Source organism: Cryptomeria japonica, chromosome 7, assembly GCF_030272615.1.
Source record: "Cryptomeria japonica chromosome 7, Sugi_1.0, whole genome shotgun sequence".
Taxonomy (NCBI): Eukaryota; Viridiplantae; Streptophyta; class Pinopsida; order Cupressales; family Cupressaceae; genus Cryptomeria; species Cryptomeria japonica.
Window position 1 is genome coordinate 785100771 of NC_081411.1, and position 288358 is coordinate 785389128.

Sequence of the window (288358 nt, forward strand, 5' to 3'; positions counted from 1 at the left end):
AGTGGACTCGCTGGCTATGTCTCCTCATAAGTGGAAAGGTGTAAAACAACAAAGAGCTTATGGTAAAGATTGGAGAAGCTCTATGGAAATGAACCTTGAACTGTAGAACCAAAAAATGAAGCAAATATGAGAAATACCTCTCATATTTATCTGGATGATGAAGATAGATTTGCTAGCATCCACAACAGTGATAAAGAAGGAGCTCAATTCTTTGTGGCTGAAGAATCTAAAAGTGGCTAGGCAAATAGTTCCCCTCAATAAGATATGTTGAGCAGTGATTATGATGAAGAGGAAAACATGGTAGATAGATCTAGCCATCAAGATCCTTTTGATGATGAAGAAGTAGCAGAAGTTGACCTTGAAGGAGAGCTTGTAAATATACTTGAAGAACTCAATAGAGCTAAAAAGGAATAAAAACTATTCAAGAATGCTGCTATTGTGGAGCAGACCCAATTAGTCAAATGCCTTGAAGAATCTGAGAAATACATCTTAGAGTTGAAGACTCAGGCAGAAGATACCAAGAAATGTTGGTGTGAAGATCTAGCCTCCCAGCTAGAGATAAAAGACAAAAAACTTTAGTGGCTTCTTGAAGAGAACAAAAGCCAGACCTCCCCAGTTAGATATGCTCCTCGAAAGAAGGGTGACATAATCCCAACTGGTGTGGACTTGCAGACAAAAGTGAAGATCAACACCGCAAGAAGGAATCTTCATACATATCCCAGAGGTAAGGGGAAGATGGAAGAAGCAAACTCCATAGGAAGCGGGAAGATGAGGAAGCAACAAAGGAGACCCTCTACCAGCAGAGGACAAAAAAATTCTACCACCTATAGGGGGAAGCTAGTAAGGGAGAAGAAGAAGAGATCAGATGAAAGAGGTTCTCAAAATGGACAACCAAGGGTCCATTCTCAAAAAGGAAAAGATGGGGATGCAAAACCGACAAGATCTCCTCATGCATGGAAAAGTAAATATGTAACTTATATGCCATCATTTACTAGTTACTGATTTATATGTAATGATTATGGCCATATGGTAGGGGAATGTAGAAACAAATCTAGAAAGGATAATGTAGGATCTCATAGAAATCATGAATATGGAAATTTTTATCCAGAAGTAGATACATGTATGTCCCTTCTCCCAGTTATGCAAAGATTGTTTGTCATAACTACAATGGATCTGGCCATAGAGAGTCTGAATACAGGAAGAGGAACCTACAGTCACATGGGGGCCGACAAAATGGCCATGCTCTGCAGAAAAGTGAAAAAAAAGCATATGGAAGGCAGAGACCTGCATGGAACTGAAGGAGAAATGTTTGTGCAGTAGTAAGAAGTTCACCGATTCTAATTGCTAGTCAAAGCAACATAACTAGAAGAAGATGGTCAAACTAGTATGTCAAGAGATTTCCCAATCATGAAGTTGGGATGGAGGTTGTGTGCTACTATAGCACTACTTCTGACCATAATGAAGAATATGGAAATGGGAAGAAGGGTGAGACCAAGAAGGTATGGAGGAAGAAGACCATGAACTGGCACTGTGCACTCAGCGCATAAGTGATATCTCCTAAGGCCTAAAGGAGATGTAGGATCCTAGGGGGAGTAGCATATTGAACTTATATTCCACCCCCTTAGTGAAGGAGGTGACATGAAATTACCTGATGTTGTTGGTTTGAAGGATGAAAATGTAAAGATAAGTGTGTAAAGATGCTGCCTTGACTACACACCTACAGATCAGTGATGGATCACCACTACATGTTTCAAAGAGTGAAGGTTAACAACTGCTATCAGATGTTAACTGGTATGTGCAAGATGTTACCTGCATGTATGCTAACAGGTACTTGTGGGTTATGTAAGACAATGAGGTTGGAGAGAATTGCATTAGCCCTGGTAGCATGGAGTGAAATTATGTCTCAAGAGGTGTTGATGGAGACCTGAAAGACATATGTTGGCCCCAGTTGTTGGTCATGCAGGCTTAAATGTTTTTGGGCTAACTGATTTGTCTCTTGGCATGATGATGTTATTATATGGCATTGGGAAAAATTCAGTATCATGTCATAGGCTGTGGTGGTTACAATGGAGTTGAAGGATCATCAGATGATCACATATGCATAGCTAAACTAGCATATGGAGAAGATTGAAGTCCCAATACTGTACCTGATTGGAGATAAGCACCTAAGATATATGAATTAGGGGGAGTTCAAGTGCTTATGATGAAGAACTAGCTTGCTTGAAATTGCAAGGATACTATCTACCCAAGCTATAGGAGATGGAGATTGCAGAAGTGTTGCAGGTTGACCAACAGGTGTTTAGTATTCATTGACACATCAATAATCGGTATCAGTCTTTCTGCAAAATGAGTTCAAATTGCATCGGACGTGCATGCTCATTTGGTGTTAGTTTATGGTTAAGTTCCCCACCTCAAGTACTGTGACTTGAAAAGATGTAACAACTGGTGACAAGATGATAAGTGGTATCAAAGGAAGTGTTACGTCAACTAAAGACAAAGGGGGAGAAAAGTATTTTGTCAGGGACCGGTACATACAAGAGACATAATATCTTGACAATGCTCTTTACCATTGTTGTCAAAGGGGAAGAAGGATTTTGTAGTATACCACATACTACATGTGTGTGAATCCATGGATCATAGTAAGGGGGAGAAAGACTATGTAGTATGCCGGATACTACATATGTTGACATCAATGCCAAAGGGGGAGATTGTTGGCATTGTGATGTCATTGATGTCAACCAGTATGGGATGACCACTGATAGATGAGATGTATGTCCAAAACTGCTATGAAGGAGTACAAGATGTGATATCTTGGATATCACTATGTGTTGCAAAACACTGGTAATGTAAGGAAGATGACCTTAGGAGTCTCCTGCATGCAAGATAATGCCCAAATTATGTGATGAGATAGAGGTGTTTGAGTGGTTGTTTATGATGAAGAGGCAAAATGTTATCTAAATCACATCCACACTGGAAGAGAAGATTGAACAGGTCACCAATATGCTATGAGGTTGTTGAATAGCAAGACTCCCACTAGATGAAGATGCAGTTGTTATGAGAAGCAATGGCTGACAGTGTATGTGCTCACACTGGTTCACATATGAGTATTTGAAGATATGTTGCAGAAATAGGGAACTCACTTGAGTAGATGACAAGGTGTTCCTCCATCAAGTAAGTGGAGCTTATCCCCGATATGCATTAAGTGCATTATAGTTTGGTGGATAAGAGTAAATAGGTAAAGGCAAGAACTTGAAGGATCACTCTAGATCCATTGATAAATTAAGGGAATGCCTTAAGTGAATGAGATCAGGGTTATGCACTGCACTGATAGAGAAGGCATGCTGAGATGTTGATACAACATAAGAGTGATATGTTTGTCTAAGAGATAAACCAGTTGAGCAGATACAGTCAGATTTGAATGGTCTGAGCAATGAAGGATTCTAGTGAAGGATGATGACTGGTATCATCAAGAGTGATAACCGGTATGTAAAGCTCACCTATAATATGAGCAAGGTGAAAAATGTAGATATGATAAGGTTATCAGTATAGTGTGTGACACCGACGAGGTTAACGAATTGGTAGGAAAAAGGTACTGGTTGAGTGGCTGATCGGTGATACTATTTGAACCAACATGAAGTGCCAAGCTGACAGTTATTAAATATGGATGCCACATGGAGTCAACATGGCAAACATGCATTTGGATAAGGATGGAATGTACATCAACAGGGTTGTTGGAGGGTTGGTCAACTTTAATGAGATGTCACTCAAATCATGGGATAGGTTGCAGAGCTATTGCAGGGGTTTGAGGCTCAACGTCTGGAAGACAACTACAAGTCAGCTAAGGGAAATTGAGAAGATCGAGGCAATGGAGGAAACAGCACGAGAGATCTTTCATGATTGACCAAGGGATCAGCTATGAGGGTAAAAAGCAAGTCACCAGAGATGAAATGCGTGATCTAGGAGATGTGAAAATGGCGAAGCTATACAATTAGATGTCAAAAAGATCAGATTGTGCAAGATCTGATTGGATTTTGTTTTCCTTGAGGAAGGTGAGGAAACCTGAACCACTTGGATCTTGAATTGGTTTTTGGAGGGAAAACCTTGCTATAAGTGTGGGGGCTGAAGAGAATGGTTGTTGCTACTGAATAGAAGAATATGGTGTGATTGAGAAGTTGAAGACTTTTGCAAGTAAGAGAAAATCAACCAAGTTCTCAATGAGCATCTGTGAAGAGAGTGGGAGTGAGAGAGAACCTGGTGGAAGTATTCAACTGGTTCGAGAGGACAATCGATAGTATTCATACCAACAGAACAACGGTGAAGGAGACTATAGAGAAGATAGAAAGAGAACCGACAGAGAGAGTTGAATTAGGGAAGAGGAGAGTAGTGAGGAGGAGATACAGTGAGAGAAATTCAGAAGAGAGATAAACTGGTAGGGGTTACTAGCAGAGAAGCAGCAGGTGAAGAACAACAGAGAAGTGAGTCGATGAAGTGGAGAGGGTATCTCACCGACAAAGTAAGATATGTATAATGGTTGCAAGACTCACTTGTAACAAGATAACTAACTATATATTTGATGTTTACATTGTGAACACTGAGTTGTAGCTCGGTACAGGGGTTGTAGCTCCTTGGGTTGGTGCCCTAAAGTTAGGGGTTTGTGCTCCTTTGGGTTGTAGCCCATAAATCAGATAGGGGTTAGTGCCCTACACTTTGTAACTGTATTTTATTATGAGGTTGGATTGGAGCAGTAGACTCCAACAACATTGCTCACCGAGGTTTTTCCCATCTTTGGTTTTCCTTGTATATACTGGTGTTATTTGATTTCCCCTTGTGAGTGTGTTTGCATTTAAGTTAGTCTCCTCTATAACATGTAAGTTTGCATTGAGTTAAATCTATCAACCAGTATGTTCACATAGGATTGCAAAAGAGAAAGAGATTTGAGAACCAGTGATTCACCCCCTCCCCCTCTCAGTGGTGCATTGTGTCTAACATGTATTTCTCACAAAAATGTAGAACACCCTTTACAACAAAGAACATGAACTAGAAACACAAAACCATGAGCTCAACCATCAAATAATAGAAACACGATATAAACTCAATACAATTTCCCTAATGGATGACACAATTGACTACAATTATGCGTTACATCCCCAACAGAGTCACCATTTTGTTGGTTCCCCAAAGGGTTTACACTACAAGAGGAAGAAACCAAGTTGATTCTTCAGATTATCTATGGAGAAGTTGGCTCCAACTATCAATATCTTCTATAACTTGGACCAACTATGACAACGATTCTATAAATTCTTCTACACTTTGGGCTCTACAAGACCCAAGAGGGTGATCCCTTGGTGAATCTATAATATTTGCGCCATACTCACAAATTATACCACAACCAAGAAAATAATCTCATATAGAGGCTCAACAACAAGGGGAATTCTCAGGAATGGAAAATTCTTTAGTGATCCTCAACCTTATTTAAGCATGAGATGGATAAAACATGAAATAACATATATAAACTGAAATGTATTATGATAATCAACAATTTGTAACAAATACATATGAATGGAGCATAAAATAGACTTTAAATACTAGAGACAAGGTAGGATCAATTCCTTATTCCATTGGGTGCTTGAATTCAAAAGACATAAAATTAATTATAACAGAATTCTATCTAATAGCATTTAGATCTAAGATAATATTGCCTTACAATATTTCTTATCTGCAATCCCAACCCATACTACTTATCAAATCCTTGAACAAGCCCTACTACTCTACAATTTTGTTTTAGCTTTTAATTGATCCCTTAGATTAAAGCATAAACATAAATTACATACATCATAACAATGCATTGAATGAAAGAAATCCTTGATTATATTTCATTCAAAAGATGATATAATTATACAATGGAGAGAAAAAGATAAAAATTGTATTTCTATTAAATAAATTTTCTATTTCTTTCATAAATTGTTTTACATATAACTCCTTCAAGAACCTACAAAGAACTTGACACAAGACTCTTATCTATTGCTCTGCAGAATCTTTACAATTTGCTCATTTTCACCTAAAACCTGCTACAGGAACCTATGACTTTGATTTTAGAAAAACTAAGTATAAAGATCAAATTCCGAACCATGTCTCTTGGCCTTGAATTTTCTTTTATAGAAAATAAGGGAGAAAATAAGCTACTAGCTAGAGAAGACATGTGTCATTCAAAAATGACTGGTTACACATATTCTGTTACAAAATATTCCCTTTAACAAATGTCACAACCGACACCAAATATCTGCAATTGGTTCATCATGACACTTTATGCCTTTTTGTTGTTGTCAGTGAAGATCTGAAACAGGCCCACCTTGTTGTTGCTAACATCCAAAAAGGTAACTATTTCAAGTAAACAAAACTACCTACTAGACTGTCACATCAAATAGTTAGCTAATTAACTATTTGTAGTCCTTACTCATCCTTCAAGTAAGTACTACTCCATTCACCATATTCTCCATCTGAATGCCACTAAAAATTTATGATCTCATCAACCTTTTCTCTATATGTAGTATACTTAACTACTAACTATTTTTCCTCTCTTTAAAATTACTCAAAGAATATTCTTGTACATTTTATTTTGTCCATGTTGTCCTCCATCATGCTAGTATCTAGCTCCTCACAAATCAGTTCTACTTGGGTGTTGATGACTCTTTCTGCCTCTTCTTTCCGAAGTTGTAAAGGCTTAATTGCCCCATTTTCATCCACAATACTTAGCAGAAGTATTTCATTCAGCTCACTCAAGTTACTCATCAACTCCCTTATCTTCCTTTCTATACTTTCTAGCAGAACCTAGGCTTCTTGCATTGACTTCACCAACAAATGGGTTGGCTAAAACTTAGGTGGCTTCTCAACATGGTATTTGGAAGCCATTGATATTTTTCTAAGTTCATTTCCCCTTTGTAACCATTTGTCAACAAAGGTATTGCCACTTCCTTATCTTTGTCAAAACTTTGAATAGCATTAAATAATAAAGAATATAAAGAATGAATTCTATTTAACCGACTATCTACCTTCTCATTCAAATGAGTTAGCATTGAGCTAACTATTAGAATGGTTTTTTCCTTCCTCGGATAGCATTTAAGACCTTTGAAAATCCTAGGGTTAAGGGTTTCAGGACATGGATTTTTCCTTGTTTCAAAGTCTTTGTTTTCCCTTTGGGAACTATTTTAATTTTCAGTTGACCAGCTGCTAATAGTTCCCATTTTTTAAATTGTAATGTTAAGGTCTGTATGTCATTCTTTTACTATCCCTGAGTGTTAGAGAGTTTTGTCACTTCGGTTTCCCTTGAAAACCCTTTGTCTTGGTTATGGGCTTTTATTAATGCTTAGGTATTTATGGGGTCCTAAGGAGTGGCCCCATACCATGGTCACAAACCCTCAAGGTTTCCCCACGTACTTGTTTTGGGTCTCAAGTGAAGTAGCTTTGGTGGTCCATGCCTTGGGATAAAATTTCAAAGAGGCTAGTCATATAAAATTGCCCCGCAGCATCAATAGGGTCATTGAAGAATCACCCAGGATAACAAAAATAGTGGGAACGAATGAAGAAAGTTATCCTAGGGAGTAGAAGGCAACATCCAAAGACTGCCCAGGATAAATCCTAACAAATAATTGCAAGGGGATAAAGTTCTATCCTGGGGTAACTTCTGAAGAATAAAATAACTATAGAAAACTTTCACCAAGGAGGTTTCCAGTTAGCTTTGAAAGGCTCCAAGATAATTTTACAAAGAAATAGAGAGGGTTTTCTTTGCCCCAAATGACTTATCAAGACAGGAGGTTTGGTCTCGGGATAAGAATATAAGGCCATGGACAAAGAAAATATTATCCCATGGTGGTTAGAAAAGCATTTTTTGTGGTCTGGGATAAGGAAGAAGGATGGAACAAAGAAAAAGTTATCTCTAAGGAATAAAGGGCATATACAGAGTAATATTTTGGGTTTTAATGAGAATATGCACATAGATACTTGGGCTCTAGGATAAGAAAATTAGTGAATGAGCAATGAAATCTTTATCCCAGAGGGTTGCAAAGGTCAAAGAAAAGAGGCCCGAGATAAAAGGGCAGAGGGGAATACAATAGAAGGCTTATCTAGGGGGACTGGGAAGTGCATCCTTCAAAGTTTTGGGATAAAATAGCAAAGGAAGACAAAGTGAAAATCTTATCTCGGGGAAACACAATGCGTAGTGGTGGCTTGATTTTGGGTTTTAATGAGAATAGATAAAGAAGGATATAGCTTTTCTCTAGAATAAGAAAGGAATGAAATTCAAAGTAATTCTTATCTCGAAAAGATAAAAGAATCAGATAAATGGGCATTGCGATAAGAAACAAAGCCTTAGATGGCGAAATTTATCCCGGAGTAGTAAGTAAAGTTGCAAAAGGATGAGTGGTGGCCAAAGATGAAATACAAGGGAACCAACTCAATGATCAGAGGATGTCAAGGATTATTCATGGCTAATCAATTGATCATCTACAGTAGGAATTCAAATTTTTGAAGCCAAAGACAACTTTTCTTTGCACAGAGGAATTAATGGTGAAGCAATAAAAGAAAAAATATCTGCTACATTCATCTTTAGCAAGAATTCAAGCGATCAAAGAGAAGTTGCAGAGCAAAAAGAAAGTGAATTCAAGTAGTCTCAAGGTGTCCAAACACAAGCAGCTAACTAGTAAGTAAAATTCAGAGCACCCTCTATGTGAATTTGGTTCAATTGTTCGTGTGAGTTGTAGGTGTTTTCAAAGCCCTAGATTTTTACTTTATGCTCTTCATAAAGTAGCTATAGCCTCCCCAGTTGAGAAAACCACAAGCCCTGCTATTGAGAAAACCCAAGAGGTTGGAGCCAGCTCAAATGTCTCTAGTGTTACCCATGCCATCCATTTGAGCATAATTTCCCCATTGCAAGAATTACAAGATTCCCTCGCTATTGGGCCTAACTCTAAGCCAACTCCTACACAAGATGAGGAGCCTAAAGGCAATGGTCCCCGAAAGCAAGAAAAGAGGAAGAGGGAAGAAAAGGAGGCTTCAATTACGGTTTCAGAGGATGAGACAGAGGAGGAAGCCATGAACCCAAAAGCAAGGAAGCCCACTCCTAAGAAAAGAAAATCAAAGAAGGATGGAGAGGTTGGAGCTTCCATAGAAGATATATCTACTCAACAAACCCCTCCCATGATTGAAAAGGAGGGGGTTACAGAGAAAACAACTAAGGATCCCAAGGAGAAGGAAGAGGAGACACCAAAGAAGAGGTAAGCAAAGAAGAGAGCCCCTCCTAAAAGGAAGATTGAATTTGCCTTTGTTGTAGAGGGGACCCCACAACCTCAAGAAGAACCAGTAGCACCAACTAAGCCTCCCAAGATAGTTGTTGAAGTAGAGAGGGAAACACTAATCAAATTGGAAGAGTTAGTTAAGAGGCAAACTAGGGCAACCTGATTCCTGAGCCAAGATTTGCTAGACCTATTCCCTTGCTCAAGATTATTAGATTCAACCAAGATCTGGTGGGGAGACACAAAGGTTGGATGCAGTGATGTCATCATGGGATTTAGGGGGTGGGATGTCTTCCATAATTTTAATGAAAATAGGGACCAACCTAGCCCAATCTCCAACCCCTAAAAGTTGAACCTAGGAAAGCTAGTGGTTCCAAATGTATTTATTGAGTCAATGGTGACTAGAGAACTGGTTAAGAAATTTGACCCCCCAAACCTTGCTATCATAAACCTTCAAGGATAGGTTATTTTGGATATCTCTTAGAAGGCTATTACTAAATTATTTGGGCTAGATGGGTCTACCATTAATGGGATCAACAAGGAGGCCTTGTTGAGAATGTATGAGAAAAGAAAGGGGAGAATCAGGAGGGAGTATTTGCCTATGTTTTTGAGAAGGCTCTCCAAGTTTTCCCAAAGCTATATCCTGCCCACCAAGACTGAGTCTTTTGCACTAGATAAGTTTGAAACTTATTTTGTATGAACATATTATGCCCTGTACCAAGTCCTCGGAGAATATTGTGGGCTTACTTTGTTGTCGGTTGATTACATGATGTTGGTAGTGCCCACTCAACACCCATCCACTAATGAACTTTTTGACTTTTCTACAATCCTCCAAACCAAGTTATATGAGAGCCTAATGAAGGCAAATGATGAAACAACTGCACTTAACTTCAAGAACTATTCTTTGGCATGTCATCTCATTTTGTATCAAAAAAGGTCAACATGGTCACCAAAGCCAAACATAAGAATACTAGATCCATAGACAAGGTTACCATGGCCTGTTTAGAGATGGACACAAGTGTGGGACAAGGGCTCTCTCTTTGGGTATTATTGTTTATTCTTTGATTATTTTGTCAAAAGGGTTCTGGTATATCTTGAATATTGTGATAACAAGGTTTCTTGCACATATAATTAAGGTATTAGGAATAACAACCTGCAAATACTAAATGTACAATATGAATAGGGGGATTTTAGCCATAACTTTGGAGACTTCTTCTTTTATGATGACTGCATAATTATAAGGTGCTATGGTTTTGAGATAGCTCCTCATAGGCTACCAATTTTTGTATCTCCTAGGCTTGCATTTTTGGAATTCATGTGGAAAATGATGTGGGTGGATATAGACCAGATCCCAGAAAGAAAGGGGAAGCATCTCCCCAAAGCCACTAAATTTGAAGAATTCAACATTGGATGTCACAATTTGGAGAAGATCCAGGATTTTTTGATCAAGAAATATAGGCTTAAGGTGTCTATGCCCAAAAATTATGATCCCAAGGAGTACATAGGGGACTTAAGGTTAAATAAATTAAAAGAAAACAACTACAATTACCAATTTTATGAGATAGAAGAATTGCTAACAAATTCTCAACCAAGTGAAGCCATCCAAACGAAAAATAAGTGGGAGCTGCTGAAAAGGATAGAGAAGGAGAGAATGGCAAAGGATGAAAACTACAAGGGGATTTTTAGAGAGCAATTCCAATCTGACATTGCTAGAATGATCATTCTCCTCCTGCATGCTGATGAAATAATTCAAAAGGACATCTAGAGGAAGAAGCCAAGAATAAGGGAGAAAAATTTCAGGAGCAGCCTATTGTCGATATCCCCATGTTTTCCAAAAAGGGCGTGGTCATCACAAAAGGGGGCAACCGAGATCCTCTAAATCAATAGCCAAAGATAAGAGGCAAATGATGGGAGAGATAAGAAGAGTGGAGAAAAGAAAAACAAAGATCTTAGATTTTGTAGACATCCCTAAGATGGATGATCCCAATGTGCCTCCCCCTTCCCCTCCTAGAGATTTTTTCAATGAGGATGAAGCAGTAGAGCAGCTAGATGACATGGATAGATCTTTGGTTCCTAGTTTCATCCCTATACATGAGGTGGATGATGAAAGAGTGGTTGCTGTATGTGGGAAAAGTGGGCGAATAAAACTTAATATGTGAAAATATTGTAAAATAACTAGTCCACACACACACATAGGACTTCTTGATGCAAGCTATGGAGTAATAACATATTACTCAGCTTCCCAAGGAGGGTCCCATGGTTCTCTATCTCACAATGTCCCTCAAACCAACATTTTTGCTCTCAGATCACTGAGCAAAATGGTTTAGGGATGGCAAATATGAGAACGAGAGATGCTTTTGATTGATTTTAGTATGAGATGTGTTGTAAGCTATGTATCATGCCAAAATGCAATAAACTAAATGATAAGATGACAAGATTAGTATGAATACTATCCTAGCATAATATATTTACTCTATGATTGAGCTAAATGATAAAGAACTTATTCTAAACATGCATATTAGTCTAATTTCTGATCTAAAAGAGGCTAAATGATGAGCATATATGAAATGAAAGCTTGAAAGAATTTGAGCATAAGTGTGATGCTTCAAATTTGAAAGATGATTGTTGAGAATGGAGGAAAGAGAGCTCTATTTATAGCACAAACAAGGCAATGGATGGTCAGGATTGAAAGATTTAATCAAGGGCCAAGTTTGAAAGTTGGGGATCCATGTGCACAATTTGCACCAATGACATGGTGACAAATGTCAACATAAGATTGGGTTGAAAGAAGAGGTTGGAGGTATTAAAGGCCTGAGAAGACCTCATGGTTATCTAAAGGCTAAGGGTCAAGTCTAAATTAGGTTTACCCAATGAATTAAGATCTAATCCAAAGATAAACCTTTGTGCAAATGATTAAGAGATAATCATGGTCAAAGCATTAATGACCTAATGAGACCCTTGGGTTGGGTAGAGGTTAAGTCAAAACAAATGTTTTAACCATGTGGGAGGGTTTGAAATAACCATTAATGGTTATTGGAGACTTTGGGGATTAAGTGGTTGAAGGTTGGAAGCCTTCAATGGTTTTCAAAGACTTTAAGGGTTTTGGTGGTTGAAGGTTGAAAACCTTCAATGGTTATCCAAGACTTTGGGCCATTTGAGAAGTGACCTCCCTTTGCTTAGGGATGTGACAAAGTTTAGAGAAGGGTTAGGTTAATTAGAAGTGTTTAGAAGATTCTAGAAGGGATTAGGAAGGGGTTTGGGATTTTGCAAGTGGATGAGGGGATAATAGGATTTAATTGAATTAAATGATTTTCATTCAATTTGGTTGTAATTAAATAAATTTGATTTATTCAATTTAGGATAACTATTTAATTAAATTTGAATTTAATTAAAAGTGGCTAGAGGGATTTAATTGAATAAAATGATTTATTCATTAAATGGTATAGTGAATTTAATCAAGTGATTTACTTAATTAAATAGAAGAATGTGGATAATTTAATTAAGTTGGATTTAATTAAATAGAGAAATGAACATAAAATATTCATTTAGGAATATGGTCATTTTTATATGTCTACATTTTGCCCCTCTTTGAAGTGACGTGTGTGCACATGTTATTTCAAAGAAAAATGATGTGTTTTTGTGATTTATGATCAAATGCAATTTTTGTGTCGCTCTTTTAATTTGCCAGTGATGCCCCAGATTCGATATTTGATGTGATGCCCCCTCGCGAGATGAATCAATATTTTTTTTTTTTTTTTTTTTTTTGGAAAATTTTTTATTTTAAATTGATGAAGTTCATATGATGTGTAGGATTTCATGCTTGTAGAAAGTGTGTAAATTGATTCATCTCCCGATAAATTACAACTGTTTTGGTATAGGGGAGACCGCGACCATATTACAGGCCCAGTTGGCTAACCCTAATTTCATTTTCCTCCTATAAAAGGGGAAAAGGGCTTGATTTAAAGTCATTTGTGCTTTGTTGTCTTTTGAAGAAAGATAATTTGCTCTGGAGAGAAAATGCCTATTCCCTATCACAGACACCGTTTCGAGAACGTTCGGAGGTACCGGAGACTAGTAGCGTGTGGACCACCAGTAAGTCAACATCTTTGACCCCTTTTGGATTTTTCATTTTGTCATTTTCAGGTGTTTTTTGATTTTTAAACTTCGGGCAGTTCGTTTTAGCGCGTCTAAGGTTTAATTTAGCGCATACGAAGTGTAGAGTAGCACATCAAAGTTATTTTAGGGGTTGCATCCGAAAATGTTTTGCTAGCACATAGGATCTGTAGGTTAGCGCGTGTAGATAAAATAGTGCATGCAAAGGCTTTGGTAGCACGTAGGGGAAACAGGGTAGCGCATAGGCATGACCTAGCGCATAGGAGCTGTCGGGGTTCGCATAGAAAAAGGGGTTTAGCGCATAGGACTAACCTAGCGCATACAACTAAAAGGGTAGCGCTTGGGAGGGATAAATTAGCGCATAGATATGTTCTAGCGCATAGGGCAGATTAGGTAGCGCAACGAAAGAAAAGAGTAGTGCGTAGATAGGTTCTAGCGCGTAGGACACATAGATTAGTGTGATGGAAGAAAAAAGTAGCGCGTAGACATAAGCTAGCGCGTAGGGCAGATAGGTTAGCGCATAGGACAAGCAGCCTAGTGCGTGGGATTGTTTTAGCGCAGTGAAGGTCTGTTTTAGCGCATCCAAGAAAAATTTGCAGTTTTGGCCAAATTTGAAAAGTTGTGTTTTTGCGTGTCTGTCGTGTTTTTGATGCATTTATCCAAGATGAGTATTTGTATAACTTGTTTTGATGTGTAATTTTCCAAGTTATGTATAGATATCAAGCTGTTTGTGTTGATCAGAATATGATTATTTGCATTGTTTGTTTTAAGTTCAATGTGTGTGTGAAAGCCTGAGTTGTTTTACAAGCTGATATGGGTTGGAAACTTGAGTTGTTTTACAAGATGATATGGATGGGAAACTTGAGTTGTTTTACAAGTTTATGTGATTGTGGAACTTGAGTTCTTTTACAAGTTTTGATATGGTTTTTGAGAACTTGAGTTGTTTTACAAGTTGATATGAAATGATAGGATTTTGAACTTTGATTGTAGATGAGCAAATTGTTTCATGTTTTTGATGTAAGTTTTATTTTGATATCTTTGTATTGATGTGGAAACTGATATTGGATATGTTTTGTTTGTTGATAGGAGCGATTGGGTATTGTGCAGTTGAGGGAGAGATTCCCAAGACCATGGACGCTGATACCACGTCTGTCACAGGCAGACTTGGATATTATTGAGAGATGTGGATTGACCTCGCTTCTTGATATGCCGCGGTTCACTGTGAACCGGGGACTTTTGATAGCATTGGCAGAGAGGTGGCACAGTGATACAAACACCTTTCATTTTGCCACTGGAGAGATGACAGTGACACCAGAGGATTGCTATCGGATTTTGCGCATTCCTGTGGTAGGAGTCATATTACCGTATGAGCAGACAGAGGAGGGCGGCACAGAGGCACTGCGCCGTATATTTCATGATGAGAGTGTCTGTGGCTATGAGATCCCTTGGCAGGAGTTCTTGGATCTGGATTATGCACCGCTGCCATCGGTATTGGCAGGATTTATTGGGGGATTCCTTTGTCCTGATCGCAGGTCAAAGGGATTTTTAGTAGGATGGGGGCTGGTCTTGGAGCAGATGGTGACACAGGGTCAGAGATTTGTGTGGGGGTCAGCGATGTTGGCCCACCTTTACAGGAGCCTTCATGAGGTAGTATACCTCGGTTATGGGAGTTTATCAGCAGGTGTGACCCTATTACAGGTATGGTGCTGGGAGCACATCCCAGTAAGGAGGCCATTGGCAGACAGAGATAGGCCCGTAGGCATAGCATACGCCTATGGATATAGAGGCCTAGTTGTCCAGCGTAAGCTGGGCAAACTAGAGCACTGGAGGAGAGTGTTTGATGACATAGATACGGTCACCTGGAGACCGTATATAGGTTGCGAGGTGTGGGCGGAGGATGGTATAGAGATGCCTTTCATTTTCATGATGAGGTATCTGATTGGGAGGACTCTGTTCATCATTGAGCGGTTTTTGGTTACCCGAGTTTTGCGGTAGTTCGGGAGGCAGCAGGGGATTCCACAGGGAGCGTGCTTGTATGCACGGCGGCAGCAGGATGTGGCCGATTGGGGGCCGACTATTGATAGTGTCGTGGCCATAGAGGAGTTCACAGGGCTGGCAGGACAAATCTGGGACTATGCCCCAGAGATACAGGATGCTGGGATGACCGACGAGTTTTCTCGTTTGTTTGCTGCTCGAGTCGTGGCGAGGATCTCAGATCCAGAGGAGATGAGGCCAGCATTTGATTCAGATGGAGAGGAGGGGGGAGATGATGGATATGAGGGAGATGATGGAGATGATGGAGGAGGTAGAGGAGCCAGGGGGAGGAAGGGTGACAGAGGTGTACAGAGAGCGGTACGGCAGGGTAGGATTGAGAGGGGGAGAGGAGGATTGGCCATTGGAGCCGGGAGAGAGGGGAGAGTGACAGAGGTGCTAGCTGCAGTGGGGGGAGAGGAGGAGGTGGTGAGACCAGCACAGAGGAGGAGAGTGGATATACTCCCACCTCCTGTACCTAGGATAGGCCGAGTGGGAGGGGTGGCACCAGCACAGGTACCACTGCGGGTCTGAGTGCCGAGTCATGTAGAGGATGCTCAGATCCAGACCCTATAGATTACTGTGCAGCAGCTGCAGGCACAGATTTTGACCTATCAGCGGTAGATTTCTTAGTTGACTACTGAGAGAGATACAGAGATAGAGCGGTGGGGTCGAGCAGAGGAGGCCTTAGCGACCGTGCAGAGAGCAGCGGTGGGTGGTCCCTTGAGAGACACCCTTAGAGAGCTGACACAGAGTGTCTAGGAGGCAGAGTATTACAGGCGGCACTATGAGGCTACAGTACCTAGAGATCGGCATGTAGAGAGCTTTGCACAGTCGAGATCGAGTCGATCTCAAACTGCTGGGACACGATCTGAGAGCCAAGGAGTGACAGGGCCGGTGAGATAGGACCCTCCTGCAGATCCAGGGGCGAGTGTATCGGGAGCTAGATAGGATCCTCCTGGAGATCCAGGGGCAGGTGCATCTGGAGCTAGACCATCTCCATCAAGGGATAGTCACACTTGAGAGACATGATCTCTGTTGTATTTTTGAGCATTGCATTCTTTGTACTGGACATAGTGTTGAGACACATTTTGTAGATTTTGATCATTTTTTGAGAGATATATACAGAGCACCATTTTTGATTGATGTGATGTGTTTATGGATGCATTTTTATGTGTGCTACTTCCTTTTTATATGATGATGTAATGTTTACATATATGATGATGTAATGTATGATGCAGGATATATGTTTTTATATGCTGTGAGATGTATCTTGAATATGAGATATACGATCTAATATGCTGTTACATGTAATATGATATGATGTAAAATGATGAAATAATGATGCAAAATGATAAGTAACTAATTGTAAAATGAAATGCAACCAATTGTAAATGATATGCAACTAATTGTAAATGATATGCAACTAATTGTTTTTGGAGCATCTCTCATTCTATATTTGCCATCCGATATAACCATTTATTTGCTTTCTTTGTAAATATCATCATGGAGCATTTATTGATTTTGGGATATGTTGAAAATTTATACAAGCATAATGGTATAATTGAACCATAATGACCTGAGTAATATTTACATGATATTTGATTTTGCAAGATAGCACAAGCGTCAAGGTATAATTGAACCAGGATGACCTGAGTGCGTATTGCGTAAACATACAAGAGTAGATCATTTATATGCGTGAAATGGAATCAGGCCTTCAGTGATATGTAATGTATCACGTCTTGAGGCAAATATTCACATAGTACAAGTGATCACCTCCTAGATAGAAGACTAAGAAAATTTTGGAAGCTCCTCATGATCTCTGGTTTTGAAGCTTTTTATGAGATAAGGAGAAGATTATAATCAATTTAAAAAGTTCAAAATGCAAAATAATCAAGACTTTAATGCAATAATGCAACATTTAGTACTTCAAAAAATCATCCATCCTTGAGTTTCCTGTGTATTGTTTTTGTTTTGGTTGTTGCGATGAAGTGTAGTTGTGTTTGTTGGATGTCATGTGTCTGAGTTTTGCAATAGTTGGCATGTCTTGAATTTTTGCAAGTGTTTGAACAGTTTAATGCCCCTAGATGAGTGTTCTTCTGGATATGATTATGTACAGTGATTTCCAAGCCATGGTGAAATGTGATAAGAGAATAGATAGAGATGGATAACTCAGGATAGTGACTATGCTAAGTATGTCCTGAATGGATATATGCTAAGTGTTGGGCGATGGCCGATAGTGTTTTGATGGATAAAATGGCATGGAAGGAGCCGGTCTTTCACAAGGGCGCCTGTTTACCAGGTTTTCACCATTTGTTTTTATTGTACTTTGTATTTTTGCTTTTTTTGGATTTTTTGATTTTTTTTGTTTGTTTTTGGCTTTTTCCGTGCACTAGGCTACCTTAAGTATAGTACTTCTTCAGATGAATGTTGTTAGTTGGATCATCAAGCACATCTCCTTCATAATTTGTTAGCTGATAGGCACCTGATCCATAGACTGAAATGATGACATAGGGACCCAACCAGTTAGGTTCAAATTTCCCTTTCTTTTCTCTATCTTGCTGATTTCTTGGATTTTCTTTTAGGACGAGATCGCCAACCTTGAAGTTGCGAGGAATGACCTTATGATTGTAGCTCCTACACATGCATTGCTGATATGCTTTGAGATGAGTATAAGCATGTTGGCGTCTTTCATCTAATAGTTCCAGTTCTTGCAGTCGGTTAACTCGATACTCTTCATCTGGGATCAAACCTTTCAAAGAGACTCTAAGAGATGGAATTTCTACCTCCAAGGGTAAAATAGCCTTGGATCCATATACCAATGCATATGGTGTTGCCCCTGTAGGTGTGCGGATGCTGGTCTTGTAGGCCCAAAGTGCTGGATTGAGTTGTACGTGCCAATCTTTGCCTGCATCATTCACTATTTTCTTGAGGATTTTTAGGATTGTTTTGTTAGATGCTTCTGCTTGACCATTTCCCTGTGGATAGTATGGTGTAGAAAACCGATGTTGGATTTTGAATTTTTCACATAGTTCCTGCACATCTTGGTTTTTGAAAGGTCATCCATTATCTGTGATGATTGAACTTGGAATGCCATATCTGCAGATCAGATAATCCAGGATAAAAGAGGCAATTTGTTTCCCGGTCACCGTGGTCATGGGAACTACTTCGATCCATTTGGTAAAGTATTCTGTTGTAGTTATAATGAACTTGTGTCCATTTGAAGATGAAGGATATATTTTGCCAACCAGGTCCAATCCCCACTGACAAAAGGGCCAGGATGTTGTAAATGGCTGCAGTTCCTGTGCTGGTGCATGTATCAGATTGCCATGGATTTGGCATTTAGGACATTTCTTGGCGAAATGATATGAGTCTTTCTCCATTGTGGGCTAGTAGTATCCCATTCGTAGAAGCTTTTTAGCAAGAGTAGTGCCACTTGAATGTGTGCCACAAATACCTTCATGAAGCTCATGTAAAGCTGAATCGGAATCATTACAATCAAGACAACGAAGAAGAGTACCATCTAGACCTCGACGATATAAGGTATCAGCGGTAAGGGTGTAACGAGCAGCTTGGCGGATAAAGTTACATTTTTGGTTACGGGATTGGTCAATGGGTAAGATATTATGCTTGAGGTAGTCATATATTGGTCCATATAACAGAGAATCTGAACCGGTTAAGGCATATATAACTTGGGATTCAGAGTGGTCATAGGTGGGAGAGAACAGTTGCTCTACTAGGAACTCATAATGACTCTGTTGTTCTAGAATTTGTAGTAATGAAGCGATTGTAGCCATTGCATCGTCTGCTTTGTTATTCAACCTTGGTATTTGTTCAAAAGTGATGTGCATAAAATACTGCTTGAAGTCATCCACCATCCGTTTGTAGGGTAGTAACTTGTCATCCTTTGTCTGATAGTTGTTGTTGATTTGATTGATGATTAGTTGTGAGTCTCCGTAGACTTTTAATTCTGTGATTTTCCATTCGACAACCATTTTAATTCCTATGACCAATGCTTCATATTCAGCCACATTATTTGTACATGGAAACATAAGCCTGTATGATCTCGGCATAGTGTGTCCTTCAGGAGTGATGAATAGAATGCCAGCCCCTGAACAATGTTGTGTATAGGATCCATCAAAGTATAGGGTCCATTGTTTGGAGGAAAGAGTAAAAACATCCCTGTCTGGAAATTCAATGTCCATGGTTTGTTTTCCTGGTAGCGATGCTTCAGCCAGTTGATCTGCAATTGCTTGTCCTTTGATGGCTCGTCGTTCTGTGTAGTGGATGTCGAATTCACTAAGAATCATGACCCATTTAGCCAATCGGCCTGTGAGAGCTACCTTGCTGAGTAGATACTTGAGAGGATCAATTTTGGCTACTAGCTTGATAGTGTGTGCTAGCATATAGTGTCAAAACTTTTGAGATGCAAAAACAACTGTTAAGCAAGCTTTTTCAATGAATGTATAATTGAGTTCATAGCCATTCAATGTTCTACTGATGTAATATATGGCGCGTTCCTTGCCTTGTTGATCTTCTTGTGCCAATAGTGCCCCCAGTGAAACATCTGTTGTTGAGATATATAGTATAAGAGGCTTTCCTGCAACTGGTGGTACTAGAACTGGTGGATTCATCAGGTACTATTTAATTTGGTAAAAAGATTGTGCACACTTAGTCTCCCATCTGAATGGTACATTTTTGTGTAGCAAGTGGTTAAACGGTAGACTTTTATCTGCTAGTTGAGTGATGAATCGCCTGATTGATTGAAGTCATCCTTGGAGAGATCGAAGTTGACTGATATTCTTTGGTGGTGGCATATCCATGATGGCTTGTACCTTGGCTGGATCAACTTCAATACCTTTAGCTGAGACAATGTAACCTAGTAACTTGCCTGATGTAACCCCGAAGACACACTTCTTAGGGTTGAGTCAGACTTGGAATTTTTGCAATCGATCAAAGATCTTTGTTAGGATGCCGAGATGTTCAGCTCTGGTGAAAGATTTTGCTAGTAAATCATCCACATAGTCTTCCATAAATGTGTGCATCATATCATGGAATATGGTTGTCATTGCTCTTTGATAAGTGGCTCCGGCATTCTTTAAGCGAAAAGGCATAACATTCCAACACTATGTTCCCCAAGGACAGGTGAATGCTGTTTTGTCTTGATCTTCAGGAGCTATTTTGATTTGATTATAGCCTGAGAAACCATCCATTAAGGAGAGCATTGCATGGCCTGTTGTGAGATCTACAATTATATCAATACTTGGCAGAGGAAAGTCATCCTTTGGGCAAACTTTATTGACATCTCTGAAGTCGGTGCATATTCTGATACTACCATCTAGTTTTGATACTGGAACAATGTTAGAAATCCATTCTGCATAGTCAATAGGTCGGATGAATCCGACATCTAATAATTTCTTTAATTCTGTTTTGACCATGAGTGCTACCTGTGGATTCATCTTTCGTAGTTTTTGCTTGACTGGCTTGACTCCCGCAGAGATGGATAAGTGATGCATGATTAAGTGTGGATCTACTTTGGGCATATCAGCATATGACCAGACAAAGTTAATTTGTTGTCCTTGAAAGAAGATGATGAATGCCGATCTTTCCTCCTCTATCAGAGATTCTGCAAGGTGAATGTGTCTGGCTGCTTCTGTGGTACCAATGTTGATTGATTGAGTGGGCTCAATCAATATGGGTGATCGCTCATGAAAATGTTTAGGAAGAGTGTCAAGTCTCCCATTGTTAGGTGCCTTAAAAAGGTTTTCACCCTCAGATGCATCCTTTATTTTTACTTTTTTGGGATCTATAGCTGCCATTGACTGGTTTTCAGCATTAGATTCATTATTTGATTCATTTTTGCGACTGAGAGACTTGGCACTCCCTGAAGAACAGACATCGTTATTCGGTTCACTAGTAGAGCCTGTTTCGGGATTGACGATGCATAGGTAATGGATAATAGATTCATCATCCGGGAAAATTGGTATATCATGAGCCTCAGGTTCATTCCAGTTGATGAGATCAGGGAAGACAAGCGGTAAGGAATCATTGGGTGGGTCAAGTTCAGCTACTGTAAGTGTTAGGATAGAGTTATCATCGTGATGGGTCTTGGTGTTAAAGAAGTCTAGGGTTTTATTGAGGTCTTCGATGGTGTCATCTTCTACATAGACTTGTTTGTAATACTTTTGTTCGCTTTCCTGAATGTCATAGGTATGTTGTGGTCCAAACTCAAGAGGTCTATCCTCTGCATTATATTCTTCTTGAGAAATGGATATGAAATCAGTATCATCTGGGATATTTGTAGTAGTATCAGAGTAGGTACCCCATTCATATTCATTTGAATCTGTCTCATAGGTATCATCCCAAATTCTATCTGTGCTATAAACAGGGATGTTGTATGGTGAAAACAAATCTTTGATGATAGATACTATTTGGATATTCTGTGTTGATTCTGTATCCGACCCATCTTCTACAGTCTGGATTTGTTCATAGATTGTGCTTCTACGGGGAGAAATGACAGTTTCTTGTGATGGCATGATTTGTTTTTGAGCCATGGGTATGTTAATATGAGCCACTGCTGCAGAGATGGCCTTCTTATGATTTAAAAGCTTTCCCTGATGCAACTTCTGATCTTGATGTTCTCGTGCCTTACGGATTGTTTCAGCTGATTCAAAGAGTGCTTCCTGCCAAGATTCTTCCTTGTATTTCTTCTTTTCTTTCCATTGAGGTTTTGCATTTGTGCGTGGCAGCCTTTTCAATAGAAAAGTGAATTTAGAACCTAATCCTGCTTTATTTCTACTAGGTTGTGAAGGAAGATCTATAGGTTCAGTGACTCCTTCTTGGCATTTCCCAATAGATCCTTTATCGCCATATCCCATTTGTTTCATGATCAAGTAGCCTTTTCCATACAGGTGTGTCGGTAGAACAATGTCTAGAGCGGCTGCTCTATTAGCTTCTTCTTCATCTTTGTATAGCCAGTTAAGAACGTCTTTATCTTCTAATTCATGTGCTAGAGTCCCCGATTGGATGAAGGTACCATCAAATTTAGTTATGGGCTGAGTTGCCAGATGTGTTGATATAGTAGGTAAACCATGCGATCTAGGTGATGTTGGCAATCTAGTTAAACATAAAGGCTCCATAGAATATTCGCCCATGTCTTGGTCTTTGATTTGCATTTTTTGTTTGAGGTCTCCCCATAAGGAGTTGGATTCTGCTGTTGGTGGATCGGATGTTGAAGACTATTGCTTTTCTCTGTTATAAGGAACCAAACTATCTTGGGCTGCCCCCATTGCATTGCAATGTTGAAATGGATTGTGATCAGCTGATATGGAGATTTCATGTCCATCATAAGGAAACTTGACACACTGGTGATATGTAGAGGGTACTGCTTGCATTTCATGTATCTAGGGTCGGCCTAATAAGCTATTGTAGGTGAGATCAATATCTAAGACTTGACATATAGTATCTTTTTGCACTGGTCCTACTTGAATAGGCAATGTCACTGTTCCTTTAGAAGACCTTTCCTCATCATCATATGCTTTTATAGTAATCTTTTTACAAGGATCAATAGATTCTTCTGAGAAACCTAGTGCACGGATAAGCTTTAAAGTACATATATTAAGTCCGGGTCCTCCATCTATTAAGACTCTTTTGACACGGTACTTGCAAACAATGACTTCAATATGCAGAGGAGTATTATGCAGGTGACTCAATGAAGTATTATCATGCTCTGAGAAGGTGAGGTTATGAGATTCTGTCATATGGGCAACCATGGCTTGGAACCTGTCTGTATCCAGATTTTGAGGTACATTTGTTTCTAATAGTGCTTGCTCCAATATGTCTTTGTGTTTTGGAGATAGTTTCAACAATTCCAGGATAGATATTTGAGCCGGAGTCTTGTGTAGTTGGTTAACTAAGTCGTATTGGATCTTTGGTGTGGTAGTTGGAGGTGCAGTGTGTCCCTTCAAGACATATTTCTGAGTCCGGGTTGTTACATTGACAGATTCATGATCACGTTTATCTCGAATGGTTATAACATTGACTTGATGGTCTTCGGCTGATATGTGGTTGATTGTGTTGTTGTAGATGTGATTAATACGAGCTCCGCATGTATCATTTGAAGTTGATGCTCCATCTTTGTTATAATTTGGAAGAGGATCTTTGAAGGCTTCGTGATCATTGTTTGTTTTGAGACCATCCACCGTTAAGTCACCTCGATCAATCATGTCTTGGATTATGTGTTTCAATCTCATGCACTCGTTTGTTCTATGACCTTTGTTGCGATGAAAATCACAATAGTGTGAATCATTCCACCAAGGTGGTTTGATTGGGGGTTCATAATTGTTGATTGGAGGCAAAGAAAGAATCTTGTTTGCCAACAGTTCTCTAAATGCGGACTCTAATGATTGGTCCAATGGTGTGAAGATATGCTTATGGAAATTGTTGGTGTTGTTGCATGAATTGTTGTTAGGCTCTAGATTCAGGTTTTGGTTTTGATTATCGTTGGCATTGTTGGTATTGAGTTGTCCTTGAGCATTGTTTGGTGCATATGTGTTAGCACTGGGAGTAGAATTTTTAAGATTTTTCGTATTTTGAATATTTCCTGATAAGGCAAGCACTGGCTGTTTAGATTTTGGATCATAGGATTCATTGTTGCCTTCGTTTTTGTTTCGTGTCCAAAATCAAGTTTTATCCATATTAGTATTGTTTTGGTTATTGTAATGTGATGAGTTCATTCCTTCTTTGTAGAACTTGAGTGTTCCCTTTTTGACACAAGCTTCCTCTACTTGAATGCCATTTTCAATCAATTTGTCAAAAAATGGTATGCATTGAAGTTTGAGTCTATAACTCATTTCACCATTCAAGTTATCAATGAAGGTTTCCATTTTCTCTTTTTCAGGAATATCTCGAGGATATCTTGATACCATGCGTCGCCAATGTTGAAGGAATAACATGAATGTTTTGTTGTTCTTTTGTTTGGTGTTGCAAATATCTAGCATGGTTATGGCATGTTGGATGTTGTAAGAATAATGGGTGATGAATTTGTTAACCAATTCGTCAAATGATCTAACAGGTGGTGTAATCTTGGATAACCATTCCATTGTTTGTCCTCCCAGGCTTCTTGGGAACAACCTCATCAGATAAGTGTCATCATGAGCAAATTCAAGACTCATGGTACAAAATTCTCGAACATGGTCCCGAGGATCACTTTTCCCATCATATTTATCGAATTTGGGAACGTCTGAGTTTGGAGGGAAAGGTAGCATGTTTAAGCTTTTGTCAAATGGATAAGGACAGATTTTGTTTATAGAGTACTGCACTGTTGTCCCTTGTTGTATATCGTGCATTTATTGAGTAAGAGCAACCAAGGGTGCATTATCTTGTCGAGGGAAGAGTTCTTCCCTCGTATTTGTTCTTAGCTGAAACGGTGTATTAAATGGTATGTGTTGTTCTGGGGTTTCGAATGCAGGTACTCGCATTTCTGGTATATGTTGCTCTGGAATATGTTGTTTAGGTAAGCGAGTTTCTTCTTCCCTTTGTCATTCTTGATATGTATATTGTTGAGACCCAGTTTGAAAGATGTTTGTGTCGAAATCTTCAGGAAGTTTGACGCCTTTACTTGTAAGCATGAGTAGATATTTTTCTTTGTCATTTTCCATGAGTTTTTCGATGAGTTTTTGGAATGAAGGATTTTCTTGACATTCCTGAAGAATTGCGTCAGTAATTTTGGGCTCGTCTAAGGGTGGAACTTCAAAAGGATTTGATAATCTACGATTCATACTAGATTCTGCTGGGGTCTCGCTTTGTTTGTTTCATTGAGAACGAGTGATAGGCATTTCAATAGAAACTTTCAGTGATGAAAGGAACAAAGTCCTCGTTGATGTTTTTCTCTGGCATTGGTGGTTCTGGTCGAGATGTGTTATATGTGATGCACTCGTCGGGCAGGAATGCTGGATTGATCTTTCCTCCGCAGTTTATCTTTTGATTAAAAGCAGACTTTTGATAGTATGCTCTTGTTTTCAGGGGTTCTTTGTCAAATTCGCTGGATTTGTTTTGGATATAACATTTGACATGATGAAGAAATACCCGATGGGATTTGAAGAGTTGACGATTGATGTATAAAAATTTATTTCTCTCGATGAATTTGGAAAAGCTAGGTTGTTGTTTCTTCAACGTGATGTTACGATAGAGGTTCTTCTTAGAATAAGGGGATTAGTCATGCATGAGTGATCAATGATTTCTTTTGATTTGTTTAGATTTAGTTGATTCTTGTTTTGAAAATTTCAAATCTTTACTTTATCAGAATGAAGGTTTAGATATCCCTTCACGATAAAGCGTGTCAAATGATATGGATAAAAAGTTTCCCGATCTGGAAACTGGATTTGACAATTTGAAAATTTTTTAGACAAGTGTTTGGAGATAAAATCCGTAAGATGTTTAAAGGATTTGATTGATACTAATGATGAAAATGTTTCGGATTATGATAGGAAAGACGTCCTCTATTGCTCGATTCATTTTCGGATTCTGACAACTTTGTTTGACACAAATTTGACTTGAGAAATAGTTGTAATGATTTGTTTTTGTCACTTTGGTTTGATAAAAGATGTTTTTTAATGAAAAACTATTTTTAAAATATTTTTGAAATTTTCAAAATTTTCAGTTTTTCAACTCTCTGCTTTTCTACCTGGGCTCACGTGCTAAAACAGAGGTTTAATACGCTACTAAATTTTCCTGATGCGCTAAAATATTTCTCACACGCGCTAATCTGCCCCCAGTTACGCGCTAAAATTTTGATTCTGGAAAAATTTTGCTCCAACAGGTGAGAGATCCATGCGCTAGACTGGCCTTGATACGCGCTAACATTTTCGACTAATGCGCTAAAATAGGGTTTCCACGCGCTAAGCTATTTGTTTCACACGCTAAGATAGGCTATTGAATTTTGCTGTTAAGTTTGTTTTGGAAAACAACGCGCTACACTCTGCCTCCTACGCGCTATCTGTCTTTGTCAATGCACTAACTTTGGATACCTAAGCGCTAATATTGTGCTGAGACGCGCTAGAATGTGTTTTGCATGTGCTAAAGGATTGTTCACTGTTTTGCTTTAGAATTGAAACGCTACTATTTTTGTTGTACGCGCTATTTTGTATTTTGAATGTGCTAAAAGAACTGTTACACGCACTAAGATGTTGCTCTTACACGCTAGACTGCCCTGATTTTTCTTTTTTGGTGTTTTTGTGAGGATTTTGAATTTTGTTGAGAGAATTTTTAAGTGTGATGGATGATTTTCTAAAATACAAAATGCAAGCACGGCACACAAAGTACAATCATTTCGTCTAATCTAACAGAAAGTGTATGTTCTGTCGAGGATGTGTTCAAATCCCCAATGTTTTAACAGGTTGGATACAAAATAAAACACTTCAGAAAGACTCTTTATTTAAGGGTCATAAGTAACATCATAGCCCACTAGTCTCGATACTCTGTCAGCTCAAACAGCCATGTCACCCCCTAGAGGGTGCCCATTTTTTTGCCTTTTGCCAGAAGTTAACCCAAAGTGAATTGCTTCACAATTGAGTAGTTATCTTGGGAGATATATGGTGAGTAATCTTAGGGGCGGATTCTTCCCCACCCTTGGACTATGATGTTACAAATGTTTGGATACTGACTCAGCTCAAAGCTTCTAATTCTATGGTTCTTAATCAGGCTTCCTGTTCAGCCGTCAGTGATAAACTCCCTCAGGAGGCTTCCCAACCTTTAGAACAAAAGCTTTACGTATCTTGAGGATACTGGGGGAAGGCTAATCACTGCGCGCAACCGTTAAAAAGGACTTTCGTCACTTTCCACATTTGATTATAGTGGGTTGGAATTCTTGGCGTCAAAGTCGTTCCCCACTTAGGTCATTCCCTTCACACCGGCCATAAACGGCTTTAAGAGTTGATTGTAACTCCTTGGGAAGGCAGGCCTGCTAAAGGATTTGTTTTTTGCATGAAGTACTGAAAGCGTAAGAGTGGTTTGGCTTTTTGATCACCCAGTTAAGGGGAGAGCATATACCTTCCACTTTCGAGACAAAGCAAACAATGAGGTTTATTTTAGCCTTTCAAATCAGTGATTTTCTAAAATCTATGTAGAGATGTTGCTCCACAAAAACATGATGTTCTTTTTATTTGTTCAAAACAAGGATTGTCTAATCTATGAAAAAGAAATAGTCAACAAAGCAAATTCGATGTTTTTGAAGGTCAACAGAAAAAAATCGTTTTGCTGTAAAAGCAAATTTCCTCGCTTTACCTGCAAGAAACCGTTAAAACCCTGCAAATAAACAAAATGATAAGATTGTTAGTTTGATTCGGGGGACTTCTACAAGTCTAGAATTTTAATTTGGTTACAAGAAAAAAAAAAATTTGTTTGTTTTATCTGTGATGCGCTACAGAACAAACTGTACGCGCTACAATATGCCGCTGATGCGCTATAGTTTCTTTTCTCTGTGCTATCCTGTTACCCGGATGCACTACTCTGTGTGTCGTATGTGCTAATCTATGTTTTTCTTTTTCCCGCGGTCTGTTATGCAGGAAAAATTTGAATCTGATGCGCTAATTTTTGGTTTCAATGCGCTGGAATATGTATCCCAAGCACTAAAAGGTTTAGCGGATGCGCTAATTTGTTAGGTATATGCGCTAATATGTGTTTCGCCGACGTCGACACCTACAGGAATATTTGTTAAATAGTATCATGCACTAAGGAACAGTGTTCACGCACTAAGACAGAAAGCACACGTGCTAAACAGTAGGCTAGAAGCGCTAAACTGTTAGGCGGATGCGCTAAAATATCTTTTCGACGTGCTGATTCTCGTTTCCCGTGGACCTGCAAAAGTTATCAATTTCAAAAAATGATGTGTTATTGGGGGTCGTGCCCCACGGTGGGCGCCAGAAATGTATGTGGGAAAAGTGGGTGAATAAAACTTAATATGTGAAAATATTGTAAAATAACTAGTCCACACACACACACAGGACTTCTTGATGCAAGCTATGGAGTAATAATGTATTACTCAGCTTCCCAAGGAGGGTCCCATGGTTCTCTATCTCACAATGTCCCTCAAACCAACGTTTTTGCTCTCAGATCACTGAGCAAAATGGTTTAGGGATGGCAAATATGAGAATGAGAGATGCTTTTGATTGATTTTAGTATGAGATGTGTTGTAAGCTATGTATGATGCCAAAATGCAATAAACTAAATGATAAGATGACAAGATTAGTATGAATACTATCCTAGCATAATATATTTACTCTATGATTGAGCTAAATGATAAAGAACTTATTCTAAACATGCATATTAGTCTAATTTCTGATCTAAAAGAGGCTAAATGATGAGCATATATGAAATGAAAGCTTGAAAGAATTTGAGCATAAGTGTGATGCTTCAAATTTGAAAGATGATTGTTGAGAATGGAGGAAAGAGAGTTCTATTTATAGCACAAACAGGGCAATGGATGGTCAGGATTGAAAGGTTTAATCAAGGGCCAAGTTTGAAAGTTGGGGATCCATGTGCACAATTTGCACCAATGACATGGTGACAAATGTCAACATAAGATTGGGTTGAAAGAAGAGGTTGGAGGTATTAAAGGCCTGAGAAGACCTCATGGTTATCGAAAGGCTAAGGGTCAAGTCTAAATTAGGTTTACCCAATGAATTAAGATCTAATCCAAAGATAAATCTTTGTGCAAATGATTAAGAGATAATCATGGTCAAAGCATTAATGACCTGATGAGACCCTTGGGTTGGGTAGAGGTTAAGTCAAAACAAATGTTTTAACCATGTGGGAGGGTTTGAAATAACCATTAATGGTTATTAGAGACTTTGGGGATTAAGTGGTTGAAGGTTGGAAGCCTTCAATGGTTTTCAAAGACTTTAAGGGTTTTGGTGGTTGAAGGTTGAAAACCTTCAATGGTTATCCAAGACTTTGGGCCATTTGAGAAGTGACCTCCCTTTGCTTAGGGATGTGACAAAGTTTAGAGAAGGGTTAGGTTAATTAGAAGTGTTTAGAAGATTCTAGAAGGGATTAGGAAGGGGTTTGGGATTTTGCAAGTGGATGAGGGGATAATAGGATTTAATTGAATTAAATGATTTTCATTCAATTTGGTTGTAATTAAATAAATTTGATTTATTCAATTTAGGATAACTATTTAATTAAATTTGAATTTAATTAAAAGTGGCTAGAGGGATTTAATTGAATAAAATGATTTATTCATTAAATGGTATAGTGAATTTAATCAAGTGATTTACTTAATTAAATAGAAGAATGTGGATAATTTAATTAAGTTGGATTTAATTAAATAGAGAAATGAACATAAAATATTCATTTAGGAATATGGTCATTTTTATACGTCTACAGTTGCCTCAAGGGAGTTCATGTCAAATGACAAATTTGTAAACTCCCCTAAATTTAAATCTTTTTGTCTCAAAGAGAAATTGAGAAATGAAGCTGAGGGGGAAGAAATAAATGTAGACTCTGACAATATCCAATGTAGCCCTAAGGAGGCAAGGGAAATGGTCACCAAAAGTGGCATGCTCCTAGTCCCAAAATGGGACCATATAAAAATATTTTATTTATACCAAGTAATCAAGCAGAATGACCCAAGGTATGTTAAAGAATATGAGAACTATGGGTCTGAGATCAATGTAGATATCAAAGCCTTTGGAGTTTGAGCTAGAGGATCAAATTTCAATTGGCCAATTGTTTCTTTTGGATTAGAAAAAAATTGGGGGGAAGCAATTTTGATGACATTCAATGACACCATTGCAGGAGAGGTTGTTTCTCTGACTTCCCATGCAGCCCAATTTGCTCAGATAGTGGTGCAGAATTTAGAGGTAAAGCACATTGTTGTCAGGGACAGTTTGGCCCAACTTATTCATAGTTATCATTTATTATTTATTGAAAATTGCAAATTCAAATAATAATTGATTAAAGCTGAAACATGGACCTCAAGAGGAATAAGGCCTGAGGAGTTAGAGAAGGCCACAAGGGAGCTACAAGAATCCAAAGAGGAAGCCTCAAAGAATTACTATGAGATTAGAAAGGCTTCAATTTTGAAGGTAGCCAGAAGAGTCATGGAAAGATTAAAGGAGGTCCATGCTAATTACTCTTCTCTAACCAAGATTGACAGTGAATTAGATTCCATTCTTTTATTCTTTTAGCCTATTAAGGCTACTTGGTTTCCAAAGGGGCAAAAAATTGAAGGAGATTTTTTGGCATCATCTCATATTAAAGGGAGTGAGGAAAAGTATATTGAAGTAACATGGAAAAACTATAATCAAATGAATAAGGAGCTCCCAATCATGGAGAAGGAAAAGAAATAAATGAGTGATATGTCTGAATCACTTAAGGGGTTACAATGGTGGGACATCCCATCAATTTTTACACCAATGTAACATGTTAAGGATATGAACTCCAGGTGTGTAGATTTTGAAAAGGCTATAGTAGAATCCTTGAGGCATTGGAATCTGATCCAAATTAGGAGGCCTCCTATAGTACAATTTCAGGCAAGATCATGAATGTAGATGGGCTATATCATAAGTTTGTTGGGGATGCAGTAGGGGTCCCACCTCAAGACACTAAGACTGCAATGGATAGGCTACAGGGTCTAATGACTTTTGATTGGCAAATCAGCAAGATAGATGAATGGTACAACAATTTTTATGTTGTCCTCCAATAAAGCCTAGAGGAGGAGGAAGACTAGTCACTATTTTTTACCTTTTTGTTCCCCTACAATTTTGAAATGACAGTGCCAATTTTGGAAGGCTGCTAACAACTTTCACCCACCATCATCCTAGTTTTCAAGACAGTGGTGATTGGAACCTTCAACCCATTTTTTGGACTTGACGGGATATAGTATGCAAGGACCACCAGGAGTAGTCATCTACAGGCCTACAACCTTGAACAAGGACTTCTCAGCAACAAGGAATGAATGACTTAAAGATAGAAGGGCATGCCTACAAGGACACTTTTTTATTGTACTTCTTTCTAGTTAGGGTTTCATCTTGTGTACTCATTGGCCTGAAGCTTGTTTTCCTCCCCTGTGTTATAAAAGGGAATTCATGTCCTTGAGTTTTGGCTCTAAAAACTTTGTAATCACATGTACTAGGAGAAGAGCTTAATAGAAGGATAGAGTTATTGAAAAAAATTGCACTAAAATTTTGTGAATGTACTAATTTTACTCTGAAGATCAATAAAGAATACATTCTTTGTTCTGGTCTCATTTTGTTGATTCATATGTTATATGAGTTTTAAATACTAAGAGTGTTTTAAGCTTGTCTTTTCAAAATGAGAATGTGTATTTTTTGTTAGGTTTAATTTGTAGCAAATGAATTAAATTCTATCAGGAGTATAGTAACATAGTGTGAGTAAGTGTGAGATGAGTTGAGAATGTGTTTTATAGGTTGAATATTTATGTAAGGCATTTGTATTCAAAGATCTTAGTCTTAAAAGCTAAAAATTATATTATTGTGAGTATAATGATCTTGTTCTAACTTTGTATGCCCAAAGAGATAAGCACTGGTCATGTTTTCTAAGTTTCAGAATTAATCATTAAAATCTATTTGCTTTTAGTATTAGGATTAGTTTAGGAGTAACGTAGACTGGAACTAGTTTCAATGTATCAAATGATGACATAAGCTAAGGTCTGAGCAAAGAGTATGATTTTTTTCATTCTTTCCTTGGTATATTTTCATTGAAACATTTTCTTAAAGTACAATTTCTTGTCAAAAGAGAGAACATCAAAGTAACACTGTCATAGGGATACCCACCTAGGTTTTGTAGAGCCTAAAGAGTACAAAGTTGTAGTCAGGATGCTACACTTTATTCATTAGCTAAATCCAATCTTATTTCTTAACCATGAGTCAGTGGCTATTTCTCTAGAGTGTAGGAACCTATTGACTTGAACACCACCAAATTGGTGACTATGTTGGGGACTAAGAAGAGTAAAGACTGTTAGAAGACCATATACCCCAGTAGTCCTTGTCAAAAGGAGGCTCAGAGTCAAAAGAACATAATTAAATATTCTCATTCTTGGGTGGTGACTCTAAAAAGAAGATATTTCATTTGAGACCAAAAAGGCTCTCATGAGTAGTGAAAAGACTATCATTACCGCCACAAGAAGGAGTTAACACATTGCAGGAAAAAGGACCTCAGATACTGAGTTGAGCTCAGATAAGGGAACTAATGATAGAAGAACCAAAGAAGGTAAGTTTGTAGAAAACAAGCAGTGGACAGTCAAGGAAAAAGGTATTCCTAAAATTGCCTCTCCTACTGAAATAGTTGATATTAGTTCAGGTCTTTCTGTTGTTATATTTGAGCAGCAAGATACTATAAAAGGGAAGAGTATCTTAGAAGGTTATCATAGTGAGCCCTATAAGTCTATCCACGAGGTTGAGAGCACCAGTAGTGATGATTCTTCCTCAAGGGAGAATCTCATTGTTAAACACACCTTCCCCAGGATGGACAGGAATAGGAATGATCTGTACTATGATGATCCTACCTATATGTTGGTTAACAGATTTTTCCTTCTTAAATACCTTTCAAAAATGATTCCTAAATGCCCAAATTGAAAGACAAAAATAAGAACCAACAGCTGAGTCACTTGCAACTGTGAGTGCAAGTGCCCTCTAAATTTTGATATGAAGGTACAACTCCCTTCCTTGGATAAAATGTATATTTTTTGAATATGCTTTTAACTAGAAATCAATAAAGGAAACTAACATCTACTCATAGCCATGACATAGATGTGAATAGAAGATTTATAATGAAGTGAATGAAGATAAGTAAAACACAGTTTAATTATCCACACCCAAGAAAATACCCTTCCCAATAAATCAATATGCTCTAGACTCTGATCGAGTCTCTCTCATGCCTCAAAGGACAAGGGGGATTAGAATACCCAGGCAAAGAGCTAACATCACATTTCTTTCCAAAATACAAATTGTTTCTAAAATCAAAGTTTCAAAATTAAATGTATATACATAGTTTGATGTAATAGAAAAGACAATGAAAGGTAATCACAATAGAAACAAAGTTCATTGTAATCAAAAGAAAATATTTACAAATCCAGAGATCAACAAAATATTCTTCATTCCATCAATGCCAAAATGTGAGCTCAAAGACTCAATTTTTCTGAAAAATGAAACTATGTAGTCCAAAAAACAATGTTGCCCCTTCTTTTTTACAACAGAAAGAGAAAGAAAAGAAAAGAAGAACCCCTACTCTTTTCTTTCATTACATATATATAGCTCAGGTGAGGATTTAGAAAACTAGGTTTTCTAAAACATTTCACAAATTTAGTGCGATCCAATGGTTCAATTATACGTTATGCCCCCTACAACAAGACTAATTTTTCTGTCTCAAAAAATTCGTGGTTACAGGTTTCATTGAAAACTATAAATAATATACATGCCAATGTTATTAGATTTTTGAACATTCTAAATTTTGAACTCACACACTTTGAACCTACGTCGGATGAATCTCTTAACTCTAAATTTGAACCTTGAACCTTGAACTTGTGTGCTTGAACCTTGAACTTGTGTGCTTGAACCTACGTGCTTGAACCTTTGAACCTTGAAGCTACAAGGTTCAATCAGAAGGTTCAAAAAGACAAACTACACCCACAGTATGCTTCATTGATTGCTTTGTCTTTCCATTTTCCTCTATGTTGAACCTTTGAACCTTGAACCTTGAACCAAAGAAGGTTCAAAGTTCAAGTTCAATGACCAAAAATTACAATGAACCTGATATTTGAACTTTGAACCTTGAACTTTTGAAAAGGTTCAATAGTTCAAGTTCAATGATAGTTGTTCTTTTGGACTGCCATAGGAAAACTTGCATAATGTTTTACTGAGGGATCTATTTATTATGAAATTTTAACTGTAGAATAAATGAGCCATGTAGAGCATAACCCAGAAATCATTTTTGCATATGGGTAACCAAAAAAAGAAAATTAAAATCTCCTAGCTAACATGGAGTTTGGCCATAAAAACTGGTCATTTTGGCAAAAAGGATGTTAAAATTATCTTTACAAAAATATATTGTGTCATCTTTCACAGAATTTGAAAAGTAATAATTTCTTTGTGACTAACAGATAGGAGATGTCCAAGAGGGTCCTTGAAAGTTTGAACAAAGGTGGCCAACACTTTCAACATTAAAACATTAGCAATAGTTGGTTTTTAGCTAATTACGAGGCTTTAGGCATGAACAAAAATATAGGGGTAACATTGGCTCTGATTGGGGACCAAGATTGTAAAGGACAAGGAGAATCCAGGATTTGTCTCTGGGAAAGATCAGTGCCTATCATCCATTGGGCAATAGAATTAAGAAGAAAGAGAGCATGGGGAGCTTTTGTAGAGAGGGGAACATGACAAGAACTAAAAACTAACAGGCCACAACCACTAGAGCCTATGACAAACCATAAAAAAATTATTTGCAAGTATGTACAGGGGTGGGAAATCCCTTTACCTCATGGAAACTCCAGGCTACTCATGCAAAACCATTAATTGGTTGGGAGAAATATGAGCCAGTGCGGAAAAGTGGTCAGTAAGAAAGAAGCTTCATTCCCAACTGCCAGTCTGCAACCACCATGAAAAGAGACCCAACAACAATGTATTGTAGAATATTTTCAAATAAAATATTGGGTCCAAAAAGCCACTTTGCATTATAAGTTTTTGAATCCAACTGAGATGTCTTGACATTATGTTGCACATGCTGATTTAAATTTGCATCAAAATGTTGTGTTAGATTGTCTAAATAATTAAACAAGATCTGAATTGGGTAGCCTCTATAAAGATTTTGAAAGCAACACTCATCCTCATGTGTTGGTTCTTGACACAAAGTTGTTACATCCTGAAGACAACTGAGAGGGGGGGCTGAATCAGTTGTCCAATAAATTCAACCAAAATTAACCTAACCAAAACTTAATGCTGAATACCAGTAAACCAAACTTTATGCCGGTAGACAGTTTTATCAGTTAATTGTAGTACCAGTAAAGATTAATGCATGGAACAGAAAGACAACAAAATCCACAACACATAACACAAATATTTGTATGTGGAAACCCTGCAAGGGGAAAAACCAAGGTGGGAAGCATTACCCACAATCAAATGATACTACTGTAGATAGTATGTGTGTACAATATGGATTTTGCACATGCAAAAAGGCCAGCTACCTAGAGCTCACTGATCAATCAAAAAATGGGAGTCACACTGACTACAAATGGATGGTTCAATCCAATGATAATGTACTGCATAAAATGGCATCTTCATATGTCGGATTCAGTATCAGTTTAGTTTTGATTGCCTTCACAAAAACCTTCCTTCAACCTTCAAATGATGTCTGTGTGTATAGCTCTACTTATTTTCACATATACCTTATTACAATTCTTTTTCCAATTGCATATTAATCTCACAAATGAGATATTACATTTATACCATAGCCTAAGACCAATTGAATAGGTCGACTCACTAAAAGATATTACAATAAAATCAATTACAAATAAATCAATATCCGTTGCATGATGTCAGCTCAATGTATTTACAATAATAATAAATCATCTCCATATTGTGTCATGCTAATCTGGAATAGATATGTCTGTCGGTGCATAACCTGGATCTATTTGCCGGTAACAACAAATATGCAAACCCGAATAAACCAATAACCAGATCGCCAAAACCAAGTGATAAAATAATGTCTTCGACATAACCAAGTAGTCTCTAAGTCATTCCAAGTGTCGGTGAACAGTATAATCTATCGGTGAACCAAATACCAATGACTATGCATAAGTTTTTGACTTGCCGGTGAACATAACCAAAGATCTCCAAGTACTGATAAGTGTTGATAAGTGATGATAGGTGTTGACATCAATGAAAAAACCATATCAACATATCTAAAATACCAAATACCTTCCCCTTTGGCATGGATGGCAACACAAGATGGAAAAACCATCAAAGTGCCAAAACAGAAATGCCAAAAATCAAAAACTAACAATCTCCCAAAAGAGATTATTAATCAAAATACATAATATCTCTCCCCTAGGAATAATTTCTTCCAAAATATATCTCTCCCCAAATTTTTTTTCAATTTTTTTTCCATAATATCTCTCCCCCTTTGACATCAAATGCCAAAGCATTACAAAAACCAGTTTCAAAAACAAAATACCAACTACTCCCCCTGAGAAGTAGCCCTCCTCATCAAAGCCGGAATAAAAGATTTATGTGTTAATTCTGTCGATTGATGACAAACATCAACTATCTAAATCTCTACCAATGGGGGTAGGACTCCAAGTTTCTCTCTGAGATATTCAAAAGTCTCCTTAGGCAAAGGCTTTGTAAAAATATCTGCAATCTTCTCTTTAGTATTCACATAAACCAATTTTACTTCTTTTTCTTCAACATTCTCTTTTAGAAAATTGAATTTGATAGAAACATGTTTAGTCTTAGAGTGAAATATCAGGTTCTTTGATATATCAACTGCTGCCATATTATCACAGTAAATAGTTATAGGTTCCTTGCATTTTACCTTTATGTCCTTCAACATTTGTTTGATCCATAATACCTATGTACAGTTTGTTGCTACTGCAACATATTCTGATTCTACTATTGATAGACTTGTACAACTCTGTTTCTTGCTCACCCATGAAATTAGTCTGCTACCAAGAAAAAATGCTTTGTCAGTGGTGCTTTTTCTATCATCCACATCTCCTGCCCAATTAGCATCTGTGTATGCACATAAGTCAAAATTTTCATCTCTAGGATACCATAAACCAAGATTTGTAGTGCCTCGTAGGTACCGGAAAATCCTTTTCACTGCTTATTCATGATTTTCTTTAGGATTACTTTGAAATCTTGAAACAATACATATTGCATTCATAATATCAGGTCTTGTTTGTGTCAAATACAGTAAACCTCCTATCATAGATTTCTATCTAGTCGGATTAATAGGTGTTGATTTATCCTTCAAAGATAATTTATCAGTTGTAGTCATAGGTGTGCTTACCAGTTTACAGTTTTCCATGCCAAATTTCTTTAGTAATTCCTTCAAGTATTTAGATTGACATAGGAATATACTTTCTAAGCCTGTGAAATCTGCAATCCTAAAAAGAATTTTATCTCTCCAATCATAGACATTTCAAATTCTTGTTGCATATTGTTAGAAAAGTCTTTACACAATCCATCTTCTCCTCCAAAGATTATATCAACAACAAAAACTTCAATATCCAAGATGTCATCATTAGTCACTTTGTAGTATAGATTGTTATCAGCATTACCTTTAGTGTATCCAAGCTTCAAAAGATATTTGTCCAATCTAGCATACCAAGCTCTAGGAGCTTGTTTTAGACCATATAAAGATTTCCTTAATCTGCAAACCATGTCTTTGTTATCTATCAAAGAAAATGCATCAAGTTGTTCAATATAAACTTCTTCTTCAAGATCTCCATTTAGAAATGCACATTTAACATCCATTTGATATACTTTATAGTTCTTGTGTGCTGCAAAAGCCAATAAAAGCCCGACTGCCTCAATTCTAGCTACTGGTGCAAAGGTTTCATTGTAATCAATTCCTTCTTTATGTGAATATCCCTTACACACTAATCTTGATTTTTTTTTTATTACCTTACCATCTTCATTAAGTTTATTTCTGAAAACCCATTTAGTTTCAATTACATTTTTGTCTTTAGGTCGGGGAACTAATAAAAAAGTGTTATTCCTTTCAATTTGTTCCAATTCATCTTCCATAGCTTTAATCCAATATTTATCTTCACATGCCTCATTAATTGATGTAGGTTCAATTTAAGAAATAAGACATACCTCTTTATTTGCCAATCTTCCTCTAGTCATAACTCCTTCAAATTTGTTTCCAATTATTTGACTTTCAGAGTGGTTCAATCTTACATACTTGGGTGTTTTTACTTGCTGATGTTCTTTAGTGACTATTGAATCTCTAGATGATGCCGGTGTAACTGGATCACCATTCTGTACCAGTGTATTCACAGTAGATTCAATTGTGATTATCTCTATTGCCGGTTCAGAGTTTGTGTACCTTGAATTTCATCTAAACTGTTCATCAATCTTCACATTTTCACTCTGAACAATTTTCTGCAATCTCTTGTTAAAATGTCCATATGCCTTGCTCTAAGATGAATAACCAAGAAATATTCCTTCATCACTTCTATGATCAAATTTTCCAATATACTCATCTCTTCTAATACAACATTTACTTCCAAATATTCTAAAATATTTAAGAGTAGGAGTATTACCAACCCATAGTTCATGAGGGGTCTTACCGGTTTCACCTCTGACGTGAACTTTGTTGAATGTATAAACTATTGTATTGACCACTTCTCTCCAGTATATATGAGGTATATTTTCTTTTGATATCATATTTTTGGTTGCATCCAAGATAGTTCTATTTTTCCTTTCCACCGCTCCATTCTATTGGGGTGTCTAGGGTGCTAATAACTGTCTTCTGATCCTATTCACTTCATAGAATGTATTAAATTCCTTAGATGTGAATTCACCTCCTTGATCTGATCTCAAACATTTGATTTTCTTTTCGGTTTCATTTTCTACCATCACCTTGAATAGTTTGAAATTCCTAAATGCTTCAAATTTTTCTCTGAGAAAAGTAACCCAACACATTCTAGAATAGTCATCAATGATTAGCATAAAATACCTATCTCCTTGTATACTTCTAGTTCTTGCTGGACCACATAAATTAGTATGAATTAAATCAAGAACATTATTAGACTTCTCTAGAATACTCTTGAAAGTTGCTCTAACTTGCTTTCCAAATTGACATTCCTTACATACTGGATTGTGAGGTTTAACAATCATAGGTAAATCTTTTACTGCCTTAGTAGTACTGATATTCACAATGCAATCAAAATTTACATGACAAAGTCTTGTATTGCATAACTAACTTTCATCAATATGTGTAATCAAACATGCTTTCTCATTGTTGTTCAAATGAAAGATATTGCCTCTAGTCTGATTACTGGTTGCAATTTCCAAACCAGCTTTGTTTAAGATTTTGCATTTACCATTGTTGAATTGTAACTGAAATCCTTTCTCAACTAATTGACCAACACTCAAAAGATTGTGTTTAATACCTTCAGCATAGTAAACACTATCAGTATTGTGCTTACCATCAAAAGACATAGTGCCTTTTCCTTTGATCAAGCAAGCTTTATCATCTCCAAATCTTACTAAACCTCCATTTTATTCCTGAAAGGTTAAGAATTTACTCTTATCACCAGTCATGTGATGTGAACATCCTGGATCAATAATCCATTCATCCTTATCTTCAACTTTAGCTACCAGGGCCTGCTCTACCAGTTGAACATTAGGTGTTGATTGATCTTCTATTATAGCAACAAAAGCCCATCCATTTTCTGCGAGATCCTCATCAAAATCATCAGTAACTCCTTTGTCAGCATAATAACAAGATTTGTCTCTATTCTTCTTAAACTTTTATTTCTGATAATCAGGGTTAGGCTTATATGTTCTTTTAGCTTCTTTTGTTAATTTTGCATGTCTATCAAGACATCTAGAAGCCATATGACTAATCTTATTGCAGATAAAACATTTAAAGGGTGCTTTACCTTCATACTTACTTCCAATTGGACCTTTAGGAATTTTCCTTCCAAATAGTGCTTCAAGTTATTCAAGTTCTTCATTTTCTCTCCTGATATCTTCAAGTTCTTTTGCATAGAAGGATTTCCAATCATATTTCTCAGATGATGATGATGCTGCTGCAGATGATGATGATGCCTTGAGAGTTAGATCTATCTTAATAGTAGCAACAGGACTGAATTCCTCAAGCTCGAAAGCTGAAAGTTTTCCAACCAAGGTGTCTCTAGATACTGATGCATTAGGCATTGTTCTCAATTCATTTATAGTAGTAACTTTCATTTTATATGCTGGTGGAAAGGATCTTAAAACTTTAGAAACAATCTCATCTTCACTTAAGGTTCCTCCACAACATTGTATACCCAAAACAATTTCATTTGCTCTTTCCATAAAAGCAGAAATTCTTTCTTCTTCTTCTTCCATTTTTAGACTTTCATATCTGACCCAGAAGCATTCAAGTTTTTCAGTTTTGACTGTGGAATCTCCTTCATTCAATGTTTCCAGTTTGTCCCAAATAGCTTTAGTAGTAGATCTATCTGATAATCCCATGACTTGTTGATCTAATAATGCACTCAAAAGTGCTTCTCTTTCTTTGTAATGATTTTCCTCATCTTTTGCCAAGTTAGGTGGATTAGGTTGACCTTGAGTAGGAGCAATATAGCCATTCTTTGTAACATCCCATATGTCCTGTCTAATGCAATTCAAATGTGTCTACATGCTGATCTTCAATATGCCATAGTTAGTTCCATCAAGTTTCAGACTGTCCTTCCTGAAATAGTTAGAAGAAATTGGATCTCCTCAAGCTATTAAACTTTTGCAAAAAGAGGACTAGGCTTTGATACCAATTGTTAGATCCCAGAGAAAACTGAGAGGGGGGGGTGAATTGGTTGTCCAATAAATTCAACCAAAATTAACTTAACCAAAAATTAATGCTTAATGCTGGTAAACCAAACTTTATGCTGGTAGACAGTTTTATCAGTTAATTGCAGTACCGATAAAGATTAATCCATGAAATAGAAAGACAACAATATCCACAACACATAACACAAATATTTGTACGTGGAAACCCTGTAAGGGGAAAAACCACGGTGGGAAGCATTGTCCACAATCAAATGATACTACTACAGATAGTATGTGTGTACAATATGGATTCTGCACATGCAGAAAGGCCATCTGCCTAGAGCTCACTGCTCAATCACAAAATGAGAGTCACACTGACTACAATTGGATGGTTAAATCCAATGATAATGTATTCCATAAAATAACATCTTCATATGTTGGATTCAGTACCAGTTTAGTTCTGATTGCCTTCACAAAAACCTTCCTTCAACCTTCAAATGATGTCTGCATGTATAGCTCTGCTTATTTTTGCATATACCTTATTACAATTCCTTTTCCAATCGCATATTAATCTCACAAATGAGATCTTACATTTATACCATAACCTAAGACCAATTGAATAGGTCTGCTCACTAAAAGTTATTACAATAAAATCAATTACAAATAAATCGATATCTAATGCATGATGTCAGCTCAATGCATTTACAATAATAATAAATCATCTCCATAACATGTCATCTTGATTTGGAATAGATATGACTACCGGTGCATAACCTGGACCTATTTGCTAGTAACAGCAAATATGCAAACTCGAATAAACCAATAACCAGATCGCCAAAACCAAGTGATCAAATAATGTCTTCTACATAACCAAGTATTCTCCAAGTCATTCCAAGTGCCAGTGAACAATATAATCTGCCAGTGAACCAAATACCGGTGACTGTGCACAATTTATTTTCAAAACTGTTTCAAAGTTTGGCTACATATTAGATATTATAGAAACAATAGATAATTCATTGCCTTCCACTTGTTTTCTAACACCCTCATAATTTTTCAAACACTCACTCTAGAAGTGTCCTTCACCATAGCTACAAGTGAATTGAAAAGAATCATAATCCATTGGCATAACAATCTCTAGCTGTCCAAAACTATCTATTTATTTCTCATGCTGGCCCTTTATGCTTGTTTGATCATTTGTTGAAACGACATCAAAAATTCTAAATGTGAAAGATTCAAAATCAGAAGAAGAATTTTTTTTTAGAAAACTCTTGCTTAATTTCTCATTATTCATATCATCAAAATTTTGCTTAATAGCGGATGTGGCTGGACAAGCTGCCAATTCCAAAAAAATCAAATCCATTAGCATGAAAATAATAAACTCTTGCAATGTTAGAAGTGTCATTCTTGGTCTCAGAAGATGCTCGAAAATACTTTCCATTAAAAATTGTCAAGTCTTGACAACAAGAAATAGATGATGCTAGCTTTGTTTCTTTAATGTCAAGATTCTTTTGCAAAGGTTGTTTTCTTGGGTAAAAATTCTGATTATGAAAGTAAATTTCAGATTCTGAAACTTTCACAACACATTTACTCATGCATTTCATTCCACTCAAAATCATATCATCCTCTATCTGAACAACCTCCTTTTGTGCATCTTCTAGATTTTGAACCTTCTTACATTTCAACAAAAACTTAATCTCAGGATGTAATGCAGCAATAAATACACATAATTGATTATTTTTTAGTTGGTTGAGACCCATGATGAATCTTTCCAACACACTAATTAAATATTTCAATGAAACTTCTAATGGGCCCATCTTCTTTCTTTTGTATTTGAAAGAAATTAAGCAACAAATCATATGTATCAATCATAGTTTTGAATCTTTCAATAATTTTCACCTTTAAATCATTCTAGCTAGTAATGCATCCATATTCTAAATTCTGAAACCCTTCTGTAGCATTTCCGGTGATGCTTTCAACAAACAATCTCAAAAATACATCTTCTTCTTGCACTCCAAGAATTCTACAAGCAACAATAATTTCTTTAATATGATCATCTAGATCTTTAATTTTCTCTCCAACAAACTTTGGAAAGCATTTGATTGATCTTTTAGGCAAGGTTGAATATTGTGGTAGAGCAAATGGACCAAAATGAGTCCCTCATGGTTGTGTTACAACCAAAGCCATGATTTCAGACTTGAATTCTTCAACCAGACATAAATAGATTCGCCAATCTCCTTTCACACAGAGATGTCTTTAAAAATTGGGAAAAAATGGATTGATCTTTTGATTTCATATCCCCAACAGAGTCACCAAAAATATGTTGGTTAACAGATTTTTCCTTCTTAAATACCTTTCAAAAATGACTCCCAAATGCCCAAATTGAAAGACAAAAATAAGAACCAACAGTTGAGTCACTTGCAATGGTGAGTGCAAGTGCTCTTTGAATTTTGATATGAAGGTACAACTCCCTTCGTTGAATAAAATGTATATTTTCTGAATATGCTTTTAACTGGAAAGCAATAAAGGCAACTAACATCTAATCATAGCCATGACACAGATGTGAATAGCAGATTTATAATGAAGTGAATGAAGATAAGTAAAACACAGTTTAATTATCCACACCCAAGAGAATACCCTTTCCAATAAATCAAAATTCTCTGGACTTTGATTGAGTCTCTCTCATGCCTCAAAGGACAAGGGAGGTTAGAATACCTAGACAAAGAGCTAACCTCACATTTCTTTCCAACATATAAATTGTTTCTGAAATCAAAGTTTCAGAATTAAATGTATATACATAGTTTGATGTAACAGAAAAGACAATGAAAGGTAATCATAATAGAAACAAAGTTCATTATAATCAAGATAAAATATTGAAAAATCCATAGAACAACAAAATCTTCTTCATTCCATCAATGTCAAAATGTGAGCTCACAGATGCAATTTAAAAAAAAAATGAAACTACGTAGTCTAGAAAATAATGTTGCCCCTTCTTTTTTCGGAAGAAAGAGAAAGAAAAGAAAAGAAGAACCCCTACTATTTTCTTTCATTACATATATATAGCCTCTAAAAATTTCAGTTATCAATAATTGATTCTTGAAAAGATTATTAATTAATCTTTTCTTTTATCTTTTATCTTCTTCCCAACAACTCTTCTTTTGTTTTTTCTTCAAATATTTTATCTCAGAATTTTTGTATAGACCCATACTCAGATATTAATAACTTTTTAACGCAATAATATTTCTCCAATCGCTCAAGTAAGGATTTATAAAACTAGGTTTTTTAAAACATATCAAAGCTTCAGCATGATCCAATAGTTCAATTAATAGTTATGCCCCCCACACTGAGACTGATTTTTCTATCTCAGAAAATTCATGGTTATAGGTTGCATTGAAAACTATAAATAATATACATGCCAATGCTATTAGATTTTGGAACTTTCTGAATTTTTTACTCAGACACTTTGAACCTACGTCTGATGAATCTTTGAACTCAAAATTTGAACCTCAGAAATCGAACCATGAACCTTGAATCTGCGTGCTTGAACCTTGAACCTTGAACCTGTGCGCTTGAACCTTTGAACCTTGAACCTACAAGGTTCAGTAAGAAGGTTCAAAAACACAGACTACACCCACAATACACTTGATTGATTGGTTTGTCTTTCCATTTTCCTGCACGTTGAACCTTTGATCCTTGAACCTTGAACTAAAGAAGGTTCAAACTTGAAGTTCAATGACCAAAAATTACAATGAACCCAAAATTTGAACTTTGAACCTTGAACTTTTTGAAAAGGTTCAATAGTTCAAGTTCAATGACAATTGTTCTTTTGGACGGCCATAGAAAAACTTGCATAATTTTATACTGAGGGCTCTGTTTCTTATGAAATTTTAACTGTAGAATAAATGAGCCATGTAGAGCATAACCCACAAATAATTTTTGCATATGACACATAAGACTTGGTATTTAATTGTTTGGGCATATGGGTAACCCAAAAATAAAAGAATTAGAATCTCCCAGCTGACATGGACTTTGGCCATAAAAACTGGTCATTTTGGAAAAAAATTTGCTTACCTTTATCCTTTGATGCCAGTTGTTTCTTTGATGCTCTAGCATTTGTACTAGAGGTCTCACCTTCCTCATGACCAGAATAACCAAGTCCAATAGTATTCTTGACAGGTTTGGCAGATTCAAGCTTTTGCTCTAGCCTAACAATACTCTTGTTGAACTTAGCAAGTATTTCCTTTGACTCAAAGAGTTCTTTGGAAATAGCAACATTTGTTTCCATCAAGTTTTCATTCTCAGAGATGGCAATATTCAGTTCTCCTTGCATGTCTTCCTTTTCCACTTTACTCGCATCGAGTTGAGTAGTTAGGGCACTGATCTCTTGCTTCAACTTGGAGATTTCATGATCTTTATATTTTACCGGATCTTCAGCTTTCCTCCGGTTCTCAAGCTCTTGGCACATTCGGATAGTCAGTCCTTCCAACTCCTTTCTCAGATTGGAATTAGATTCATTCAGCTTTTCTACTTCTTGGATTAGGGCTTCCATGTACGCTTCATTAGAGGAACTATTTTCAAATAGCTCGATCAGCTTTTCAGCATGTTCTCTCCTTTTTGCTTGAGAGGACTTATATTTGACAATAAGATCATCATAGGCTTGCTTAGACTGAGTGAGCTGATGAGTAAGTTCCCTCAATGTATATTCCCCCATATCTCTTTCCAATTGGTTCAACTTAAAGAAAGGTAGGCTCTGATACCAATTGATGAATACTAAGAGGGGGGGTGAATTTGTATGCCAAAAATCAATGTACTTAAACACTTTGCTAGACTAACAGCAAATCGGTAAAAGAGTTTAGCAGACAAACTGGTTATCACACATGCAAACCAAATAGCAAATAATGCATTCACCCATAGAAGCACAAACACCATAACACAAGAGATTTTGACGTGGAAACCCAAATGGGAAAAACCACGGTGAGATGGAACTCACAAGTAACTATCTGTAGAATAGGAACTAGACCGGTTAAGGTCATACAATGTTCTTTACTAGAATAGATCCTGTTAGGAATCTCAATCTCTGTTAGGAGATAAGTCTGATTAAAGACTACCTTGCTAGAGGATTTTAAATCCACAGATGTGAACCACCTTGTTAGAGGATTTTCAAAAGGCTTTTGGGCTACCCGACTAAGGGCTTTAGACTTGTTGAAGATGTGAGTAATCAACAAGTGAGTGATCTGGTAAATAGCACAGATTGCTTGGTTAGATCCTTGATAGCTCATTCCTAATGCACTCTAGCATTACTTTAGTCTTCAACACATTCACACTCTCTCTAACTCATCAACCACCTTAAACCCTAGCAACAACCTAAAAACCTAGACATGATGTCCTTATAAAGGAATCTGATTTCATGTCAGTCCAATAGGATTACAATACAATTTCCTAGGTTCAATGCATCTAGACATATTTGGTAACACAACACAGAAAGAACCGTTGAAGTGTCGACACCGTCAAACAATCAGTGGATGGTAACTCATCACAAAGTATTACCGGTTCATACAAAATACCGGTTTAAGAAAAATACCGGTTGCCAGTTTGACAATATGAATACTGGGAAATATGTGTTCTACCACTTTGATCCTTTGTACCGCTTGAGATCCTTGAACCGCTTGGGGTCAACATACCGCTTCATATTGGTAAACACTTTCTGCAAAACACCAATAGTCTAAGGACTATAATGCATCATACTGGTTGGAACAAGTACCAGTTGAGCTTTAACTTATACATACAAAAGTGATCTCAATGCAAGTGTGTGTCCATCAATGACAATCACACATAATCATAAAAAATGCCAACAATCTCCCCCTTTGGTATTGATGGCAACACTTAGGAAATTTTTATATCTAAGTGTTTTACAACAAAAATATGCCAAAATCAAAATTACTCCCCCTAAGCATATACACTATCTCTTTTGCAAAAAATACAATGTATACTACTTCTTAACAGAAATAACATGAAAGTATACATCAAAACATTCAAAATTTATACTTCTTCCCCTTTGCCAACAATGACAACAAAATATTACATACTAACCCCTGTTTCATTAGTATTAAAAGAATAAGAGTTTATGACAATAAGGAAAAAAACTTGTCAAAAACTGATTTGAAGTCCTGCAAAAATTGTTTCATAGATAAGGACCAGGACTCAAGTAGGGATGAAGCCACTTCTATCTCTATCTGCATGTGGGAGACCTGTTCTTCTATGGAATCAATTGTGCTCATCTCTTGAGTCACCATTAAGGCATCCAGATTGAGATAACATTTCTGAAGTATTTGCAGGCATGGGAGTAGAACCAGTTGGAGTTCCTACAAATCTCGAGTCCAGTTGCTGATTTCCAACTCTATTTTGGTAGACTAGATATGAAACTGGTGAACAGTTTGCTCATAAGCTATAAAAGAGTCATACGACAACTTGAAGCTGCTCATATATAACTGTAAGTTAGTTTGTAGCTTTTGCTTCTGTACAAGCACATCATCACAAAAGAGATGGGGTTGGCAAATCTTACTCAGTAGTAGATTCCCCTCATCTAGAGCATTCCTTATCTCTTTTTGTCCTTTTTATAGTTTAGACTGGAGCTCATTAAGCTTCTTCACCAAGGCAATGTTGAGATCCATTTGATGCTCTTTCTTGGCATTTGCCTCTGCTACCTCTTCTAGGCTTTGCACTTGATCATCCACTACAGTGTATAGGAGCTTCAATTTTCCCAATGATAAGTTAGTACTGGGGAGGTTTGTGCTGAGTAACAAACTGGTAAGAGTGTCCACCACAGCTTGGATCACATCTTCCTCCTTCTTCCTCAACACTTCAAGGAATTCTTGAGCAACCTTAATGCTTTGTAGCAGCTCCAATTCATTTGCAGACTAGAGGTCAATAGTATTGGTGAAGTCAGCTGGTTTGGCTTGACTACTGGTTACCTTTGGAGTCTCCATCTAAGTGCTTTTTGCCGCTTCTTCTTTCTCTGTAGCTCTTAAATTTTCCTCTTCAGTCATTTTCCTTTCCTCTTCTTCTATTTTCCTTTTCTCTTCTTTCCTCTGCTTCTCTTCTTCTTCGACCTTTTTCTTTTGCTCCTCTTCCTACTACTTCTTCTCCTCTTCCTTTTTCTTTTCTTCATCTTTCCATTTCTTTTCTTCTTCATTCTTCTTCTTCTCCTCTTCCTTCTTTCTTTTATCCTCTTAATCCTTCTTCTTTTCCTCTTCCTTCTTTCTTTTTCCCTCTTCATCCATCTTCTTTTTCTCCTCTTCTTTTTTCTTCTTCTCCTTTTCATCCTTCTTCTTCTTCTCCTCTTCCTTTCTCTTCTCCTCTTCTTTATCCTCCTCTACTTTCTTCTTCTCCGCTTCCTTCTTTGCTTCCTCCTTTTTGTCCTCTACTTCCTTTTGCTTTTCTACCTATTCAGCCTGCTTCTCTGGTCTTGTTGCTTTTGATGGTGTATCCTAAGCAACATCCTCTACATCCAGAGCATTGACATCAATGGTGTCTGTCGGTTCAGTAACCGGGTTTCCTTCATTATCAAACACTTCATCTAGTTTAGTTATTGCCAGTTCTTGCTCAACCTTCTTGTTGGCTTCAAGCACTTGATGCATCTTAAGAGCTTCTTGAGAAAGAGTGTGTGTATTCTTGATCACTTCTTGACTCTTTCCTTCTAGTAACATGAGTCTTCTTCTTCTCATGAAGAAGATGCCTTTGTATTTATTCATAACTTTGAAAAGTTCAGAATTTGATTCATCAGGAAAATGTTGAGCAAAAATTTTCTCTCTCATTTCCTATTCCTTTTCTATGGCAATGCGTCATTTATTGTCTAAGGAATTATACAAAGAATCCAGTGTCTCAGATCTAATTTCTGAAGGCGACTGGTCATTAACACATAAATACTTAATGATTTCTTTTTCAACTACTTCCTTTTCATCATCATTGAAATCATCAAAACAATCAATCAAATCGTTCAACGCTTTTCTCCTAATATTTTTTATGGTTCTTTGACAATGTGTCGAAGGTTTGTAGCAAGAAATGTCAATATTTACCGGTGCCGATGATGCCAGTTCATTCTTTGTCTTTTTCTTTGCTTGTCTTGTCTTCTTGGGTTTTTCCTCACACATAGTTTCTTCTGAGTCCAATGAGTTATTCCTTGTCTTCCTCTTCCTCTCAAAGACTTTAGCAGGTTCCACTTCCAGTTTCTTCTTTGTAGGTGACCACTTGGTCACTTTGGGACTGGCTACAGTAACCAGTGCCAATGTCAAAGGCACTAACTTTCATTTCTTTTCAGGAGGTTCTACAATTGGTGCAACCCTTTCCACATAGGTGTCGGTTCTCTTTGCCTTATGATCAAGAGGTGAGGCGATTAGGGTAGAAGAATAACCATGCAACATATCATACATCACCTCATAGCCCATAGGATCTACTTCTTCCTGTCTGGGCTCAACGGCCTCCATTATTCATTCATCCACATTGATGATAAAGCAAATATTATCTTCATATTTCTTGACAATGTCAGTAGATATCCTTATCCTTTAGCTCATCTTGCACTTGAACTCATCAAAGTACTTGTTCAGAACTTTAGGGTAACAGGTTCCAACTACTTGCAGGCTCTCTTTGATCTGCTTGGTAACCGGTTGGTCGGCAGACCACTGAATATCTCCAACTCCTGAGAAATATCCTTCGAAGTAGAAGAATAACCCTACCAATAGTAGTCCAAACTTTAATCTTAGTGCATTATCCTATTTGATTGACTTAAGATTCAACATAAGTTGTCTTTGCATATAGGTGCACAAATCAAATGATGCATCTTCTTTGATCATCCGGTAAGCTCCATTTACCACTACAATAGATACAAAGTTAATTCTACTAGCAGATAATGTCCACTAGCCTATCACCATGTAGGCATACTTGACCAAATCATCCTTGATTGATTGAGTTGATGGTCATGCCACGTGAGTCGCTCACTGAACTAGTGAGCTTGGACATTTTCATCTTGTTGACCTTCCTTAGGGTTGGCACTTCCCCTGTATTGTAGAAATTGGTGACGACATGAATAGCTTGCGGTGTGATATCATGCGTCTGCTCTAGGCACATCTTGTCACCATGAACTCTGATTAGAATGATTCTAATGTAGTCATCTATGAAATCCTCTAGGAAGTAAACCGTATTGTGAAGTTTCTTCTTCTCCAAAATGCTATACTCTGGTTTGATCTTTTTATCCTTCCCACAGAATAGACCTAGCTATGAATGGATCACAAGAGACCCTAGGTCTTTGATTTTGCAGTCTATATAATCAAAAATGCCTTCTTCCACTATCACACCAGTCGGTATTTGAGACAAGGCATTATATTTTGACTTTCTTTGTATGAAATCCATACAATCGACAGTTGCACTAGAACTATCATGAGATGTAGAAGCCATGACAAAACAAAAAACTCAAAAAATACCTTTCAAAAATTGAGAATTTAAGGCTTGCAAATTCCACTTCGCCTTCCACTTCATCGGTTGTTGAATCATTGCTTTGAGTTCTTCTCTTGACCGTTTGATATTTGCTTCTAAATATTCTTCAGGGTTTCAAGATTTCTCTGAACCGCAACACAAATCACTTTTTCTTTGCTCTGCACTTGAAAAACTTCTTCGCTTGAAAAATGATAGTGAGAAATGATTTGAAAATTCCTTTTATACACATTCCTCACCTACCATAATAAATTCTCCACCATTAGGGTGTAAACCCTAATTTGCCTGTTACCATTTTCGGTCTTCTGCCAAATGATAGGTATCACATACCGGTTAAGGTCTTTTACCAGTGTAAACTGAGGGTTCGTAGTGTTTCACCATTTGCTCCCCCTAAGCTTTTCTGATGCTTAGTTTGTCGGTTCTGTTATTTCCACACTAGGTGCAGAAACCGGTTCTTCTTGCAACATCACTAGTTTCTTCTTCCAAGTTTTGTTCATATCCACTTGAACAGTGTCAATATCAATCTTTCCTTCCAGAGTGACTGGTATAACATCTGATGTACTCCTTCTACTTCTGTAGAATCTTGTAATGTGACCCGGTTTGTTGCAATGATAGCAAACCATTCTAGGTGCTCTCCAAGGTCCATTATTCATGTTACCATTCTTCCTCCTACATGTTGCAACAATGTGACCATGACCATGATAGATCAAACCATTTTCTCTCCATCCGGTTGCCACTTGATAGCCACTACCTTCGGACTGATGATTAAAGGTATTAAACCGGTTGTGATTCCGGTTCACAAAAGGTTATAGACCAACTCCTTGAGTCCTATGAGGATATCTTCCAACGTTCATAATAGAACTGCATTCAGATTCTCTATACCCAAACTTGTTGCATGCATAATAGTTACCATTGAATCTATAGGATCTAGGCTTATCATTTAGAAAATAAGGAAAATTATTGTAAGCTTACATTTATCCTTTGATGTCAATTGTTTCTTTGATGCTCCAACATTTGTACCAAACGTCTCACCTTCCTCATGACCAGAATAACCAAGTCCATCAGTATTCTTGATAGGTTTGGTAGATTCAAGCTTTTGCTCTAGCTTAACAGTACTCTTGTTCAACTTAGCAAGTATTTCCTTTGACTCAAAGAGTTCTTTGGAAATAGCAACATTTGTTTCCATCAGGTTTTTATTCTCAGAGATGGCAATATTCAGTTCTCCTTGCATGTCTTCCTTTTCCACTTTTCTCGCATGGAGTTGAGCAGTTAGGGCACTGATCTCTTGCTTCAACTTGGAGATTTCATGATCTTTATCTTTTACCACATCTTCATCTTTCCTCTAGTTCTCAAGCTCTTGGCACATTTGGATAGTCAGTCCTTCCAACTCCTTTCTCAGATTGGAATTGGATTCATTCAGCTTTTCTACTTCTTGGATTAGGGCTTCCATGTTTGCTTCATCAGAGGAACTATTTTCAGATAGCTCCATCACCTTTTCAGCATGTTCTTTCCTTTTTGCTTGAGAGGCCTTATATTTGACCATAAGATCATTATAGGCTTGCTCAGACTGAGTGAGCCAATGAGTAAGTTCCCTCAATGTGTATTCCCCCATATCTCTTTCCAATTGGTTCACCTTATAGAAAGGTAGGCTCTGATACCAATTGATGAATACTAAGAGGGGGAGGGTGAATTAGTATGCCAAAAATCAATGTACTTAAACACTTTGCTAGACTAACAACAAACTGATAAAAGAGTTTAGCAGATAAACTAGTTGGCACACATGCAAACCAAATAGCAAATAATGCATTCACCTACAAAAGCACAAACACCATAACATAAGAGATTTTGACATGGAAACCCAAATGGGAAAAACCACGGTGAGATGGAACTCACAAGTAACTATCTATAGAATAGGAACCAAACCGGTTAAGGTCATACAATGTTCTTTACCAGAACAGATCCTATTAGGAATCTCAATCTCTGTTAGGAGATAATTCTAATTAAAGACTACCTTAATAGATAATTTTAGATGCACAGATGTGAACCACCTTGTTAGATGATTTTCAAAAGGCTTTTGGGCCTACCCGGTTAAGGGCTTCAGACTTGTCAAAGATGTGAGTAATCAACAAGTGAGCGATCTAGCAAATAGCACAAATTGCTTGGTTAGATCCTTGATAGCTCATTCCTAATGCATTCCATCATTACTTCAGTCTTCAACACATTCACACTCTCTCTAACTCATCAACCACCTTAAACCCTAGCAACAACCTAAAACCCTAGACATGATGTCCTTATAAAGGAATCTGATTTCATGTCAATCCAATGGGATTACAATACAGTTTCCTAGGTTCAATGCATCTAGACATATTCTGTAACATGACACAAAAAGCACTGTTGAAGTTTCGGCACCACCAAACAATTAGTGGATGGTAACTCATTACAAAATGCCGGTTGGTAACTCATCACAGAGTATTACCGATTCATACAAAATATCGGTTTAAGCAAAATACCAGTTGCCAGTTTGACAAAATGAAGAGTGGGAAATATGTTTTCTACCACTTTGATTCTTCATACCGCTTGAGATCCTCAAACCGCTTGGGGTCAACATACCGCTTCAGATTGGTAAACACTTTCTGCAAAACACCCATAGTCTAAGGACTATAATGCATCATACTGGTTGGAACAAGTACCAGTTGAGTTTTAACTTATACATACAAAAGTGATTTCAATGCAAGTGTGTGTCCATCAATGACAATCACAACATAATCATAAAAAATGCCAACACCAACAATTGGTTTAGACTCAAGAAAATATGGATCCAAGCTTCACCATGGCTATCCCTATATCAACCTGTTTTCCTGTAGCTCAAAACCTTTTCCTAACTCAGTTCACTGATTCCAATATCTACTCTACTTCAAGGAGTGCCCCACCAACACCTATAGAGGAAATGCAAAGTTAGTTAGAGCAGTTGATAAGAGAAAAGGAAGTTATGGCTCATCATATACTAATTTAGTCTGACCAACAAACTAGTGTGCTTAGCTCTACTAGTTACCCTGTGACAACCTCCATCCCTGCAACCTTTGTTGTGAATGTTTCAACTATTTCCTTTATTGCTTCACAAACTGCTAGAGTTCCTATGGTCAATGCTTCTACCACACAACTGACAAGGAGTACTCATGCAAATGTCTAAGTCAATGGTCATAGCGCCTCTGCTAATATTATCACAACAAAACACACTTAGACAAATGTAACGCCAACTATTTCTACCATTTCTATTGGTTTGAGTGCTTCTATTGCAAATATTAGAAGCACCAATGTTGGTCATGCAACTTTTGGCCAAATACCTAATGTCCAGTAGCAAGGACAAAGCTCACAAAGTCTATAATACCATTGAACATATGTTTGTCCCACCCTAGCCTCAGAATGTATTTCTCCCCCCATACATTCCACCACCATTGCATCCACAAGTTCAACGTGTGGGAGGACATAACCCCCATCAATAATATTTACAATCCCTGCATGTTCAACAAGTGGTTGGGCAATATTATCAATAGTACCAAATACCCCCTATACCCCATCAACAATAGCAATATCATCCATTTTATGGACAAGCCCAAAATAAAGGAAATGTCCACCACCAGCAACAAATGAACAACCAGTTTGTTAGAAGACCTATGCAGCTGGATTGGTATAGACAAATTGATTTCACTGGGATAATAGGGTTCCCAAACCAAATCAATAATGAGCTGAGGTATTTTATACCTATGTTCTTAGGAAACAAATCTATATCTAGAGAATATTGTTTGAGGGCATTCCAAAATACAATGGACAACTTTGATATAGAAGGAGAAGATGTCCTTATGAAGATGTTCTTGTAGTCCTTAACCAATGATTCTAGGTAATGGTATAAGGACTGGCTTGACTTGTCCATCAAGTCTTTGTAAGATTTAAAAAAATTATTCAGAGATCAATATGGTGACCATTCAAACCCCAAGTTTGTACTGCACAAGTTGACCAGTATTAGGAAGAACCAAAATGAGGAGGTGGCCTATTTTAACAATAGGTTCATCAAGTTGTTGAATAAAATCCCCCTTGGTTTGACACCCAATGATAATCAAAACTTAGTGTTCTACTTTGATGCTTATGACCCAATATAGGCCATGAGCTGAGATCCAATAACCTCTGACTTTGGCAGTATCTTTGAGAGTTGATCAGACCATAGAAAATAATAGGACGACATCAGGGAAAGTGTCCCAGAGAGATGACACAAAAATCTTGCAGAACTCCAAGGGACATCACAACAAGAAGCATAGAGAGGAGGACAAGTTGGACAAACTTATGGGTGCCATGAAATATTTAACCTATAGGATGGAAAGGAATGAAAAGGGCTTGTCACATAAGAGACCTAGTTTTCAAAGACATGATAGACCCAAGTTACATGATATGCCATACAACACAAACTAGAAGGATGGCAAACTAGTGATTGGAAATTAGAAGATTCCAATTAAAAGACATCAAATCCTTTGAAAAGACAAGGGGCCCATCATGTAGAAGATAGCCCATGGTGCATGGCTTGTAATTTGGCCCATACTCAGAGCCAGTATGGAATTGCAGGAGCTATGGAAGAGATTGGAAATGTTTATTCTAGCTATATAGAATATGAGTTTGAGCCAAGTCACATGGTGAATATGGTGAATTTTAAAGGCAACAATGAATTATGATATTCATCTTTTGAGGAAGGGGGAACAAAACTAGATGTAGATGCTTAAAGACAATGGAGGAGTGCCCAACATCAGGAAGTGCTCTCTGATGAGGAAGACATGGAAGGATACCAAATCAATGTTTCTAGTAGTCAACTAGAGGATGTAACTTTGAGAGGGTTGTTTGAAGAAGAAATCAAAAGAATCACTATTGCTACTGTTACCCAAATTAAATGTGGGTATAATCTCAGACCTAGAGGTGTTGTGATAAACTAGAACAGACTAGGAAGAATTTTTGTAAAGGATAAGATACTTGAGGCTAAGGTACAACCCACTCCACCCATCATAGAAAAAAAGAAAAGGGTTACTAATGAAACCCCAAACCAAAAATATGTGCCTAAGAGAAGTACAAAATTTAGGAAAAATGATAAGAGGTGATAATTGAGGTCCCTCATTAAGAAGAGGTGGTGGAGAAAGAGAAGAAACCAAAGCTTGCAGCAAAAAAGGATGCTAGTCCAGGTATTGTTAATGTCCCTTCTTTTGATCTAATGGAAACTGTGTCTCAAATTAAAATTTGGTTCCTTTATGTGAAATGATGAGGATCCTAGAACATAGGGACAATGCTTTAGCTTTCATAAATATGATTCCTTGTATTCTGCTTGTCATTTCAAATTACAATGTCAATGTAGAAGAGGTTGATGAACACATACAAGGGGATATACCTATTACTATGAAAGGCTCGAGGTTTACTTAGAAACTAGAATCACTTAAATTCCTTCCCAAGTAGATCCTTTTTATATGACTTTGTTGATCAATGGAAAGTATGTAAAGAATTGTATGATTGACTCGGGGGATGCTATAAACATCATGCCTATGGGAGTCATGAGGTAATTAGGTTTGAAGGTAGATTGAAATTATGGGAAGTTCTATTCTATGGACAATGGGTCTATACTTTTCATAGGAATCCTAAAGAACCTAGAAGTCAAGATAGCTAACTTCCTTGAGGCTGCATACAAAGTTGATGTGATTGTTGTAGATGTTCCCCCCAATTATGGAATCATTTTGTCAAGATAATGGTCAGAAGTGGTTGGTGGAAGCATTAAGTTTGATTTATCTTACACCACCATCCTTGTGAATGGACAATAAATTAGACTGGACAGGGAACCCAAATCTGATACTATCATTGAGCAACGAGAGTCGAATTGCATGATAAACTTATGTGATATGGATATGGGAAACTTTAGAGTTGAATATATTCCACCTTCCCTCCATCTTGTAGACGCGATTATCACACAAATTCAAGAGAACCAGGAAGGAATTTTGCAGATGTATTTTGATGGGGCTTGTAGCAGGGAGGGGTCAAGTGCTAGTGTGGTTTTCATTGTTCCCAGTGGTAAGACATTCAAGTATTCTTTCCATTTACTATTTGAGTGCACCAATAATGCGGCTGAGTATGAGGCACTGTTGTTAGGATTAAACTTCACCATTAAACATGGAATTAAGAGGTTTGCAGTAATTGGAGATTCAAAACTAGTAATCTTATAGATTAGGTCTATGTATTCTTTCAAAAATTGTAGGTTGAAGCAATATAGGTCTGCTGTTTGGGATTAGTTATCTGATGCTTTCAATATCAAATGCATTGAGAAGTCAAAGAACATCATGGAATATTTTTTGGCAAATGTTTCTTTGAAAGGTAATGACATCACCCTTGTTGGTATCTCTAAGGTGGAAGTAAAGACCAGGCCATCTATCCCTGACAATATTTGTAATTGGCAGGTCTTCAACGATGATGATTACTTGCTAAAGTTCCTCCAATGAATAGATGAGTATGAATGTCAAGAGATAGACTTAAATGCCTTTGTTGAGACCAAGGATGGGGTTGACACTATTTTTGGAAATGAGGTAGTGCAATTGAAAACAAATAAGATCCCAAAGGGATTGGTGGCACTAGAGCAAGTGTTTGACAACCAGGATAGTTAGGGATTTAAATAATCTCATGTGAATAAAGAAGACCTTGAGGAAATCAACCTGAGAACCGAGTCTTCTCCTAAGAAGGTGTACATTGGTAAGAGGGTTAGCCCTAAGATTAGGTCTATACTAATTGCCTTACTCAGAAAGTACAAGCATGTATTTGCATGGTCATATGATGACTTAAAAGCTTATAGAGAAGACCTTTTCCAACATACAATCCCTTTGGATCCAGCTACCAAGCCCTTTAGACAAAAATAAAGGCCTATTAACCCAGTGCTCAGACCTAAGATGCAAGAGGAGTTGATGAAGCTTAGAGATGGAGGCATTATCAATCCAATCAATCACTCATCCTGGGTTTCCAACCTTATTCCAGTAAGAAATAAAAATGGTGACATAAGACTTTGTGTAGATTTTAGGAATTTAAATATGTCATCATTAAAGGATAATTATCCTCTTCCCAACATGGAGGCAATGTTGTAGAAGGTGACGGGGTGTCAGATACTATCCATGATGGACAAGTTTTTAGGGTATAACCAGGTGAAATTATAGGAGTTAGAGCAGTATAAAACAACCTTTACCACTCCATGGGGCACATATGTTTATGTTAGGATTCCCTATGGGCTAAAAGATTCTAGAGAAACTTTTCAAAGAGCCATGGATGTGGCATCCTCTGATTTGATAGACATCATCATGGTGGTTTACCAAGATGACCTGACAATATTTTCTAAGAATGCTGAAGATCACTGCTTGCATTTGGAGAAAGTATTCACCAAGGCCTTGGAATATTGCATATCTCTCAATCCAAATAAATCTCATTTTACTATGACTGAAGGAAAATTATTGGGACACATAGTAACAAAGGAGGGGGTAATAATAGACCCTGAAAGAGTGGAGGCCATTGATAAGATCACCATCCCTAGGATAGTGAAGTCTATTCATTACTTCTTTGGTCAAATCAACTTTATTTGGAGGTTCATTTCAAACTTTGTAGAGATAGTTAAACCCATCTCTAAAATGCTCAAGAAGGGATCCATGATTGAATGGACAAATGAAGCATTAGAGGCATTTGTAGCGATAAAGATAGCCATTAAGTAGGCTCCTGTTCTAAAGATACCTAATTTCACTAGGTCATTTTAGGTTTTCCCTTTTGCCTCATTTCACACTGTGTTTGCTTTCATGCTACAAAAGAATGATGAGGGGCATGATAAATGCATTGCCTTCTACAAAAAATCGTTGTAGGAAGCTGAGTTGAAATATGACATTATGGAGAAACAAACCTATGCTTTGGTCAAAGCTGTGAAAAACTTTAGGCCTTACCTTGTAGGTGCTCAGGTTATTGCATATGTCCCTGATGCAGCAGTTAAAGATATCTTTGTCTAGTCTGAGACCACATGTAGAAGGTGTAGATGGATTAACAAAATCCAAGAGTTTAACATTGATATTCAAATCACCAAGTTGGTCAGAGGAATGGGGCTAGCTAAGCTCATGGGAGAAGAGAACTTGGAATTCTAGGGTCAATGCTTTATCCACTTCAAGAAAGTATGTTTGTAGCTTGCAAAGAACTCCTTGGTATGGAAATATTATTGGTTTCCTAACACAGTATCAATACCTGGATGGATTTACAGCAAATCAGAAGAGGACCTTGAAATTGCAATCATATAGGTATCTATTCTCCACTAGAGATCTATACTACATAGATCATGAAGGTTTCCTACTTTTTGGTTTATATAAAAGCCAGACACAACTCATGTTAAAAGAGATGCACAATGGACCTTGTGGAGGACACTTTTTAGAAACAAACACTACTCACAAAGTTCTTAGAGTTGGTTTCTTTAGGCCATCCTTGTTCAAAGACTCTCATGCTTATGTGAGAAAATGTGAACCCTGCCAAATATTTTCAGGAAAACTCAAGTATGTGGGTGCCTTGCCCCTAAGGCTTATGCAGGTAGAGCTCCCTTTCATCAATGCGGGATTGATTTCATTGGTGAATTTACTGAGAGATATAGTGGGGTTCATAGATGGATCCTTGTTGCCATAGACTATTTCACTAAGTGGGTAGAAGCTATTCCTACTAGGAAGACAACTAGTAAGGTGGTCATTGTATTTTTTATTAGAAATTTTCTAACCATTTGGGGAGTTATAGTTAGATTGATAATGGACAATGCCATGTGATTTAGATCAAAAGAGTTCATTGATTTTTGTAAGTCTTATAGAATTCCTATTTCATATGCATCACTCTACCATCCATAGGGAAATGGGCAATCTGAGTCTAGCAACAAAAGTATTATGAAGATTATCAGGAGAACCTTGGAGTAGAATAAGAGAGCTTGGGATTCCAATGTGAAGATGACACTTTTGGTAGACAGGAGCACAATCAAAAGGGCCATAGGAAAATCAGCTTTTGAACTGGTATATGGAGCTAAGGCCAAGCTCCCTGTGAACAATTTGTTGCCAGTATACAAGTTCATTCCTAAGAATGACCTAGAAATGACAAGCCCCTTGCTAGAAGGGTTTGAAGAGCATGTTGAACTGGATGAAGTCTAGGAGGATTCTCACAAAAGGAACATGAAGATGCAACAAAGGAAAAAGTATTGGTTTGAAAGGAGGGCATCTGAGAGAAAATTTGAGGTCGATCACTTGGTGTTTCTTTGGAATGTTAGGGCTCAAGATAAAGGTAAGCATGGAAAATTTGAAGCTTTGTGTTCAGGACCTTTTGTTATAACAGAGAAACACAGTGAATATTATTACCTCTTGGCTAATATGAGTGGAGATTTATAGGAGGTACCAGTGCATGGATAGTTCCTGAGGCATTCCTTTGCTTAATTTTTTCCATGCATAGTAGTTAGGGCTTTGTACATAGTAGGGTTTTGTGTTAGATTAGGATTTTGAGTGTCATGTTGAAATTTTGGTTGGTCTACATTCCCAGAGACCTGAACCTCATGTTGATCTAGGTTATCAAGCATCCCCAACTAGAGACACTATTGGAATGGTTTTTTCCTTCCTCAGATACCCTATAAGACCTTTGAAAATCCTAGGGTTTAAGGTTTTAAGACATGAATTTTTCCTTGTTTCAAATTCTTTGTTTTCTCTTTGGGAACTGTTTTAATTTTGAGTTGATCAGCTACTGGCAATTCTCAATTTTTAAGTTGCAATGTTAAGGGGTCGATGTCATTCTTTTACCTGCCCGAAGTGTTAGAGCCTTTTGTTGGGCCAGATTCCCTTGAAAACCCACCTTCTCTTGTTTATGGCCTTTTATTAATGTCTAAGTCTTCATGGGGTCCTAAGGAGTGGCCCCGCACCATAGTCATAAACACTCAAGGTTTCCCCACGTGCTTGTTTTGAGTCTTAAGTGAGGTAGCTTTGGTGGCCCATGCCCTGGGATGAAATTTCAAAGAGGCTAGTCACAAAAAATTGCCTCATGGCATCATGAGGGTCATTAAAGAATTGTCTGGGATAACAAAAATAGTGGGAACAAAGGAAGAAAGTTATCCTAGGGAGCAGATAGTAGCATCTACAGATTGCCCAAGATAACTCCTAACAAAGAGTTGCAAGGGGATAAAGTTATATCCTGGGGTAACTTCTGTAGAATAAAATCAATATAGAAAAGTTGTCCTCAGGAGGTTTCCAATTAGATTTGAAAGGCTTTGGGATAATTTTACAAGAAACAGAGAGGGTTTTCTTTGCCCTAGATTACTTATCTATAAATGAGGTTGGGTCTCAAGATAAGAATATAAGGACGTGGACAAAGAAAATATTATCCCGCGGTGGTTAGCAAATCATTTTTTGTGGTCTCGGGATAAGGAAGTAGGACGAAACAAAGAAAAAGTTATCCTAGAGGAATAGAGGTCATATACGAAGTAATCTTTTGGGTTTCAATTAGAATATGCACATAGATAGTTGGGCTCTGGGATAACAAAATTAGTGAATGAGCAATGAAATCTTTATCCTGGAGGGTCAAAAAGGTCAAAGAAAAGAGGCCCGAGATAAAAGGGCAAACAAAAATACAATAGAAGGCTTATCTCGGGGGATTGGGAAGTGCATCCTTTGAAGTTCTACAATAAAATAGCAAGGGAAGACAAAGTGAAAATATTATCCCAAGAAAACATAAGGCGTAGTGGTGGCTTGATTTTGGGTTTCAGTGAGAATAAATAAAGAAGGATAAAGTTTTTCTCTGAGATAAGAAAGGAAGGAACTTCAAAGTAATTCTTGTCCTAGAAAGATAAAAGATTTAGAGAAATGGGCCCCTGGATAAGAAAAAATGCCTGAGATGGTGAAAATTTATCCCAGAGCTATAAGTAAAGTTGCAAAAGGATGCTCGAGGAAAGAGAATACGAAAAATTCATGGTATTGATTGCCCCGCATGGTGATTGACATAACATTAAAGGAAAAGGTGGCCAGAGAGGAAATACAAGGGCACCAACTCAGTGGTTAGAGGAATTCAAGGATTGATCGTGGTCGTTCAGTTGATCATCTACGGTGGAAATTCAAATTTTTGAAGCCAATGACAACTTTTCTTTGCATAGAGGAATTAATGGCAGAGAAATAAAAGAAAAAAAGTCTACTACATTCATCTTCACCAAGAATTCAAGCATTCGAAGAGCAGTTGTAGAGTGAAAAGAAAGAAAATTCAAGCTATGTAAAGGCATCCAGACACAAGAAGCTAAGCGGTAAGTAAAACTAAAATCGCCCTCTATGTGAATTTGGTTGAATTGTTTGTGTGAGTTGTAGGTGTTTTCAGAGCCCTAGATTTTTATTTCCTACTCTCCATAAGTTAGCTATGGCCTCCCCCATTGAGAAAACCACAATCCCTGCTACTGATAAAATCCAAGAGGCTGGAGCCAGCTCAAATGTCCCTAGTGTTACCCATACCATCCCTTTGAGCATAATTTCCCCATTGCAAGAATTACAGGATGCCCCCACTGTTGCGCCTAACCCTGAGCCATCTCCTACACAAATTGAGGAGGTTGAAGCCAATGTTCCCCCCAAGAAAGAAAAGAGGAAGAGGGAAGAAAAGGAGGCTTCAATTATAGTTTCAAAGGAGGAGATAGAGGAGGAAGCCGCATCCCCAAAAGAAAGGAATCCCACTCCTAAGAAAAGGAAATCAAAGAAAGATGGAGAGGTCAGAGCTTTCATAGAAGAAATAGCTTCTCAACAAACCCCTCTAGTGATTGAAAAGGAGGGAGTTTCATAGAAAACAACTGAGGAACCCAAGGAGAAGGTGAAGGATTCACCAAAGAAGAAAGAAAGGGGAAGCATCTCCCCAAAAAACAAAGAATTCAACATTCAATATGACAATTTGGAGAAGAGCCAGAATTTTTTGATCAAGCACTATAGGATTAAGGTGGCTATGGTTAGAAATTATGATCCTAGCAGGTACATAGAGGATTTTAGGCTAAATAAACTCAAGAAAAAGGCTACCATGACCAATTTTATTAGATAGAAAACTTGGTGAGAAATGCTCTGCCAAGTGAAGCCATCCAAAGGAAGAAGAAGTGGGAGCTGCTGAAAAGGATAGAGAAGGAGAGAATGGCAGAGGATGAAAACTACAAGGGAATTTTCATAGAGGAATTCCAATCTAGAATTACCAGAATGATTATTCTCCTCAGGCATACTGATGAAATAATTTGAAAGGACATCCAGAGGAAGCAAGCTAGGAATAAGGGAAAAAAATTTCAGGAGCAACCCATTGTTGATATCCCCGCATATTCCAAAAAGGGGGTCATTAACACAAAAGAGGGGAAACATGGGTCCTCTAAATCAGCATCCAAAGATAAGAGGCTAGTCATGGGAGAGATAAGAAGAGTGGAAAATGGAAAAAAAAGATCTCAAATTTTGTAGACATCCCTGAGATTGATGATCCTAATATGCCTCCCCCTTCCTGTCCTAGAGATTTTTTCAATGAGGATGAAGTAGTAGAGCAACTAGATGACATGGATAGATATTTGGTTCCTAGTGTCATCCCTATATATGAGGTGGATGATGAAAGAGTGGCTGCCTCAAGGGAGTTCATGTTAGATGACAATTTTGTAAACTCCCCAGAATTTAAATCATTTTGGCTCAAAGAGAAATTGATAAATGCAGCTGAGGGGAAAGAAATAAATGTAGACCTCAACAATATTCAATGTAGCCCTGAGGAGTGAAGGGAAATGGTTGCCAAAAGTGGCATGCTCCTAGTCCTAGGATGGGACCATAGAAAAATATTTTGTTAGACCAAGTAATCAAGCAAAATGACCCAAGGTATGTTAAAGAATATGAGAACTATGGCTATGTGATAAATGTAGATACCAAAGCCTTCGGAGTTTGGGCTAGAGGATCAAATATCAATTGGTCAATTATTCCTTTTGCATTAGAAAAATAGAGGGGGGAAGCAATTTTGATGACAACCAATGACACCACTATAGGAGAGGTTGTTTCTCTAACTTCCCATGCAATCCAATTTTCTCATATAGTGGTGAAGGATAGTTTGGCCCATCTTAATCATAGTTATAATTTATTATTTATTGAAAATTGCAAATTGAAAGAAAAATTGATTAAAGTTGAGACAGGGACCTCAGGAGGAATAAAGCCACAAGGGAGATACAAGAAGCCAAAGAAGAATCCTCAAAGAATTACTATGAGATTAAAAAAGGCTTCAATTTTGAAGGTAGCCGACAGAGTCATAGACAGATTAGAGGAGGTCCATGCTAATTATTCTTCTCTAATCAGGATTGACAGTGAATCAGATTCCATTCTTTTATTCTTTCAGCCTATTAGGGTTTGTTAGTTTCCAAAGGGGCAACAATTGAAGGAGATTCTTTGGCATCATCTCAGAACAAAGGGAGTGAGGCAAAGGAAATTGAAGTAACATCAAAAAACTATAATCAATTGATTAAGGAGATTCCAATCATGGAGAAGGAAAAGAAAGCAATGAGAGATAGGTTTGAATCACTCAAGGGGTTACAATAGTGGGACATCCCATCAATTTTGACACCAATGCAGCACGTTAATGATCTAAACTCCTGGCAAGAAGATTTTGAAAAGGCTATAGCAGGATTCCTTGATGCATTAGAATCTGATCTAGATTAGGAGGCCTCCTATGGTACAATTTTTGATAGGATCATGGATGTATATGCACTATATCATAAGTTTGTTGTGGAAGCAGTAGGGGTCCCACCTTAGGTGACTAAGACTATAATGAATAGGTTGTAGGGTTGAAAGACTTTTGATTGGCCAATCAACAAGATGGATGAATGGTACATCAAGTTTTGTGCTATCATCCAACAAAGATTAGAAGAGAAGGAAGACTAATCGCTATTTTTTATATTTTTGTCCCCTCACAATCTTGGAATGACAGTGTCATTTTAAGAAGGCTGCTAACAACTTCCACCTACCATCATCCTAGTTTTTTAAGACAATGACAACTGGTATCCTCAGCACATATTTTCTACCTAATAGGCTACAGTATGCAAGGACCACTAGGAGTTGTCATCCATAGGCTAGCAACATCAGACAAGGACTTCTCAGCAACAAGGAATTAATGACTTAAAGAGAGAAGGGCATGCTTGCAAGGACACTTTTTTATTCTACTTCCTAGTTAGGGTTTCATCTTGTGTACTCATTGGCCTAAAGATTTTTTTCTCCCTTGTGTTATAAAAGGGAATTCAGGGCCTTAAGTATTGGTTCTAAAAATTTGGAGATCACATATACTAGGAGAAGAGCTTAATAGAAGGACAAAGTTATTGCAGAAATTTGCACTATAATTTTGTGAATGTACTTATCTTACTCTGAAGATCAACAAATAATACATTCTCTTTCCTGGTCTCATTTTGTTGATTCATGTGTTATATGAGTTTTAAATACTAAGAGTTCTTTAATCTTGTCTTTTCAAAATGAGAATGTGTATGTTTTGGTAGGTTTCATTTGTAGCAAATAAATTATATTTTATCAGGAGTACTGTAGCATAGTGTGAATTGGTGTGAGATGAGTTGAGAATATGTTTTATAGGTTGAATATTTATGTAAGGCATTTGTATTCAAAGATCTAAGTCTTAAAAGCTAAAAGCCACATTATTGTGAGTATAGTGATCTTGCTCTGACTTTGTATTCCCTAAGAGATAAGCACTGGTCATGTTTTCTAAGTTTCAGAATCGATAATTAAAATCTATTTTCTTTCAATATTAGGATTATTTTAGGAGTAACTTAGACTAGAACCAATTTCAATGTACCAAAAGATAACATAAGCTAAGGTCTGAGCCAAGAGTATGAGTTTTTATATTCTTTCCTTGGTATATTTTCATTGAAACATCTGCTTAAAGTATAATGTCTTGTCAAAAGAGAGAAAACATCAAAGTAATAGTGTCATAGGGATACCCACCTAGGTTTTGCAGAGCCTAAAGAGTAGAAAGTTGTAGTCAGGGGACTACACTTTGTTCATTGGCCAAATCTAGTCCTATTTCTTAGCCATGAATCAATGACTATTTCTGTAGAGTGTAGGAACCTGTTGATTTAAACACCAACACTAACTATCCCTTTTTGCTTGGACACAGACTGATCCTTTGACTCCATTATCTTACTCTCCAACTCAATGACCTTCTCCAAAAGTTGGGCTCTTGTTGGGTCAGTTGATCTAGTACGTTCTTCATCATCAACATATGGCACTAATGATGTGCTTGGGAGATCAGTCTCACTATCGAATTGAATTGTTGTATGTACATGCGTAATAGGTGGAGACCTAGATTTTGATGGTGTTGATTCAATTGTAGGAGCAGAAGAGGATGCTCCTATCTATCCTTGCTTAAGAAGTTGAACTCTAGTTTGTAGTTCCACACATCTTTTTTTAACTGCATTATAATCATTGGATATCTTTTCAAACTTCTTCATAATTTCTTATTTTTCCATGGCCTCCCTCTTAGAAGTTTCATTGGCCAATTTGGCTACATCAATAGCTAACTTTGAGGCCTCAACATTTGATGTATCAGAGGCTCTTTTTATGATGAGGCTTCCACTCAAGTTTGGATTTATATCATTGTTATCAGGCCTTCTAGGCCCCTACTCTAATGCCCATATTGCCAAGGTTGCATAATCATCTACAAATTTTGATCCTTTCAATGGCAACCTTGCTTCTTCCTCTAAATTAAATTACTTCTCTTTTGATTTCCTAGTGGCATCAAAAGCCATTGCATCTGCTATATCCCACTTAGGTATAATTAAGACCCCCACTTGGTTTATGATGATCCTTCCTTCATCTGTAGTGATTCTTTTGAATTCTTCCATCATCTCATTCTTGACTTCTTATTGATTTTCTTGGTCAGAGCTTTTTGTCCTTTGGGCCTTTCTCTCAACACTTCTCCTTTGGTATTCATCTATTTTCATTTTCTATATAAACTACAAGAAGGTCGAGCTTCTCACAAAAGCCTCATCCTCAAGAAATTCATCACATGCTTCCTTTCTTGCATCTTTGAAGGCTCTACCTTGAATATATAAAGGAGTGAGGTCCAATTCTAATGCTGGTGGCATAGGAGGAATACCAATCTGCATATTTGCTTCAGTTTCTACAATGGTGTCCTCCTTTTGTTGTTCTTCCATGTGTTGTTTCACTCTTTGTCCTTCAACCTTCCTTGGAGGTGAAAGAGGAACATTTGGTGGTGAGGGACTCTTGTTTTATTCTTAAAGATCAATGATCTTGACCCCTTTAAAAGGTTTTACTTGTACTTTTGGGGGTGGATCTATCTTCATTATTATCTTTCCTTTTCTCCTCACCAACTCTTCATTGCAGCTACTACTATCCTCTTCACTACTTATTTATTTTCTTATCCTCTTTGGAGAAGGCTCATAACTAGGTCTGCCTCTTCTCACACATTTGTTCTTGGAGTTGGAGGAGGTCACGGGCCTGGTGGTTTCATTCTGATTTATTGAATCAAGGCTACCTCTTCTAGTGTTATGGGTGTAGGTTGTTGTACATTTCTTCTCTCAACCTGCTGACCATGGACTCCTCAAGTCCAGTTCTCTTTTACTTTAATGAAAGAATTAATTCATCAAAATTATTCATCACACAATCAACTTTGACATAAAATGGAGTGAACTCTTTCAATGGATCATAGCTTGGATCCATTTTTTGCACTATAGCCCATAGCTTCCTAAAATCTATCCATTTCTCCTTCCTCCGATTTTGAGTCATGAAATCAAACTCATTCAATATTATATCTTCAAGGAAGTTATGCTCATGGGGCATTGGAACTCCTCTAATTCTTTCCTTGAATATATTATAAAAACCTTTAGGTCACTATGTATGGCTAAGTTGACCCCTAAATGATACGGTGGAAAAAGATTGTGAAAATACACATATCCCCCTTTAATAATTACAAAATATGGAATAACACTATAAACAAGGAAAATAGTCCCTTTGCCTCTCCCTTTCAACTCCTTATCATGTATGCATCCTATTTTCCACTTCACCTTAGTAAAACCCAATCGTAAAGGAACATTAAAAGGTAATACATTTGTCTCACTAGGGAAGCCATAAACTTTGATTACTATATTGAAATGATAAGGGATAAAGTCCCCCCAATTGTTCTCAATCATCAAAAGTGGCATCCTGTCTTTAGGTCTTATAAAGTCACAAAGCTGTGTGGGAATCCTTGGTGGATTCACTATTAATCTCTACCTTAGCCTAGAATCAAAATTATTGTCAAACCTTACAAAATTGGCCTTTATCCTATCCCAAGACATATCCATGCTCCAAAGATGCACTGGCACCTCATTGTTGTCAGTTGTTCTTCTGATATTCATGGTGCCCTCAAAGTGATCTGCATTTATATATAAGAATGTGTGCATTAGCAATGAATACCAATAGAAATGAGTGCTAAATACACCATTCTTAATATCTTGCAACTCCTTATGAATCTTCTCTTCAAAGTATGGGGAAAAGTCAAAAACCACTATAAAATATGGATTCTGAATTTGTATAGCCATATACATAAACTCAGGTGGTATGACTCTAATAGAGTTCAATCCTAGAATATGTCACAGAGAAAAAAGGCCTAAAAATATTTGGCAAAATAACCAATACAAAAAGGATCTTTTGAACTAGGGCCAATATGGTAAGTTGTATCTCCTTATTTTGCCAAATGAGTTGGAAGGAGGATAGCTCTAATGAAACCCTTCATCCTATAATATTTTTCGTTTAACTCATTCAAATCTATGTGTAGCAAAAGGTTCATATAAATAAAAAATCTCTTGGAATTCCTCCCTCCTGATTGTCAATGAAATCTCTCCCTCATTTCCCCTTATAACCCTCAAAATAGAGGCATACCTGTCTGCAACTACTTTTAGAAGGTCGACATCCATGAATACATTTGGCACTACCAACTTGCCCAAGTCATATTTCCAAGCACTTGAAAGTAAGGATTAGAAATTTCTCTGTGCATACCACAATCTGAACATTTCTACACTAGTCATTGTTACCCTATCATCTACGATGTGGTATGCTTTATCAGTTTTCCCTTGATATCTATCATTAGTTGAGGGCTTTAATTGCTCGAGAAAATCATCAAAAAGGTTTCTCTTTAGATATTATTTTTGTCCTTAGTGGTTTCGCAGGGGAGCCATCTTACTATACTAGGGGTTTTTATCAATTACTTATAGAGGGAAGAAGAAAACCAGAGCTTACACGAGAATATCAATTACAACACATAAATGTGTGAATTCTTACTTCTTTATGCCAAATTCTAAACCTTAGAGAAATTTACAATCTCTTCGCTACAATCTTCACACAATTTGCACTTCAATTGCTCTAGAAACACAGAAGAAAGATTTAGCAACTTACAACTTTGTATGCACCATACAAACCTTGATTTCACACTAAAAGAACTCATTCCAATCTTCTCCAGCTCAAGAATCACCTTTCGATCACCTTCTAAATACTTTGTGAGTTGAAAATGGCTTTGAAAATTTTTTTATTATCATTCTGGAATGAAGAGTCACTATATCATTTGCCATTACTGCTTGCGTGAGTGAAGAAACAACTCAAATTTGTATTTGAATTAAGTTTAAAATGGGACCATTGATCTTTACCACATTAGCGCATCGCATGATCTGCATTGGTTAATCTAACATTGAGTATCATATGTGGCAAGTGGACCCATCCAAGGTATGACGTAGCATCTCCAGCTAACCATCCACTTCATCTCGGTCAATGACCCCACCATCAGCTAACCTTGGCCCACCTTGGACATGTGGCATCATCTCATGATGATGCAGTCCTTATCCTTCATGCATCTTTGACTATGGGGTTGTGAGGGTCATTGGATCTGCTCAAGCTTTATCTCCCTACCATGGTGACTTCTAGTCTTAACAAGTTAAACACCAAGCACCTTTTTCTATTGTGATTAAAAGATCTTCATCCATTACTCGCACAAGTAGATAAGAAAGCCTTTAGTAATTTGGATTTTACCACAAAGACACCAGTAGTAATAATAAATATTAGACTTAGGAAAATTCAATGCGCCCACTGAAATTTTAAAAAAGGATCCACCCATGAGAAAAAATAAAACATAGACTTAGGAAAAATTAATAGGGGCCCAACATAGAAACAACTTAATGCCTAGGAAAAGAGATTGCCCTACCAATGGTATAAGACCCTCAAACTTGAGTGGAAAAAGGTAATGCCAAATTAGAATAGGTTTAGGGGTTTTCATAAAGATTTAATTAAAAATGCATAAAACCCTAAACCCCAAGCATGAAACACATGACATAACAAAATTAATCCAAAATGACCAATATTTTGACTAAGCCATGAAAACTTTTTGCACAGTCATTTTCAGGACTATCACACATTTCAATGAACAATCATATTTCTACTATGATTATAAAGGAAAAAACTCCCTAAGGTTCTACCCAAAGGAGTAAAGTTGTTTTGAAAGGCAATGGACCATTATCTTCACCATCCCCCAGAGACAATGTTACAACTCGATGAGGAAAAGTCACCTAGAAAGGTGTTCCATCCAAGACCACAACCTAATCATCTACCAAAAATGAGTATCACCTACTAGATCAGTTAGGGAAGAGACCCGCCCTCATTTACATTACATATATCCCCTTTACATAATGCTATTCTTGACAAAGCATTAAGAGAAACATATGTACCCACTGATCTTAACATGGACTAGTTTCAAGCCATGGTGGGATACCTTTCCACTCTAGATTGCCTTACATTCAAAAAATTTGATGATGCTTCCATATGCCAACCACATAATGCACCCCTTCATATTGAAGCCTTTCTCCATAAAGGCCATATCAAATGAATCTTGATAGATGGAGGAGTAGGTCTAAACATTTGTACATTGAAAACAATATTACAACTAGGATACTCTGAACAAACTGTGGATTGAAGAAATAAGATCGCCATCAAAGCATATGCTAACAAGAACTCTCATCCAAAGGAAAAGTCACCCTACCTCTAAGAGTTGGGCTAGTTATGAAGGATGTGGTTTGCCAAGTCCTTGATCTAGATCTTACATATAACATACTCTTGTGACATCCATGGATACATGAAATAAGAGCAGTACCCTCAACATATTATCAATGTATTAAATTTCCACACAATGGAGTTGAAGTGACAGTCAAAGGTGATTCAAATCCATTTATATATTGTATTAACTTACAACCAAAATCAAAGATAGTAATCCCAATTAACAGAGAAACAACTCCATCTTCAGTGTATGTTGATCTAGAATCATTGAAGGTTTCTACATTGAAACAAGGTGAACTCAAAGAAAAATACAAGGACAAAGGCATGGGAGGAGACACTTTAAATCAAAACATGTATTTAAGACAAATAATGGATTCTCCTAAATATTATAGCAGACCACATCCTTCAAAGAAAGTATCTACAATTACAATAAAATGGGATCCCACTACATTTAAAAAATGGGGTGAAATGGAAGAAGAATACCTTCACAAGATGCTCTACAAAGAACCTGAGGAAGCTACACTATATCACATAACAATACCATGTGAAAACTATGAAAAAGGATTTAAGTTCTTACAAAAGATGGGATATGATGGAAAGAACCCTCTGGGATTTCAAAAGAAAGGAATAGTTGGAATGTTGCAACCAAATATAGTACCCAAGAATCAATGTACCAAAGGACTTGGTTTTGCACCATTAAAATTGTGTGCTTTTAATTCTCAAACAACATTTCAAATTGAAGGTTCTACCTCCACTGATGATCAACAATAGGAGAAATAATATTCCACTGACTCTAATATATGAGAAAGGGGTTAAAACAAGTCATCCAATGATTATGAGCTCACTGAAACATTCGAAGAACCAGATGAACCCACTGAAGAGGAAAAAAATAGAAATCAATTTATTGTTGGTCAAACAATACCATTAGACTCTACACCTCAAGAAAAAAAAGACAATGGAGAAATGAAAGCCTCTGACACAAATTGGGATCCTAAAGACTTTATGTTTCAAAGCTCTAGGTGAAGACTACAAAAAGTGATGACTCTCGTTGTCAAGTGTCCCTCTAGTGACATTGATTTAAATTTGTTTATAATTGAGACTTATGTGGAGTGTACTAGTTATGACTCTGACAATTGCATTGAAATCCCCGAAGACTCTTTTGTCTTTACCCTCACCCCTGCTAACTTTGAGTATAACAATGGCCTTTCCATAATTCATCTGCAACTCATTGAATGAGACCAACAAGGACCTTTACAACTTCATACATTAGAAAATGATGATGCATTAATTGACTACCTTGGCATACTAGATGATCTTCCACTTGGGGACCATAAAGAAATCCATACATCATAGAACTAGATAGCATGGCATATTTTGGAGAGGGTTCCAAATCTTCCAGTTGCAAAAGTATAAAAATGAAAACAAATAATGGGTCTTATTTTGAAAACCACCTTGTGGCACCATCTAACCCCAAAAAATTAAAAAGAAAAGATGCATCCAATGCTGAAAACCTCTCTAAGGCACCTGAGGATGGAAGGTTTGACACTCTCCCCATGACATCATATGAAGAAAAATCATCAATATTGGTTAAAGAAACAATCAAGACAAATATTGGCACAGAGGATGTACCACACAACATTTGTTTGGCATAGTCCTTGATAGAAAAAGAGAGAAAGTTCATAAGTTTCTTCACAAAATGAAAAATCAACTTTCCATGATCATATGTTGATATGCCTAGATTGGATCCTAATTTAGTAATGCATCACTTGATAGTCACTCCAAGAGATAATCTAGTAAAACCAAAAAATTGCAAGATGCATTCTTAGGTGGCACTACTTGTCAAACTTGAGAAATTAGTGGATGTTGGCTTCATTAGACCGATTGACTACCCTGGGTGGATTTGTATTCTTGTACCTGTCAGTAAACCATATCACAACATTAGAGAATGTACAAAATTTAGAGTCATTAATAAGGCTTGTATCAAAGATGATTTCCCATTGCCAAACATTGATCTAATAGTTGATCTCACAGCTAGTCACACAAGTTATCTTTAATGGATGGATTTTTTTAGGTATAATCTAATCAAAATAGGACCTAAAGAGCAACATAGAAGAAAATTTACTTGTCCTTGGGGTAATTTTTGTTGTAATTTCATGCCCTTCGGATTAAAGAATGTAGGTACTTCATATCAAAGAGAAATGACAACTATCTTTCATGATCTCATGCATGTCATTATGGAATTATGTTGATGATCTCTTGGAGAAGTCGATTACAAGGAAACACATATCGATATCCTATCAGTGGTTTTTGATTATTCGGAAAATTAAAAAGTGAGATTGAATCCCAAGAAGTGTGTCTTTGGGGTGACCTCTGGGAAACTTCTTGGATATTGTAGCGTCATAAATTGTATACCCTTAATCGGGTGGTACAATTCCATGCTTAGGTTAGCACCCACCTTAGTCTGTTTGCATCTTCCATTTAAATATCCCTTGAAACATTTAATTAATAAATTTAATTAAATCTAAAGTCTTCTCTCATCTCTCTATACATTATAAAATTAGGCCCTTAACTTTAAGTGTGTCCCTTTTTATTTTATTCTTCCAATTAATTAATTCATCAAAAACCCTAATTATATCCTATTTTGACCTTGAAGGCCTGATTTCACATATCTAGACACCTCAAATTCCCACATACTCTTGGAATTAGCTCTAGAATCATAATATCTTGCTTCCCCAAAAATTTGCAAAAAATTGGTTCGACCAAGAGGCTTCCTCAAGCCTCTTGGTCTTGACATTTTCTCCCTGAATTTTGGGAGCATGTTTTGGTGCTATTTTAATGTTCAAATTCAAGTAATTGATAAAAAATATTATTTCTAAGTCATCTTATGACCCCAAAAAATGTTAGGGTTTCATACATATTTCCTTTTCTTTCCTCATTTGGAGGATCCATCTAGCAAATTTGAAGGGGCCTCTTGTGAAGTGAAAGTGCAGGTTATGTGAAGTCTTCAATCAGGAATTCAAGCATCAATTAAGTATACATAAAGAATATTTGACATGAATTAGGAGCTTTGAAGACATTTAAGAATAATAGTAGATCACTAATTGATGTTTGGCTTGTACCTCTCCCTTAGGGTTTGGTATGATTTCATGTTATTTTCATGTCTTTGTATGAGCTTCATAATATCATTTTCAGATTTAAAAACATGATTTAGATCTATTGTGGCATTTGTGATTTGAAGCATTTACATTTACATTTGCATTCATTTAGGGTTTACTCTCAAAGCATAGGGTAGAACTCTAGATCTACTTTCTTATTCATTTAGGATCTTGCATACACACAAGATTCTTGAACACACATTTTTAGTACATTATCAACTATTTATGGAGGTGGAAATCACCAAAACAAAGGGTTTGACTAAGGTTAAGTTCCCTATATAGCCACATAGACACCATTTTTCCAAGTTGTAGGTGTTAGCACAAGAATCCAGTGCGCACATGAATTATGGGATTGATGAAACACACAAGTGCAAATTCAACCCCAAAATTAGACCTCACTTTTTTTTGACTAGGGCATAGCCTGTTGGTTTGGACTAGGGTGTGGCATGCTGGTCCTTTGAGGTTTTTGTCTTTTTGTGCCAGTTCTACATTTCAGAGTTATAGGATCTAAATTCTAAAAAATCAGTGACCTCTATAGAAAACAGGGACCAGGGCATGGCCTCTTGGTCCTACACAGTTAGCATCAAATTTTAGTGATAGGTTCCCCTCTAATTTCCTTCCCCTTCTCTATACTCAGTCTCTTAGTTTCAAATCTACAAGTTTATGTGTTTTCAATTTATTCTTACATCTTCATTCATCTCTTAGTATAGTTGATCATTGCATTGCATTTTTGCACATCTCCTCTTCATAGAAGAAAAGGAATAGAAGCCCTAAAGACACTCCTTGACCTTCTCTCTCTCTCTCAGAAGAGAGTGGTCAAAGTGAATCATCTCTTAAGTCCTTTCATATTCCAATGTGTGCATGAGAGTGGGATTAGGTCTTAGTTACTTGGTTCCATTTTCATACATCACATTTTGGTGAACTTGATGTGAATCCAATGTTCTTAGTTTTACATTTCTTAGTTAGATCTAGGTATTTTCTTTTCTTTTCATTTAAAAGCATAAAAATTCAAAAGAAGAAAAGAGAAAATAGATTGTATGCATTGTGTGTTTTAAGTTTTGTATATACTCTTCATTTCAACAATGTCAAATCTTTATTTGAAAGATTTTCATTCATATGATGATACATTTTCTTATGATGATTACGAGTTTAGTAAGGAAGAACTTGATTAAGCTCTCGATTAGTTTTTGTACCCTAAGCCTTCTAAACCAACATTTTGCCAAAAACTATTCAACCTTGTTACTATGCCATTTAGTAGCAATGATAAAGATAAGTTGAATGGTTCCTCTCATGAATACATTCCTATCACATCATCCTATAGATCTAGTAACATGGTGGATAATAGAAAACCTCTTTTTGATGATTTGTCTCCTTTTGAGTCCAAACACAAAATATTTATTAGACATGATCATGCTATGTTGGATGACACCCCTAATGATTTTATATCTATTCCAACCTCTTTAAACAAAGATCACATATCTAAAAGATCAATTAACATGATAAATGTGAATGGGCATATCTATCAAACACATCTTAACAAACCTCTCTTTGTGGTCCAAGGTGGTTATAGTGAGTATGCTAAAAAAATAACTAGAGAGAGTTATAATGCGGTTGCTCATACCTACAACACAAGAAACAATAGGCAACTCAATCCTCCTCCAATTGTTCCAACTTATCTTCCTAATCCTCAACCTATTCTTCCTCAAGCACCTCATATTTCACAAGCCCATGGTAAGGAGTATGATCTTATTGAACAACTTAAAGCTACTCCTGCCAAGATCTCCCTTTGGGATCTCATTAAAAATTATTTGACATATAATGGGATGTTACAAGATGATTTAAGGACACTGAATGTCCCACCCGCAGTGACATCTAATAATATGGATTCTTTGATTAATTCCATGACAACGCCTAAAGCTCAAATTGTGTTCACTCAAGATGAATTACCTTCTCCTGAAGTTAAACACCAATATAATTATCTTATGATTTTTGTTCACATCAATGGTAATGCTATAAGATGAACCCTTGTGGATAATCTCTCCAGCCTTAATATTTGTAGTGTTACTCTAGTGCATAAGATTAAAGTGGACACTTCTCTTATCAAACCTGATTCTCTTACTGTTCATGGATTTGATAACATGGCTAGGTCTTCGTTAGGTAATATAACCCTACCTATTAAGGTAGGACCTATTATTTTTCCCATGCTTATTCATGTCATTCCTGATAATTTGACCTATAATTTGATGTTAGGAAGACCATGTATTCATAATATGTATAGGATGTCCCTTCCACTTTGCATAGGCAAGTTAAGTTCATTTATAACAACAAGATGTATACTTTATTTGCTGATACCAATCTTAAAGCTTGTTTTCAAACATATTCTTCCAAGTCTTCCTCAAATAATTACTCTTTGACCATTTTTGGTGCTTCCTCTAATGCATCTTCTTCCTCAAATATCCCTGTTCCTTCTAGTGAGTCCAAGACTCCTGAAGGGGATTCTACCCAATCTGAATCTTCTCCCAAAGATATATTTTCTTCCAAAGGGGTACTCTTATATCACGATTGGGCATCTTTTGACTTTAATCCTACTTTTGTGGGAGAATATAAGGTCTCTTTGAAAGAATCTAAGATTGAGAATGAAAAGGATAATGATGAATGTGAAAGACAACCCATTTTGTCTAAACCATTGAGTAACAACTTTTTGGCTACTTCAACTTCTACATCTCCGCCTACGCCTGATTCAATTGGTTTTTATATTCAAATGCGTGAGAATTTTCCTCCCCTTATATAAGTGGCTAACCCTTATGATCCTAGTTTCCATATCTTAGTTAAGAGTGGATATAATGGCAGTGATTGTGGTGCTCAAGAACAAGGGATAAAAGTTCCTAGAGAGAATGATGTTCATGAAACAACTTTTGGACTTGGATATAATCCCTCCAAACCCACCAAAGCCTCCAAGAGAACATCTATTAGTGTTAGTTTCATTTTTTCTTCCAAGTCTCTTTCTTTAAAGTATATTGAATATATGGACTTTATTTCTAGTGTTTTGGTTTTGGATGTATTATCTATCGTTGAATCCTTGGTTGAGTTTTTAGGAGCTTATGATAGCCTTCCTTGATACCACCATAATTGTGGATTTCTTTATTGTTTGAATGTGGAAGCCTACTTTGGGAAAGATGCTAAATTGGTCAAGAGATGATGAGAAAATTAAGGAGTTCCCTCAACTAATGGATATCCCTCAACAAAGTAATCTTCTTATAAGTGATACTGGCAATGTTAAGATGGATCCTAGTAATGAAGAAAAAATCATAAAGATTGGAAAGCATTTGAGCGGTGAAGAAAAAAATGAATATTTGGAGTTACTGCATCAATTCCCTGAGATATTTGCTTGGATGTCCTCTGATATGCTTGGTATTGATACTAAAATTGTTACTCGCAACATTGTCTTAATCCCTGATGCCAAACCTATGAAGAAGAAAATTAGAAAGATGAATCCTAAGATAGCTTTACTCCTCAAAGTCAAAATTGAAAAACTATTAGAAGCGGAATTTATCTACCCTATTAATTATTCCCCTTGGATTTTGGATAATATTATTGTTTCTAAAGGTGGCAACAAAATTAGGATGTGCACTAATTTTTGAGATCTCAATAAGGCTTCTTTGAAAGATGATTTTCCACTTCCAAACATTGGTATGATAGTAATATCTACTATTGGTCATGTTTTTTTATCTTCTATGGATGGTTTCTTGAGTTATAATCAAATTTTCATCAATCCTCAAGATCAATTCAAAACTATTTTCACCACCCCTTGGGGTATGTTTTGTTGGGTTATGATGCCTTTTGGATGAAAAATGCAAGTGTTACCTATCAACATGGTATGACTCTCATCTTTCATGATTACATGCACAAAAATTTAGAAGATTGCATTGATGATATCTTAGCTAAATCTATACTTCATCAAGACCATGCTAAGATATTTCATCAAATCTTTGAAAGAATTTGTAAATAAAACCAGCACTTGAACTCCCAAAAATATGTTTTTGGTGTGTATAATGGAAAACTATTAAGGTTCATAGTCTCACATTGTGGTATTGAGGTGGATACAAAGAAAATAGATGCCATAGTTAATATGCTACCTCTTAGAAATATTTCCCAATTGAGAAGTTCACAAGGAAAGATACAAGCTATACGTAGGTTTGTTTCATGAATTGTAGATTAAACTCTCCCTTCACTCAAATACTTAAAAAAAATATTACCTTTCAATGGAATAAGGATAGTCACCAAGCCTTTGAGGACTTGAAAGCTTATCTGGCTAATCCTCCTATTCTACAACTTATTGTTCCTACTAAACCTTTCCTCCTATACACAACTTCCTCTACTCATGCTCTCACAGCTTTATTGGTGCAACATAATAATGATGGTAAAGAATGCTCCATTTATTAGATAAGTCACGCTTTACTTGATTATAAGGTCTAATATACTATGATATAAAGGAAACGCCTTGCTCTTGTCTTCACAACTTAGAATTTAAGACATTACCTTTTGAATGCTAAGGTTCATGTTATCATATAATTTGATCCTTTAAAATATTTTTTTTCAAAGACCAACCTTTCAAGCCATTTAGCAAAATGGGTTATGATGTTGACAAAATTGGACCTTAAGTTTGTCTCTCAAAAGGCAATCAAATGACAAGCCTTGACTAACAATTTAGTTGATGCTCCTTCATCTCTCACATTACTTAATCAAGAATCTTCCTCGATTAATTTTTTATTCCTATTGATGTTTATGAAACTTGGTAATTGTATTTTGATGGTTCTAGATGTCGTACATGCTCAGGGGTAGGTTTTATTTTGGTATCCCCTATCGAAAAACCTATTCCCTTATCGTATCGTCTCAATTTTCTATTCACCAACAATATTGATGAATACAAAACCCTTATAGTTGGACTTAAAGTGACTTTAGCTTTGAATGTTAAGCATATACATATTTATGGGGATTCTCAATTAATTATTAGGCAAGTTATAGGTGTTTATCATGCTAAGTAAGATAAATTATCACAATATAAGGATTTGGCCATATCCTTGTTAGAAAATTTTACCTCCTACACCATGGAGCGTGTTCCTCAAATGGATAATTGAGATGATGATGCAATGGCATGTTTCGCATCTCTTGTATCCTTAGAGGACCCTATGGTGGACCTTAACTTTGTCATTCAAAACTTTTCTTCTCTGACTATTACTGATAGTTCTAGCGATGTGGCTTATTGGTATGCTATAGAATCTAATGAGTGGTACTCGCATATCTCAATATATTTGATTGATGGTACTTTTCTAGATTCTATAAGTAAAAATTCTAGAGTTAGAATTCATAAATTGGTTGCTAGATACATTATCCTTTCTAATGTCTTTGATAGAAGGGGTTATAAGGGTCTACTTCTCCATTGTCTTAGCAAAACCAACATCTTGATTTCCCTTGAGGAGGCACATTCAAGTGCTTACAAAGGAAATTTTTGGGGAAAATCCTTAGTCTAAAGGTTGTTCTGAATGGGATACTATTGGCAAACCATGGAAAAAGATTCCTTTGCATTTGTTAAAAATGTCATTAGTATTAACAGCATAATAATTTGATCCATATTGGTCCTGCACAAGAACATAGGTCACAAGTAGCCTCTTGGCCTTACTCCTTATGGGGATTGGATCTTATTGGAAAAATTTCCCCTCCTTCATCCCAAGGACATAATTTTATTACAACCGCTACATATTATTTTACAAAGTGGGTAGAAGAAGTTTCCCTTCATTCCACTACTGCTGAAATGATTAGTCAGTTTCTTTTAGAAAACATCATTTCTCAATTTGGTATATGATGTAGGAGCATCCCTAGTTCTTGGAAATCTTGCATTAACAAAAAACATTTTCTTTTCATTTTGTTCTTGTTTTGTAGTTTCGACATTTCTTTCTATGGTTCTTTGTTTTTACTCACCAGATCTTGTGAAGATGGATTTTGTTCTAGGACATGCTCATCTAACTTATCCTAAGTCCACGAAATATTTGGATTCTTTTCCGGCAAATTATCGCTTCGGAAATCTGAAACAATTTTCTAGCTTAGAACACCCAAACCAATTGGACTTATTTTCTATTGTTGAATCTTGCAGATCATTTATGTATCTTTTGGATCCTCAATTTGTTGTTTCCAATATTCCCTGGTGCGTTGCCAACCTTCCCTTAGGTCTGCACTTCATTCTATGGATTTTCTAGAAGGATCTCTTTGGCGAAGGCCGACCTGGTTGTTTTACACATTTCATCTTGTTCATAGACTATTGTTTCATCTTGGGCTGACGCGGATCAATCTTGATCATATAAATCAAAGTAATTGAACATAAGAAATAATTCTTTAGAACATAGAAGATAAATATTGAGGATAGGAGGTTCAGAGTTGGCACACATTCTTGCTTGAGCTCGGATACTATGTTTGAGCATGTATGTAATCAGGCTTGTGTGTCGAATCTTGTAAGCCCACATGTTGTTGGTAGTTTGTAATTGATTTTCATGATATAATAAAGTTTTTTCTGCATTTTCCTCCATCCCATTATGTCATTTTTGTTTTGTACCTCTTTTTGCATGATCGAGACTATTCTCTTTTGAGGACCCTCCTGCCGTGACTGCACCAAGTGGTATTAGAGAGAGATTTCATTCTAGAGATTGCATTGTCCTAAAAGATTTTGGTGTAAGGTGGCAAATTGTGGATCTATCCTACAACTGTAGAGGACTGGTGTAAACATAGCATGAAGAGGAAATGTTAGAGGTGCTGGAGCATGTGGAAATGTAGACCCTACTATGATAGAAATGTTGAGGGGAACTACAACCTGATTAGAGGTTGTTGAAATGACCCAGAGAAGAGGTTAACATGTTGAAGATGTGATGGATGATGATGAAGAAGAAGTGACTAGAGAAGAAAGAGTAAATCCACTGGTGAATGATCCAGATGAAGAAAGGTTTATAATAGTATTGTCAAGAGCAAATACAAGACTGCATTTTAGTAAACCGGATTATTATGCCAAGCTGGATTCAGATGAATTATTGGATTGGATCACGAAGATGAAAAAAGTAGTTTGATTTTGTAGGTACCATGGAAGATAGGAAGGTAAGGTGTTCTTTTACTAAGTTGAAAGGTTACATATCGCTTTGGTGGGAACATTTGCAAGTAGATAGACAAAGAAGAGGTAAAGAGAAGATCAAATCATGGGAGTAGATGGTTAACAAGTTGAGATCAAAGTTTGTGGTCATTGGTTATCAAGTAAATCTATTCCAAAAGTTGCAAAACTTGAAGGAGAAGGAATCTAGTGTGAAGGAGTATACTGAAGCATTCTACAAGTTGAAAATTAGATCCGAACATACTAATGATGAGATCTAATAAGTTGCTAGGTATTTGAGTGGGTTGTGGATGTCCATACAGGATGAAACTCAGTCTAATCAAGTTGTAGAGTGTTAAAGAAGCTCATCAATATGTCCTAAAAGCAGAGGAGAAGTTGAATAGAAGACATGAGAAGAAGCAAAGAGGTAGAGGTAGAAGATTTTCTAGAGGAAGATTTCAAGGAGGAAGAAGTTATTCCAGAGGAAGAGGACCTTGTGCAGATCAAAATAGACATAAGGAATCTAGAAAAGATGGTAGTTCATACTAGAAGGATGATATAAATTTTTACCATAGAAGCGAACCTAATGGATACTAGAATGAGGGTTATGGAAAAGAATACAAAAGAAAAGATAAGAGAGTGTTTCGAGGAACCTTCTTTTTTGTGTGGAGGAGACAAACATTGTGCTTTTAAATGTAGGAAGATAGAGAGCAATGGAATAACAACATTGGTCAAAGAAGAACCTACAAGATTAGTGAATAATCTAGAAGATGGAGAACTATTAGTGATGGGGAGAGCATTGTGGCATACCAAAGATGATAAAAACCTCTTCCAGAGGAGGAATTTGTTCAACACCAGATGTAAGGTATCTGATAAGTGTTGTAAGGTCATTATTGATAGTGTTAGTTTAGATAATCTTGTTTCAAAGGAGATGGTGAATTAGATGAATTTGGAGAGATTGAAGCACCCTAAGCCTTATTAGATATCATGGATTTAGGATGATCATAAGATACTTGTGAGCGAACAATGTTTGGTAAAATTGAAAATTGGAAATTATCATGATGAAGTTTTATGTGATATTATGAGGTATGGATATTTATCATATCTTGTTGGGTAGACCTTGACAGTTTGATAGATAGGTAATACATGATAGAAGGAAGAACATATACACTATTGTTACAAATAGGATGAAATAGACCTTGTTTCCCTTGGAGGAGCCTCTGAATAGTGAAGTTTGTAAAAGTGCTAGAATTTGTTTGTTGGATGGAAGGAAATTCCTAGATGGGATGAGATATGAGAATGTGTGTTTTTACTTAGTCCCTAAAAAGACTAACAATTCAGAGCATCAAGGAGAACAACTAGAAGAAATAAAGGAGTTGCTGACAAAGTATGAAGACATCATTTTAGAAAATGTACCTAATGCCTATGAGAAGTACCAATCATTGCATGGACCTAATTCCTAGAGATAGTTTGCTTAATAAAGTAGTACATCGAATGGCACCAATAGAGAATGAGGAGATGAATAGACAAGTGCAAGAATTGTTGAGGAATTGTTTGATCAAAGAAAGTTTGAGTCCTTGTATAATGCCAACAGTATTAGCACCTAAGAAGGACAAAGAATGTACGATGTGTATTGAATCTAGAGCAATAAACAAGATCATAGTAAAGTATAAATTTCTCGTGCCGAGGATGGATGACATAATGGATTGTTTGAGTGGAACCAAATACTACACCAAGATAGACTTGAAGAGTGGATACCATCAGATCAGAATCAAAGAAGGAGATGAGTGGAAGACAACATTCAAGATAAATGAAGGATTGTATGAATGGTTGGCGATGCCTTTTGGATTGACTAATGCACCAAGTACTTTCATGAGGTTGATGAATGAGGTATTGAAGGAATTATTGGGTACTTTTGTTATTATAAATTTGGATGACATTTTGATATCTAGTAAGAGCAAGGAAGAGAATTTGTTGCATTTGAGACAAGTTTTGGAGAGGTTGAGAGAAGAGAAGTTGTTGATAAACATTAAGAAGTGCACTTTCATGAAGGAAGAGTTAGTCTATTTGGGATTTGTGATATTGACAAATGGATTGAAGATGGATCCAAAGAAGGTAAGATCAATTGTTGAGTGGTCTACACCAAAGCACATTGGGGAGGTAAGATAATTTCATGGATTTGCTAGTTTCTACCAGAAGTTTATGAGAAATTTCAGTTCAGTTTTTAGTACTATGACAAAAGAAATGAGAGGAGATACAAAGAATTTCAAGTGGACCATTTGAGCAATTAAGATCTTTGAATTGTTGAAGTAGAAGGTGATTGAGCAACCTATGTTGGCTTTACTAGATTTTAGCAAAGAATTTCAAGTGGAATTATGTGATGCTAGTGGAAATGCAATTAGAGAAGTGTTGACTCAAGAAGGAAGACCAATAGCTTATCTTAGTGAGAAATTGAATGATACAAGGAGGATATATTCAGTGTATGATCAAGATTTTTATTCCATAATTCAAGTCTTGAAGAAGTGGAGACATTATTTGTTTCCTTAAGAGTTTGTGTTGTATACCGATCATCAAGTTTTGAAGTATTTGAACAGACAGAGTAAGTTGAATCAGATACATATGAGATGCGTAGAGTTCTTGCAGAGTTATACCTTTGTTTTTAAGCATAGAAGTGGAAAGTCAAATAAAGTTGTTGATGCATTGAGTAGAAGGAGAAATATGCTGACAGAGATGAGAGTGAAGGTATTAGGTTTTGAAGAATTGAAGAACCTATATGAGGAAGACCCGGATTTTGCAGAACCTTGGAAAGCTTGTAAGGAATCAGTTATGGTGGACATAAGTAAATGGTTAGATTTTTTTATTCAAGATGAGATGTTATTCAGAGGAATTTAGTTATGTATACCTAAGAGTTATATGAGGGAGAGTTTGATAAGGGAGAAACATAATGGAGGATTGTTCGGACACTTTGGTGTTGATAAAATAGTAGTATTGATTAGTGAGAATTACATTTGGCCTCTAAGTCATAAGGATGTCAGGAAGTTTGTGCAGAACTTTAGAATTTGTCAGCTTGCAAAAGGTAGCAGCCAAAATATTGGATTATATAAGCCTTTGATAGTTCCAGAGAGACCATTGGAGGACATAAGCATGGATTTCATACTTGGATTGCCTAAGACACATAGAGGAAATGATTCTATATTTTTGGTGGTGGATATAATCTCAAAGATGACACATTTCATACCCTGTAAGAAGACATCAGATGCAATGCATATAGCTGATTTATTCTTCAAGGGGGTGATGAGATTACATGAATTACCTAAGAGCATAGTTTCAGATAGAGAGACTAAGTTTGTTGGATATGTTTTTGGAGGACACTTTGGAAGAAGATGAAGATAGATTTGAAGTTAAGTTCTACTTTTAACCCATAGATTGATGGATAGACCTAAGTAGTGAATAAGATTTTGGGAAATTTATTGAGATTCTTAGTTGGACAGAAAACCATAAGTTGGGACTTAATTTTTGCACAAGCAGAATTTGCCTACAATAATTCAGTGAATAGGAGTACCAGAAGAACACCTTTTGAGATTGTTACTAGAATACACCCTAGAGGTATATTAGACTTGAGAGACATTAGTAATGAAGAAGAAGAATTTGTAGAGCATACGAAGATAGTACATACTCAGGTTAAGAAACATTTAGAAGACATGAACAGTAAGTATAAAGAGAAAGTAGATGAGAAGAGGAGACATAAGGAATTTGAAGTTAGAGATTAAGTGATGGTGTATTTGAGAAAAGAAAGATTTCTAGTTGGTACCTATAACAAGTTGCAAATGAGAAATTTTGGTCCTTGTAAAATCTTGAAGAAATTCAGTTCTAAAATTGCGTATGAAGTAGAGTTACTAGATAGTTTGGGTATTTCACCTATATTCAACATTGTAGATCTACATCACTATAATGAGGTAGAATTTAGTAAAGATGGTGTTTTAGACTTGGCAAACCATATACCATAGAGGGAACTTGATCAAATTGAAGACATTTTGGATAGTAGGATTGGGCGTAGCACCCAAAGCAATTGGTACAAAGAATATCTTGTGAAGTGGAAAGACAGACCATTTAAGATTCATCATGGATTTCTTAGGCAGAGGTAGACCGTCATCATTTTCCTCTTACCCCAGCAAAGTGAGGGAGTAAATTTTTCAACAACCCTATATGTCTGATGTAGGAGCATCCCTGGTTCTTGGAAATCTTGCATCAACCAAAGACATTTTCTTTTTAGTTTGTTCATGTTTTACAATTTCAATATTTCTTTATGCAGTTCTTTGTTTTTTCTCACCAAATCTTGTGGAGCTAGATTTTGTTTAAAGACATGTTCATCTACCTTATCCTAAGTCCATGAGATGTTTGGATTCTTTTCTAGGAAGTTATTGCTTCCAAAATTTGAGACAATTTTCTGACTTAGAACACTAGAACTGCCTAGACCTATTTGCTATTAGCAAATCTTGTGGATCATTTATGTAGCTTGCATATCCTCAATTCATTATTTCCAACATTCCCTAGTGTGTGGCCGACCTTCCCTTAGGTCCACACTTCATTCTATGATTTTTTAAAAAGAATCACTTTGGTGGAGGTTGACCTAGTTGTTTTACATATTTCATCTTGTTCATCGACTATTGTTTCATCTTGGGCCAACGTGCATAAATATTGATCATATAAATCAGTGTAATTGAGCATTAGAAATCACGCATTAGAATATAAAAGATAAATCTTGAGGATAGGAGTTCAAGATTTGGCTCATATTCTTTCTTGATCCTAAATATTGTGTTTGAGCATGTGTATAATCAGGCCTGTGTGCTGAATCTTGTAAGCCCACATGTTGTCGGAAATTTGTAATTGATTTTCATGATATAATAAAGTTTGTTCTACATTTTCCTCCATCCCATTGTGTCATTTCTACTGTGTAACTTTTGTTGCATGGTCTAGATTGTTCTCTTTTGAGGACACTCCTACCATGACTGCATTAGTATACCTTCAACTTTGATCTCTAAAAATGGAACTTCGTTTAAGAACAAATATGTGAAGAAATTCCTTAAAAAATATCATATTCAACATTGCTTTTCTAAACCTTATTACCCTCAATATAATTGTCAATCTCAATCCTATAATAAAATTATTGAGCAAATTCTTCATAAGATTGTAAAAAAGTATGGTAAGGACTGGCATACTCAGTGTACCTATGCTTTTTGGGTGTATTGAACAAGTGTGCACATAGCTATGGGTACTACTCCTTATAATCATGTTTATGGTGTTGACGCTATCATGCCTTTAGAGTTAGAGATTACCTCACTAAGAATTTATCTTAAGGTTATAATTGATGATGACTCTTATTGAGAACAACACCTTCAACAACTTGAAATTATTGATGAATAATGTATAAACACTCTTCAGCATATTCAAGCATATCTGAAATAATGATAAGATTATTCAACATTCCTTCTCTATGGGTGATTTAGTGCTCTATGAGAACCAACGTAATGTGAATACCTTACTAGAAGAAACAGGAAAGTTTAGCCTAAATTGGCTTGCACCATACATCATTATCGAGGTCTATGGGTCAATTGCTTACAAAATAATGGATGTGGAAGGTGTTGACTCTAAATTTTTCTTTCGAAACAAATAGCCTTATGGGAAATTCAGTGTTGGGGACCGATTTGCATAGGTTACACTGAATGACCTTTGGGATTGAGAAGCCAACTCTTCCTTGGGTTTTGAGAAAAGGGAAAGAAAACAAACACCCTTAAAGTAGTAACACTAAACTACTAAGGTGATATGCTAGATCATTAAAAGATAATGAACATACAGAAATCAAGAAACATATAACTTCTATAAGCTCATTCAACAATCTACAAGTCCGGATCAAGAACATAATCAAAAGTTACAATCAAATTTATCTGCAACATAAAGAAATATTCATCATGCATTTACCATATAAAAAGTATGAGACATAATTGAATCAGCAAAATCTTAGACGGATATATTCGTAAATTTATTGGAGTTTTAATGCAACAACACAAAAAATACCATCAAAAGCATACTGAAAGAGGCATCATAAAGGCCGCAGGCACAATTTGAATAGCCATCCTCAAGTAGAACCATAATAGTTTTAAAACGCTAGAAATAAAGACTCCTACTTAGCAAACTTAATTGTCTTTCTTTTCAAAGTTCTCCTTCCCTTTCTAGAAGGGAAAAAACAACATTTAAAGAGCTCCTGCTCCTGAAAACAACTCCCCCAAAATGCCAAAATGGTATAACCCCCTTGAATAGAAAAAACATGTCGTATCTCTATGGAGGTCACACCCAACAAAATGGCCCCTGAAATTCCATTTTTTGCTTGCAACAGTCTGCATACTACCATGAACTGAAAAGATTTGGCTAACCATGGACAAGCTATTGAAAAAGACACAAATGCAAGAAACCGCTCACATACTACGCTAATGGGTGGGCCTGCCAAAAATAGTCAGCACACATTGCCATTTGTCACCATTGTGTTGCTTTAAAAACTAGATGCCAAAAATGAACCAAGGGAGCAACGTCGTGATGCCAAGTGTCCTACACATCTCACACTCCTAGATAAAAGAGAAAAAAATTGGGCCCGCTGAAAACTTAGACCGGGAAAAAATAAAGTGAACATTTCCTGGAGGCTAATAGGGGGAATTCTGCTTGCAGAATAGGAGAACCCAAAATTACTAGTTTCATAGACCAAAACTCAGCCCACAATGGGATGAAACAGATCGAAAGCTTGTTGCAAAGGCAACCATTCGTCCTCAAAGAGCATAGCTCGCACCTCTAAATCTTGAAAATATTGATCGAGGCAAATTACTTCATCAAAGGGTAGAGGTACAGGCTCATCTTGGACCTGTTTCAGGAGAGTAGAGAGTTGGGCTAGAGGATTCAAATGACACTCCACCTCATTCACTGAAATCGGATTCCCCAGCTATTGCAGGAAAGCTCTATCCTATTGCAAATTTTCAACCTATAGCAATACTTGTTCAATCCCTAGCACAGAATTGTCTACAGGGAAAGGAGAAGGTGAGCCCAAAGAAATGAACTTCTCTAAACATCATCTGATGTCTAGAACTAAAAATTGCAAATGCGCTAGGGTAGATAAAACTTGCATGATTGTCCTGTGCCGGTTTATGAAAACATTAGTCTTTTTGATCTATTGTCAGTGGTCCGCAATCCCTTTCTCCCTAAGTTCCTCATCCTGAATAGAATATAGCAACTGAATAAGATTTTTGGCTACTGGGAACTTAAGCCTGATGACAAGCATAGAATTGTTGATAAGGGTGTTGGCTTCAGTACAGAGGGATTGTGCATCACTAAGAAATCTTAACAATGGCTACAGGGCTGGGCAATACTATTTTACCTTTTTCCAATGAGAAACATACAGTTCTGTCAGCATGATAGAGAAATCTAGAGCAATCTGCTATAGAGGTGGAAGGCTCAACAATCAAGATATTTCATTATCTTTCACCATCATCTCCTGCTAGAGTTGATTGTGTCTTCTTTATTCAATGGCCACTTGATTCTCCAAGGCCAGGATCTTTTCCTCCCTAGTCCTAATGGCCTGCTGCAACTGCAATGTATGATCTTGCTCCTATCATAGAAGAGTCTCCAAATCTGAGATGCACTCACCGGATTATCTAAGGCTAGTCTCTCTCTCTTTCAGCTCTGCCTCAAAATTCATGTTTACCTCCGACCATGATACCTAGGCTTCACTTAGTTGATAGGCATAATCCTCTTTGAGAAGGATTTCTTTGCGCAACTGCATCTATACCTAGGTGACCTCCCTAGAGGCAGCCTTTAACCATTGTATTTATGTGTCCTCTTGTAATTCTTTTAGATCCACATTTCTTGTCGCTTCTTGACCTTTTAGCTGAGAACCTACATTGTTAAGAGCTGATTGTAACTTCCCTTTCTCTGAATTAGCTTGAGTTAGCAGACCTTGCAAATGATTAATCTCTAAGCCCCAAGCCTTATCTTCCTTCCTTTGTTGGGTAAGGGAGTCACGGAGACTAACATTCTCTACTTGGAGCTTTTCTAAATGATGACATTTTTTAATAAAGTCTATGGATACCGCTTTGGAAGTATCCTCCATCATTCTGACCTTGTCAGATGCTGTGGCACTTTGGAGACTAACATCGATGGCCTGTAGTGCCTAGTCATTAGGTCTCATCTGAGATTCTGACTTGTCAACCTTGGGAACTAGATTTGCAAAGTAGAGGCAATCCCTTTGCTCACTAAAATGTGTTTCTAAATGAGGTTGGGCGCGACGAGCACCTTCCTTCTCCTTTTGTTTGCTGGTCTTACTCAAGTTGGTGGTTCTATCATAACAACCTACTGCTAGAACTCATCTAGATGATCGATGGCTTGACCTACAAAAGCTGCACTAGGAGGGACTGCAAAAGGGAAATGTAAAAAAGGGGTAGTGAAAGCAGGTTGGATGGGATGGGTTATAACTAGTGGGGAGAATAACAGGCCAAAAGGGGAACCTACTAATGGGAAAGGGATGGAAGATGCTACACCCATAGCCTGGGGAGATGACTCTTCAAAACCTATCCTATGTGATACAGGGATTGCTTTTGATGCAAGTGATTGAAAAGCTATGAATATGGAAGCCACGTCTAGGAACAGGACAAAAGATTGTATGAGCACATCTTGGGGATTAACCAGCATACCCGTTGGGGCTAAAGTGAGAGTGGTAGGGACTGAGGTTTACATCATAGTCATGGGGGCAGTCGAAAGAACATCTGGAGCCTAAGAAAAAGGGAAAAGAGGGCGTACCTGAGCAGCAGAAGGATGTGACGGCTGAAGATGTTGCCATCAATGTATTAGGTGGGATCCCTCCTGGCATGTTGGGATATGGCTTCTTCTTTGGAGGACCCTCAAAGGACTACTTCTCGGACCGCCTCTTACTAGCCTACGAACGAGGCTTGCAAGTTGCACTATCTAAAGGAGGAAGAATTTGTGGCTCTGGCTCCTGCCCTTCGATATTTATAATCCCAAACTCCTGCTAGGCGGCTACCTCAGGAGACAAGTCTCTGCATGAAGAACTGTCACCTATTTCATTGTTAGATTTATTTACCTTACCCCATTTTTGTTCAAAATTCTCATCCAGGGATACATTCCCAAGGCTGGCTCTAAGATGATTTACCTCTTGATGATAAACCCAAAAATCTTCCCTTTTCTTTCTAAACTAGGATAAAGTCTTCATGTTTTCTAACAATGCTCAAGGAATAGGCTTCATGGGGTTGAACCTTTGTACTAGAGAATAAAACATTAACCATGAAGGGTGTTCCAGAATAGGAAAATCGTCAGGGTTTCCTCAGCTACTTTTCCTCTTACCTAGAGTAATTGGGCCAATGGCCTTGTTATCTTCAGTGATGGAGGTATCATGCTTTCTAGTGCCAATTTCCTTGCCATTTATAGAGCTAGGGTTTAGTTAGTTACGTAAGTGGGTAGCCAGAAAGGTTCCTTAGAGAAGCCATGCACGTGGATGAAAGAAAAATTAGGGCCCATGAACTAGTCACAAGGAGGGTGTTTATTTTGCATCTAGTTCAACTGAATTTGGGAGAAATGAGCTAAAGGTTCATCAAGAATCACTCCAAAGTCTTTGAGCATGGGAGCCATGAACAAATCTAAAAATAGGTAGGTATCATAAGAGGCCAGCAACAAAGGTGTCCAGCAAGACATGGGCATTACATTTACCGACTCATCATAAGTAGCCAAGCGCATGAACTATGTGAAGAAAGCTTCATTTTGATGCAAAAGTAGGTGTACCAATACTGAAGAAAATCTGAAGTGCCACAACTATTGGAACTTAGATAACTACTTAACGATGGCCTTATCAATAGTCATAGAGAAGTCAAAGTGGAAAGGCTCTCTTTACTTCCTACATTTGAAAAGAAAACCCATCATGGAAGCTGTGATATCCCGATCATTGTCATGACCACACAACCATGCCAAGGTAGATGAGATATCCTTGAGGTCATCTTGCTTTAGGTCATTATAGGACGAAGGGAACTTGGAAGTCCAGCCAAGAGGCTCTGATTGAGGGCACTTTGATAGAAAGACAAAGTGTCTCTCCTGGTACTCCAGAGCTCCTCCATGGATTTTTTTGAGAAGACCTCTATATTTTCAAAGATTGGGAATCATAGCATTTCCCTAATAGCTTCTAGAGATACGGTCAATTTCAGGTGAGAGCCACTAATGGAGCACAAAGTGGGATCAAAAGCCTCTGCACAAGCGACCACGAGCTCAAGGCAGTATGGAACTGTAGGAACCAAAGATTGAGGAGCACCACTTTTCAAAAAACACACTGAATAAGGATCATTTCTATGATGCAACATCCTCGAGCAAGCAACCTCTTTAAGGTTTTTTGGCTGCCTTCAGACCTCGGGCTTGTAGATATTTTCTAAAGAATCCATAATAATAGATGTGTTCTGGGTCATCGTTTTAGCCTTGGCCTTTGTCTTTGGATACTCCTTCCTTAGAGGGATAGCATTTGAGGAATAAGATAACTCTTCAAAAACATTAACCCAGAAACCTCTGGGAATAGCACTTGCGGATGCAGCCTCAAAATCCATATATGCAGACAATCCTCCTTTTCCTTTCACTGGAAAACTAAAGATGGGAGATGGAACCCTACTCATCTTCCTCTTGCTTCATTCTTCAAAGATAGAAAAAACAGGCTGATGATAGAGAGAACTTTTGAGCTTTAAAGGCATCACATACCTTGATTTTCGCAAAAACCAAGTGCTTAAAAGCAAGGATTTGTTTACACGTGCACCAACTCAAATTGCTTCTTTGATCAATCCCCACGAATGAAGGGTGCCATCATTCTCACTTTCCTAGAAAACACTTTGGTTACCTTGACATTTCTCGGGAAACATTTCTCAGGCAACTTTCTTTGATCAAGGGGGTTAGTGAGAAATAATGGCCACGCAGGTCAAAATAGGCTCGCAGAGCTTAGCATTTAAAGCCCAACATACCTAAATGTATGCATGGCTCCTTGCTTCCATCCATTTCTCTCCTCAAGGTAACTGATAGGACACTGGTATTTTGAAAGTAATCCTATTCACATGACGTGAATTAATAGAAACATGACAGAGATATTGGAATTAGGAATGCATAAGCTCTGGTTGTCAATCATCTATCTACTAGGATTTTTGCTATTAATATGTCTTTCCAGACATTCTTTTACCACAATGTGAGCTCTAATGGTGAAGCTTTTGAAGAAATGGATACTCCTATTCAGCTCGGCAGCAAAAGGGCAGAGGTTGCTTTCTTGGGAAACATATTAGACCGGAGGCTGCAAGGGATGACACACAAGAAGAACCCCTTAATAATAGCCACAATCAAATGGATGCTCGAAGAGGATTTCACTAGAAAACCAGACTGATATAGGGTAAATACAGACATTTTCTCATGCTTCGTAGCCTCTTTGTTTGATTTCGGTCAGTCCAGGTTGCTAACGATGTAGCTAACTTGGAGCGGTTCATCATGCAGAATGAATAAGTGGCAAGGCATCCACTTATCAGTGGTTTGAAGACCATGACTCTATCTTCCCATCGGTACCACGTCAAGCTCGCTGCAAAATTCCTTCTATGTTTTCATATGATAGTCCCAATTCTAGAAGGCATGAACTAGTACACTAGGTTCAGAGATTACATTTTTCCAAAAATCTTAACGCCGGATCAGTAGCTAGAACTAGTGGTCATCTTCATGCCCAAGGAGCCTTAGAGCTCTTCTAATTCAGAATGTATGGGGGAAGAATAAGACTCTGATACTAACGAGGGAGACACCAAAGAGAGCCACTGAAAGGAGTGGTGAAAAAAATGGCTTGCGCTTGAACTGCAAGATGTAAATGAAAAGAGAGGCCAAGGGCCCACATATTTTGTAACAAGAATATGAGAAACTCTTAATATAGATGATTTTACTTTTCTCTTCCATCTAACCTCTCTCTTTTGTTCACTTCTCCTTTTCATGCTTGCTTGGCTGGAAATAAATAAAATAAATAAGCACTATATACATCATGAACACAATATACATTATTTACTTGAAAAGGGAAGGGGAGCCTTAATGAAAAGGTTTGAGGTGGAACCCATTAATCGGGATGGAGAGGGGATCTCCATTCATATCTTCTAACTCGAAAGCATTGAAACCTTTGTGACCTATGATGTGGAAAGGACCCTCCCATAGGCAGTCGAACTTGGCATGTTGACCAGGTTTCACCATTCTCTCGTTGTACTTCAAAACAAGGTCTCTGAGGGCGAAAATCACATTAGAACTCTTTTAATAGTCAAACCACCTTTTTATGACTTCTTGTCTATCTTGGAGAGCTGTGAAAGCTACTTCTCATTTCCTCTAGCTCCATAAACTCCACCAACCTTACGACCATTAGACCATTTTCAGCGATATCCATGGATCTTAGCAATTGCAATGCTGGGATTTTCAGTGACAAGGGAAAAAGTGCATCTTTCCTGTATAGCAGCTTGTATGGGGAGTTTTTTAGAATCTATTTGGGCATTATGCAGTCTGCCCATAGTGTGCTTCTTAGGTGGTGGTGCCACTCCCTCTTATATTCAAAACCTATCCTTTTGATAAGTCAAATCAGATTCTTATTAGTAGATTCGGCAAGACCATTCCCTCAAGGGTAGTAATTGGAAGAAATCTTGAGATAAATACCTCTACTGAGAGAAAACTATGTGTTTCGCGAGCTTGTGAATGCACACGCATTATTTGATATAACAGTTTTTTAGGGACCATACCGATAAGTCAGATCTTCTAGGAAGGCCAACACTTTGTTTTTAGATGAATTCAGCAGAGGGACGACTTCAAACCATCTGGTGAAATAATCAGTGGCAGTCAGGATCCATTTGTGTCCAGCTAAACTTGGAGGGTTGATCATCCCGACAAAATCAAGGCCCCATTGAGTGAAAGGCTCTTCCACTGATAGAGGCCTAAGTGGCATGGCCACTTTCTTACCTCTTCTCGTATAATATTGATACTCTTTGCATCCTCTTACCAGAATGTGTGCATCTTTGAACATGGATGGCCAAAAATATCTAACTTGGGTAATTTTGATAGCAGTCATAGGTGCAGAGAAGTGGCCTCCTAAGGAGTCGTAGTGAAACTCATGTAGGATTTCTCCAGCCTAGCTCTGGTCCACACAGTAAAGCAGAACTTCGTCAAAATTCCTTTTGAAAAGAGTTCCATCTATTAAGTGGAAACCGCTATTTTGGAGTCGGTAGAACCTCCTCTTAGCCGGGGGAAGATTTTCGTGAAAAATCACAGTCTTCATGAAATGTTTCCTCTTGTCAATCCAACTGTCGCTAGGGACCTCAAGCATAAACATAACCGCTTCCTTTGCGGCGGCTCTATCACCCTGGGGTTCACTGTCCTGCACTATATACTCACATAGGCCTCTTCCGCAAACCAGCTTTGTAGGCTTGATATCGGCATCATATTCTAGAATCTTAGTGATCCAATTTGCTCTTTTTTCAGTGCTGTCACGCTCCATGATGTACTCCCTTGCTACGGGATGAGCTACATACACCGTGATCTTATTACAGGCAATGAAATGCCTGAATTTCTTTAGTCCTTTTACGACGGCTAAGGCTTGTTTCTCCACAAAGTTGTAGTGGAGCTCATAATCTTTAAGAGTTTTTGAATGAAAAACTATGGGGTGCTCTCCTCCCTTTTGTGTGTCCTTTTGAGTTAATACCATAGCAATACTATGCTGAATGGAATAGACATACATTATGAAATCCTTGGACATGTCTGGATTAGCTAATACTGGGGCTGAACAGATGGCATGTTTTATTTGGTCAAAAACCTTTTTAGCTTTAGCAATCCATCTGAAATGTATATCTTTTTTTAGCATGAGAGTGATGGGTCTTATTATTCCAGCAAAGTTAGAGATGAAGCGACTAATAGAATTGACCTTTCCTAGAAAGGATTGGACTCCCTTTTTGTTAACTGGAAGGGGGAGATCCTTAATGGCCTTGACCTGGTCTAGATCAATGGAGACACCTTCCTTTGAAACTATATGCCCAAGCAGTTTCCCCTAAGGAACCCCAAAGATACATTTCTTTGGGTTTAAGGAGATCCCGAATTCAAGACATTTTTGCAGGACTAACTCGAGGTGATCAAAATGATCCTCCCGGTGTTTGGAAAACATAATTAGGTCATCTAAATATATTAGGATAATCTTGTTAATTATCTCTTTGAAAGCTAAATCCATGTCCCTTTGGAAAGTGGCCCCTGCGTTTGACAAACTGAAAGGCATCTTTTGGTATACAAATGTTCCCCACTTGGTAGTGAAAGTCATCTTGTGTTGGTCATCCACTTTCACACTTACCTGGTTATATCCTGAGAAACCGTCAAGCATTGAGAATATTTCTGATCTAGCTGTAAAGCGGAAAATTGGTCGAACCCTAGTTACTCTCCCCTCTTCCAACTCCAAGGAGAGAGAAGGGAGGTTGCTAGGGTTGATGGTTTTCGCTTGGGAAACTTTACATTCAAAAGAGGGGTTGAAACCCACAAGATCCAATCCCACGCAATGCAAGATTGGATGCTAAATGAGTTTCAAGGGTTAAGACAGCAAGGCTACCCTCTTTTGTAAAGAACGTGCATAGGAGAATTAAGCTAGGAATGCATAGAAAGTGAGAAAGATTCCCTTATAAACTGAGTTAGGGATATAGGATGAAGCTGCGGACCTGCAATTAGCAGTAAAATGTCGATACAGTGCTGTCCTGCAAATTTGAGCGAAAGTTGCCGAGACGATGGCGCCCGAGCGCCACGGTCCTCCAAAAAATCCGCAAAACGAAGGGGGATCTGTTCGTCTCTGCACAAGGATTCCAGATCTTCAATTTCAGCCACGTACCTGCAACCTACACACAGAAAAGCGAAGACGATTGGGGGGTTAGGGATTAGGGGTTTTCCTTTAGGTCAAACCCCGGTTTTAGAATTAACCAAGAAATGAGCAATGCTATAAATGTAAATGTCTGTAATGTAAAACAAGTACTAATACCTTGTTGTAAGGATGTTTGTATCCTTATGTGCGAAGGTATAGATGTTGTATGTTGTATGTTGTATGTAGTAAGTGATCTCCTCTTCAATGGTTGAATCCTTGTCTTGAATGCAACACTTAGCCTTGAATGGAGACTTAGAAGGAATGCTTGAATGTTTGAATGCTTGAGTATAGTTTCCATGCTTGTACACATATGTCCTTCTTCCTCCCAAATGGGAGAGGAAAATGCCATTTATATACTTGTCAATTAGGGTTAATAGACTGATTTTTTCGACCTTAGGCCGACCAGGAAAGATAATTTCCAATTTGCAAACTAAAAAGACCCGAAGTCCCATAGGAGACCAGGCCCAAAATAGGGCCAGGGACCAGGGCGCTGGGCGCTCTGGTCCCACCTCCTGGGATAGCAGGGTACAAAGGAGGTTCAGGCCAGGGTGCTTGAAAATGCAGTTTTTGGTGTCATAAACAGGTTTTGGGGTCTCCATTCAGGTTCCGTGTTGCGTCGCCATCGTGAAGACCGAAATACAGTCAAAATTGCAAGTGTCACAATTTTAGGACGCTACATTTAGCCCCCACTTTAGCGGGAGTATGTATGCTCATACTTCCAGTAAAGTACAAGGAAACAACATTGAAAGACTTTCACCACGTCAAGGAGGCAAGACACACCAAGCCCCCAGTGGGCTAAGGATCTTACGACTTCGATTGACAGAGTAAAAGGGAAGATCATGAGGGAGAACCATGACTGTCAGTAGTAAGGTTCCCTCACTATGAGTCATGCAAAGGAAATACCAAAAATTTTCAAGGCAAAGCTAAGTTCTCCAAGAAATTTTCAAGTATCTTGAAGGGATAGACAGGGTGTATGCCGCCCTATGTTAAAGCGATCGCACACGCCTCAATGGGGGTGATTGTTTTAACGTAGTGATACACATAAGAAATGAGAAAGGAAAGGAGCACGTTATCGCAAGGATTTAGCCCCCAAGTGTGAGATAAACCCAAGGATAATAGACACAAAACACAAAGCACGAGGTGACTTCGCTTTCCTCGGGGTCAGTATGCTGTATGATAAGTCATGTATATATATCATATGTATGTATGCATAATTGTTCTTCATTCCCCAATCAAGGAAGGTCACCTAGAAGAAGGGAACACATGTGTCTTTTGAGTCAACATGAGAGAGACCAAAAGATATCTCAATGCTTTGCATCGTCCTCAAGTAGACAACACTAAGGACAACAAATAGAAGAATGAGAATAACATATAGAAGAAGTAACACAAGAGAGGAGGAGAGAATCTGCTATGCTAATGTAACTAGTCTAGCATGTCATCTACCCCCCGATCTTGCTGATCAATGTTTCGGGAAGGCAGGGAACACGCTAGAGGAGGAACTTCCAACATAGCAAATGGAGCTATCACAAGATCCAAACAAGGGCTATTTTCATGTTCCAAGCCACATCGTTCTTGTCTAGGAGCTAGGATAAGTGCTTTAGAAAATTCATTAGATAAATGGTTATCAATATCAACAAGTTCATATTCACTATCAGAAGCAAGAGGAGTAACATTTTCATCATGAATAACATTGTCATCTATATCATCATCAAGATTTATGAAAATAGGGTCTTTAATTCGCACAGGATCAAGACCATCATGCATCTTATGTTTAGGAGATTTGGGAGAAAATGGAATAATGCTTGTTGAAGGTGTTTTTGGAGATTTTAAAGTTTGAGAAGCAGCTGCTTGAGCTCTAAGATGATGCTTTCGTTGACGTTCGTGTGCAGAATGATTTCATCTAGTCTTAGTAGGAAGCAGAGAAGATTGAGGAGGAGGAATGTTCTCATCCTTATCACTTGGGTGTTTAGGTTGTGGTCTCTTAGGCTGGATAATAGGAGAAGAAGAAGGTCTCTTCTCTCTATAAAAAGAAGGAGGAGGAACTGCTCCATATAAAGGAGGAATATTTGGTTTAGGAAGGAGACCAAGTCCATCATGAGGAGGAGGTATAGGTCTACTCTTAGAAGGTTTATTAGGTATAGACATAGTCACATCCATAGGGATGGGTTGGGAATCTTCTTGAGGAAAGACATTAGTTTTATCTTTCAAAGGAAGAACTTCCTTCTCAAGAACGATAAGAATATCAAGTTTAGGTGTTCTAGGTTCACTTAAAGATAGGATCATATCTGTTTTCCATTTTTGATAAGATTTGAAAAGATGATCACTTCGTGGAGGAAGAGATTGGAATTGTTTAGGCCAAAAGTAATCAATAGGAACACTAGAGGTTCTTTCAGCTGGTTTAAAGAGACTATGATTGATAGTAACAACTTCACCATTATGGGGAAATTTCAAACATTTGTGAATAGGAGAAGCAATAGCTTTCATGGAAGATAGCCAAGGATAGCCAAGCTTCACATGAAATTGTTCGGATGAAGGGATAATAGCAAAGTTCACATCAAGGGATTTGTTATGAACTTCAATAGGTAATGTAATAGAACCAATTGCAGGAGAAGAAAATGCATCAAATAATTTCACAACCACATCTATTTTGTCATAAATCACTTGATTCAATTGCAAAGTAAAAAGAAATTCTTCAGTAATAACATTAACCATGCATGAAGGATCAATAAGCACTCCACGGCAAGGTGTATTCTTGACTTTTGCAACTATGTATAAAGGACCATCAGGTGCCCTAATGGTTTCACTAGAATCAAATGTGATGGAAGGTTCTTTAGGGTTTTCTTGCTGCTCTACAAAGTTAATCACATTCGGAGTCATAGACATAAGACCATCAGATGAGAGAGAGGAATCATTAGTCTCAATCGCATTAGAGGTATGAGAAGGTAATGGATCAGTAAAAATTTGAAGATTTTGGTTAGGAGGAGCTACAGATGTGTTGCCTTTATCATTCACTCCAAAAACAGAGATAGTATTATTGTCAATCAAATCTTGAATTTTACCCTTTAAAGAAAAACATTTTTCAGTATCATGCCCAGGTTGACGATGAAATTGACAAAAAGATTTGTTATCAAAATAAGGTGAAGTAATCTTTGTAGGATCAATTTGCCTTATAGGAGGAAGAGTAAGCACATTTTGTTCCAATAACTTATTCATAATGCTATGCAATGATTCATTCAAAGGAGTATACTTTCTTTCTTTCTTGAAAAACTTAGAGATAGGAGGCACACCTGATGCTTCATTCACATTGTTGTTGATGATGTTTTCATTGAATTTGATGGAATCTCTGTTCGGTTTAAACTTCCCAAATGGTTGTTGACTGCTATCACCCTTATCACTCGGAGCCATAGGATGAGATTGCTCCATTTGACTCACAGTCAGTTGATAATTGTGAAGAGTTGCACACAACTGTTGGAAAGAAGTAAACTCAGAAAACAGAAGTTTGTCTCGAATATCTTTTTGTAAATTAGAAATAAAGATTCTTTGAATATCATTATCAGGTACTAGAAAAGAAATTTGAGCATACAAATGCTTATATCTACCAATGAAATTAGTCACTTTTTCTTTAACACCTTGTTTACAATGCATTAAATCAATCAAAGTAACTTTAGGACTTATATTGTTTTGAAATTGTTGAATGAAAGCATTTGCAAGTTGTTCGAAAGAAGTAATAGAATAAGAAGGCAACGAGCAATACCATTGTAGGGCTTTGTCTCTTAATGTTCTAGTAAACAGTTTTGCAAGCAACCTTTGGTCATAAGCAAAATCGGTACATATTGTTTGAAAAGTCTTAACATGTGTTAGAGGATCTCCTTTACCATTATAAAGCTCCAAATGCGGATTTCAACATGTTTAGGAGGGATAGCTCGGACAATGTCAAGAGAAAGTGGGCTCGCAACATCAAATGTGGGCACACTAAACTTAGATTGATTCATAGAGGCAATTTGTTGCTGTAAAGAAGAGACAGTTTGTGCAAGATTGTTAATGGTCGCTTCAATCAAAGAATTCATATTAGATGTGTTAGATTGAGATGGAGGTGTTATGTTATTGAAAGAAGGTAAAGACTAAGGTGGTGGGACCCTATGATAATTAGTCATAGGAGATGATTGGATAGGAGGAACACTACAAGGAGGAATGGAATGGTTAAATGAATTGCCCCCTTGCGTCATGTTCATTTGTGGAGATATAATAGGGACACTCATTGAAGGAATGAATGAAGAAATCGGATTGAATGAAGGAAGAGGGTTAATTGAAGAAGAAGGATTGCCCCCATGACTGATGATCACAGGAGGAATGTCTTGTATAGAAGTAGTCATTATGTTTGATGTAAAGGTAGGTATGCTAGCAATAGGAGTTGTCAAAGGAATAGAATGATTGACTTGAGTAGGAGGTTGTGTATAACCTAAAGTTTCGGCACAACTCTTCATAGGCATCACATTCGAATCCACAATGTGTGCAATACCACGCAAAATATCAATTCCATTCTTATCACTTTGAAGCATATGTTTTAGACCCTCAATTAAAGGAAGAGCTTGACTATCGGGATATTCTTGAGACATCCATTGTCGAAAATCGTCAAATTGGTTATCCAATTTCGAAAGTTGTTCTTCAGAAACCTCATGGAGAGCTTCTTCATCATTAGGAGGATTAGAGGAATTACCCACGTCCTCGTTAAAAAGGCTATTCAAATTAGGTTCCATCTCCTCAGTAATTAAACCTCGGAAAGACTTAATTCTACGGCTTCGTCTAACGGGAATAGTGTAAGTAGGGCTTATTGTTGTAAAACTCATGCACTAGAGAGAGAGAGAAAATTTTGATTTTTTAGAGGTAGCAAATTTCAGTAAAATCAACCAATCTTCTAGATTTAAGCTGTTAAATATAATTAGGACAATCTCCCAAAATTTCAGAAAAAATGTCAGGGACCGTAGCGCTTCGGAGTGCACACGGTCCCGACAACTTTTTTTGAAATTTGCAGGGATGAAAGTTATGATGATTTTAGAGCTAATCTGAAAAAATTGAGTGATTATACGATCTGTAGATAGGCCAAATTAAAGTTGCAATCTCGAAATTGAACCCTACCAAGATTGTCGAAAAATGCAAAATTTGAATTTTGAAAAAGAGAGGGAAACTGAAATTTTGAATTTTATGATTTTAGAGGGAATACCAAAAGCAATGCAAGTTTTGAAATTTGAAAATTGACTCAATTTCACGCAAAATTCAATTTTGAAAGTGGAAATTAAAGTTGTTGTAATTAAGCACTTAATTTCAAAAGTCACAAATTGCAAGAATTTGAATAAAGCACTGAAATTTTGAATGAATGCAAACACACTTTTCAGATTTAGGACAGTAAGAACACAATTTTGACACAAAATTTCAATTTCAATGATTTTTGAATGATTAGAAGCGTTAATCCAAGCAATCCCTAGACCAACTTTGACTTTAATTTTGGAAGTGTTATAATTGATAAAATCAGCCAAAATTCTAGATTTTAGCAGGAAAATACAGTAAGATCTAGCTCCCGAAATTTTGGAAAAAATGTCGGGGACGATGGCGCTCGGAGTGCACACGGTCCTCGCAACTTTTTTCCAAATTTTCAGGGATGAAAGATATTGTGATTTTATTGCGGAATCCAAAGTTACAGCTGATTTGGAAATGTTTTGATCGGTGAAATTGTCGGACAAAGGTTGAATCAAGAGGGTTTCAAAAATTAGGGTTTTGACACTTAACCACTTAATTTTCAAAATTAAAGCACAAATATGAATTGATAATTTGTAATAGAAGGGTAGATCTGAAACAAGCATTAACATTTAGACATTTCACAAGCTTAATTACTAAAAAGAAAATTTAGGGTTTTCATGCAATTAACCTCTAAAATTTTGCAAAAGATCAACATGGAAATGTAATCAAGGAATCCAATTTTCAGATCTAACCATGAATAATCAGAAAGGATGTTCATGTCGGGTTCACCAAAATGTAAAGTGGAAAATCGGTCGAACCCTAGTTGCTCTCCCCTCTTCCAACTCCAAGGAGAGAGAAGGGAGGTTGCTAGGGTTGATGGTTTTCGCTTGGGAAACTTTACATTCAAAAGAGGGGTTGAAACCCACAAGATCCAATCCCACGCAATGCAAGATTGGATGCTAAATGAGTTTCAAGGGTTAAGACAGCAAGGCTACCCTCTTTTGTAAAGAATGTGCATAGGAGAATTAAGCTAGGAATGCATAGAAAGTGAGAAAGATTCGCTTATAAACTGAGTTAGGGATATAGGATGAAGCTGCGGAATTGCAATTAGCAGTAAAATGTTGATACGACGCTGTCCTACAAATTTGAGCAAAAGTTGCCAAGATGATGGCGCCCGAGCGCCACGATCCTCCAAAAAATCCGTGAAACGAAGGGGGATCTGTTCGTCTTTGTACAAGGATTCCAGATCTTCAATTTCAGCCGCGTACCTACAACCTACACACAGAAAAGCAAAGACAATTGGGGGGTTAGGGATTAGGGGTTTGCCTTTAGGTCAAACCCTGGTTTTGGAATTAACCAAGAAATGAGCAATGCTGTAAATGTAAATGTCTGTAATGTAAAACAAGTACTAATACCTTGTTGTAAGGATGTTTGTAGCCTTATGTACGAAGGTATAGATATTGTATGTTGTATGTTGTATGTAGTAAGTGATCTCCTCTTCAATGGTTGAATCCTTGTCTTGAATGCAACACTTAGCCTTGAATGGAGACTTAGAAGGAATGCTTGAATGCTTGAATGCTTGAATGTTTGAATGCTTGAGTATAGTTTCCATGCTTGTACACATGTGTCCTTCTTCCTCCCAAATGGGAGAGGAAAATGCCATTTATATACTTGTCAATTAGGGTTAATAGATTGATTTTTCCGACCTTAGGCTGACCAGGAAAGATAATTTCCAATTTGCAAACTAAAAAGACCCGAAGTCCCATAGGAGACCGGGCCCAAAATAGGGCCAGGGACCAGGGCGTTGGGCACCATGGTCCTGGGGGACCAGGGTGCTGGGCGCCCTGGTCCTGAAGGACCAAGGCAATGGGCGCTCTGGTCCCACCTCCCGGGATAGCAGGGTGCAAAGGAGGTTCAGGCCAGGGTGCTTGAAAATGCAGTTTTTGGTGTCATAAACAGGTTTCGGGGTCTCCATTCAGGTTTCATGTTGCGTCGCCATCGTGAAGACCGAAATGCAGTCGAAATTGCAAGTGTCGCAATTTTAGGACGCTACACTAGCTATAGTGCTTAATAATTGTTCCATCGACGGCAAGGGATAATGATCCTTGAGCGATGCTCGATTCAGGTCTCAGAAATCCACACAGAGTTGGATATCTCGATTCTTCTTCCTAATAAGGACCAGATTGGACACCCATGTACTATGCTTTATGAGGTAAATAATCTTTGATTCGATCAACTTCTTCAACTCCTGAGCCATGGGGGATTTGATCTTGGGGTTGACTGGTCTTTGCTTCTGCTAGACCGACTTAGCTCCATTTGTGAGTTCAATGGTGTGCTAGATGATGTTAGGATCATACCCCTTTAAATCATCATAAGACCAAGCCATGACACCTTCATATTCATCATAGTATCGAGCCAACTTCTTTTTGTCCTTGGAGGAAACACTTTTTCCCACCTTGAGGATTCTTCCGCTTTCGATTGACATCTTAGCATAATCTCCTTTATTTGCTGTGAGCTTTTGCTTATCCTTTTTAGCATCCTCATGGTCAAACAGATTTTCTAAGGTAATCAAACCATTAGGGAGCTTGTTGGATTTTAAGTGAATAACCTGGTTCCCATAAGCTTCTTTGATCTTAGGTTACAGCTAGTCAGCAAACTCTACCAAGCTTTGGATAAATAAAGTGATCTGCTCATCACTTCAAACACCTGCCAATATGTATCATTATCGGGGATAGTTGGGTGAACCACTACACTGACGGCTGGGGAGCCGGTTAGGAAGTCTACAATAGGATCAAAATGAGCTCCTATGGTAGCCATGTGGTCCATTGAGGTATTTAGTTTCTAAGGAATGCTTATGATATTGAAAGCATCAAAACTTTCTATGAGATCCCAGACTCTAGAATGGTAAGACCTCATGTGAACATGCTTGGCACTAGATATCCCTCAAACTTGGTGCACTACTAGCTCAGAATCACCAAGGACCTTCAATTTTTTAATGCCCATCTTTTATACCATGTTCAAACCTTGAATTAGCCCTTCATACTCTACTTCATTATTCAAACATGCAAACTGCAACCGAAAAGACTTTCGGATCTGATTGCCCACAGGGGGGGTGAGACAAACTCCAGCTCCAGAACCCATTTTGCATTTGGCACCATCAAAGTGTAATGTCCATAGAGCTGAAGACAACTGATCTTCAGAGAATGAATCCCTAGTGAGTTTTGGGATCTTCTGATCTTCTTCAAAAATGCAATAGGTACCTAGACCGATGGCATGGTAATTAGAGAAGGGGTCCAAATCTATGAACTCATTTAGGAAAGCTTCTTGTTTGGGCAAGCTTTCCCCTATTACTTCTTCATCTTCTAAAAGCTCTACCACCTTTCATTCATCATTGGATATAGAGGTGCGGGTAGGCTTGAAATTAATCAAGGCCTAGTTAGCTATGTGCTCAGCATGAAGGGGTTCTGAAAGGATCATCATCTTAGCACCATGTCAGGTATAGAGGATAAGATGGGACCAATCTAGGGACATATAGCCTCCTATTTTAGCAGTAAAGTCTCGAGAAAGACAGATCCCAAAGACGAGAGGAATATCGATGACCACTACTTCCTGAGATACTGTTATACTTGGACATGCCAATAACATCAAGGGCAGAATTTTGATGAGACCTACTGTCTGAACCCTATTACCATCAAGATGCATTACTCCTTTACTTAAAGGGTCATACTTAATGTTTAATACTTCAGCAATTTGCTTAGGCATGACTATGGTACTAGCCCCGAAATCCATCATGGAGTTATGCAAAATTTTATCTCCAACTATAAGGGTAACGTAAAAAGGATTTGGTTTAGGCTTACCTTCTCCTTGAGCAGTGGAGGGTGAGCTCTCATTTGTCAATATGGTAGGGGAGCGTGTTTTACTAACTGCTAGGTGGCAACCCGTTCCATCAGTCTGAACGGGCAGCGAAGTGACCACACTTGCATCCTTTTGATCATGAGACAATGCCTCTCTTAGCCTATTCTTCTACTTTGGGATACCGACGAGGTCCCATAGAGAGACATGAGCTAGAGCTTTCTTCAACTGTTCCACTACATCTAACGCCAGAGGCATGAGGACCTTTGGCTCTTTTGGTTTATAAGGGATGAACTCTTTCTTAGGATAGGCAGAACTAATGACTGGTGGCTTTGAGGGTCGGTTTATGAGCATGGATCTCATATTGCCGGCATCCTCCCTAGTCAAACGCCTTTTAGAGAGAAGATTGTAATCCAAATGCACAATAGGGGTTCCATCTTTTGGAGTGCCTACTGTTTATGGTGAAAATGGATAACAATGATGATGATATTGAAAGGCTAAATGAATTCAACCACAAAACCCTAGCCTAACAACAACAAAGATCCACCATAACAAATGAAGATTACCTAAGACAATGCAATTCAAATGAAATCACAAAGATTATACCATCACATGTCCAATAGGGTTTGGATCTCCATTGATCTTGCTTGATATATTTGCTCTCAGATTTTATGTGCACAAGAGCTCAACAAAGAACAGAATGTGGTTGCAAGTAGGATTGCCTATGTTCAAAAGTGTAGTGTAGTCAAGTAGTCAACGGGGGTTTGATAATGAAGGAAGCATCTCCTTATATAGAAGACACTATATGAAATGGAGGGATAATATTGAGAGGTGTAAAAGGAGGTCGGCTATGATTAGAGGGTAGGTAAAAGAAATAATAAAATAATGAAAGGGGTAGGTAGTGTATGAATTAAGAGATGAATTACATGTGTCATGGGTAGAAAAGGTTAATGAATTAATTAAATAAATAAAGATTTATTTAATTAATAGAAGATTTAGGCTTAAGATAATTAAATAAATAAAGATATTTATTTAATTAGACATGACAATTTTAGGTGTCTACATTTTGCCCCTCTTTGAGACAATGCGACTTGTCACATTGTTTCAAAGAAGATAATATGAACTGATACAAAGTTGCCCCAAGATGGGAATGATATGCCCCCTTGAGAGATTGGATGAAAATGTCTAGAAAAGATCACAGACAATCTCTTGATAAGAAAGAAAGGCTAGAACGGACTGACCAGATATGATAGAGTGACAGAGTCACGGGATAAAGAAGACTTGCTTGGGAAACGAGGGCTAGGGCTAGGGAAGTCTATAAAATAGACCACAAGGGGAAAACATCCTCATTATCACCCACACATCTAAGATATCAGAGTGCAGAGAGAGAATAGAGTAGCAGTAGTCAGCAGTGATGGCAATGGCTCACAGATTCGATTGCGTTCGCCGATTTCATAGGCCAGTAGAGGCAGGAGAGCTAGTAAGTGCCACAAAACCTCCTTGTACTTTGATGCATTTATTGTTGTCATTAATGCATACTAGGTAGAGTAATAAATGCGCTTTAGAATAGGGTCCAAAAAATGTCAAAAATGTGTAGGCGTGTCTAGGTTGGTGCCAGGCGCGTTTATGCGGTCTAAAAGAGAGTTTATGTCATGAAAGCACGTTTGTGTCCAAAAATGTGAATTTGTGTCTTCTAGGTCAAATCGGCAGTTCTGTGATGAACATACGCTGTGGATTGGATAAGCTGTTGAGAGGATACACTCAAGTAGGTCCTCTAGGGAAGACTAGGATAACAAATAGGGCTTGGATTGATAATTCTGCCAACTAGGAAACTACTGAAGAGGTTTCACTCAAGCATAGGCCCTAGGATAAGATAGATCAAGGCACTTTGTGATGAACAGTGAGTACCAATTTATAGTACTTTGTGATGAACAGGGAGTACTAAAATATGAGCAGCATTTTGTGATGAACAGTGAGTGCAAATGTGAGCAGCACTTTGTGATGAACAGAGAGTGCTAAACACGTAGTACTTTGTGATGAACAGGGAGTACCACTAGGATAGAAGCAACACTTTGTGATGAATAGTGAGTGTCACTAGGACTGAGATGATTGATTTGTGTGATTGGAGGAGTATTTGCCTATGCTGGAGTCATGAGAGAGATTCTCGTTGACACAGAGGTTACGACCAAAGCTGACATTTGAGGATCGAGCTACCATTGAGGTTATGGGTTTGCGATTTATTATGTATGTGCCTGAGTTTCGGGTGAACATGGGATTGCTAACTACACTGGTTGAGAGATCGCACTCTGAGACTTGTATATTTCATTTGTCGATGGGGGAGATGACAGTCACCCTAGAGGATGTATACAAGATTCGACAGATACCAATCGATGGGGAGCTGATTCCGTACGATGGAGATGGAGACAGGGATGCCCTTAGACAAGTGTTCTAGGATCTAGGACTGGAGATGAGGGTGGGACATGTGGCATGGGATACCATGACATGGACAGGATTAGCACTACCAATAGTGTTGGTAGGAGTTATCAGTGGGTTCCTCTGTATCAGTTTTGTACCATTTTGTATGATGATGTAGACACCTTCAGGTGATTGTAGCCATATGATTTTGACATCATTGTATCATGACACTTTTATTATATATATATGAGATGCATTCTCGTGGTAGCTATATGCATGTGTACCTATGTGATGAGATGTTCTTATGATGTATGTTTCTATGTGATGCTTATGAAAGGGATGCAAATATGTACATAATGAAATGCAATATTTTTTTTGTTCTTTTATGTTTTTAATATGTGTATGCGTGATGCAAATGTGAATGTATGTAATGCAGATGAATATGATAATGCAACTATAAATTGTGCTAACAGGTGTTGTGTGCAAGATGTGATGCAGTTGTGATATCTATATGTACATATGAAATGCTTATATGTGGTAATGCAGGTGCAACTACATGAAATGAAAATGTTTTTGGTGTGTCATTATACTCAGTCATGTGATAGCAAGCTACGTGGACTCAAGAAGGACGATGGAAGTCAATCAAGAAAGGGGGATGGAAGACATAAGATATGAAAGTGAAAGAGATTCTTGTGTGTTATCATCATTGAGCTTTATTATGGCAAAATAGGTTATGACAATCGAGGCATATGTTCGACCCAGAAAGTCATTGTACCATTTTGCATGGAGATAAGACAGTCACAAACAAGGAATGCCCCAGTTCACACTAGACTCTCAGTGTCCTCACATCCTTGGACAAGTCATAGCATTACTAAGAGATAATCCACAAACAGCAAATACATATAGGTGATGATACCCCATCCTTGCCTTTCTAGTCAAAGACATCCTAGAGATAGAATCTCTAGTCAGAGACATCTTGAAAAAGCTAAAAGACATGTCACCAAAAAGATAAAATCAAAAGAAAACCAAGACTCGACACCAACATCCAATGTAGTCCTCAAGTTTAGTGTCTCTTGTCACTTGTATAAGTCTTATTTGATTATGGTCACAATGTTTACTTTCACAAAAAGGATAGATAGCACAAAACCATATGTTGTCTGAGTCTGTTGAAAGATTTGATTTGTTGAAGCCCATTGTTGCTACTGTGTCTCATCTGAAACTGACTGAATCCATGAAACTAATACTTTATTGTGGAGAAGATGAAACTTTATTGCAGATCTATGATGCAAATGTTGCTTTATTATGAATTGTGTGCGGATAGACTAAAGGAAGCTGGAAGAAACTATACTCCTCGAAAAATGTGATGTTCTTAGTTCCACACCCATCACTAGACGTAGGATTTGCCTTAGCCATAGATAGGAGCTGATTTATTATGGATGGAAAGGAGTGAAAAGGGAGGTTTATTATGAATTTCGAACCAATCTTGGGTAGATCAATAACAAGCCATGATGGGAATGTGTAAGTTTATTATGGATGAATTGGTCGTGAGTGTGTGCAAAGTGAAGGATGAAGGTGAATCCTAAAGGAGGGAGGAGCAATGTCTCTACGCATGGTGCTGGTGACCTAGTTTTCACCATGGTACTTTCCCAGGGTGCCACTGAAGTGGTTTTCACCATTGGATGAAATTATTTCTCTTTACTTTTTTTTATTTTTCAATGTTTTTTGTGTCACAAGGTGCCGATTTGCTAGGTTTTCACCAAGTAACGATTTTTTTTTGTATTTTTGTATTTTTTGATTTTTTTTTTGTATTTTTTGAATTAGGATATTCCAAAGAGATATGTGTAGAACCTGTAAAGGTGCATGCTGTTGATAGGATCCTCCAAAGGTTCACCTTCTGTAGTTGAGAGCTGATATGCACCAAATCCATATGCTATTATAATGATGTAAGGACTAAGCCAATTTGGTTTGAACTTGCCCTTCTTCTCTCTGTCTTGCTAATTTTTAGGATTTTCTCTGAGAACCAAATCACCTACCTCAAATGTACAAGGCTTTACCTTGTGATTGTAACTATGACGTTCCTTGACTGAATGATATGAAACTTGAGTGACTATCTTCCTTGATAAGGGAACTGAGATAGAATTACTAATGTGTGGACTACACAGGCCCATATGCGTGTCACCTGAAGAAGTTTGGGCATCCCTGATAACAAAGTCCTTCAAGGAAGTTCCATTAAAGGTCCATGATGTATCACCAAAAGGGAATGGATGTGTAGAACAAGTGGATGGGTGATGAAGGCTTATGATTGTGAAAAGAAGTGAAAGTACAATAGCATGATGGAGACTTAAGATCAACAAGTATGCTTTTTGACTTAAAATTTTAGAACTTTTGCCCCTAGTTATTTTGATATTAGGGGAGATCAACTCTTGTTCTTTTTCTTTCATAGGATTTTTATCCTTGAATTTGATTTTTGCAGAGTCCAACAGCTTTTGATTTTGATTTGGACTAAAGCACTTTTCTTTATTTTTGACTTTTAGATATTTCTTTTCAAAGCTTGATTTTTGATCCCCAATGAGTAAGGGATTTTGTAATTCTTGTTGATCCAAGTCTGGGAGTGGAGTGGAAATGGAATGAGCAGATGATATGGTAAAGCTATGTGATCTCTCAAGAGGGTTGGCGATACACTCAATAGATTCTTTGTTTGAACCACTCTTAGGACTATTGATATCAGGAGTTTCTTGCACCGCTAGAGGAGATTTGCATTCAGACTTAGTAGCCTCAACACTAGGTGGTTCACACCCAATTCCTTGATATTGCAAATTGTTTATAGATTGTTCCAGTCGACTGAATGTCTTAGGAGATAGTGGGAGTTGATCAACATGAAAGATATACTCACCGCATCCCAGGTCTTTAATATTGAACTTTTCTTTGATCTCTGCTTGTTTTGATGTAGAAGCTTTCAATGATTCTAGATCCACATATGCTGATGAAGGAATAGCTTCTCGATTGACTAGGATTGTTATTTCTAATCGAGGTTGCAGATTGTTGCAATATATGAATGGATTCGGATTAGCTTTGATAGTCACTTCAACTCCATTGTGTGGAAACTTGATACATTGATGATATGTAGATGGGACTGTGCTCATCTCATGAATCCAAGGATGTCCTAGCAATATGTTGTATGTGATATCTAGGTCTAGGACTTAAAAAATCACATTCTTTGTAACTAGCCCTACTCTGAGAGGTAAGGTGATTGTGCCTTTGGATAAACGCTCTTCATCATCATATGCCTTAATGGTAATTTTGTTTGCAACATTCATAGCTTTGTCTAAATATCCCAATTGTTTAATAGTGCTCAATGTAGAAATGTTTAGACCTGATCCTCCATCTATTAGGACTCGCTTGATTCTATGTTTGTGTATGAAGGCTTCAATGTGTAAAGGTGCGTTATGTGGCTAACTTATGTAGGCGTCATCGACTTCTGTGAATGTAAGAGAGTGTGGAATGGAAAGGTATCCCACCATGGCTTGAAACTAGTCCACGTTCAAATCAATAGGAACGACAGTGTCTCTCAAGATTTTGTCAAGAATAGCTTTATGTGTGAGGGATATGCATAAAAGCTCAAGGATGGAAATAAGCGTGGGTGTTTTTCCTAACTATTCTACAATGTCATACTTAGGCTTGGTTGATGAAGAAGCAACATTTTTAGCTAGAGCACCTTGCAAAGTGAATTTACCTCGATGGGTTGTAACATGACATTCAGAGGTAGGTTCAGAAGAAGACCCAATGCCTTTTAAGACAATATTGGGTCTCTGGGTAGAATTCCTAGGGTTTTTGTCCTTGATGATAATGGTAGAGACGTAATTGTCCAACAAGATGTGATTGATAGTTGAATCATAGTTGTAGGATGCTCTGTTATAGTTGGTTTGATCATCTGTGACTTTAGCTTTTCCTTTGTCATGTTTTGGGAAAGGTTCTTTAAACATCTCATGTTCCTGATTGGATGAGTGTCCCTCAATCTCAATGTCACCTTTATCAATAAGATCTTGTACGATGTTCTTCAGTCAATGACAATTTCCTATTTTATGACCTTTGCTCTTATGGAATTCATAATACACATCATCATTCCACCAATTCAGTTTAACCTTTGGCTCATATGGAGGCAAATCTGGAATTGTTATTATTTTGTTTGCCACTAGCTTCTTGAAAATTGACTCAAGTGGTTCTCCCAATGGGGTATACTTCCTTCGTGATTTAGAAGTTCTTTGAGTATTCACTTGATTGTTTGTAGAGCTTGATCCCAAAAAAATGATTTTTGGTCATATTGTATTGGCATCAACAACACCATCATTGACTGTGTTCTTGTTTTTATTCCAAAATCTTGGCTTATCTTTTCCTTTAAAGTCATCTTTGTTTTCCTTGAATATCTTAATGACTCCTTGTTCAATTAGGACCTTTTATGTCGCTAAGCCTTTTTCAATGATGTCCTTGAAGGTGGACAAACAAGCTTTCCTTAAGTTGTAACCAATCTCTTTGCTAACATTTTGGGTGAACATTTCTACCATTTGTTTTTGTGGAATTTCACAAGAGCATCTGCTAGCTAGATTTCTCCATCTCTGTAAAAATGATGAAAAAGACTCTCCATCTTTTTGCTTGGTGTTGCACAAAGTAGTGACTGATATGTCTGTCTCTATGTTCTATGAGAAATGTTGAATAAATGCCTCTGTTAAATCACCCCATGACTTAATTCCAAGTGGAAGTTGGGAGAACCATTCCATAGCTTGATCACCTAAGCTTTGTGGGAATAATCTCATCAAATATGTCTCTTCTGCTGCTACCTCAATGCATGTTGTGAAAAACTATCTTATGTGTGCCTTCGGATCTCCTTTGCCTCTATACTTATCAAACTTAGGCGTCACAAAGTGTGTAGGAAATGGAGGCATTGGAATACTCTTGTCAAATGGATAAGGACACATGTCTCTCATTGTGTATGTTGGCTTCAGTGTATTTATGTCCTCCATTTTCTTTTGTAAGTCCTTGATTTGTTGCTCCAAATTATTCTTAGGTGGAGACCGACTTCTTGGACCATACCCCATTCTTGAGGCACCAATTGGAGGAGGAGCATGTTGCATATATGGATGATATTGATCATACACATGTTTATATGGAGGAGGTCTATAATGATATTGTGTATATGGACCACTTGGTATAGAGTCATGTTGAGGAATGAAATGTCTGCTTTGTCCATGTATACCATATTCTACAGGCATGTCATGAGTTTGTTCTAGTGTGTTTCCCCCAAATTTGACATGGGGTTTCCTTGTGTCCAAATTTTGAGCATGCCTTTGAATATCCAATTTCTTTGGTGGTTGATCCTTAGCATTGATATGTGATTGAGCATATTTCTCTACATAAGACTTCCATAATGGTCTACGAAGGTGAGTATCATATGCTTGACCATGTGTATGTGGGACCTCTAGTTTTTGAAACAAAGATGATGGTGATTCAAGCACAAGATGTGGTTGTCTATTGCCTCCACTATTAGGCCTCCTTTGATCCATGTTGGAGTGAGGTTGTTGCAAAGGTCAATTTTAATTTATTTGAGACATGTCAAAATCATGAGGTATCTTGGCTCCACTTTGTGCCATCATTTGTAAGAAGTATTGTCTATCCCTCCTCATTATTTCCTCAACCAATCGATTGAAATGGGGATCCATAATGGATTCTTCCACATCTGCTGAATGTACTGAAAAGTTGTTCATATCATCATTGTGTGTATCATTGTTGTTTGTAGTGTCCATGTTCTCAACATTTGGAATGTTTCTATAGGCATCCATGTTAGGTAATGTAGTATGATCAGAATTGAAAAAGATATCATTGTCATACTCATAAGAACTCATGTTTACAGACTTTTGAGCCTCTTTAGCTTCTCTCCAAGATTTTTGAAGACGGGTTTCAACCATGAACTAGGTATTGACTGAGATTTGTGAGACTAGATGAAAATGGAAAAAGTATGGAAGACCAAGGGTTGGATGGAATGTAAATGAATCTAAAGTGTACTTGCAATGTCCAAAGTGTAAGACCAAGTATGTATGTAGTAGAGTAGGTGTGACTTCCAAAGAGAGGATAGTTTCTCTTGATGAGGTAAGTTGACCTTGACTCTAAGTAAGACCAAATGAGACCCAAAGGTGATAGACCTTGATGAGGGACCACTTAGCAAAATGTTGTTGTATGTAGTGTGTTGACAAAGTATGATGAGGACAAGCAAGTGACCTTTTGACTCAAATTTAGACAAATGTAAATTTAATGCAAGATGTAAAGCAATGATGGACTTTGTGAGACCCAAAGACAAGTTGAATGCTAGATGAAAACTTGGAGAAACAACCTAGGAAGCTCAAGAATTCCGAAACTGATTGCTCTTGTTTGCTGGACTGTAAAATTTTTCCAATTTGTGAAACTGTTGGTTGTGACCAAATCTGAATGTTTGATTGTTTTTCATGACAAGAGAACACAATGTTGATGAGGACTCAATGTTTGCAAGTGTTTAGACTCAAAATGACTCCAAGAAAAGTGTGTTGTTTGATGTAAAAATGTTTTGCATACACTTGAAGACACAAAAGACACAATGTTTTGCTGTTTGGTCTTGAATGTTTTGATTGTTTAAAATAAGTCAAGCACAATTCTTATGGCTAGCCAAGACAATAGTTGTTGATCCCACATGAGGTTTTACCCCCGAGGCTATGCTATTCAGAGGAGATACTTAGATGCTTGACCTCACTGGCTCCACCCTCGGCACTCACTTCTCAGGTCAGCCAAGCATTAGTCCCCACAAAAACTCCCCGTGGTGAACTTTGTATCTCTACTAAGAACCATATGTGTGTGGGCCGCTACCAGAGGTCCGACCTCTTGCCCCCAACAACTAGAAGGATTTTGGTTTCCAAAACAAAAAGGTGCTGGTAAGGGCATCCGCTTGTGTGGCCATACATGTGGCACTTTCAGCTCTATAAATACAGAAGGCTCCCAGTTGATGGGGTTACACCCTACAACTGATCAAATAAATTTGATCAAGTAGGTTTATGGGAAGACATAGTGTCGGTATGAACTAATCAGCACACATTATCCATAGTTTTCACCATGAATACAATTGTTTATAGTGGTTTGGAAGAGGTGGGTTTTCCTCTCTACCACTTGGGTCATTCTCTTCTCACTAGTAGTCCTAATGACCACACGAGAAGAGAGACCCTCTAAAGATGAAACAAAAAGAGCCTATTGCTCAAGACACAAAAGACAATAGTTCAATTTTAGTGCACCAATTGAAGTGTTTGCTAATCTATGAAAACAAGGCACACAATAAAAATCCAAAAACCCTTGCCAAGGACCTACAACAAAGATTTATTAGTAGTTTGGATTGTTTGAAATAATCACCCCTTCCTGCAAGCACACAAGTTAGGTAAATTTTAGATCCAAAAGACTTTGTGAAATAGGGGCCTTCAACAATGCATTTTGTTGACCAATTCAAAGATCTGATTCATCTTTAAAAAAGACCACCTATAAAATTTCAATAGATTTCTAGAAATGTAAGAAAATCCAAAAAAATTGCTAATTTGCTCCAAAAATTAATTTTTTATGAAAAATCATAAAAAATTCATATAAAATTTAAAATCGATCCAAAAAATCTAAAATTTTTACTGGAGAGTTCTGATGGTCTTCCAAACCTACATAAAAACATTTCTGCAACAAATCCAAGCAGTTTGTGAGATATGAGTAAAATAATGCAAAACCCTAATTTTCAAAGATCTGATTTTTGAGGAATAATTTTGCATCAAATTTAAAATCACAAAGAACAGATCCTATATATAATTCTGAGAGATTTACAAAAATGTAAGAAAATTTGAAAAATTCGCTAATTTGCTCTCAAAATTAATTGTTTATGAAACATCATAAACAATTCATATAAATTGAACAAGTGATCCAAAAAATATGAAATTTTTACTAAATACTTTTGATACTTTTCCTGACCTAGCAAAAAAAATTGATGCCAAAATTCGAAGTCGTTTGTGAGATCTGATCAAAATAAGGAAAAACCCTAATTTTTAAAGATCTGATTTTTAGGGAAATATTTTGCATCAAAATTAAAATAAAAAAGAATAGATCCTATGTATAATTATTAGTGATTTCCAAAAATGGAAGAAAATCCAAAAAATTCACTCATTTTCTCTCAAAATTAAGTTTTTATTAAAAATCATAAAAAATTCCTAGAAAATGAAAATGTGCTCCAAAAATTCTAAATTTTGGATTGCGAGCTCCTGATACTTTTCTCAACCTGTAAAAACAATTTGGTGCAAAATTTCCAAGCCATTTGTGAGATATGATCAAATCTCTCCAAGATCTTGATTTTGTGTCCAAAACCCTAGCTGCAAAAGATTATTCTCCAAATTGTTTTACAAAACAACAATATAGGGTTAGAAAAATTTGCAAAAAACACATATCTAACAAAAATACATGTCCCATGGGGCATGCCAATATGTTTATGGTGAAAATGGATAACAATGATGATGATATTGAAAGGCTAAATGAATTCAACCACAAAACCCTAGCCTAACAACAACAAAGATCCACCATAACATATGAAGATTACCTAAGACAATGCAAAACAAATGAAATCACAAAGATTATACCATCACATGTCCAATAGGGTTGGATCTCCCATTCTTCCTATCTCCATTGATCTTGCTTGATATATTTGCTCTCAAATTTTATGTGCACAAGAGCTCAACAAAGAACGAAATGTGGTTGCAAGTAGGATCGCCTATGTTCAAAAGCGTAGTGTAGTCAAGTAGTCAACGAGGGGTTTGATAATGAAGGAAGCATCTCCTTATATAGAAGACACTATATGAAATGGAGGGATAAGATTGAGAGGTTTAAAAGGAGGTCAGCTATGATTAGAGGGTAGGTAAAAGAAATAATAAAATAATGAAAGGGGTAGGTAGTGTATGAATTAAGAGATGAATGACATGTGTCATGGGTAGAAAAGGTTAATGAATTAATTAAATAAATAAAGATTTATTTAATTAACAGAAGGAGTGAGATCAATTAAATAAATAAGATATTTATTTAATTTAAGAAAAAGGATAATTTAAATAAATAAAAGTATTTATTTAAATGAGAAATAAGGGTAGAAGAGGATAAATGAATTAATTAAATAAATAAAGATTTATTTAATTAATAGAAGAATTAGGCTTAAGATAATTAAATAAATAAAGATATTTATTTAATTAGACATGACAATTTTAGGTGTATACACCTGCATCATTGGTCAGCACTGTGTCCTTGTCATCCATCCATGAAAAAAGCACATGATCAGGGGCGATCTCCACTTCTTGTTGTAATGACATTCCTTGCATTTGAGTGACAAAAGCTGCATTATCCATACCCGAAGATGTGTATGCGGATTCATTCGGCATCATGCTTGAGTTTCTTTGTTCCATGACCTTCTGTTGCAAATTTCCCCTTGGGAAATTCCTTAGAGTATGATCATTGCTACATGGGAAACACCAAGTGTTGGTGTCATCCGCCAAATTATTTTGACCTATGTTCAATTCTCTACCAATGGTCGGGTGGATGGCTTGCAATGGATTGGGAACTAGGACTATTTGGCCATTCGACAAAAGAGATTTCTCAACCTGATGATTGGGATGTTGGTATGGAGGTTAGTTTCCTTGGAAACTTTGCTGAAAAGGAGCCTTGGTGGGCAAAACCTGGGCCCTTTTTAGGTTGACAATTTCATTGGAGAAGGATCTCAAGAGATTTTTCATATCATTGACTTCAGCAGCCAAAGAAGTGGTTTGGGGAGTAGGGAAAGAATACATAGACTGTGGAGCGGAGGTGCTCAGAGCGGCTTCCTCCATGACTTGGGTAGATATTTCAGGGAAAACTGGCATTATAGGGCGAGGGGCTAGCTTTCCAGCATCGATAAGGTTATTTTTAGCTTGAACCGCTATATCAAATGCCCGCGGAAGATTGTTACCTCCTAAGGATTGAATCATCACTGATATGTCAGAATTAAAAGATTTTAGATAGAATACAAAAGCCATATCTACAGGAGGGTGGGCAGACAACGGTATCCTTTGCCAAGTTCATTGTAATCTCTGATTAAAATCAGTTAATACCTCTCTAGGAGCCCTCTTGATTGTAATGAGATGGTGCATTAGGGATGATCTGTCAGCTTTGTCTGAGAATCTCTGAAAGAAATGATCCCCCAACTGATCCCAATCCCCTATAGTACTGGGGCCTAAAGATCTAAACCAGTCCAAAGCTTTTCCTTTGAAAGATGCTATGAGCAACCTCAAAGCTACATTTCACTCAGTGATTCCATGGACAGTGCAAATAGTAGCCACATCTTGCAGATGCTCCCTAGGGGTTTTATGACATTCTCTTGTGAACTTGGGAACAACCTTAAGTGCAGCTATCAGAATGGCTCCCTAGACTACGGGTGGAACTGGGCTAATGTGGGGGCTACCATTGTCCCAAGTCACAAAGTTTCAAGGAGTAACTTGTTCCATCATAGCGTGTATGATTATGGGGAGGCCTTGAGAAGTTGAAACTGCAATTGAATGGATGGTCACCAATGGAGGAAAAAGAAGGTAAGGGTGTAAGGTCATTTGACTCCTGGTGACAGGCCTATGACTCATAAACTGGCTGAGATGTATTTAAAATAATTTGGTCCCACCAGGCATGCCAAAAAAAGAACTGTTGACTCTAAATTTTGCTTTGGAAACAAACAGCCTTATGGGAAATTCAGTGTTGGGGACCGATTTGCGTAGCTTACACTAAATGACCTCCGAGATTGAGAAGTCGGCTCTTCCTTGGGTTTTGAGAAAAGGGAAAGAAAACAAACACCCTTAAAGTAGTAACATTAAACTACTGAGGTGATATGCCGGATCATTAAAAGACAATGAACATACATAAATCAAGAAACATATAACTTCTATAAGCTCATTCAACAATCTACAAGTCTGGATCAAGAACATAATCAGAAGTTACAATCAAATTTATCTGCAACATAAGGAAATATTCATCATGCATTTACCATATAAAAAGTACGAGACATAATTCAATCGGAAAAATCTTAGATGGATATATTCCTAAAGTTATTGGAGTTTTAATGCAACAACACAAAAAATACCATCAAAAGCATACTGAAAGAGGCATCATAAAGGCCGCAGGCACAATTTGAATAACCTTCCTCAAGTAGAACCACAATAGTTTTAAAAGGCTAGAAATAAAGACTCCTACTTAGCAAACTTAATTGTCTTTCTTTTCAAAGTTCTCCTTCCCTTCGTAGAAGGGAAAAAACAACATTTAAAGAGCTCCCACTCCTAAAAACAACTCCCCCAAAATGCCAAAATGGTATAACCCCCTTGAACAAAAAAAACATGTCGTGTCGCTATGGAGGTCACACCCAACAAAACGGCCCCTGAAATTCCATTTTTCACTTCAACAGTCTGCATACTACCATGAACTGAAAATATTCAGCTAACCATGAATGGGCTACTGAAAAAGACACGAATGCAAGAAACTGTTCGCATACTGCACTAACTGGTGGGCCCGCCGAAAATAGTTAGCACACATTGCCATTTATCACCATTGCACTACTTTAAAAATTGGATGCCAGAAATGAACCAAGGGAGCAATGCCATGATGCCAAGTGTCCTACACGCCCCGTGCTGCTGGATAAAAGCGAAAACAACCGGGCCCACCGAAAACTTTGACCAAGAAAAAATAAAGTGAATAGAAGGTATGCCTCTCAAGGAACCCATAAATGCTATGCATCTTTGTAGATACTATGCTTAATTTATTTTCTTTCTTTCTTTTAATCTTAAAATTGTATTAAAGTTAAGCATGTCTACATTAAAAGAATGTAGTATTAAGTTATTCACATTTGTGTTGGCAATTTGGAGGAATTGATTATGCGTTGCATTGATGTTTTTCATTGATGTCAACACTAGCTTGTTTGGTTGTCTACCGGATTCTAGTAAGAGTGGTTGGATTGTGATGTTGATTTGGAGACTATCTACAGTATTCTCTAGTACGTTTAGATTGGTGGAATTGGTTTAGTTTGGTTTTTTCATTCATGTGCATGTCACATTCAGTTGGTTTAGGATTTGGTGATCTAGAATCTATCATATGATCTAGTAAGCCTTTTGGTTACCAGTAGAGGTTTTACCAGTAGAGCTTTGTTGAAGATCTTTTGATGGATTCGATAAGTGGTGTTGGTGTGGCTTCTAGAAGATTCTCAGGATGCTGGTGGTTATCATGTTCATGTTCGAGTTGATCGGTGGTGTTGCATTTGGCTTATGGCAACCTATTTTAGGTCTGATGCTATTTTGTGTTATTCTCCTAGGTTATGGACCAGTTTATGTAAAATGTTGGTGGATGCTCCCAATGTGTTACTAGTTTGATTTATTGTTTGGTTAATGTTGTTTTGGTGTTAGACCGACTTGGGTTATCATTGGTTTGCAGGTTTATGTAATGGACTTATTGTATTATCTTTTAGGTGGCCGACCTAATTGTTTAGATCTTGGGTTTGTATAAATATGATGTAAGATCTCTTTGTAGATCATGGGTTATGGATTATGGGATTATCTATGTGTGAATAAAGTTGTAATCAAATGCAGAGGTTTTGGTTGATCATAGGTGATTGAATTGGGTTTGAGTAAGAGGTTTAAGACCTCCAGTATTGAGATTAACATAAATTGTACTTAGGCATAGGAGATGTTATCCTTGCAGTTCACTCTTCTTTCTAGATTGTAGTCTAAATATTTTTGTAGTTGACCAGTGAGGCTCTTTTATGATGAATAGTACGTTCTAGGTAGTGTGTATTCTTGCATGTTCATGCCCCTTTATTGTAATCACATACTTACTGTAGAAGTATCATTTGACTATGTAGGGTTTCCCACAATGGTTTTTCCCTTTACCAGGTTTTCCACATACAAATCTTAGTGTTATGTGTTGTGGATGCATGGTATTTGTTTTATGATTTATGTTTGTGCGTAACTGATATATCTGCTATTCTGGTAAAAGGTTTTGTGTGCTTAAAGTTTCATAATCTTTTGACAACTGATTCACCCCCCCCACTCTCAGTTGTCACAAGTTATCCTAATAATTTGATCTATATGCTTCATTGTTTGCAAACATCTTTTAAAGTTTAGATTGTCTTTATTTCATTATGTAAATTTTTAGGAATTTGCATGTTTTTATGCTAGACTATCATACAATTTTCTTTGTCTTTGGGTTAAAGTACATCATGTTGTGCTTGATTATATATTTAATTAGATCACATTAGTTATTTAGTACTTGACTACATCACATTTATTTATATTATCAAATGTTGTATTTAATTAAATACTTAGTTATTTAATTAGATCACACATGTATTAATTTTACCATAGAGTATTGAGAAACCAATCACATGAGAGTTAAATTAGACATACATGTACATTTCCAAATTTGTTACTGTTAATCAAAGAAATATACATTGCTTATGAGGATGAAAAGAACACATTTGAGACCAAATATATATATATATATATATATATATATAATCAAGAGTTTGAAGTACATCATATATACAAAATAGACCACTATACCCAAAATGTGGCCTCTATTATGTCAACAATATCTACCGATGGTGGCTACCCAAGCACTCTGGTCCCTGTTGTGGTGGTCCCATGGGAATTTAATGAGAAGAAGATTGTGAATGACTACTAGAGGAGATCCTCTGATCTTGATCCACGACTATACCTCGATAGATGGCTGACTCTTCCCGGGCCTCTGATAGCTCGCGTTGTAGTTGCTCCCTCTCCTCTTGTCTGATCTCTAGCTCTATTTGAATCGAATCAAATAGGTCCTCACAATGTCTGGAACTCCTCTGAGGTCTATGCATGATTTGTGAAGACCAAGAAATGTGTGAAATAGTGACGATATCGGAAAGGGTCTGCTACATAATAGATCACCACTCTTGTACTTTGGCTATAGAAGAGATAATATTGCTTAATCACATAGACATAATTTTTTCAATCAAAGAACTCATTTAAATAATAAAGTGTCTTTACCTAGATCTCCCTCCTACTAGTGTGGGTCATTTACTATAGCCACCTCTGATCTAGAGCCGCTTCCCTCTCCTCGCTCGTATTGTCTCCGTACTCTAAAAGGTGGTACTATTAGATATGATCAGTACAAACTCGAGATGGGCCCCACTAGGTTTATCACCTCCCCTCTAGTCATTGCTTCTAATGGATCTAGGGATATGATTATATATCCTAAGTGATGGGGGATATCGTCATCTTCCTCCTCTTGTCACCCTCTCTCATCGCTCTCCTCCTCCTCCTTCTCTCCCCAATCATCCTCCCTAGCATCTTTCTCATTGTCCTCCCCCTGTCCTACCTCCCCACCTCTATCATCATCGCCATCACCACGAACCCCTATATCATATTTCTCTCCCTCCTCTTCTCCCTAATCTTGGTAATCCTCTCCATCTATCACTCGGATCCTTAGATGCCTTGTGCTCCTCACTAGTGGAATCCACCGCTTGCATCCATGGACCAGGGTTACCCCTCAGATAGTCTAAAGGAAATATGGCTCTAAGGTAAGTCCTCTCCCACCATGTGACAAACTTGTGATGGGCTCCTGCATCATCATCAAAGGGACCTCGACAAATGATCTCTCATCATCATCTGAATTTGTAAGCTCTACATAATGAATAGTAGGCCTAAAACCTACTGTAGGTCTCGTGATAACTTGAGAGTGTCGAATGTAAATCGAGACATATAAAGGAATGCCCTCCACTAGCCCAAATTGTTGCCTAACTCAATCAAAGTATAATGGGACTATGATGTAATTGTGGTGCCCCTCTAAGAGGTGGTTCCTCTACATAAGCCAAAATTGTCTACACTGACCTGACCAAGTGGCGATATGTCGATATGGCCTCTATGTGATGTCATCCGATCTAAATCTATCTATGACAACCCTTCCATATAATAAATCATCATTTTGCCATAGTCTAGTAAGTGGGTAACCATATGATCTAGGCACATGGATATCCACATCAACTGCTACTTGTGTTGGCCTAGTGCATGTGATGTTCTCAAACATCCAAATCTACAGAAGGGTGCATGTCATCAATCTCCTCCCCTCGCCATGAACATATTATCCTAGATCATAGTAGAGATGAGCTAACATGCTTTGTCCCAAGGAGAACATTGTTCACTTCTTGTCCATCACTCAGATAACATAGGTGAGGCCCCGATGTAGCCATAACCGATAAAAACCCTCAAATGAGTCAACTAAATTATGTAGCAAGAGAGGAACAATGAAAGCAGTAATAAAACATAACAAATTCACATAAACAAATCATATTACAGCCTTAGAACTTCTGACAATCATCTTATAATCTTCATATTATCATCAAAGAACATCTAGTAGTTAACTAGTTACATGCAGGCTTCAAGCCAGATACAATCCAACCAGAACTCTAAGAATCAAGCTGATCACAACATGTGAATCTCAATCCTTATTCTCAGTTCTACTTCCCTTGCCCCTACAAATGATTGCATAACATCATATTTATACCCATCGGAACATATTTGGGTCGGTCTCAAAAGATTACATTCACCAATGTAGGAAAATGAAATGTGTAATTAGGTCGGCCCTAAGATTTAAGAAATATTTACGAAAAACAACAACCAAGTGATGTGGTTCAGTAGCAAGGTTAGCCACACACCAAATAATATTGGACAAGACCCAAGATGGATCCACATGCCAAGAATCATGTCGGTAATGAAGGAAAACTAACCAGTAAGCACAAGAACTATCTCGGGAACCCAGAAATAGCCAACCAAAAGTGATAATTGACCAGAGAAAAACCCAAATAAACTAGAAATCTAGAATCAACCATATGAAACTACTAGGAAACTGCAAACAAAATCTACCACGAAGAACAAGAAACTATCGGTACATACTAGTAAGAATACTAAAACTACACAAATAACTAAACAAGAACAATGATGAAAGGAAATGTTTCTAGTTGATGCAAGATTTCTCATCGACCGGGGATGCTCCTACATCAGATAAACTAGGTAGAAAAATTTGTTCCATGAGAGACAACTCATGAACATCTAAAAGGATTCGTAATGAATTTCCCAAGCTCATTTCTGATCCAAACATCTTCTTTATCTACCAATATATGCTCTATTTCTCCTGTTGCTTCAACCAGCTTATGTAACCTATGACTCTCTTTGTTTCTCTTTGCTTTAGATCTTCACATTGCCTTTGTTTCTCCAATTCTGATTTGGTTCTACCACAAGACCTTATCTAGTTTGTCACCATGAGCTCTTCGTTGACCGATCCCATCAGTCCATCAGACTCATCTGTTAGATCCTTCTGCAAACTCATGTCATCCTTTGGTATAACCTCTGCAATTGGTTCTATCAAATCTTTCTTCAAAACCTTTGGTATAAACTCTACAACTGGTTCTATCAAACCTTCTGATATAACCTCTAACATTTTTTCTTTCAAACCTTCTGGTATAACTTTTGCCACTGGTTTCTTACAACTTTTCGTAGGACTTAGATTCTTCACCTCCTTCTCTTTCTCCTTCAAAGAAATAAATGTGAACTTCTACCAATCCTTTTCAATAGTAACTAGGTTTCTTCTACATTCATAAATAGCTCTTCTATCATATGGCCAAGGTTTTCCCAACAAGACATGACAAACATTCATTGACACAATATCACATAAAACTTCATCTCTGAAAGGCCCAATATTGAAACTCACCCAACGCTGCTCCTTTATCTCTATCTTTTGATCATCTTGTAACCAACTTACTTCATAAGGACAAGGATTCTCAAGCCTCTTCAACCTAAGCTTCTCAACCATCTCCTCAATAAATTATAAATACTTCCACTATCTACAATGACCTTGCAACACTTACCACCTGATTGGCATATAGTTTAGAAAAGACTCCTCCTCTGAGTAAATATGGTATTCTTTCTTCTGAACATAATGGATTCTCCTTGCTCTGGTGCATAGTCAGATCTGGTACCATTCGGTCATTCACTTGCCACACAACTTATTGACATTCCTTGCTTACATTCATAAAATCTATGTCTGGTTTCTCCACACTTGAAGCATTTTCCAAGAAATTCTCTATCGGTACTGCTGCTACCTTTCCTCGGTGTCTTCTACTTTGGTTCTTTAGTCTAGTTAGGTTTTGCCTCCTCTTCTTCAAACAATTTCTTCATACTATCATTCATCTTTAATTTCTCCTTTCCCTTATTCGATTGTCTTTTTATCATCCTCTCCTCAGCCTTCAAAGCATATTGGTAAGATTCTTCAACTGTTTAAATCTTCAACATATTCATCTCACCTTGAATGTCAAAAGCAAGCCCATTGATGTACCTCACCACCTTAATCTGTCCATCTCTCTATGTCCAGATCTAATTACCACCTTGTAGAATTCCTCAGTATATTACTTCATAGTCATGTTTCTTTGTTTTAGGTTTTGTAACTTCTTGAACAACTCTAGTTCATAGTCTCCTGGTATGAACTTTTCCTTCAACCTTGTAACCATCTATCTCCACCGAGTGATCTTCAATTCACCATTATCCACTCTACCTTCTAGCAACTCTTTCCACCACAAGGCAACATGTCCTTTCAACTTGGTCTATGCCAACTAGACTCTCTATGGGTCCTCGAAATCCTCAAATGCAAAGTAGTCCTCCGAATTTCTGATCCAATTGATTAGATCCTCTGGGTTCAGCATTCTGGAGAAGTTAGAAACATCAAATTTATACATTTTACTTGCTTGTGCCACTTCTCTTAGGAATCTTTCCTATCTCTCATCTTTTGGTCCTTCAACTTCCTCAAGCTCTTCACTGGCTTCCTCATATTCATCCTCAGAATTGGGGTTTCTTTTCAAACAAGCCAAAGCATTCTGGATTTCATTCCTCACTTCATTCTTGAAGTCTTCCATCATCTGTTCTACCCTCTAGGGGTTTGTTCTCCTAGGTGGCATCTCTTCTTCCACTCCAGCGAACTGCCTCAACTCGGCGATCTGACTCTTGGTTTCAATTTCCTCCCCTCGGTGATCTATTGAACACACATGCAGCCTACCTCCAATCAGAGATCTATCCACCTCAAGGAATTCCTCAATGTTCACAAACAATTCTTCCACCAATCGGTCCATAACCAGCTCTAATACCAATTGATGTAGCCATAATTGGTAAAAACCCTCAAAAGAGTCAACCAACTTATGCATCAAGAGAGACACAATGAAAGAAGTAAGAAAACATAACAAATTCACATAAATAGATCAGATTATACCCTTAGAACTTTTGTCAATCATCCGACAATCTCCATATTATCATCAAAGAACATCCGTTAGTTAACTGGTTACATGCAAGCTTCAAGCTAGATAAAATCCAATCGAGACTCTAAGAATCAACCAGATCACAACATGCTAATCTCAATCCTTATTCTTAGTTATACTTCCCCTCCCCCTACAAATGATTACATAACATCATATTTATACCCACTGGAACATATCTGGGTCGGCCTCAAAATATTATATTCACAAAGGCAGGAAAATGAAACGTGTAATTAGGTCGGCCCTAAGATTTAAGAAATATTTTTGGAAAATAACAACCAATTGATGCGGCTGGGTAGGAAGGTCAAGCACATGCTAAAGAATACCAGACAAGACCCAAGATGGATCCACATACCAAGAATCACATCGGTAATGAAGGAAAACCAACTGGTAAGCACAAGAACCATCGCTTTCACCTAGAAACAACCAACCAAAAGAAATAAATGACCAAACAAGAACCCAAATGAACTAGAAATATGGAATCAACCACATGAAACTGCAAACAAGATCTACCATGAAGAACTAGCAACTACCGATACATACTGGTAAGAATATTGAAACTGCACAAAGAATGAAACAAGAACAAATTTGAAAGGAAATATTTTTGGTTGATGCAATATTTCTCACCAACCGGGGATGCTCCTCCATCAGGCCCCTATGCATGTGGGTACCCCATCTATCAAGGCATATGGCTAGGCCCACTATGGCTATCATCAATCTCCTCACAAAGTGGAATGGCACCAGTGGGATGTAGTAACTAGTGTATCATAATCTGACCCCTCATCTCACTAGGCATCTCACTTCAAACATAGTATATATGCTCTCTCATGTATGATGATGGTGAATGATCTATTTGATGCCTCATTATCTATCCTCTAATGGGAAGTCTAAGTATGCAGTCCACATCCTCCAGAGTGACCGTCACTCACCCACAGGTAGGATAAATGTGGAGGTGTCTGTATTCCATTTCTCCATAAGTTCCATAAGCATCACTAGGTGATACTTGATCAATAACATATTGCATATGTACTGTAACCCTATTGCATGAACTAGCCCTCTATCGTCCTAAGAAAATTAGTGATTCTGGTCATGCAAATTGTGATATGTACGTCTGATAGTGTGCTCTCGCATATATGGTAATCTCTGCAAAATCAAGAAATCAACAATCAATACTATGTCTACAAATTCGATCAATCAATTCAACACTGAAAGACTGATCCTTTGACTACCCTTGGTCAACCTATCCAGGGACCAAGGTGTTGGCAAAAATGTAGCAAGCTGAGAGTGGGGTGAATCAGTTTGCATAAAAACTTTTGCAACTTTAACCATAACTCTGATCTAATAATCAAGAGTTGAAGCATGAAACAACACCAAACCAATAACACATATAACACCAAGATTTTTGAGGTGGAAACCCCAGTTAAGGGAAAAAGCATGGTGGGAACCTATCAATAATGAGATAATACCTTGTTAGGAGTCAGTGAAATAATACAATGGGGAATGCACATGCATTCAAGCACACTTCCTAGAGCTCACTTCACAAATTACAAAACCCAAAAAGGCTACAAACTTTAGGAAAGGCTCACTACCTAATAGGAAGTCTCACCCACTTACAAAAACATCCTGATTATATCCAAAGAATCATGAACTGATGAAATAGCATCTACACATGCCTGAGTATAGTTGTGGTTAAGCTCACTATCTGATATGCTCTGCAACACACATCTTCACAACTTTTCACAACTCTTGAATGATTAGATCATTATTTGCACACATAGATACCCTACACAATGATTACAATGATTATTTATACAAGTTATCAACCTATGAAAGATAGGTCAGCTCACCATATGCTACTTATTACAAAAATATAACTACACATTCTACAATAATGTATGCGGACCAAAACAATATCGGCTAAGACATAGTGTGGACCTAAAGAACCACCACAAATATGAAACACCTCCAATAATTATGCCTCAATCATCCGCAACATGCTACAACATCGTGAACATTGCACAACAAGAAGAACATCATTGGATTAGAGAAATATCACACAACAATCAATGCTAACCACCAACACACATAGAACATGATCTATAAACATCTATACATATCTTGAATCACATTGCAACAACTCGCATTACTTAAAATATCAACATCTCTCTACCAGAGCTCAAGAACACCAACATAGTTGACTATCAGACTAAAATATTTGCTTATCCATCTCCAAATCATGAACCACTCAAAATGATAACACACATCAACATCTAAAATACATCCCACACATCTCCAACAAAAGATATTACAATTCCGAAGCACAACAAATGGATTTACCCAAATGGCCAATACTAAACAACTGAATAACCAACTGTAGTCACACAAATCTGTCCATTTTAATTAAATGAATATTTCGTATTTATTTGATTAAAAATCCACTAGCCATCAATTAATTAAATTAATATTTAATTAATTTATCCCCAAACATTCTTCTATTAATTAAATAAATTATTCAATTTATTTTAATTAATTCATTAAAATCAAATTCCCATTAATTAAATAAATAAATCAATTTATTTAATTAAATCCCTTTTTCCTCTTTTAAATAAATTAAATAAAACATTTATTTAAATCATTATCCCCCCCCACTTGCATTTTCCTACAAATGCAACTTGCACACATTTTGAAATAAATGAATTTTTATTTTAAATAAAATCCTATTTTCCTCACCCACCAAATCCACTTGCAAAATCTAATCCCCTTCTAGATTCTTCTAACCCCTTCCTAATTAGCCTAATCCATCCCCTAAATATTGTCACATTCATAAGCAAAATGGAGTCACTTCTCAAATGGCCCAAAGTCTTGGATAACCATTGAAGGTTTTCAACCTTCAACCACCAAAAACCCCAAAGTCTTTGAAAACCATTAAAGGCTTCCAACTTTCAACCACTTAATCCCCAAAGTCTCCAATAACCATTAATGGTTAATTCAACTCTCCCACATGGTTAAAACATTTGTTTTGACTCAACCTCTACCCAACCCAAGGGTCTCATCAGGTCATTAATGCTTTGACCATGATTATCTCTTAATCATTTGCACAAAGGTTTATCCTTGGATTAACTCCTAATCCAGTGGGTAATCCTAATTTAGGCTTGACACTTAGCCTTTAGATAACCATGAAGTCTTCTCAGGCATTCAATGCCTCCAACCCCTTTCTTTCAACCCAATCCTGTGTTGACACTTGTCACTATTTTATTGGTGCCAATTGTGCACATGGATCCCCAACTTTCAAGCTTGACCCTTGATTAAACCTTTCAATCCTGGCCATCCATTGCTCCATTTTCCCTATAAATAGAGCCCATTCCTTCATAATCCAGATCTTGAAAACTTGTAAGCATTTAGACTATAGCCATTTTAGAGAGCATTTTAGCATAGCATAACTAAATCTTGTCTTTTTAGTTAAAATACATCATTTTAGCATTACTATTAGCTTTTCATTTCATATTTGGAGCTATTATACAAATCTCAATCCTCCATAAGCATCCATAGTGCAAAAAGCTGCTGAGAGCTACACTATTTTGGAACTTGGAGAGGAGAGGAACAAGGGAGAAGAAGCTAAGGCCATGCTAAGAGGCAGTTGGAGATGTCTCATGATCATTTGTTCTATTTATTAGATATATTTAGCATGTTTCTTTTAGTGTCTCTTTTGGAATGCCTTCATGTTTTAGTTTTTGATTGACTAACGTTAACATCTTGTGTGTTTTGTTTTGATTGATCAAGAACTAACAATTGTGCCATTTAGGAGGGCATCATTTGGTGTGCCATTTAGGAGGGCATCATTTGGGCCATTTAGGAGGGCATGTTTTGTTTTGTTTTGATTGGATCAAGCACTCCAAGAGGCGTCAGTCCCTGCAAATCTAAATACGGACCAATTTCAAGCCATGGTTGGAAGTCTAAAGTCATCACCTTGTCTCACTTTTTCTGAAAGTGACAACTCTTCCTTCCAGCAACCTCATAACGCCTCACTCCACATTGAAGGCTTCGTCAACCAACACAGGATCAAGCGAGTCTTGATCGATAATGGAGCAGGCCTAAACATTTGCACACTACAGTTGGTCACAGCATTGGGCTATGCAGTAGAATCAGTGGATCCTCGCAAGAAGATCACCATCAAGGCCTATGATGATGCAGAGCGTTCATCCAAAGGAGCTGTGGTACTACCAATCCGGGTTGGCCCTGTGGTAAAACACATCATTTGTCAGGTTCTGGACCTTCCTCTGCCATATAATCTATTATTAGGGAGACCTTGGATACATGCCATGCAAGCCGTTCCATCTACCTACCATCAATGTATCAAGTTCCCACATAATGGTGCAGAGATCACAATCCTGGGTGATGCAAATCCCTTTGCATTTTGCCATAATATCAGCCATCAACCAGAGATTACTGTTCCTAATAATAGGGAAGCCATTTCCTCCACATCATATGTAAATCCCGCCTCTCTTGCCAGTTCAAACACTCCTATACCCAAGCAAGAAAAGCTTAAAATGAAAGACACAGAGGAAGGTCCCGGGGAATATAACTTGAGTCAGCTCTTTTGTGTGGGACAAATGCCCACTTCTCCTAGAACGCATGGTAAACCCCAGCAGTTGCTCCAACAATCCATAATCACGCCCGCATGTGCTTTAACGCCTTTCGTCCTTGGAAAGAGTCAAGAGGAAGAAACACAAGATGAGGACCTAGCAGACTGGATCTATAAAGATCCCATCACCCCTGACAAACCACGAGTTACGCTTCCTACAGAACAGTATGGCAAAGGCCTCCTCATTATGCAAAGAATGGGGTATGATGGTCAAAGCGCTTTGGGATCCTGCAAACAAGGACGACAAGAACCGTTGTTGCCAGAGTTCAAGCCCAAAGGTAATACAGGCCTAGGTTTTGAAAAAGAGATCCTTCCTAAACTCAGATTCAAAGGAAAACCCAATACACCATTGTGCCCACCTACTGCAAAGAGGACACCTTTCATAATCAAAGCACCATCAAGCACTATCCCCACTGCCCCCTCAAGGCTCACAACTCCACCATCACCAATGTCACTCATCCCATCAAACGAACCAGTAATCCTATCAGCAACACCATTTGTAGCAACAACTATATTGGAACCCGCAGCAGCATCTATGGCACCAGTAGTTCCAGCAGAAGCCATTGAGTCACCATTACCGATACTTCCAGTGACAAATCCATTAAACCCCATCACAATTCCTGCAGCACCGATCACTACAAGGATACATAAACCAATCACACCTGCCGTGTTTAACTCCAAAGACATCCCAGTATGGTATAGCAATCGGATGCTGGAGAGTGATTCAGAGACCGACTCACATGAGTGGGAATTCGATTCAGTGCAACTTAACACTTCAGATGAGGAAGACACATCACCACCTCCACCCCGCAAAGACATCCCTGTTTACGGAGAAGCACAGATAAAGACCACTTGGGTACCTGAGCTGGAAACATCTTCCACAGACCCTACATCTCATCCTACGCCGGATTCTGACAGGGAAAGTACCATCAACGACCTTCACCACACTGTCTTAACCCTCATTGATACATCTCCCGCACTTAACTTAATCGATGAAGTAATGCCCATTATCCACCCTGAACTCATCGAATGGAACCAACCAAATCCCCCATGTCTTGACCTCTTCCAAAACGATGAGGCTATCATTGACTTTTTGGAATTAAGGGATAATCTACCAAGCGGGGATCACAAAGCTGGATTTGCCATTCAACTTAATAGCGCAGCATACTTCGGAGCGGATGCCAAACCCTTCAGCTGCAAAAATATAACATTAAAACATGGATCTTCCAGTGAAAACCACACTGTGGCACTGTTTGATCCAACAAAAGTAAAAAGAAAGAGCGTATCCAACGGTGAAAACCTCTCTGAGGCGCCTGAGGATGAAGGGTTTGACATTCTCCCTACTAGTACACAACAGGAATGATCGACTATTCTCATTGAGGAGACTAAAGAATACAATGTGGGGACTCCTGAAAACCCTCATATCATACATCTGGCATCTCTTCTCACTCCAGAGGAACAGCCTCAATTCATAGAGTTCTTCCAGAAGCGTCAGATCAACTTTGCATGGTCATATGCAGACATGCCTGGGCTTGATCCTGATTTAGTCATGCATCATCTCACAGTAGCAAAAGGAGCCAAACCTGTCAAGCAGAAGCTTCGTAAGATGCATCCTCAGATTGCCATGCTAGTCAAAACAGAACTCAAGAAACTCCTGGATGTTGGTTTCATTAGACCAATTGATTATGCAGAATGGATCTCCAACATTGTACCAGTTGGCAAACCAAAAGGGGGCATCCGCATTTGTACAGACTTCAGAGATCTGAATAAGGCATGTCCTAAGGATGACTTCCCTCTACCAAATATCGACATCATAGTGGATTTGACAGCAGGACATGCCATGCTTTCACTCATGGATGGCTTTTCAGGATACAATCAAATAAAGATCGCACCAGAGGACCAACATAAGACAGCCTTCACATGTCCATGGGGCACATACTGCTGGAATGTAATGCCTTTTGGTCTAAAGAATGCAGGAGCGACCTATCAAAGAGCAATGACCACCATCTTCCATGACATGATGCATACTATGATGGAAGACTATGTGGATGATTTACTAGCAAAATCACTCACAAGAGATGGACATCTTCACATCTTAGATAAAATCTTTGATAGACTGGAACAGTATCATGTTCGACTCAACCCAAAGAAATGTGTCTTCGGAGTGACCTCCGGGAAGCTTCTAGGATACATTGTCTCAAGCAAAGGCATTGAGGTCGATCCAGCAAAGGTTAAAGCAATCATGGACATGCCACCTCCAAAGAATATCAGTCAGCTAAGGACATTACAAGGACGGCTTCAATCCATCCGAAGATTCATTGCACAATTGGCTGATAAGTGTCACCCCTTCACACACCTGCTACACAAGAACATACGCTTTCAATGGGATGACAGATGCCAGCAAGCATTTCAGGCACTTAAAGACTATCTCATGAATCCACCATTGTTGATGCCACCAGATCCAAGTAGACCGTTGTTACTCTATATTTCAGCAACAAGTACAGCATTGGGTGTACTACTGGCACAACATAATGCAGAAGGAAAAGAGTGTGCTATTTACTACATCTCTCGCACACTGGTTGGCTATGAACTCAATTACACACCTATTGAGCGAGCTTGCTTAGCAGTAATCTTGGCAGCCACTAAATTGCGGCACTATCTATTAACACACAAGGTACAACTCATCGCAAAGATTGATCCACTCAAGTACTTACTCAGCAAAGCAGCATTGACAGGTCGTTTGGCCAAATGGGTAATGATTCTAAGTGAATTTGACATTGAGTATGTGGACCGTAAAGCTATCAAAGGGCAGGTCATTGCAGATCAGTTGGCTGATGCACCTCTCATAGGTGATCATCCCCTCATTTCCAATTTTCCAGACGAAGAGATATTCATGATCACAGAAGTACAACCATGGAAATTATATTTTGATGGTTCATACACTAGGCACGGCTCGGGGGCAGGCATTTTGTTTATCACACCTCAAGGTGATAGCATCCCGAAGTCTTACAGGCTCACATTTCCATGCACAAACAACATAGCAGAATATGAGGCTTTGATCACAGGACTCAGGATAGCCATACAATGGAAATTAAAAGAACTTCAAGTATATGGCGACTCACAACTGGTCATTCGACAAGCAACTGATGAATATCAGACCAAAGATGATAAACTCATGCCATACAAGCAAATGGTGGACACTCTAAAGACATCATTTACTACTATCACTTTTGAGCAGATACCAAGAGATCAGAATCGAGCTGCTGACGCTATGGCTACCATCGCATCTCTACTAGATCTTCCACAGAATTCAACACGCTACGAGTTCTTGGTAGAACAGCTTTGGATTCCCACTTATGATATCCCCGAATCCGACATGATATGTCACCTTGTCGGTTCTGAATCCCCATGGTACGGTGAGTTCTACACCTATCTCCGCGATCACACCCTTCCTCCCAACCAATCAAATAACCAACGTAAAACCTTCATTCGCCAAACTGCTCGATATACCATTATTGCCGAAACCCTATACCGACGCGGTCTTGATGGTACTCTCCTTCGATGTCTAGAACAAGGTGAGATAACAAAGGCTTTGGAAGAGGTACATGAAGGAATTTGCGGGACTCACTCAAGTGGTCCATCACTAGCCAAGAAGATCATGCGAGCTGGATACTATTGGCCATCTATGGAAAAGGATTCCTACTACTTTGTCAGGAAGTGCAAAAAATGTCAAGTTCATGGCGACCTAATACATGCACCAGCTCAAGAACTGCAACCAATCACAACACCATGGCCTTTTTGTCAATGGGGCCTTGACCTTGTGGGTAAAATCCATCCATCTTCATCCAATGGCCATAAATTCATTATTACCGCCACCGAATATTTCACCAAGTGGATCGAAGCTGTTCCACTTACCCAAGTCACCGGCAAGCAGATCGCCTCATTCATCCTCAATTACATCATCTGCCGGTATGGTGTACCCATGTCTATTGTCACAGATAACGGTCTCCCTTTCAAAAATCAGGATGTCCGTGAACTTTGTGAGAAATTTCATATCCAACACCGCTTTTCCACTCCCTATTACCCACAAGGCAATGGTCAGGCCGAAGCATCCAATAAAAACATATTGAGAATCCTAAAGAAGACAGTCAATGATGCCGGTCGTGATTGGCATGTTCAATTGAATCCAGCGCTATGGGCATATCGAACTAGCATTCGAACCCCTACAGGTGCAACTCCTTATTCATTGGTCTATGGTGCAGAAGCTATCTTGCCTATTGAGGTCGAGATACCATCATTAAGGGTTTCCTTGCACAATCTCATTGATGATGATGCATACAGAGTCTCACGCCTTCAGGACTTGGAGCTACTTGATGAGAAGCGACAAGCTGCATACAACCATCTCAAAGCCTATCAGCAGCGCATGAGTAGAAGCTACAATCACCGAGTTAGACCTCGTACATTTGAGGTAGGTGATCTTGTTCTTCGAGAGAATCCTCGCAACCAACCAAACAGAGAACATCAAGGCAAATTTGAATCAAATTGGCTCGGCCCATATGTTGTCACTGCTGTATTCGGGTCCGGGGCATATCAGTTGGCTACATCAGATGGAGAACCACTCGCAGATCCAATCAATAGCATGCACCTCAAACAGTTTTATACCTAAGGTGTACAAGGCATCCAACTCCCTTGCATATCAGAAAATACCAAAAACATTCAGAAAATGTCCTGAAGAAAATACAAAAACATTCAAAAAAGTAAAGAAAAATCATGCATCCAAACGGTGAACAACCACTCCGGTGGCACCTTGGGTAAGTGCGATGGTGAAAACCTGGCAAACAGGCGCCACTCGTAAAGGCAATAGCTCCATTATCTTTCAGGCTCGTTGCGATCACATTCATACACACACCCATCCATCCATCCAAACTATGGCTTGTTATTTGATCTGTCATCCAAGAAAGTACTTCATGCGTCTAGCATCCCGCTTTTTCATAAATCATGTCCAACTTGGGGGCAATGCCCTTACAATCTAGATGATGGAAGTGGATTCTACATTACTGATGATTCATTGGCAAAAACATTCAAAAATGTCTCGCAAAATCCACAAACATTCAAAAATGTCTCGCAAAATCCAAGAACATTCAAAAATGTCTCGCAAAATACAAAAACATTCAAAAATGACTCACAAAATCCAAAAACATCGAAAAACCCATCAAAAATCACACACAAACATGACAACACCTTGTACATATTCATCCAATCAGATGCAAAACAAACATTGACAAACTACTCACACAAATGACCATTTACCAATCACACCAAACCAATCGACATCAACAATCCAAACCTGTCTTTAACCAAGGATGCATCCTTCCTTACCAAAACAAAGACAAGATGACATTTTTCTTTGACAAGAAAATTATGTTAGGCTATCAAATACTTGGTTGATTTGTGAGTACAATCGCTCGTTTATCTATATCGGGATCTTTCAGCATTGTTTTGTATCATTTGCGCATCATTTCCGATGAAGTTCTGGGGCATGTACTAATGGTGTCTACGTGGGAAGTTCACTAAGCTACGTAATCTTATGCAAAATGCAGTCATAGATCACTACGGCTTGCTGACTACAGTGTATACCTCGACCATATGAGCATGAGCCATTACCAAGGATCCTTATTCTTTATTCTTTATGTAAATATGCTGTTTGGTTGCAGGTACAATGCTCATCCTTTGGTTCCTCTTCCTCCAAATTGGATAAAGGTTTCATTTTTTAGTACGGTATGTACTTGTCTCAGGATCTGATCACGCCTAAGATCAAGGAGGACGATCCAAGTCATGCACGAAAGGAGATAATCCTTGTCTGTTCCGCAAGCAATACTCTGGTCGACTTGACCCTTATATCAAGTCGTTTGTATTAACTTGCTATATTAAAATCCATGAAAGGAATACTCAGGTCATCTTGAATCATTATGTCAAGATGCTTGTATTCTCTTCCAACATTTTAAAGCTCAATGATGAAAATAGAGCACTATGGATCGTCATCTCATCTCATCTGTATATATTGCATTTCGTTGCATTCCACCCATCCATACATTCATAATAGCTGCGTATCATGCATACATAGTCATAATAATGCATACTCTATTTTCCTCTTCTTCCATAGGAATGAGTCATAGGTCCTCCATTTCTTCTAACATCGAACCCCCCAACCCTCCCCATCTCAATAATCAACATCACATACCCTACATCATTTCTCAATCAACCCAATCAAGCCACGTTCATCACCATCCATCTCTAAATAGGAGGGATTGTGTTTCCTATCCTAAGTCATCCAATAAGCCAAGCAAGTTACTCTGTCTGCACAGGTACATTGACTCACACACACCTAGACTATCAACAGATACTCTGATCAAGTATCTTCGGGTCTCAACAGGTAATCGATTATGGTAATCCTAGACTACATCAGGCATTTATCACAATGACCTAGTCTCAACGGGGTTGCCATGATTCCCCACAACCATCCATCACACGCACACACTATCAATTGATCAACCAATCAAACACAATCCATCGGACAATTACATCAATTGTCTAAGTCTCAACGAGTATTTTTGTTTCATATACCTTGACTTCATCGGGCAATTGCATCAATTGCCTAAGTCTCATCAGGTCACTTTGCTTCACTTACTCAGACTTTATCTTGTCCAAGCGACCAACTGACATCAACCGTCACGCTTTGACTTGACCGGGGCAATTAAACCGATTGCACCAGATTGTCCAACCAATTTTGATCAATTGTATAGCATCAATCCAAACCCCACACTACATCTACTATGTATCTCTTACATGACCTCAGGGTACTCACTGGCTTGTTGTTTCTTCATATTCACTCCATTTTCTCCCATTCTTTCATCATTAGTTCTAATTTCTTCTATTCTACCTCCCCTCCACTTTTCATTCTTTTTCGAGAGATTGCCCGATTTTTCAAAAAATTTCGGCCCATCTCTCGAGGGGGCATACCACCCATTAAATTTACATTTTATGGGGCATTTCTTCACACCAATTTTTCTTTCTTTGAAACGATGCGATAAACTGCACCATCTCAAAGAGGGGCAAATGTAGTCACACAAATCTGTCCATTTTAATTAAATGAATATTTCGTATTTATTTGATTAAAAATCCACTAGCCATCAATTAATTAAATTAATATTTAATTAATTTATCCCCAAACATTCTTCTATTAATTAAATAAATTATTCAATTTATTTTAATTAATTCATTAAAATCAAATTCCCATTAATTAAATAAATAAATCAATTTATTTAATTAAATCCCTTTTTCCTCTTTTAAATAAATTAAATAAAACATTTATTTAAATCATTATCCCCCCCCACTTGCATTTTCCTACAAATGCAACTTGCACACATTTTGAAATAAATGAATTTTTATTTTAAATAAAATCCTATTTTCCTCACCCACCAAATCCACTTGCAAAATCTAATCCCCTTCTAGATTCTTCTAACCCCTTCCTAATTAGCCTAATCCATCCCCTAAATATTGTCACATTCATAAGCAAAATGGAGTCACTTCTCAAATGGCCCAAAGTCTTGGATAACCATTGAAGGTTTTCAACCTTCAACCACCAAAAACCCCAAAGTCTTTGAAAACCATTAAAGGCTTCCAACTTTCAACCACTTAATCCCCAAAGTCTCCAATAACCATTAATGGTTAATTCAACTCTCCCACATGGTTAAAACATTTGTTTTGACTCAACCTCTACCCAACCCAAGGGTCTCATCAGGTCATTAATGCTTTGACCATGATTATCTCTTAATCATTTGCACAAAGGTTTATCCTTGGATTAACTCCTAATCCAGTGGGTAATCCTAATTTAGGCTTGACACTTAGCCTTTAGCTAACCATGAAGTCTTCTCAGGCATTCAATGCCTCCAACCCCTTTCTTTCAACCCAATCCTGTGTTGACACTTGTCACTATTTTATTGGTGCCAATTGTGCACATGGATCCCCAACTTTCAAGCTTGACCCTTGATTAAACCTTTCAATCCTGGCCATCCATTGCTCCATTTTCCCTATAAATAGAGCCCATTCCTTCATAATCCAGATCTTGAAAACTTGTAAGCATTTAGACTATAGCCATTTTAGAGAGCATTTTAGCATAGCATAACTAAATCTTGTCTTTTTAGTTAAAATACATCATTTTAGCATTACTATTAGCTTTTCATTTCATATTTGGAGCTATTATACAAATCTCAATCCTCCATAAGCATCCATAGTGCAAAAAGCTGCTGAGAGCTACACTATTTTGGAACTTGGAGAGGAGAGGAACAAGGGAGAAGAAGCTAAGGCCATGCTAAGAGGCAGTTGGAGATGTCTCATGATCATTTGTTCTATTTATTAGATATATTTAGCATGTTTCTTTTAGTGTCTCTTTTGGAATGCCTTCATGTTTTAGTTTTTGATTGACTAACGTTAACATCTTGTGTGTTTTGTTTTGATTGATCAAGAACTAACAATTGTGCCATTTAGGAGGGCATCACCAACCATAATACAAGATCTCATAACTCGATCATGATAACTTAATGATGAGAAAATAGTAAGAAACCAGTACTGAGAGGGGGGGGGTGAATCAGTATAGGCAAAACTACTGTCTTAAACCAGTTTGACAGCAAACACTTCAAAAGACTGGCAGATAGAGATACCAATTTGAAACAGAGCGCAACTGGTAAAGCTAAGAATATCTAAGACAAGAATTAACTGGTTACTCACTTAGCCTTTCACTCAACTTGAGACTATACTACCATTTCACCCTTATGCATAAACAGGTAATCTATCATCAGATCATAATAGAAGCTAGTTCAACATGTTTTATTGACAGGCATAAAACACAGAACCATCATATGCTTGACAAAAAATAGCAAAACATCACAAGATAAAAACATCACACATGACACACATATTTTTCATGTGGAAACCCAACTGGGAAAAACCACAGTGGGGATGAATACCCACAAGCTATTTTTGAACTCTTTGGAAGTCCGCTTTGTTAGGAGCCTTGTCAGGTTAGAGACATTACAATAGGTTTTGCTAGGAACTGATCCAGTTAAGGGATGGCTACAATACCTGATTAAGGGTTAAACCCTGTTAAAGGTTACCTTGTTAGAGGATTTCAAGAACTCAATAGCTAAAGGACTTCAAACTCAGTAGCTTAGAGTTACCCTGTCAAAGGATTTATAGCAAGCCAGTTAAGGCTACCCTGTTAAGGGATTTTCCAACTGTTGAGGTGGTTAGAGATCAACAGGCATTACAATGATCTGGTAATAGCACTCAATGCCAATGTAGATCAACTTAAGCTCCTCTTCGCCTTCTGCACTTACACTCTGCAAGTATCACTTCTCTCTTTCTGGTCTGGCAAGAATCACATATCCCTTCTCTTGGATACTCACACACAACTTTTGCCAACAACCCTAGAAAGAGTCACAACATCGACCTTATAGAAAATGGTTAGGTCGGTAGCATAAACCCTAAACCCTAAACCTAATAGGTTAAGGAATTCAAACGGTTCAATCCTGACCGTTGAGAATACTGTGTTAATCTCCATCATTCATTTTGCACCATTTTCATGGTGGCTAATAACCCATCACATGTTATCGCCATTTTACAGTCTTCTCATATTCCCAAGGAAGAGAGGCAAGATCTTCTTCATGCACACTAGGATTACGTGGAAACATGATCTGTTCTGTGTTATCATGTTAACTCATCACACAAAGTCACCAGTTGAGCCATACAGGCTTGAAGCACTTCAACCGAAAACCCTAAAGTTGAGACTACGAACCAGTAGTCATTCAACGCTTCCATGTGCCAGTTCCAATAATCCATATGCTAGTTCACCTTTGAACAAGCACACCGCTTCACTTTGGCACAAATGCCAGTTCACAATGTTATACCGGTTCTCACATATGCCAATTCATACCTCTGCAACATATTGACATCAATGACAACATACAATGTCATTATGTCCTCATTCCAGTTGTCATAATGCCAACAATCTCCCCCTTTGGCATTGATGGAAATATACAAAGATATCTCTCCACTTCACATCTTCTCCCCTAATTACTGCAGATATCTTCTTCACTTCACATCTTCTCCCCCTTTAACAACAATGCCAAAGTGGAGGCATAAGCTTCCCTGTTCCATTATGCTGCTCCCCCTGACGAGTAGCATCCTTCAACACATCAATCCAAAATAAATTTGACTATGCAATACCTGACTGATGTGGATCATATGCTTTTAGTTCACCTCCTGAAGGGGCATTACCCCTAATTCACCTCTTAAGTATGTAAATGTAGTCTTTGGGAGAGGCTTGGTGAATATGTCTGCTAACTGCTCCTTACTAGAAACATGCTCTAGTGCAATCTAAACCTTTTCCCTCAAGAAATGATACTTAAGCTCAAAGTGCTTGGTTCTAGAATGTAAAGCCGGATTCTTGGAGATATTAATTGCACTAGTATTGTCACAAAATATGCTTACTGGTTTAGATACAGGAACTTTGAAGCCATTCAATACATGCTTCATCCAAATTGTCTGAGTGTAGTTCATGAAAGCTGCAACATACTCCTCTTCCATTATAGACTAAGAGATACAACTCTGCTTTTTACTCATCCATGAGACCAGTCTACCACCAAGAAAGAATGCACCACCAGTTGTGCTCTTCTGGTTATCTACATTACTAGCCCAATCAGCATCTGTGAACACTTTCAAGTTGAAATCCTTGCTATATGGATACCATAATCCATAGTCAACAGTTCCCTTTAGATACCTAAGAATCTGCTTGACTGCAACCAAGTGGGATTCTCTTGAACTTTTTTGGAACCTTGCAGTAATGCCAACTACATGTGCAATATCTGGTCTGCTATGCACTACATAATGTAATTTACCAATCATTAATCAGTATTCCTTCTCATCAACCAAAGCTAAGTCATCCTCTTTGGATAGTTTACAACCGGTTACCATAGGTGTACCAACCGGTTTGCTATCTTCCATGCCAAAGGTCTTCAACACCTCTTTGACATACTTGGACTAAGTGATAAAGATTCCATCTCCCATATGTTGGATCTGCAGTCCAATGAAGAACTTAATCTCTTCTATGAGTGACATCTCAAATTCTTTCTTCATCTCAGCAGCAAACTCATGACTCATCTTGTCATCTCCACCAAAGATAATGTCATCAACAAATACCTCACAGATCAGGATCTGATCTCCTTCAGACTTCAATTAAATATTGCTATCTTCACTTGTTCTCTCAAATCCAATCTTCACAAGATGGGAATGCAGGCATTTATACCATGCTCTAGGTGCTTGCTTTAGACCATATAAGGCTTTATGTATCCTACACACCATGTCACTGTCTTCAGATAGGGAAAACCCATTTGGTTTCTCTGTATACACCTCCTCTCCAATTATACCATTTAGGAATGCAAATTTTACATCCATTTGATATACTTTGAAGCCTTTAAAAGCTGCATATGCTAGAAGCATACGAACTCCTTCCAATCTAGCTACAGGAGCAAAGGTTTCACCATAGTCTTCTCCTTCTTCTTGGGAAAATCATTTGCACACTAGTCTGGCTTTGTTTCTAATCATTGTGCCATCCTCATTCAGCTTATTTCTGAAGACCCATTTGGTACCAATGACATTTTTGTGCTCAGGTCTGGGTACCATGGACCATGTACCATTTTTCTCTATCTGGTCAAGTTCCTCTTCCATTGCCTTGATCCAGTCTTCATCCTTATGTTCCTCTTTGAATTTTTTAGGCTTGAATTCAGAGATTATGCATGAGTTTTCTCTGATTTTTCTTCTTGTAAGGATTCCTGCATCCTTATCTCCTATGATCTATTTAGGATCATGATTCAACTTGACATACCAAGGAATGGTCTTGATAGATTCCTCTTGCTTTTCTTCTTCATCCTCATCTCCATTAGTATTAGCATCTACATTTGTCGGTGTAGGAACACTATTACTCGTACTCAGTTGACTGACAATCGATTCCCAGAAGGTTGCAACCGGTTCACTTACCGCTTGCTCACTACCGGTTTCCTTAGTTTTCTCAAAGGTTTCATCAACTCTTACATTGATGCTTTCCATAATTCTCTGAGTCCTATTGTTGAAACACTTGAGAGCTTTTCTCTTGGTGGAATATCTTAAGAATATTCCCTCATCACATTTCACATCAAATTTTCTCTGGTGTTCACTTCTCTTGATGTAACATTTGCTACCAAACATTCTAAAGTAGCTAACCACAAGTGTCTTACCAGTCCAATACTCATAGGGAGTTTTATCCTTACCTTTCTTGATGAGTACCTGGTTCATTGTGTAGACTGTAGTGCTTACCGCTTCTCTCCAAAAGGTGTGAGCTACCTTTCCTTGAATCAACATGGTTCTAGCTACTTCAACCACATTCCAGTTATTCCTCTCTTTTAGGCCATTCTGCTGTGGAGTCCAGGGGGCAAACAATTGCCTCTTGATGCCATGTTCTTCACAGTACTTGTTGAATTCACTAGAAGTGAATTCCCCTCCTTGATCAATTCTCAGCCACTTGATCCCTTTACCACTTTCCTTCTCCACTAATGCTCTGAAAGCTTTAAACTTTACAAAGGCTTTAGACTTGTCTTTCAAGAATGTGACCCACATCATTCTTGAGTAGTCATCAGTGAGAATCATGAAGTACCAATCACCTTGCATACTCCTAGTTTTCATAGGACCACACAAATCAGTATGCACAAGATCAAGCAAGTTGTCAGCAGGGAAAGATTTACCTTTAAAGGTTGATGAAGACATTTTCCCCAATTGACACTCTCTGCACAAGGTATTATCTGGTTTGCTTAGCAACAACAACCCTCTAACTGCCTTGATCTTATTGGCCTTTATAATGTTATCAAAGTTTACATGGCAGAGTCTCCTATGCCATATCCAGCTATCATCAAATTTAGCCATAAGACATGTACTTATATTTGCATTCAAATGAAATAGGTTACCTTTGGTCTGCATGTCGGTGGCCACCAATTCACCATCTTTTCCTTTGATTCTGCAAACTCCATTCTTGAATTCTAGAGTGTGGCCACTATCATTCAGTTGGGCAACACTCAGAAGGTTGTTTCTGAGACCATCAACCCAATACACATTGTTAGTACTACTCTTTCCATTCAGAGAGATGGACCCTCTACCTTTGACCATGCATGGTGCATCATTGCCAAAATGAACCACACCACCATCATACTCCTCCAAGGATAGAAACTTTCTCTAGTCACCATTCATATGGTGAGAATAGCCACTGTCAATGATCCACTCATTGGAATTATCAAACCAAGAGACAAGAGCCTTCTTGTCTGACACATCTTCTTTGACAATAACAAACACAATATCTTCATTTTCTACATCCTCTGATTCTTCATCTGTGACACCTTCATCAACTGCCACAAAATAGTTTCTCCGGTTTCCTCCTTTGAATTTTTTGAACCTTTCCGATTTATCCTTGATGTCGCCATTAGGACAATTTATAGCAATATATCCTATCTGATTACAAGAAAAGCATTTCAAAGGTAGCTTACCTTTGTATTTACCAGTTCCTTTAGGAATCTTCCTGGCAAGGAGAGCTACAAATGCCATCAGAATATCCTCATCATCCATTTCTCTACTCTGTCTTGGTTCACCACTGGTGCTAGCTTCTTTTCCTTTTCTGGATGGTATAGTAGAAGCTTTAAAAGCTGATTCAAATTTTGAACACTGCCATCAAAACTATTTAGCTCATAGGCTGTCAACCTTTCTATGATGGAGTCCAAGGATACCTTAGTCTTGTCTATTGATCTCAGCTCCTGAATAGCAGCAACCCTTATTGCATAGACTAGAAAAAGGGATCTCAAGACTTTTCTTACCATAGTGGAATATTCTATTTTACCACTTGCACTCTTGATATCTCCAACAACGGTTTTGATTCTTATTCCATACTGTTGAATGGTCTCACCTTCAACCATCTGCATATCTTCAAACTTCCCTCTCAGGCTTTCTTCCTTAGCTTGTTTTACATGTTCATCACCGCCATAGATATTTTCAAGAGCATCCCATACCTCTTTGGGATTTACCTTGTCCTGAACATCAATAAACTCAATGTTAGATAAACTACTAATTAGGTCTTCCATGACTTGCCCATTTTCTTGTATCTCTCTCTTTTGGTCAACGGTGAGAGTACCGGTAGGGGCAGCATAGACATTCTCAACATAGCTCCAGTGTTGAGCACCCATGCTTTTGATGAATATCTTCATCTTGTCTTTCCATATACTGAAATTTTCCTTGTTAAACTTTGGACCTTCCCTCTTCATTATTTGACTGGGATCTTTACCTTAAGCGGTTGAGCTTATAACACAGAGGACCTAGAGGATGCTCTTATACCAATTGATAACTTAATGATGAGCAAATAGTACCAAACCAGTACTGAGAGGGGGGGGGGTGAATTAGTACAGGCAAAACTACCATCTTAAACCGGTTTGATAGAAAACACTTCAAAAGACTGGCAGACAGAGATACGAGTTTGAAATAGAGTGCAACCGGTAAAGCTAAGAATTTCTGAGACAATCATTAACTGGTTATTCACTTAGCCTTTCACTCAACTTGAGACTACACTACCATTTCACCCTTATGCATAAACAGGTAATCTATCATCAGATCATAATAGCAGCTAGTTCAACATGTTTTATTGACATGCATAAAACACAGAACCATCATATGCTTGACAAAAAATAGCAAAACATCACAAGATAAAAACATCACACATGACACACATATTTTTCACATGGACATGGAAACCCAACTGGGAAAAACCACAGTGGGGATGAGTACCCACAAGCTATTTTTGAACTCTTTGGAAGTCCGCTCTATTAGGAGCCTTGTCCGGTTAGAGACATTACAATAGGTTCTACTAGGAACCAATCCTGTTAGAGATCATCCGGTTAAGGGATGGCTACAATACCTGATTAAGGGTTAAACCCTGTTAAAGGTTACCTTGTTAGAGGATTTCAAGAACTCAATAGCTAGAGGACTTCAAACTTAGTAGCTTAGAGTTACCCTGTTAAAGGATTTACAGCAAGCTGGTTAAGGCTACCCTGTTAAGGGATTTTCCAACTATTGAGGTGGTTAGAGATCAACAGGTATTACAATGATCTGGTAACAGTACTCAATGCCAATGCAGATCCACTTAAGCTCCTCTTCTCCTTCTGCACTTACACTCTGCAGGTATCACTTCTCTCTTTCTGGTCTAGCAAGAATCATGTATACCTTCTCTTGGATACTCACACACAACTTTTGCCAACAACCCTAGAAAGAGTCACAACATCAACCTTATAGAAAATAGTTAGGTCAATAGCATAAACCCTAAACCCTAAACCTAATAGGTTAAGGAATTCAAATGGTTCAATCCTGATCATTAAGCATACTGCGTTAATCTCCATCGTTCGTTTTCCACCATTTTCATGGCGGCTGATAACCCATCACATGTTATCACCATTTTACAGTCTTCTCATATTCTCAAGGAAGATAGGCAAGATCTTCTTCATGCACGATCCTTCACGCACACTAGGCTTACATGGCAACATGATCTATTCTATGTTATCATGTTAACTCATCACACAAAGTCACCAGTTGAGCCATAAAGGGTTGAAGCACTTCAACCGGAAACCCTAAAGTTGAGACTACGAACCAGTAGTCATTCAATGCTTCCATGTGCCAGTTCGCATAATCCATATGTCGGTTCACCTTTGAACAAGCACCCCGCTTCACTTTGGCACAAATGCCAGTTCACAATGTTATACCGGTTCTCACATATGCCCATTCACACCTCTGCAACATATTGACATCAATGACAACATACAATGTCATTATGTCCTCATACCGGTTCTCATAATGCCAACAGATCAAATCATCATGTAGACCTCTGAAACTTTTCCTGAATCAACTGGAGATAAGTATCTCAAAACTCATTAAATTGCATTATCACATCTACAACACACAAACTCAACCAATCTAACTGCAATACATATTGACTTCACATATGCTGGCATCAATGACAAAATATCAGCCAATATCCAATAATCTCCCCCTTTGGCATTGATGGCAACATATGAAAGTGAAAAAAAATCAATGCAAACAAAGAAATCAACTCTCAACAATCTTCGCTAAAAGCATAAAAATTAGTTCTCCCTTTGACAAACAACTCAAATCACAAATCTTTGATTCACTACTTCTCTCCCAAAAAATTGCTTCAGGGTTTTTCACATGCTTCTCCTCCCCTTTTTGACATCAATGATAAAGGTAGGGAAATTATAATTCTCTCCCTCTATGAAGTAGCACAGAAGCCAAAACATCTGAATCACAACATTGACTACTCCTGCTGAGTAGCAGTCAGAACTCATCAATCTGGATCACAAGATATCTCTGTGAAGCTCACCAAACTAATGAAAATCCATGTGTCTTAGTTCTCATGATAAGGGGAAATCACCCCTAACTTCTCTCAGAGATACTCAAAAGTATCTTTACATAAAAGTTTTGTAAAAATATTTGCAATTTGTTCCTTTGTAGATACATACTCCAATCAGACTTCTTCCTCATTTACCTTCTCTATCAAGAAATGATACTTGATAGATATATGCTTTGTCTTATAACACAGTACCAAATTCTTAGAGATATTGATAACACTTTAATTATCATAGTATATAGCAATAGGCTCATCATAAATAGCTCCTATATCCTTCAACATTTGTTTCATCCAAATTACCTGACTACAATTGCTTGCAGCAACACTGTATTGAGTCTCTATAGTAGATAAAGAGATAGAATTCTACTTCTCACTTGTCCATGACACCAACTTCTTACCCAAAAAGAATATGCCACCAGTATTGTTTTTCCAATCATCAACATCACCTACCCAATCAACATCTATAAAGGTACTCAAAGTAAAGTCATCATGCTTAGGGTACAACAAACCAAAATCAACTATCCTTTTCAAATATCTGAATATCCTTTTAATATCAGTAACATGAGATTCCTTAGGATCAACTTGAAATCTAGAAACAAGATTTATAACATTCATAATATCAAGTCTATTATGTGTCAAGTACAACAAACCACCAATCATAGATCTATTTTTGGTCTGGTTAGCTTTTGGAGAATCAACCTCTTTTGTCAACAAAGGTGTACCAATAGGTTTTGAGTCATCCAAACCAAATTTCTTCAACAACTCATTCACATAATTTCTCTGAGATATGAAGATACCTTTATGCAACTAACTAATTTCCAATCCCAGAAAGAATTTAATTTCACCAATCATAGACATCTAAAATTTATTCTGCATATCTTCCACACTTCTTATACAAGCAATCATTTCCACTAAAAATAATATAATCAACAAAAACATCAACAATCAAAATGTTATTCTAGTCAATCTTGAAATACAAATTACTATTAGCAATACCTTTATTGAGTTTAAGCTTCATTAAATATTTATCCAATCTAGCATACCACACTCTAGGGGCTTGGTTCAATCCATGCGATGCTTTCTTCAACCTAAAAACCATGTCCTTTTCATCTACCAACTGAAATCCATCTCATTTATCAATGTAGACTTCTTTCAACTCACCATTAAGAAAGGCTTGTTAATCCTATGAGGATCTGGTTAATATTTAGAGGGGGTGTGAATCAGTATTAAGAGTAATTGCAACTTTAAACCTAAAATCAAACTTATATCAGATATGAAACCATTTAACAAATATCTCAACTTCTTTAACCAGATATAACAACCTCTTTATCAGATTTGCTTAACTCATTGATCAAATCATTTACCACAACTATCAATAATTTTACCACCAAAGAAATCATATAAACTTGATCATTTACCAACTCATTAACCTTATCAATCAGATCAAATACTTTAACAAACAACTCCTTATGAGTAATAGTAACTTGTGATAAACTTCTGATAAAATATCATAACCGGTGTCTCAAAAATAAAGCATGAAATGAAACATAAATAAGAACATTACATGAAAAACATTCCACACATGAACACCATAAGTTTTTGATGTGGAAACCCAAATAGGGAAAAACCACGGTGGGAGTTGGCACCCACAAATATTTGTACTCTTTTGAAGTATGCCCTGTTAGGAGCTAATAATATGCCTGGTTAGGAGAAGACCATGTTAGGAGTCACCCGATTAAGGGATTTTCCTAGCATCCCAGTTAGGAGCTTGATGATTTTTTAGGATAAACCTCATGAGAGGATTTAACACTCTTTTTGAGAGCTACCCTATTAGGGGATGTAAATGATTAAGGCATGTTAGGACCTACCCAGTTAACGGATTTAACCTATTGCATCTGTTAGGGAATAACAATAAGAATATGATATGTTACTTGCACTTCTCTACTTGCTTGATTAGGCCCAGTTATACTCAACACTCTGAAAATCTCACGAAGATCTCACACTTCACTTGGATGGCTTAACACATTCTCTAAGACCATCCACACAATAAACATCAACTGTGTCATCCTAAATAGCCATCTCAATTAGATCAGCAACAAAACCCTAATTACATCTTGAATTTACAATTCAAATCATAAGAGACCATCATAGATCATTATATAGATCATTACAACAGATTACAATGCAATATCAACCATTGGTTGATCGTAACCCATCATGAAAATCCGATCTGTACCAAAGTCAAACTCTCAAAACACTCTACTAAGTGTTTTGTTGATTCCCAAGAAATTCTTCCTTGAATCACACCAAAAAACCAATCAAATATTTTCACGTGGGTTGTGTTGTGTTACCAACTTCATGTAGACTTGTCATCGATTGATGTCATACCATAAATCATTACTGGTTTGATGATTTCTTCACCGGTCTTAAACCCTACTAAAACCTTAGCAAAAATTCATCAGAAATTTGAAACACACCTTTTGGTAATCTTCACAAGTTTCAGTTCCGGTCAGATACACCTTTCCATGATACAAGCTCACCATCCAAACCTTAAATCACCAAACATTTCTAATCATTAGATCCAAACAAAACATCTTTGATTTACCGGTTAAAGTCTTATTTCACAGACTTTAGTTCACTGTCAGTAACCCATGTCTTCAGGTAAACCAAATCACTTAGATGACAAAACAAAATATCAAGAACACCAGGAACATCATTTGACATCAGCTTCCATCAATGACAACACAAATAACTGATCATGTCATCTAATGATAGAATCTCAATCTCTTCATCACAAATATACTTTTATCCTTTACCGGTCCATTCATCAGTCTTCAACTACATCACCTGCATCTGTATCAATTATGCCAAATGCCAACAATCTCCCCCTTTGACATTGATGCCAACACTATTAGATATGCAATCATCATTTGCAACTTGCTTGCCTGTATCACATCATCTACTAGTTCTCCTCCTTTTTGTCATTTCCCCCTTAACCAATGCTTCTCTCAATCTGATTTTCAACTTCTATATCTAATTTCTTTTCTTCTCCCATATCTTCCATATCTGACTTCTATTCTTCTCCCCCTTTGAAAGCAATGCCAAAGGTGTAAATGCATCACTTGTGTTCAATTATGTTGTTGTCTCTTCCATCATCTCTGCTACTCAAATAAAAAAAATTATAACAGAGCATTAATTCAGAACTTTACATCAGAATTGCTCCCCCAAAGGAGTAACTTGCACCTTCATCAATCCTTAGTGAAAAATAAATATGAAATCCACATGATTGATGGATCTCCATCATTATAGTTCTTCCGGTGTAGCCCCTAGTTTACCTCTAAGAAACTCAAAGGTAGCCTTTGGCAAGGGCTTAGCAAATATATTGGCTAACTGATCTTTACTCTTCACATATTCCATCTTCACCTCCTCTTCTTGAATGCTTTCCCTTAGGAATTGATACTTCAATTCAATGTACTTGGTTCTAGAATGAAGTACAGGATTCTTATAAATGTTTTTTGCACTTGTATTATCACAATAGATAGTTACCGATTCAAATATATCTATCTTGAATCCTTCTAGCATATGTCTCATCCATATTGCATTTGTGCAATTCATGCATGCAACTACATACTCTGCTTCAACTGTAGATTAAGAAACATAAGTTTGTTTCTTTATTGTCCATGCCACTAATCTTCCTCCAAGTAGAAAATCTCCACAGGTTGTGCTTTTCTGATCATCCACATTACCTGCCCAATCAACATCAGTAAAGACATCCAAAGTAAAATCTCCTTTATAGGGATACCATAAACCATATTCTACTGTGCCTTTGAGATACCAAAAAATTCTCTTCACAACCACCATGTGACTCTCCTTAGGCTCTTTTTGAAATCTAGCCACTAATCCAACAACATGAGCAATATCCAGTCTACTATGAACAACATAATGTAGCTTTCCAATAATAGATCTATACTATTTTTCACTAACAACATGGTAATCATCTTCCTTTGAAAACTTGCAGCCTATCACCATCGGTGTTCCTACTGGTTTGTAGTCTTCCAAGCCGAAATCCTTCAACACCTCTTTGATATACTTGGTCTAACAAATAAAGATACCACCATCCAGTTGTTGGACATGTAAGCCAATAAAGAACTTTATTTCACCAATTAGAGACATTTCAAATTCATTTTTCATTATATCAGCAAACTCCATACACATATCATAATTTCCACCAAAAATTATGTCATCTACAAACACTTCTGCTATCAACATCTTGTCTCCATCAGTATTCAAATAAATGTTGTTGTCCTCACTGGTACGTTGGAATCCAATTTTGATGAAATATGCATGTAATATTTCATACCATGCTCTCGGTGCCTACCTTAAACCATATAGTGCTTTGTGCAATTTACACACCATGTCCTTATCATTAGTCAAGGAAAATCCATTCGATTGTTCAATGTATACTTCTTCTTCTAGAATCCGATTTAGAAAGGCTAACTTGACATCCATTTGGTAAACTTTGAATCCCCTATATGTAGCAAATGCTAGCAGCATCCTTACTCCTAATCTAGCAATAGGTACAAATGTTTCACCATAATCCTCACCTTCCTCTTGAGCATGCCCTTTGCAGACTATACTTGCCTTGTTTCTTATAATATTTCCTTCTTCATCCAATTTATTCCTAAAGACCCATTTTGTTCCAATTATATTCTTATCCTCCAGTCTAGGAACAAGTGACCATGTCTGATTCTTATCAATTTGATCTAATTCTCCATTAATTGCATTCACCCAATCATTATCCTTTAGTGCTTCCTTAATTGCCTTGGGTTCTACTATAGATATCAAACATGAGTTCTCTCAGATCTTTCTCCTGGTTTGAACACTTGCATTCTTATCACCAATTATCTTCTCTTGTGAATGATTCAATCTGACATATCTAGGTATTGTATGCTCCAGTTCTGCATCTTCTTCATCAGGTTCTTCATCTTCTTCCTTACTGTCATCACTTACCGATTGAGCGTCCAATTCTATATTTTTCAGTTCTTCATTATTTTTTGCCTCTGGTTCAATGATCACAAATTTTTCCTTATTATCATCCTTTTCAGGTTCTGATTTATTTGTACCTTCAGACTTATCGGATAGATCATCAACTTTTACATTAGCACTTTCAACAATTTTCTTAGTTCTCTTATTGTAACATTTATATGCTATACTCTTAGAAGAGTAACCAAGAAAAAATTTGTCAATAGATTTTGCATCAAATTTCTCAGTGTAGTTATCACTCTTAATTTAACATTGACTTCCAAAGATTTTAAAATAACTTACACAAGGTGTTTTTCCATACCATGGCTCATAGGGTGTCTTATTGTAAACTCTCTTTACCAGTACCCAGTTTAAAGTGTATATAACAATACTAACCGCTTCTCTCCAAAACATTTTGGATACATTACCTTGTAATAGCATGGTTCTTCCAGATTCAACTATTATTTTGTTCATCCTTTCTGCTATGCCATTTTGTTGTGGTGTCCTCAGAGCAGACATTTGTCTCTTTATACCTTGTTCATCACAATACTTAACAAATTCACCTCCTTGGTCTGATCTTAATCACTTCAAGTTCTTACTAGTTTCCTTCTCAACCAGAGCTTTAAATGATTTAAATTTACTAAATGCTTCTGATTTCTCTCTCAAAAATGTCACCGACATCATTTTAGAATAGTCATCATGTAATGCCCTACTATAGTCAGCCTTGTAAAACCTGTTTGACCTTGGTTGACTTCCTATGTGGCATTCTTGAATGGTGGATTTACCATTATGTAATGTTGTAGATTAGACTATATGAATATTATGCATACCTATTATTGTGCTTTTGCATCGATTCTCGTGTAAATGTATTTGTTCCCTAATTCTTGTTATAAATCTTGAGCTAATGCCTTCATTGAATATGTATATATATGTATACTTGCGTGACTCATGGTTGCAGGAGATTGTAGGTACTATATCACCTTGGTGTGGGGTTCATCTCCTTCAGGATTCGCAGGGTTGAGTATACCTCCTTTATCCTTAGAATTCGGATTAGGTGACCATAAAACTCTCGTCTTGCCTTAGCCATGATCAGGTGAGCGTCGTGTGTGGTCTGTAGGGTTCCTTTGTCGTTTGGATTGCGTGTTGTGTGGTTGGTGGACTTTCTTGGTTTGTGTGCCTTGCGTGTGGAAAATGGAGTATTTTAACCTAAGTATTTAATTCAATTTAATGTGTGGATGTACGTATTAGTAATTGAAAAATTTAAAATAGATAGTTTTCTTTTATATGATTAATCGTTAATTTAAGAGATCACTTTATTTATATTTGTAGAAAGCTTAAGAATGTAATTTGAATTAATGTGTTCATTTACGCATTAGTAGTTGAGGAATCAAAATAAATAGGTTTCTTTTAGGTGATTAATCATTAATTAAAAGGATCGCTTTATTTATGTTGTAGCGAATTTAATTTAATGGTTAGTTTTAATAATGAATTTAATTAGTTTATGCATTTTTAAAAAAAAGGGAAATATCTAAAGTTATTTGAAATATAATTAATTTAACCACTTTTGCATTTTGGAAAAGAAAGGGTGAATTTTATTATTTAAAGAAAATCATTTTTAATTTGTAAAGTTTGATATAGTGTAAAAGATTGATTTTTGAAATTAATTTAATTTAAATACTTTACCCTTGTCAATAGTTTGAAATATAAATGTTGGCTTAATTAATATTGAGAAATTAAAATTAAGGCGAAATAAGACATAAGTATATTAATTAGAAAATCAAGTTAAAATAATTTAATAGTTGAAAAGAATTATTATTTCTTTTTATTTTAAAAGAGCTTAAATTTTGAAATTAGAAATTAGGTCAAAATTGGTTCCCATTTAACCTAGGTTGAAAAATATTGTTGGGGGTTGTTGAATTTTTGGGAAAAAAAATAAAAAATATGGGGATGGAGATTTGGGGATTTTCGCAAGGATGGATTTCTACAGCTGGAGGATTTGGGGGCTCTTCTTCGAATCTTACCAAGAATGCTAAAGAGGTAGGATTCCAGTTTTCCCTTTTGTTCTTTGACTAAATAAAAAAAAATGGTATTTGGTTGTTCTCCATGAAATGTTGGTTTTAAAATATCCATGAATACTCTTAGATTCAAGTTCAGCTTTGAGAATATTGTTGGTTTCGGGCAAGATTGTTAAAAAGAGTAGATAAATGGGATTAAATCCATTTGGGTATTTGAGATTTATGATCTAGTTGAGGATATTTTCCATTATGTTGTTTTGAACATTCTGAAAAAAATATGCCTATGACTGTGATAAATGGTTAAAGGGGGTTTTATGTGCGACCCCCACGACAGCTGCAATAACCTCCGACTCCGCTATGTGGTGAGGTTGAGGGGCTGCGTCCGTCATGGCGGCCGAAGGCCTAGCGACTAGGGCAAAGCCGACCTAGGGTTGTCGCCCTAGGGTTTGGCTGCCCTCTCTTTTTTTTTTTTAAATATTTAAATTTTTTTGTATAAATTTAGTTTAGTGAAATAATAAAACAAAGTTTAAAATAATAATATAAATATATTAAAAAGCAATATGTTTTATTGTTATTAGAATTTGGTGGAGATTTAATTACTATCAAGTAATAATCATTAATAATGGAATGATATATATATTAAAATATATGCTAATTTAGATGATATCTAATTAGTATATATTATTAATTATATATTAATCATTGGTTCCATTATAGCTATTATTTTCATTGAAATATCAATTGTTGTAATGTGGCTATTATTTTTTTATTATAAGTTGGTGAATACTAGGATTTATATATATGCTATTGAATAAATTGAATGGTGAATGTTTCTTAAATTGTATGCTAGGGAACTTTAATTTGTTGGGAGATGTTTTTCCCATTACCTTATTTAATATTTAATATATTTTGTTCCTCTTTGTAAAAGGGTAAATTTTGTGTTGCTAGAAAAGGGGACCAGAGTATGGTAACTAAACCAACATGTCAATGATGTTTATCTAAGGTTAAATAACCTATTTTGATGCTTAAATCAACATGAGAAATGATTGTTTTTTTTGGTTAAAGCTTGTGCATGGTTTCATTATTTTTTTTGAAATCGATATGTCTATAGTAATGGAACGACCTTGATAGGAGTGTTAGGACCCTGTCGTTTGGTTGCTTGTGTTTGGTCATAGTCGGTCAAGTCCCTAGTTAGGGAACCGTTAGTTAAGAAACCCTTGTATTTGCTTTTGATGTGTTCAGTTGTATCCGCTTCAGAAGGGATTATTATGTAATTATTGACCAAGGTGTTTGTTGTATAGTGATTGTGTTAGCCTAGACGACAGAGATGTAATAGACTTGAAATCTATGTAATCCTAACAATACTAAATGCCAGAGGGGTCTTACAGTTGAGAAAACCTGGAGATGTAGCCCTCTAGGGGCGAACTCCGAGATCATATATGTGTTATCTGATGCTTTTTTTCTCCTGTTTCATACTTAGAGCTAGCATGTATGGTTGCATTTTGTAAGTGTATAATGGGAATTGAATGAAGTTATTTCTTGAATGCATGAATATAGTCATCTTGATAAAAGTAGTAATTAGGGTCATAAAAGTTTGTAGGTATGATTATGGAATGTATTTTGTTAATTTTAATAAAAAGAAGTAAGCATGGAAAGAATCTCACTAGGTTACAAATATTGGATTAACTTGTTATAAAGCTTGAAATTTGAACGTATTGAATGGGTAACAAATATTGGATTAATGTCATAATATATAAATTGAAATCTAATGGATGAACCTCATTCGACTACTTACCGTATTATCTTAATAAATGAACATCGTCATGTTAGCTATATTTCACTATATTGGATGAATTTATTTAGTTGTTCACATTTTATTCTAAACAAATAATCCTCACCAGATTAGTTTTATAATTGGATGAACTCAAATTGGTTATCCTCATTATAACCTTAATAAATGATCTTCATCATAATAGCTATAATCTAACTAACATGGGAGAACTCATTTAGTTGTTTATATCTTAATCATAGCAAAAGTATTACTTCATATGAACTTTATTTTAACTAAAATGAGTGAACTCATTAAGTTACCTATATCTTAACCCTAATGGATGATCTTCATAGACTATTTACATTTTATCCTCTATAAATGAACTACGACTTATTAGTTGGTTATGTTTAAACCCAAATGAAGGAACCTCACTTTATTGCTTACATTTTTAATCCTTAATGAATGAATATCATCTTACTAACTATATTTTAGTTAAAGGGATGAACTCATGTGGCTATATTACATTTTCACCTTAATGAATGAACTTCATCTCTTAGTATTATTTTAACTTCAATGATTGAACTCTTTGGCTATTTACATTTCAACCATCTATAAATGAACTTAGTTATATTAGTCACAATGTATCTAAAATGGATGGCTTGCCAAGTTAACCCTACTTAAACCTTAATGGGTGAATTGTTAAGTTATTTATGTTTTAACTTCATTGAGTAAATATCCTCTTGTTAGCCTCATCTCCAATCATAATAGATGAAACGCTTCCTAAATTGTAAAATGTCAATTCATCGAACATAACATATTCATGTCTTAAGAATTAACTTGTAATTAAGATATCCGTCTTAATTGGATCAAATGTCATGAATTGAGTTAGGTGTAAGGTTACATAATCACGTTGGGAAACTCCTTAGGTTCGTTTAGTCTTCTACTGTGTTATATAAGCTTTAGATAACTCCAAATTTTCTTAATTTTGTGACTTATTATTAACATTCTTAATTATTATTATTTAAAAAAAAATATTTACACTCCATTTGAGTGTTTTTAACTTAAACCCTTCGGGGTTTCCTGGCGGGGCATTACACCTGGTATCAAAGCCCATGTTGCAACACTAGGATCTCTGGTTCCGCTTGTGCCCTTAGTTGGTGTTGTGTCTACCTTATGTTGTAGGCTTGTCCTCCTTGTTGTGTTTGTGTGAATGAGCAAACCCTACTTGTGTGGAACGCGCATGTTCACACCCTGTTCTCACCTTCTTGATGTGGGTGATTTGGAGTGATTGTATGTGTTTTGTTACTTATTTATGTCATGGTCTATGACTTCTCTTATTCTAAAAGAGAGTCGTATGTACTTTCATTCTTGGTTTGTTTTACTCTTTTGACTAGCCCATCTGGGTTGGTTGGTGTGGTCTTGAATCTAAAAGTACGAAATGTGCTTGTTATGGTTATGATCTATCTTAGTGAAGACCACTTGAAGGACTAGTATGGCAAATATTAATGCTTATTATGTAGTAAATTAAATGACTATCACCCTTCCTCCTCTCTCTCTACAAATTTGAAATGCTTTTTATATGTGAAACTATTCCTTAAATGTGAATTTCCTTTTTGCAAGAGAAAGGATGGTATTTCTTGAGCCCTTGTGTGTTTTTTTTTTAGATTGTGAAAGGGATTTGGTTTGGAAGTTAATTTTGGTTAATGGAAGAAAATTGTATCTTTACATTAAGGTTTCTCCATGTGCTTAGTAGGAGTAATATAATTAAATTCCATCTTAAGTAAGGTGCATTAATTTGCGCATAGTTGATTTTGTGAAGACTGCTTTGTTGTGAAAGAAGTACCAAAAGAGAACATGTTATAGTAGCTTCAAGAGTGTATTGATGTGTTCCTCAAAAGATTATTTTATGTGCGTCTTCAAACCAGTTGATTTAGGACCTATTTTAGTAACGCACCATTTAACTTGCTTTGGATATAGATAATTATCTTATTGTGTTTAGAAAGAGCAAATGAAAGACTTGTTAATTTGTATGCATTAATGTGTAATATCTAGTAGATAGCTCCTCATTTACCTTCTTGTCGTATTATGAATTTTCAATGTTAGGTTTGATGTATTATTGTATTGTATTACGAATAGTGAGTGTTCCCAAGAGGACTTGTATTACTGAAAAATTGGTTGTCTTGAATTCTTGTTCGGAAAACTAGAACATTATATTGCAACAACAATAATTGGAAATGTCAAGTTAGGTTGTTTTGGCACCCTCCTAAAAGATAGTGAAATAAAAACTGTGCAACTAAAATGATAGACTTATATCTAAGCATATAGTGTGATCTTGTTGATCTTGTATATTCGTAGGAAATATTTGATTTCCCAACTCTCTTCCTCCTCTTGCCTAAATTATAGGTTTTGTTGTTTTTGAAATGCTATTAAGAATGCAGTGATTTAAGAAGAATTTTTATAACGCATATGAAATTGTATGTTTGCTTTGGCTTCTAATTGAATGAGGAAAGTTTTTTGCCTTGGAAAAGAAAATTGCATAGTTAGTAATGTGAATGAAAATGCTTAGTGGAATTTGAGAAAGATATCAGAATGATGTTATTTCCTTGTGTAAATTTGAATTGTTAAGAATTTCTGAATGTGTATCTAGAGTAAACTTTATTTAGTGATTCATGTGAAAAGCATAAATAAAACTTCCCTTAAGTAGATGATAGCATATTAAAAAGTACTCCCTGTAAATGTGACTGAACCAGTAATGGTGCTATTATTTGTGTGTTGTAAGAAACCTGTACTTGCTATGTGTGCCATGGGATGGTGAAGTAATCAACCATGGGGGATATGTTTGCTTATGAGTATGTGAAACCATACCTATTTATGTGATGTTTCATATTTGTTCCCTTACTGAGTGCCAACCCATGGGATGTTGATAAGTCAGTATGTGAAGGGGTAGTATTAGGAGTCACCATTTCTTGAATAGTATGAACAGCGTACGAGTAATGTCGATGCGAAGCGACTTTAGCTTCCCTATCTTGAGGAAAAATATAGTTATATAATGAAATTGTATTATAGGTGTACTCAATACTTTCCCTTGTGATGAACCAATTTATGAGGTTCATGTGTGCTAGCCTAATTCCTATCCCTTATTTTGAGCATATAGATGATAGTTCTTGAGCATATTGATGGATTTTATTGGAGCATCTTTTACCTTGTCTTCATGAGAGGCGTGTCATTTTTCTTACATAAGTTGCCAATTGACTAGTGTTGGTAGACTTGTGGGTAGACCTTAGCTATGTATACCTCTGGCTTACGGCGAGTATCCTAAGAGGAACATTACTACGCGGGGTGTGATCGGCGCGTACCTTATCCGCAAGGTACACTGCCATGTGGGATACGTCTATTGCATTCCCTGTCCACTTGGAGTATTGCCATGCCGTGCTGAGACACAATGCGGGATGGAGTAGACATTGCCATGTGGCCTACCGATAGGTATAGGGTAGAGCCATGCCGCATGATGATGTGATGCAGGGTGATGTCGAGGTGCACACTGCCATGCCATGCGGATGTGTGACTAGGCCACACCACATGATGAGCTACTAAAATAGCTAGACAATTATTCCTTCCTTCCTCATTGGTGGCTAGCTGCTAGTCACGTAGTGATGTAATGTGCAATTATGATCTTCTTTTATTATTTATTTATTATTTATTTCCTGGTGGGCCAGCAAATTATTTTATTTTGACCTTGAAGGTTTAGCCACGATCTTGCAATCTTGTTTTTACTTGATTTGATGTTGCAATTCCAAAATTATTTTCTTGCCTTACTATTGGAATTGACAATTATTATCTTTATTCTTCAATACTTGGGTGGCTAAACTGGTTTATCCTTCTTGTTTTCATATGCTGATCTTGTGTTGTAATGTGAATTCCTCTCCAAGAATGTAGGAGATGGTCTTAGATGAGTGTATACGAGGAAGTAGACATAGGGAACCTTGAGGATGGAGGTATGTGAGGCTGTGAGACAACTAGGATCCACTACCTACCTATGAGTGGTGACTAGCTCTTGGAGGCTAAACACCTTATGCAACAAGGGATATTCACGAGGGTCTTGTATGGAGGGTAGCACCGCTATGGTGTACCCTAGCACCATCAAGCCCTTGAGTGAGATGTTGGATATTGATGATCATTTTATTTGTTTTGAGATCAGGCTTAGAGATGTTGATCGTGTATGTTACCTTTGACCGAGCATTAGACATGCTCACATGTGGCCTTTTGTGTTGTGCAAATTCCAGTTATGTGGATGGTTATTATGTGTAATCATGGTTTAAATGGTGTTAACTTGTCACTATGTTATGGGACATAGTCATTGGAAAAGTTCTTATAGACCTGGAAAGTGTAAACAATTGAGTTATATGCGTTGCTCTTATTTATTGAAGGTTAACTTGGTCGTGGAAATTTATTTTTGAAGCTAGTCCTATGCAATAAAGTTTTGTTAAAAGAGGTATGGGCAAAAGAATTTGATCTTGATGGCATGTTTTCTTGTCATGTTTGATAGATGAGTATGATAACTGTGTCTATATCTTTTAATGCTTTAGTTTGGTGTAATGAAAGGAAGGAAAAATTCTCATTTCTCCACTAAGATTGGGTGTAATTTCTAGGATAATTTTAAGAAGTGTATGATTTTAGATACTTTCTGTTAATAGATAAGGACATTCATAGAGGATTTATAAATAATGTTTTAAATTGTTGACAACATAGTTATTTGTGTAAATTGATAATTGTTAATTGAGTTTAAGGGCTAATACGTGTTGTATGACTTTCGCTTAGCCTTGCAACTTCCAGGAGTAAGTCGGAGCCTAGGGGGGGAGAATGTAATGCCCTACCCTAGTCAGTCTTGTAAAACCTGTTTGACCTTGGTTGACTTCCTATGTGGCATTCTTGAATGGTGGATTTACCATTATGTAATGTTGTAGATTAGACTATATGAATACTATGCATACCTATTATTGTGCTTTTGCATCGATTCTCATGTAAATATAATTGTTCCCTAATTCTTTTTATAAATCTCAAGCTAATGCCTTCATTGAATATGTATATATATGTATGCTTGCGTGACTCATGGTTGCAAGAGACTGTAGGTACTATATCGCCTTGGTGCGAGGTTCATCTCCTTCAGGATTCACAGGGTTGAGTATACCTCCTTTATCCTTAGGATTCGGATTAGGTGGCCATAAAACTCTTGTCTTGCCTTAGCCATGATCAGGTGAGCGTCGTGTGTGGTCTGTAGGGTTCCTTTATTGTTTGGGTTGTATGTCATGTGGTTGGTGGACTTTCTTGGTTTGTGTGCCTTGCATGTGGAAAATAGAGTATTTTATCCTAAGTATTTAATTCAATTTAATGTGTGGATGTACGCATTAGTAATTGACAAATTTAAAATAGATAGTTTTCTTTTATATGATTAATCATTAATTTAAGAGATCACTTTATTTATATTTGTAGCAAGCTTAAGTATGTAATTTGAATTAATGTGTTCATTTACGCATTAGTAGTTGAGGAATCAAAATAAATAGGTTTCTTTTAGGTGATTAATCATTAATTAAAAGGATCGCTTAATTTATGTTGTAGCGAATTTAATTTAATGGTTAGTTTTAATAATAAATTTAATTAGTTTATGCGTTTTAAAAAAAAAGGGAAATATTTAAAGTTATTTGAAATATAATTAATTTAACCACTTTTGCATTTTGGAAAAGAAAGGGTGAATTTTATTAGTTAAAGAAAATCATATTTAATTTGTAAAGTTTGATATAGTGTAAAAGATTGATTTTGGAAATTAATTTAATTTAAATACTTTACCCTTGTCAATAGTTCGAAATATAAATGTTGGCTTAATTAATATTTAGAAATTAAAATTAAGATTAAATAAGAGATAAGTATATTAATTAGAAAATCAAGTTAAAATAATTTAATAATTGAAAAGAATTATTATTTCTTTTTATTTTAAAAGGGCTTAAATTTCAAAATTAGAAATTAGGTCAAAATTGGTTCCCATTTAACCTTGGTTGAAAAATATTGTTGGGGGTTGTTGAATTTTTGGAAAAAAAAAGAAAAATATGGGGATGGAGATTTGGGGATTTTTGTGAGGATGGATTTCTATAGCTGGAGGATTTGGGGGCTCTTCTTCGAATCTTACAAGGAATGCTAAAGAGGTAGGATTCCAATTTTCTCTTTTGTTCTTTGACTAAATAAAAAAAATGGTATTTGGTTGTTCTCCATGAAATGCTGGTTTTAAAATATCCATGAATACTCTTAGATTCAAGTTCAGTTTTGAGAATATTGTTGTTTTGGGGCAAGATTGTTAAAAAGAGTAGATAAATGGGATTAAATCCATTTGGGTATTTGAGATTTATGATCTAGTTGAGGATATTTTCCATTATATTGTTTTGAACATTCTGGAAAAAATATGCTTGTGACTGTGATAAATGGTTAAAGGGGGTTTTACATTTCTTTTGGTTATTCATTTATGCATATTTCAAAAAAAAAATTAGTTAAGTCAAAAGTGGAATATAAAAAAAAATATAAAATAAAAATAAAGAAAAAAAAAAAAGTAAAAGAAAATAGGGGGTTTTCGGGGGGGATCCGAAGCTCAACCCGGACACCCCACTCCACTGTGTGTGAGTGTCGAAGGGGCTGCGGACCCCATGGCGGCCGTAGCAAGCCCCGGCTCCACAGAATGGAGGCTGAAGGGGCTGCAACCCCCACGACAGCCACAGTAACCCCCGACTCCACTATGTGTGGAGGTCGAGGGGCTGTGTCCGTCGTGGCGGCTACAGGCCCAACGGCTAGGGTAAAGCCGACCTAGGTTTACCACCCTAGGGTTTGGCCGCCCTCTCTTTATTTTTTTAAAATTTTTAAATTTTTTTGTATAAATTTAGTTTAGTGAAATAATAAAACAAAATTTAAAATAATAATATAAATATATTAAAAAGCAATATGTTTTATTGTTATTAGAATTTGGTGGAGATTTAATTACTATCAAGTAATAATCATTAATAATGGAATGATATATATATTAAAATATACACTAATTTAGATAATATCTAATTAGTATATATTATTAATTATATATTAATCATTGGTTCCATTATAGCTATTATTTCCATTGAAATATCAATTGTTGTAATGTTGCTATTATTTTTTTATTATAAGTTGGTGAATACTGGGATTTATATATATGCTATTGAATAAATCGAATGGTGAATGTTTCTTAAATTGTATGCTAGGGAACTTTAATTTGTTGGGAGATGTTTTTCCCATTACCTTATTTAATATTTAATATATTTTGTTCCTCTTTGTAAAAGGGTAAATTTTGTGTTGGTAGAAAATGGGACTAGAGTATGGTAACTAAACCAACATGTCAATGATGTTTAACTAAGGTTAAATAACCTATTTAGATGCTTAAATCAACATGAGAAATGATTTTTTTTTTTGGTTAAAGCTTGTGCATGGTTTCATTATTTTTTTTGAAATCGATATGTCTATAGTAATGGCACGACCTTGATAGGAGTGTTAGGACCCTGTCGTCTAGTTGCTTGTGTTTGGTCATAGTCGGTCAAGTCCCTAGTTAGGGAACCATCAGTTAAGAAACCCTTGTATTTTCTTTTGATGTGTTCAGTTGTATCTGCTTCAAAAGGGATCATTATGTAATTATCGACCGAGGTGGTTGTTGTATAGTGATTGTGTTTGCCTAGATGACAGAGATGTAATAGACTTGAAATTTACGTAATCCTAACTATACTAAATGCCAGAGGGGTCTTGCAGTTGAGTAGACCCGGAGATGTAGCCCTCTAGGGGTGAACTCCGAGATCATATCTGTGTTATGTGATGCTTTTGTTTTCTCCTATTTCATACTTAGAGCTAGCATGTATGGTTGCATTTTGTAAGTGTATAATGGGAATTTAATGAAGTTATTTCTTGAATGCATGAATATAGTCATCTTGATAAAAGTAGTAATTAGGGTCATAAAAGTTTGTAGGTATGATTATGGAAAGTATTTTGTTAATGTTAATGAAAAGAAGTAAGCATGGAAAGAATCTCGCTACGTTACAAATATTTAACTAACTTGTTATAAAGCTTGAAATTTGAACATATTGAATGGGTAACAAATATTGGATTAATGTCATAATATATAAATTGAAATCTAATGGATGAACCTCATTCGGCTACTTACTATATTATCTTAATAAATGAACTTCGTCATATTAGCTATATTTCACTATATTGGATGAATTTATTTAGTTGTTCACATTTTATTCTAAACAAATAATCCTCACCAAATTAGTTTTATAATTGGATGAACTCAAATTGGTCATCCTCATTATAACCTTAATAAATGATCTTCATCATAATAGCTATAATCGAACTAACATGGGAGAACTCATTTAGTTGGTTATATCTTAATCATAGCAAAAGTATTACTTCATATGAACTTTATTTTAACTAAAATGAGTGAACTCATTAAGTTACCTATATCTTAACCCTAATGGATGATCTTCATAGACTATTTACATTTTATCCTCTATAAATGAACTACGACTTATTAGTTTGTTATGTTTAAACCCAAATGAAGGAACCTCACTTTATTGCTTACATTTTTAATCCTTAATGAATGAATATCATCTTACTAACTATATTTTAGTTAAAGTGATGAACTCATGTGGCTATATTACATTTTCACCTTAATGAATGAACTTCATCTCTTAGTATTATTTTAACTTCAATGATTGAACTCTTTGGCTATTTACATTTCAACCATCTATAAATGAACTTTGTTATATTAGTCGCATTGTATCTAAAATGGATGGCTCACCAAGTTAACCCTACTTAAACCTTAATGGATTAATTCCTAAGTTAATTATGTTTTAACTTCATTGAGTAAATATCCTCTTGTTAGCTTCATGTCCAATCATAATAGATGAAACACTTCCTAATTTCTAAAATGTCAATTCATCGAACATAACATATTCATGTCTTAAGCTTTAACTTGTAATTAAGATATCCATCTTAATTGGATCAAATGTCACAAGTTGAGTTAGGTGTAAGGTTACGTAATCACGTTGGGAAACTCCTTTGGTTCATTTAGTCTTCCGCTGTGTTATCTAAGCTTTAGATAACTCCAAATTTTCTTAATGTTGTGACTTATTATTAACACTCTTAATTATTATTTAAAAAAAAAAAAATTTATACTCCATTTGAGTGTTTTTAACTTAAACCCTTCGGGGTTTCTTGGTGGGGCATTAAACATCGGTAAAGATCATGAAATACCTATCACCGTAATAACTCTTTGTTATCGTAGGGCCACAGAGATCAGTATGTACCAAATCTAAAACATTCTTAGAACTATAATTCTTTCTCTTGAAAGAAATAGAGGTCATCTTACCGATTTGACAATATATGCATATGACACTATTCGTTTGACAAGTTGGGGTAATCCTCTTACAACACTTGAATTTCCTATGTTAAAAAAATTATCAAAATTAACATGACAACATCTTTTATGCCACATTCTTGCATCTAGACAATTATTAATATTACTATTCAAATGGAATAAGTTACCTCTAGTTTGTTTCCTGGTAGCAATCAGTTCACCATTACCTCCAAGAATTCTACTGCAGACTCCACTTTTAAACTCAAGAAAATAACCTTTATCATTGAGTTTACCAACACTTAAAAGATTATTCTTAAGACCATCAACCAAAAACACATCATCAGCATTACTCTTCCCATTTAGAGAAATTGAACCTTTATCTTTCACCATGCAAGGAGAGTTATTTCCAAATATAACAACACCTCCATCAAATTAATTAAGCGTTATGAACTTAATTTTATCTCTAGTCATATGGTGTGAGCAACCACTATCTATAATACATTCATCACTATTATCCATATGAGATACTAGTACCTTTTCATCTGGTAGTTCCTCCTTCACGACTACAATCACAATTTCATCATTATCATCTTCTTCTTCTGACTCCTCATCAGTTACACCTTCATCTAATGCAACATAACAATGTTTCTTCCCCTTTCCTTTGAATCTTATAAACTTCTCTTTCTTATCAGTGTTAGGGGATTTAGCAGCAATATGAATAATTTTACTACAAGAGAATCAGTTCAAAGGTAGCTTTCCTTTATACTTACCAGTGCCTCTTGGAAATCTCTTTGCTAACAGTTCCTCAAGTTCCATCACTTGATCTTCATTGTCTTCATTTCCTCGGTTACTTCCATGACTTTTCCTACACTCATGATTTTGACATATATCTTTTCCTCTTCTAGCAGATGAACCGGTAAGAGAAGCTTTAAAGGCAGATTCTGTAGATTTTGTCACACTATTGTCAAAAATATTTAACTCAAAAGTTGTAAGCTTACCAATCAATGAATCACCAATTACCTTATCCTTTGAAATAGATCTAAGTTCTTGGATTACCGATACTCTTATAGCATATTGAGGTTGAAGAGTTCTAAGCATTTTACTTACTATAGCATCATCTTCCATTTTACCTCCAGCACTCTTTATGCCACCAATAACTTCTTTGATTCTCTAACTATACTGTGCAATATTTTCTCCTTCAAGAATTCTCATGTCATCAAACTTTCCTCTCAAGCTTTCCTCTTTGGTTCTTTGAACATGCTCATCTCCTCCATAGATTGTCTCTAAATTTTCCCAAAACTCTTCTACAGTTTCCAATCCTTGAACATCAATATATTATAAATAAGATAAAGTACTTACAATAGCTTCTAGGGCTTCCATGTTATCTTCATTCTCTCTGAGTTCATCTGGTGTCAAGGGAGTAGAAGTAGGAGCAACATATGTTGTTTCAACTTGCTTCCAATATTGTGCACCAAGACCTTTGATGTAGATCTCCATTCTATCTTTCCAGATCTTGTAGTTATCCTTGTTGAGCTTAGGACCCTCTTTCTTCATCATCTTGACTTCCTCAGAATCTTTTCCTCAAGCGGTTAGGCTTTCTACACACAAAGGACCAAAGCTCTGATACCAATTGTTAATCCTATGAGGATCCAGTTAATACTGAGAGGGGGGGTGAATCATTTTTAAGACTAATTGCAACTTTGAATCCAAAATCAAACTTATATGAGATCTGAAACCATTTCAAAAATATCTCAACTTCTTTAATGAGATCTAATAACCTCTTTATCAGATTTGCTTAACACATTAATCAAATAATTTACCACAAGTATCAATACTTTCACCACCAAAGAAATCATATAAACCTGGTCATTTACCAACTCATTAACGTTATCAATTAGATCAAATACTTCCACAAATAACTCCTTATCAGTACCGGTAACCTCTAATAAACTTCTCATAAACCATCATAACCGATGTCTCAGAAATACTGCATGAAATGAAACATAAACAAGAACATCACATGAAAAACATTCCACACATGAACACCATAAGTTTTTGACATGTAAGTCCAAGTAGGGAAAAAACATGGTGGGAGTTGGCACCCACAAATATTTGTACTCTTTTGAATCATGCCTGTTAGGAGCTTACAATATGCCCAGTTAGGAGTAGACCCTTTTAGGAGTCACCTAGTTAAGGGATTTGCCTAGCAGTCTGGTTAGGAGCTTGATGATCTATTAGGATAAATCTCGTAAGAGGATTTAACACTCTTTTTGAGAGCTTCCCTATTTGGGGACTAAAATGATTAAGGCCTATTAGGACCTACCCAATTAAGGGATTTAACCTATTGCAATTGTTAGGAAACAATAGTAAGAAAATGATCTGTTAATTGCACTTCTCTGCTTGCTTGATCAAATCTAGTTATACTCAACACTCTAAAAGTCTTAGGTAGATCTCACAATTCACTTGGATGGCTTAACACATTCTTTAAGACCACTGACACAATAAACATCAGTTGTGTCATCCTAAATAGCCATCTCAACTAGGTTGGCCACAAAATCCTAATTACATCTTGAATTTACAATTCAAAACATAAGATATCATCATAGATCGTTATGCAAATTATTACAAAAAATTACAATACAATATCAACCATTGGTTGATCATAACCCATGACAAAAATTTGATCTGTACCAAAGTCAAACCCTCAAAACATTCTACTAAGTGTTTCATTGATTCCCAAGAAATTTTTCCTTGAATCGCACCAAAACAACAATCAAATATTTTCACGCGGGTTGCGTCATGTTACCAACTTCATGTAGAATCACCATCGATCACTATTATAATAGAAATCATTATCGGTTTGATGATTTCTTCATCGGTCTTAAACCCTACTAAAACCTTAGCAAACTTCATAAAAAAATTGAAACATGCCTTCCGGTAATCTTCACAAGTTCCGGTTTCGGTCAAATACACCTTTCCATGATACAAGCTCACCATCCAAACCTTAAATCTCCAAACATTACCAATCATCAAATCCAATCAAAATATCTCTTCTTTACTAGTTAAAGTCCTATTTCATAGACTTTAGTTCGCTACCGGTAAACCCTATCTTCTGGTAAACCAAATCATTTAGATGACAAAAAAAAATATCAATAACATTAGGAATATCATTTGACATCAGTTTCCATTAATGACAACACAAATAACTCATCATGTCATCTAATCATAGAATCTCAATCTCTTCATCACAAATAGACTTCTATCCTTTACCAGTTCAGTCATCAGTCTTCAACTACATCACCTGCTTCTGTATCAGTTATGCCAAATGCCAACAAGGCTAATTTGACATCCATCTGATAAACCTTGAAATCTTTGTCAGCAGCATATGTAATAAATAATCTAACAATTTTAATTCTAGCTACCAGAGAAAAAGTCTCCTCATAATCAATTCCTTATTCTTGAGAGTAACCTTTACAAATAAGTCTAGCTTTGTTTCTGACAAATTTATCTTGTTCATTAGCTTATTCTGGAAAACCCATTTAGTCCCAATTATATTTCTATCCTAGGTCTAGGAACAATTTCTCATGTCTCATTCTTCTAAAATTGATTAAGTTCTTTTTCCATTGCTTTAATCCAATTCTCATCTTTACATGCTTCATCAACATTTTTAGGCTCAATCTTAGAAATCAAACAAATATCTTTTGCAAGGCTTCTTCTAGTAATCACACCTTTATTCTTATCACCAGTAATCTTATTCTTTGAATGATTTAGTATCAAATCCCTCAGAGTTTTAGGATTTTCTTGAATTCTAGTCTCTTGAACTCTTTCATCTGTGTTAGCATTTGCAACTTCTCCTTGACTCTTTGTCTTTTCCAAATCAATTTGCAGTTGCTTTCCTTTATCCAAATTGACATCTTCATCATCTAAATCATATCCGCAAGATCTCATATGTCTCTTATTTCCTTCATCAAACCTTCACATTAGCACTTTCAAAAATGTTTCTCAATCTCTTGTTATAACACTAGTATGCTTTACTTCTAGTAGAATAACCAAGAAGGATTTCTTCATCACATCTAGCATAAAATTTTCCAAGATCCTCATCTCTTTTAATGTAATATTTACTTCCAAAAATTCTGAAATATCTAATAGTAGGAGCATGAACAAACCATAACTCATAAGGAGTCTTACTAGTACAACCTTTGATATTGCCTGATTAACAGTGTATACTGTAGTACTCACAACTTCTCTCCAATACATATACGACACATTTCCTTCAATCATCATGGTTCCGATAGCTTCTTGAACTATTCTATTATTCCTTTTTACAACTCCATTCTACTGAGGTGTTGTAGGAGAAGATAATTGTCTCTTAACTCTATGCTCTTCACAATATGCATTAAACTCACTAGAAGTGAATTCTCCACCTTTGTTAGATCTCAAACATTTTAGCTTCAGTCCAGTCTCAACCATAGCTCTAAAAATATTGAACTTCTCCAATGCTTCATATTGCTCCCTTAAGAATGTAACCCTCATCATCCTTGAATATTCATCAATCAACAACATGAAATATCTCTTACCCTGCAAGATTTTCACTCTAGGAGGACCATACAAATTAGCATGCACAAGATCCAACAATCCATTAGAATTATACCAATTTCTTTTATATGTAACTTTTGTTTGCTTCCCTAATTGACATTCCTTACATACCAGATTAGAAGGCTTCATAAACTTAGGTAGATCTCTCACTTCTTGAGTAGAACTTATATTAACAAAGCTATCATAATTTACATGACACGTCCTTCTATTCCATAACCAACTTTCATCAATCTAAGAAATCAAACAATTTTTACCACCACCATTCAAGTGAAAGATATTACCTTTAGTCTTTGTACTTGATGCAATCTCAGTTCCAAAGCTAGTCAAGATCTTACATTTTTCATTCTTCAATTGCAAGTTATATCTCTTATCAACCATCTGTCCAACACTCAAAATATTATGCTTTAAGCCTTCAACATATAAGACATCATCAGTGTTATGCTTACCATTAACAAAAATAGATCCTCTACCACAAATTACACAAGATTTGTTATCACCAAATCTTATCACACCATCATCATACTTTTCTATAAATTTACTCTTATCACATGTCATATGATGAGAGAAACCACTATCAATAATCCATTCATGTTTCTCTTCAACTTTCATAGCTAGAGATTTCTCCTTATTAATGCAACTTATAGAATCTGTAGTTACCAGATCATATTCCTTGATAGAAATGACAACAATTTCATCTCCAAAGTTTTCTTTATTAGACTCATCATCTTTCACACCTTCATCAACAACATAATAACACTTCATTGGATATTTAGGCTTATAGGGCTTAAATGGATTCCATGGATTCCTATCTCTTTCTGGACACCTTGATGCAAAATATCCCATCTTATTACATGAAAAATGTTTAAGAGGTAACTTCCCTTCATCCTTACCAACACCTTTATGCAGTCTTCTGGTAATAAGTGCATCAAGCTCCTCAAACTCTTTTTCATCATCTTCCATCTCTTTAATCTCTTTCTTATATTTGGGTACCCTTGTAGAACTTTCTCTTGGGTCATATCTCTGGCTTCCCAGATATAGTAGCTTTGAAGACAACTTCAATCTTAGGAAGAGAGTCACCAAACTCACTCAACCCAAAAGCAATAAGTTTACAAGCCAACATGTCTCTTGTAAGATTTGTCACAGTCTAGATCTCATGAATAGCAGGAACCTTATGTTTGTAAGGAGGCAAGGATCCCAACACTTCAGAAACAATCTCAAATTCTTCAAGGACTCTATCGACACAAATAATTCCGCACACAATATCATTCACTTTGCGCATAAAAGAAGTAATGTTATCATCTTCACTCATCTTTAGGTTCTCATATTTACCCTCCAGGCTCTGTATCTTAGCAAACTTTCACATGAATATCACCTTCATGCAAGGTATTCAACTTTACCTAGATCTCATGAGCGATCTCAAGATCCATCACATTAGCCATCTCAAAATATTTCAAGGCACTCAACAATGCTTCCTTGCCTCTAGTATTGTATTCTGCTTCTCCTAGCTCATCCAATGTAGTAGGACCATTTTGAGAAACATTATAGACATTCTTAGTGATCTTCCAGTATTCTTCTCCAATGCATCTCAAATGATATTGCATCCACCTCTTCTAGAGAGTGTAGTTCATTCCATCAAATCTTGAACTATCCTTCTTAAAAGAAAAGATTGTCATCCTAGATCTCCTCAAGCGGTCAAGATTCTTCTAGAGGATCTATCTCTGATACCAATTGTTGGCAACAATGTAGAAAACTAAGAGGAGGGGGTGAATTAGTTTGCACAAAAGCATCTGAAACTTCAACCATAACTTAGATTTGATAATCAATAGTTAAAACATGAAACAACACCAAATCAATAACACTAATAACACCAATATTTTTGATATGGAAAACCTTGTTAATTGAAAAACCACAGTGGGAACCTACCCACAATTAGATAATACCCTGTTAGGAGTAAGTGAAATTATACAATGGGGAATACACATGCTTTTAGGCACACTTCCTAGAGCTCACTGCTCAAATTACATAACCCAAAAAGTCTACAACCTTTAGGGAAGCCTCACTACCTTATAGGAAGTCTCACTAACTTAAAAAAACATTCAAATTACATCTAGAGAATCATGAACTGATGAAATAGCATCTATATATGCCTGAGTACAGTTCTAGTTAAGCTCACTGTCTGATCTAATTTGAAACACAAATCTTCACAACTTCGCACAAATACCGAATGATTAGATCATTATTCCAACACATATATACCTTACACAATGATTAGATTCCTTGAACAATGATTACAATTCTTACTTATACAAGTCATCAACCTATGAAAGATATGTCAGCTCACCATATACAACATATTACAAAAATATAGCTACACATACTACAATAATGTATGCAGACCAAAAAAAAGTTGGCTAAGACATAGTCTGGACCTAAACAACCACAACAAATATGAAACACCTCCAATAATTATGCCTCGATCATCTGCAACATGCTACAACACTATGAATGTCGCATAACACGAAGAACATGACCAGATTAGAGAAATATTACACACAAAAAAAATGCAGACCACCAACATGTATAAAACATGATCTAGAAACATCCATATGCAGCTTGAATCACACTACAACAACTGCAACAACTCGCATTACTAGAAACATCATCATCTCTCTACCGAAGCTCAAGAATACCAACATAACTGACTATCAAACTAAAAGATTTTCTTATGGATCTCCAAATCATGAGCCACTCAAACTGATGACACACATCAACATCAAAAATATATCCCACACATCCACAACTAAAGATATTATAATTTTGGAGCATCATAAAGGGATTCACCAAAATGACCAATACTAAACAATTGAATAACCAACCATAATACTAGATCTCATAACTCAATCAAATCATCGTGTGAACCTCTAAAACTTCTGCTGAATCAACTAGAGATAAGTATCTCAAAACCCATTAAACCGTATCACCTCATCAAAAACACACAAGCTCAACTAAGTCAACCAATCTGATTGCAATACATATTGACTTCATATATGTTGACATCAATGACAATATATCAACCAGTATCCAACAATCCCCCCCTTTGGCATTGATGGAAAAATTTGAATGTGAAAAACAAATAATGCAAAGAAAGAAATCAACTCTCAACAATCTGCCCCAAAATCACAAAGATCAACTCCCCCTTTGACTAACAACTCAAATAAAAAATCTCTAATTCACTGCTTCTATCCCCTAAAACTCCTTCAGGGTTTTTCACATGCTTCTCCTCCCCCTTTGACATAAATTAAAAAGGTACGGAAATTAGAATTCTCTCTCTCTATGAAGTAGAACACAAGCTTGAACATCTGAATCAAAACACTGACTACTCCTACTGAGTAGTAGTCACAAAACATCAATCTGGATCACAAGATATCTGTGTGAAGCTCACTAGACTAATACAAATCCATGCATCTTAGTTCTCATCATGAGGGGAAATCAACCCTAACTTCTCCTAGAGATACTCAAAAGCATCTTTAGGCAAATATTTTGTAAAAATATCTGCGATCTATTCCTTTGTAGGTACACACTCCAATCTAACTTCTTCCTTAATTTCCTTCGCTCTCAAGAAATCATGTTTGATAGATATATGCTTTGTCTAAGAATGTAGTACCCAATTCTTAAAGATATTGATAACACTTAAATTCTCATAGTATATAGCAATAGGTGTTAGGCCCAATATGGAAAGCTAATGTACTAAGAGGGGATGGGTGAATCAATACTTCAAATCCTTTCTTGAACAATAACTTTACTATTATGCATAAACCTAAAACTGTTGTAACATAACATAAAGCCAAAACAAATGAATAACAATCATACATGATTCACTCCATAACACCTATATTTTGGTTACACAAAAACTGTTGGTTAGAGAGAAAAAATACGGTGGGGATGGCACCCACAACTTCACTACTACAATAATAAAGAGTGCTCAGTTAGAGCTACATGTTCAGCTATTTCTGATAGCTTACCCTATTAGTAGTATCAAGATCATTAGATCTACCTTGATAAAGGATTTTACAACACTTATTCTAAATGTTGCACCTAGTTAAAGGCTTTACAATTTATAGACTTTGTTAGAGTCTTTTACCCTGTTAAAGCTTTCACTTACAACTTCAAATATTACAATAAAATCTTTACAAATATCTGCAACTTTACATCTGGAATGTTATAGTAGATTCTATGTGTTCAAAATGAGATTACCTTGCTTATAACATACCTCGGTAACCCTTAAAGTAACTCGGTAAACCCTTTTGTTTACTCTGTTCTTTGACTGTTCTCTAAAATCCTTCTTGGTGACCTTTGTCTCTCTATAACAGTCATAAAACTCAGTGCTTTCTTATCTATCACACATGTCTTGCTTCATACACCTCTATATATCTCTCTATGTCACATTTTTATCCTTAATCCATGCTGTATAAATAGATCTCTTATGTTGGTGATCTGATTCATTGCTTTGATCTGACAAACATGATTTATCAAATGAATAACCATACAAAGTATTTCATTGGTTAAATGACCTCAAAATCATACACAATCCTTAAGTGCAATTTCCAATGTGATAACAGTTCTTTTTCTCCTCGATCTTGTACACGTTTCCACAAGTGTGTCTAGGCTCAATGAATTTGGTAAAACATTTCACTCGGTGTATATCAACTCGGTGTATCATTATTGCTGCTCAGTAGACATAGAATGTTACTCGGTAGACAACTCAGTGTATACTAGGCTCTATGACTACTTTCTTCTATAACCGACTGCTCTGTGCATACCGACTGAATGTTTCAGTAGTAGTAACTAACTAGAGTATATAGAATGACTTTGGATATAAACTAATGGCAACTTAATAAGTAGTAACAATCTCCCCTTTTGACATTAGTTGAGATGTTTGACAAAACTACTTTCAAAGTTATAACTCAAAAATCTATATACTTACAAAATTTTGACAAAACTGACAGCATATACTTTTGTCAATGAAATAGCATATTTCAGATATACGCTCCTTAACAATATACTATACAAAACTCTGATTTTGCATGCTTGGTGATCAATGTTTTGTGATAACTGCTCTGTCCACTATTTAGTTCTCTGTTCCCTGTCAAAATTGACTATGCACATACTCCGTTCTGCTTGGTATACTCCCCCTGTATACTACATTCCCTTATATACTTTGATTATACTTTGATATGATGCTCACTCCCCCCTTTTGACAAACATCAAAACTTAGTTACCATTCAGTGGTGGCAACTAGTCAAAAATGGATTTGTACTTTGTCTTGGCATCGGTGAGAGCGGCAGAGAGGGCATCCTTAACACTATCCATGAGTGAATTCTGAGTTGTGATGTTAGCTAATAGTGAAATTATTCCATCTAAGGTGCTTCCCTCTTACTGAGTGGATAGGGAGGTAGCTTTGTTGATCTATTCATGGACGAATGAAATATGAGGAAGAAATAATATTTGAAGTGTCATTATGTCCATCCTTATCTTGTGTTCTTCATTCCTTAGTTCCAATTGTTGAGCCATGAGCTGTTGTAGCTTTGTATAAAAATTTTGAATGGAATTTGGCTCAGTGGTCAACTTATTTAAGAGATTGGTGATCTCTTTCTCAATTACTTCTATTTTATTTTTGATGTCCTTAATGAATAGAGAAAATGTACAGAGTTTCTGAAATAAATAAAGAATGTGCTTGAGTTGAGGGGTCAACTCAACAATAAATTTGACAAGTTTAACTTTGCCAATAGCAATAGCTTTCTGTACCTCTTCAATCATTTTAGCAATGAGCTCTCTATCCTTTAACTTGCTCAAATATTCAGATGCATCTACTCCAGATGTCTCTATCTTGGTTAGGAGTTCACCCAGTTGAATGTGGATGGCTGGATCTCTTGTCACTATTGCTTTAGGTAGCATATTGTTTAAGAGTGCTTTCACCTTCTGAAGTACTTTATTTTTCTTTTGAATAGCCATTTGCTTCTCCTGTTTAGCTTTGGCTTTGCATAGTTCACCGAATTCAATGAGTGCTTGCCCTTTTAATTTGGATATATTAACATTGGGCAACACTACTGGTTTTGACAAATCTAATTTGAAACTTTTCTTTTTTATCTTCTTTTCTTTACCTTTCATTGGCTGAACTAAAATAATGGCTTGTGAGGCTTGCTAGCCCTCGGTAGGTTGCTCGGTAGAGGCAACACTTTGGTCTGTTCCTTTAGCCTCTATAGTGTCCTTTGGTGTCTCTATGTTTGGGGTTTTAGATGTAACATTTTCAGTGCTAGATGGATCTTGAGAGGTCTATTCTTGAGAAGTAGCTTCACCTACTATTGACTTGTGACCTTCTGTGCCTTGTTCCATATCGTGAGGGGTCTCGGTTGAAACATGTTGACTGACCGGAGGATAGGGCTGAACTTGCTCCAAAACTAACTCACTGGATACCACTTTGGCCTATGCATTCCCTTCGATCATTTCCTGTTCAGGTGCCTCGGTGTCCATGATATCCACATCAACTTGTATAGTGTCAACATGGTCTTGCTCGGTGATATCATGATCTTGCTCAGTGACATCAACTATTTCAACTTTAGCTTGCTCACCATCATTCTTGTTTTGAAATATTTCTGGCCATTTTTCTTTTGTCTCATTCTCTACATCCAAGTAAAGGCCATTTATCAATTTCAGGGTTCTTTGCTTGACTAGGAATTTTGTGTGGCAGTTTTTCAAATGTTCGGTGATCTCTTCTACTGACATGTTTGGAAAAAGATGTACCAGACTTCTTTCTCTCATCTATTTCTCTAAGTCCATGGCATACTTCCACATGTTATCAATATGTAAATATAATTCATTTGGAAGAGACTTAGATACTTCCAGTGGGACCAATCAGAATTTCAATAGTGTGCAGATGATAGCTTCTTCTATTTGTCTCTTTTCATCATCAGATCTGAATTCATACTTAACATATCTGAATGCTCCAAATCCACCATATTGCTTCAGTTTAGCACAAAAATTTTCAACACTATGTACATTTACCTTTTTGCTCTTGACAATCTAAAATTTACTTGCATCTTCAGATTCAGTGTCACTAGACTCTTTGGTCAAAATGAGTCTCCGAGTAGATTTCTTGTAAGTTTTTGTTACCTTGGGTGCGGCAACACTCTTTTTTTTCTTACTCGGTGATACTGCAGATGATCTTGTGTCTGGGTACTTAATTGTAGGAGTCAGTGATACTTGGGATGTATCATGTTTCTTTCTTTTCAAAACTTTTCACTTAGGCAATTCGGTGCTCAGTGTAATAGCTGCCTCTTGGGCTTCAGATTCCTCCTCGGTGATTACTATAGTGCCCTTGATAGGTGTGGAGGAAGAACCTTCTCCAAATTTCTTTGTTAATGTCTTAATCATCTTTGTTGCCTTCCTTGTAGCCTTGGGTACTACAATGCTCATTTTTACTTTTTCTTCACTTCTTCATATGTTCCATACCTCAGCTCGGTAGCATGCCTTGGTAATGCCAGAAAAGCATCTATCTATTGTTATGTGATGTCAAAATAAATCTCATAACCCATAGGTGGCAAAGATTGAGTTCTTGGTTCCACAGCATTAACATAGCAGTAATTAGTGTCCACTTCAAAACATATGTCATCCTTGTATTTCTCCACTAACTTGGGTGGAATTCAGTACCTGTTATGCATCCTTTCTTTAAACTTGCTAAATTAATAATCCATAATATCATTAAAATTATCACCTAGCTTCTTGACGAAGTCATTGATTTGATGGGTGATTGGTTGGTGTAGCTCCCAAACAACTTTACTGACTGATGGAAAGAATTTCTCAAAATAGAAAAACATGCATATTAACAGTGATCCAAACTTTAGTGTATTAGTCGAATTGTTCTTCTTTGGCTTCCTTATGGTATTGAGATTCTCAAACAAGTTTTTCAACAATACCTCACATAAAGAAATTTTCATGCCTTTCTTCACAATTTTATATGCTAAGTCTACTGCTGCATAGGGTACACTGTTTTCCCTTGCTGATTGGAAGAAACAATAACCTATTACTCTAATGGCAAACTTTAGCTCTGCATCTGTTACATTGTTCAATCTCAGTCCTCTGCAATCAGATTCTACTCCGGTTAAACTGATCAATTCCTTCAGTGATATCATTTTCTAAACTCGGGCATGATCATAAATAAGGTAACCGGTGATCAAATGAATGATTTCCTTGGTGATCTTAAATGGTTGCTCTTCTAACCACATGAAGTCATCATGAACTCTACTCAAAACAAACTTGACCCATTGGGGTTTGAATACACGAGGATAGGTTAGGGCTTCGGTCAATCCCTTGATTTTGATATGTTCAAATTTTCTATCCATTTTACCATTGGTACATAATTCATCATATGTGTCCTTGATTTCAACATGACACTTAGTGAAGAATCTCACATCCTCGACTAATAAAACCCTATCTAGAATGAGTGAAAATGTAGTTTTGTCATCCAGTTCAGATGCAATTTTGGGAGTTAAAGAGTATTTCAATGAGGGCTTTTCGATGTTCTCAACAACAACGAGATTCTGGATCTTAGGTGACATTGCAGATTTCAAATAAATACTAACAAAAGATCCTTAGGTTTTGAAGACTTTCAAATGACAGAGGCTTTCTACTTACCAAATAATAACAACTTGATATGATTGGTAAACTATCTTGATAATGCATTGTGATTGATGTAAATACCTTTGAATTTTCTTTGGAGGAGGTTTGATCACCTTTGATTCGCTTTTCTCTGCTCTCTAAAAACTTGGTAAGTGTAAAATGACCATGCAATAGATTTAAGTACACAATATACCTTATCGGGCTTCATGCAGTTAGGTCAAAAGACATTAAATGCACTCAGTTCCCTTAAACCAATTTTTTCTTTTACTGAGTAGCTAGTCTTCCTATATTTACCAACTAGATAGACTTCCTATTGTTACCGACTTGACTATTGCTCAAAAAGACTTGATAAAATTTCAAATTTCCTAATGCATCTTTAGTTATGCAGATTTTGAATTAAGTACAAGATGAAATAGGAACTGTTAAGATTTGACCTTTGAGATAATGCATTCCCTTCATACCTTTACCGATTAATTTGGAATAGGTGCACCTAACTCAGTAGGTAAGGTGCTTTCTTCATTTGACACAATTTCCTTCTTTCTCCAAATCATCTGTAATTTTTCTTTTATTTCCTCAGTGTCTCCTCTAGATTGATCTCTGCAATCTCTAGCCAAGTGTCCAACTTTGTGACAATGAAAACATGCCATACCAGGATTTCTCCATGATCTTCGATTGTTCATTCTAAACCTTATAAAGCAATTGGCACTTATATGTCCATATTTTCCACAACATTCACACCATACCCTTGTATTGTAATCTCATGGTACTGCAAAATATTGTTGGTAAGGATCTGTGTGAGTTTGGTAGCCTCTAGCATTTGCTCGATGTGCAAACCACATATAGTTCTTTTTCTTAAACGAACACTCCTTGGTACTATGTCCATATCTATTATAGTTTTTACAAAACCCTTTGAATTTTACATTTTGATAATTGTTGATAGACTTTGTCCTACATTGGTTAGATGCGTGACCATATTTATTGCAATTGTAACAATAACCATTAGACCTAGTGACATTCGGTTGCTTACCTTTTCTGATTTGGCATATGTTAGCAGTGTGACCTTGTTTTCCACTGTAGTTGCAAATAGTCTTCTTTCCTTTGATGTTCTTCTTGTTTTTAGCTTGCTTTGATGATTCTCCTCTTTCAGTAGTGTGGATTCCCTTCTTGGTAGAGTCTTTTCCTTTGTAACCGAGTCCTACATCTTTCTTGGGTCTTCTTGTATTCAGTTTCTCATCGAACATCTTTGATGCTTCATAACTCTTCTTCAATGTTTCTTTGGATTTCTTCTTTGTTTCAAGTTCATCGATCAACCTTGATACTTCAAATTTCAATGCTTGATTCTCATCATCTTTCAGATTTGCTTCATGATGTGCATAACCTAATTGATCTGATAGATTACTTTGAATTCCAGTCAACCTTGTGACTTCATCATTCTTTTCAGATAATAATGCTTCAAGCTGTTGTTTTTCTCTTTCTAGATCTCTTACTTTCTCCTCGACTGTCCTCAATGCATCAAGATTCTTAGTCATCTGTGTGCTGAAATGTTCATGTCCTCTTTTCATTGATTTTAGCTAATCAGTTAGTGCTTTATTATTTTCTTTCAGTTGTCCAATCATCTCTTCAGTCTCTTCAGATATACTATTCTCAGATGATGTTTCAATTTGTTCCACTAGCTCTTGAAAGTCCTGTAAATCATCAGATAATCTTCTTCTCACTTTCATTGATTTTTGCATTTGTCTTTGCATGTCTGCAATCACTTGATTAGCATGAACCAACTCTTCTTGTAGATACACAATTCTCCGAGATTGTTTGTAGACTTCCATTGATAAGATCTTTCTCTTTAGGCTGTTAAACCCTTTTCCAAGATTCAAGCTCTGATACCAATTGTTAGGCCCAATATGGAAAGCTAATGTACTGAGAGGGGAGGGGTGAATCAGTACTTCAAATCCTTTCTTGAACAATAAATTTATTGTTATGCATAAACCTAAAACTGTTGTAACATAACATAAAGCTAAAACAAATAAATAACAATCATACATGATTCATTCCATAACACATATATTTTGGTTATGCAGAAACTCTTGGTTAGAGAGAAAAACTATGGTGGGGATGGCACCCACAACTTCACTACTGTAGTAGTAAAGAATGTTTAGTTAGAGCTACATGTTTAGCTATTTCTGATAGCTTACCCTGTTAGGAGTATCAAGATCGTCAGATCTACCTTGCTAAAGGATTTTACAACACTTATTCTAAATGTTGCACCTGGTTAAAGGCTTTACAATTTATAGACTTTGTTAGAGTTTTTTACCCTATTAAATGTTTCACTTACAACTTCAAATATTACAATAAAATCTTTACAAATATCTACAACTTTACATCTGGAATGTTATAGCAGATTCTATGTGCTCAAAATGAGATTACCTTGCTTATAGCATACCTCGGTAACCCTTAAAGTAACTCGGTAAACCCTTATGTTTACTCTGTTCTTTGACTGTTCTCTGAAATCCTTCTCGGTGACCTTTGTGTCTCTGTAATAGTCATAACACTCAGTGCTTTCTTATGTATCACACATGTCTTGCTTCATACACCTCTATATCTCTCTCTCTGTCACATTTTTATCCTTAATCCATGCTGTATAAATAGATCTCTAATCTCAGTGATCTAATTCATTGCTTCGATCTTACAAACATGATTTATCGAATGAATAACCATACAAAATATTTCATTTGTTAAATGACCTCAAAATCATACACAATCCTTAAGTGCAATTTCTAATGTGATAACGGTTCTTTTGCTCCTCGATCTTGTAACATGTTTCCACAAGTGTGTCTAGGTTCAATGAATTTGGTAAAATGTTTCAATCGGTGTATATCAACTCAGTGTATCATTATTGCTTCTCAGTAGACATATAATGTTACTTGGTAGATAGCTTAGTGTATACTAGGCTTTGTGACTACTTTCTTCTATAACCGACTCCTCTGTGCATACCAACTGAATGTTTTGGTAGTAGTAACCAACTAGAGTATATAGAATGACTTTGGATATAAACTAATGACAACTTAATAAGTACTAACAATAGGTTCATCATAAATAACTCCTATATCCTTTGATATTTGTTTCATCTAAAGTACCTGAGTACAATTATTAGCAGCAACAATGTATTCAGCATGTATAGTGGGCAAAGAGATAACATTCCACTTCTTACACAAAAAGAATGTGCCACCAGTAGTGCTTTTCTAGTCATCAACATCACCTACCCAATCAACATCTGTAAAGGCACTCAAAGTAAAGTCATCATGCATAGGGTACCACAAACCAAAATCAAATGTCCCTTTCTATTATCGAAATATTCTTTTAACAATAGTAACATGAGATTCCTTAGGATCAACTTGAAATCTAGCAACAAGACAAACAACATTCATAATATCAGGTCTAGTCTGAGTCGAGTACAAAAAACACCACTCATAAATCTATATCTATTCTAGTTAGCTTTCAGAGAATCATCTACTTTTGTCAGCTTACATTTGGTGACCATAGGTGTATCAATAGGCTTTGAGTCATCCAAACCAAATTTCTTCAAAAAGTTGTTCTAATACTAGCTCTAAGATTTGAATATACCTTTACACAACTAAGTAATTTGCAATCCCAGAAAGAATTTAATTTCACCAATCATAGACATCTCAACTTCATTCTGCATATTTTTGACAAACTTCTTATAGAAGCTATCATTTCCTCCAAAAATAATATCATCAACATAAAATTCAACAATCAAAATGTTATTCTAGTCAATCCTGAAATATAGATTATTATCAGTAGTACCTTTATTGAATTTAAGCTTCACTAAATATTTATCCAACCTGGCATACCAGGCTCTAGGGGCTTGTGCCAATCCACACAATTGTTTCTTCAACTTGGAAACCATGTCCTTTTCATCTCTCAACTGAAATCCATTCAGTTTCTCAATGTAGACTTCTTCTTCCAACTCACCATTAAGAAAGGCTAATTTGACATCCATCTAGTAAACCTTGAAATCTTTGTGAGTGACATAATTAAGAAATAATCTAACATCTTTAATTCTAGCTACCAGAGAAAAAGTCTCCTCATAATCAATTCCTTCTTCTTCAGAGTAACCTTTTCAAACAAGTCTAGCTTTATTTTTTACAACTTCACCTTGTTTATTCAGCTTGTTCCAGAAAACCCATTTAGTCCCAATTACATTTCTATACTTAGGTCTAGGAACAAGTTCCCATGTCTCAGTCTTCTCAATCTAATTAAGTTCTCCTTCCATAGATGTAATCCAATTCTCATATTTACATGCTTCATCATAAATTTTTATGTTCAATCTTACAAATCAAACAAATTTCTTTTGCAAGTATTCTTCTAGTCATGCCACCTTTATTCTTATCACCAATAATTCAATTCTCTAAATTAGTTAGTCTCACATACCTCATAGTTTTAAGATTTTTTTGAATTTCAGACTCTTGAATGCTTTCATTTGTGTTAGCATTTGCAAATTCTCCTTGATTCTCTATCTTTTCCATCTCAATCTGCACTTTCTTTTCTTCATCCATATTGACATCTTTATCACCTGAATCATATCCGCAATATCTCATCTATCTCTCATTTTCTTCATCAACCTTCACATTAGCACTTTCAATAATTTTTCTCAATCTCTTGTTATAAAATGGGTAGGCTTTACTTCTAGTAGAATAACCAAGAAGGATTCCTTCATCACATCTAGCATCATATTTTCCAAGATCCTCACCTCTTTTAATGTAACATTTACTTCCAAAAATTTTGAAATATCTAACAGTAGGAGCATGACCAAACCATAACTCATAAGGAGTCTTACTAGTATCACCTTTGATATTTACCCAGTTAAGAGTGTGAGAGTTGAGAAATACAACACCACAAGAGCCCAAATGATCTCTGCAAGCTGAATAACCTATTACAAGGAGATGCAAGGATGCAATAACAGAAAAACAAATACACAAAAAATATTCTCAAAAGATGAGAGCTCAATATTCACAAAATGTTTAATGTGATAATTAGATAAAGAAAATAAAATTAACCTCTAATAGGTCAAGAAACCTTAAAAGGGAAAACCTAGGTTGGCACATAATAATGAATAAAAGAATTAATTATTATGCACCTAATGTTAGCTTAAGTGTAAAAAGAGATAATATGGAACTTAAATAATTAAACAAATGTTGTTTAATTAATCAACTAAAGACCCGATTACTCTAACACCCCCCCTTAAGCTAGACTTAGGGAGAAGCTAAAACCTAGAATAGCTACTGAAAGCAGGAAAGATGGGTCTCGACAACAAGGCCTGATCAAGTACCCAAATACAATGAAATCTCTATGAAACAGAGAAAAAGGAGAGAACCCAGTGGGAAAAAACTCCTCTCCAAAAAGAGATAAAAGAACATGTTGAAAGAAGAAGAAGGAAGGAAGGCCTCATAAAGACTGCACAAGGACAACTTCCTTCACCCCAAGCATAGAGTGCAATTGAAGATAGCACAGCAATGCAAAAAGTTACATGAAGATGTCTGCAACTTGCTCGACAGTGGGAATGTACTCCAGAATGAGAGAACCATCCTGAATCAACTGGCGAATAAAAAGAATGTGAAGCTCAATGTGCTTCATCTGCTGATGCTCTACTAGGTTGGGGGAAATATGAATAGCACTCTGATTGTCACACCAAAGAACAATGGGATGATCAGGTGGAAAACCAAACTTAGTCATCAACTGTCAAAGCCATAAGATCTCCTGACTGGTGAGCACAATAGATTGGTACTTAGCCTCTATAGATGATAATGCATGAGAAGTCTGATTCTTGCAAGGCCATGTGATAGGACCGGAGACAAGACAAAAACCAAATCCAGAAGTAGACTTCCGATCAGTGACATCACCAGCCTAATCAGAGCTAGTGTAGCCAACAATGTGAGGTTCCCCTGATGTGTAGTGAATGCCATGAGAAATAGAGCCTTGAATGTACCACAAAATATGTTTGGTAGCTTGCCAATGACTCTCATGAGGATCATCAGAGAATCAAGCAAATGCAAACCACAAAGGAAAGATCAGGACGAGTGTGTGTCAGGTACAACAAACCACCAACCAATTGCTTGTAAAGTATAGAAACTATTGAAGGAGTGGGACAAGTAGTAATCAAAACAATCCCTAACTAAAAAGGAGTGGTAGTAGGCTTGCAATAAATCATGCCAAAACCCTGAAGCATGTCAAGAGCATACTTCTACTGGTAAATGTAGATCCCATCAGAAGACTGAATCACCTGAAGACCAAGGAAATAGTGTAGAAGACCGGGATCTGTCATCTAAAACTGGTCCATCAAAGCTCACTGAATATGCTAAATCATAGAGGATGAGCTACCTAGGATGAGGAGATCATCAACATATAGCACAAGAATCAGGATCTCACCCTCAAGAAGCTATGTATACACTGTATGATCGTAGTGACTGTGGGTGAAACTAGTGGAGAGCAAGAAAGAATCTATCTTATCATACCAAGCCCGAGGGGCTTGTTTGAGACCATAAAATGAACGTCGAAGTCTGCAAACTAGAGAACTATCTTGTACAAATCCCTGAGGCTGCTCCATATAGATTTTCTCTTGTAGGTCCCCATACATGAAAGCACTCTTCACATCCATCTAAAAAATGGGCCATCCCTAAGAAGCTGTAAGAGATAGTACAAAGCGAATAGAGTTCATCTTGGTGATAGGGGAAAATGTCTCAGAGTAATCAATACCCCCAACCTATGAGAAACCCTTTGCAACAAGATGTGCTTTGTACTTATCAATCGAACCATCAACAACATACTTAGTGCAATACAACCAGCGGCACCTAACCATCTTTCTACCCTTAGGAAGAGGACATAGATCCCAAGTATTATTCCTCATCAAAGAAGAATACTCCTCCTCCATACACAATCCCACTCTGGGTGTCCTTTAGTGTCTGAAAACTTCTGAGGATCATCTGAAATGGTATGACTCAAAATATTGGAACCCATAGTATGAGAATGGGTGCGATGAGTATCTCAAGGATCACCAACCATAGATCCTGCCACCTCAACAATAAAGAGAGCCCACTTGGGCATCTAAGGTGGAGCAAGTGGAGGTGGGGAAGGAGGATCATTAGCAACATTATCAGAATCATCCTCAAAATAATCCTGAAGAGCTGTAGTGGGAGGAGTAGGCAGAGGAGTAGACACTAGAGATAGGGTATCCATTGTGGGAAGGTGCTCATCAAACTCAACATCCTATCGAAATAGGACCTCTCTAGAATTAGGATCAAACAACTTATATGCCTTAAAATCCTCACAGTAGCCAACAAAGATGAGGGGTTGGCTCTTGTGCTCCATTTCTTTCCTCTGAACATTAGGAATAAAAGCCCATGCCTCACTGCCAAACACTCAGAAAAAAGAAACATCAGGCTTGTCATGAGACCAAGCCTCCTCAGGAGTCATATGTCGAATCACCTTGTGAGGCACGTGATTCTGAATATAGTTGGCACAATTGACTTCCTCAGCCCAAAAAGACAAATCCATGGACCTGGATTGAATCATACAATTCACCATCTCTTGTAAAGTTATTTTCTTGTACTTAGCGACACCATTATGCTAAGGGGTGTAGGGAACAGTAAACCGATGTTGCAAACCATGCTTAGTGCAAAAATCTCTGAAAGCCTTATTCACATACTCCCCCACATTATCTGTACATATCCATTGAATAGAACAACCAGAATGCTTCTCTACAAATGTCTTAAAGATTTAAAATGAATTAAAGACATTAGACTTGTACTTAAGAAAGTACACCCATGTGTGTCTAGAGAAGTCATCAATAAAAGTGAGTACATACTTGGCCCCAGAAAAATAAGGAGTAGGAAATGACATGAGATCACTGTGATCAACTCCAAGGGTGCCAAAGCATGAGGGTATCTTCCCTTTGGAAAGGGATCCCTATGATGTTTTCCAAGCACACAACCATGACAAACACCATCAGTGCAGGAAATCTATGGGAGCCCAAGAACAAGTGCCTATGTAGTCATCTACTGAAGATATCTGTAATTGACATGGCCCAAGCGCTCATGCCAAAGCTTACTCACTAAATCTGCATGTGGTATAAGAGATGAACCTGCACCCGCAAAGGGCTCAAATCTCTCAAATTTGTACAAATGAGATGCAGTATCAACACTCCCAGTAGCCACAACCAAATCAGAGTCATGGAGGTCCCGAATAACCACATCATGTGGTGAGAACTCAACTCTCTTACCAGAGCCAGAATGGAAAATCTGATAAATGAATAGGAGGTTCGTCAAGATATCAGGGACAACCAAAACATCCTGTAGAAGAGACTAAAAGATGAACTGAGTCACCCACTACAATTTGTGAAGTACCACAAGAAGAAAGAGAAGTAACCAATTGCTGAGTGTGAGTCATATGGTGAGAAGCACCAGAATCTAATATCCAAGTGGACCCATAGGTCGAAGCTTGAGTAGTGAGAGCATGACCTCTCCTTGTGGAAGGAGAAGATGATTGAGGTGAGGAGATGTGATGCTACTGCATGGCTTCCTCTAAAGCTCCAAGCATTTCCAACACCTAGAAACTGGAAGTCCTTCCCTGCCACAAAAACTGCAAGTGTCTCTTGATTTCTTCTTAGTCTTGGAGGAAGACTCACCAAACTGTGAATATTTCCCATGTTTCAAAGGAAATGGTGGTTTAAAATCAAACTTAGGAGGTGGCTTGGAGGAATGCTCATTGCCTACAAAATTCTTCTTTGGCTTTGGTTTCTACTTTTGCTTCTCATTAAAGGATTGAGCAAGCAATGCTTTGTTCTTGGACCCTGAGAGCATGTCTAGTTGAGAAATATGAGATTGCTCATGAGACAAATGCTCACAAAACACATCAAATGTAGGCATGGTGATATGAGAACCCAAGCCATACATGGTGGACTAGAAAGTAGAGGCAAACAACTGAAAATGACCCTGAAGCTTCAAAAGAATCAAGTGAATGCACTCTGTGTCTATCTTGATCTTGCAACATCCCTGGAGAATAAATTTGGTAGTCTTGAACTTGTTCAAAAAATACTCAATGGTGGGAATGGAATCAGGTGACAAGGAAACCAACTCTGCCTCAATCTATAATGCATGAATCTCATTAACCCTCCCAAAGAGAGACTCAAACTTCAACCACATAGTGCAAGGAGTGAGAAACTCATCAAGGTGAAATAGAAGACTATCAGAGACATGCAAAGAGAGCAAACACATGGCCTCATCCATTTTGTTTATGTGCTGAAAAAGCTCATAAGGATGCTACAATAGAGGTTGAACCTCATCCAAACAAGACCACAACCCTCATGCCCAGAGAAGCCTCATGATTTGGGGCTTCCAGGTGTGATAGTTGTGTGATGTCAACTACTCAACTGAAGGATCTACCATGAAAAAAAACTTTGCACCTGCACCTACTTGTGGTTTTTTTTACTATGTGATCTTTCAAAATAGACAGAAGATGCAGAAGGGTTTGTTTTGAGAGTTTTGGTGCTCTATATTTTTGATATAAATGATAGAAAGAGAGAAAAAAACATCCCCCCACAATAGATAAACCCAAACCCTAGTACATACTGATGAGAAGGAAGTAGTGCATAAGCAAAAAAACTTCAAACTTAAATCTCATTTACCTGATGAAAAATCTAAGAAACAAGATCACATACCTGAATAGAGCATGCTAAGAGCTTTCCAATGCCTATTCGTTTTCAAAAAATGTATTTTGTTTTCCCATTCTATGGCTCTGAAAGTGCATAAAAGAGACCCCACTTTGACTAAAAAAAACTACAGTCAAACAACAAATTTGGAAAAAAAATGCAACACCACGAGGTCCATCTCGGAACCAACTTTCCGAAACCTATTTGTTTTTGAAAAAATGACTTTGTATGCTCAAGATATGGCCAAAAAACAAACCCCCCTTAAAGAGGAAAGAGGGTGGTGGTTTGGTGGCAGGATCAGGCATAGGTGGTGCTCCAATGACACTATGGTGGTGGAGCGACGAAGCAGAGGAGGCGGGTCTGTGGCTGAGCGGCGGTAGTGGGTGTGGGCGAAGGCGGCCGCAGGGCGGAGCAGTGGTGGCCAGCGGTGGGCACCGATGGGTGAGAAGGGAGGTTCTCATGGGAATGGGGGCTAGTGGGGGCCAAAGATAGGCAGGGCCCATGCTGACAGGTCTGGCAGCCGGACTGTCAGGCCGGTGGGGAACCCCACATAAAACTTTTTTATTTTGACTTTTTTTAAAAAAAAACCATTGCCTTTTGGATTTTTTGATATTTTATTTTTTATTTTTTAAAAAAAATAAAAAATCCAACGTGCATGCAGTAAAAAGGAAATTTTTTGAATTTTTTTTCTCGAACTACATGCCAAGGTCATACAAACTGGTACTGGAGAAAAAATAACCCCAGAGGCTCAGGAGTCAAAAATGGTCAAGTTTTATATGACCATATGGGTTTTTGAGCCTTCTGAGCATGATGGTGAGGTCCGTTTAGGCTTAAAGTGCTTAGAAAAAGAGGCCTATCCATATGTGCATAAAAAACTTCTGAAAAAACCCCAGATCTACTTCCAATGCAAAAAATCTCAAAACAAGAATAGATAGCTGCATATTTGAAGCTCTGATACCTTGTGAGAGTTGAGAAATACAACACCACAGGAGCCCAAATTATCTTTGCAAGATGAATAACCTGTTACAAAGAGATGCAAGGAAGCAATAACAGAAAAACAAATACACAAAAAATATGCTCAAAAGATGAGAGCTCAATATTCACAAAATGTGTAATGTGATAATTATACAAAGTAAAGAAAATTAACCTCTAATAAGTCAAGAAACCCTAAAAGGGAAAACCTAGGCTTGCACATAATAATTAATAAAAGAATTAATTATTATGCACCTAATGTTAGCTAAGTGTAAAAAGAGATAATAGGGAACTTAAATAATTAAACAAATGTTGTTTAATTAATCAAGTAAAGACCCGATTACTCTAATAAAGAGTGTATACAATAATACTCACAACTTCTCTCCAATACACATTCAACACATTTCCTTCAATCATCATGGTTCTATTAGCTTCTTGAACTGTTCTATTCTTCCTTTCCACAACTCCATTTTGTTGAGGTTTTCTAGGAGCATATAACTATCTCTTAACTCCATGCTCTTCACAATATGCATTAAACTCATCTGTAGTGAATTCTCCACCTCTATCTGATCTCAAACATTTTAGCTTTATTCAAGTCTTAGTCTCAACCATAGATTTAAAAATCTTTAACTTCTCAAATTCTTCAGCCTTCTCCCTTAAGAATGTAACCCACATCATCCTTGATTAGTCATCAATCAACAACATGAAATATATGTCACCCTAAAAACTTGTCACTTTAGAAGGACCACACAAATTAATATGCACAAGATCCAACAATACATTAGAATTATACTATTTTCTCTTATATGTAACTCTTGTATGATTCCCTAATTGGCATTCCTTACATACCAGATTAGATGGCTTCATCAATTTAGAAAGATCTCTCACTGCTTGAGTAGAACTTATCTTAACCATTCTTTCAAAATTTGCATGACACATCCTTCTATGCCATAACCAACTTTCATCAATCTAAGCAATCAAGCCAATTTTACCAACAACATTCAAGTGAAAGATATTATCTTTACTCTTTGTACCTAATGCAATCTCAGTTCTGGAGCTACTCAAGGTCTTACATTTTTCGTTATTGAACTCAAAGTTATATCCCTTATCAACCATATGGACAACACTCAAAAGATTGTGCTTTAATTTTTTAACATATAAGACATCAACAATGTTATTCTAACCATCAAGAGAAATAGAACCTCTACCACAGATTACACAAGCTTTGTTATCACCAAATCTTACTATTGTTATAAAAGTTTGCACCCTTGATGATCATGCTTGTGGAAACAACCTCTCAAGTATGGGACCTTGCTAACTATGAAGTTGAACCTCTAGAGAAGGCCAACTTTCTCTTCAGTCTGAGTGTAGGTGTTGGACCAACCCAACACTGATTAAACTAACCTATCTTCTAACAGGGAAAAGGGAGAGAGACAAGGGTTGCATGAAAGAAGGGAAATAAGGCTTGCACCTAGACTGAAAGTTGATCTACCCCCACCTATAATTGCAAAGAACATCAATTCATAGATTACTGTAAGAGAAAAAGAGTAGAAGATCCTGTAAATAGGTTACAAAATTCCCTTTATAGTTTAGGTATAACTGAGATGGCTACAAGTGATGAAAACCCTAACCCTAACAAGGGCTAGGTTACAAAATATCTAAGGGGGGAGAAGATTAGATTGATAAATCTAATAACATGTTGCAACACTCTCTAGAAGACATCCTTCAGCCTAGAAAAGTGAAAAACCACTCCTTGGTGAAGTAATCCCTGTCGACAAGCATGGCTAAGCACCCTTGAAGGGACAAAAAAAATTTGTATTGCATTGAAAAATCATGGTGGTGTCTAAAATCGGCTTGCAGTGGTCACATCTAGAGTTATGGTGTTGAAATCTACTGGTTGTAGTGAAATCAGGTCTGAAATGGGCATCGACTAAACACAAAACATTGTCAACCATTGGGTCGACAACCACTCTCATGGAGAGCATTCAAAACCTAATGACCATCATGAATTTAAATGTTTGTCATCAATCTGAGACATTCATAGGAAGATGGATGTGTGGGATCTCTCCATGAAGGCATCAAGAAGACCCAACACAAGATTAAAACATAGCTGTCAGATTAGGCCTTCATGAAAATCCAATGCCCGCAGATGTCTGACATGGCACCCCAAGTCCACTTCACACTAGTCATGTTTCACCACTAACTGCACTGATTTCTTATCTTACGGAATCACTATGGGTCCACTTTTACCCTCGTGGGATAAGCCCCCTCTTTGTTTTACTTCGCTTTTCTTATCTCATGGACCATCTTCACTATCTGTTCAACCTGATGGGATAAGCCACCCTTGTTTCTACCTTTGTTTCCTCTTGCTTCTTATCCCACAACATCACATATTGCTCTTTTAACCCCACTAGATAAGGTAAAAAGCACTTGCCGTAGTTAACCTCTTATCCTGTAGACTGTTGCTGATGTCCTTATAACCTCATGAGATAAGGTTTCTTCTTTGCTCTGAAAAATTCCTTATCCTGTGCACTACTGATGTTTCCTTTGAAACCTCATGGGATAAGAAAAATGTCCCTTTTTCTCCTTGTTGATCTTATCCCACGCGACCACATGACTGCTTTTAATGTCCTGTGAGATTAGGGATAAGACCACTCAATTTTTAAATTTCTTATCCCACAATAGTCTTATCCCGTGGACTTCCTTTTGAACCTGACCTCACTTTGTCGACTAGGGCCCACCACTCCTTAGTTATTTCCTTATCCTGCGGCCCACTGTTGATGACTTTATAACTCCATAGGATAAGTGAAATGCTTATCATTATTTCCTATCCCACGAGACTTTTTTTGCATCTGCTTCACCTCATGGAATAAGAGAAGAGTCCTTTCTTTGACTTCCTTATCCCACAGGACCTTATCCCATGTGGTCAAAACCTGCTAAGGCTGGCACAAAAATTGCCAAGATTTCTGGTGACTCAGAGGGGGTGCAAGCCTCCTTAGCACATTGATCAATAGCCCTAAAGTACATTGAGTGCATAGTCAAAACCTGAAACAAAAAGATAAATCTTTGCCTTTGCAAAAGTAAAAACTTCACCATTCTAGATAATAGCCTGTGCACATGCACTTGTTAGAAAGCAAAAGAACATAAATTACAATATTTACAACATAAGCTATAACATCAACCCTGTAAGAACATTCTTTAAGGTAAATCCCATTCACCCCAATGGGGAGATCTTCCCATCTTCCCCATTCAACCTAGCTAACTTGAAAGCATTAGCCTCCTTGTGGCCTGTAATCACATTGGGAACACTCCATATTTTATAAAATTTTGAGTACCTCCTAGGTTTCTCTCTATCAACCTTCCATTTTAGGACAAAATCTCTGACTTAGAAGGTCCTCAAAATGGCTTTCTTTTCAAAGTATCTCTTCACCTATCCCTAATAGACATTTAAAGTCTACTTGGTCTTCTCTCTAATCTCTTCAAGCTATGTAAGTTCAACATACCTTACTGACAATGCATCATTTTCTAGGAGCTCCAACTGATGTGCCAGGTCCAGGGATGGTAACTCAAAGGATAGGGGAGCCTAGGTTCCCTCCCATATGCTAGCATGAAAGGAGAATTACTCAATTATCTCTTGGGAGTAATCCTATCAACCCACATGGTTGTTCCCAACTTTAAGTGCCATGCTCTCTGATTGTCTTCAAGAGTCCTCCTGATGATTCTAATGAGGTTTTTGTTAGAGGACTCAACTAAGCCATTACCTTGGGGATAATACTTTGATGATCTTTTTCAGAAACACATCATGTTGGACTACCCATAGATTGATCTACGATCCCACAAAGGCCTTGGCATTGTCTAATATGATTGTGGAAGGGGCTCCAAATATGGTTGCAATCCCCTCAAGGATTTGAACCACTAAATTCTTGGTTGCATCCTTCAAAGTAAAAGCCTTTGTCCACCTTGTGAAATAGTCTGTGGCAGCCAAAATATGCTTGTGGCCTACACTTGACATTGGATTGATAGGGCCAATGAAATCAAGCCCCCATTGTCCAAAGGGCTGATCAATTGAAATGTGATGAACATAAAGGGCAGCTAACCATTGCTTACCTGCAAAACACGCACATTGTTTGCACTATCTAACCCATTTGTGAGAATCATTGAATAGAGAAGGCCAATAATAGCCTTCACTCATGATCTTTATAGTTGTAGTTCTTGTTGAGAAATGGTCACCAGAGGGCCCATTATGAAATTCCTCTAATAGCCTGTCGGTCTAATTTCCATAGATGCACCTCAGTAAGACACCATCTAGGCTTATTTTGAATAATATACCATCCACTAAGGCATAGGGGATGGACTACAATCTGAGATGCCTTCTTTTGGTTCTATCAAATTGATAAGGATAGATACCATCCTTTAGGAAGGAAGACATAACTTCCAACCAACCGGTTTGTGCATCTCCCTGGTTATCAACTTGTTGTTCTTCCTATAGCAAGAGGGAGGTCTCTAACTCTTTCCCAAAAGATGAATTGAGCTGATCATAGAGTCCTCTTCCCCTTACTAACCTAGTAATTTTGATTTCAAGGTCATACTCCATGACCTTAGTGATCCATCTAGCTCTCTTCGCATCTATGTCCTTATTGAGAATGAAATATTTCACACTTACATGTGGGAATAAGAGCTAAATCCTCTTGTTTGAGAGAATGTGTCTGAACATTTTTAGTGCTCTCACAACTATGATGACTTGGTTTTCCACATAGTTGTACTTGAGTTCATATTCCTTTAGGACTTCACTAAAAAATGATATGGGATTCTCCAAATCATCCCGATTTAACTGTGTTAGAATAGTAGATATACATGATTCTCCTCCCAGGGTGTAAAGGATGAAATCCTTCTCATAGTTTGGATTTACTAAGTTGGGAGCCTGAGCAATGGCCTTCTCAATTTGATCAAAGAATTTCTTGCCTTCCTTGATCCATTTGAAGGGAAAATCCTTCCTCAACATGATTGTGAGATGCTTGACCAAGGCTACAAGGTTTGGGATAAACCTTATAACAAAGTTGATTCTACCCAGAAAGCTCTAAATTCCCTTCTTATGATGAGGAAGTGGAAGCACTAGTACATTTGGGGTTGAATTCTGACGGTAATTCATCAGATTTTTTACTGCATTTCATTGGACAACCAACCAAAAGCATCATCAAAAAGTTTTCATTGGATGTTCCAACATTACTCGAGGCCATCAAAATTCTGATGTACCCAAGACACCTCCGATGGTGAATGTGATGCCATTTTGACAAGATAATGTTGTTGGGCATATAACATGCTCATCGGATGTGTTACTCTTTCCCATCAAAATTCTGATGGTGTTCTACCACCCATCCAACAAGCCAATACTGTTGGGCATATAGTATGCCTGTCGGACATGTCAGTCTTTACCATTAGAATTCTGATGGTCTCTGCCACCCATCTGATGAGCCAATGCCATTGGGTATATAGCACGCAAGTCGGACATGTCAGTCTTTACCATCAAAATTCTGATGACATTCAAATTATTTAAAAAAAAAAAGAATGATGCTGATTTTTAGAGATTGGGGTATCTTAACTTAGCATCCTTGAGCGGTGAACTCATGAATGCGATTGGATGCTCATCCTTTCCTTCAGTTCTCTATGTAAGAATGGATGCACAAGTGTTTTTTGATGCAAATGCATATAAGTAAAAGGGCCTCATATGGTTTGGATTTATGAGGACAAGAGCATTGGCAATTGCCTATTTAATCTCTTCAAATGCTCTCTTGGCTAGTGAAGTCTATTCCATCTTCTCATGTTTCTTCAACATTTCATTTAGTGGCCATATTATCTTAGTAAAACTTGTAATTAACTTCCTGATGAAGTTTATCTTCCAAAAGAATAACTTTAATTCTTTCTTGGTAGCAGGCATGGTGATCTTGGATTAGCCTCTATCCTATCAGGATCAATATATATATACCTTTCTCTAATATTACATGTCCCAACAATTTTCCTTATGTAACCCCAAACATGCACTTCTTCAGATTAGTTTTTAGAACAAACAAGTTAAACTCCATGTTGGGGACATTACACTTCTCATGCCTATCAAATCTCCTATTCTATCTCTCTTATTTCTCATCTCTTACATCTTTTCATTTATATACATACTATTTGGGATTTATTCCTTATAATATACACCTAATACTAATGGACTTAGTTGGCCTTGGGATCTGCATTTCATTTGTGGCACCTTGTGATGGATTTTTCTTCCTCAACATCTCTATTTTGTCTTTTGGTATATCTTTTCCAACATCGCCCCCTTTCAAAATTGTGTCTTATCCAGAAGACATGCAAAAAGACTTAATTTGTAGACAAAATGTTCTTTTAGATCTCTTTGAGTTGAATAGTACTATTGTTTCATTGGGATTTTTCATGTTGGACTTGAGGTAGAAGGCATTTGGCTTTTGGTATAGTGGGTTTCATTTGTATTTTTTTTCCATGCTTTGTGTATCACAAAGGATTCTATGCAAGCCTCAAACTCACTAAAATAGTCCATATGAGAAAAAGGCCTACAAATATGGTCTTTTTCAAGTCAATAGGTGATCAATAATAAAAAGTGCATATTTTCTCACTATTTTGCACTTTGGCAACAAATTCCTTGCATTGTCAATTAAATGTGTGCTTCAATTTGCATCATATGCCTTCTTACAACACTTTGGTAGCCATATGCATAATTCAGTAGTGTTGTGTGCCTTTCCACAATGTTTTAGTAGCAACTGAAGTGACTTTGGTAGCTTATTTGAGCTTCAACAACAACACATTCCTTTTTACAATACTTTACCAACATAGTGGAGTAACATATATACCATAGTGGACTAACATATACCATAGATTTTTAAACTTTTTAAATGTATGAAAACACATAATAATTTAAAGAGAGCAACCATCAAGATGCAAACACTGAATTTTTTGTGGAAAATCCTTTCGGATAGTAAACCATGACATACAATAGCTTTTATTAATAGAAAAAATGGGCACCATCCGAATGGACACCAACCCTTATTACATAAAAGAGCACCAACAACACCAACTCTTTGAGAAACACAAACTACATTGGTGAAGCACCCACTCAACCAAAAAGAGGCACCAACCTCAAAACTTCTTATTTTAAATATTTTTCTACTTGAAGTTTGTAAGAGTCTCTATTTCACAACACTTCTCTATCACTATACTTCTCTATCACAATATTTCTCTATATCATAACATAACACTGTCATGGCCTTAGAATCAATTTTTGAGAACTTTGATGCTTAAAATATATCCTTTAAAAATGGCTAAGCACACTTAACATAATCATAACATCTTAGTAATCCCTTTTGCCTCCATTAAAATATTACCATCCTTAACAAAAATCTCAACTATGTCTATGTTCTTTTTTATTTACATCCAACAACCATAGCATAGCTTTTTTGCATTGACGTATCTTCTTTCAAACTAATCAAAATCATGGGTATACTTAATTTTTGATTGAATTAAAACAGCCAAAAAATCCAACCATCACAGTCCCAAAACAAGTGTGAACTCCTTCAGATGTTACTGACACAATAATATGCTCTTATCTGATTCACCAAAATATCGAACCAAAAAAAAGGTGGTGTTAGATTGAATAAAGAGGCATTTTTTAATAGCATCCACCACAAAAGAATCTGCTAAACATATAATAGTGCACTCAGAAATGCTTCCTAGTCCAGATGTCAGCACACAAAACCACACAGTCATAGAACGTGGAAAATATTCAATAGCTAGGGAAATAGTAAATTTAGTGACCATATATTATCTCAAAACTTTCAATTCAAAGAAATTGGCTCTTTTGAATATTAAAACATGACATGTCATACAAAAAGCAAATAGGCAGCTAACATAGAGAAGCAACCATCTTAAGCTAACAACCAACCAATTTAGTTACATAGACAAGCCTATTCAATCAGATAGGCAAGTAGTTGAAACACACAGATTGTTAGGAATCCCACAGATACTGAGAGGGGGGGTGAATCAGTATCTAACCAGTGTCTAGAATTTCTTAACTTAAAACATGCATAACATAATATAATAGTGTACCAGTATGCAAGAAATAATTCAATAAATAGAATCAAGAACATGCACATGAAAAGCACACCATAACACAAGATTTTAACAAGGAAACCCGGTGTGGGAAAAACCTCGGTGGGATTTGTGACCCACAATATTCACTCACTAGCCAATAAGAGAATATTACTTACAATAGGGGCCTGCACATGCAGGAAGGCCAACTGCCTAGAGCTCACTACTCAATGGGAAGTCTCACTGACTTACAATGAGGATTATATAAATCAAATATCTTGTACTACTTTACAATAGCATCTTCAATGCTAGATTCAGTACCGGTTCCTACTCTGTTCTTTACATATACCCCTTAACCTATATTTCGCATAATAGGTCTACCTAATATTTTTCCTTAATGCTTTCTTCTCATATATCAAATGTCTACAATGATCTCTTTTATATATAAGAGTCATTTTACAATTTTCCAAGTTGGCTTACAAAGTTTTAAAATAATAAACAAAATATAATATGACAAAATCCTGTCGGCCTCTGTGCCAGTATACTTCCTTTCTTCTATGCCGATGTCAGTGTCCTGAGTGCCCATGTAGAGTGTGATCTGTTGATCCCGGTATTATGCCTTTGCTGGTGCCATAGGATTGCAAGGTTGCCATCAATGACAAAACCTTCAATCACATATAATGTCTCATTGGAGTGTGCATATGCCAACAATATCCCCCTTTGGCATTGATGGCAACACTCATGAGAAATTTCAAAAGTGTATCCAAAAATGTGAAGTCCAAAAATGTGTGCTCCCCCTGAGCATATGATTCCTGTGATATTTGAATTTTCTCATCCCACTCTACTCCCCCTTTGGCATCAATGACAAAGGTTGTCAAGATGGTAGTAGAGTTTGTAGTTTCAACCTTGTAACTGGGTGGTTACAATTTGAAAAAGATCTCCCAAAATCAAGTTTATACTATCCATAAACTTTTTGCTATCCTTTATTGTTGTCTTTGTTTTCTTCACTGTAGTGGTGAGATGCTGCAAATGCCCTATTGGTGTTTTCTTTCCCTGTATTAGTGCCTCCGATATTTCCTTCCATAGAGATGCTAGATAGTCCAATCTTGGACTTAGTTTTGATCTCAAATGTTTTGCCTTATTTACTATTCTTTCTATCTCTCTTTCCAATTTAAGTAGTTCTTCCTCAAAATTTGTTATCTTCTCTTCAAAAACTGATAGTGTATCCGGTGAGTTAACAAAATTATTTGCAAGTTTATTGATCTCATCCTATACCTTGCTCATATTCTTGTCTATATCTATAGTCAAAAAGTTTGTTTTATAGGTATCTTTGTATAGATTTTTGTACTCTTTCAATAAATTACATAATTCTAGTAGAAGTGTGTCAAAATCTCTGTTACACTTCTTTATTTGCTCATCAAAGAATTTTTGTTTTTCAACTTCTACTTTATCCTTCAATGACTCTTCCTTAATTTTCTCACTATTTTTTGTGATATATTTACATAGTGTATCAAGTTGTCCTAAAGAATATTTATTGTCTATATTACAGTTAGGAGCAATTACCTTCAAAATTGGTATGGTATCATCAATTGCCTTGTAAGCTTGTGAGCTGCAGTTGGTTATATTCTTGATTAAATCTAATATTACCTCAGTCACATTAGTTGATTTGTATCCTGATGATGAACCAACAATCTGAGTACCGGTGGAAGTAACCAAGCTTGTATTGACCTCTAGTAGGTCTGTTTGTGTCTGCATTTCTTTAAGCAATGGTGTTTCTACTTCACTAGTTGCCGGTGGCACTGTTTCCTTATGTACTTGTTCCTGTTGCTATTCCGGAGCTTTTTGCTCTGATTGTTTCTCTATATGTTGCATTGCCTCAGTCTGAGTCTGAGTCTCTACCTTTTTCTCTTTATCTTCTGCCAGTTTCTCCTATGTGCTATTAGTTTCCTCAGCTATCAGAGGCTCACTAGCCATATCAGTCTTATATGTTGTATCTTTATCTACCACTATGTTGATCTTTTGAGTATCAACATCTACAATATATAAGACTTCAGGATTAGGATTATCATCCTCTACATCCATACTCTCAGCTGCCGATTGATCTTCTGTAGCTATTGTTTTTACCGATGGAGTAATCAAAGGAGGTGGGGGTAAGTTGTCTCTTACCTTGATACTAGGTGGTCCACCAACTTTACCTTTACCCTTGTCTCTATCTTTCTAATAAACTTTTATGGGTTTGGGGTTCTTGTACTCTTCTTGTTTTTCTTTCTCAACTAGGAATATATCCCATCCATTTCCTATCTCCTCAGTCACCTCATTAATTCCTCCAACCATTAAAGCAACGTGTCGGTGTGCAGTAGAAAATACTGTCTAGTTGGCTTGAGCAATTAGGTTATCAATTTCTTTGGGTGAATTTACTGGATATACAACAAGTAGTTTTTCAATTTTTATTTTCTTATCCAATTCTATTACTGCTTGTCTTCTTGCTTCTAGTCTTTTAAATAGTTCATCTGGAATTTCATTGACTACTTCCATCAAAACCTTCTTATACTATCCATATGCAATATAACACTATTTTCAACTTATTCTTTTTCATCAGCTATTAAGGTGTCATATATTTTCTCTATGTTTTTCAATTTATGTTCCTCTGTAATTTCATTCAGCAGTATATCAAGAGGGGCGAAGTCTTTGTTTGTCCTCTTCTTCTTTTTGGGTGTTAGTTTCTTCTTCTTTGGTGTAGCCTTTCTTACCAGAGATCTCACTACTTGTTGCTTTTGTCTTGTCCTCCTGGGTGAGGGTGTGGTTGCCAGTGAGGGATCTCTTTTTCTTACAACTCTTTTGAAAGTTATAGGCATGTAACTCCCTAAAGAAGTACCTACCGGTGATAGGTGAGTTTCAGGTTGTGGAGCTGCTAACTCATCCTCTGTTATACCAGTTTTCTTCAACACATCTTCTTTGATGGTCTTTGCTTGTCTGGAGCCTTTCCTTACAACTGCCTCAACCTTTTTCACTCTTTTCTTTGACTATATTTGGCTTTCAATAGTTTCTGCACTACCAAATATTTCTTCCTTAGGTTCTATGGGGGCCTCTAGAAGTGCTTTAGCATATGTCTCTATTATATGATCATTTGTTTCATAGCCCATCTCGGTTACCCAAAATATCCTTGGGATGACTAATTCCATCCAGATTTCATCTTTCTTAATTACAAAGCATATTTCATCTTTGTATTTGTCGACAATCTTTTGTGATAACCTGATTCTTTTCTTCATTTTGGCCTTTAATGCTTGAAAGAAGTCATGAATTTTGTTTTCCTTGTCTTCTCCCATGTTATTGAATAGTTTTGTTGTTAGAATATTTAATCTTTACTTAGCTTAGGTTTATTTGTATTTAGTTTAGGATATTCCTTTGGAATTCCTACATGTAATTTGTCCTCTAGTACATGTGTGAGGACAAGTCATTTCTTTTATTTTCCTTTATTAAGGAATATTAGATTTCCTCCATAAGAGGATGTGGACACATGGCACACACATTTTATGAATGGTGGCATTCATAGATTTGGGAGTTACTTTGTAACTCCTCTCCTCATCTCTATTTAAGAGATGTCTCCTCTCTCATTTCTTCTTAATGACAATATTGTAAAGAGCTTCTTGCTCTCTCTCTCTCTCTCTCATTTTAGCCATTGCCTCATTCATAATATCACAAGGGGTTTTTCTTTGCTTTTCCCCTTTCAAAATTTCTTGTGCCTCCTTCTTCACATTTGGGTGATGCTCCAAGGTTTTTGCTTTTCTCTTAGTAACAATTACTTCATCATAAACTTTCTTGGATTTTATTTTCCTTTCCTTGCTCTTGTATTTCCTTTCATGGTATCAGAGCAGGTTTCTAATCCTTATTTTAAGTTGACATTTATGAAGGTTACCATTCAGTGGAGTTCACCTTGTTGGAGGCATTCTTGAGAGGAGAAGAGGTTTTTTTTCTAATATTTTCTATTGTGCAGGTTTTGGTTTCAGATTTTAACTTTTTTTTCAAACTTGTTAACAAGTTTGCCTGTAGGTTTAATCTTCTATTCTAGTTTTTTTATTCAAAAAAAAAAGGGCTTTGGAAGGCTTGCCGCCAAAGTTCCTTCTTTCTAGTTTAAATTTGTGTCTTTGGAAGGCTTGCCGCCAAAGTTTCTATTTTTTTTAGTGTGCATAGTTTGGAAGGTTTACTGCCAAACTTAGTCTCCTTAATCTATTTGGTCGGCTTGCCGCCAAATCTGATTTATTATTACATTGCATTAGTTCGCATAATTTGTTTCTTTGAGAGGAAAGATTTAAGTTTTTAATAGTTGTTCCTATCAGAATAACCATAATCTTTAGCTTTGATATCTGTGTATTCTTATATCTCCATTATATTTTGCCTCTTTTATTTATATTTTTACTACAGATCTAATTTGTATCTTTCTCTCCTTGCATTTTGTTCTCTTTACATATCAGCCTTGCTTTTGGCATATTTTGTTTGCTCAAGTTTAACAATAGTTTAATACATCTAACGCATGTAAACAACAGTTTAACCTGATAGTAAATATTTTGTACAGATCCCAAACTCATCCTAAGATTGCTCAAGTTTATTCTCAAAGGAGTAAACGACACAAGAGGTGGTCTGGGTTTCAAATCTCTGAATATATCATACCAAATCTATCATACCAACTATGCCATCACCTCAATATCCTCTTAGTAGCGACGCTTCTTGTATCTCTCGCTTGTTTGCACTCTGCGTTTCTTGACTGCACTCTGCATTTTTCTCTGTCTGCATGCTTCTTGTATCTTTGATTGTGTGGGCCTTCGCTGCCTACACACCAGGTCTGTAAACACCTCCACTTTTTTGTCATTCAACATCTCTTCACCAAAAGGATAAACTTTATCCCCTGGACCCCTTCGCCCTTTGGCCTACCTGATAGTCTTCGGCATCTTTCGAGGAGTTCGCACCTTCTTTGGTGACTTAATAGCTTTCTTCTTTTTGCTAGCTTTACCAACTTTACCAACGCCTGCATTCTTCACAATTTTCTTGCGCTGAGGGTTTCTAGAAACCTTATTATCTCTCAAACCTTCTTTGGCGACTTAAAAAAAAAGATACGTTACTTGTATATCAATTTTGGTTCATTTACCAATAGGACTAAGGCTGATTCATTATTTATCTAAGCATAACGGCTCTGTTGTGTGCTCCCTCTTCCGTTATTTCCTGCTCTATATCATTTCTTCTTGTACCTGCATTGCCTAACTTTCCCGCCCTCACTGTTTTTAACGCCTCTATCTTGTGATTGGTCTTTTATTTGTATCAAGGTTGGTAACATTCATTTCATGCATGTTTGTCTTTAACAAGTTTCATTTTTTTTACCTTTCCTTTATCTTATACATGTAAAGTAAGGTTCCTTTATTTACACTAATAGTTTAGTTTCTTTAGTAAAAGTTTATTTAAAACAAGTTTTCTTTAATATTAACCTTTTTAAGTTTATAATTTTTTAAAAAAGTTTTACATAATTCTGTTAATATAAATAATTTTATTTTATTATTAATAAAGATTTAAAGTTCTTTTAAAATATAAAGTTTGCTTAAATAAATTTAATTTTACTATTAAGGATTTGAAAATAATACTTTTTGTTAAATAGTTTTTTAAATTGTTATTTAAAAAAAAAAAAAAAAAAAAAGTTATTATTGAATTTTAGTTCAATTTTTAATCAAGGAGGTTAAAATTTTTTTTCATTTTTATCCAAGAGGGCATTTTTTTTCAATATTATGCATAATTCGTTCATTATTTTGCTATCATGTCTACATTAATTCCGGAAATTAAATTAAATAGTTCCAATTATCATTCATGGAAAACACATATCTCGTTTATTTTTCATTTCAAACACCTTTTGGATGTTGCGACTGATAAAACCTTTGAACCCGCTACAACTGCTCCTCAAGCCGACCTAGATAGATGGAAGGCTCAAAATGAGGAAGCACTTGGTTTAATTGGTATTTCAATGGTTCCTGATTTGTATGTTTTAATTGGAAATTGTACAAAAGTGCATGAAGCTTGGGAAATTTTAAAAACAACTTATGATAGCTCAAATGAATCCTGAAAAATTCAACTTCAAGATCAACTTGAAGATCTAAGGTATACGGATTTTAAAACTATGGATGAATTCTTATTAAAGTTTGATTCTGTTAATAGTCAATTAACTGGTTTAGGAGTTACTCTAGCTGATTTATGTTTAATTCATCTTATTCTTAAAAAATGTCTTCCTCGTCAATTTCAACAATTTATTACGAATATTCATGCTCAACTTGCTATTCCTAGCTTAGCTACTCAATTAACATATGATATTTTTCGTAATTTATTGCGTCAAGAGGAAGCTAAATTAATTCAATTTGGTACTCTTAAAAGTAGTGAACATGCTTTTATGTCTAAAAATCAAAATCATAATAATAATTTTAGATCCAATAATAATAAACATAATCATAATCATAATCATAATAATAATCATAATAATAATCACAAATCTTCTAATTATCAATCTCATTCTAAATCCTATCATAACAATTCTCATAATAATAATCATAATAATACGTACAATAATCAAAGGAATAATTCTCAAACAAGACCCCATTGCACATATTGTGGGAAAGATGGACATATTACTAATAATTGTTTTAAGAAACAAAATGGTAAAAAGCCCATGAATCAAAATAATCAAAATAATCAACATAAACCTCATTATAAGAAAGGTAATAATAATGGTAATTCATCTCGTCATGCATTTACATGTACTTATAATGTTTCTCAACCACTTGAGTGGATTATTGATTCTGGTGCATCTCAACATGTTACCTCTCATAAAGAATGTTTTGAATCTTTGCATCCCGATACTTCTAATATTCCTGTTCAATTAGCTAATAATCATAGTTGTAAAGTTGAAGCTATTGGTGATGTGAATGTTCCTAATGGGAAATTACATGATGTTCTTTATGTTCCTGAATTAAAATCAAATTTGATTTCAGTTCCTAAACTTTGTCAAGATTATAAGATTAACTTTTATAGGGGCATATGTTATATCATTGATCCAAACACTAATCATGTTATTGCTACTGCTAAAATGGATAGTGATAACTTATTCAAGTTCTATGAATTTGCTCCTCCAAAGTATTCTTTGCTTACTACTGTTGATTTTACTATATGGCATGAAAGACTTGGCCATCTCAATTCTGATTATATTTCATTGATGCAAAAAGCCAATATGGTTGATGGATTGCCTAGTATTGTTCCTTCTCAAATTGTTTGCAATGGTTGCATGAGTGGTAAGATGCATAGGGAACCCTTTCCTCATGGTCAATCTTGGAGGGCATATACTAAATTGCATCTAGTTCATAGTGATCTCTTGGGTCCCATGGAGAATCCCTCCATCCAAGGTTCAAGGTATGCACTTACCTTTGTTGATGATTTTTCAAGGAGAACATGGATATATTTCCTTCATAGTAAGGATCAAGTGCTTGATGTGTTTATTGAATTTCATATGTTTGTAGAAAGGCAATCTGGTTCTAAAATTGAGATTCTTCGTACTGACAATGGAAGAGAATATGTCAATAATGCATTTAATGCTTATTTGAAATCTTTTGGAATTAAACATGAGCTTACCGTTCCTTATACACCACAACAAAATGGTGTGGCAGAATGGAAGCATAGGACAATTGTTGAAATGGCTAGATGTTTATTGCATGCTAAAAATATGGATTATAAGTTTTGGGCTGAAGCTATGGCTTGTGCAACTTATTTAATTAATAGAACACCTACCAAAGCCTTAAAGGACAAAACTCCTGAAGAAGCTTGGTCTGGTAGAAAGCCTAATTTGCAGAATTTAAGAATTTTTGGTTCCATAGCTTATGTTCACAAACCTAAGGAGAAAAGAAAAAAATTAGATGCTAAATCTTCTCCTTTTATTTTTGTTGGTTATGATGAAAATACTAAAGGTTATAGAGTTTACAATCCTATTACTAACAAGGTAAAAGTTGCAAGAGATGTTTGTATTGCAGAAAAAGGCATTCATGATTGTTCTAAAGTAGAGGATGATGAACTTGGTCAAACTAAAGTTGTGCTTGTGGAGGACCAACCTCCTTCTCTTAACCCTACTCCTAATGCATCTCTTTCTATTCCTTCTAGTGATAGTGATGATGATAATAATAACTCTACTCCTCATGACTCTTCTTCTAGTGATGAATCCATTACTTCTAAAAGAAGACCTAAATGGTTTAAATCTTTAATTCAAGATAGTGATGAATACTTAGCTAGAATAGATAAACTTCAAGCTAGAAGAGTTAATTATTGTAATTATGCTTTAATGACTACTATTATGAATTCTAATGATCCTAAAACATTTGATCAAGCTAAAAATCAACCGCATTGGCAAAAAGCAATGAAGGAAGAATATGATACTTTAACTTCTAACCAAACTTGGGATTTAGTTCCCTTGCCTCATGGTAAAAATCTTGTTTCTTGCAAGTGGTTTTATAAAACCAAATTGAATGCTAATAATCAAGTTAGTAAATTTAAAGCTAGATTAGTTGCTAGAGGTTTTTCTCAAATTGAAGGCTTAGATTATACTGAAACTTTTGCTCCTGTTGCTAAAATGCCTACAATTAAACTTGTGCTTGCTTTAGCTTCTAGAATGAATTGGCCTATTCACCAAATGGATGCTAAAAGTGCTTTTCTTAATGGTGATTTACATGAGGAAATTTATATGTCTCAACCTCCTAGTTTTATTAAAGAAGGTAATGCACACTTAGTTTGTAAATTAAAAAAATCAATTTATGGATTAAAGCAATCTCCTAGGGAGTGGTATTCCAAGATTAATGAATTCTTTCTTTCTCAAGGCTTTATTAGAAGTAAAAATGATCCTAACTTGTATATTAAACATAGTGAAGATGATATTATAATTATTATCTTGTATGTAGATGATTTGATTCTTACTTCAAGTTCCAATACTTTGATTTCTGATATTAAGTTTCAACTTAATCATAAATTTCAAATGACTGATTTAGGTCTTTTACATTATTTCTTAGGAATGCAAATTTGGCAAACCTCTAAAGGAATTTTCTTATCTCAAAGTAAATATGCTCAAGATCTCATAGATAAGTTTAAAATGAATGATGCTCATCATGTTTCAATTCCTATTGAATTAGGCACTAAGTTAATGCTTGATATGCAAACTCCTCTTGTTGATCCTACTTTGTATAGACAATTAGTTGGAAGTTTAAATTATTTAACTCTTACTAGGCCAGATATTGCTTATAATGCTGGTTTGGTTTCAAGATTAATGTCTAAACCTCAACAAACACACTTTAAAGTTGCTAAAAGAATTTTAAGATATATTAAAGGAACTATTAATGTAGGTTTGTTTTATGATGCCAATTCTGACTTTACTTTAAAAGGTTTTACTGATTCCGATCTAGGTGGAGATCCCAATGATGGGAAATCTACTTGTGGTTATTGTTTTTTTGTTGGTTCAGGAGCAATTTCTTGGAATAGTAAAAAGCAACAATCTACCTCTCTTGGATCCACTGAAGCTGAGTACAAAGGATGCACTAATGCTTCCAAAGAAGTCTTGTGGCTTAGAAGACTACTTGAAGATTTGGATCTACCTCAACACGAACCAACTCAATTGTATTGTGACAACCAAAGTGCCATTGCCTTGGCTAAAAATCCAGTTTTCCATGCAAGGACAAAACACATTGCTCTCCAACACCACTTTATTAGAGAACAAATTGAAGACAAGCAAGTTTCACTCCTCTATTGCAAGGGGGAAGACCAAGTTGCAAATATTTTGACCAAGCCACTTTGTAAAGAAAAGTTCCAATTTCATTGTAAAAATCTTGGATTACAACCCATTGAAGGGTTTGATGTAAGCTCCCCAAGTAAAGCTTAAGGGGGGGTGTTAGAATATTTAATCTTTACTTAGCTTAGGTTTATTTGTATTTAGTTTAGGATATTCCTTTGGAATTCCTACATGTAATTTGTCCTCTAGTACATGTGTGAGGACAAGTCATTTCTTTTATTTTCCTTTATTAAGGAATATTAGATTTCCTCCATAAGAGGATGTGGACACATGGCACACACATTTTATGAATGGTGGCATTCATAGATTTGGGAGTTACTTTGTAACTCCTCTCCTCATCTCTATTTAAGAGATGTCTCCTCTCTCATTTCTTCTTAATGACAATATTGTAAAGAGCTTCTTGCTCTCTCTCTCTCTCTCTCATTTTAGGCATTGCCTCATTCATAATATCACAAGGGGTTTTTCTTTGCTTTTCCCCTTTCAAAAGTTCTTGTGCCTCCTTCTTCACATTTGGGTGATGCTCCAAGGTTTTTGCTTTTCTCTTGGTAACAATTACTTCATCATAAACTTTCTTGGATTTTATTTTCCTTTCCTTGCTCTTGTATTTCCTTTCATTTGCTAATTGTTTGCCTACCAGTATATCATATCCAAGTTCTTTGTAGCCTATACCGGGAACCTATTTTGTTATATGTAGCATTAGACATACTAACAGATTTCCAAACCTGAAAGTTCCTTTCTTGTCCTTCTTAATCTTTCCAAGGTTGTCAATTAATTCATCCTTTAACCATTCACATATATCAATTTTTGCATTATCTCTGACCATATCATAAGCACTCTTAATGCATAAACTTGAAATAGAATTGAGTCTATTTTCATGAGTAGCTTTATACCCTAATATCATGCTGATAAATCTCACATTAATGTCTATTACATCATTAACTCTTAGGGACCTCTTGTCAAATGTTGCACCAGTTAGGTTTGTAACTAGGTCATTAGACACCTTCTTGGTTTTATCTGGCCTTTTACTAGTGATTGGTAACCCTGTGATAGCTTTCATAGCTTCCTTAGTGATTTTGTGGACTGCATCTAACCAAAAAAATTCACCATGTACCCTGCTTAAGACTATCCTAATCACATCCTTGGGGAATTAAGGAATGCTAAGGATTTCTGTAAATCCTAGGGTCTCAATGATCTTGTCTTCATATTTTACATTGTCGGCTTTATCACATATCATAGTTTTAAACATGATTTTAATCTCTTCATCTCCTAGTTCCTCAATGTTGCAGTGGATGTACATTCTGGGGTCTTCAGCATAAACAACTCCCTTAGGAATTTGAGAAAAAGAACCTAAGGTATCATCTTTCTTTGCTACTTCGGGAACTAACTAAAATACGGGCCTAGGTCTTTTTATCACTTCAACAATAGTAGGGTTTGCTATATATTCAATTGTAGAGGTGGATGCCATGATTAAATACCTTTTACTCCCTTTAGGATGGATGATTGCTTGTAGTGTTCTTGCTTCTTGCTCAAAATGCCTTAGCTTAGAATCTTCACGCTCTTCAAAAATTTGAAACCTCGGTGAAATGAAATGGAGCCAAAACCTTTATTTTATAGTGTCTTTTCGCCATCTACCACATTAATTGCATGCCGGTTAAGTATTCACTTAACATTGTTTGCCAATAGTAAGTAATTTCCAACTTCTTATCTCTAACTGAGGGAATAATAGCACGTGTCATTAGATTGCCAAACCCTCAAGTAAACTTTCTTCAATTAGATGAAGAACTTCTTGCCGGTGGAGCACTGCTCTATCCTTCTAGTGAAGCATCAGTCTGTCCTACCGATGAAGCATCACTATATCCTGCTAGTGAAGCATTGGTTTGTTCTACCAGTGGAGGAGTATTCCCAATATTTAGATCAACTTTTCTAATCCATTGTTTTGAGAATTCTTGCTTAACCTCTTCAAATTTTTCTTTACCTTTTAAGCTATAACTTTTGTTGTCTACCGGTGTTCCTTTACTTCTACAGAATTTAGCAATATGCCCAATCTTGCTACATGCATAACAAGTTACATTATTCTTTTGAATAGCTTTCCCATAACCTATGCTAGTTTGTGTTCTACATTGATTAGATAAATGTCCAAATATTCCACAAACATAACATCTCACATTCATTCTGCAGTTTTCAGAGTTGTGACCTACTTTGTTGCATTTAGAATATTGACCGGTGGGTGTGTTGATATTTTGATAATTTCTAGATCTACATTCATTTTCTCTATGACCATACTTATTACAGTTAAAGCATTTTCCATTGAATTTATAAGCATTAGGTTGTCTTACTAGTTTGCTGTGATCCAGAGTATTTGTAGTACCAGAGCTTTCACCAACTTCAAAGCCAATTCCAGAAGTGTTACCTTTAGGTTTTTGATTCTTCAACAAGGTGCCAAGTTCCTCTGAGCTTTTCTTGAATTTTTCTTTGTGTTGATTTGCAGTTTCTAGTTCTCTTTCTAAGACTTCTTTTTGTCTCATCAGCTCATTTGAGTCATTCTGAGTATGCATCAGATTTGTCTTCAACATGTCATTTTCATAGCTAAGTATTGTGTTCTCATTTGCTACATCACTTAGTCTTTTGGTCAATTCTTCTTCATTCTTCTTCCTATCCTCAATCTCTTTGCAAAATCTCATAGTCATATCCTGTATCTCATTCTTTGTTGTCATGTTCTCTTGTTTTTAATTCTTGCAACAGTAAAAAAATTTTGAAGTGCTTGAATGATATCCTGAGCTGCCCTTAAATCATCTTCTAGTTTGATATTTTTCAATTTCTCTGCATCATAGTCTGTAAGAGCTCCTTCAAGTTTCTTCATCAGATTTTCCATCTTTATGGGTGTTAAGATCTTCCTCAAGATGTTAGGCTTCTAAAAATAGAGGACCAGGCTCTGATACCAATCGTTAGGAATCCCACAGATATTGAGAGGGGGGGTGAATCAGTATCTAACCGGTGTCTAGAATTTCTTAACTTAAAACATGCAGAACATAATATAACAGTGTACCAGTATGCAAGAAATAATAAACAAAATCAAGAACATCCACATGAAAAGCACACCATAACACAAGATTTTAATGAGAAAACCCGGTGTGGGAAAAACCTCAGTGGGATTTGTGACCCACAATATTCACTTAGTGGCCAATAAGAGAATATTAATTACAATAGGGGCTTGCACATGCAGGAAGGCCAACTTCCTAGAGCTCACTGCTCAATGGGAAGTGTCATTGACTTACAATGAGGATTATATAAATCCAGTATCTTGTACTACTTTACAATAGCATCTTCAATGACAGATTCAGTACCGGTTCCTGCTCTGTTCTTTACATATACCCCTTAAACTATATTTTGCATAATAGGTCTACCTAATATTTTTCCTTAATGCTTTCTTCTCATATATCAAATGTCTATAATGATCTCTTTTATATATAAGAGTCATTTTACAATTTTCCAAGTCGGCTTACAAATTTTTACAGTAATAAACAAAATATAATATGACAAAATCCTGTCGGCCTCTGTGCTGGTGTCTTGAGTGTCGGTGTAGAGTGTGATCTACTGATGCCGGTATAATGCCTTTGCTGGTGCCATAGGATTGCAAGGTTGCCATCAATGACAAAACCTTCAATCACATACAATGTCTCATTGGAGTGTGCATATACTAACACAGACAAGCAGCTGAAGTAGACATCCAAGTAGCTCAACCAAATAGCTAGGCAACACAACCAAGATGGTAAGTAGCTCAAGTAATTCAAGAACACAACCAGGTAACTCAATTGAAAAATTGATGAAAATCTAATGAATAATCAACAACATGACAAGAACACATACAACCTTAGTCATAGATAGATAATATGCTATCTCATCCTCCATAAAAGAGTGAGGCTATCCATTATTTGATGTAAGTACCCATAGTTATGTAGTCAATTTGTCCAAGTACTAGATCCTCTGCCCTTGCATGATAAGGACACTAACATTTCTTGAATTTAGAGGTATAAGGAGTATGTGGTAGAGTTTTTCATCCTTATAGGTAAACCTTATTATTGAAGATGTTGATTGTTCTTTTGTTGCTTCAACTAGAACTAGAGTAATATACGAGATGTGATTAATGTGAGCTTATATAGGAAGGAAAAGGATGTCTATGTGACAAATGTTGTTGACTAAGATGAAAGGAACAAGTCTTCAAATTTCTCATAAATCATACGATTATTGTTTTCTATATGTGATTAGAAAAAGGTGGACATACTTATGATTAATACCATAAATAACAAGACTACTAATTCAGATACAAATATATGGGAAAGCCAATTAATTTTTCACTAAATCACAAGTTGGATGTTTCCAAGGCATCCTTAAAGTAAAAAGAAACTTTAAATTAGAGGAAAGGCCAAAGGGATGAGAAGGTGGTACACTCTTTGAAAATTTAATATAACCCATATTATTGTTGGTTTGATGAGGATGTTCTTTTTATATTTGAATGGTGTGATAGAATGTGGTAGATCTTTAAAGGAAGACTAGAATGATAGTGTGATTGTTGTATGAAGCCAATCATCAATAAGTTCTTGATATATGATATCTCACTCCTTTAATGCATGGGGATCTATTGGAGATTTGTTATGCTAGAGAAACTTATGGAGCAATTTGATGTACATAGATCCATATCATGTTTTTGATAAGGGACATGATGGTGACCTTGGAGGATATCTACAACATATTGAGATTATCCATATGAGGTCATATCATTACAATTAAGAAGTAGAGATCACTAATCATTATGTAGGAGGGGAAACAATATGCTCTCCATTGAGTGATAGAAAGTGGTACTATGGTTATATTTATGTGAGATGGCTTGACTATGGGTCAATTCTCATGCCTTTGGTGAGACACATCATGTTCTAGACCATATCCATGTGAGTGGTAATGGATGGAATATGCACACACCTACATGGGGGGATCATTCATTTTGTCCTAGCTATGGAGGAGACCTAGAGATTTTAAGTGGGGATGGGGCATGTTTATCCACTGGCATGTTGATCTCGGTTGCTTCATTTATCGCAAAGACCATAGCCTAATGACTTGTACACTACTTCAAATGTGGATCTTTGAGAATATTATGCACACAAGAATTGTTGGTTTTGTGGGCCATATCTCATTGGGTATGCCCTGACCTCATACTTATCCATTATACCAGAGACTGGAGATTCAACATTTTACTTTTTTAGATAAAATTTGATAGGCTACATAGCACACAAATTATATGAAGGCCTTATATATAGATGTGATCACGGCCAAATATTTTGAGATAACTTGCTAGGTTAAGAACAGATTAATTATTTTTTGATAGATATGATTACATTATGATGCCCTTCTACTATGAGAAAGTGATGAGGTAGTTTTGGAAAGTGTAACAATTTCATATATCTATAGCTACCTACATGTTCTCATAACATATAATTATGAGGGTAGGTAACTCACCTCATCCTATTGTCTCTAAAATCACATTGAGTGACTTAGACAACAAGGGAGATGACACTTTCTCAATTTTGGATGCAAATGATGTAGGGGTGACTCTAATCTACATCACATGGTGTTATACTATTGGATTGACACCCATTTTTTCATGGATTATCATAGATGAGATCCTAGTGTATAGGGGTTCAGTGAGGAGTAGAGCATCAACACAAAGAAGAATCTAGTAGAGGAGTGACCTAGATTATAACCTAGATTAATAGTATTATCTATATTGGCAAACATGTTAAGCTAGATAGAGAGAGGGGGGTTGAGCGGTGCAACCATCATCTACTCTATCATCTATGACTACCATTGTAGCTCTTTTGAGGCCACCTTTTACTCAAGTTCCAAACTCTTAGATCAAGGAACTATGTGATATACCATTTATGATGTTTTTTATATATATACATGGTATGTTTTGAATATAATTTCTTTCATGAATTGTTCTTGTGATACATGATAATATACTGATATAAATATTTATTTACATTTTGTAATTAGGACATGAGAGTGACTCAGGTTTATCAATTGACTCATTACTAAGATGGTCACCATTATGTAGTTGAAGAGAGCAGTGCAACTTGATTATACATCACAAGAAATTATTGGTCGACACCTATAGACTTTTGAGCCCATCTCACATATTTCAGTGACATATGAGGAGTCTAGGGTGTGATAGAGTCAAAGGACTATAAATCTATGTACACTCCTTTCTAAAAAAGATCAAAGAGTATCAGATGTGTAGGCAATGACTACATACAAATATCATCTCATTATGAAATTTATTGCACTCAAGGGAGAGTGATACCGAGTCATGATGAGAGTAGAGATTGTTGAGATGACACATGAAATTATATAGAGCCAATTTGATTAGATGTGTGGATATTTTTAGAGAGCATAGATTTCTATCCCCACTTACCTCGATCTTCCTAAAGTATAGGAGTTGATAGATCATGTTGCAACTTTTAGAGAGTAGGATCTAGGCCTTAAAGAAAATATCAGAGAGTTGAGGGGTGATCTTAGAGGCCCATGAAGGGCATCATAGAGTGCATCTAGTGGATACTATTGATTTATTCCCACTACAAACATATGTAAAAACACTATTGGAGGGGTTAACACGATACACCTTTTTTATAGTTCAAGAAATGGATCAAAGGAAAACTATTCTAGCAATTATATGAAATCAAAATAGTGGATTAGGGTTAGTTCACATATGATGTTCCACCTTTTATGTATGGTGGGCCCAAATATCTGAAATGCAATGTCATTAAGATTTTTATAAAAAATATCATTTCTTACAAAAAATTCATGAGATCATTAGTCCAAAATGAGTGATTAGTAAGTAAATTACAATTAGAATATATATAATAATAATTTTAAAGTGCCTGGAACCTTATGTATCTTTAAGGGAATCAATTCTTCATCACTCACCACCAATGTGGCCTGCAACATTCTCGTATTAGCAATACGAGAAGATCTAGGAAATGATAGTATGTTATCAGTAGTAGTCACCTCTGGCACATCCTCATGTGCATCTCTTGCTGCAGAAAATGAATCCACTTTGAAATGCCCCCAAGAAAGAATGCTTCAAGGGAAATAAACACATAACAGAAGATAGAGCAAAAGCGGGATCTACCAACAGTGAGCGTGCCCACATGATGTGCAGTAGAGGATGTCTGCATGCTGCGTGTTACTGACATTACAGTCAGCAATACAGGTGGGGCTAACCTCTGATGAGGCAGCATTTGCACACGAACATTGAAAACACCTAAAGAATAATATATTAAATATTTAAACATTAAATATATGAAAACTACAAGAATTGTAAACAAGGATGAATCTTTATTATGAACATTGACAGTATCAAGTATGATGTGTTTTGGGTACTCAAAGTGATAAGCTGAGTGAAAGAACATGAGTACTTGGGAAGTTGGAGTAGACATTAATGAGATGAGGACAGTGAAAAAACATGCTTGGAGGATAGGGGTAAGTATATGTTAAGGTATGATGGTTGAAATAATTGGTATTTTTCACAATGTTAAGGCTAACATGAGTTGCTTGAACATGTAAATTGTCCTGTTCGAAGTTGATAGAATGAGGAAGGTTGTAGATTCTTAATGGAGTTTGCATGTGTAAGCATGTAAAAGAAGACAAAATTTGTGTCTCGGACTGTCAAAATAGTGGAAGAAAGAGTTTGTTGAATTTGTGAATGATTGTCACAAAAAGGACAGCAAATTGAAACCTTTTCATTTTGTAGGATCAACCTGATTATTAGGAATGGTGTTGGATTTGAATGTTAGGGGAATGTTTGGGTGACTTTATGTCTTTTCCAAGAATAGTTGAAGGGTTATACAATAGTGAATGGATCATTGAAGTAAGACTATCCCATTGGTGTGTTTTTATCTTTGTGAATAGTGTGAAGATAACAGAGGGTCAAGATGTTTCTTAGGGTGGTTGGGAGGGTTGAGAATTGTGTTTTTTTTTCATGGTAAATAAGTCCATTTATGTGTCCTTGGGAGCCACTAGAATGGTGTGTGACAAATGAGCATTGGGAGATGCATATTTAAACCATTAGTGGTCCTAATTAGAATTAGTACCATATCAAAGTCAAATTGTGAGAGTTGGAGTGATTCAAAGAGTGAAAGTCCTCAAGATGGATTTGGGAAATATGAGTATGCTATTAGGATCATAGTAGGACAATTACATTAGGTGCAGACAATGATCTCATTTTTATTGTTTCCTTGGCACATAGTGGAGTCAAATATTAGAGCAAGTGTAAGTGGCAATTTCTTTTGAGTCAGATAAATAGCCAAGGTCTTATGATTAAGGGGTTGATCCAAGTCAAGGATCTAGAAAAAGGATGTGTTGGAGGTTTGTTCAAAACAAGTGAATGGATGTGTAAAGGGTTTTGTTTCCCTAAGGTATGAATGATCAATCATGAAGAGAATCAACTAGATCCCTCTACATCAACTACATAATAGATATATGAGAAATAACACTAGCATTAAAAATGTAAGTTCACAAGTCCAAAGAAGGAGTAGTTTTAATGTATAGAAAATCTTCATCACCTGAACTACCTGCAATACCCTAATCACAACCACTAGGTTGATGAGGATGCATAAATTTCTGTAAAAACAACACGTACATATTTTAGTTAATGACATAAAAGAGTATAAAATATAAACCATTATTTAACTTTTGTTATAATTAAAGATTTCATTACTAATTACTTGCAAGTTTTTTGTGTCTGCATCAATTTTTGCACCCTCTCTTGTATCTCATCAATCCGAGGCTCCACGGATGCCAAAGCAACAATCTCTCCACTAATTTTTCTAATAGACTTTTTTATCAATTCTATAGAGTTGTGGAATTTGTGATGTCATCATCGCTTAATCCTATTGAGTCCACATACCTAGAGAGGTACTTAGGTACTACAACTCCCTTTCCCTTTCCCCAAAAATCCATCTATGACAAGAATGTCATTAACACTATCAAAGTTACTCCAAAAAAATCAAGAAAAGAACATAATAATGTAATAGTTTGCTTCTATGTAATCTATACAATTACAATAAAGTTTACCTGCTTGGTACAAGTGTTGCAACCTACATCCTTGTATGTGCTATGTGATGGATCCATATCGCCCTGAGACAAAGAAAAAATATAAAAAACATTAGCGAAATGAAACCAATAAACTTAGTAAAAAAACTTAATAATAAAATGGTATATTGGAGTCATTAATTGGAGGTTGGTTAATTTAAATGGTATATAGTACATACCACCCCCATGATAGTAAATTATTTTGTATCTATACAATTCAAATTGTAATTGATTAGTAGCTCTTCCCCTGAACTTATTGATTTTATCACACATACGAATACATGATATCCCTTGCGCGCCTCAAATATGTAATTGGGTTGCTTATTAGTTGACCCAGGTTGCATACTATTTATAAAACTTGCAATATTCCCTGTTGCTTTTGGCCTTCCATCAATGTATACAACCACTCATTTACTTTGATCATTATCTTTCTGTTGTACATAATTTGCTGATAGTGCATACCTATGTATACTTTTTTATATTGAACAATCTGCATTCAATTTTGGTAATTGTATCAAGCTCTGACAAACTCCATCAATTCAACAACTTTGTTGTAACAAAACTTTATTCTATCCATGGAAAATAGTCCCAAACCATGCAACGATGATGTTGCTATGCGATATATCCTATTGTTAACACAAAAATTAGTGTTTATTGGAGGAAGTCCCTTGGGTGCCCATTGTTTCTATAGATGTTTGTACCTCAAGGGAACCTCGATGTCACCTTTGGTCTCATCATCATAAGAACATGACCCCCCTTGAGAAAGGAAAAATTCCATGCGTTTAATGAATTTTCTTCTAATCTTTTGACCTTTATTTGATCTCCCTATTGCAAACCTACTACATGTCTCACTTTCATTTTGTATTCCTACATTTCCCTCACTCAAGGAAGACACATGTGACAAATACCTATTTGGTAGTACCTGTACTCCATCAAATGAGAGAGTTAGTTGGTAATGAGAGAGATATTTTGCAAATGAGGGTAATGTTGATGAAGCAGTCAACCCTAAAGTTGTTGAGATTAAAATTTGAATAATTCCAACTGGGGCCTCGAATTTTGATAACTGCATTAGATTTGTTGCTAATGTCAAGGTTTGAAAAACTGAGGAAGTTTGTTTTCCAAGTAATTTTTAAAAAATAAATTGTTTCTATAGGGTGTATTTGTTTCTATTTTGGTATGGTTTTCTCATTGATGTCAACACCTACTAAAACACTAGCACTTTGGACATCCAGTAGCATTCATCACCAAGCAAGTAACTATTGCACAATTACTGGTATATGGTTCACCGACAAGATATAATGATCATCGGCACTTGGAATGGCATGGAAGAGACTTGGTAATATCAGAGACATCGTATGGACATCTTATCTTAATGAATTAATCATTGGTATATTCATATTTGCATATTTGCTTTTACCAACAAATAGGTCCAGGGTTACCTAGGGTTACACCGACAGGTTTATCTTTTCCAGATTAGCATGGCATGCTATGGAGATGATTAATTATTGTTGAAAATGCATTAAGTTGACATGTTCAATCAGTCATTGCATCGGATATTATATTGTTTGTAAAATGTTTTTATTGTAATATCTTGTAGAGCCGACTTACTAAAATTGGTCTTAGGTTATGGTATAAATGTAAAATCTTATTTGTAAGATCAAATGTGGAATGTGAAAAAGAATTGTGTGAAGGTATATGCAAGATTAAGCAGAGCTATACATGAAGATATCATTTGAAGGTGAAGCTAGGTTTTTGTGAAAGCATATCAGCATTACACTGGTACTGAATCTAGCATATGAAGATACTATTTTGTGTAGTACATTCTTATTGGATTTAACCATCCAACTGTAGTCAGTGTGACTCCCTTTTTGTGATTGAGCAGTGAGCTCTAGGCTATTGTCCTTTTTGCATGTGCAGACCCCATTTATGTACACTTACTATCTGCAGTAGTATCATCTGATTGTGGGTAAGGCTTCCCTCCGTGGTTTTTCCCTTACAGGGTTTCCATGTACAAATATTGGTGTCATGTGTTGTGGATGACTTTTTTTTTATGTTTCATGCATTAATCTTTACCGGTATAGCAATTAACTGTTAAAATTGTCTACTGACATACTTAACTGGTTTACCGATATTAAGCATTAAGTTGGTTAAGTTGTTTTTGGTTTGAATTTATTAGACAACTGATTCACCACCCCCCTCTCAGTTGTCTCTGGGACCTAACAATTGGTATCAGAGCCTATTCCTCTTTTGTAGAAGTTTAACAGCTTGAGGAGATACAATGTCTACTAATTATTTCAGGAAGGATAATCCTAAACTTGATGGACCCAACTATGGCATATGGAAAATCAGAATGGAGACACATCTGAATTGCATTGGAAAAGACATCTAGGAAGTTACAAAGAAAGGTTATACTGCTGCTGTACCTGGTCAGCCTAGTCCAACTATCTTGACTAAAGATGAGCAGAATGATTGCAAAGCAAGAGAATCACTTTTGAGTGCATTATTAGATCAACAAATCATGGGACTATCAAATAGGTCTACTACTAAAGCTATTTGGGATCATTTGGAAACACTGAATGAAGGAGATTCCACACTCTAAATTGCAAAACTTGAAAGCTTCCAAGTCAGGTATGAACATCTGAAAATGGAAGAAGATGAAAGGATTTCTGCTTTTATGGAAAGAGTAAATGAAATTGATTTGGGTATTAAATGTTGTGGAGGAACCTTAAGTGAGGATGAAATTGTTTCAAAAGTTTTAAGAGGATTGCCACCGGCATATAAAATGATGGTTACTGCTATAAATGAGTTAAGAACAATGCCTAATACATCAGTTACTAGGGATACATTGATTGGAAAACTTTCAGCTTTTGAAATTGAGGAATTTGGTCCTATTGCTACTATTAAGATAGATTTGGCCTTTAAAGCATCAACATCATCTGCTCCATCATTTGAAAAATCTGATTGGAAAGCCTTTTATGCAAGAGAACTTGAAGAACTTGAATCACTGTTTGCAAGGAAAATGCCTAAAGGTCCAGTTGGAAGTAAGTATGAAGGTTTAAAGCACCCTTTAAATGTTTTAACTACAATAAGATTGGTCATATGGCTTCAAGATGCCCTGATAGACATGCTAGACTAAGAGAAGAAGCTAGAAGGACATACAAGCCTAATCCTGAATATCAGAGATACGGATTTAAGAAGAACAAAGACAAATCTTGTTACATTGTTGATGAAGGTGTGACTGATGATTCTGATGAGGATCTGACAGACAATGGATGTGTTTTTGTTACTATAATAGAAGATCAACCAACACCTACTGCTCAACCGGTAGAACAAGCCCTAGCAGCTAAAGTTGAAATAAAGGATGAAAGGATAATTGACTCAGGATGCTCACATCATATGACAGGAGACAAAGGTAAATTCTTGAACTTTCAAGAATACAATGGAGGTTTAGTAAGATTTGGAGATGACAAAGCCTGTTCAATCAAAGGTAAGGGTAAAATATCTCTTGATGGTAAGCATAACACTGACAATGTTTACTATGTTGAAGGATTAAAGCATAATCTTTTGAGTGTTGGTCAATTAGTTGAGAAAGGATTTCAGTTACAATTTAAAAATGGAAAATGCAAAATCATGAAGAGAAATAGTTTGGAAATTGCAACCGGTAATCAAACTAGAGGTAATATCTTTCATTTGAATAATAGTGAAAAGACATGCTTGATTGTACATATAGATGAAAGTTGGTTATGGCATAAGAGACTCTACTATGTAAAATTTGATTGCATGGTGAAGATCAGTACTTATAAGGCAGTTAGAGATTTACCTAAAATTATCAAACTTGAAAATACAATATGTAAGGAATGTAAATTTGGAAAATAAGTTAGAGATAGTTTCAAAAGTATTCTAGAAAAATCCAATAATGCTCTTGATTTGATTCACACTAATTTATGTGGTCCAGCTAGAACTAAAAGCTTACAAGGTGATAGATATTTCATGCTAATTATTGATGATTATTCTAGAATGTGTTGGGTTACTTTTCTTAGAGAAAAATCAAAAGCACTTGGAAAGTTCAAACTATTCAAAGCAATGGTTGAAAATGAAACCGGTAAGAAAATTAAATGTTCAAGATTAGATCAAGGAGGAGAATTCACATTTAAGGACTTTAATACATTCTGTGAAGTGAATGGAATCAAAAGGCAGCTATCAACACCTCAGACACCACAACAGAATGGAGTTGTTGAAAGGAAAAATAGAACTATCTTGGATGCAGCAAGAAGTATGTTATCAGAAGAAAATTTACCACATGTGTATTGGAGAGAAGCAGCCAGCACAGTAGTCTATACATTCAACAAAGTTCACATCAAAGGTGAAACTGGTAAGACCCCTCATGAACTATGGTTTGGTAATACTCCTACTCTTAAGTATTTCAGAATTTTTGGAAGTAAATGTTATATCAGAAGAGATGAGTATATTGGAAAATTTGATCCTAGAAGTGATGAATGAATATTTCTTGGTTATTCATCTAAGAGCAAGGCATATAGATGTTTTAACAAGAGATTGTAGAAAATTGTTGAGAGTACAAATGTAAAGATTGATGAACAATTCAGAGGAACTTCAAGGTATATAGACTTGGAACCGGCAACAAATTTTTTTAAAAATGAACCTACACTAAATCCACCAGTACAGAATGAAGATCCAGTTACCTCGGTACCATCAAAGGATTCCACAGTAATTGAAGAACAACAACAAACTAAGACACCCCAGTATGTAAGACTAAATCATTTTGAAGATCAGATAATTGGAAACAAATTTAAAGGAGTTATGACAAGAGGAAGATTGGCAAATTAAGAGGTATGTCTTATTGCTCAAATTGAACCATCATCTATTAATGAGGCATGTGAAGATAAGTTTTGGATTAAAGCTATGGAAGAAGAATTAGAACAAATTGAGAAAAATAACACTTGGACATTAGTTCCCCGACCTAAAGATAAAAATGTAATTGGAACCAAATGGGTATTCAAAAACAAACTTAATGAAGATGGTAAGGTTGTCAGAAATAAAGAAAGACTAGTGTGTAAGGGATATTCTCAAAAGGAAGGAGTTGATTACAATGAAACTTTTGCACCGGTAGCTAGAATTGAGGCAATTAGATTATTCTTGGCTTTTGCAGCACACAAGAACTACAAAGTTTATCAAAAGGATATTAAATGTGCATTTGTGAATGGAGATCTTGAAGAGGAAGTATACATTGAAAAAACTGATGGATTTTCTTTGACAGATGACAATGATATGGTATGCAGGTTAAGGAAAGCTCTGTATGGACTAAAACAAGTTCCAAGAGCTTGGTATGCAAGATTGGATAAGTATCTTTTAAAGATTGGTTTTACTAAAGGAAATGCAGACAACAATTTATATTACAAAATAACTAATGATGACATCTTGATTATAGAAGTATTTGTTGATGATATAATCTTTGGAGGAGAAGATGGATTATGTAAGGAATTTTCTATTAAAATGCAGCAAGAATTTGAAATGTCTATGATAGGTGAAATAAAATTCTTTTTAGGATTGTAGATTTCATAGTCTGACAAAGGTATATTTTTGAGTCAATCCAAATACTTGAAAGAGTTACTAAAGAAATTTGTGATGGAGAAATCTAAACCGGTAAGCACACCTATGACTACAAATGACAAATTATCTCAAATGGATGAATCTACATCTGTTAATCCAACTAGATACAAATCTATGATAGGAGGTTTACTGTATTTGACACAAACCAAAATTGATATTATGAATGCAGTATGTATTGTTTCTAGATTTCAAAGTAATCCTAGAGAAAATCATGAATCAACAGTAACAAGGATTTTTCGGTACTTACAAGGTACTATAAATCTTGGATTATGGTATCCTAGAAATGAATTTTTTTATCTATGTGCATACACAGATGCAAATTGGGCAGGAGATATGGATGATAGAAAAAGCATCACCGGTGGAGCATTCTTTCTTGGAAACAAACTAGTTTCTTGGCTGAGTAAGAAATAGAGTTGTACATCTTTATCAATAGCAGAATCAGAATATGTTGCAGTAGCAACTAACTATACATAGGTACTATGGCTTAAGCAAATGTTAAAAGACATAAAGGTAAAATGCAAGGAACATATTACTATATATTTTGATAACACTGCAACAATTGATATATCTAAGAATCCAGTACTACACTCTTAAACAAAACATGTTTCTATCAAACTGAATTTTCTAAGGGAAAAAGTTGAAGAAAAGGAGATAAAACTGGTTTATGTGAACACTAAAGAACAACTTGTAGATATCTTTACAAAACCTTTGCCTACGGAAACTTTTGAATATCTTAGAGATCAACTTGGAGTCATACCACCATCGGTAGAGACTTAGATAGTTGATGATTGTCATCAACTAGTAGAATTTATAGAGAAATCTTTTACTCCGGTCCTTGATGAGGAAGCTACTTCTCAGGGGGAGTAGTTGGTATATTGAATTGATTGGTATTTTGTATATGAACGTGGTTTTATTATAACTTTGGCATTTGATGTCAAAGGGGGAGAGATATCTATGGAAAAACACATTATCTCTTGAGGAGAGAATGGCAATGAAAACTTTGGACATGTTTTTCCCAGGGGGAGAGATTGTTGTTTAAGAAAAAATATTTTCTGACTATAATCTTTTTGGAGATTGTTGGTTTTTGGTATTTGGCATTTCTATTTTGGCACTTTGATGGTTTTTCCATTTTGTGTTGCCATCAATGCCAAAGGGGGAGATTGTTGGTATTTTGGTATGGTTTTGTCATTGATGTCAACACCTACTAAAACACTAGCACTTTGGACATCCAGTAGCATTCATCAGCAAGCAAGTAACTATTGCACATTTACTGGTATATGGTTCACCGACAAGATATAATGATCACCGGCACTTGGAATGGCATGGAAGAGACTTGGTAATATCAAAGACATTGTATGGACATCTTATCTTAATGAATTAATCATTGGTATATTCATATTTGCATATTTGCTTTTACCAACAAATAGGTCCAGGGTTACCTAGGGTTACACCGACAGGTTTATCTTTTCCAGATTAGCATGGCATGCTATGGAGATGATTAATTATTGTTGAAAATGCATTAAGCTGACATGTTCAATCGGTCATTGCATCGGATATAATAGTATTTATAAAATGTTTTTATTGTAATATCTTGTAGAGTTGACCTACTAAAATTGGTCTTAGGTTATTGTATAAATGTAAGATCTTATTTGTAAGATCAAATGTGGAATGCGAAAAAGAATTGTGTGAAGGTATATGTGAGATTAAGTAGAGATATACATGAAGATATCATTTGAAGGTGAAGCTAGGTTTTTGTGAAAGCATATCAGCATTACACTGGTACTGAATCCAACATATGAAGATGCTATTTTGTGCAGTACATTCTTATTAGATTTAACCATCCAACTGTAGTCAGTGTGACTTCCTTTTTGTGACTGAACACTGAGCTCTAGGTTGTTGGCCTTTCTACATGTGCAGACCCCATTTATGTACACTTACTATCTGCAGTAGTATCATCTGATTGTGGGTAAGGTTCCCACTGTGGTTTTTCCCTTACAGGGTTTCCACATACAAATATTGGTGTCATGTGTTGTGGATGACTTTGTGTTTATGTTTCATGTATTAATCTTTACCAGTATAAAAATTAACTGTTAAAACTGTCTACCGACATACTTAACTGGTTTACCGGTATTAAGCATCAAGTTGGTTAAGTTGTTTTTGGTTTGAATTTATTAGACAACTGATTCACCCCCCCCCCCCCCCTCTCAGTTGTCTCTGGGACCTAACAGTATTGACTTATACCTGTTGATCCATGAGACTGTGTAGGATCCTCGTCAAAGGGGTTCAGGTTATTTAGTTATCTTATGTTAGCTAAAAATTACATGATACATATACTAAAAATTACATAGTACACAACATGAACAACATGAACTTTGTAGACAAGAAGAGTATTAAAAAAATATATGTTGTCATCATAATCATTGTAATTTTTTTTATTCCTTACCTTTACTTTATGTAGACTATGCAGGATCCTTAACTAAAGGGTTGACGATATCTGTAGTCAATTACCTATTTCCACCAAGGGTAACAACATCGCACAAAATATATACATGAAATCAACACCATCAATTGAGCATCATAAGCATTACATTTGTAAGTTGATAAACAATAAATACATATGTATCATAAGCATCATAAGAATCACATATGTATCATGATATATGTAATTGAGAATCATAAGCATCAAATATGTGTCATCATAAACATGTAATCCATCTCATATGTCTCATAAATCACCATCCATCACATAGGTAATAAATAATCCACATTCTATAAATAAATACAAAGTTCAAAAAATGTCACATGTATCATCATAAACATGTAATCCATCACATAGCTAATAAATAGTCCAAATTCCATAAATAAACACAAAGTTTAAAAAATGTCACATAAATAGTCACTCTCCCTATCTACATCTCCTTGGGGTGGCATGGTTCTACTATTAGGACCTGCTAGAGGTGGAACATGAAATAAAATAATTAAAAGGTGTAAAATGAATTAATTATGTAATGGCATTAGAGTTCAAAACATAATGAATTAATTATGTAACCATATAAGTCAAATAAATTTCTATCAAGAAATCAATATTAAATAGATAATATACTAATCGCATACCTCATACATTTTATTCATGTCATTGATCTTCTTCTTCATCCAAGTCATCATCATGAACATCATGATCATGATCTCCATCATCATCATCATCATCATCATCATCATCATCATCACCACCACCACCACCACCACCACCACCACCATCTTGGTCATCATCTTCATCACCATCACCATCACCATCACCATCACCATCACCATCACCATCACCATCACCATCACCATCACCTCCTCCTCCTCCTCCTCCTCGTCCTTCTTCTTCTTCTTCTTCTTCTTCTTGTAATCATCAATTGTGATCATCATCATCTACTTCTTAGGTATCTTCTTCTTCCATCGCATTATACTTTATCAACCTCCTTCTTCTTCTTCTTCCATCGCATTATACTTTATCATCATTCTTCTTCTTCTTCTTCAACATTCATTCTTCTTCATCGGTACTTCTTCTTCTTCTTCTTCTTCTTCTTCTTCTTGATCATCATCAAGTAACCGTTGATTGTGATCATCATCTTCTACTTCTTTGGTATCTTCTTCCATCACATTATACTTTATCAACCTTCCTCTTGGATCATCTCTAACACCAAATGACCAACCTGGTTTATGTGGAGCCTTTGAGTAAAATACCTGCTCACATTGGCTTGGAAGAACATAGGGCTCATTCCCAACTGGTTCAAATGACCTTGTATTAACCATTGTAAATCCATTATCTTGTTCAATAACAGTTCTATCAAGATCATTTTTATTGAATCGTAGCCTGTACCATTTGATGACAAACAAAACTAATTTGAAGGAATTAAAGTCACACTCAAGTATATCATCCAAAATGCCATAGTATCGATTTTGAGACTCTTGAGGATGTATGTCATTTCTTGATGAAATATTTGTCACCTCAAAGACTGCAGTTATCCCAGAATCATAAGTTTTCTTTGTGTCATCCAACTTTTTGATGCAAATTTATGACCATTGAAGCACATAGCGTTGTGGTGTTTGACCTGCAATATGTCAAACATGTAAAAATTATTGCATCATGAGTTGATAAACATATGGGTGATTAATAAATTTATATGTACCTATTTATCTCTTAAACCATATGCTAAATCAATTTCTCTTTGTGTAACATTGGAATCTCCATTACGATGAGATTCTTTAACCAATGAAGCCACACCTTCTCATGTTAATGTGCGACCAAAATGTTGACAATGTTCAATCCATACCATCATCCAATCAAGATTGTTTGTAATATACAAATGTAGTGCATCCCACTCTTGACCAACTGTACAAAAAATAAATAGACAACCTACAACCGATTTATTTTGAAGATTAAGAATTAATTAACTACAATAACATCTTATAATTACCTCTCACTTTCCTCAATCTACCTTTCCCCATCAAGTACTCCCCTTCAAATTTGTTAATGGGGTTGGGATCCCAAAATGGATCCACATGGATCTTTGCTGCAAACTTAGGAAGATATTCAGAAATGTACACCATAGTTTGGTATACCATATATCCCTCCACCATAGAACCCTCAGGATGTTCTCTTTGTCAAAACAAAGCCTTCAAAAATTTTAAGTGCCTCTCAACCATCCACATTGACCTAGTGTGTACAGGTCCACACAATTCAATCTCCTCAACTTGGTGTATGAGGTAGTGTTCTTGTACATTGAAAAAAGATGAAGGCAGACACTTTTGCATTTCACACATTAGATGATGAATTTTTCTCTTCCAATATTTAATATCTTCTTTATGGATTTCTTTACATGACAACCACCTACAAGATATTCAAGATGCAAAAATATATATTACATAACAAGTAAAACAAATCATAAATATAATATCTATACAACGAATTGAACAAATATCACTACTTACCTCATGTATTTTCCAAGATCAGATATGACTTGCTTGACATTATTGTCAAAGTGGTCTAGGAGAGATAGAGGTAGAACATACTGCAACAATTATAAAATTATCTTTTCATTTTTCTCCAACATAATACAATGCAAAGTACATGTGCGCTATACAAATATATAGTAAATACACAAGAATGTGAATTAAATTAATGAAGGTATGCCAATCATGTATTTTCATCAGTGGCCCAAATTCACTTTTCTTTGATATGAGATTGTTTATGTTCACAGCAAATCCTATGGGAAATCAAATTTTTCGTATGACTTTTTTAATAGCATTGCTTTGCTAGTCCATTAATAACCAAGGAAGATCACTTATATTAATCTAGTCTCCATGGCTATTTGATTTAATGACATTTTTTATTGCATGATTGGATTCCTGAATGTCACTACAAATTTTGACAATTTTTTCTTTGTCATGCCTTCCATCCAATATTTTCCATAATGTCTCTCTTATATTCTTTCCAATATGCATAGTATCAAACAAATGCACAATTTATAACTTCTCATAGTAGAGAAACCTACTAAATTGTCTGGGATAACTTTTTAGTCCCTTAGGATGGTGGTCATTAATGCCTTCATGACCTTCACGATCATCAATCACATCATTAGCAAACAAAACACGATAGAAAAGATGTTTTATGACATAAACCATTAGATGGAATGGCATTACCTTGACGATTAATTCTATTATATTCCAACTTCCACAAGTGAGGTGTCATTCTTTGTGGCTTTGATGTATTCTCTTCTTTCATATTGAAAAGATATTTTTCAGTTTTGATACTTATGATTTTTGTGGAGAATGTGCCTATACTCATCAAACACCAGCTTTCCTAAAATTTTTGAATGACAAGATTTCATCTTTGGACCACAAACTAGACATGCAAATTTTCCCTTTGATTGAAGACCTACAAGATAATGTATAATTGGATTAAATATGCTAATTTTTTTAATTATAATTATCATGCGTAACTTGAACATTATAACATACCATAAAAATGTGTTAGCCCTAGGGCATCGTGTATTGTCCATACAAGCATCGCATGAAATTGAAATTGTCTTTGTCCTATTGGTCTAGAGATGTCATACATAGTGACACCATTCCATAACTCCAGCAACTCATCGATAAAAGGCTCAATATATATATTCATATCTTTAACTTGGTACTTACCTAATCGAATGAACAAAAACATTACATAATTATTATGACCATTTTAGTGCAATATTTATAATTAAATGTAGACAACTATTAAATGATTAAATACCTAGAACAATCATTGTTGACATTATGTGCTCCCTCTTTATTGACATCCATGGAGGAATGTTATTGTTGATAACAAAAATAGGCCACACCGAGTAAACAAATCTTAGCTCTCTGAATGGATTGACATCATTCACTACCAATGAAAGCCTAAGATTACGAGGCTCTTCTTTAAAGTGTGGCCACTTTTCCTCTATTTCCATAAATATCAAACCATCCATAGGCAATTAAATAATGTCATCTCGACTTCTATTGTTTGAATGGTAATCCATAAATTGTGCCAAGCTAGTGCACCTAAAAAATCATTTCATACGTGGAATAATGGGAATATAATGAAGAACCTTGTGAGGCACCCTTTTTGTTATTTGATCTGTTCGATATCTACTGATATGACATTCAGGGCATTCAGTTTGAAATTCATGTTGTTTGTGATATATAATATGACCATTAGGACAAGCATCTATTGCTTGATACTCCATTCCAATATCTTTTATAATGGCAGATAATTCTCGGTATGAGCGAGGTAGAATATTTTATGGTGGTAACAAAAACTCACCTATCAATCTACAACAAAAAAATATAATTTGTTAATATAAAGAATATTAATGGTACATGATTCACCATTTATTAACTATAATGACATCTATGACATACCTTAACATATGTGAGATTGTTATGTTGGATAAACCATTCATAACCTTCCAGTTCACCAACAACAATACAACGGAGAGAAGAGTTGTCTGGGAGTCTTTGTAAAGGGCCTCATATGCCTTCTTAAGTAGAGGTAAATCATGAACAACATCAAGGTCATCTTGATAATCATGATTAGCTGCGCCAGTACTAAATGTGTCATGGATCAATGTATTTGTACCATCATCTTCAATTGTGTTTTGTGGCTCATGATCATCATCTTCCATGGGATCATTATCTTCAGCTTTGATATTCACACCTCCATGTTCCTACACTTCGAAAATCATATTCTTTGGGTTGTGTTGATCCATATTATGTGCTCTAGGATGCTCGACCTATATAAAAATTATCAACATAAATAAACCATGATCATGATCTCATCATGAAGCAATTTCTTATGTATATAAATTGTTAAAACAATATAATGAAAAACTTACCAATGGATGATAATAATGTCCCCCTTCAATGTGACCATGCAGCCTACAATGTTTCTTAGCTATTTTGATTAGAAGTCTTCTAGTCTTTAACCCCTTACAAGTTTTGCAGGGACAATAACATTTTCCATCACCTTTTCTTTTCAGGTTAGACCACAATCTAGCAATTACCTCCTTATTTTATTATTCGCTGATATTATCTGACATAGTCTTTCTTCATAGGCAAAATAATTAGGCTATATAACTAGTTATATAGAATTTGAAATGTTAGTTATGAAATGATGTTTTAGTATAATATACCAAATTAAATTACTTGAACATAGAAATAATGCAAATTAAACCAAAACCATTTACCTCTTCTTTTTCATCTCAAAACATATCTAATGACTTTTTGGTGATTTAGAGCAGGTGATATGATAATGGCTTTGTGGTATGAAATACTTGTATCATATCTTAATTTGACTAATGTCTAATTGGGGTAATCCATGAGTGTATAATGTGAATTCATTATGAATGTTGTAAAGTCATCGAGAGTATGGTGATAGTCATCCTTATAGGATCCTCTCAATACTGTCCAAATTAGTGAAAAGTAAGACAAAATTCTTAGTCACACCTTGGGTGCAAGTGAATTATATTATGTATAATTTTGGGATGAACACCATTGAGAGTCATAGACCCAAGTTAGTCTAAAAGGAAAGTAACTATCCATTCCCATGCTCATGCATACCTACATGACTAATGATACCCTTGTGTATCCTAAACATTGGAGAGACCTTATTTGACTTTCCAAATCAATGTGGTTGTTGTCCTAATATGAAATACTGAGTTCTACCCTTGCCTCTGCATCAAACTTCTCACATCATGTTTCTTCACCAAAACACACTATTCCCAATCTTCTTCAATACCCTCAATGGTCACGCCTCAAGCATTAGGCTTCAATACACATTGACTTGCTGACTCAACCAACCTTCCAAGAATAATAACTTTGCCTACTCAATTCACTTGAAGTCACAAACTGGCCTCACAACTCTTGAACAACCTTGTACTCTTAGGAAAACAACCTCACACCTTCATTGACAAATCGACAACCCTTACAAAGACAACATGACACTCCCTTCAGCATAGTGAAATCCATGAGTGTCTAATCTGAATTCGTTATCAATGTTGTGAAGTCATTGAGAGTATGGTGATAGTCATCCTTATAGGATCCTCTCAATACTATCCAAATTAGTGACAAGTAAGATGAAATTCTCAGTCACACCTTGGGTGTAAGTGAATTTTATTACATATACTTTTGGGATGAACACCATTGAGAGTCATACACCCAAGTTAGTCTAAAAGCAAAGTAGCTATCCATTCCCATGCTCATGCATATTGACATGACTAATGCAGCCCTCTTGTATCCTAAACATTGGAGAGACCTTATTTGACTTTCCTAATCAATGTGGTTTAATATAAAATACACCTGTATGAACTGCAAAGACATATATGCTACACTACACAGAATGACTTATTTCTCTATATAAGCATGTGTGTATACATCTTCACTTAAAATTCAGGGCCTTCATTCTTTTAAAACTTTAGTGAATTCATGTTGGAAGCTATTCTAAATTTTAACTTCATATAACCCAACTCTTACAAACCAAAAACCAATTGGCAGTAAAGTAAGACGAATCTCTATATCTCAATGTCAAAAGTCTGAAATTTCAATAAAAACAACAAAAATGGAACTTGAATCACTACACCAAATTAGAATGTATTTAGTGCAAATGTAAATTTAACCTTAATAGGATAGCTCCTGAAATCAATTTAATTTAGAAGTTCACTAGGAAATCTCCCTGATCTTTAATATAAAAAAGGTGTTGCTATATTTAAAGCATACTAATTACGTCAAAAATCACACAAATATAGGTGTTAATAAGGGATATTTTCCATCCCTTACCTTTTCAGAATATACTATACAAAGACATTCTTGAAAGATTCCCAGAAGAGTAAGAGTGTGCAGGGATTAATCTTTTTAACTGGACTATTAAAAATACAAAACACTATATTAAGCCAATCATATTTTCCCACTAACTAAAACTCTTGAAAATTTTGAAAAACAATGAACAGTTCAAACATTATGCAACTAGGAGTCCATATGTTCTGCAATGAGTACAATTTGATGATAAATGTCAATAATTGCCAAGATCATGATATTTAATTTTAGAAAAGAAAACTATCGTACAGTTAAATAAAATTATAAATTAATAACCAGCCAATGCTAGTACATTCTTATGAATACTCAAGGCTTGATTTTAATTGTTAGAGGGAGGCCCACCTTCCATGCTCTAATAGCACAAGGGAAACTAACCTTGAGACTATGGTTTACAAACTTTTCAACAAATTCATAATGAGACTATTATAGGAAGCTACTTTGAAAAGGAAATGACTTATTTGGATTTCAATATGAATGGTGTTTATGGATACCCTAGTGTTTGATAATGATTAGTATGATAGATGATATTATGGCTTATGATTTAATGTCAAATCCTAGTGACTAATATTGTGTGCAGGACCTAGACCAGGTTTCTCTTATAGAAGGCATTTCAATTAGTAAATTTGTATTCTTAAATATTCTTTATTTCTTATTCTAATTGAAATTGTGGTTTAAGGGCAAAACATAGTAATATCCTCAAAAGGGACATTAGATTTTCTACTTTGGAAAGCCAAGGCGACATTTTTACTGAAAGAAAATGATCTTTCAAAAATTATTAAGGATGTGATGACTCCACCCACAAATACTCAACACTTGGCAAAAGAGAAATAGGGTAAAGACCAATGGATAATCATAGATGCAGTGAAGGATGGTTTATTTCATCATTTATCAAAAAATAAAATAGCCAAGATGTTTGATGCTGTTGTCAATCTTTTCCAAAGTCAAAGCAAAAACATGAAAATGATATTGAGAAAAAAACTTAGATCCATAAAGAGGACTAAATTAGACATTATTACGAGTTACCTTATAAAGATCACACAGCATTGTAATCATCTTTATGTTTAGCATTTGTTCAAGGCATTTGTGCCCAAAAGAAACTTCCTTCCATTGAAATAATGTGGGATAACTATCCAAGAGGAAACTTGAATAGAATAAAAAAGAAATAAAATGGATGGTGACAAGAATTATCTCTCTATGGATAGATGGAGGGAAATAAAGGAAAAATGAACAACAAAGGTAGGGGAAAGGATTCAAAGGATCCTCACATTCGAGGAAGAAATAATTGAGTAAAATCAAGTGCTTCAACTATCATAAGTTTAGTTGTTATGCATTATAGTGTCTAGACAAGAAGAACCAAGGGAAGCAAAAACAAGAGGAAGTGACAACCTGCATATGAATTTAGGTGAATGAATTTACTTTTATAAGTTTGATAAATATTCCTCAATGGTATATTGTCTTTATACAAGCACATTCCTAGGAATGCTTGGTATGCGAATAGTGGGGCCTCTAGGCATATGTCATCAACTCAGGAGTATTTTACCAACATAAAGAAACATAACTCTAGAGTTTAGGTTGAGCTTGTTAACAATGTCAAGAATCTAGTAGTAGGAGTTGGTACGATTCCCTTTTTACTTCAATCAAGTAACTCTTTGAAGTTTGATGATATGTTGTTTGTTCCTAGTATTAGGAAGAATTTCTTTTAGTTTTGGTTATGAATAATAAGCTCTTTGTTGTAGAGGTCAAGGATCAAGTTCTTATCAAGCCAAAAACATCTAGCCCACTTACATCATAGGTTATTGGGTTTAGAGAAACCAATCTATATAGGTTACAAATTTATAGGATGAACCAGCTCAAATTTTAATTCCTAAAAAATGACAAGCTATGTGAGTTATGGCTCAAGAGGATGGGAAATCTGCATCACAAAGTGTTGTCTATTCTGAGGGCGACTGTCATGGGACTTATAAAGTTCAATATTAATAATAGGGAGTATGTAGAGGATGCAAAAATATATAGCGTGGCATGTGAACAATAGTGTGTGTTGATGTGTAGTTTGTAGGTGGCATTTAGGGAATAAATTTCCTTGCAGCAGGTCCAAAATTCATATGCGAAATGAAATTGATAATGTGCAACCCCAAAATGAAAATTCATATGAAGTAGAGCCTAACCTTTTAGTTGTTAAATTGCATGAAATGCCTAAATCGGTGTAGGAGATCGCACCTAGGGTTGCTTTGGGTTGATCAGGGCCAGAGGTTGACACCAAGCTTGCGCAAGATTGCTTTGGGTTAAAATGAATTGCGGTGCTTTTTTTTTAAGTAATTCTCGTGTTCGTCGGAATTTCAATGAACACGAGCACTTTTTTTCAAAAAAATAAAATTTCATTAGTAATTCCTTCTCCGTCGAAACCAAATGTGAAATTATTGTCAGAATTCCAATGAATTCGGGCATTTTTCAAAAAAAATCAAATTTGGTCACAATATACCTTCTCCATCGGAAACCTCCATCGAAATTTTAGGCCAAATGTATTAGTGAAGAGACACAATGTCTTCCACTCTCTCTAGTTCTATGGCTAGACCATCTTTGGATATAATGTGTCCAAGTAGTTTGCCCTAATCAGTGGCAAATACACACTTCCTGGGGTTCAAGCACACACCATGTTCCTTGCACCTTTTGAAAACTTGCTCAAGTTGAGCAAAGTGGTCTGCCCCATGCTTGGAGTATATAGTAATGTCATCAAGATATACTAGTACAAATTCTACTAATACTCCCTTAAAAGCCATATCCATGTCTCTCTAAAAAGTTGCACCTATATTTGTTAGTCCAAAAGGCATCTTATAGTAGGCATAAGTGCCCTATTTAGTAGTGAATGTAGTCTTGTATTGGGCAAATTCTTGGACTAAGATCTAGTTATAACCTAAGTATCAATCCAAGAATGAAAATATTTTAGAGCCACTAACCCTGGCTAAAATTTGTTCCATGGAAGGAAAGGGATAATTGTCTTTAAGGGAGGCTCTGTTTAGGTCCCTAAAGTCTACACACACTCTGATTTCCTTGTTTTTCTTCTTGACTATAACAAGATTGGCTACCCAAGAAGAATTATTAATTGGAAAAATAATGCTAGATTCTATAATCTTGGATAGTTCTCTCCTCATCAAAGGCTCAATTTTGGGATTTATAGGTCTTTTCTTTTGTCTAACTAGTTTAGCATTAGGATCTAATTCTATGGTATTTTGAGCTATACTAGGATCAAACCCTTTTAGATCCTCATAGGTAAAAGAAAAAATATCATTATACTCTCGAAAGAGATTGACAAAAGTATATTGATCTGATTGGAACATACCTTCCCCAAATTGAGAGCTTTTACTTCCACCATGGCTATTGGTTTGTAGTCTCCTCTCTTGGTGGCCAGGTTCATTTCTCTCCCTTTCATTTGATCATCATGGTTGAAGATCCCTTCCAAGGTGACCAGCCCCTTGGGCAGCTTGTTAGAACTGAGCTATATGATTTGGTCTCCTCACTGGTCCTAAAACATGCCCTGCTTCCCATGGGAAAACTCTACCTCATCTTATAGGAAGTTCACAATCTGCTGATCAGAATCAAAGACCTTCCAATTCACTTGGTTATCAAGTAGTGTAGGTCTCACCACAAGTTTGAGCTATTATTACTTCTTTGATACAACATGAGATGGAATGTCATGTTGAGCACCAATGTTTTCTAGTCTATCAACATGTTTATTTTATTTCTAGGGATACTAGAAATATTGAACCCCTCAAATCCCTCAATTAGGTCTCATGCTCTATGTTTACAAAACTTGAGAAGGTTTTTCTTGGTGATATTCTTAACTCTGACTTGATTTACAACCAACTCACTATCTCCATACAGCTTCAATGATTTGATCCCTCTCATTTGTCTTGTTTGGAGACCCAAAATCAAAACTTTGTACTCCACTACATTGTTAGTTCAACCAAACTGAAGTCTGAAAGAATAGAAATATTTCTCCCCCTTGGGAGAGATTAGTAGTAGACCAACCTCTGCACCATTTTTGTTCCTTGAACCATCAAAGAACATGTCCCATAACCCCTACATATCATTGTATTCCTTTGAAAGATTGGAAATGGGGGTGTCTTCTTGATGTATACAATATGTACCAAGTTCGGTATCATTTATCTTGTCAATGAGTTCAAACTAAAATGTATTTTCCTACTCATCAACTAGGCAGTCAGGGACCTCATCCAACTAAGTTGCAGGCTCTCTTACTAAAATTTCTTCTTTCTCCTCATGGAGAGTACAATTCATGTTGGTAGGACTTGGGGTATAAGGCTCTATATGATCATTAGAAATAGGTTCAACCCTAATGGTTACTTTAGTTCCATATCTTGTCGTAAACAACATGTAAGACCAATCAGAAGATAGGTGGCCACATATCTTGGTAGTGAATTCCCTAGATAAACAAATGGCAAAATAAGAAGGGATGTCAATCACTTAGATGTATTGAAATACACTAAAACCCAGGAAGGCATGCAAGGTTATATTTAAATCTTTAATGATTTCCACAGTCTGAACTGATGTGCCATCAAGTTATAGCACTCCACTTGTTATAGGTTCATACTTGATACCTAGGTGGTTAGCTATCCCTTTTGGTATAACTGAACTACTAGCTCCACTATCTATCATGCAATTATGAACAATTTTATCTCCTATGATTAATGATAGATAAAAAGGGGGAGGAATACTAATTTTCTTTGATCTCTCTACATCCAAAGGTTGAGCCAAGCTTGTGGGGTTGCACAAAGCTTGTGGAAGTTGAAGAATTGCAACCCTAACTGGTACCTTCTGCAACATTTATCCCCTTTAGGGTTTCTTGAAGTAGGTCTCTTTGAGATGGGATAGCCAGAGCATCTCACACCGATACATTGAGGTTGGCCCTCTTCATCTATTCAACAATATTAAAGGGAATGGCAACCTTATCAAGGACCTTGTAGCAACTAGGTCTAATTTTTGTGTGATAGGAACCCTAGGTGGCTCTCGCTCCTTGACATTATGTGTCAACTCTCACTCTTTTTTGGAGCAGTCACCTTATCAAATGCCTTTGGCATTGAAGATTGTAGCACAGGCTATGAAGCTTGAGCTACAGATCATGTCTAAGATACTATTGCAGAATTAACACTAAGATCTATGGCCCTCCTTTTTTGATCTTGTGATGTTGTTCACACTATTCCCACTTGTTTGATTCATTCCACAAAAATCAGCCTCTTGCTAATTCATGAAAGTTGTATCTCCTTGTGGATGATTGGGACAATCAACAAATTATTTTTGTCATGATGTTGTTGGCCCCTCTTGTGCTACTAGGGCCTAAGAAAACTAACCATTCTGACATGAGGTCTAATTATGTGGTTGATTGCATGGGACACACAAATCTTGCTCTTGAGCAAGATTGTTCTAAACTAGCACTATAGCCCTTAAGGTGCTTGCGGCTATGGGATTAAAACTATTCAAGGGCCTAGCATTGCTCCATTGGTTCTGCCCTTAAAAATTAGGCCTCTACTACTGATAATTTTGATTTGATTCTTGATAAGGCCTATCATTAGCCTGTGTTAGTTGTCTCTTGACTAAGACCAATTCATTTCCATATCCTTTCAATTGTTGGCTCATTTTTTGCATTGAAGCCTCCATAGCAGCCCTAAACTCCTAGATTTTAGAAACTAGAGGGGGTGCAAGTGTAAGAAAATGACTTAGATATGCTGTTGGTATTGGTGCTAAAAAACGTTGTTGGGTAGGAGCCTCTAGAAATAAGGGCATTGGAGGCCTAGGAGACAACTTTCCTGCCTATATTAAGCAATTTTCCACCCTTATGGTAGTCTCATAAGCTAATGGGAGATTATTTATTCCCATAGATTGAATCATAGCTGCAATATCATTGTTTAAAGCCTTAAGAAAATATAGAAAAGCATTCTTTGATGAAGGCTTTACTAATGATGGGATTCTATCCCATGTCTTTTAAAATATATAGTTGAAATCACCCATGAACTCATGGGGTGCTTTTTTTGTTGTGGACAGTTGCTCCATAAGTGACACATGGTCACTTTTGTCTTCAAAATGCTTGTGTAGCTTTTTTGCTAGCTCATTCCAATTGTGAATGGAGTTAGGAGCTATCCCTCTATACCATCGAAGGGCTTTTCCCTTGAATGACGAGACAAAAAGCCTCACTACAACATTATCTTTAGTGACATCAAACACTATGCAAATGTTTGACACATCTTGTATGTGTTTTGCAGGGGAGTTAAATGTTTCTCCAATAAAAAATGGTATAGCCTTCAAGGATGCTATCAGAATGTCATTCTTTTGAGTTAGGACTAAGGGACTGCCACCATTGAAGGTGACAAAGGTATGTGCTCTTGGAACTACCATAGAAAGTAGGGGTTTGTTGATATGGATGGTAGGGCCTCTAGATTGAAAAGGTCTGATAAAAGGAGGGGTAGACTAAGACCTTAAGGGTGTAGGTGATTCTCCTTGAGTTTCCCTTGTAGGTGAAAACAAAAGCCTATCTCTAGTTCTTCTATAATTTGAATATGAAAGTTTAGAGTATTAAAAATTACCTCTTGAAGATGCTCTAGTTTTTATTTTGGTCATGTAAGCAACAGCTGGTCCTCACAAAGAGTCTGAATTTTATCCTCTGAGTCACCAAGTGCTTGATTAATTACCTCCAAAGGCTAAATTTCCTAGGAAAAGCATTGAATTCTCGACAAGTATGTTGAAATGAGTCCCACTGGGCATGACAAAAACTATTGTCACAGAAGTTTGCACCTTGATGATCAAGCTTTATCACAAACCTTGTGAAACATGGAAACAACCTCTCAAGTGTGGGACCTTGCTAAATGTGAGGCTAAATCTTTAGAGAAGGCCAACTCCATATTCAGTCTAAGTGTAGGAGTTGGACCAACCCAAAACTGATAAAACTAATCTATGTTCTGACAAGGAAAAGGGAGAGACAAAAGGGTTGATTGAAAGAAGGGAAATAAGGCTTGCACCTAGCCTAAAAGTTGATCTACCCCCACTTGTAATTGCACAAAACATCAATAAAACTGCCCAAAAGATACATGCATTTCCAAGTCTAGCTTTCTAAGATTGACTCAAGGTTGGAATTCTTAACAATGGCAGAGGAATGAACAATGTTCTCAAATGCCACCCTAAGAGGAGTCAACACTATCATATGATGAATACTAAGAGGGGGGTGAATTAGTATACCAAAAAATACTAAACTCAAACACTTTAGCAGTCTAGTAGTAAACCGGTAAAACAGTTTTACAAATAAACCAGCTAACACACATGCAAACCAGATAGCAAATAAGGAATTCACCAACACAAGCATAATCACCATAACACAAGAGATTTTGACATGGAAACCCAAATGGGAAAAACCATGACGAGATGAAACTCACAAGTAACTATCTGTAGAATAGTAACCAGACTAGTTAAGGTCATACAATGTTCTTTACCAAAACAAATCCTGTTAGGAATCTCAATCTCTGTTAGGAGACAAGTCCAATTAAAGACTACCTTATGAGAGGATTTTAGATCCACAGTTGTGAACCACCTTGTTAGAGGATTTACAAAGGCTTTGCCAAGCCTACTCGGTTAAAGGTTTTAGACTTGTCGAAGATGTGAGTAATCAACAAGTGAGTGATCTAAATATTAGCACAGTATGCTTGGTTAGATCCCTGATAGCTCATTATTAATGCATTTCAGCATTACTTCAATCTTCAATATCTCCACACTCTGTTTCTTCACATAGACCTATTCTTCTTCTATAATCGCACATACAAAAACCTCAACAATCACCTTGAACCCCTAACATCACCTAAAACCCTAGACATAATATCTTTAAAAGGGATCTGATTTCATGTCAGTCCAATAGGATTACATTGCAAGTTCCTAGGTTTAGTGTATCTAGACACATTTGGTAACATGACACAAAATCACTGTCAAAGTATCAGTGGTAACTCATCACAAAAATATACTGGTTGGTAACTCATCATAGAGTATTACCAGTTTATACAACTTTACTGATTACCAGTTGGTAACTCAGAGTAATACTAGTTTAATTATTAAACAGATTACCAGTTGACAAAAATGAAGACTGGGAAAGTGATAACTACCACTTTTAGTTCCTTTGCTCCATTCCGCTTGAGATCCTCAAACCGCTTGAGGTATTCATGCCACTTGAGATCGGTAAACACTTTCTACAAAACACCGATAGTCTAAAGACTACAACATAATACCGGTTTGGAACAAATACCAGTTGAGGATAATTCATTCATTCAAAAAGTGATCCCATAGTAGGTGTGTGTCCATCACTGAAAATCACAACATAAGCATAAAAAATACCAACAATCTCCCCATTTGGTATTGATGGCAACACTTAGGAAAAATTTTGACATCTAATTGTTTTACAAAAAAAATGCCATAATCAAAATTACTCCCCCTAAGTATACACACTATCCCTTTGTAGAAAATACAATGTATACTACTTCCTTATAGAGATAAACATGAGAGTGTACATAGCATGCATCAAAATTTTAAATACCAGAATACTTCTCCCCCTTTGCCAACAATGACAAAATACAGCTGAATAACCCCTATTTCTATTAGCTAATTAAGTGTTTATGACAATAAAGAGTGAAACTTGTCAAAAATAGAATTAAATTCCTGCATAAATGTCTTCATGGATATAGATCATTACTCAAGCAATGAGGTAGCAACCTCACTCTCCATTTGCATCTGGGATACCTGTTCCTCCATGGAGTCCAAGGTACTCATCTCTTGAGTAATTGTCAAGGCATCCAGATTGAGATAGCATTTCTGAAGTATTTACAGTCTTGGTAGTAGAACCAGTTGTAGTTCTTGCAAATCCCTAGTCTAGTTTCTAATCTCCAAATCAATTCTTACAGCCTGAAGTTGAAACCGGTGAACAGTTTACCCATAAGCAGTAAAGGAATCATATGGCATCTTGAAGGTTCTTATGAATGTTTGCAAATCAGTTTGAAGTTTCTCTTTCTGAGCAAGCACATCATCATAGAATAGATGGGGTTGACATATCTTGTTGACCAGTAGATTCCCCTCATCCAGAACATCTTTAATGTCCTTCTATGCCTTCTACAGATCGAACCAAAGCTCATGTAACTTTTTCACCAAGGCAGTGTTCAAAGCCTTTTGATGCTTCTTTTTGGCATGAGCTTTAGTAACCTCTTCTAAGATTTGTACCTGGTCCTCCACAAATGTGCATAAGAGTGTAAGTTGGGCTAGAGAGGAATCGATACTAGGGAGGTTGGTACTGGGTATCAAACCAGTAAGAGTACCCATCACAGTTTGGATCATGCCTTGCTCCTTCTTCCTCCTTATCAACTCTAGGTATTCTTGAGCAAGCTTAATGCTTTGCAACAGCTCTGATTCATTTGCAGACTGGAGGTCAATGGGACTGGTAATGTCAACCAGTTTGGCTTGACTATTGGTTGCCTTTGGGGTCTCCACTTGAGTTCTCTATGCCACTCCCTCCTTCTCTTTAGCCCTTAGCTTGTCCTCTATTTCCTTCTTTTTCTCCTCTTCCTCTATCTTCCTTTTCTCTTCTTCCTTCTTCTCCTCTTCTTTCCGCTTCTCTTCATCTTCATCCTTCTTGTTCTTCTCCTCTTCCTGCTTCCTCTTCTCCTCTTCCTTTCTCTTCTCCTCTTCCTTTTTCTTCTCCTCTTCCTATTTTTTTTCTTCTTCCTTCCATTTCTCTTCTTCTTTCTTTTCCGCTTACTTCTTCTTCTTCTCTTCCTCTTGTCTATTGTTCTCCTCTTCTTTTCTCTTGTCCTCTTCCTATTTCCTCTTTTCTTCTTCTTTTCTCTTTTCCTCTTCTCGTTTCCTCTTTTCTTCTTCATCTGCCTATTTCTTTTTTTCTTCTTCTTGTTGCTTCTTCTCTTCCTCTGCCTATTTTTCCTATCCTACCACTTCTATTGATGTACCCAGAGTAACATCTTCACCGTTCAAGGCATCAACATCAATGGGTTCCATTTGATCAGTGACTGGTACTCCTTCATTGTCATACACCTCATCCAGTTTATTGATTTCTGGTTCTTGCTCAGCTTTCCTGTTGGCTTCTTCCACTTGGTGCAACCTTAGAGTGGATTGAACAAGGGAGTGGGTATCTTTTACCACTTCCAGGACTTTTCCTTCTAGCAACAGGAGTCTCCTTCTTCTCATGAAGAAGAGGCCCTTATATCTTTCCACCACTTCATAAAGTTCTAGTTTAGGCACATTAGGAAAGTATTATGCAAATACTTCCTCTCTTATTCCTTGTTCCTTCTCTATGGCAATGTGCCATGTGTTATCTAAAGAATCATATAAAGAATCAGGTGTCTCAGATTTAATTTCTGATGGCCACTGGTCATTAATACATAAATATTTAATGACTTCATGTTCAACTTTGTCCTTTTCATCATCATTAAAATCATCAAAGCATTCTTTCAAATCACCAAGCACTTTTCTTCTAATATTGTTAATAGTTCTTCGACAATGTGTCAAAGGTTTGTAGGAGGAAATATCAATATTTACTAGTGCAAATGTTGCCGGTTCATTGCTAGTTGTCTTTTCCTTTTTCCTTGTTTGCCTAGTCTTCTTAGGTTGTTCTTCAGACATAGTGTCCTCTGAGTTTGGTGTGTTTCCTTTTGTCTTCCACTTTCTCTCAAATACTTTGGCAGGTGCAGCTTTTGGTTTCTTCTTTGCTGGTGATTGCTTGGTCACTTTGGGACTTCTGCAATAACCAGTGTCGATACTGAAGGCACTGCCTTTCCCTTATTTACTGAAGGTTCTTCAACCGGTGTAACCCTTTCCAAATAGGTGTTTATTCTCTTTGCCTTTGGTTTAAGGGGTGAGGCGAGTAGGGTAGAGGCATACCCATCTAGCATGTCATACATTACCTCATATCCCATGGGTTCTACTTCTTCCTGTCTAGGCTCAACTGCCTCCATTATGTACTCATCAACTTTGATGGTGAAACATATGTCATCTTCATATTTCTTGACAATTTCACTCGATATTCTCACTCTTTGGCTCATTTTGTATCTGAACTCATCAAAGTATTTGTTTATAACTTCGGGATAACCAATTCCAACTGCTTGAAGGCTTTCCTTGATTTGCTTTTTAACCGGTTGGTCGGCAGACCATTGAATATCTTCGACTCCTAGGAAGTAACCTTGGAAGTAGAAGAACAACCCAGTCAATAGTTGTCCAAACTTAAATCTCAAGGCATTGTCCTATTTAATCGACTTCAAGTTCACCAAAAGTTGCCTTTGCATACAAGTGCATAAATCAAATGATGCATCTTCCATGATCGTCCTGTAGGCAGCATTTACCGCTACAGTAGAGACAGAGTTGATCCTGCTAGCATAAAATGTCTAGTAACCTATTACCATGCAGGCATATTTGACCAGATCGTCCTTGATGGGATTGATGGTCATTCCCCATTGGTTGCTCACAGAACCGGTGAGCTTGGTCATTTTGGTCTTGCTGATCTTCCTTAGGGTTGACACTTCATCGACGTTACAGAAATTGGTGACGGCATCAATAGCTTTTGGTGTGATGACATGTGTCTGCTCTAAGTACATTTTTTCACCATGCACTCTACTCAGAATGATGCGGATGTGATCATCTGATAACTCTTCAAGGAAATAGACCACATTGTGAAGCTTCTTCTTTTCCAAGATGCTAAATTTTGGTTTAATCTTCTTGTCCTTCTCGCAGAATAAGCTTAACTGAGAATGGATCATTAGAGATCCTAGGTCTTTAATTTTACAATCAATATAATCTGAAATACCTTCCTCCACTATAACACCAATGGGTATTTGAGATAGGGCATTATATTTTACCTTCTGTTGGATGAAATCTACTAAATCAACGGGTGCACTAGAACTAGAGTATGATGCGAAAGCCATGATAAATATAGAAATTCAAAAAATACCTTCATAAATCAAAATTTAGGGCTTGCAAATTCCACTTCGCCACACACTCCTTCAGTTGCTGAAATGCCACTTTGTGTTCTACACTTGACTGACTGATATTAACTTCTGATTCTTCTTCAAGGTTTTGAGAATTCTTTGAATTGCAATCCAAATTGCTTTTCTTCGCTCAACACTTGAAAACTTCTTCACTCGAGAACTGATAAGTGAAAAAATAACTTGAAAAATCCTTTCAAACGAGTTCTTCACCTACCATAATAAATGCTCCACTATTAGGGCATAAACCCTAATTTTCCTTTTACCATTTATGATCTTCTACCAGTTGACAGGTATCACATACCGATTAAGGTCTTTTACTGGTGTAAACCGGGGGTTGGAAACATTTCATCATTTTCTCCCCCTAATCTTTTCTGATGCTTAGTTTGCCAGTTTAGTGACTTCCACACTAGGTGCAGAAACCGATTCTTCTTGAATCACTTCTTCTGGCTTCTTTTTCCATGCTTTCTTCATATCCGCTTGAATAGTTTCAATATAAATCTTTCCTTCTGGAGTGACCGGTTTATCATCCAATATATTCTTTCTCATCTTGCAGAATCTTGTTGTATGACCCGGTTTGTTGCAAAGATAGCAAACCATTCCAGGTGCTTTCCAAGGTCCATTGTTCATGTTTCATTCTTCCTTCTGCATGTTGTAGCAGTGTGGCCACTATTATCTGACTGATGATTATAGGTATTAAACCGGTTTGGGTTCTAGTTCCTAGAGGGTTAAGGAAAAACTCCTTGACTCCTTTGAGGATACCTTCTGGTGTTGTGCATGACAGACCTGCATTCAAATGCTCTATGCCCAAACTTGTTGCATGCATAACAATTACCATTGAATCTATTAGGTCTAGGCTTATCATTTAGAAAATAAGGAAAATTATTGTAAGCCTTACTTCTACATACAATAGTAGTGTGTCCTTCCTTGAGACAATTAAAGAAAATAGGTTTGAACTTTTGCTTACCTTTATCCTTTGGTGCTGGTCACTTCTTTGATGCTCCATCTTTTGTTCCAGAGGTCTCACCTTCCTCATATTTAGAGAAACCAAGTCCATTAGTATTCTTTACCGGTTTAGCTGATTCAAGCTTTTGCTCTAGCATAACAGAACTCTTATTGAATTTGGCAAGTGTTTCCTTTGACTCAATGAGTTCTTTGGAAATAGCAGCATTGGAATCCTTTAAGGTTGCATTCTCAGAAATAGCCATGTGTAGTTCACCTTGCATTTCTGCCTTTTCCACTTTACTTTCATGAAGATGAGTGGTAAGTGCACTAATCTCTTGCTTCAGCTTGGAGATCTCATGATCTTTGTCTTTTACCAGATCTTCAGCTTTCCTCCGATTCTCAATCTCTTGACACATTCTGATAGTTAGTCCTTCAAGTTCCCTTCTTAGGTTGGCATTGGACTCATTCAATTTTTCAACTTCTTGAACTAGGGTTTCCATGTCCACTTCATCAGAAGAATTGTTTTCAGTTAGTTTCATCAGTTTTTCAGCACGCTCTCTTCTTTTTACCTAAGAGGCCTTATATTTGACTTTAAGTTCATCATAGGCTTACTCAGTCTGAGTGAGCTGATGATTAAGTTCCCTCATAGTGTATTCCCCCATATCTCTTTCTAAGTAGTTAGACCTATAGAAATGTTGGCTCTGATACCAGTTGATGAATACTAAGAGGGGGGGTGAATTAGTATACCAAAAAATACTAAACACAAACACTTGAGCAGTCTAGGAGTAAACTGGTAAAACAGTTTTACAAACAAACTGGTTAACACACATGCAAACTAGACAAAAAATAAGGCATTCACCCATAGAAGCACAATCACCATAACACAAGAGATTTTGACGTGGAAACCCAAATGGGAAAAACCACGATGAGATGAAACTCACAAGTAACTATCTACATAATAGTAACTAGACTGGTTAAGGTCAGACTGGTTAAGGTCGTACAATGTTCTTTACTAGAATAGATCCTATTAGGAATCTCAATCTCTGTTAGGAGATAAGTCTGATTAAAGACTACCTTGTGAGAGGATTTCAGATCCACAGTTGTGAACCACCTTGTTAGAGGATTTACAAAGGCTTTGCCAAGCCTACCCAGTTAAAGGTTTAAGACTTGTCGAAGATCTAAGTAATCAACATGTGAGTGATCTAAATATTAGCACGGTATGCTTGGTTAGATCCCTGCTAGCTCATTATTAATGCATTTCAGCATTACTTTAGCCTTCAATATCTCCACACTTTGTTTCTTCACACATACCTATTCTTCTTCTGTAATCGCACATACAAAAACCTCAATAATCACCTTGAACCCCTAACATCACCTAAAACCCTAGACATGATGTCCTTAAAAGGAATCTGATTTCATGTTGGTCCAATAGGATTACATTGCAAGTTCCTAGGTTCAGTGTATCTAGAAACATTTGGTAACATGACACAAAATCATTGTCAAAGTGTCAGTGGATTATAACTCATCACAAAAATATATCGGTTGGTAACTCATCATAGAGTATTACCAGTTTATACATCTTTATTGATTACCGATTGGTAACTCAGAGTAATACCAGTTTAATTATTAAACAGATTACCAGTTGACAGAAATGAAGACTAGGAAAGTGATAACTACTGCTTTTAGTTCCTTTGCTCTGTTCCTCTTGAGATCCTCAAACCGCTTGAGGTCTTCATGCTGCTTGATATCGGTAAACACTTTCTACAAAACATCGATAGTCTAAAGACTACAACATAATACCAGTTTGGAACAAATACTGGTTGAGCATAATTCATACATTCAAAAAGTGATCTTATAGAAAGTGTGTGTCCATCAATGACAATCACAACATAATCATAAAAAATGCCAACATCATAGATATTGAGAAAGAAAGAGAAAATGCATTCATACAAACAGGTAAAAATATAGACAAATTTGCATAAACTGAAACTAGGTAAGGAAAATTTTATTAATATAGACAAGGTGATTTTACAATTGCAGAAATCATAGATTACTGTAAGAGAAAAAGAGGAGAAGATCCTATAAATAGGTTACAAAATTGCCTTTATATTTCAGACATAAATGAGATGGTTACAACTAATGAAAACCCTAACCCTAACCAAGGTTAGGTTACAAAATTTCTGAGGGGAGAGAATATCAGAGTGATAGATCTGATAACATGGTGGAACACCCTCTTGAATACGTCCTTTAGCTTAGAAGAGAGAAAAACCACTCCTTGGTCAAGTAATCCCTATCGACAAGCATGATCGAGCACCCTTGTAGGGACAAAAAATTTTTGTATTGCATTGGAAAAGCATGGTGGTGTCTGAAATTGGCCTCGAGGGGTCACCTCTAGAGTTGTGGCATTAAAATCTAGTGGTTGAAGCGAGATCAGGTCTGAAATGGGCTTCAAGTGAGCACAAAACATCCCTGACCATTGGGTCAACAACCACCCTCCTACAAAGTATTTAAAACCCAACAACCATTGTGAAATCAAATGTTCATCATCAATCTAAGAGATTAATGCAAGATCTCTCCATGTAGGCATCCAGCAAGCCCAACAAAAGATTAAAACATGGTCGTCGAACCAGGCCTTTATGAAAACTCAATGGTTGTAGATGTTCGACGTGGCACCTTGGGTCCATGTCACACTGGCTATGTTTGACCATTGACCGCACTAAATTCTTATCCCATGACATCACTATGGGTCAAGTTTTACCCTCGCGGGTTAAGCCCCCTCTCTGTTCTACTTCGCTTAACTTATCATGTGACCCCTCTTCACTGTTTCTTCAACCTCATAGGATAAGCCATCCTTGTTTTTGCCTTTGTTTCCTCTTGCTTCTTATCTTGGGGCATCACATTGTTTCTCTTTTAACCCCATGGGATAAGGTAGAAAAAAATACTTGCCTTAGTTAACCTCTTATCTCTTGGACTGCCGCTAATGTCCTTATAACCTCGCAGGATAATCTTTCTTCTTTACTTTGGATAATTCCTTATCCTGCATGTTGTTGATGTTGCCTTCAAAACCTCATGGGATAAGAAAAATGCCCCTTTTGCTTATTGTTGATCTTATCCCGTGCGACCACATGAGTCCTTCCAATGTGTTGCGGGATAAGGGAAAATCCCACCCGCTTTGTTAATTTCTTATCCCACAACAATCTTATCTCGCCACACCTTAGTTATTTCCTTATCCCACAGCCCACTGCTGATAACTTTATAACTCCATGGGATAAGAATAATTCTTATTATTATTTCTTATCCAATGGGACCTTCATTGCATCTATTTCACTTCGTGGGATAAGAGAAGAGCCCTTTCTTTTACTTCCTTATCCCACGTGACCTTATCCCATGTGGTCTAAACCTACTAATGTTGGCACAAAAATTTCTAACACTTACCACACCACCATCATACTTTTCCATATTCACAAACTTAGTCTTATCACCTGTCATATGATGAGAGCAATCATTGTCAATAACCCATTCATCTTTCTCTTCAACTTTTTCTACTAGAGGTTTATCCTCATTAATGCAACTTTTAGAATATGTAGTTATTGAATCATCTTCCTTGATAGCAATGAACACAAATTCATCTCCAGAGTTTCCTTTATCAGACTCATCATATGTCGTACCTTCATCATTAGCATAATAACACATCTTCTATTATTTAGGCTTAAAGGGATTAACTTGCTTCTTAGGATTCCTCTCTCTTTCCGGACACCTCAATGTAAAATGTCCTATCTTATTACACGAAAAATATTTAAGAGGTAACATCCCTACATACTTGCCAACACCTTTCGGCAGTCTTCTATCAATAAGTGCTTCAATCTCCTCAAGATCTTTTCCATCATCTTCCATCTCTTTCATCTCTTTCTCATATCTGGATACACTTGTAGAACTTTCTCCCAAATCATATCTCTGGTTCCCAGATATAGTAACTTTGAAGGTATCTTCAATCTTGGGAAGAGATACCAAACTTACACTAATCAAAAGTAGCAAGTTTACCAATGAACATGTCTCTTGTGATGTTTGTCATAGTCTGGATGTCATAAATAGTAGCAGCCTTATGTTTGTAAGAAAGAGGTAAAGATCTCAACACTTTAGCAAAAATCTTAGATTCTTCAAGGACTCCACCGGAACATCTGATTCTACACACAAGCTCATTCACTTTTTGCATAAAAGAAGTAATGTTATCATCTTCACTCATCTTTAGGTTCCCATATTTACCATTCAGGCTATACAACTTAGAAAACTTTCACATGACTATCAGCTTCATGCAAGGTCTCTAAATTTACCCAGATCTCACAAGTGGTCTCAAGATCTATAATATTAGTCATCTTACAATTTCTCAAGGCACTCAACAATGCTTCCTTAGCTCTAATATTGTATTCTTCTTCTTTTTGCTCATCCAAAGTAGTAGGACCATTTTGAGGAACATTATAGACATTCTTAGTGATCTTCTAGTATTCTTCTCTAATGCATCTCAAATGGCATTGCATCCACCTCTTCTAGAGAGTGTAGTTTGTTCCATCAAATTTTGGAAAATGCTTCTTATAAGAAAAGGTTGTCATCCTAGATCTCCTCAAGAAGTCAAGCTTCTTATGGAGGATCTAGCTCTGATACCAATTGTTGGCAATAATGCAACAAACTAAAAGGGGGGGTGAATCAGTTTGCACAAAAGAATCTTCAACTTAAACCATAGCTCAAATCTGATAATCAATATTTAAAGCATGAAACAACACCACATCAATAACAGACATAACACCAAGATTTTTGACATGGAAAACCTGGTTAAGGGAAAAACCATGATGAGAACCTACCCAAAATGAGATAATACCCTATTAGAAGTAAGTGGAATAATACAATGGGGAATGCACATGCATTCAGACACACTACCTAGAGCTCACTGCTCAAATTACAAAACTTAGAAAGGATACAACCTATAGGGAAGGCTCACTGTCTTACAGGAAGTCTCACTGACTTACAAAAACATTCAAATTATATTAGAAGAATCATGAACTGATGAAATAGAATCTACACATGCTTGAGTTTAGTTCTGGTTAAGCTCATTGTCTAATATACTCTGCAAGACACATCTTCACAACTTTGTACAACTCCCAAATGATTAGATCATTATTTTCACACATAGATACCTTATGCAATGATCAAATACCTTACGCAATGATTATAATTCTTATTTATGCAAGTCATCAACCTATGAAAGATAGGTCATCTCACCATATGCTACATATTCTAAATATATAACTACACCAACTACAATAATGAATGCAGAACAAAACAATATCATCTAAGCCATAGTCTGGACCTAAAGAACCACTACAAATATGAAACACCTCCAATAATTATGCCTCGATCATTCACAACAGGCTACAACACCATGAACGTCACATAACATGAAGAACATCACCGTATTAGATAAATCTCACACAACAATCAATGCGGACCACCAAAATGCATAACACATGATTTAGAAACATCCATACGCAACTTGAATCACACCGCGACAACTGCAACAACTCGCATTACTAGAAACATCATCATCTCTCTACCGGAGCTCAAGAACACCAAGATAACTGACTATCAAACTAAGATTTTATTATGGATCTCCAAATCATTAACCACTTGAACTAATGACCCACATCAATTTCCAAACTACATCCCACACATCTGCAACTAAAGATATTACAATTCCAAAGCACAACAAACTGATTCACCAAAACAACCAATGTTGAACAACTAAATAACCAACCATAATACCCAATCTCACAACTCAATCAAATCATCATGCATACCTCTTAAACTTCTATCGAATCAACTAGAGATAAGTATCTCAAAACCCATTAAACCGTATCAGCTCATCTATAACACATAGGGTCAACCAACTCAACCAATCTGACTGCAATACATATTGACTTCACATATGTTGACATTGATAACAACATATCAGCCAATATCCAACAATATACCCCTTCGCCATTGATGGAAACATATGAATGTAAAAAATAATCAATGCTAAGAAATAAATCAAATCTCAACAATCCCCCCCAAAATCACAAATATCAACTTCCCCTTTGACAAACAACTCAAATGACAAATCTCTTATTCACTACTTCTCTCCCCTAAAATTTCTTTAGGGTTTTTCACATTCTTCTCCTCTCCCTTTGACACTAGTGAAAAAGGTAGGGAAATTAGAATTCTCTCCCTCTATGAAGTAGTACACAAGCCTAAACATATGAATCACAACACTAACTACTACTAACTAGAAGTCACAAGTCATCAATCTGGATCACAAGATATCTCTGTGAAGCTCACCAGACTAATGAAAATCCATGAATCTTAGTTCTTATCATGAGGGGGAATCACCCCTAACTTCTCTTAGAGATACTCAAAAGTATCTTTAGGTAAAGGTTTTGTAAAAATATTTGCAATCTATTCCTTTGTAGATACATACTCTAATCTGACTTCTTCCTCATTTACCTTCTCTTTCAAAAACTGATACTTGACAGATATATGCTTTGTCTTAGAATGCACTAACAGGTTCTTAGAGATATTGACAACACTTCAATTATCATAGTATATAGGAATAGGTTCATCATAAATAACTCATATATCATTCAACATTTGTTTCATCTAAATTACCTCAGTACAATTACTAGCAGCAACAATGTACTTAGCCTCTTCAATGGACAAAGAGATAGCATTCTGCTTCTTACTTTCCCATGACACCAACTTCTTACCCAAAAATAATGCACCACCAGTGGTGCTTTTCGAGTCATCAACATCACCTACCTAATCAGCATCTGTAAAGGCACTCAAAGTAAATTCATCATGCTTAGGGTACCCTAAACCAAAATCAACTATTCTTTTAAAATATCTAAATATCCTTTTAATAATAGTAACATGAGATTCCTTAGGATCAACTTGAAATCTAGTGACAAGACATTCAACATTCATAATATCAGGTCTAGTTTGAGCCAAGTACAACAAACCACCAATCATAGATCTATATCTGGCCTAGTTAGCTTTTAGGGAACCATCTTATTTTTTCAGCTTACATATAGTCACAATAGGTGTACCAACAGGCTTTGATTCATCCAAACCAAATTTCTTCAAAAACTCCTTCACATACTTGTTTTGAGATATGACGATAACTTTATCCAACTAAGTAATTTGCAATCCTAGAAAGAATTTTATTTCACCAATCATTGACATCCCAAATTCATTCTGCATATCTTTGGCAAACTTCTTATACAAGCAATCATTTTCTTCAAAATTAATATCATCAACAAAAACTTCAACAATCAAAATGTTATTCTGGTCAATATTGAAATAAAAATTACTGTCAGCAGTACCTTTATTGAATTTAAGCTTCATCAAATATTTATCCAAATTGGCATACCAAGTTGTAGGGGCTTGTTCCAGTCCATACAATGCTTTCTTCAACCTACAAACAATGTTCTTTTTATCTATCAGCTGAAATCCATCTAGTTTTGTAATGTAGACTTCTTCATACTCACCATTAAGAAAGGCCGATGTGACATCCCACTGATAAACCTTGAAATATTTTTTAACATATCCAACAAATAATCTAATAGCTTCAATTGTAGCTACTAGAGTAAAAGTCTCCTCATAATCAATTCCTTCTTATTTATTGTAACCTTGACAAACAAGTCTAGCTTTCTTTCTAACAACTTGACCCTATTCATTTAGCTTATTCCAAAAAATCCATTTGATTAAGTTCTTCTTCCATGGCTTTAATCCAACTCTCATCTTTACATGTTTCATCAACATTTTTAGGCTCAATCTTAGAAATGAAACAAATTTCTTTTGCAAGTCCTCTTCTATTCATCACACCTTTATTCTTATCACCAATAATCTGATTCACTGAATGATTTAATCTCACATACCTCAAAGTTTTAGTATTTTCTTTAATTTCAAGCTCTTGAACTCTTTCATTTGTGTTAGTATTTGCAACTTCTCCTTGATTCTTTGTCTTTTTCGAATCAATTTGCACTTTCTTTCCTTCATCTACACTGACAACTTCATCTCTTGAATCATATCTACAAGATCTCATCTGTCTCTCATTTCCTTCATCAAGCTTCAAATTATCACTTTCAACAATTTTTCTCAATCTCTTCTTATAACACTGGTAGGCTTTACTTCAAGTAGAATAACCAAGAAGGATTCCTTCATCACATCAAGCATCAAATTTTCCAAGATCTTCATCTCCTTCAATGTAACATTTACTTCCAAAAAATTTCAAATATCTAATAGTAGGAGTATGATCAAACCATAACTCATAGGGAGTCTTACCAATACAACCTTTGATAGTTACCTGATGAAGAGTGTATATTGTAGTGCTCGCAACTTCTCTCCAATACATATCCAACACATTTCCTTCAATAATCATGGTTCTAGTAGCTTCTTGAACTATTTTATTGTTCCTTTCCACAACTCCATTCTATTGAGCTATTCTAGGAACAAATAATTGTCTCTTAACTCCATGCAATTCACAATATGCATTAAACTCACCGGAAGTGAATTCTACACCTTTTTCAGGTCATAGACATTTCAACTTCAGTCTAGTCTCAGTCTCAACCATAGCTTTGAAAATCTTGAACTTCTCTAATTCTTCATACTTCTCCCTTAAGAATGTAACCCACATCATGCTTGAATAGTCATCAATCAGTAACATGAAATATATGTCACCCAACAAGCTTCTCACTCTAGAAGGACCACACAAATAAGTATGCACAAGATCCAACAATCCATTAGAATTATATTGTTTTCTCTTATATGTAACTCTTGTCTGCTTACCTAATTGACATTCGTTACATATCGGATTAGAAGGCTTCATCAACTTAGGTAAATCTCTCACTTCTTGAGAATAACTTATCTTAACCATGCTATCAAAATTTACATGACACATCCTTCTATTCCATAACCAACTTTCATCAATCTAAGCAATCAAGCAACTTTTACACCAGCATTCAAGTGAAATATATTACCTTTAGTATTTGTACCTAATGCAATCTAAATTCTGGAGCTACTCAAGATCTTTCATTTGTCATTATTGAATTGCAAGTTATCTCCCATATCCATGATCTTTCCAATAGTCAAAATATTATGTTTTAAGCCTTTAACATATAAAACATCATCAGTGTTATGGTTACCATCAAGAGAAATACAGCCTCTACCACAGATTACACAAGATTTGTTATCACCAAATCTTACCACACCACCATCATACTTTTTCCATATTCACAAACTTACTCTTATCACCTCTCATATGATGAGAGAAAGCACTGTCAATAACCCATTCATCTTTCTCTTCAAGTTTCATAGCTAGGGCTTCTCCTCATTAATGCAGCTTGTAGAATTTGTAGTTACCAAATCATTTTCAATCATAGAAATTAATACAAATTTGTCTCTAGAGTTTCCTTTATCAGACTCATCATCAGTCACGTCTTCATCAACATCATAATAACACTTCTTCTGATATTTAGGCTTATAGGGCTTAAATGGCTTCTTAGGATTCCTATCTCTTTCTCGACACCTTGATGCAAAATGTCCTATCCTATTACATTAAAAACATTCAAGGGTTAACTTCCCTTTATACTTACCAGCACCTTTAGGCGGTCTTTTGGCAATAAGTTCTTCAAGCTCCTCAAGCTCTTTTTCATCATCTTCCATCTCTTTCATCTCTTTCTCATATCTAGATACCCTTGTAGAACTTTAATCCTCGATCATATCTATTCTTCCTAGATATAGTAACTTTGAAGGTAGCTTCAGTCTTTGGAAGAGAGCCACCAAACTCACTCAACACAAAAGCAACAAGTTTACTAACCAACATTTCTCTTGTCACATTTGTCATAATTCAGATCTCATCAATAGTAGTAGCCTTATGTTTGTAAGTTGGAATCAAAGATATCAACACTTAAGCAACAATCTCATATTCTTCAAGGACTCCACCAGCACATGTGATTTTGTATACAAGCTCATTCAATTTTGCATAAAAGAAGTAATTATCATCTTCACTCATCTTTAGTTTCTCATATTTACTTTTCAAGGTCTACAACTTCACAATGTTCACATGACTATCACATTCATGCAAGGTCTCCAACTTTACCTAGATCTCATCAGTGGTCTCAAGATCTATCATATTAGTCATCTCAATACCTATCAAGGAACTCAAAAATGCTTTCTTGGTTTTAATATTGTATTCTACTTCTTTTAGCTCATCTAGAGTAGTAGGACCATTCTAAGGACCATTATATACATTCTTCATGATCTTCTAGTATTATTGTCTAATGCATCTGCCTCTTCTAGAGAGTGTAGTTTGTTCCATTAAATCTCATAATAACCTTCTTAAAAGAAAAGGTTGTCATCCTAGATCTCCTTTAGAGGTCATGCTTCTTCCAGAAGATCTAGCTTTGATACCATTTGTTGGCAATAATGCAGCAAGCTGAGAGGGGAGTTGAATTAGTTTGGACAAAAACTTATAAAAATTAAACCATAACTCAGATCTGATAATCAACAATTAAAGCATGAAACAACACCACATTAATAACGCACATAACACCAAGATTTTTGATGTGTAAATGTCAATTAATAGAAAAGCCATTGCAGGAGCCTAACCAGAATGAGATAATACCTTGTTAGGAGTAAGTGACATAATACAATGGGTAATGCACATGCATTTAGGCACACTACCTTGAGCTCACTGATCAAATTACAAAACCCATAAAGTCTACAACCTTTAGGGAAGGCTCACCACCTTAAAGGAAGTCTCACTCACTTACAAAAAAATTTGGATTACATCCGAAGAATCATGAACTGATGAAATAACATCTACACATTCCTGAGTATAGTTCTGGTTAAGCACACTATCTCATCTTCTCTGCAACACACATCTTCACAACTTCACACAACTCTTGAATGATTAGATTATTACTCGCACACACAAATACCTTATACAAAGATCAGATACCTTACTGAATGATTATACTTCTTATTAATACAAGTCGTCATCTTATGAAAGATAGGTTGGCTTACTATATGCTACATATTACAAAAATATAACTACAAATTCTATAATAATGTATGAAAACTAAGACAATGTTGGCTAAGACATAGTCTAGACCTAAACAACCACTACAAATATGGAACACCTCCAAGAATTATGCCTTGATCATTCGTAACACGCTACAACATTGTGAACATTGCATAACATGAAGAACATCACTAGATTAGAGAAATATTGCACAAAAATCAACGTCAACCACCAACACGCATAGCACACAATATTTAAACATCCATACAGAACTTGAATCACACCGCAACAATCAAAACAACTCATATTACTTGAAACGTCATCATCTCTCTACTGAAGCTCAAGAACACCAACATAACTAACTATCAAACTAAAATATTTTCTTATGGATATCCAAATCGTGAACCACTCAAACTAACAACACACATGAATGTCTATAATACATCCCACACATCCACAACTATAGATATTACAATTCTGGAGCACAACAAACCGATTGACCAAAACGGCCAATATTAAACAACTAAATAACCAACCATAATAACAGATTTCATAACGTGATTCAAATCATCATGTTGACCTCTGAAACTTCTACTAAATCAACTAGAGATAAGTATCTCACAACCCATTAGACCGTATAAGCTCATCTTCAATACACAGGCTCAACCAACTCAACCAATCTAACTGCAATATATATTGACTTCACATAGGTTGACATGAATGACAACATATCAGCTAATATCCAAGAATCTCTCCTTTTGGCATTGATGGCAACATATGAATGTGAGAAACAATCAATGCCAAGAAACAAATTAACTCTCAACAATCTTCCCCAAAATCACAAATATCAAGTCCCTTTGACAAACAACTCATATCACAAATCTTTGATTCACTACTTCTCTCTGCTAAAATTGCTTAAGGGTTTTTCACATACATCTCCTTCCCCTTTGAAATCAATGAAAAAGTTAGGAAAATCAAAATTCTCTCCCTCTATGAAGTATCACACAAGCCTAAACATCTCAATCACAACACTGACTACTCATGTTGAGTAGCAGTCACAACTCATTAATCAGGATCACAAGATATCTTTGTGAATCTCCCCAGACTGATGTAATATGTTCCTTCATAGATACATACTCCTATCTAACTTCTTCCTTATTTACCTTCTCTCTCAAGAAATGATACTTGATAGATATATGTTTTGTCTTAGAATGCAATACTAGATTCTTAGAGATATTGATAGAACTTGAATTATCACAATATATAGCAATAGGTTCATCATAAATAACTCATATATCCTTCAACATTTTTTTCATCCAAATTACTTGAGTACAATTGCTAGAAATAGTAATGTATTTAGCCTCTGTAGTAGACAAAGAGATAGCATTTTGTTTCTTACTTGCCCATGACACCAACTTCTTACCCAAAAAGAATGCACCACCAGTGGTTCTTTTCTGGTTATCAACATCACTTGTCCAATCACCATCTATAAAGGCACTCAAAGTAAACTCATCATAATTAGGGTACCACAAACCAAAATCAATTGTCCCTTTCAAATATCTAAATATCCTTTTAATAGAAGTAACATGAGATTACTTAGGATCAACTTGAAGTCTAGCAACAAGACAAACAACATTCATAATATCAGGTCTAGTTTGAGTCAAGTACAATAAACCACCAATCATAGATCTATATATAGTTTGGTTAGCTTTGAGAGTATCATCTACTTTTGTCAGCTTACATTCAGTCACCATAGGTGTACCAATAGGCTTTGAGTCATCCAAACCAAATTTATTCAACAACTCCTTCACATACTTGTTCCGAGATATGAAGATACCTTTATCCAATTGAGTAATTTTCAATCCAAGAAAGAATTTCATTTCACCAATCATAGACATCTCAAATTCATTCTACATATCTTTGGCCAACTTCTTATGTTGGTTATTTGGAGGAATTGATTATGTGTTGCATTGATGTTTTGTCATTGATGTCAACACTAGTTGTTTTGGCTATTCACTGGTATCTTTTTGGTCCTAGTAGGTTGTTTGGTTTCTAGTTGGTAAGATCATGATGATCCAGTATACTCTAGCATGCTTTGGCTTAGATCTTCTATTCATGCTACTCAGATTCATGTTCATTCAGTTGGTTTTGATTTGGTGATCAGATGCTATCTTATATGCTGGTAACTCTGGTTTGTTGATTCGGTGAGGGTTTCACAGGAAGAGCTTTGTTGAAGATATTTTGATATTAAGCATAATTCATGTTCGTGTAGCTTCTAGTAGAGATTTAGTATGTTGATGGTGATCATGTTCAAGAATTGGGTGATTGGGATCATTTCTTTAGCATGTGGGGACCTAAATTGGGTCTGGTTCTATCTGGGTTTTGGACCAGCTTCATGTAACATGTTGCTAGTACTCGATGTATTTTTATGATGTCTTATGGGTTGGCTAATATTTTTTTGGTCTCAGATCGATATGTTTTATATTTATTTAATTGGTTTATTGTCTGGTGGCTGACCTTAATGTTTATGGTCAAGGGTTTGTATATATATGATGTAAGATCTCAATGTAGATCACAGTAGGAATGGTATAGGAGCGAATAATGTAATAATAATTCATGCAAAGGATTTAGTTGATCATAGGTGATCTAGTTGGGTTTATGCAAGAGGATTAAGTCCTCAGGTATTGAGCTGAACTAGAACTATACTTAGGCATTGGAGATGCTATCATTGCAGCTCATTCTTCATTCCGGATTGTAGTCTGGATTTTTATGTAGTCAGTGAGACTCCTTTTGTAATGAGCAGTGTGCTCTAGGTTGTTGGCCTTCCTACAAGTGTAGGCCCCTCAATTTGTAATCACATACTTATTGTAGAAGTATTATCTGACTATGGGTAGGCTTCCCACCATGGCTTTTCCCTTTACTAGGTTTTCCACATACAAATATTGGTGTCATGTGGATGGTATCTATTCTCTAATTGTTTCTTGTGCTTAATTGGTATATCTGCTATTTCATTAATTGGTTTAAGTATTCTGGTATTAAATTTTTAATTGCTTACGGTTCAGGTGATCTGGTGACAACTAATTCGCCCCCCTTGTTCTCAATTGTCTTCCGGTTATTTGAACTATCTAACAATTGGTATCAAAGCTCTGGTCCTCTTTGTAGAAGCTTAACTGCTTGAGGAAGATCCTATTGCATCTAAAAGTTAAAGTTCATCTAGTTCATGTACAACTCACTTCCAGAGAGAAAGTCCTAGGCTTGATGGAACAAATTATAGTGTATGGTAGATTCACATGGAGACTCATATGAGATGTCTTGGTAAGGAAATTTGGGAGATCACTGAGAATGGTGTTACACCTTTTAATCTGGCATCTATAATCCTCCTTCGACAAACTTAGATAAGGAGCTTGATAATGATTATAGAGCTAGAGAAGCCCTCTTGTGTGCACTTTCTAATTAAAAAATAATGGGATTGATTGATAAATCATCAACAAAAGCTATATGGGACAAGTTGGAGACTCTAAATGAAGTTGACCCTACTATTAAGATTGCTAAACTTGATAGTTACAGGGTGAGATATGAAAATTTGAAGATGGAAGAAGATGAAAGGATTACTCCATTTATGGAAAGGGTCATGGTAATTCAATGCTATGGTGGATCTCTGAGTGAAGATGAAATAGTTTCTAAAGTTCTGAGAGCTTTACCACCTGCTTATAAGATGAAGGTGTTATACACTCAAATAACTGGAAGACAACTAAGGGGGGGGGAGGTGAATTAGTTGTCACAGATTACTAGATCATTTAGCAATTAAAAATTTAATACCAGAACCCAAAACATTAATACCAGAATGCTTAAACCAAATACTGGAATAGCAATTAAACCAATTAAGCATAAACAATAATCAAAGAATAAATACCATCCACATGACACCAAGATTTATACGTGGAAAATATTTTAAAGGGAAAAACCATGGTGGGAAGCCTACCCACAGATAGATAATACTTATGCAATAAGCATGTGAATTAGAATTGAGGGGCCTACACTTGTAGGAAGGCCAATAGCCTAGAGCACACTTCTCATCACAAAAGGAGTCGCATTGACTACATAGAAATCAAGACTACAATCTGGAAGAATGAATGAACTACAAAGATAGCATCTCCTATGCCTGAGTGTAGTTTCGGTTAAGCTCAATACCGGAGGACAAAATCCTCTTACATAAACCAAACTCAATCTCCAATTATCGTTCAAATACTCTGCCTGAATGATATTAAATTATTCACACATTACATATCCATATCCCATTCCTATCCTTTTCCTTAATATGATCTACAATGAGATCTTACATAATATATATATAAACCCTCAACCATAAACAATCAAGGCGGCTACCAAACAATAAACCAATTACATAATTACAAAAGATGTCAGCCTTAGACCAAAAAAATAATATCCAACACATAAGACATCCTAGAAACACATCGAAAGGTCCAATCCACACGTTACATTAAGTCAGTCCATAACCTAGATCAACTGGGACCCAATATAGGTCCACGCGCTAAAGAAATGATATCCATCTACCAAGTATCAAACATGATTACCATTAGCATCCTATATCCATACCAGAAGCTGCACCAACACCACTTATGAATTTCATCAAAGATCTTCATCAAAGCTCTACCAGTGAAACCCTCACTGGAACCACAAACTAAGCTTCCAAGCAAACATGATAACATCTAATCACCACAACAAAACCAATGTATTGAATATGAAAATTAGTATTATGAATAAGCCAATTCCATAACTAAACCATACTGAAGCATACCAAATCATGTCGGATACAATCCAACTAGAAACCACATATCCTATTGGGACTAGAAGGGTGCCGGTAAAGCATACAAAATAGCTAGTGTTGACATCAATGACAAAACATCAATGCAATACATAATCAATTTCTCCAAATGGCCAACAATCTCCCCCTTTTACATTGATAGCAACACTAGATATGAAAAACATCTAAGTACCAAGAAATACCAAATAAGTCTCCCCCAAAGGAAGACAACCAACAATCTCCCACTCAAAGATATAGCAATGAAATTCTGAAACAAAGACCAAACTCACCCTTTGAATGATATCTCTATAAAGCTCTGAATTACATATATATATATCTCCTCCTAATGTATACAACTCCCTTTTTTCTTTTTGACATCTATATCTCTCCCCCTTTGACATCAATGCCAGAAATATGACATAAATATCAAAGAAAAAACAAAAACCATTGAATCACAAAGCTAACTACTCCCCCTGAGCAGTTGCATCCCCACATCAATGCCAAAATGAATGATATCTCTAATAATACATACCAGGCTAATGCCAAAAAGCATCAATCAGTTCTTTGTCGGAGGGGCAGAAACCCCTAACCTGTCTCTCAGGTACTCAAATGGTTTTTTAGGCAAAGGTTTAGTGAAAATATCTGCCATCTACTCTTTAGTGTTCATATAAACCAATCTAACTTCATTTTCTTCCACCCTCTCCTTAAAAAATTATACTTGATAGATATGTACTTTGTCTTAGAATGAAATACCAGATTCTTTGATATGTTAATAGCAATAGAGTTATCACAGTGAATAACTACTGGTCCAGTGCAATGTACTTTGATATCCTTCAACAGTTGCTTCATCCATATAACCTTAGTACAGTTAGTAGCAATAACAACATACTCATCTTCAATAGTAGATAAAGAAGTACATGATTGTTTCTTGTTGATCCATGAAACCAAATTCTTTCCAAGAAAGAAAGCTACACCAAAAGTACTTTTTCGGTCATCAACATCTCCAACCCAATCAACATCTATATGTGCACATAAAGTAAAGTCATCATCCTTAGGGTACCACAAACCATATTCTGATGTTCCTTGCAAGTATCTAAAAATCCTCTTCACCGCACTCTTATGATTTTCTCTAGGATCACTCTGATATCTAGATGCAATACAAACAACATTCATTATGTCAGGCCTAGTCTAAGTCAAATAAAGTAGACCTCCAATCATAGATTGTATCTTGTAGAATTTACCAGTGTAGAAACATCTTTCCTTGTCAATTTCTCACTTGTAACCATAGGAGTACTTACTGGTTTAGAATTCCTCATACCAAATCTCTTCAACAATTCCCTAGCATACTTAGTTTGACAAATGAAAATACCTTTGTCAGTCTGAGTAATCTGCAAACCTAAGAAAAAATTCATTTCCCCAATCATAGATATTTCAAATTCTTTCTCCATATTCTTAGAAAATTCCATGCACAACTTATCTTCACCTCCAGAAATAATGTCATCAACAAATACTTCAATAATCAGTATATAATCATCGGTGATCTTATAATATAAATTGATGTCAACATTACCCTTAGTAAAACCAAGCTTCAAAATATATTTATCCAACCTTGCATACCAAGCTATAGGTGCCTGTTTCAATCCATATAAAGATTTACTTAACTTGCAAACCATGTTTGTATCACTTGATAGTGAAAAAACAACAGGTTTATCAATATAAACTTCCTCATCAAGATCCCCATTTAAAAATATACACTTAACATCCATCTGATAAACCTTATAGCTCTTATGGGCAACATAGGCAAGAAATAATCTTACAACTTCAATCCTCGCTATAGGTACAAAAGTCTCTCCGTCATCAATTCCTTCCTTCTGAGAATATCCTTTACAAACCAATCTACCCTTTTTCCTTACAACTTGACCATCCTCATTCAATTTATTTCTAAAAACCAATTTAGTTCCAATAGAATTCTTATTTTTAGGCCGGGGAACTAAAGTTCATGTGTTATTCTTCTCAATCTGATCTAATTCTTCTCCTATAGATTCAACCAATATTCATCTTTACATGCTTCAATTACTGATACTGGTTCAACTTGAGAAATTAAACATACTATTGGCAATATTGCACTATAATAGACAATCAAAGATTGTTGGCATTTCTTAAGGATATTGAGAAGGTTGTTGATGATCATGGACATAACTGATTAAAGATGTTTTACTATCCTGATATTATTATTTTGTCATTGATGTCAAGAAATTGATTTTCTAATTCAATATGATGTTGCCATATCTTGAGAAGTATGATATGAATAAGTCAGTGGAAGACATAGGAAAGAATATGATGAATAAAGGGATGAATAAGGTATTCAATGTGCAACTACTACCGAGTCAGACAATGATGAGATCATGATGTTTTAGATTGTTTTAACATCATACATATGTTTTAAAATGTAAAGGTTAATACTATACTATGTTATCAAGCAAAGAACCTAGTCGGTAAACCCTAAGGAACCTAGTTGGTAAACCCTAAGGTTATCGCTATCGGTTAATGAAGGCAGAATGTCTACCAAGTGAAGTTTAGTATTCACTGAGTTGTAACCGAGCTATAACAAAATGCATTAAATGTTTACATGTGGTATTTAATGAAGAAGCTAATGAGCTAGAAGCAGATCAATGATTGGTAAGCTGTGGAAGAAGTTTGTTAACGAATCTAAGGCAATGGAAAGTCGGCATGAAGATCTACAGTTCATATTGAACTGCAATACCCTGGCACAAGTTCCAAGACTATTATGCAAGTTCCAAGGTGGGGTAAAACATTTTCAGATCGAAAGATGCATTGAACCTCGCCAAGATTGAAGATCTAATGGCTATGATTGATCATGGGAAATGTGATCAAGGAGATTAAGCGGTTACCTAACTGTTTATAAATAGGAAACTGTTGATAAACAATGCATGCGGGAAAGTGTACGCATAGGGATGCTATATAGTGATTACCGAGCACAGAAGCTTGAAGACCTGTTAGAAAAATAGATTATAGAAGCCCAGCAGATAGATAAGATTAGTTCTATGTCTAGATTGTATTGAACAAATAAGAATCTGCTTTAGCATTTTAGATGTGAAGTTGCAGATATATTTTTATTACTGTTATTTTGTGAAAGTGACAGAAAATATCTTAACAGAGTGGACTTAACAGTCTTATATGTAAATCCTCTAGCAAGGTGACATTTTGATTGAGTGTTTGAAATCCTTTGACAAGGTCACTTCTAACAAAGTGAAGATCCTAACAGATCTGAGGGAAATCCCTTAACCGGGTCACATCTAGCAATGTGTTTGTAATCTTTAACAGGATTAACCAAGCATACTCTAGAAGAGTATATTTCTTAGTGGGTCTGAAATCCCATAGTGATTTTTCCCTATTTGGGTTTCCATGTTAAATCTGGTGTTATGAGGTTTATATTGTTCATATGCTTTTGAGTTTGCATGTTTGACATTTTTGGTTATATGATTGATATATATGTTACCGAGGTTGAATCTAATGTTTTTATGGATGATTAAGTTTGTATGATTCACCCCCCCCCCCTCTCTCATCTTGTTGGCTATTGGATCTATAGTTATATTGAGTATCAGAATTATCAATTGGTATCAGAGCTTTGGACTCTGAAGGGAAAGTTTAAAGGCACTTGAGTTAAAGATCCAAAGATGTATAAGAGGGATGCACCAAAGTTGAACAAGTCAAGTTTCTCTACATGGCAGAAAAAGATGAAGCTACATCTATCAGGAGTTGGAGAATATGTTGTATACTATCTAGAGAATGATTTTGTCACACCGAGCACCTATGCATTGACTATGGAAGAGATAAAGGCAAAGCAAGAACATAATCAAGCAATGATTGAAATAACATCTGCATTGACCAATTCAGAGTTTAATGATCTAGAAGCCTGCAATGATGCAAAGGCAATGTGGAACAAGCTCATATCAGGATATGGAGGAGATGAACATGTTCAAAGAGAAAAAGTAGATAGTTTAAGAGGACAACTTGACTCTATGAAGATGAATGAAGGTGAGAACATAACTCCGTACAGTACAAGACTAAAGGAGATTGTCAATCAAATCAAAGGAGTAGGTGGAAGTATTGAAGAAAAAGATATAACAAGTAAGTTGTTGAGAACCCTTCTACCAGCTTATGCAATTCGAGTCTCAACAATCAATGAATTGTACCTAATATGCCTATTTCCTTGGATGCTACTATTGGTCAGCTACATGCATTTGAGTTAAGTTATTTTGATAACAGTGGATCTTCGGTAAATAAAGTTGAATCTGCATTTAGTTCTTTTCATCTTGATGATTCTAATGATTACAATGAAAGAAAGTATAAGTACTCTGAAGGAGATCACAGTGGAGTGAGTGAAAGATTTCAGAAGAACATGGAAGCAGTACACAAACTGTATGAAGAAATAAAAAAGCAAGAAGAGTTTGAAGCACTATTGGCCAAAAGGTTACCGAGAGGCAAAGGTAAGTATAAAGGAAAACTACCTTTGAAATGTTTCAATTGTGATAAGATTGGACATATGGCTTCTAACTATCCTGACAAAGATTTTACTGAAAAGAGAGATTACCGAGATGATGGACAGAAAGATAACCATTACAGAGGACACCAAGACTTCAGAAGAAGAGATAGAAAGACATGCTTAATAGCTGATGAAGAATCTAATGATAATAAATCAGATGAGACAGATATAGAGGAAGTTGTTTATGTGGCTATCAAGGATGGATTAGATGAAGAAAGGTATGAAGAAAAATCCCTAATATCTCACATAAACACAAATGATTTTTGGATTATAGATAGTGGATGCTCACATCATATGATAGGAGATAAACACAAGTTTGTTATGTTAGAAGATTATGATGGAGGCTATGTTAGATTTGGTAACAATGCACCATGTCCGGTAAGAGGTAAAGGATCTATAACACTTCTTGATAATGCTAGATGCAATGATGTCTATTGAGTTGAAGGTTTGAAATACAATTTGTTGAATGTAGCATAGCTAAACAACACAGGTTACCAAATATAATTTCAGAAAGGAATTGTCAAAGTTCATGACAAGAATGGAAAGTTAGTTGCTACCGGGACACAAACAAAAGGTAATACATTTCACCTTGACTCAACTCAAAATAAGTGTTTGCATGCAAAGATTGATGATACCTGGCTATGGCATAAGAGGTTTTGTCATGTAAATTTTGATAACTTGATCAAGATAAGTAAGAAGCACAGAGTAAGAGGTCTACCAAGTCTTGAAAAACCTGAGAATGCTATGTCCTGAGGATGCTAGATGGGTAAGATGACAAGATAAATATTTACAAGTAAGTCTTACACTTCTAAGGGAATTTTAGATCTAGTGCACACTGATCTTTGTTGTCCTATGAAAGTTCAAAGTTATTATGGTGATAAATATTTCATATTATTTGTGGATGACTATTCAAGGATGATGTCAGTAATGTTTTTAAAAGAAAAATCAAAAGCTTTTCAAATGTTTAAATGGTACAAGGCAAGAGTTGAAAATGAAACGGGAAGACAACTGAAATGTCTTAGATCAGATAAAGGAGGAGAATTCACATTTGATGAATTCAACTTATTCTGTAATGATCATGGTATTAAAAGACAAGTCTCTACACCGAGAACTCCACAACAGAAAGGAATAGTTGAAAGAAGAAATAGATCTATTATGGATTGTGCTAGAACACTGATGATTGAGAAGAAGTTGCCAAAAACATTTTGGAGAGAAGCAATAAGCACAACTATTTACACCTTGAACCGAGTTCATTTGAAGAAAGGTACTTTGAAGACACCATATGAGATCTGGTATGATAAGTAACCTAATGTTAGTTATTTTAAAATCTTTGGAAGTAGATGCTATGTTCATAAAGATGATAGATATAGCAAGTTTGATAAGAAAAGTGAAGAAGGAATGTTTCTAGGTTACTCTTCTAGAAGCAAAGCATTTAGATGTCTGATCAAATCATCTAACAAAATAGTAGAAAGTGCAAATGTGAAAATTGATAAATTTGTAGAATGAAATGATGAAGGAAATTCCAAAGAACTAGAAGACTATGATGAATTTGTCTATGTACAACCGAGAAGTCCTATCGAGAAAACTATTGAAGAAAATGAAGAGAATATCCAGTTACCAAGTGATGAAGAAGATTATACAGAGCCTACCAAGCCTGTATTAGCCAAGTATGTCAGAAGACATCATCCACCAAGTCAGATTATAGGAGATAAGGATGATCCAGTGATGACAAGGAACAAACTGAGACAGAACACATGTTTGATATCTAAATTTGAACCGAGAATAGTAAAAGAGGCATTTAACAATGAATATTGGGTAAATGCTATGACAGAAGAGATTGATCAAATCAAGAAGAATGATACATGGACACTAATCCCAAGACTGAAGGACAAAAATGTAATCGGTACAAAGTGGATTTTCAAAAACAAGCTAAATGAAAAAGGGGAGGTCATTCAAAACAAAGCAAGATTAGTTTCCAAAGGTTATGCACAAGAAGAAGGAATTGATTATGGTGAAACTTTTGTACCTATTGCTAGACTTGAAGGAGTAAGAACATTGTTGGCCTATGCTACTTTCAAGAACTTCAAGATATATCAAATGGATGTCAAATCTGCATTTCTGAATGGAATATTAGAAGAAGAAGTTTTCATTGAGCAACCTGAAGGATTTGTTGAAGACAATAATAAAGATCAAGTATGCAAGTTGAACAAAGCTTTATATGGTTTGAAACAAGCACCAAGAGCATGGTATGAAAGATTGCACTCTTATTTGATTAAGATTGGTTTTATAAGGACAAGTGAGAACAACAACATGTACATGAAAAATGATGAAAATAGAATACTGATCTCAGCCATATTTGTTGATGATATTATATTTTGTGGAAATGACTCTTTATACAAGAACTTTGGAAATGAAATGAACAAAGAATTTGAGATGTCATTAATCAGTGAGATAAATTATTTTATAGGTTTATAGATACTGCAAATGAAAAATGAAATTTTCATTACTCAATCCAAATACATAAAGAAAATCTTGAAGAAATTTGGAATGGATGATTCAAAACCAGTAAGTACTCCTATGACTACCAACTATAAATTATCAAAGAATGATGAATCTGCATTTGTTGATGAGACACTCTACCAATCCATGATTGGAAAACTACAATATGTTGTTCACAACAGACCAGATATAGCACATGCAGTAGGTATAGTTGCAAGATTCTCTATAGATCCTAAGGAAACACACATGACAACAATCAAAAGAATTTTTAGATACTTGAAAGGCACAGAGGATTATGGCTGAGTATATCAGAAAGGAAATAATTTTGATTTACAAGTTTATACTGATGCTGATTGGGCAAGCAACATTGATGATAGAAAGAGAACAAGTGATGGAGCTTTCTTTTTAGGAAAAAGACTAGTGAGTTGGCTTAGCAAGAAATAAGGATGTGTTTCACAGTCAACAACAGAAGCTGAATACGTTGCTGCAGTATTGAATTGTACCAACATTGCATGGATCAAACAACTGTTGGAAGGTATAAATGAGAAAGTTACTGAGCCAGTAACTATATTCTGTGACAATACTAGTGCCATTAATATTTCAAAAAATCCTGTTATGCACTCTAAGACAAAGCACATATCTGTCAAATATCATTATCTTAGAGAAGAAGTTCAAGAGAGGAAAGTGGTGTTGGAATATGTTAGCACAAAGGAGAAAATAGCAGATATCTTCACCAAGCCACCACCAAAGGACACTTTTGAATATCTCAAAAGTAAGTTAGGGTTCCTACCCCTATTTTCTACTCATTGATCGAGTTCAGTGAAAGCGTCAATCTGATGACTCTATTGAATATCTTTTTGGGAGTTGATGCTGGAGTTATACACTTTAGAATGTTTTCTAAAAGTGTACTGGAATTAATACTGGAATTAATATAGAGAATATTATAGGGAACAAGAATTGAAGACAAATGCTTTGACTAAGACTTAGTTGATACACAACAGCAGGAAATAACTTCTTACAGAAACAAATTATGTTTTAGTTCTTTTCTTTTTGGCAATGTTGTCAAAGGGGGAGAATACCTATGAAAGGTTAGAAGAGCATAATACAGATTGGAAAGAAGACTGAGAAAATAGGAGAAGACTAATGTATGGGGGAGAGCATTTCAGCATTTCAGAATCACAACAATCCGAATCTACTAAGGTCAAATCAATTGGTTTTGCCATCAATGCCAAAGGGGGAGATTGCTGGCAATATTGCATTATAACAGACAATGAAAGATTGTTGGTATTTCTTAAGGATATTGAGAAGGTTGTTGATGATCATGGACATAACTGATTAAAGATGTTTTACTATCTTGATATTATTATTTTGTCATTGATGTCAAGAAATTGATTTTCTAATTCAGTATGATGTTGCCATATCTTGAGAAGTATGATATGAAGAAGTTGGTGAAAGACACAGGAAAGAATATGATGAATAAAGGGATGAATAAGGTATTCAATGGAAAACTACTACCGAGTCAGACAATGATGAGATCATGATGTTTTAGATTGTTTTAACATCATACATATCTTGCAAAATGTAAAGGTTAATACTATACTATGTTATCAAGCAAAGAACCTAGTCGGTAAACACTAAGGTTATTGCTATCAGTTAATGAAGGCGGAATGTCTACCGAGTGAAGTTTAGTATTCACTGAGTTGTTACCGAGTTGTAACCGAGCTATAATAGAATGCATTAAATGTTTACATGCGGTATTTAATGAAGAAGCTGATGAGCTAGAAGTAGATCAATGATTGGTAAGCCATGGAAGAAGTTTGTTAACAAATCTAAGGCAATGGAAAGTCAACATGAAGATCTATAGCTCAAATTGAACTGCAATACCCTAGCACAAGTTCGAAGACTATTATGCAAGTTCCAAGGTGGGGTAAAACATTTTTAGATCGAAAGATGCATTGAACCTAGACAAGATTGAAGATCTGATGGCTATGATTGATCATGGGAAATGTGATCAAGCAGATTAAGCAGTTACCTAATTGTTTATGAATAGGAAACTATTGATAAACAATGGATGTGGGCAAGTGCATGCACAGTGATGCTACAAAGTGATTACCAAGCATAGAAGCTTGAAGACCTGGTAGAAAAATAGATTATAGAAGTCTAATATATAGACAAGATTAGTTCTATGTCTAGATTGTATTGAACAAATAAGAATCTGCTTTAGCATTTTAGATGTGAAGTTGTAGATAGATTTTTATTACTGTTATTTTGTGAAAGTGATAGAAAATCTCTTAACCGAGTGGACTTAACAATCTTATATGTAAATCCTCTAGCAAGGTGACATTTTGATTGAGTGTTTGAAATCCTTTGACAAGGTCACTTCTAACAAAGTGAAGATCCTAATAGATCTGAGGGAAATCCCTTAACCGGGTCACATCTAGCAATGTGTTTGTAATCTTTAATAGGATTTGTTTTTAACCGAGCATACTCTAGAAGAGTATATTTCTTAGTGGGTCCGAAATCCGACACTGGTTTTTCCCTATTTGGGTTTCCACGTTAAATCTGCTGTTATGAGGTTTATATTGTTCATATGCTTTTGAGTTTGCATGTTTGATAGTTTTGGTTATATGAATGATATATATGTTACCGAGGTTGAATCTGATATTTTTATGGATGATTAAGTTTGTATGATTCACCCCCCCTCTCATCTTGTTGGCTATTGGATCTGTACTTATAGTAAGTATCAAAACTATCACATACCTGATTATTCACTAGTCTTCTTCTTGTCATCACTCCATTGTTCTTATCCCCGATGATCTGATCTTCTGAATGATTCAGTCTCACATACCTAGGAGTCTTCTGACTCTCTGTTCCTCTTCCCAATTCTTTAGTTACTATTGAATTTTCTAATACTACCAGAGTAACTATTTCAACACTCTGTTCTGGTAAAGATGCTACTAGTTCAGATATAATCATTTACACCACCGATTCCTTCTCATAAACTCTGATTTGACCTATATTTAGCTCATCCACCTTGACATGAGCATTGTACACAATTCTTTGCAATCTCTTGTTATAACATCTATATGTTTTTCTTTCATTAGAATAACCAAAAAATACGCCTTCATCACATCTAGGATCAAATTTGTCAATGATATCATCTCTCCTGATATAACATTTACTACCAAATATTATTAAATACTTAACTGTAGGTGTATTGCTAGACTATTATTCATAAGGTGTGTTACCGGTTTCTCCTTTGATATGTACCCTGTTGAATGTATAAACTGTTGTGCTGACTCCTTCTCTCTAGTAGACATGAGGTAGACTAGCTTCCATCATCATTGTTCTAGCAACATCCAAAATAGTTATGTTCTTCCTTTCCAAAACTCTATTATACTGAGGTGTCTTGGGAGCATAAAATTGTCTCCTTATGCCATGCTTCTCACAAAAGTTATTAAACCCACCGGATGTGAATTCTCCACCATGATCTGACCTCAAATATTTAATCTTCAATCCTGTCATAGTTTACACTTTAGCCTTAAATATTTTAAAATTTTCAAAAGCCTCAGATTTCTCCCTTAGAAAAGTAACCCACATCATTCTAGAACAATCATCAATGATTAGCATGAAACATTTATCACCTTGAAAAATTTTAACTCTAGCAAGGCCACACAAATCAGTATGAATAAGATCAAGGACATCATTAGATTTATCTTGTATACTACTAAAAGAGGTTTTGACCTGTTTACCCATTTGACATTCTTTACATAGCCTCTTATGCCATAGCCAAATCTCATCAATTTGTGCAATCAAACATGTCTTCTCACTGAAATTCAACTAAAATATATTACCTTTTGTCTGTGTAGCGATTGCAATCTCCAAACCAGATTTGTTAATGATTTTACATTTTTCATCCTTGAATTGTAATTGAAATCCCTTATCCACCAATTTTCCTACACTCAAAAGATTATGCTTCAAACCTTCAACAAAATAAACATTATTAGTATTGTTCTTACCATCCAATGATATAGTTCCTTTTCCTTTGATCATACATGCTTTGTCATCTCCAAATATAACTAGACCACCAATTCTTGTAAAGATAGAAACTTTCTTTTATTTCGAGTCACATGATGTGAACATCCACTGTCAATCACTCATTAATCCTTGTCTTCAATTTTAGAAGCAAGTGCCTTCTCTTCAAGTACATTCTCTTCCAGTACCAGAACATCTTCCTTGATAGCCAAGAACACCCATTCCTTTTCATTTCTGGAACCACTAGTAGAGTCTTTTGTCAGTTCATCATCAGAGTCAGTAATATCTTCCTCATCCGCTATGTAGCATGATATGTCTCTATTTTTCTTGTACTTATACTTGTTTTGATATACAAAGTTAGGATTAAAAGATCTTCTAACTCTTTCTTCAAATCTTAAATTCCTTTCAGGACATCTAGATGCAAAATGACCAATCTTATTACATGCAAAACATTTAAAAGGTGATTTTCCTTCATACTTACTTCCTACCGATCCTTTAGGTACTCTTCTAGAAAATAGTACTTCAAGTTGCTCAAACTCATCATCTTCTCTCTTCATATAATTCAATTCCTTTGCATATAAAGATTTCCAATCTTTCTTACTAGTTGCCGATGCAGATGCATGAAAAGTAGGTTCAAACTTCATAGCTCCAGAAGGTGCAAATTCTTCAAGCTCAAAAGAAGATAATTTCCCAACCAGGGTATCTCTTTTGACAAAAGTATTAGCCATTTTTCTCGATTCATTAATTGCAGTAGCCTTCATCTTGTAAGCTGGTGGTAGGGTTCTCAGAACTTTAGAAAAAACTTCATCTTCACTTAGAGTTCCACCACAACATTGAACTCCCATAACAATCTCATTTACCCTTTCTATAAATGTAGTAATCCTTCCATCTTCTACCACCTTTAGGTTTTCATATCTCACCCGGTAACCATTAAGTTTAGCAATATTCACAATAGGGTCTCCTTCATTAAGAGTCTCCAACTTATCCCATATAACCTTTGCAAATGATTTATCAGTCAATCCCATTATTTGTTGATCAGAAAGTGCACACAAGAGGGCTTATCTTTCTCTACAATCATTCTCAAGCTCCTTATCCAAGTTTGTCAGAGGAGGATTTCCAGATGCTTGATTATGAGGAGTAACAACATAAAGTGTGATCTTCCAAATCTCCTTGTCAAGACATCTCAGAGGAGTCTCCATCCAAACCTTTCATAATGTGTAATTTTTTCCATCAAGCCTAGGAATATCTCTTTGAAAGATAGCTCCAAAAGAACTAGATGAACTTGAACTATTAGTCGCCATAGGATCTTCCTCAAGTTGTTAAGATTTCTCTAGAGAGGACCAATGATACCAATTATTAGACAGTTCAAATAACTAGAAGACAACTGCGAGGGGGGTGAATTAGTTGTCACAGATTACCAAAACATTTAGCAATTAAAACTTTAATACTAGAACCCAAAACACTAATACCAGAATGCTTAAACCAAATACTGAAATAGCAGTTAAACCAATTAAGTATAAACAATAATGAGAGAATAAATACCATCCACATGACTGTTGGAAACCAATAACACTGAGAGGGGGGTGAATCATTGTTATACCGGAATGATAAGTTTTAGCCTTATTAAAACATGCATACACCAACCGGTATACCGATACATACAAAATTGAAAGAAGTAAAGCAACCTACAAGCCAATCACATAAATGAGAACCATAACATAGATTTATATGTGGAAAACCTCAAAGAGGAAAAACCACAGTGGGATTTGTGACCCACAATATCAATCCAGTAGCCATATGAAGAGATATTACAAAATATGAAGGGCTTGCACTTGCAGAAAGGCTTATAGCCTAGAGTACACTGCTCAATCACAAAAGGAGCCTCACTGACTATATAAAATTCTAGACTACAATCTGGAGAAGTGTGAACTACTAAGATACCATCTTCTATGCCAGAATATAGTTCTGGTTTAAACTTTTTTTGTTCTGGTCTGAAACCCTAAACCCTTTACCAAAATAACCCTTACATAAATTTCCTCACATACATGATCTCTCTGATATATTTTGCATCATATTAAATTCACATATCCATAATATTAAATCAAACATCTCTTGTATATATCTCAAAATGATCTATCAAACTATCCTATATACCCTATACAAATTTACATGCCTTATGTCGGCTTACAAAGATATATAAAATATCAAATTACATGTCAGCCAGATAACATAAATGCATAAACATTAAAATAAATTGCTGATGCTAGATCCAAGATATGTCAGCCTCCAATATCAATAACCTTTACTAAACCATGTTAGCCTGCATTTTTGGTAACCAAAGAAATCCTCATGTCTTGTCGGTGTCGGTGAAGTATTTGTGAAGTGCCTACCAGTACACCATAGAACCAAAACATGAAGCTAAAACACAATACCATGTTGCCATCAATGACAACATAGTAAAACCAACTAACTAAATGTCAATTGCCAACAATCTCCCCCTTTGGCATTGATGGAAACACTCATCTGAAAGATGGTCAAGGTTTCATCTGTCGGTTTCATCTCGTCTTGCTCCCCCTGAGCTAAATATGCAAAATACTCCATATCTTCAAAACTCCATTACTCCATTACTTCCCCTACTGTATACAACTCTTTTTAATATTTTTCACATATATACTACTTCCCCTTTGACATCAATGCCAAAAAAATAATGTCAAATAATAAGAACTATACAATGAATATCCCAAAAACATCTTACCAGAGCTCGAAAAATTTCAAAATTTTTGGATAAGCCTTCTCCAGTAACTCAAGATAAGTATCCCAACCAGTTTTGAATGTGCCAGAAATAGATAATAAGTCCACTCAATAAATGTGCAAAAGACTCTTTCTCATTTACCTTTGTCGCTGTGAGATTTCCCACCATATCCATGCATTCTTTCTTATGTACACTGAGTGAATCCAACCGCGGACTCACCAAGCCTCACAGACTTCTAGCTCTTCTTATTATTTTGTCTCTTTCCTTCTCAAGAAAAAAAATTGGTTCTCCAAAATCAAAATTTGACCATCAATTGATCTATTCAATGAAATCAATCCGTCAAAAGAATCAACTATATTTGCAATTTTCTCCTAAATCTCTTTTATCTTTTTATCCACATTAGCTATAAGTATTTAAGTGTTACAACATACCCTATATATATTTGTACATTGCTTTTTAGATTTTTCTATTAGTATCTATATATGGTGAAAACGGATAAAAATAATAACGATATTGAAAGGCTAAATGAATTCAACCACAAAACCCTAGCCTAACAACAACAAAGATCCACCATAACATATGAAGATTACCTAAGACAATGCAAATCAAACAAAATCACAAATATTATACCATCACATGTCCAATAGGGTTTGGATCTCCATTCTTCCTATCTCTATTGATCTTGCTTGATATATTTGCTCTCAGATTTTATGTGCACAAGAGCTCAACAAAGAATGGAATGTGGTTGCTAGTAGGATCGTAGTGTAGTCAAGTGCATACAAGATGATTAGAATGCATAGAACGATTAGGGTTTGATAATGAAGGAAGCATCTCCTTATATAGAAGACACTATATGAAATGGAGGGATAAGATTGAGAGGTGTAAAAGGAGGTCGGCTATGATTAGAGGGTAGGTAAAAGAAATAATAAACTAATGAAAGGGGTAGGTAGTGTATGAATTAAGAGATGAATGACATGTGTCATGGGTAGAAAAGACTAATGAATTAATTAAATAAATAAAGATTTATTTAATTAATAGAAGAAGTGGGATAATTAAATAAATAAAAATATTTATTTAATTTAGGAAAAGGATAATTTAAATAAATAAATGTATTTATTTAAATGAGAAATAAGACTAGAAGAGGATAAATGAATTAATTAAATAAATAAAGATTTATTTAATTAATAGAAGAATTAAGCTTAGAAAATTAAATAAATAAAATATTTATTTAATTAGACATGACAATTTTGGGTGTCTACATTTTGCCCCTCTTTGAGACAATGCAGCTTGTCGCATTGTTTCAAAGAAGATAAGATGAACTGATACAAATTTGCCCCAAGATGGGAATGATATGCCCCCTTGAGAGATTGGATGAAAATGTTTGGAAAGATTGTAGACAATCTCTCAATAAGAAAGACAGGATAGAATGGACTGACCAGATAAAGTGACAAAGTCATGCGATAATGAAGAATGACTCGAGAAATGAAGGCTAGGGAAGTCTATAAGATAGACCACAAGGGAAATACATCCTCATTTTCATCCACACCTCCAAGAGATCAGAGTGTAGAGCAAGAATAGAGTAGCAATAGTTAGCAGCGATGGCTTTGGTTCACAGAGTCGACTGCGTTTGCTGATTCTAGAGGCCAGCAGAGGCAGGAGAGCCAGTAAGTACCACAAAACCTCCTTGCACTTTGATGCATTTATTGTTGTCATTAATGCATGCTAGATAGGGTAATAAATGCGCTCTAGGTTAGGGTCCAAAAAATGTCAAAAACATCCAGGTGCGTCTGTGCCAAGAAGGCATGTCTATGTCTCCCAGGCGCATCTGTGCAGAGCATAGACACGTCTGTGTTTTTCAAGTGCATCTATGTTTCTTAGGCACATCTGTTCAGTCTTCAAGCGCATTTATGTCAGGAAAGTGTGTTTGTGTCCAAAAATGTGAATTTGTGTCTTCTAGGTCAAATCGGCAGTTCTATGATGAACATACGCTGTCGATTGGATAAGCTGCTGAGAGGATACACTCAAGCAGGTCCTCTAGGGAAGACTATGATAGATCAAGGCACTTTGTGATGAATAGTGAGTACCAAGATAGAGTACTTTATGATGAACAAGGAGTACTAAAATATGAGCAGCACTTTGTGATGAACAGGGAGTGCAAATGTGAGCAGCACTTTGTGATGAATAGGAAGTACCACTAGGATAAATAGCAACACTTTGTGATGAATAGTGAGTGTCACTAGGATAGATAGCAATATGCATTTAGATAAAAAGTAGCATTTTGTGATGAACAGTAAATGCCACGATGACTGACATGATTGATTTGCTTGACTACAGGAGTATTTTCCTATGCTGGAGTCAAGGGAGAGATTCCCGTCGACTCAAAGGTTGCGACCTGAGTTGACAGCTGAGGACCGAGCTGTGATTGAGGCTATGGGATTGAGACATATTTTGTATGTGCCTAAGTTTCGGGCGAACATGGGATTGCTGACTGCACTGGCGGAGAGGTGGCACTCTGAGACTTGCACATTTCATTTGTTGATGGGTGAGATGACAGTCACCCTGGAGGATGTATACCGGATCCTGAGGATATCGATCAATGGGGAGTTGATTCCCTATGATTGAGATGGAGACCAGGAGGCTCTAAGACAAGTGTTCTAGGATCTGGGACTGGAGATGAGGGTGGGACATGTGGCATGGGACACGATGACACAGACAAGATTAGCACTACTAGTAGTATTGGCAGGAGTGATAAGTGGGTTCCTCTATTTGGATAGGGTGACACAAGGGGTGGTTGCAGAGGATACAGGGGCCATGAGGGATGATCTTGGGGTAGGTCCTTCTAGGGCTCAGACTCCATCGAGGCCAGCCAACTCTGAGGGAGGGAGTTCATCATAGCCGTAGAGGGCTCCCTATGTATCAATTTTGTACCATTTTGTATGATGATGTAGACACCTTCGAGTGATTGTAGCCATATGATTTTGACATCATTGTATCATGACACTTATAATTATATATATATGAGATGATTCATTGTTGCGACAACTATATGCATGTGTACCTATGTGATGTATGTTTCATGATGTATGCCTCTATGCAGTATTTTATGATATCGATGCAAATATGTACATGAGGAAATGCAATATTTTTGTTCTTTTATGTTTTTAAATGTTATGCAAATACAAATGTGAATGTATGAAATGCCAACGAATATGATAATGCAAATGACTATTTACATGATGAAAATGTAAAATGTGCTAACATGTGTTGTGTGCAAGATGCGATGCAATTGTGATATCTATATGTATGCATGAAATGCTTATATGTGGTAATGCAGGTGCAACTACATGAAATGCGAATATTTTTGGCATGTCATTATACTCAGTCATGTGATAGAAGGCTACGCGGACTCGAGAAGGATGATGGAAGTCAATCAAGAAAGGGGGATGAAAGATAGAAGATATGAAAGTGAAAGAGCTTCTTGTGTGTTATGATCATTGAGCTTTATTATGGCAAGTAGGCTATGACAATCGAGGCATATGTTCGACCCAGAAAGTCATTGTACCCGTTTGCATGGAGATAAGATAGTCGCAAACAAGGAATGCCCCGGTTCACACTAGACTCACAATGTCCTCATATCCTTGGACAAGTCATAGCATTACTAAGAGACAATCCACAGACAGCAAATACAAATAGGTGACGATACCCCATCCTCACCTTTCTAGTCAAAGACATCCTGGAGATAGAATCTCTAGTCAAAGACATCCCGGAAAAGCTAAAAGACATGTCACCAAAAAAAAAAAAAAAGATTAAATCAAAAGAAAACCAAGACTCGACACCAACATCCACTGTAGTCCTCAAGTTTGTGTCTCTTGTCACTTGTATAAGTCTTATTTGATTGTGGTCACAATGTTTACTTTCATAGAAAGGATAGATAGCACTAAACCATAATGTTGTCTGAGTCTATTGAAAGATTTGATTTGTTGAAGCCCATTGTTGTTGTTGTGTCTCATCTGAAACTAACTCAATCCATGAAACTGATACTTTATTGTGGAGAAGATGAAACTTTATTGTGGCTTTTTTATACAAATGTTGCTTTATTGCGGATTGTGCGCGGATAGATTGAAGGAAGCTGGAAGAAATTGTACTCCTCAAAACATGTGATGTTCTCAGTTCCACACCCATTACTAGACATAGGATTTTGCCTTAGCCACAGATAGGATCTGATTTATTATGGATGGAAAGGGATGAAAAGGGAGGTTTATTATGAATGGGTAACCAATCTTGGGTAGATCAATAACAAGCCATGATGGGAATGGGTAAGTTTATTATGAACGAATTGGTCGTGAGTGTGTGCAAAGTGAAGTGATGAAAGAGAATCCTGAAGGAGGGAGGAGCAATGTCTCTACGCATGGCGCTAGTGACCCAGTTTTCACCATGGTACTTGCCTAGGGTGCAACCGAAGTGGTTTTCACTGTTGGATGAAATTATTTCTCTTTACTTTTTTGATTTTTCAATGTTTTTTGTGTCACAAGGTGCCTGTTTGCCAAGTTTTCACCAAGTAATGATTTTTTTTGTTTTATAATTTTTTTTGTATTTTTGAAATTTTTGATTTTTTTGTATTTTTTGAATTAGGATACTCTGAAGAGCTATGTGTAAAACCTGCGAAGGTGCATGTTGTTGATAGGATCCTCAAAAGGTTCACCTTCTGTAGTTGAGAGCTAATATGCACCAGATCCATATGCTGTTGTAATAATGTAGGGACCAAGCCAGTTTGGCTTGAACTTGCCCTTCTTCTCTCTGTCTTGTTGATTTTTAGGATTTTCTTTGAGAACTAAGTCACCTACCTCAAATGTACGAGGCTTGACTTTATAATTGTAGTTGCATTGTTCCTTGACTGAACGATATGTAGCTCGAGTGACTGTCTTCCTTGATAAAGGAACTGAGATAGAATTACTAGTGTGTGGACTACACAAGCTCGTATGCATGTCACCTAAAGAAGTTTGGGCATCCCTGATAACAAAGTCCCTCGAGGAAGTTCCATTAAAGGTCCATGATGTATTGCCAGAAGGTAAAGGATGTGTGGAACAAGTGGATGATTGATGAAGGCTTATGATTGTGAAAAGAAGTGAAAGTAGGATAGCATGATGGAGACTTAGGATCAACAAGTATGCTTTTTGATTTAAAATTGTAGAACTTTTGCCCCCAGTTATTTTGATATTAGGGGAGATCAGCTCTTGTTCTTTTTCTTTCATAGGATTTTAATCCTTGACTTTGATTTTTGCAGAGTCCAATAGCTTTTGATTTTGATTTGAACTAAAGGACTTTTCTTTATTTTTGACTTTTAGATTTTTCTTTTCGTAGCTTGATTTTTGATCCCCAATAAGTGAGGACTTTTGTGATTCTTGTTGATCCAATTCTAGAAGTGGAGTGGAAATGGAATGAGTAAATGAAATGGTAAAGCTATGTGAATTCTCAAGAGGGCTGGCAATATGCTCAATAGATTCTTTGTTGGAACCATTCTTAGGAGTATTGATATCAAGAGATGCTTGCACCACTAGAGGAGATTTGCATTCAGACTCAATAGCCACAACACTAGGTGGTTCACACCCAATTCCTTGTAAATTGTTTATAGATTGTTCTTGTCGACTGAATATCTTAGGAGATAGTGGGAGTTGATCAACATGAAAGATATACTTACCACATCCTAGGTCTTTAAACTTGAATTTTTGTTTGAGCTCTGCTTGCTTTGATGTAAAAGCTTTCAAGGATTCTGGATCCACATATGCTAAAGAAGGAATAGCCTCTCGATTGACTGGGATTGTTATTTCTAATCGAGGTTGTAGATTGTTGCAATATATGAATGGATTTGGATCTGCTTTGATGGTCACTTCAACTCCATTGTGTGGAAACTTGATACACCGATGATATGTAGATGGGACTACCCTCATTTCATGAATCCAAGGATGTCCTAGTAATATATTGTATGTGAGATCTAGGTCAAGTACTTGACAAACCACATCCTTTGTAACTAGCCCAACTCTGAGAGGTAAGGTGACTGTTCCTTTGGATGAACTCTCTTCATCATCATATGCTTTGATGGTAATTTTGTTTGTATAATTTACAGCTTTGTCAGAATATCCCAATTGTTTAATAGTGTTCAATGTACAAATGTTTAGACCTGCTCCTCCATCTATCAGGACTCATTTGATTCTATGTTTGTGTATGAAGGCTTCAATGTGTAATGGTGCATTATGTGGCTGACTTACGAAGGCGTCATTGGCTTCTGTGAATGTAAGGGAGTGTGGAATGGAAAGGTATCCCACCATGGCTTGAAACTGGTCCACATTCAGATCAGTAGGAACAATAGTGTCACTCAAGGTTTTGTCAAGAATAGCTTTATGTGCAGTGGATATTCGTAAGAGCTCAAGGATTGAGATAAGCGTGGGTGTCTTCCCTAATTGTTCTACAAGGTCATACTCAGGCTTTGTTGATGACAAAGTGGTGTTTTTAGTTGGAGTACCTTGCAAAGTGATTTTACCTTGACGAGTTGTGACATGACATTCAGAGGTAGGTTGGGAAGAAGATCCAACGCATTTTAGGACAATCTTGGGTCTTTGGGTAGAATTCTCAGGTGTTTTGTCCTTGATGATAATGGTAGAGACATAATTGTCCATCGAGATGTGATTGATAGTTGAATCATAGTTATAGGATGCTTTGGTATAGTTGGTTTGGTCATCTATGGCTTTAGCTTTTCCCTTGTCATGCTTTGGGAATGGTTCCTTAAAAATTTCATGCTCTTGATTGGATGAGTGCCCTTCAATCTCAATGTCACCTCTATCAATGAGATCTTGTATGATGTTCTTCAGTCGATGACAATTTCCTATCTTATGGCCCTTTCTCTTATGAAATTCACAATATTCATCATCATTCCACCAATTTGGTTTAACCTTTGGTTCATATGGAGGAAAATCTGGAATAGTGATTACCTTGTTTGCCACTAGCTTTTTGAAAACTGACTCAAGTGGTTCTCCCAATGGAGTGTACTTCCTTCATGATTTAGAAGTTGTTTGAGTATTCACCTGATTTGATCTAGAAAAAATGAATTTGGGTCGCACTGTATTGGCATCAACAACACCATCATTGACTGTGTTCTTGTTTTTATTCCAAAATCTTGGCTTGTCTTTTCCTTTAAAGTCATCTTTATTTTCCTTGAATATCTTAATGACTCCTTGTTCAATTAGGACCTTTTCTGTTGCTAAGCCTTTTTCAATGACGTCCTTAAAGGTGGACAAACAAGCTTTTCTTAAATCATAACCAATGTCTTTGTTAACATTCTGGGTGAACATCTCTACCATTTGTTTTTGTGGAATTTCACAAGAGCATCTGTTGGCTAGATTTCTCCATCTTTGAAAAAATGATGCAAAAGACTCTCCCTCTTTTTGCTTGGTGTTGCACAAAGTAGTGACTGATATGTCTGTCTCTATGTTGTAAGAGAAATGTTGAATAAATGCCTCTGCTAAGTCACCTCATGACTTAATACCAGGTGGAAGTTGGGAGAGCCATTCCATAACTTGATCGCCTAGGCTCTGTGGGAATAATCTCATCAAATATGTCTCTTCTGAAGCTACCTCAATGCAAGCTGTGAAAAATTGTCTTATGTGTGCCTTAGGATCCCCTTTTCCTCTATACTTATCAAATTTAGGCATCACAAAATGTGTAGGAAAAGGAGGCATTGGAATGCTCTTGTCAAATGGATAAGGACATATGTCTCTCATTGTGTATGTTGGCTTTGGTGTATTTATGTCCTCCATTTTCTTTTGTAAGTCCCTGATTTGTTGCTCCAAATTGCTCTTAGGTGAAGATCGACTTCTTGGACCATACCCCATGCTTGAGGCACCAATTTGAAGAGGAGCATGTTGCATATATGCATGATATTGATCATACACATACTCATATGGAGGAGGTCTATAGCGATGCTACGTATATAGACCACTTGGTATAGATTCATGTTGAGGAATGAAATATCTATTTTGTCCATGTATACCATATTCTACAGGCATGTCATGTTCTAATGTGTTGCCCCCAAATTTGACATGGGGTTTCCTTGTGTCCAAATTTTGAGCATTCCTTTGAATATCCAATTTCTTTGGTGGTTGATCCTTAGCATTGATATGTGATTGAGCATATTTCTCTGCATAAGACTTCCATAATGGTCTGCGAAGGTGAGTATCATATGCTTGATCATGTGTATGTGGGACCTCTGGTTTTTGAAACAAAGATGATGGTGATTCAAGGACCCTATGTGGTCCTCTATTGCCTCCACTATTAGGTCTCCTTTGATCCATGTTGGAGTGAGGTTGTTGCAAAGGTCGATTTTCCATTATTTGAGACATGTCAAAGTCATGAGGTATCTTGGCTCCACTTTGTGCCATCATTTGTAAGAAGTATTGTCTATCCCTACTCATTATTTCCTCAACCAATCGATTGAAATGGGGATCCATAATGGATTCTTCCACTTCTGCTGAATGCACTGAAAAGTTGTCCATATCATCATTGTGTGTATCATTGTTGTTTGTAGTGTCCATGTTATCAACATTTGGAATGTTTCTATAGGCTTCCATGTCAGGTAATGTAGTATGATTAGAATTAAAAAAGATATCATTGTCATACTCATAAGAACTCATGTTTGCGGACTCTTGAGCCTCTTTAGTTTCTCTCCTAGATTTTTGAAGACAGGTTTCAACCATGAACTAGGTATTGAACAAGATGTGTGAGACTAGATGAAAATGGAAAAAGTATGGAAGACCAAGGCTTGGATGGGATGTAAATGAATCTGAAGTGTACTTGCAATGTCCAAAGTGTAAGACCAAGTATGTATGTAGTAGAGTAGGTGTGACTTCCAAAGAGAGGATAGTTTCTCTTGATGAGGTAAGTTGACCTTGACTCTAAGTAAGACCAAATGAGACCCAAAGGTGATAGAACTTGATGAGGGAGCACTTAGCAAAATGTTGTTGTATGTAGTGTGTTGACAAAGTATGATGAGGACAAGCAAGTGACCTTTTGACTCAAGTTTAGACAAATGTGAATGTAATGTAAGGTGTAAAGCAATGAATGACTTTGTAAGACCCAAAGACAGGTTGAATGCTAGATGAAAACCTGGAGAAACAACCTAGGAAGCTCAAGAATTCCGAAACTGATTGCTCTTGTTTGCTAGACTGTAAAATTTTTCCAATTTGTGAAGTTGTTGGTTGTGACCAAATCTGAATGTTTGACTATTTTTCGTGACAACAGGACACAATGTTGATGAGGATTCAATGTTTTCAAGTGTTTAGATGCAAAATGACTCTAAGAAAAGTGTGTTGTTTGATGTAAAAATGTTTTGCATACACTTGAAGACACAAAAGACACAATGTTTTGCTGTTTGGTCTTGAATGTTTAAAATAAGTCGAGCACAATTCTTATGGCTGGCCAAGACAATAGTTGTTGATCCCACATGAGGTTTTACCCTCGAGGCTACGCTATTCAGAGCAGATACTTAGATGCTTGACCTCACTGGCTCCACCCTCGGCACTCACTTCTCAGGTCAGCCAAGCATCAGTCCCCACGAAAACTCCCCATGGTGAACTTTGTATCTCTACTAAGAATCGTATGTGTGTGGGCCGCTACCAGAGGTCTGACCTCCTGCCTCAACAACTAGAAGGATTTTGGCTTCTAAAACAAAAAGGTGCTAGTAAGGGCATCCGCTCATGTGGTCATACATGCGGCACTTTCAGCTCTGTAAATATAGAAGGCTCCCAACTAGTAGGGGTTGCGCCCTACAACTGATCAAATAAATTTGATCAAACGGGTTTATGGGGGGACATAATGTCAGTATGAACTAATCAGCACATGTTATCCATAGTTTTCACCATGAATACAATTGTTTATAGTGGTTCAGAAGAGGTGGGTTTTCCTCGCTACCACTTGGGTCGTTCTCTTCTCACTAGTAGTCCTAATGACCACATAGGAAGACAGGTCCTCTAAAGATTAAACAAAAAGAGCCTATTGCTCAAGACACAAAAGACAATGATTCAATTTTAGTGCACCAATTGAAGTGTTTGCTAGTCTATGAAAACAAGGAACACAATAAAAATCCAAAAACCCTTGCCAAGGACCTACAACAAAGATTTATTAGTAGTGTGGATTGTTTCAAATGATCACCCCTTCCTGCAAGCACACAAGTTAGGTAAATTTTAGATCCAAAAGACTTTGTGAAATAGGGGCCTTCAATAATGCGTTTTGTTGACCAATTCAAAGATTTGATTCATCATAAAAAAAGCCCACTTGTAAAATTTTGAAAGATTTCCAGAAATGTAAGAAAATCCAAAAAATTTGCTAATTTGCTCCAAAAATTAATTTTTTATGAAAAATCATAAAAAATTCATATAAAATGTAAAATCGATGCAAAAAAATCTGAAATTTTTACTAGAGAGTCCTGATAGTCTTCCAAACCTGCATAAAAACATTTCTGCAACAAATCCAAGCAGTTTGTGAGATATGAGTAAAATAATGCAAAACCCTAATTTTCAAAGATCTAATTTTTGAGGAATGATTTTGCATAAAATTTAAAAACAAAAGGAATAGATCCTATGTATAATTCTTATATATTTCCAAAAATGTAAGAAAATCCAAAACATTCGCTAATTTACTCTCAAAATTAATTTTTTATGAAAACTCATAGAAAATTCATATAAATTGACAAAATGATCTAAAAAATCTGAAATTTTTACTGAATTCTTCTAATACTTTTCCTGACTTGCACAAAAAAATTGATGTCAAAATTCAAAGCCATTTGTGAGATCTGATCAAACTAATGATAAACCCTAATTTTTAAAGATCCAATTCTTAGGGAAATATTTTGCATAAAAATTAAAATCACAAAGAATAGATCCTATGTATAATTATGAGAGATTTCCAAAAATGTAAGAAAATCCAAAAAAGTCTCTCATTTGCTCTCAAAATTAATTTTTTATGAAAAATCATAAAAAATTCATAGAAAATGAAAATGTGTTCCAAAAATTTTGAATTTTGGATTGAGAGCTCCTGATACTTTTTTCAACCTGCAAAAAACATTTGGTGCAAAATTTCTAAGTCGTTTGTGAGATATGATCGAATCTCTCAAAGATCTTGATTTTGTGTCCAAAACCCTAGCTGCACAAGGTTATTCTCCAAATTGTTTTAAAAAATAGCAATATAGGGTTAGAAAAATCTGCAAAAAAAATAGATCTAAGAAAAATCCATGTCCCACGGGGCATGCCAAAATGTATATGGTGAAAATGGATAAAAATAATAACGATATTGAAAGGCTAAATGAATTCAACCACAAAACCCTAGCCTAATAACAATAAAGATCCACCATAACATATGAAGATTACTTAAGACAATGCAAATCAAACGAAATCACAAATATTATACCATCACATGTCCAATAGAGTTTGGATCTCCATTCTTCCTATCTCCATTGATCTTGCTTGATATATTTGCTCTCAAATTTTATGTGCACAAGAGCTCAACAAAGAATGGAATGTGGTTGCTAGTAGGATCGTAGTGTAGTCAAGTGCATAAAAGATGATTAGAATGCATAGAATGATTAGGGTTTGATAATGAAGGAAGCATCTCCTTATATATAAGACACTATATGAAATGGAGGGATAAGATTGAGAGGTGTAAAATGAGGTCGGCTATGATTAGAGGGTAGGTAAAAGAAATAACAAAATAAGGAAAGGGGTAGGTAGTGTATGAATTAAGAGAGGAATGACATGTGTCATGGGTAGAAAAGACTAATGAATTAATTAAATAAATAAAGATTTATTTAATTAATAGAAGAAGTGGGATAATTAAATAAATAAAAAATATTTATTTAATTTAGGAAAAGGATAATTTAAATAAATAAATGTATTTATTTAAATGAGAAATAAGGCTAGAAGAGGATAAATGAATTAATTAAATAAATAAAGATTTATTTAATTAATAGAAGAATTAAGCTTAGATAATTAAATAAATAAAATATTTATTTAATTAGACATGACAATTTTGGGTGTCTACAGTATCAGCTTCTCATCAATCTTCTTCTTCTTAGTTTCAATTTCTTGATCAAATGCAACTCTCTTAGCCTATGTAAATCTTTCTAGTGCTTGCCAGTTTGAGATTTGTTGTAAAGATTGAAAATCCTTTGAAATATGCTCAGTGATTATCTTAAGTTTATCGGATGGGATTGCTTCATTTTCAATCTTACACTCGAGGACCACTTGGTGTAAAACACTGATCAATTGATCAATAATCCCTTTATCTATGGATCCCTCCATTAGTTTTTTTGTTGTCATCATCACCAGTTCAATGGGACTCATCTCTGTGATGTTTTTCTTTTTGACTTGTGAAGTGTCAATTGACAACAATGATGGACCAACAACCAATTCCCTGTCGGATTCCTCTGCCTTCTCCTCTAAAGATTTATCCTTTATAACCTCCTCACTTGCACCGGTGGCTTCGCCAGCTGGTGCAGTCTGTGTAACTATCGGTTCCTCTGTAGGAACTGTAACCTCAACCTATACATTTGTATCTAGAGGACAATTATCCTCAATATTATTGTCCTATACAATATTAGCTTGTTCACTCTCTATATTAATTAGTATCTCAATAGTTTTTTGTACATCTGTATTTACCGGGGGCTCAATTTCCACTATCTTAATATTTTTCAAAACTGAGGGTGAAGTACCCATAATCCCGTCCCCTTTTCCTTCAACCGGGGTATCTATAGTAACTGTCTTGGTTTCCGGTGAAGTAAAGAATCCCCTATTTTCTCCAAGAAATTTAACCCATGGTTTTTGAGTCTCCTTTATTATTTCATTTACTCTTCCTAGCATCAAACTAGTTATCCTATGTTTGCTATTGAAAACTTTTTTGTCTGCCACCTCAAGTGTCTTTTCCATTTCATCAAGAGCAATAGTAAAATAGATATATAATAGCCCTTGAATTTTAATATGTTTATCTTCTTGCATAGCTAACAGTCTTCTAGCATCTAACATATTATACAACTCAGCCAGTATTTGATTTTCTATTTTTATTAAGGCTTTCTTATAAATATCCTAGTATTATAAGACTTCTTCCTCTGCCTCTCTTTGTTCATCCTCTTCTAAGTGATCATAGTAAAATTGAACTTTCTTCAACATGCCATCTTTAGTGATTTCATCTACTAATTCTACAAAAGTTTTAGGTGGAACCTCACCAGAATCAGTGTCATTATTTTTCTTCCTCTTTGCAGTACTAGATGTAGCTAAAGGTGTTTCCTTTGATGCTTTCTTTTGTGCCAGTAATTTGATTGTAGCCTTCTTGACTGGTTGTTTCTTAGCTTTTTCCTTTTCTTCCTCTAGTTTCTTTCTAACAACCCTCTTAAATGCCAATAGTTTGTCATCCTCAGATTCTGATTCTGCAGTAACAAGCTCAATATGAACTTCAAGATCTTTCCTCTTTCTGCCTTTCTCCGAGACAACATCAATTAATTCTTTAATGTCCTTTGAGACCTTCTCCACAAATTTTCTTTCTTTCCCTTCCTACTTCTCTCTTTTCTTCTGGTTGAACTTTGTTTCAACCTCGTGAGTTTTCTATTGTGCAGTACCATAGGGTTTCTCTACCTCATCTATTGGTGCATCAATCAACATTTTTGCATAGGCACCAAGAATTTGTGCATCCACCTCATAGCCCATTTCTTTAATCCAAATCTTTCGGGGCTTAACTACTTCCATGAGTGTCTCATCCTTATTTACCATGAAGCATATGTTGGTTGAATATTTTTCTATAATATGCTTAGGTACCCTTACCCTAGACCTCATATATTTCTAGAATTCTTTGAAATATCCCCATACCTTATCATTTCTCTAACTTCCTAAAGAAGCAACTGATTGTTTCAATTGTCTCCCTATCAGGATGTCAAATGCCCATTGCCTCTTACCAGAACTGGGTGTATCATTCATGAAATTTAACATCAAGAAAACTATCAAGTTTCCATACCAGAATGTACCCTTCTTTTCACCCTTAATCTTCCCTAGGTTTATTAACAAATCATCTAGCATCCAACCGCATAGATCTAATTTTACATTCTTTCATCATTTTGTATGCAGCCAAAATGCATGAACTAGAAACAAAATTCAGTTATTTTGACTGAGTTACCTTATACCCAATGATCATGCTACCAAATTTGATGTCTATGTCAATGATAGTGCTCACTTTCATGGATCTTTTGTTAGATGTAGCATCGGTGATCTTTCTCACGAAATCATTTGAAACCTTCTTGTCTTGATGTTGCCCAACTGATGGCAAACTAGTGATTTCCTAGATGGCTTCCTTGGTGATTTTGTAAGGTCTGTTCAACCATTACACTCCCCA